The sequence below is a fragment of the Neolamprologus brichardi genome, chromosome 9, assembly GCF_056152115.1.
Source record: "Neolamprologus brichardi isolate AB-2024 chromosome 9, ASM5615211v1, whole genome shotgun sequence".
NCBI classification, from domain to species: Eukaryota; Metazoa; Chordata; class Actinopteri; order Cichliformes; family Cichlidae; genus Neolamprologus; species Neolamprologus brichardi.
The window spans coordinates 17173345-17458930 of record NC_142112.1 but is presented as its reverse complement, the minus strand read 5'-3'; the positions used below and the strand labels follow the sequence as shown (position 1 = coordinate 17458930).

General features: G+C 41.3%; 9 protein-coding genes, 67 non-coding genes and 2 pseudogenes across 76 annotated transcripts; 73 read left to right on the top strand and 5 right to left on the bottom strand.

The window, feature by feature from the left end:
* Positions 1-2259: 2259 nt before the first annotated feature.
* Positions 2260-5985, top strand: LOC148101394 (sialoadhesin-like; annotated as a pseudogene).
* A 21783-nt stretch (positions 5986-27768) lies between these two features.
* On the top strand, positions 27769-39575 carry LOC148101393 (B-cell receptor CD22-like). Its single transcript, XM_087846043.1, has 8 exons — positions 27769-27817; positions 28004-28387; positions 29360-29392; positions 35186-35458; positions 35538-35803; positions 38911-38990; positions 39145-39184; positions 39327-39575. Exons 1-8 carry the CDS (start codon positions 27769-27771, stop codon positions 39573-39575), a joined length of 1374 nt encoding a protein of 457 aa, XP_087702169.1.
* A 5813-nt stretch (positions 39576-45388) lies between these two features.
* On the top strand, positions 45389-50988 carry LOC148101392 (myelin-associated glycoprotein-like). The gene is made up of 8 exons (XM_087846041.1): positions 45389-45466; positions 48199-48274; positions 48399-48782; positions 49524-49829; positions 49903-50163; positions 50249-50339; positions 50503-50548; positions 50686-50988. Exons 1-8 carry the CDS (start codon positions 45389-45391, stop codon positions 50986-50988), a joined length of 1545 nt encoding a protein of 514 aa, XP_087702167.1.
* A 7660-nt stretch (positions 50989-58648) lies between these two features.
* On the top strand, positions 58649-78489 carry LOC102785963 (myelin-associated glycoprotein-like). The gene is made up of 10 exons (XM_087845497.1): positions 58649-58688; positions 59035-59418; positions 59763-60068; positions 60152-60412; positions 69004-69276; positions 69486-69558; positions 69706-69745; positions 69872-70068; positions 72103-72300; positions 78294-78489. The coding sequence occupies exons 1-10, from the start codon at positions 58649-58651 to the stop codon at positions 78487-78489; spliced, it is 1968 nt and encodes a 655-aa protein (XP_087701623.1).
* A 2695-nt stretch (positions 78490-81184) lies between these two features.
* On the top strand, positions 81185-84101 carry LOC148101391 (B-cell receptor CD22-like). The gene is made up of 7 exons (XM_087846042.1): positions 81185-81266; positions 81700-82083; positions 82418-82723; positions 82834-83094; positions 83195-83282; positions 83419-83458; positions 83611-84101. The coding sequence occupies exons 1-7, from the start codon at positions 81185-81187 to the stop codon at positions 83851-83853; spliced, it is 1404 nt and encodes a 467-aa protein (XP_087702168.1). The 3' UTR covers positions 83854-84101.
* Positions 84102-105450: 21349 nt separating this feature from the next.
* si:dkeyp-28d2.4 (B-cell receptor CD22) lies at positions 105451-270847 on the top strand. Its single transcript, XM_087846039.1, has 8 exons — positions 105451-105490; positions 105648-106031; positions 106937-107242; positions 107328-107588; positions 267045-267296; positions 267391-267481; positions 270396-270436; positions 270569-270847. Exons 1-8 carry the CDS (start codon positions 105451-105453, stop codon positions 270811-270813), a joined length of 1620 nt encoding a protein of 539 aa, XP_087702165.1. The 3' UTR covers positions 270814-270847.
* Positions 110982-116734, bottom strand: LOC148101390 (cell adhesion molecule 3-like). Its single transcript, XM_087845709.1, has 7 exons — positions 116692-116734; positions 116080-116463; positions 112955-113260; positions 112612-112872; positions 112369-112456; positions 112169-112208; positions 110982-111242 (listed from the first exon to the last, which is right to left on the bottom strand). The coding sequence occupies exons 1-7, from the start codon at positions 116729-116731 to the stop codon at positions 110982-110984; spliced, it is 1380 nt and encodes a 459-aa protein (XP_087701835.1). The 5' UTR covers positions 116732-116734.
* Positions 120639-125852, bottom strand: LOC118453465 (myelin-associated glycoprotein-like). The gene is made up of 6 exons (XM_087845708.1): positions 125780-125852; positions 125200-125580; positions 123167-123472; positions 121802-122062; positions 120866-120956; positions 120639-120708 (listed from the first exon to the last, which is right to left on the bottom strand). Exons 1-6 carry the CDS (start codon positions 125850-125852, stop codon positions 120639-120641), a joined length of 1182 nt encoding a protein of 393 aa, XP_087701834.1.
* On the bottom strand, positions 131670-132599 carry LOC118455986 (uncharacterized; annotated as a pseudogene).
* Positions 138729-142355, bottom strand: LOC102786540 (myelin-associated glycoprotein-like). Its single transcript, XM_087846040.1, has 6 exons — positions 142277-142355; positions 141700-142083; positions 139930-140235; positions 139321-139846; positions 139133-139172; positions 138729-138971 (listed from the first exon to the last, which is right to left on the bottom strand). Exons 1-6 carry the CDS (start codon positions 142353-142355, stop codon positions 138729-138731), a joined length of 1578 nt encoding a protein of 525 aa, XP_087702166.1.
* trnas-cga (transfer RNA serine (anticodon CGA)) lies at positions 154756-154837 on the top strand. The gene has a single exon. It is a non-coding gene; the product is annotated as a tRNA-Ser (tRNA).
* trnag-ucc (transfer RNA glycine (anticodon UCC)) lies at positions 156191-156262 on the top strand. The gene has a single exon. It is a non-coding gene; the product is annotated as a tRNA-Gly (tRNA).
* Positions 156838-156919, top strand: trnas-aga (transfer RNA serine (anticodon AGA)). The gene has a single exon. It is a non-coding gene; the product is annotated as a tRNA-Ser (tRNA).
* On the top strand, positions 158273-158344 carry trnag-ucc (transfer RNA glycine (anticodon UCC)). Its single transcript has one exon. It is a non-coding gene; the product is annotated as a tRNA-Gly (tRNA).
* trnas-uga (transfer RNA serine (anticodon UGA)) lies at positions 158920-159001 on the top strand. The gene has a single exon. It is a non-coding gene; the product is annotated as a tRNA-Ser (tRNA).
* Positions 160355-160426, top strand: trnag-ucc (transfer RNA glycine (anticodon UCC)). Its single transcript has one exon. It is a non-coding gene; the product is annotated as a tRNA-Gly (tRNA).
* trnas-aga (transfer RNA serine (anticodon AGA)) lies at positions 161002-161083 on the top strand. The gene has a single exon. It is a non-coding gene; the product is annotated as a tRNA-Ser (tRNA).
* On the top strand, positions 174164-174235 carry trnag-ucc (transfer RNA glycine (anticodon UCC)). Its single transcript has one exon. It is a non-coding gene; the product is annotated as a tRNA-Gly (tRNA).
* On the top strand, positions 174811-174892 carry trnas-aga (transfer RNA serine (anticodon AGA)). Its single transcript has one exon. It is a non-coding gene; the product is annotated as a tRNA-Ser (tRNA).
* On the top strand, positions 176891-176972 carry trnas-aga (transfer RNA serine (anticodon AGA)). The gene has a single exon. It is a non-coding gene; the product is annotated as a tRNA-Ser (tRNA).
* trnag-ucc (transfer RNA glycine (anticodon UCC)) lies at positions 178299-178370 on the top strand. The gene has a single exon. It is a non-coding gene; the product is annotated as a tRNA-Gly (tRNA).
* Positions 178946-179027, top strand: trnas-aga (transfer RNA serine (anticodon AGA)). The gene has a single exon. It is a non-coding gene; the product is annotated as a tRNA-Ser (tRNA).
* trnag-ucc (transfer RNA glycine (anticodon UCC)) lies at positions 180380-180451 on the top strand. The gene has a single exon. It is a non-coding gene; the product is annotated as a tRNA-Gly (tRNA).
* trnas-aga (transfer RNA serine (anticodon AGA)) lies at positions 181027-181108 on the top strand. The gene has a single exon. It is a non-coding gene; the product is annotated as a tRNA-Ser (tRNA).
* On the top strand, positions 182445-182516 carry trnag-ucc (transfer RNA glycine (anticodon UCC)). The gene has a single exon. It is a non-coding gene; the product is annotated as a tRNA-Gly (tRNA).
* Positions 183092-183173, top strand: trnas-aga (transfer RNA serine (anticodon AGA)). Its single transcript has one exon. It is a non-coding gene; the product is annotated as a tRNA-Ser (tRNA).
* trnag-ucc (transfer RNA glycine (anticodon UCC)) lies at positions 184526-184597 on the top strand. Its single transcript has one exon. It is a non-coding gene; the product is annotated as a tRNA-Gly (tRNA).
* On the top strand, positions 185173-185254 carry trnas-aga (transfer RNA serine (anticodon AGA)). The gene has a single exon. It is a non-coding gene; the product is annotated as a tRNA-Ser (tRNA).
* Positions 186607-186678, top strand: trnag-ucc (transfer RNA glycine (anticodon UCC)). The gene has a single exon. It is a non-coding gene; the product is annotated as a tRNA-Gly (tRNA).
* trnas-aga (transfer RNA serine (anticodon AGA)) lies at positions 187254-187335 on the top strand. The gene has a single exon. It is a non-coding gene; the product is annotated as a tRNA-Ser (tRNA).
* On the top strand, positions 188688-188759 carry trnag-ucc (transfer RNA glycine (anticodon UCC)). The gene has a single exon. It is a non-coding gene; the product is annotated as a tRNA-Gly (tRNA).
* Positions 189335-189416, top strand: trnas-aga (transfer RNA serine (anticodon AGA)). Its single transcript has one exon. It is a non-coding gene; the product is annotated as a tRNA-Ser (tRNA).
* Positions 190769-190840, top strand: trnag-ucc (transfer RNA glycine (anticodon UCC)). The gene has a single exon. It is a non-coding gene; the product is annotated as a tRNA-Gly (tRNA).
* Positions 191416-191497, top strand: trnas-aga (transfer RNA serine (anticodon AGA)). Its single transcript has one exon. It is a non-coding gene; the product is annotated as a tRNA-Ser (tRNA).
* Positions 192850-192921, top strand: trnag-ucc (transfer RNA glycine (anticodon UCC)). The gene has a single exon. It is a non-coding gene; the product is annotated as a tRNA-Gly (tRNA).
* On the top strand, positions 193497-193578 carry trnas-aga (transfer RNA serine (anticodon AGA)). The gene has a single exon. It is a non-coding gene; the product is annotated as a tRNA-Ser (tRNA).
* trnag-ucc (transfer RNA glycine (anticodon UCC)) lies at positions 194931-195002 on the top strand. Its single transcript has one exon. It is a non-coding gene; the product is annotated as a tRNA-Gly (tRNA).
* trnas-aga (transfer RNA serine (anticodon AGA)) lies at positions 195578-195659 on the top strand. The gene has a single exon. It is a non-coding gene; the product is annotated as a tRNA-Ser (tRNA).
* Positions 197012-197083, top strand: trnag-ucc (transfer RNA glycine (anticodon UCC)). The gene has a single exon. It is a non-coding gene; the product is annotated as a tRNA-Gly (tRNA).
* On the top strand, positions 197659-197740 carry trnas-aga (transfer RNA serine (anticodon AGA)). Its single transcript has one exon. It is a non-coding gene; the product is annotated as a tRNA-Ser (tRNA).
* On the top strand, positions 199093-199164 carry trnag-ucc (transfer RNA glycine (anticodon UCC)). The gene has a single exon. It is a non-coding gene; the product is annotated as a tRNA-Gly (tRNA).
* On the top strand, positions 199740-199821 carry trnas-aga (transfer RNA serine (anticodon AGA)). The gene has a single exon. It is a non-coding gene; the product is annotated as a tRNA-Ser (tRNA).
* trnag-ucc (transfer RNA glycine (anticodon UCC)) lies at positions 201174-201245 on the top strand. The gene has a single exon. It is a non-coding gene; the product is annotated as a tRNA-Gly (tRNA).
* On the top strand, positions 201821-201902 carry trnas-aga (transfer RNA serine (anticodon AGA)). The gene has a single exon. It is a non-coding gene; the product is annotated as a tRNA-Ser (tRNA).
* Positions 203255-203326, top strand: trnag-ucc (transfer RNA glycine (anticodon UCC)). The gene has a single exon. It is a non-coding gene; the product is annotated as a tRNA-Gly (tRNA).
* trnas-aga (transfer RNA serine (anticodon AGA)) lies at positions 203902-203983 on the top strand. The gene has a single exon. It is a non-coding gene; the product is annotated as a tRNA-Ser (tRNA).
* On the top strand, positions 205336-205407 carry trnag-ucc (transfer RNA glycine (anticodon UCC)). Its single transcript has one exon. It is a non-coding gene; the product is annotated as a tRNA-Gly (tRNA).
* trnas-aga (transfer RNA serine (anticodon AGA)) lies at positions 205983-206064 on the top strand. The gene has a single exon. It is a non-coding gene; the product is annotated as a tRNA-Ser (tRNA).
* trnag-ucc (transfer RNA glycine (anticodon UCC)) lies at positions 207417-207488 on the top strand. The gene has a single exon. It is a non-coding gene; the product is annotated as a tRNA-Gly (tRNA).
* trnas-aga (transfer RNA serine (anticodon AGA)) lies at positions 208064-208145 on the top strand. The gene has a single exon. It is a non-coding gene; the product is annotated as a tRNA-Ser (tRNA).
* On the top strand, positions 209497-209568 carry trnag-ucc (transfer RNA glycine (anticodon UCC)). Its single transcript has one exon. It is a non-coding gene; the product is annotated as a tRNA-Gly (tRNA).
* trnas-aga (transfer RNA serine (anticodon AGA)) lies at positions 210144-210225 on the top strand. The gene has a single exon. It is a non-coding gene; the product is annotated as a tRNA-Ser (tRNA).
* trnag-ucc (transfer RNA glycine (anticodon UCC)) lies at positions 211578-211649 on the top strand. The gene has a single exon. It is a non-coding gene; the product is annotated as a tRNA-Gly (tRNA).
* trnas-aga (transfer RNA serine (anticodon AGA)) lies at positions 212225-212306 on the top strand. The gene has a single exon. It is a non-coding gene; the product is annotated as a tRNA-Ser (tRNA).
* trnag-ucc (transfer RNA glycine (anticodon UCC)) lies at positions 213659-213730 on the top strand. The gene has a single exon. It is a non-coding gene; the product is annotated as a tRNA-Gly (tRNA).
* trnas-aga (transfer RNA serine (anticodon AGA)) lies at positions 226057-226138 on the top strand. Its single transcript has one exon. It is a non-coding gene; the product is annotated as a tRNA-Ser (tRNA).
* On the top strand, positions 227491-227562 carry trnag-ucc (transfer RNA glycine (anticodon UCC)). Its single transcript has one exon. It is a non-coding gene; the product is annotated as a tRNA-Gly (tRNA).
* trnas-aga (transfer RNA serine (anticodon AGA)) lies at positions 228138-228219 on the top strand. Its single transcript has one exon. It is a non-coding gene; the product is annotated as a tRNA-Ser (tRNA).
* trnag-ucc (transfer RNA glycine (anticodon UCC)) lies at positions 229572-229643 on the top strand. The gene has a single exon. It is a non-coding gene; the product is annotated as a tRNA-Gly (tRNA).
* trnas-aga (transfer RNA serine (anticodon AGA)) lies at positions 230219-230300 on the top strand. The gene has a single exon. It is a non-coding gene; the product is annotated as a tRNA-Ser (tRNA).
* trnag-ucc (transfer RNA glycine (anticodon UCC)) lies at positions 231653-231724 on the top strand. The gene has a single exon. It is a non-coding gene; the product is annotated as a tRNA-Gly (tRNA).
* On the top strand, positions 232300-232381 carry trnas-aga (transfer RNA serine (anticodon AGA)). The gene has a single exon. It is a non-coding gene; the product is annotated as a tRNA-Ser (tRNA).
* Positions 233733-233804, top strand: trnag-ucc (transfer RNA glycine (anticodon UCC)). The gene has a single exon. It is a non-coding gene; the product is annotated as a tRNA-Gly (tRNA).
* On the top strand, positions 234380-234461 carry trnas-aga (transfer RNA serine (anticodon AGA)). The gene has a single exon. It is a non-coding gene; the product is annotated as a tRNA-Ser (tRNA).
* trnas-aga (transfer RNA serine (anticodon AGA)) lies at positions 236461-236542 on the top strand. Its single transcript has one exon. It is a non-coding gene; the product is annotated as a tRNA-Ser (tRNA).
* Positions 237883-237954, top strand: trnag-ucc (transfer RNA glycine (anticodon UCC)). Its single transcript has one exon. It is a non-coding gene; the product is annotated as a tRNA-Gly (tRNA).
* trnas-aga (transfer RNA serine (anticodon AGA)) lies at positions 238530-238611 on the top strand. Its single transcript has one exon. It is a non-coding gene; the product is annotated as a tRNA-Ser (tRNA).
* Positions 239886-239957, top strand: trnag-ucc (transfer RNA glycine (anticodon UCC)). The gene has a single exon. It is a non-coding gene; the product is annotated as a tRNA-Gly (tRNA).
* trnas-aga (transfer RNA serine (anticodon AGA)) lies at positions 240533-240614 on the top strand. The gene has a single exon. It is a non-coding gene; the product is annotated as a tRNA-Ser (tRNA).
* trnag-ucc (transfer RNA glycine (anticodon UCC)) lies at positions 241966-242037 on the top strand. Its single transcript has one exon. It is a non-coding gene; the product is annotated as a tRNA-Gly (tRNA).
* Positions 242613-242694, top strand: trnas-aga (transfer RNA serine (anticodon AGA)). The gene has a single exon. It is a non-coding gene; the product is annotated as a tRNA-Ser (tRNA).
* On the top strand, positions 255823-255894 carry trnag-ucc (transfer RNA glycine (anticodon UCC)). The gene has a single exon. It is a non-coding gene; the product is annotated as a tRNA-Gly (tRNA).
* On the top strand, positions 256470-256551 carry trnas-aga (transfer RNA serine (anticodon AGA)). Its single transcript has one exon. It is a non-coding gene; the product is annotated as a tRNA-Ser (tRNA).
* On the top strand, positions 257892-257963 carry trnae-uuc (transfer RNA glutamic acid (anticodon UUC)). Its single transcript has one exon. It is a non-coding gene; the product is annotated as a tRNA-Glu (tRNA).
* Positions 258539-258620, top strand: trnas-aga (transfer RNA serine (anticodon AGA)). Its single transcript has one exon. It is a non-coding gene; the product is annotated as a tRNA-Ser (tRNA).
* On the top strand, positions 259895-259966 carry trnag-ucc (transfer RNA glycine (anticodon UCC)). The gene has a single exon. It is a non-coding gene; the product is annotated as a tRNA-Gly (tRNA).
* On the top strand, positions 260542-260623 carry trnas-aga (transfer RNA serine (anticodon AGA)). Its single transcript has one exon. It is a non-coding gene; the product is annotated as a tRNA-Ser (tRNA).
* A 1031-nt stretch (positions 270848-271878) lies between the features above and the next one.
* On the bottom strand, positions 271879-284796 carry pck2 (phosphoenolpyruvate carboxykinase 2 (mitochondrial)). Its single transcript, XM_006809400.3, has 11 exons — positions 284340-284796; positions 278469-278681; positions 278182-278366; positions 277242-277312; positions 276913-277048; positions 276615-276802; positions 276292-276454; positions 275996-276211; positions 274264-274401; positions 273535-273630; positions 271879-273409 (listed from the first exon to the last, which is right to left on the bottom strand). Exons 1-11 carry the CDS (start codon positions 284369-284371, stop codon positions 272940-272942), a joined length of 1908 nt encoding a protein of 635 aa, XP_006809463.2. The 5' UTR covers positions 284372-284796; the 3' UTR covers positions 271879-272939.
* Positions 284797-285586: the final 790 nt, after the last annotated feature.

Below are 285586 nucleotides of genomic sequence, written 5' to 3'. Positions count from 1 at the left end.
TTCCTTCTTGCACAATGTGTTGTTGTTGGCCGACTGGTGTGTCTTTTTTTGTTTTGTTTTGTTTTTTTTAATACTCAATTTTCCCATCGAGAGGGCCAATGTGTATTTATCATCTTCCATATGATAAATACACATTGAGTTGATTGGTTCAGCTGCCCATCACTACCAGATCAACTGCCCGTTTGTGCATGTACAAAGATAACTCTACTTGGACAAACTGCCGAAATGCATTGATGGAAACATTTCAGGGATTTTGTGTCACTCTGCACTCCAGATGCATTAATTGCATTAAAAAAGTTAATTGTGTTGATCGTGATGGCGGGCTAATTTGCGTTAATGCATTAATTTTGACAACAATACTTAATATATTATCAAGCTTTTTACAACTACATAAATATACTATTGCTGTGTGATGTGTTACTATTACTGAAGGATACTCTATACCGCCATACCAATAGCAAGTAGATTTTTAAATCATAATATAAAATGAGTAACAGTAGGGTGGACATTAGGTAAGGCTGCACTTTTTGCAGCGATTTCGTATAGAAAACTATTCTGCGTGTGCGTATATAAAACAGGTCCACGGCTCCAAACCGTAGTAAAGGGACCTCTGGCTAATACATCGGGTTCCATGTTGGGCTTGTAACCGAAAACTAGCTTCACTTTGTTGTCTGGGTCAGCTTTGCTAGCGAGAGACAGAGAGAGGCGTTGAAATGCTGCTCCAATGGAACTTATTGTTTCGGAGGAAAACTTGAACACAGTGTACAGTCGAGTCTTAATAGCTTGCTTACAACTCGACTACACTGCCCATAATCTTTAGGGCTATGCCTGTACCACTCTGCCTATTACTTTCATATTAAATAATTTTTTGAACAATAATTTTTGAAAATATTTCTTCACGTCATTATGCGAGTAGAGGTGAAATGGGCCGTGAGATTGAGGCACAGGCTCTAATGCCTGTGCCTCAATTAGAGTACATGTATTCTGTTACTCCCAACACTGTATAATGGTAGTTCAAACCAACCACATAACACCACAGTGCCGTGATACTGGGTTGTACTGAAGCTGATGTACACACAAAGATGAAGTCCGTCTCTTCAGCTCTAGCACTGCAAGTTTAATTGTTGAATGCAGCCAGCTGGGTGGTGTAGTCTATCACAGATAGAATAGGGGGAGATAGATTCACAGCCTCTGTCTCACTCTATCACAGGGCCACTAAATTTCTTGTTCTTATGTTCTTAATTTATAAGAACATATTTCACTTTGCATCCTAGAAAACTGCACTTTTCTAAACAGCATGTACGCTGTCTGTTACTTTTTGTGTAGTTGTGCTGAAATTTCTTCACTCTGTTAAAAGATTAAACTGACAAGTGAGTGGCAGAAAAAAAGATTGCTACAGAGACTTCCTCTTTTGCTGAACATAATCAGGAAGGACAAGAAACTTTTTACATTGTTTTAGTCTTTGGGTTTGTCATTAGTTCTTCTTTTGACATTGGCAGCAACTATTTCATGTTTTATTGTAATTCTGCTTCATTTTATTCTACAGTTACAAGACTTCACTTGAACTCCTTAGGTAAGAGATCCTTTTGTGTTAGTTTTTTTATTTCGTAAATTAAATTTTAAATTTGTAATTCATCTAATACAGATACACAGTATCGTTAGCCAGAAATCATGTTTAAAACAGTTGTATTATTTCAGAGGAAATAAGAGAGACATTTATGACTGCAGTATATATTGAAAGCAGGGAAACACGTGTCTTTTTTTAAAATGCATTTGATTCACAACTGATTTGGTTACTAAATGGTTGCTTGTCTAAAGATAAACACTTTAAAATCATTATTGATTATCTACATGCAGATTCTCGGCCTTATTAATTGGGCCTTTTGTTTAATGGTGAACTTTACATGTATGTAGAAAACTTTTTTTATCCAGTTTCATGCACCTTAATGCAGCCACTGTCACAAACACCACCTGTCTCTCAGCATAAAGATTTACTTTCAGTAACATCCAAGCAAAGTTACAAAAACATGTTCAGCAGACATTAAACGTACTGCTGTGCTATTTTGGTGTCGGCAAAAGTTTGATTTTGAAACTGTTTTTCAACCAAGACAAGAAACAAAAGAGGGTCAGCTGATGGCTATTCAGCATCAACATGTTTAGTGGGTATTTATTGGTGTTTTGTTATCTGTATGAATTCAGTTTTCTGTGTTTTGTTATTGTTTTTCAACGCACACAGCTCCACTGAACTTCAATCTGAACATGATGACAGTTGGCATGTTACTGATTGTCCTCTTTCTTTCAGGTGAGCTGTTTTATATATGATCACTGTCTTTAATGTTTGTTACTCGGAGTTTTTACAATGACTCCAAAGTTTTAAATGGTGGAGGATAAATGCCTGTCACCTCAGGAATATCTGTTTACACTTTACATTTGAAAATCTCAGTGACTTACAGGATGTATAAGTGTAGTGTACTTTGATGAACATTTAATAATGTTTAAAGAAGAATAATGAGGGTGTTAATGTAATAATTATTCAGTTGTATTTACAGGTGCTTTGGCTGATTGTCCTGATGGAGCAGACCTCTTCATAAATGCATCAAAGAAGCTGGAAGCACTGAGTGGATCTTGTTTGCAAATCCCATGTAGCTTCAGACCCAAAGAAGAACAGAAATTTATCAGCACAAGCAAAATTATTGGAGTGTGGATTAAAAATCAATCCCAATTTAACAATAATCCAAACAATGTGATCTACAACAGTAGTGGAGCAGTTAACATCTATCCAATGAGTATTACTGGGAACCTGAGTCAGAGAGACTGCACCACTCTGTTTTCTAATTTAACCACCACATACACAGACACATACTTCTTCAGAGTAGAGAGAGAACCATTCAAGGTGACAGCTTCTTGTGATCCTCTTCAAATAACAGTCAGAGGTAAAGAATTTTCAATTTTATTTTATAAGATAATTATACAATATAGTTACACTCATTTAAAAACCTTTAACAGTTTAATTTTCATTAATATTATCAATGAAAAGTAAACTCGATTTGATAATTGTATATTGCACTTATAATGATTTTTATACGGAGTCCACTGAGTGGAAATTTCTACTTTCTTATTTCAGTTTGTGCACTGTTATTATTCTGAGTACCTGATTACATTTCTAAACATCTGAATTTAAGAGTAACATTTCACAGATTTTTTAAAGATTTTAAAAGCTGGTATGAGGTGCAGTCTGCCCTGTAGTATTGATGTTTGTGTTGTGAAACCACAGATTCTCCTTGGAGGCCTGATATTACAGTCTCAGGTAATCTGAAGGAGAAGGAGTCTGTCACTATAACCTGCTCAGCTCTCACTCCCTGTCCAAACTCCCCTCCTCAACTCATCTGGAATCTCCAACAAGACTCTCACAACAAAATAGAGGAAAACATAGATGGAAGCTTTACAACTAAAATCCAGCAGACCATCACTCTGTCAGACACACATGATGGAAAGAAGATCAGCTGCTCTGCCAGATATCCTGTGAACCAAGGAAACAACACCAAGACAGCATAGACAGAAGAGACTCTCAGTGTTTCATGTAAGACAATCAGAGTTTGTTGTTGGATCCTGTCAGCTCATCATGATTCAGTGAAAGTCAGCTATTTATAATGAATAATGATAATCTGTGTCACACTTTTCTCCAGATGCTCCTAAAGACACCTCAGCCTCCATCAGTCCATCAGGTTTGGTGTCAGCAGGCAGCTGGGTGAACCTGACCTGCTCCAGCAGAGCCAAACCTCCAGTCAGCAACTTCACCTGGTTCAAGAAGAGCAGAGATGGAGCTGTGAAAGTATCTGAAGAAGAGATTTACAGCTTCAATGTAACAGATGGAGGAGTTTATTACTGTGTGGCCACTAATGATCTGGGTAATCAGACATCAGCAGAGATTCCTCTAACTCTTACTTACTGTGAAGGTAAAAGTCAGTCACAGCTATTATTTAGCTTTATTTTTTTTAATTAATTCAATCATCAAAGTGTATAAAGTGTTTGTTTTTTCCCCCTTCTTGCTAAATTGTCTTTGCATCATACCTTACCACAGTGGAGAGAAGGAAATGTGTTTAAGTGAAACTGAATTTAGTTTAATGAACTTTAAAGATCCTTCTACATGGGTTTTTTCAGCCTTGTTTCAAAATTATGATTTTCATGGATTTTGATTCACTTTAAAAACTTTTATTTACTGTTAATCAGTTATTCTGTCAATTACACTTTTTCTTTGCTCTAAAATCCTGTTGCATTACAGCTGAAACACTGGATGGTATCTACACTATAGTGAAGATTGTGGGAATCATAATGCTTGTGAGCACAGTGGGCATGTTTGAGTGGTAAGAAAAATGTTTCTATGATACACTAACTTGCAGAGGTGTCAAAAGCACAGAGATTCTTTGCTTATGTAGATGTAGAGATTATTGTGCTAAAACATACTTGAGTAAAAGTTGAAATGCGAATTCAGCTTGTTTGGAAGTAAAAGTGAAAGTCAAAAAGTACTGGCTCTGAAATGTACTCAAAGGAAGAATGTAAAATGAACTCCTAGAAGAACCTTTTTACTACCTATTTTTATGCAAAGGTAAATGAACCATGTGCTATATTAATGTAATAATAACATTATATTGGTAAATAGCAAAACAAACTTTATTTCAGTCTCAGTATTAGACTGAAATAAACTATCTCTGCTAGTGTCAGTTAAGTAGAACATGAGCAGAGAAAAAGAAGGAAAATTAAAAATAACTCAATTTTCAGTTGATCGCATTGTAACCGGTGGGTTTACCTCTAAACAGGAAAATGAGCACATTCAGGGGTTAAAGTGGGATTCAGAGGGTGGGGGAACCCTAAAAAGGAGTGGCTCAGTGTGGGGGGGGGGAATCATCAACTCTATTGAGAGCTCCAGTAGATTTAACTGCTGCTCTGAGGTTTACTGCTTTTTGTGGATGTACATGTTCTCTTGCACTGAACTGAAGAGTTATTCTGCCATAGTTTGTTTTGTATAATATTGTTACGTCCCCACGAAGGAGGTCTAGGGGTGTGAGTGTGGGGACCGGTAACAAATGGGTCCGGAACAGAATGAAAAAGAACCAGACAGAGGTGTTCAGTACATAATATGGCTTTATTACAAATAATCTTAACCTAAAGAGCCGGCAACACCGTTTTATCAATAATGCCAAAAAAAAACAAAGGAAGCAGTCGCAGCTATGGAGGACGAAAGTACCAAACAAATAAACGAGGCACTTACCACTTCACTCCTCACCACGGGGAGACAACCTCTGAGGTGATTGCTGACTGGGTCCAGGTGCCAAATGAGGGTAATGAATAGCAGGTGCGCACCTGGAGAGACGGCAGAGTGAAAGAGAGACAGAAGGGAGGGAGGAGCAAGAGAGGAGGAGGCATGGAGAACAACTAAGTTGCAGCCTACTTTAACCCCTGACTATGCCACGTGGTTTTATAGTAGTAGAAAGTACAGATATTTATTGTAAAATTTAGGGAGTAAAAGTAAAAAGATTTAATTAAAAAACTACTTAAGTAAAATACGCACATACATAAATAGTTGCACTTCATTATTTCCCACCTCTACTCATTTAATCAGAATCATCAGAATACTTTATTGATCCCTAGGGGAAATTATTTTTTGTTACAGTGCTCCATTATAAACAAACATTAGACAATACACTAACTAAGAATAGCACAATATATACAGGCATATATATACATAAAAGTCACTTATTAATAAATAGCTGAAAAAGAACATGTGCAAGAAGGGTGTAACTGTTGCAGTAAACAGTGTGTTAAGTGCATGAGTTGTACAGGGAGATTTCAAACTATATACTAAGTAGTTATTGCTTCTCATTTGTTTTGTTTTTATCCCTCAGCTGGTTCAGATCAAGACGCTCCAACAATCAAGAGACAGAAAGCTGTCAGATGAGCAGAGTCACATCACAACACATCAACTAAAGTGTCTGCAGGACAAACTCCACTGTAAAATATCACTTAATTTACTGCAATGTTGTAGAATTAGTAGAATCTTTTACATGTTTGGATATTTCTTTGTAGTTTGATGTTCAACAGCTGTACATGACCATCATACTCTGAGTACAGAGATGGTGCTGTCTTCCCAAAATTGAACTGTTCAGTTTTGCATCTTTAGAGCCAGATTTATTAAACAGAGCAAAATAGCATGCCCAAATGTTTCTGATAGGTCTGGTTAGTTTTACAGGCACGGTCAGTTCATTTCAGTATGACATGTCTGATCTGCCAAGAGTCACGCAACTTAGCTTAAGCTCATAAACTGACTGGGGATTAATCCTTCAGGGAGAAATTAAGATGTAGCTACATTATAACAATTATCTGGAGATCATGAATCAAACAATTTTATAAGTCCATTTGTGTACTTGATTCAAATATTGTACTTGCTATTTTATGCCTTCAGTAAGGAATTCCCTGAAATTAATATGCAAGAGGGTTGGTGTAGAAAACCACTGACCACTCTTTGTCTAATAGTCTATGTTCATCTTTTCTCTTAAAGCTGTAATATGTAATTTATCCTTTCTAGCTGTCATCTTTAAACCACATATTGATGAATAAATTATCATTTATACACAATTTTCTGAATGTATTCTGTAAACATGGGAGGTAGATACCGTCTCTCTGTAAATATTCCACTTGCTTTTAAAAAAAAAAAAAAGCGCATGCAGACTGCTGTCTGTGCTATTGTTTGACCTCTCTGCAAAGGTAAATAAAACTTATAAAGACAACCTGTTTGTGTGAACCTCAGTTTATTTTAGATTTCAACAACAAGCTTTGAGTCAGAGTAACATAGCTTAGGCTGTGAAGTACCAGGAGGATTGCCAGGATTTATACGTCGGGGAAACCAAACAGCCTCTATAATGGTCTCCAGTCAAGGAGGCCAATACATGAAAACGGAAAGACCATCTCTGAATCGAGGAGGGGGCCTAAGTGTACATCTTTCGCCATCTTTCAACGCTGTGATAGCAGCCATTCCCCAACTCTCTGTGAATGGTACTCATGGCCTTTGATCAGTGGTTGTTGATCAATGGTCATGAAAATTTGCATTATTATGATGAAGGAATTGACCTCCCAGCCCATTGTTCCTCAGTGGTGCTAGTTTCAGTCATTATGCAAATGTACTGTTTATAAGGTTGGGGAAACCTGCAGTCAGCTGAGACTGAAGAAGTCACTTGGATGAGTGACGAAACGTTTCTTCCACTGAAAACTCTACGTCCAGATGAATATAATCATCTTTTGGATTTTATTTACATGGATGATTGAGAATGCATAAAGAAGATTTATTTATTATTTATATTGTGCAGTCTGATGGTGAGTAAATGCACTGATATTTCCCTCCCATGTGCATTAACTGGTGTGTGTTCTGAATGGAAAATAAAGTGGGTATTCTATTCTTTTTCTAAAACATGCTTATTTTAAAGGGTTCATATTTTAAAGGGTACATTTTTTTAACTGTTTACTGAGTCTGATAACTTTAAAATGCAGTCCCAGCATTTCTGTAGTATTTGAAGCACAGTAGAAATCCTACCAGGATGTAGCAGAAATTTATTATTATTATTAATCGACTTAACAAGTCACCATGATACACAGAAATACTGTGCCACCTGGTCATGGAGAGTGGTGTTGCCTCTCCCTATACCACTACTTGCTGCCCTTTGCTGGGATTCGGGTACTTGTTGGATTGGGGGGCGTGTTGCTGGAAGTTCTGGCGTGACCCATTGTCTTTGGCGTGGTACTTTTCAGTTTCCCTGCTACATTCTATTTTTTTTTTTTTTGTTGTTGTTATTGTTTTTTGCTCTTGATTATGCCCCAAATTATGAATCATTTTTATTTTCAGTGTGTGGTTCCTGGTATTGGCAACCTTAAAATAATTATGCCAGATGTGTCAAGGGCGGTGTGGATGCAGGACCGAAACACAGGACTCTGAATTTATTTACAGTGAATGACAATGACGATAAGTAAAACAATCCTCCATGTGTGAGTTTCTTTTCCCCCCTTCTGACTTCTCTAGTGTAAGTGGTGAGTTTCCTTCCTCCTCATGGTGTTTATGTACAAAGTGCTTAACTCCCTCTACTTGTGTTGGCACACTCTGGAAAACAACAAGAAACCGGTAAGTACACGCCACATTTCACTCCGAAAACACTGTCACTCACTTGCTGGGAACTGAACTAAATGAGTTCTCTTAACGATCCAGCATCGACTGAGGCTCAGCTCCTCTGTTCAGGAGCTCCTCAAAAGAGGCTGATCAGCAACAGATGAGTGTCATGGTCTTCCACGTGTGGCTGGTTTAATGGCAGGAAACCCTCAGAGCCAGATACCTCCGGGAAACCCCAACACCGCAGACGGCCACGGTCCACTCATCATGTGAGTGAAGTTGCCCCCCCCCCACCTTCTTCAAATCCAACAAAAGTGGTGTCAAACGTTTGTGCTACGTTTGTGCTGGTTTGTGCTGCAAAATTTTTTGTTTGTGCTACTATCATTTAAAAGATATTAATAAAAATTTCTAGAGGTCATCAGAGGTCAACCAGCCCCCCCACATTAATTAAATCAAACAAAATGGGTGTCAATCAACTGTGCTACGTTTGTGCTGGTTTGTGCTGCTAAAATTGTTGTTTGTGCTGCTTCTGTTTTAAAGATATTAATGAAAGTGTAAAGGTCAAAAGGTCAACCAGCCCCCCCCCCCCCCCCCCCCCACACACACACACACACACACTACCCAAATCAAAGAAAATTGATGTTAAACGTTTGTGCTGGTTTGTGCTGCAAAAATTTTTGTTTGTGCCGCTATCATTTTAAAGATATTAACAAAAATTTCTAGAGGTCAACAGAGGTCAACCAGCCCCCCCACATTAATGGAATCAAACAAAATTGATGTCAAACGTTTGTGCTGGTTTGTGGTGCAAAATTTTTTGTTTGTGCTGCTAACATTTTGAAATGTGTTCTTGATGCGTGCTTAATCATCCAGGTAAGTAAATCCCAAAAGGTTGATTCTGTTCATCTGGACATTTTCAGTTGGAGAAACGTTTCGTCACTCATCCAAGTGACTTCTTCAGTCTCAGCTGACTGCAGGTTCCCCCAACTTTATAAACACTACATTTGCATAGTGAAGGAAACTAGCACCACTGAATGAACAAAGTGCTGGGGGGTTAGTTCCATGATTGTTAGTATGCAAATTCTTATGACCATTGATCAATGACAACTAATCAAAGCCTACTGATTAATGGCCATGAGTACCATTCACAGAAAGCGGGGAATGGCTACAATCACAGCATTGTAGGATGGTGAAAGATGTACCCTTGGGCCCCCTTCTCAATTCAGAGATGGTCAGCATCCTGACAGCCCGATGGACGAAGCTGTCTCTCAGTCTGTGTGTTCTAGCCCGGAGGCTCTTCAGTATCCTTCCTGATGGCAGCAAACTGAAGACGCTGCTGAAGGGATGAGTGGAGTCACCTGTAATGGAGAGGACCTTCCAGATGAGGCAGGTGCAGCTACTCTCACTACCCATTGTCATTTTTTTCTGTAGAACCCAGTGCAGGAGTCATACCACACAGTGATGCAGCTGGTGAGGATACTCTCAACTGTGCCTCTGTAGAAGGTGCTCATAATGGGGGTTGAATCTCTTGTGCTTCTCAGTTTGCAGAGGAAGTAGAGTCGCTGTTGGTCTTCTCCACATTCAGGGACAGGTTGTTGTTGCTGTACCACTCTGCCAGATGGTTAAAGGGGGCTCAACACACATCCTTGGGGAGCCCCCGTATTCAGTGTTCTTGGGCTGGAGTTGTTGCAGTCGACCCGTACTATCTGCTGTCTTCCTGTCAAGAAATCTAGCAGCCCATTATACAGCAAGGTGCTGATCCCCAGCAGATCCAGTTTGTGAATGAAGTCTATGAACAGCACTCTGACATATGAGTCTCTAGTGTTGAGATGTGTGAGGGCTGAGTAAGGGGCATTTGAAATTCCATCATCACTTGAGCGTTTTGACGAAAGCGATAATTTGATTTGATGCATAACTAACCGTTCAAAGCACTTCATAATGATGGAGGTGAGTTTGACAGGACGGTAGTCCTTAAAGCAGGAGGTAGATGACTTCTTGGGTACAGTAATGATGGTGGAGGCTTTGAGGCATGTGGGAACGGCGGTACTGATTTTGGCAAGGGATCTCCACACACTGTCTGGGGATTGTGTCACCACGGTCTGCAGAGTGGGCTTGTAGTCTGTGATGGTTTGTATTCTTTGCCACTGCCTCCAAGTATCTCTGCTGTCGCTGAAGCTTTGCTGTAGCTGATGCCACGTGACAGGTTTGCCCTTGCTTTTTCTTTGGCTCACCTAATTCCCGGCTCTGAAGGCTTGCATTTTTCAAACTTAGGAGCATTTAAACCTGACCTGTGAGCCATGGTTTCTAATTGGACCGGACAGTGGTGCCTGGTGTCACGACCTGCAGGATCGGCAAGGTGCTGATCAGAATCTCTCCACTCTTAGCCCTCCTTCTCTTCTCTTTTTCCCTCTCTCTCCCCCTCTCTCCTTCTCTGCCCTGTTTTGCAGGGGCGGAACTCACGCCCTCGGTCCACGCCTTCCTGGATTGGGAACACCTGGGCCTCATCAGACCAGCTGGTATATTAGAAGGAGGAGATCAGCTGTTAAACACGGGATTGTTGTGAAGGCTCTAGTCAGTACACGGCTAGCTCAAGTTTCCTGTGCCTCCGTCTCAGAGACTTAACGAGTGTTTCTTTGTTCCTAAATTCCCCATGTGGAGTGTGGAAGGAGTGACTGGTCGCTAGCGGAGAAGAGAGAGGTTGAACTGAGCGCGTGTGTGATTTCCCCGTTTTCCCTGGACCCCTGCCCCTCACGTCTTGTATATAGTACTAACCCCGCACTGTCTCTACATACACTTGGTGAAGATCTGTAAATAAACCGTCTCTATTTAAACGCTACTCATGAGTCCTGCGAGTGGATCCTCTAAGCAACCCGTGTGTAACGCGGTTGCCTGGACCAGGGCGCCTGACTGCAGCTACATAGACACTGAGCTCTCAGAAGTAGTCTCGACTATGGAGCCTGAGTGTGTGAAGAAAACACAGGAAACCAAAAGTAGAGCTCAAAAATATATATATATTGTGTTTGTTATGATAAATATAGAGACAGATATACAAAAAAATATATATATATATGTATAATATATCACAAACAAAATAACGCTAACAATACAAAACAGCTTATCATGTTCCAAAAGGAGGTGGGACGAGGTTTAGTCCAGCATGAGATTTGGTTCAGTTCCATGGACCTGTGATAGGTCACGTGACAACAGCTTTTGTAATTCAGTCCATAGGTTTATGATTCCTACCGCAACATAGCGGTGGTTGGGTGGCTCGCCATCCCGCGCTGATCAGGGCTGATCGCGGGGAAAAAAACCAGACCGTTGAGTCGATTGTGAGGTAGTGTAAAGATGAATGAATCGGCCGGGTTATTGCACGCTGTCAACTAGTATGCAATGTAAAATTTGTCAATATCTGACAAGTACGCCAACCACAGGGACAACAGCAGCCAGGGAAGCAGGGAAGATGCAGCTGATTGACCCGGAAGTTATATGGGGTTCATTCCCGCCACAATAAAGGGACTAGCGGAAGTGGGAACAGAAGTCACCGTGGTTACACTCTCCCCTCAGTCCCCTCTGTAGCCAATACTACAGGGACGTCTGGCTGGTTGATAACTGGAACAGGTTGCGGAGTATTGGGTAAGTCAATGGTTGTTGTGAAGGTAACAGGTTCAGCCCAGACAGGAACAGGTAGGTATGAGATGGGTTCTTCTTCGTCATTGTCATCATCATCATCAGCATGTACATGAGACACAGGTAAGGCAGGCATTTTTCTCTTCTGCTTAGTAAGCATGTCCTTTTCAGAAGGTGGTAAATACCCACAGGGCAGTAGGAGGTCTCGATGTAAAGTTCGCAGGGGCTTGTCTTGGCCTTCGGGTCGAACTGTATACACAGGAAGAGTGCCGGCTTTCTTCACTACAATGTACACAGATGACTCCCATTTATCTGCAAGCTTGTGTTTGCCTCTTAGCCGCACATTCCTTACAAGAACTCTGTCTCCAACATTCAGCTGTGACGCAGTGACATTTTTATCAAATCTGTTTTTGTTACGTTTCATCACCTTTTCTGAGTTTTCGATGGCCAGCTTGTAACTGTCTTCCAGGTGGGACTTTAGTTTCTCCACATATTGTGTGTGGGATGTTGTTCCTTCTTTGGCATGGGGTAGTCCAAAGGCCAAGTCCACCGGTAAGCGAGGTTGGCGGCCAAACATAAGCTCATATGGTGAGAAACCTGTAACATCATTTCTTGTGCAATTGTATGCATGCACCAGGGGTTTTACGAAATCTTTCCAATGAGATTTCTGTTGAGCTGTCAGTGTTCCTAGCATATCCAGTAATGTTCGGTTAAACCGTTCAACAGGATTGCTTCTTGGATGGTATGGAGTGGTTCTTATTTTGTGGATCCCGGCCATTTCACAAAGCTCTCGGATGATTCTGGATTCAAAGTCAGGGCCTTGGTCACTGTGCAAGCGTTCTGGGATACCATAATGCACAAGAAAGTTGTCCCATAAACATTTGGCAACAGTCCTGGCCTTCTGGTTTGGTGTTGGCACAGCAATGGCATATTTTGTGAAATGGTCAGTTATGACAAGTATGTCTTTGACTCCACGATCTGGTTCCACAGAGAGAAAATCCATACACACCAGTTCCATGGGATGAGAGGTTTTGATATTGACCAGAGGTGCGGCTCGTTCAGATGGGGATTTGCGTCTCACGCATCTTTCGCAGTGTCTTATTTTATTGACCACATCACTAGTCATCTTAGGCCAATAAAACCGGGAACGGACCAAGTCCAGCGTTCTGTCAATTCCCATGTGACCCATTTGATCGTGTAGGTGGTGTAGTACAACTGGTCGATATTCCTCGGGTAGCACTAGCTGGTATGTGAAGTCACTTCCCACTTGTCTCTTCCTGACGAGAAGGGTGTTATGGAGCTCCAGTTTATTTACTTCTCGCAGTAATAGAGGTAGTTCGGGAAGTTCTTCCCTCAGGGATGGCGGTGGTGACTCTCCTCGCTCAAGCTGAGCTATGACATGCCGAATGACAGGGTCAAGGCGTTGTTTGTCTGCAAGGTCAGCTGTTGAGATTTGGGGGAGTACCATGGAGGTGAACTGGATATCGTCCGTGAAACTGTCAGGCAGACTGTTGACCGGTAGCGTCAAGTTTTGCTGATGATAAGAGGTAGGTTAATGGGTTGCTGTCGGTCACAACTGTAAACTGAGCACCATAAAGATAGTCGTGGAGTTTTCAGTCACCGCCCATTTCAAAGCAAGAAACTCCAATTTGTGGGCGGGATACTTTGACTCACTCTGGGAAAGACCTCTGCTGGCATATGCTACAACTCTGTTTTTTCCATCCTGCTCTTGATACAGCACTGCACCAAGACCTGTGGCACTGGCATCAGTGTGGAGTGTGTATGGTTTTCTGGGATCAGCAAATGCCAGAACTGGGGCAGAAGTTAGGTTGTCAATAATGGACTCAAAAGCTTGTTGACACATTTGCGTCCATCGTCCTCCAAATGGCTCTTTGGGGTTGAGGTAATTCTCTGGCTTTACTGTTCGTCTCAGCTTCCTCTGGGAAGGTGGATAACCAGCAGTGAGATCATGCAACGGCTTGACAATGGCTGAATACCCCTGGACAAAACGTCTGTAGTACCCAGCAAAACCAAGGAAAGATCTTAATTCCTTCAAGTTTTTCGGCACTGGCCAAGAGGTGAGTGTGGAAATCTTGTCCGGATCAGTTTCAACACCAGCCTGGGACACTACATGGCCCAGATACTTCACAGATGTCTGGAAGAACATGCATTTCTCAAGTGAAAGCTTCAAGCCAAAATCTTTCAGTCTGGTGAGAACGTTCATCAGGCGAGCTTCATGTTCCTCAAGAGTTGGTGCAAAAACAATGAGATCGTCAATGAAAACCAGGACTTCTTTTAGATTCAATTCTCCCATGCATTTTTCCATTAGCCGTTGGAATGTGCTTGGTGCATTAGTAATCCCCTGTGGCATCCGATTAAATTCCCAAAATCCTAATGGGCAGACAAAGGCAGTCTTTGCTTTATCCTTCTCCTCCATTTCAATTTGGTAGTATCCCGACTTGAGGTCTAGCACCGTGAACCACTTTGATCCTGCAAGTGCGGAGAAGGTGTCTTCCAATTTGGGCAGAGCATAAGCATCTTTGATTGTTTGCAGATTGAGTTTGCGGTAGTCAATACAAAGACGTACACTGCCGTTCTTTTTACGTGCAACCACAATTGGAGAGGCGAATGGGGAGTCTGATTCTCTGATAACGCCAGAGTCAAGAAGTTCCTGCAGGTGTTTCCTTACAGCATCAAGATCTTGAGGGTGAATTGGTCGTGGTCTTTGCTTGAAAGGAGTTGGATCAGACAATTTGATTTGGTGTTTAACTTTGTCGGTCCTGCCGAAATCCAGATCGTGTTTGGCAAATACTTCAGGAATACTGTTGAGTTTATGAACAATGCGTTCTTTCCAGTCTGGAGTCAAAGGGGAATCTCCAAAGTTGTATTTTGGTTGAGATGGAGGTAATGACTCTGTCGACGGATCTGAATAATGCATGTGTTGCTCTTTGGAGATGACTTCCTGGAGGGCGCTGATTTCTGCAATAATAGCTCGAGCTGGAATATGGATTTCATGGTCAGACTCATTACTTACTACAACAGGCAGAAAACATGGCCGACATTTAGGTAAGTCCACAAGGCAGGTTTTTACCAGGAGTCCACCAGGCAGAGAACTGGAGGTGGGGTATTCCAGAATAACCGCTTTCTCGCCTTGGAATGGCCTTGTGACCAGGGATCCCTCAAGGACAGTGGTTTGGCCGGCAGTAATGGTATGTGGTTGGTCTGACTTCAAGATCACAGGAGCATACTGGTCATTTGAATTCCGGACATGGCGACACTGGAGGATTTTATAAACTGCAATGTAACCGGAACCAGTTGGCAGGAATGACTGCTCAGAGTGGGTATCACAGTGTTTGCTGTACGCAACGTCAAGAGTGTTGGTACCAACAAGTATCATTGGGTGTGATTGCTGGACGTCAGGCACGACAAGAGCAAGTGTATCAACATTAATAGATGAACCAAGAAAATCAGCTGGGAACGTCATGTTAATCTCGATGTATCCCAGGTAAGGTACGGCTTGTCCATTTGCTCCTTCTATTTCCAACAGATCATTTAATGGTTTGATTGGATGGTCTGAAAGATAAGTATTATAGAAGAAATAAGGAATGGTAGTAACCTGAGAGCCAGAATCAAGAAGACAGCTGAAATGGTCGCCCTTGATTTGAATTTGTCCTGTGCTTTTGGTCCCCACCAGCCCTTTTGGCAGCAATGGAACTCTCTTGTGGTTTCTGGGACTGTTAGTGCACGCAGCTCCTGTGTGTCCCACCGCAGAAGCTCCTTCTAGTTTAAAGATGAAGTATTTCTAGCATCCCATTCTTGCTGTTTTTTCCTTAGTTGTTTCTTTTTCTGTTCAACGAGACTGGGGTTTGCTCTGTTGTTGCAGGTGGAAGAAACATGGCCATCTTCTCCACAGTTAAAACAGTACCATGGCTTGGGTTTGGTATTTGACTGAGGTGAAGAATGACAGGTCTTGTTTTGTTGTGGCTTAAACTTTGACTCGGTTGGACTTTTTCGGGACAAAAGTTGGGACATTTGCTGTTGGAGGGTTTGGAGTTGTTTTTTCATTTCTTTTAGCTCTTCATTGGCTGTTGAGTGCCCACAAGAACAAGTACTTTGGGATTGGATGTTTGCTTTTTGTTTTGATGAACCGATGTATTTTTTCATAAGTGACTCCTTAGCAATTTGTCTGTCTTCTTCTGTCCGTAACGACAACAATAAGTCAGAGAAAGGTGGTGGGCTGTCCTTTTGCTGTTCTAATTGTAATTTGGTTAGTATAGTGTTATCCCAACACCCACGACAAAACTGCTTCAGCAGATGTTTATCCATGTCAGCAACTGCAAGGCCTCCTTGCTTTACAACAGTGCTGAGGGTGAGCTGCAGTCTTTGGAGGTAAGCGGATGGTCGTTCACCTGGATTTTGGAGAATATTTAAATATTGAGCATACAATTCTTCACCATCTTGCACTGTTCCAAAAGCTGAGTCAAGTACACTGAGTATGACTGCAGGCAATGTGTTGGGACCTAGACCCTTAACCAAATCAGCAGCAGGTGACAACAGGCTCTCTATGATACGTCTGGTGACGTATAGAGCTGACAAACTGGGGTCGGCGAGCAGTAGATCAATTTGGGAACGCCATGATTCAAAATCTGCTTCACTACTTGGCTTAGGAATCCTTCCTGAAAAAGCACGGAGACGTAGTGAAGTTGTGGCGCTTATGTCTGGGTTTCGGACCACATGCTCAACAACAACCCTTTGTATTTGTGGTGGGTTGAGATCATGTGCCGTGAGTGATACTCTTGGAGCTGGTCCAGTCTGGCTCTGACGAGGTCGTGCCCCCTGCTGGTCAGTGGAAACCTGTCTGGTAGGAGGTGAAGACAGTTTCTGCCGCTCCAGTTCCCTTTCTTCTTCCTCTACGCCAATGTCCTCGTCTGCTCCATTTTCCTCATCATATTCACTTTTTCCATTATCACCTGCTCCTGCGTCATGCAAATGTTGACCAATCTGCCCCATTACTGTCTTCAAGACATCTTCAAACCGGTGCCCGCTACGATCAGCAATATGCCTGAGCTCCTTGAGGTAGTTGGGAGGGGGACTGCTGCTGTCCTCTGTGGCGGCGTACTCACAGGCCAAAGCTGTGACGCGGAAGACAAGGTCGGCAACAAGTTTAGAACAGTGGGTGTAAGGCAGAAGCGGCTCTAGAGTTGTAAAAGCAGAGGTATCCACAAACTCAGCGATCAGGTTTTTAAAGAAAGTACTCGCAGGATCATTTACGTAAAAATGACGCTTAAGATTACCATAAGTACGCAAGTAATCAAGTATTTCGGTATCAGCTTTTGTGTTAGACACACCGGAGATCATCACAGACTGCGATATATTTATGCCGGAAAGTGCAACTGAATCCATTTCTGATTTTCAACTAAAACGAAGCAATTAAGTAAAGAAAAGTTGTGTTCGTGACCCCAAAATATTCACACACAAAGGCTCCTGGCTGGCTCGCCACTTGTAACGCGGTTGCCTGGACCAGGGCGCCTGACTGCAGCTACATAGACACTGAGCTCTCAGAAGTAGTCTCGACTATGGAGCCTGAGTGTGTGAAGAAAACACAGGAAACCAAAAGTAGAGCTCAAAAATATATATATATTGTGTTTGTTATGATAAATATAGAGACAGATATACAAAAAAATATATATATATATGTATAATATATCACAAACAAAATAACGCTAACAATACAAAACAGCTTATCATGTTCCAAAAGGAGGTGGGACGAGGTTTAGTCCAGCATGAGATTTGGTTCAGTTCCATGGACCTGTGATAGGTCACGTGACAACAGCTTTTGTAATTCAGTCCATAGGTTTATGATTCCTACCGCAACATAGCGGTGGTTGGGTGGCTCGCCATCCCGCGCTGATCAGGGCTGATCGCGGGGAAAAAAACCTGACCGTTGAGTCGATTGTGAGGTAGTGTAAAGATGAATGAATCGGCCGGGTTATTGCACGCTGTCAACTAGTATGCAATGTAAAATTTGTCAATATCTGACAAGTACGCCAACCACAGGGACAACAGCAGCCAGGGAAGCAGGGAAGATGCAGCTGATTGACCCGGAAGTTATATGGGGTTCATTCCCGCCACAATAAAGGGACTAGCGGAAGTGGGAACAGAGGTCACCGTGGTTACACGTGACACCTGGTCTCTGTGACATCATCGATGCATTTTGGGATGTAGGCAGTAACAGTTTCTGTATATTCCTGAAAGTCTGTGGTGTTGTCGTGTGTAGCAGCCTGTGGTGGAAATGCAGTCATGCAGTGCCTCTGAGGACCCTTCTGGCCACACCTGTACCTGCTTACGAACTGGTTTGGTGACTTTGACCAGGGGCCTGGGGGAACCCATCGCACACCTAGGTTTCTGCCTGTAGTACTGACCCTTATGCAAAATAGGTGGAATTAAGACACAGTTCCAAAAGCAAACACAACTGATCAGTGCTGAGAGTGGTCCTGTTGCTGAGGTTGGGATGATCCTGTAATCTCTTATGAACTACCTCCAACGCTTCTATAACTGGGATGCAAGTGAAGACAGATGTAACATCTCTCTCTCACTGTACATGTACTGTTTATAAAATTAGGGAAACATAACCTGCACAAACAAAATAATTTGCAGGACAAATGTTTGACATCAATTTTGTTCGATTTGAAGAAGGTAGGAGGGCCAATTTCACTCACATGTGTTTATAAGGTTGGGGAAACCTGCAGTCAGCTGAGACTGAAGAAGTCACTTGGATGAGTGACGAAACATTTCTCCAACTGAAAATGTCCAGATGAACAGAATCAACCTTTTGGGATTTACTTACCTGGATGATTAAGCACGCATCAAGACGTTATTTTATTAAAAATTTTAAAATGTTAGCAGCACAAACAAAAATTTTTGCAACACAAACCAGCACAAACGTTTGACATCAATTTTGTTTGATTCCATTAATTTGGGGGGGCTGGTTGACCTCTAGAAATTTTTGTTATATCTTTAAAATGATAGCAGCACAAACAGAACATTTTGCAGCACAAACCAACACAAACGTTTGACATCAATTTTGTTTGATTCCATTAATGTGTGTGTGTGTGTGTGGTGGGGGGGGGGGGGGGGGGGGGGGGCTGGTTGACCTCTAGAAATATTTATTAATATCTTTAAAATGATAGTAGCACAAACAAAAAGTTTTGCAGCACAAACCAGCACAAACGTAGCACAAACGTTTGACACCACTTTTGTTGGATTTGAAGAAGGTGGGGGGGGCAACTTCACTTACATCCACTCATCCAAGCAGAAACGAGAGACAGGGAGAGAAACAACAACAAAAACAAACATGGTCACCCAGCAGGGACTGCTTCCATGACAAGATGAGTGTTTTTTCTTTCTTTTTTTTAAATAAAAAATTTAACCCGCAGGGGATAGGACCAGCAAACTTTCCACCAAATAAGTATATGAAATATATTTAATAATATATATCTGCACTTTTAAGATATAAGGAAAATGAAATTGAAAATAAAATGTTAGTTTTCAGGAACTCTGAATCTTACTCATTTCAACATCATTTGTGTTTGCATAGCTTGAAAAAAAACCTCAAGTGAGTAAAAGGGTATTTGATAGTGTGTAGGTAATTTGCATGTTTAAATATGTGTCAGACTTCCTCTTTCACAGAACATTAGCAGAACTGAAGAGTTTATTTCAGCAGCTTTGTGATAAACTGACTTCAATGCACCTTCTTAAAAAGCAAGTTTGTATTTCCTTCTTTCTAACATTGGCTGGGCAACACGGTTCACTGTAATTCTGCTAAAACTGTTAAAGGATAAGACTACACCTGGGCTTGTTTGGTAAGGAAACATTGTATTGCACATATTCAATAACTTTTTTTTTTTTTTTTGATAAAGGTAGCGTGGCAGAAAGGAGTGATTCCAAAGGCTTGGTGAAGAGCAGGAGGTATTCTGATCCCTAAGGAGAAGACCTCCTCATCCATCAGCCAGTTTCGCCAGATCAGCCTGCTGAACGTAGAGTGTCTTGGCCCAAAGGCTATCTACTTTCCTGCAAAGAAACAACTATATTGACACATCAGTGCAGAAGGCTGGCATACAGGGCTTCTCGGGATGTCCGGAGCATGCCAGCATCATCTGGCACCAGATTCAAACTGCCAAGAAAGAACGAAGAGACCTTCATGTGGTCTTTTTTTTTTGCCAACGCCTTTGGGTCAGTTCCGCACGAGACCTTGTGGATGGCCTTCAACTATTTCATCGTACCAAACCACATTACAGGACTGGTCAAGACCTACTTTCAGGATTTACAGTTTTGTGTGACAGCTGAGAACACCACCACAGTCTGGCAGCACCTGGAAATTTGAGTTATGGCAGGCTGCACGATTTCCCCTCTGGCATTTATCACAGCAATGGAGTTGGTCATGTGGGCATCCCAGTGGGTAGTAGGAGGTGAGAGACTCAAGAGCGGCCTTCGTCTTCCTCCCATTAGAGACTACATGAATGACATGAACATCAGTACAACAACAAAACCATGTACTAGGCGATTGCTACAGAAGCTCCAGAAAAAATATAGAATGGGCAAGAATGGAGTTTAAGCCAAGTAAATCTTGCAGCATCTCCATCGTAAAAGGAAAGCTGACAGCTGAGCAATTCTATATCAGTGGAGAACCAATTCCAACAGTCTTAGAGAAGCCCATAAAGAGCCTAGGACGGTGGTATAATGCAGACCTCAATGATACATGGTAACTAGAACCACTAAGGCAGAACTTGGCTGATGACCTCAAGCGGATTAACAACACTGCACTCCCAGGGAAACTGAAACTCTGGTGCTTCCAGTTTGGGTTATTACCCAGACTACTGTGGCCATTGACAATGTACAAGATCTCACTCAATCATGCCAATCGACTAGAGAGGCTAGTGAGCTCCTACGTTAAGAAGTGGCTCGGACTTCCCAAATGCCTCAGCAGTGTTGGACTCTACAGCAACGGTATACTGTCATTGCCTGTCCCTAGCCTGGTTGAAGAGTTTAAATGTGCAAAAGTGAGGCTTGAGATGTCACTCACGGACTCCCGGGACCCCATAGTGAGAGGCACTGCTCCCACCCTAGCAACGGGGAGGAAGTGAACCCCAGCCACATCTGTGCTACAGGCGAAATCAGCTCTTCGGCATCTTGACGTGGTGGGTCACGTCCAACAGGGCAGAGGACGATTTGGTCTTGGCGCAGTAACACCTCGGTGGCAAAAGGCATCTGTAACCGAACGTCGAAAAATGGTGGTGGAGGAGGTGCGTTGACAGGAGGAAACAGCCAGACATGCCAGAGCCGTGGCACTGGCCAAACAAGGTTGCTGGGTGAATTGGGAGAGTGTGGAAAAGAGGAATCTCTCATGTAGTGAAATCTGGGGCATGGAGTCTAATAGACTAAGTTTCATCATCCGAGCGACATACGATGTGCTACCTTCCCCCAATAAATCTGAAGTTGTGGTTTTGAAAGGACCCATCTTGCCCCCTGTGTACAGTCCCAGCAACATTCAAGCACATCTTGGTTGGTTGTTGGACTAGCCTTACTCAGGGCAGATACACATGGAGACACAACCAGGTTCTCAGGTCTCTAGCTGAGAAAGTGGAGTGCAAAAGAATATCCATCAACGTTCAACCTTTCAAGAACCAAGAGGAGCGTCAGTTTTCATCAACATTTGTCCGGGAAGGAGACAAGCCAAGGACAAGCCCCTCAACCTCAGACCTGGGCCCGCTGAAGGTTGCCAGGGATTGGCAGATGCAAGCGGACTTGGAACAGATGCTAATTTTTCCCACAGAGATCGTAACAACAACTTTGCGACCAGACCTCGTCCTTTGGTCTAACTCCCAAAAACTCATTGAGCTGACGGTACCATGGGAGAAAGCAATTGAGGAAGCGTTTGAGCATAAGAAGCTTCGGTATGCCAACTTGGCAGCTGAGGCAGAGGACAGAGGCTGGAAGATCAAGGTGCGCCCGGTGGAAGTGGGGTGCAGGGGCTTTGTTGCCAGCACAACAGCAAAACTGCTTAGAGAGTTTGGGATCAGAGGACAAGTGCAACGGCAGGCTATAAGAGAACTAGCCAACACTGCTGAGAGGACCAGTCAGTGCTCCATAAATGCTAAAGAGGTAAGTGTCATTTCTCAGTTGCAGTAAATAGAAAAGTAAACTGTAGGAAACTAAACAGGAGAAAGAAGAAGAGAAACAACAAGTTAACATAAACCAGTGACACACTCCAGGGCCTGCTCAACCCTGGCAGGGCCTCCTTGGATGAGGGTGTCTAGTGATAATGTCCGAAACACCCGATGAATCGAAGGTCCACTACTAACGATGTGTCAGGGCTGCCTTTCCTCATAACAGCCATCCCTCAAGATTTTCTCCATTTAAAGCAATGCATTATCAGGGACTGTAACATATAGTCCTTATTACTGAATTAACTTTTCTTTACTGCGCTGACAGGTACATGTAAAGTAATCTTATTTACTGATGTTAAAGTTTTGCAGAAACTGGTTTGTTTTATTTTTTTTTTTATATTTCACCATATTTTAAAAAGAAAGAACTACAAGAAAAAAGAATGTATGAATGGTCAAGGAACATTTTTATTATGAAATTGCTTTAAAAATATTAAGCACAGTGTTACAGCTCCATACGTGAAATGATCTCTCTTTTTTTTAATCCAGGCAGTAGAGTAGCCTGTCTGTGAACATGGAGGCAGTCAGCATGTTTCTGATTCTCCTGTTTGTTTCAGGTGAGTATTTCAGTATTTCAAAGTCATTATTGGAGTTATTTTACAACATGAACTTTATTTAGAAACATATCTGACATGTGTTACTGTGTGCGGCAGGCAGGATTGTACCCAAATGCTAAACTCAAAGGCGGAACTAAACTCAAAACACAGCTTTATATCTGGATGAAAAAGAACTAGAAACTAAGGTACAGGCAGAAAACACAGTAGCGAATGAGGGAGATCGTGACGCAGGACAAAGGGAGAAGCTGACATAAATACACATATGGGCAAATGAAGGAACGCAAACTCACAGAGAGGGACACAGAGCACAAGACACAAGGGGAACCTAATAAACAAGGAACTAAACTGATTACAATTAAACTCAGAGACTTAATAAGAATTAACTCAGAACTAACCAGTTTAACTGAAATCATAATACACAACAGTCACCAAAACACAAGTAAACTCGAAACTTTGGGTCAAATGACCCGGAACCACGACAATATCCTGATTTTAAATTAACATTTTTTATGTACAAAATGATAACAGCAGAGGAAACATGGTGTTTCTTGGCACTTACAAGCATTACAATAGACATGTCAGGTTTTGCTGTGGCTTTCAGGGCAGAAATACAGTCTTAAGAGCTTGGAAAGAAAAGCATCTGGACTTCTTTAAGTTGCTTAAAGATGTTTCACCTCTCATCTGAGAAGCTTCTTCAGTTCTAAGGTCAAATGGTGGATAATTATATAGTGTAGTACTGAATAGATGCTGCCCTGATATTAAAGGCCTTGGACTACGTGTCCTTCAGTGATAGAAATATAGGAGACTCTCTCCCACGTTTTGTTTGCAGGAGTTGATAACAGGGAACCACCCGCTAGTGGAAATCTACCAGAAGGGAGTATGGCAAGGTCACAGCCACGGAGATGCCTGTTGATCAAGTTGATCATGACCAATTGGCTAATCGACCACCTTTCAAAACAAACAAACAAACAAACAAACATAAAAGTGAAAAATCACCATCGGCCCACCGGGCGATGGCCAGTCCAGCACTGCAGTCAGCTGGTGGGTAACAGGAAAATATGTGATGTCTTGTTCAATCGAGCAGATATTTAAAGTTTACACAGCATCATTCTCGCATGAAAATATCTTAAAAGTTTATTTTGTGACCCAGAAAGATTAATATTTCAAACTCCGCCACTCTGTGTTCCTCCGCCACTGCCTCGTTTGAGTTTTGGACGAAATGGATTCTGGGATATTGCATTTCGTCATTTCGAGCTGATTGGAGGCCAAAACAGCCAGTTAGATTTTTTTGCATCCAAGTCTGCGATTGGCTGGTTTTGTGGCACAAATATAACTGTGTACAGAAAGAGTGGAGCGCGCACGGGCAGAAATGTTGAGAGCGCGAGCAACACATTGCGAGCGAGCGCAAATGCAAAAACGGAGCGAGAGGGGCTGCTATTGTGTGTGTGTGGGATAATAGCAAACACTGAAATACATTTTTTGCACGCAGCAATGAATTTTGTTCACTCAAATTTAGCTCTTCTTTGCTCAAAAGAAATTTCTCCTCAAAATGCAACACTTGCACCTGCAATTTTTTATTTTTTTACGTGCGCTCAATTTGTTTTTACGTGCGCTCAGAATAGTGGCACAAAAATAACGCCATAGAAATTGACCTGCCTCACCTCTGCTTGGCATTAATGAGCCTGTGGGCTTTTGTAACTAGTACAACATTTGCACTGGCCATAGTAATCTTTCCTGGGGTGTAACTCTCTCCCCAGGTGGTGTTGTCAATACCCTTTAGTCACCTTTACTGGTTATCTGCTTCCTGCACCACAATGGCAAATTAAGTTTTTTTTTCTTTTCCCTTTTTATTCCCACTGACGCTTCTGCTGTGCATATCTCATAAACAGCAGGAGTAATGCTAGTTCAGTATGACCCAGACTCCACACTCAGTAAATCTTCAGACCAGTGTTATAAGATACAGCATCCACAGCTGTATAAAGTTTCTCCATGGTTCAGAATTTGCTCAGCAGAGGATAATTTAAAAGTGTACATAAAATGGATTGATACGATTGGTCAGAATTATCCTATGAAATGGGATCAATTTTACCTTTTTACCTTTATCCTTTACAAAGTTTGAGGGCTGTGAGAAACAGAAACATTAACAGAGGGAAAATTTTGCTGAAGCACACTGAAGATCATTACATCGCCATCTTTAACGGCCTCAATATTTTTCTTGCCTTGTTTGTGCAGGTATTTCTCCAAAACATGTTGATCATATTTATTGACTGTCTAGTATAATACATAGTTTTGTTTGGATTTGTGTAGGGCTTTTCTGCATCACCGTTTCAAAGAAAAGCATTATCAAGGTATGTTGATGTCAGTGTAGAGATGGTTTCAGATTGTTTCGAAGCTTCAGTACAATTAGGGCAATAATGCTTTGTATGTTTCAGTGTTTTTCAAAGCCGCACTTTGCCTAAAGATTTAAAATAAACAGGGGAGCATGGACCACACATGACAAAACACAGCTGGATGTGAAAACGAGCAGATGTAGACCAAAGACTTAAATACACACACCAGGGCTAACTTTTTGCCATGGTTTCACTGGTGCCTTTTTTTCTTAGGGAGTGGATCTTGTTTGCAAATCCCATGTAGCTTCACACCCAAAGAAGAACAGAAGTTTAAAGCAATTAGTGCCTATCCAATAGTGATGGGATATCCGTCTCTTTTTAGAGAGCCGGCTCTTTTGGCTCCTAACCGACTCTTCAGGTTGTTTTGTTGCTTTAATTAATTTATTATTAACAATAATATAAAATTATGCACAAAAGGAATTACTAATGTAAAAAAAATTATATATGTTTATATATAAATATATGCGGTGGCCCCTAGAGACAAAGCACGTACAAACTCCAAAACACATTTCTAGCGTTAACTGAACTTCCAAAACAGAGCTACCTAGATCACTTAAATTACACAATTGAAAGCATATGTGTATTGTTTGTGTATTTATACTCAAGCACTTATATATATTCAAATAATTTTAAAAAAATGTTCATTTACCTGTTACTACCACACACCAAATCCGGTCGTCGGTACTTCCTGGCTTGTGTAGCCACTAGGTAACAAAAGCTCAACACTGTGCCTAGCATCGTGGAGCACTTCTGTTGTGTTTTGTACGTGCTTCGGGGTTTGTATGTGCTTTGTCTCTAGGGGCCAGCGTAAATATACTTTTATTTATTCACTCCACATAAAATGTAATACAAAAAATCATATAATACAAAACACAACTATTTACATTTCAACTTTTAACTATTTAAATTTTCAACTTTTCCCTTTTAAAAAAATTTAAAATGAAACAACACAAAACACTACAAACCACAACACAATTAAATATAAATTAAAATATGAAAACACAAAGAACATGCATATTCTCTGTCATATGGACCTGCATGAAAAAACTTTCTGAATCCTTTATCATCTGCAACTGAAAATAGTTGTGGATGATTACTATACCTTTCTAATGTGATGTTGTTGTCCCTGGCTCCTTCTCTGTCTCTCCCTCCCGCTCTGTTCCTGTGCTACCGTGAGTGTAACTACCGCCCCTCCCCCCTCTTCCCAGCGCTAAGCACAAGGCTCGCGTGCGGATTCAAGCTGAAAAAAAGTGCGAGAGAGAAGGTGAGAGAAAGAAAAAAATTTTGTTCTCCAGCGACTTGCGTCGTTTCGTTCGCAAGTGCATATTTATTTTCTTACTCTTCTTATATTTGTTGTTTGTTTACTTGCACTGCTGTAACTGGAGGCCCGTTGTCTCGTCTCTCTATATACTGGACTGTATGTAGTGGAGACGACAATAAAGTTTACTTTGACTTCAGCACAGCAGCAAGCAGGCGCACCGAGGGCTTTCGAGCTCACTTTTTGCGTATAGAATTTCAAAAAAACATCGGTACAAATTATAAGTCTGTATCATAATGTCTCGTGTTTTCATGTTTGTTGTTTTGTTTTTATTTTGTTTTATTTTGCGAGTTGGTTATTAGATGCCGCCCCAGCCAGCCAGAGAATCCCCCACCGCCCCGCCCTCTCCTCCCTGTGCCGCAAGCAGCAGGCGCACCTCGCAAACGAGGGCGCCCTTACTCCCAGCAAATGGGCGATAGAAAACCGATTGGTGCCTTTGCCATTCCCAATATGCGCTGGCTGATGTCGGGGCAGCATGAGTACAAGCTGATGGGCTGAGACGGGCCTGTTCCAGCTGCATGGGCTCCTCCTCGTCTGCCTGTGTGCTCTCCATCCGTCTCCACTTCCAGGGAGGAGACTTCACCCAAAAACCCCCAGACTTTCTTCCGTTCCTCCATACTTGTACATGTGGTCATCTAACCTAATACACATATTAATTAATTCATCTAATTATTTTGGTAAGTCCTTTATTGCCAACTCACATTTCAGGCTGTTCAAAAAGGCTCCTCTGAGCCTCTGCCTGAAAATGAGAGCACATTGTGTCAGAAATCCTCCGCTCTTGTCCAGCTCTTCAGAAAACTTGTCTGGAGCAGGTACAGGGTGCTCGTGAGGCAGAAGAGGAGGGGAGGAGGGAAGAGGGCAGGCAGCAGCGGGGAGGCATGTTCCTGGCAGCCCCGAAAGAGGATAGCAACATACATTTTAATTCAGTCACAACTTGTAACAGGGCGCTCTGCACCTTGGTTTTATGCTGCAGCATCTTCAAATGCCGCTCCAGCAGGTCTGCTGTAATTATAATTCCCGCTGCACCAGGTTTAACTTAAGGGCATTTAAGGAGTCTAAAATGTCTTGCAGGGTGGACAAGTCATTTTAGACTCTGACTTCCTCTTTTGCATGTTAAGCAGGAAGCATAACATTGAGTGTTTCACACTTGTTGTCAGTGAGTATCTTTATACTTCCTCATTTCTGACATGACAAAAAGTAGTTCACTTGGGTTATTAGAATTCTGCTAAAAAAGACCTGACATGAACTCGATTGGTAAGAAAATATTTTATGCTTTTATTTCGTAGTTTTGTGATACTGAAACTTATTCTGTTGTTTTTCTTTTACCATACTGACAGAGACATTATTGTGTTTACTAGTGCTTTACTTGTAGTCACGAAAACATGAGTTATTATAGTTTTTTATTATTATTTTATTATTATAGTATTTTTATTTATAGTTTTTGTGTAGTTATATTATTAAATTAACAAGTTTTTTTGCCAACCCAGGGAACAAGATTCTGTCTATGAACATGGTGAAAGTTGGCATCATACTGATTGTCCTCTTTGTTCCAGGTGAGCTGTTTATTCAGTTATTCAAAGATATTATAGGGGTAATTTATACTCTACATTAATTTAGAATTATGCCAAAAGACCATTATAGATGGAGCCATCTGCTCATTCCCTGATTGAAAAATATCAGCACACACTGTTAAACGGAGGGGGAAATGTCTGCTGCTAAATATAATGCTGTATTTACAGATGCTTTGGCTGACTGCCCTGATGAAGCAGACCTCTTCATAACTGCACCAAAGAAGCTGGAAGCACTGAGTGGATCTTGTTTGAAAATCCCATGTAGCTTCACACTCAAAGAAGAACAGAAGTTTAAGAGCACAAAAAAAATCGTTGGAGTGTGGATAAAAAAGGATTCCAGAATTGTCATTTATCCAAACAATGTGATCTACAACAGTAATGGAGCAGTTAACATCTATCCAATGAGTATTACTGGGAACCTGAGTCAGAGAGACTGCACCACTCTGTTTTCTAATTTAACCACCACATACACAGACACATATTTCTTCAGAGTAGAGAGTGAACCATTCAAGGCGACAGCTCATTGTGATCCTCTTCACATAACAGTCAGAGGTAAAGATTTTGTTTAATTAGTTTATAGTTCAATATTTTAATAATCGCTCTTCATGAACTGGCATATATGTCTGTGGAGACCAAAATCAACAATACTATCATAATGAGTATCCAGACTGACAGCTGAATATACATATATTTATATTTCCATATAGAATGAAATGATCTGCAAAACATTTACATCCTTTAATTAATGTGACGAAAGGAAAACAAAGTTACTTTAAAGTAATATTCTTGGGATTTTCTTGTTTTGTTTTTGGTTTGTTTCAGAACAACACAGGCTTAAGTGCTAAAACTGCAGCAGTTTAGCACTTTTTTGCTACAGAGACATTCTGTTATTGCACTGTTTCGACACTGTGCTGAAAAGACCATTTAGTGCAACCTATGTTTCTCCAAAGAAAGTTAAGCATGTGAACAGAGTGTAGCACTGAATTGTAGTCTGTACTGGTAGGGCACCTATATGAAGAGTGGAAATGTGGCCGGTTCAGATACCTGTGCAGGTATGGAGATGTCTAGGAGAAAAGACAGCTGAATTTTTAAACTGATTGTTTATTACAATCATGGAGAGTGAGAGGATGCCTAAGAACATTTCAGTGGTACAAATTTCCAAGAAGCACACAAGATAGGTGAAAAAGATAGAGCCAACATGGCAGCGTGGGTGGAGCAAAATAAAGTGGTTTTCAGAAGTGTTCCTGTGCCTATACCATTGCACGACAATTATTAGAGAAATGAAGAAACTAGAAAACCTTCAGTATTTAAAGTAAAGATTACTTCCAATTAATTGCATGGTGTTTTTCCTTTGCATTCTCTAGAGCATTCTCTGTTTTTTTGGAAAAAGGTTTGTGATTTTTCTGCTGCTGTTATATTCATACCCACAGACTTCAGTGTTCACATGTCTTATAAGAGCTAAATTATCTCTTCGTGACTTGATTATCTGTGTTATTTATATAGATATGTCATTTCAAACCACAGATTCTCCTTGGAGACCCAATATTACAATCCCAGGTGATCTGAAGGAGAAGGAGTCTGTCACTATAACCTGCTCAGCTCTCACTCCCTGTCCACACTCCCCTCCTCAACTCACCTGGAATCTCCAACAAGACTCTCACAACAAAATAGAGGAAAACACAGATGGAAGCTTTACAACTAAAATCCAGCAGAACATCACTCTGTCAGACACACATGATGGAAAGAAGATCAGCTGCTCTGCCAGATATCCTGTGATTAAACAATGAGTAATAGAATATTGAATGTTTATAATGGATAATAGGAATCCGTGTTAGAGCTATTTCCCCCCTTTTTTTCCAGTGCTTCCCAAAGAAACCACAGCATTTATCAACCCATCAGGTTCAGTGCCAGCAGGCAGTCAGGTGAACCTAGCTTGTTATAGTAAAGCCAAACCTCCAGTCAGCAGCTTCACCTGGTTCAAGAAGAGCAGAGATGGAGCTGTGAAAGTATTTGAAGGAGAGATTTACAGCTTCAATGTAACAGATGGAGGAGTTTATTACTGTGTGGCCACTAATGATCTGGGTAATCAGACATCAGCAGAGATTCGTGTGAATACTGAAGGTAATGTTAACCAGTATTCATTCAACTGAATGCAAAGAGGCATTTTGCATTCCTGTTTATGAATTATTGTTGTCTTGTCTATCACACTCTTAAAGAATCTTTGTGATTGCTGATTGTTCGACTTTTTTTTACTTCACACACTATTCTTCAGGAAGGCAAACTTTAAAATCTTTTGTTTGAACATTCAGGTGGTATTGGTCTCTTTGCTCTACTGCAGACTGCAGGAATCACAGTGCTTGTGATCACACTGGTCATCTTTGAGTGGTGAGACAAATCTTTCTGTGATATTCTCATTTTTAGTGTGTGTGGGCTACATTTCATGGATCTTTATCGTTCATCACTGCCAAACCAAACAGAAACTAAAGCTTTTTTTTATTGTTTGTTTGTTTTTATTTCAGCTGCTTCAGATCAAGACGCTCCAACAAATCAGAGATAGGAATTTGCCAAATGAACACTTACTTAACAACTGAACAACTAAAGTCTATGCAAGTCACAAGAGGAGGGAAAACTCCAGTTTAAAATACAATATGAAACTCTTTTTTAACGCTTAAGAGTTGGTTAACAAGAATTTAGGATGTTTGTATATTTCTTTATAGTGTGGTGTTCAAATATTTTTAGTCGAATTATTAAATAAAATAATGGCCATACTGGCTCAAAATGTATACCACCAGAGCTTAACTGGTTGCTTGTCGCACTCAGATTATTCATATTAGGAAAGCATGCTTTTAGACCAGATCATACTAGAACTGCCTCAGCACATATAAGGGATCACTGGTTAATAAATATAGATGATAGGAAACTAGACAGGGTTGTGTTTTTAGATGCTACTGTGTTCAAGGTCACTGACAACAGTGTTTTAATAACAAAATGAAATGTCTATAATGATGTGTTTTGTGTGTGTGTGTGTGTGTGTTTATGGTTCTGTGGATTTGTCACGTGTGTTGTGTTTTACTTTTTTGTAATACTTTTATGATCTTCTGCATGTAATTTGCCAGGCCCTACAGATGCAAATGATCTTAAGCTAACTCTGGTACAAAACATTGAATCACAACACTTATGTTAATATTGTGCATTTTTCCTTTTCAAATAAAATCAATTAATAATAATAATTGAACCTAGGTGTTGTTGTATCTCAGATGAACAACTGTCTTTCTGGGTGATGGTGAGCATTTCTAAATAGCAGCTTTTCTGACAGTACGGAAAAATCTTGTGGCGTTCCAAAAGTGAATTGTTTTTTTTAATGATTTGCCGGCTGAGGTGGTTATATAAACTGATGATCCTTTTTTTTTTGAGCATGACTAAAAATAGTAGAATTTCAATGTTCTGTTGAATAACATTACAAATGTTGTAATAAACAAACTAATTACACAATTAGAACTCGACTAAACTGTTATTCTGGGTCGATCACACCAATTACCTAGATCATACTAACTCCAAGATGGCAACCCCCCCACCCACCCCCCTCCTAATTTAACACTTTGAGTATAAATTACATTCAGGTCTTCTCTTGTTCTTGCACACCTTGAAAGATCTGGCGTACTTCTTTTGTCATAAACCAGTGCATGCAAGGGTCCTTGGCTTCCTGGCTGATCAGTGAGGTTGAAAATGTAAGTAAGCTGCACAAGGGCTGCACTGTGAGTGTCACAACACATTTGTGATGTTGCTATAGGAGATACTAGCAAGTCCAAAGACCAGCCAAGGATTGGTTAAGGCCCAGCTGGGGGCCCATCACAGATCTGCTGTCCATTTTAAGTTGCTGTATCTGTACTATAGTAGCAAAACGTGACATGTAATGCATGTGAGACAAGGTGAAAGCTGGTCTTCTTCTCAATTATATGACTATAAAGCACCTGTTAGCTCAGTGATCTGCCATCAACAACAGGAAGCAACTATCAAAGTTGGATAACAACAGGCTACAATACAAGGGAAACAGCACTGACCAGTATGGACTTAATGAGTAAATCCTGGTATATGTCAAAGGTCATAACTCCAGTGAACACGTCTCCATTGCATTGAGTCCAGTGGTGGTTTGCTTTATGCCACTGTAGTCCATGCTTTGCATTGTGCTTGGTGATGTAATGATGAAGCTGCTCAAGCATGGAAACCCATTCCATGAAGGTCTCTACATGAATGGTGTCAAACTTATTTTACATCGCAGGTCACATATAGCCCTCTTTGATCTTAAGTGGGCAGGACCAGCCCCACGCCCCTGGTACGGGGGGCAAAAGGGAGAAGATCATGTTTAATCAGTTATAACATGGGGTCAGAAACAGTCCTGACATCTATGGTATCCACAGAAACCTCTGAACCTCAGCTAAAATCTCATATAAACCATATAAAAGAGCAGTTACGTAAATGCACAAAAGTCCACTAAACAAACAAAACCAAACCAGAAATTCTCCAGACTTAATGTAGCTGGCTAAAGAAAGCCTAGTTAGCTATCACGGATTCCTCACACCAAGTTTTGCCACGCTCTGATCATAATTCACTGAAGGAGCTGCAAAAGACAACCACAAATGTGCTAAGACAGAAATTGGCTTACCATCTCGATTTCCTCCGTCATTTTCACCAGTTGCCCATAGCCTCATGATTATCACCACCTACCATGGCTAACTAGCTGCATCAGAGCCACTTCCGTCAACAACCTCCATTTTAGACCCAGCTACAGACACGTGACTGGATAGATGCCACGTGCAGTAAATTTGGGCCCCCGTGGGGTTTGGCCTTGCAACTTCTAATTGGTTGAAGTGACGTGAACCTGGCATTATTACTGTGATCCTATTGGCTCAAACGATTAAAAGGAGGTGTCAATCATGCAAATTGGCCAAAAGAAACCAAAGTTACAGCCCCTCAGAGTTTAAAGGGCCAGAGGCCAGTTAATTGCTCTATGTGCACGGCACAAAAGGCCCATTGCCAAGTGAATGTGTAGTTGTTGGAGTGATTTCATTAAAAGTTGTGATTGTTGTGTTTACAATTTGTAAACCTTGTCTTGAACTGCACTATTAGATATTTTTCGGTTAATCCCTACATGTAGGATGTTGGGGGAAGCTATTATCTCTAGTGTTTAACTGCAGGAACATTGCATGAAATATTCTGGTTTCCTTATTTAGTAAGGAATGTTTACTTCCTGCCATTTATGGGCTCACCTGTGCTTGTATATGGTGGACTGTTAAATGGGTTAAGCCCTATATTTTAGGTGAGGGCAGATGACCCTTTTATGACTAGAGATGTTGTTTAAATGGTTGTAACCAGGAAGTCACGCACATAGACACACATGCACACATGCATGCACTCACATGCTCGTACATGCATGCACACACACACAGTGGCTTAGCTTTTACGACACACCATATTTGTTTTACAATGGGGTGTTTGTGTAACTGTTGTCACTGAATAAAAGTTGGAGGGGAGTGGGCTGTTTTTTTGAAGTTGGCTTGGATCAGGTGGGGAGCTTGTAGCTCCAAGATCCTGATAATAAACTTAAATTATTTCTGCTCTTTAATACATGAAAAATTCAACTGACATGTTGTCCATTGTGTGCTGAAATTGGACATTTTTGTACAAAGTCTGGGTATTTATGTATTGACAGTGCTGTCATTTTTCACTGTTTCACTTCAGAAACATAAATCCTTGAACAGATGATGTTTGTATGTTAGTTACTGAATTTATGGACTATGTAATGTAAAGTGAAGAATATTTTTAAAAGGGTTGTATGCTAAAATAAATAAATAAATAAATTGGGCGAGGAAAAAATTGACTTACTTTTTCTGTGTTCCAGTGTTAGTAACTTTGACAGACTAACATCTGCTGGAATATTTACACCTCTAGTGGAATTTCACAAGTGTTAGCTTTATTTTTGATACCAAGATTATAGACACAGGAATTATAATTGCAGAGAAATAATCAATTAATTTTGGGTGTTTCATTTTTGAGCAGGAAGCTCAGAAAAACCCTTGAGGGCTTAAGAGGTTAAGACAAAGACCATTACATTCACTGAGATCTGATTTTGAGGAATAAACCAATTCTGTTTTAGATTCTATTAAATAAGTCTACTAGATGAACTAATTACAGGTTTATAATCGTTTTGCATTTAGACCAGTTAAATTAGAAATGATTTCTCATTGAGTGTATCTAGAAAAACTTTCTTATATTAGATGGTGGGGTTTAATAGCTTAAATTTCTTATGTCATATTCATTATTATTTTAGCATCTATATTTGAATTCATGGCTTAATTAAAAATGGCTGAACATTTATTGAGCTCAGATATAAAATTCTTTTTGTCCACAACTAAACTCATGTGTCAAAAGACAAATGCCTGGTGTTGCTGCTCAACAACCAAATTGTAGTGTTACTGTGCCATTTCTCACACTTTGTGATATATTTTAGTTCTGATGCAGTCGCTGCAGATGTGCTACAAGATAAATGGAAATGCAAGTGCTTGTGGCAGAGGGACTTCACTGTGACTGGATTTTGAGGAAGTTGGTCGACAAAGTCTTTTGTGTCAATTGATGAGAGTAAATATCAGCTAAAAATTTCCACCAAATGAATATATGAAATGTATTTAATAACATAAACATGCATTTTTAATGAAACAAGGAAAGTGAATAAAAAAATCACTTTTCAGGAAATTGGTATCTTACTTATTCTTTCAGCATCATTTGTGTTTTCTCCATACATGTGTATATAATTCCTGGTAATCATGAATTATTTCATGTTGATTAATATATTCTATAAAAGTTTGCAAGCTTGAAAAAAACTAAAGTGAATAAAGAGGTCTTTTAGGGTGTGTAGGTAATGTCTGCCTTCCTCTATCACAGTATGCAGCAGAACTGAAGACTTTTTTTTCACAGATGCATCAGGTGACGCCTACAACAGCTTTGTGACTTTAATGCACTTAAACAGCATGTTCTCTTTCTGTACTTCCTTCTTTCTAACATTGGTTGGGCAACACAGTTCACTGTAATTCTTCTAAAACTGTAAAGGGATAAGACTACACTTGGGCTTGTTTGGTAAGGAAACATTTTATTGCTTTTATTCAGTAACTTTTTATATTTCTTTTACTACACTGACAGGTACATGTAAAGTAATTTTATTTACTGATGTTTTAGTTTTACTGATTTGTGTTACATTTTTCTTTATTTCAACATAGCACTACAAGAAAAGAAAACAAGAGATGTACAAATCAAAAACACTCCTTTCTCCTTGGAGGCCCAATATTACAATCCAAGGTGATCTGAAGGAGAAGGAGTCTGTCACTATAACCTGCTCAGCTCTCACTCCCTGTCCACACTCCCCTCCTCAACTCACCTGGAATCTCCAACAAGACTCTCACAACAAAATAGAGGAAAACACAGATGGAAGCTTTACAACTAAAATCCAGCAGAACATCACTCTGTCAGACACACATGATGGAAAGAAGATCAGCTGCTCTGCCAGATATCCTGTGAACCAAGGAAAAGACACCAAGACAGCAGAGACAGAAGAAACTCTCAGTGTTTCATGTAAGACAATCAGAGTTTGTTGTTGTTGAACTGAATTCCATCGGACAACATGATTTATGGGATATTCTTTTTTCTCCAGATGCTCCTAAAGACACCTCAGCATCCATCAGTACATCAGGTTTGGTGTCAGCAGGCAGCTGGGTGAACCTGACCTGCTCCAGCAAAGCCAAATCTCCAGTCAGCAACTTCACCTGGTTCAAGAAGAGCAGAGATGGAGCTGTGAAAGTATCTGAAGGAGAGGTTTACAGCTTCAATGTAACAAATGGAGGAGTTTATTACTGTGTGGCCACTAATAATCTGGGTAATCAGACATCAGCAGAGATTCGTGTGAATACTGAAGGTAATGTTAACCAGTATTCATTCTGTTGGAGGTAAAATTATTCACCAGTTATTTTAAAAAATAATTTCATTTATTTATTTAGGACAGTGCATGTTAATGAAGATACATGTAAAAAAAAAATACATGAATGTAAACATACCAGATTATAGCCAAGGGTTAATTTCCATCTGTTGTCCATAAAACATAAAAAATAGACATAATAATTCATAAAAAATTCATAATTCATTTATAATAAAAACTCCATCACCAAACTCACACATACACACCCTTCTATTCCCAAATAAAACATTAAACATATACATATACAACTTGTACATGATCACACACCTGATTTGTCCATAACCAGTTTTAAACCTGTGTCTTAAACAAGTTGAATGTCGAGCATTCTCTAATGGGTTGAGGAAGACTGTTCCACAGATGGCCACCCTGGACAGAAAGGACGTTCTGCCCAAATAATGTCCGTCTGTGGGGTATAAACAAGTCTCCTCAGGTTGTAGCTCGAGTGGTCCTGTCTGAGCTTTCTTTATGCCTAATGAACTGCTTTAGTGGTGGTGGAGCAAGGGAGTGTAAGACTTTATATATTAAACACACTCTTTTAAGTTTCACTAAGTTATTGAAGTTCAGTAATTTATGTTTTTTTAACACATGACAGTGGTGGTGGGAAGTCGGTTTTTTGTCAAGTAGTTTCAAACTCCTTTTTATAAATGTTTTCAATAGTTTTAAGTGTTGTTGGACAAACAAGTGACCAGGATGTCAAACAATAGTCCATATGAGAGATGATCATTGAGTAAAAATAAGTTTTTGTAACATTCATATTTAAATTATTACGTATATGATTAAAATTTCGATTATTAAATGTAAGTACCTGGGACACTTTATTTATGTGACTCTTGAAGGAGAATGTTGGGTCTATAATGACGACAAGATATTTAAATTCTGGAGCTAATTCAAGCTCTACTCCATCCAGGAATATGTTTGATTGCTTCAAGTTTAAGGGGCGTTTTGAAAAATACATGCAGACAGTTTTTGAGGTGTTCAACATTAGGCATGAGTCCTCCAGCCAGCTATGTCCTCAAGCAGCTGTAAGATCTTTTGCCACCTGCTGGACACTATTTGCCGTATCTGTGGAGTGATGTGCCCGAAAGCCAAACTGCAATGGATGTAATGAGGGTTGGGTGTTTTCTAGGTGAGCAGTGAGGAATTTAACCACCCACTTCTCAGCTATTTTAGATATGACCGGTAGTATGTTTATGGGGCGATAATGAGCCATGTCAGTCTTCACACCTGCTTTGAAAATTGGTGTAACTGCAGCAATTTTCCAATCTGTTGGAACAATGGAATGTTCGAAAGACATATTCAAAACATGCGTACATTGTTGGACGTACAAGCAAATTCATATGTTCCTTTAGGAAATTTGTGTTAATACCATATACATCAAGTGCTTTAGATTGTTTTAAACCTGTAATTAGTTTAGCAACTTCAGTGTCTGAAATATGAGTAATGGTGAACAAATTTTGACCAGCATCATTCACATTATAAGAGCACATGACTGAGTCAAAGCTCTGACTGATCTCCTTAACAGATGAAATAAAGAAAGTGTTTAAGTTACTGGCAATAGATAGAGGCTCTCTAACAATAGAGTTATTTACATAAAGTTCAATTGTATTTTTGCTTTTGTTTGAATGATGGCCAAGTAATTTATTTAGGTGTTGCCAGATAATTTTACCATTACCTTTGGCTCTTTCAATTATATTTATAAAAAAATTTGCTTTGGCTTGTCTCAAACTTCTTGTTACTTTGTTCCGCATTGAAGTAAATCTCTGTCTATCCAGAGTTAGACCTGTTTTCAGGAACTGTTTTAGTAATTGATCTCTTGTTTTCATTAGATTCTTGCACTCTTTCTTTAATCAGGGCAGATTAGATGTTGTCTTTATTTTTTGTCGACCTCTAATGGAATATGTTGATATAATATCCTTGACAATGTCAGTGAAGTGACTGCTGCAGAATTGTGGATCATCACTACACAATAAACGCTCCCAGTTAGCTGATGCTAATGCTTCTGCTACTTTTGTTGCTGACTTCTTGGTATAAATTCATAAAAGGATCTCCTATTAGATGAACTATGAAAGTGATTCTTAACCCGTATTTTTAAAATTTTCTAGAAAATAATTTACAATTGTGGTCTAAAATAGCAGTGAGTAAATTATAAGATTTAATAATTCGCTTGGGCGTATTACTGAAAACCAGATCTATTTTAGTTCTAGAGTGCCTTGTTATTCTTGTGGGTTGTTCAATGTGTAAAGTTTAAAGTCTCCATCATGTCCTTGAGTGTTTTTCTGTTCTTTTCACAGTCCCAGTTGACATTAAAATCTCCCATTACAATTATTTCATTAGACTTATTATTTATAGTATGATATTTAAGTAATATCTGTAGTTGTTCATAAAAAATATTCTTTGCGGAAGGAGGGCGATATAAACAGATCAACGTAAATGACATTTCTGGGGAAAGAGTGATTTTAACAGAAATATGTTCTATTTCATCATCTATTGGTGAACTAAGTAAAGAGCAGTCCAGGTGTTTTTTTACATACATAAGTATTCCTCCTCCTCCAATTCTATCCCTTCTGAATACTGTGTAGTCTGGAAAGACAACCGCAGATTCACGAGAAGAACTTTTGAGCCAAGATTCAGAGATACCCAAAATAGAAATATTGGAATTGCTTAGAATATGTTCCAGTTGCTCATGCTTTGGTAACATACTGCGAATGTTCATGTGTCCACATAGAAGCCCCTTTGGTTTATTTTTAGTGTCCCAGATTACTTTAGCCTGATTAAATGTCTTGTAGATCTTTGTTCCTCTCTAACTTTTAATAGCAGGATTTCTTGTCCTTTTGTTGACAAGAAAGGTAAAGATAAAGGCTGAAGCCACTAATGCCATGCTTTTCTCCCATTTATCTTTTAGGTTTTCCTTGTTGATCTATTAATAACATTGGTACACTGAAACTTGACGATAATGTAACCAAAACAACTTTAGCAAGGGTATCTTTAACTCCACATTATTATATATTGTTTGACTCACACAGAGTTTATTTTTCATGTACCAGGAAAGCAGAACAATCACTCCACACTGGTCCTACTTCTTGGAGGAATCTCTGGGATCATCTTACTCATTTGTTTGATAATCTTTCTTTGGCAAGTATCAGACATCACATTAGAAGACATGAAATTTAACTGTGATATTTTAGCTGCACTTTAAAATGTTTTTTTTTCTTCATCAAGCTGAAATCTACTCACACATATATTCAACATAAACAGATAAATTTTTATTGCCTCTCATGTCGTCCAGGTGGTTAAAGTCAACGCGTCAAACTCAACAACAGACTTGGGTAAGACAATACTGAACTTCTCTGTAGCTGTTTACATGATTGTAAACAGCCACCTAGTCACATGCTTCCAAATGTCTAAAAACATGATTAAGAATGGACTCTATAGGTCTAAATCACAGATTTTACTTTGCTTATTTTATAGATTCAACCTCACGAAGAGCAGGTTGTTGAAGGGCCAGCAAATAACACTGAAAAAGATGAAGAAAACATCCATTATGGAGAGATGAGCTTCTCTAAGCTGGGATTTGACGCATCCTCTGACTCAGTGCAGGACAGAGGACAGCAGCAGGATACGGTGTACGCACAGGTGAAAGTCAACAAGCCAGAAAACAGCTTAACACTGAGAGCTCATGGCCAAGAGGAACTCTACGCTGAGGTGAAGAAAAAATGAGAAGTATGCGTTTACAAACAGTAAAGAATGAAATATGAATGTGGAGCCTTTACATGAAAATGTGTCATAGTCACTGCCGAACAGTTCAGTGAAGTAAAAAAAAGCTTTTTTTATGTTCACCCTCCTGTAGTAATTTCATACGGCTGGTTTCAGATTTTGATCTCTTATGATATTAAATATGCGTAAATAGAAGTTGCAGCAGTTCAGCAGGGAACGGTAAAGTGACTGGTACTTATATACAGTGTTGGTCAAGTTACTTGAAAAAAGTAATTAGTAACTGATTACTGATTACTTCTCCAAAAAGTAATCCCATTACTTTACTGATTACTAATTTTCAAAAGTATTTAGTTACTTAGTTACTTTAAAAAATATATACTCAACCTGAATAAAGCAACAGACCTTTCAGACCAATTATGTTTTTTATGCATAATCTATCATATAAAATTGAGTCAAATGGAAAGCCTCTTTTTAAAAATAGTTTTATGAGTTATAATCTTATGCACATTGCATTAAGCAAAAATTTTATTATATTCAACTGTCTTTGACTTGAAGACATTTAAACCCATTTTCTGCATATTCTATGTCATGATCCTGGGCCACGTTGGCCCAGCATTCTTAGTTTCATGTATTTTTGTATTTTGTTCCTTATTTGACTTCCCCTTGTGACTTTTACTCCCTGTGTGTCCCTCTGTGTATCTGTGAGCCCTCGTTTCCCCTCGTGTTTTATTCCATGCGTTCCCCAGCCCGTTATGTCTGTGCTCTCCCCGTGCTCCCTCTCTCCTCCTGTCTGCGCCTCTGTGTACTTCCTGTTTTACTTTGACAGTCTCCCGTCAGTATGCGTCATGTTGTGTTGCTCCTGCCCTGTCTCGTTATGATTATCTGTGTCAGCTGTGTTCCCCGTGTGCTCCCACCTCCCTCGTTAAACCTCTGTGTATTTATGTCCGCGTTCAGTGTTGCATTCTCCCTCATTCATGGCCATGTGTTTCTATGTGTGCTAGTGTATTGCTTCCCAGTGTAGTTTCTTATCGGTTTGTTTCGCCGTTTCCCTCCAGCAATAAAGCTGTGTTTTGAGTTCATTCCTGCCTCTGTGAGCTTGCGTTTGGCTCCACTTCCTGTCTGCCACACACGAATCATGACATTCTAGCATATAAAATAAAATAATGTTTTGTGTCTACACGCTCTCTTTCTAGTAGATGCAAGTAAAACACAGCAAAAAATAAATAAAATCAAAGATTGAGTGGCACTAAGTCCTGTCGCTCTTAAGTCTGTTTTCACGTGTTTAGCAGGAGTGGAGGTTTGCCCAGTGCTGCAGTGGGGATGTCAGCAGGAGGATCCGAGGGTTTCTCTGTGAATTTCACATTCCGTGGCAGCGTGCTCAGTGCTTGCTCAGAATTTAAGTTTAATTTTTGCTGTAGAAAGAAGTTTTCTTCCCACACGTGTACAGTGGATGCTTGCAGTGGATGTTTTTGTCACTTTTTATGGACTAAAACTAAAAAGTTATGTCAGTACTTCCACGCTTTAAATCCTGCACGGTCGTACTCTCTCCCGCACTCCATATTATGTATTGTTGATACACACTTCTGTTGCTACCACAGACGTCACATAATAGTTTCAACTCTTTAGTGAAGGCTTTCCACAGCTTTAGGAGTGTCTTCTTCCAGACACACATTTGTGAGGTCAGACACTGATGTTGGATAAGAAGGCCTGGCTCGCAGTCTCCACACGAATCCATCCTAAAGGTGTTCGATAAGGACTCTGTGCAGGCCAGTCAAGTTCTTCCACACAAAACTCGCTCATCCATGTCTTTAATCCACGATTCTCCTTGCAACCACCAAACCCAGATTTGTCTATCAGACTACCAAACAGAGAAGCGTGAATTGTCTCTTCAGAGAACACATCTCCACTGCTGTGGTGTGCAGAGGCAGCATGCTTTACACCACTACAGCCAGCACTGTACAAATTGTACAAATGTTTGGAGACACAGTCTGCTTGCCTAGGTGCTTGATTTTTTACACCTATCACCATGAAAGTGATTGAAACACCTGAATTCAATAATCTGGATGGGTGAGTGAATAATTTTGGCAATATAGTGTACATATATAGCATTTCTCTATGCACGCAGTTACATATATTCAGGCTCTGATGGATGAATAAGGAACAACTTGGAGTCGAGCATCTTGGTCAGGATACTTTATCATGTGGAGAAAGCAATCAATCCACTGTCCTTCCAATTGGTTGATGACCCACTCCTCGACCTGAGCAAAGCAATCTTTTTCATTACTATTATTTTACTTGTTGCCAAATTAATGCAGTATTTACACATTGACATGCTCTTGTTTGATTTGTTATTTATTTAGCAGGCTTGTTAAAATTAATGTCCCATGTAAACACATCTGAAAACATTTTCAGTTTATAAATTATTTATTTAAATATAAATATTTTATCTTAATTGATAAATGTGTCAGATTTTCCGATTATTTGTGACGCAAATTATTTTGCTCTACATTATGTCTGATATGAAACAAAGAAATTGTAACGATACAGTAGGAAGTAAAAAAGATCATGTTTTTGAGTTTGAAGTTTAAAGTGTGTGAAATTATCACTGTTTGTTCAGCTTTGTACATATAAATGCATTTGTAAAATAATTTTATGTGTGATTGAATCAATTTGAATTTGTGTGTGGCTTCAAACATGCATTTGTAAAATTACTCACAAACATTTGTATATCTCAGTTTAGGCTTATGGGTTATGTATCATAATATATTGTATGCATTTATCAACCTTTTAAGAAGAATTTATCTCCATATTCATTCATAAATTTGTTTCTTGATTTATTTATTAACATTTGATGATGTGATCACGGGCTTCCTGTCAAGAGGCTTTTAAACTCTCTCCTACAGTGTCTTCAGCTCAGTCTTCACCTTCTCTGACAGGTCAACTCCAACTTTCTGACTGTAGTATTTCTCAGCTCTATGGGCACGTTAAACATCTGACTTTAGTGTTGATAGCGCCATCTCGTGGCAGCTAGCCAACAATGCCATTTTGTTGCCATTTTGCAGGAAATGTTCCCAATCAGTATTAAATGGATTTTTAAAGTATTTTTTAAATGTATTTTAAGTATTCATCTTTAGGCATTAAAAGATGAATAAAAACACTTAAGAAAAAAAATCCAGATTGAGGTGCTGTAAGTGCTGGCTGAGCATGCACCTGTTGCTCGTTCCATTAGACCAGACATGGTAAGAGCTGCTGTCCTTTCTCCATCAGAGTTCTGGAGTTCAGTGTTCAAGAGACTGAGCAGGTTACTGTGAGAGGGGAGAGGTAGTTTATCCCAGGTGTACCCATAAACAAAAGTTCCATGGAGATGATCAGATGGACCACTTGGACAGTGAGTGAGATTGCCTAATTTGACCATTTAGAAGTAAGGGGATGGAAACAAGACAAAAGACATGCTGTGGAAGACAGTATGAACTAGTTTTTCGGCATTGGTCTGAGACAGGATGTTTCTAATTTTGAACATATTGCACAAATAGAAGAAAGAAGTCTTACAAGTAGCCTACATTTAATATATGTGTAGAAAGACATAATCTGGTCAAAAACGCCTCCAAGATTCCTCACTGTATTACTGGATGCTAAGGTCATGAAATCCTGAGTGAGCGTCTGGTTAGATACCTGGCTTCATGGATAGACAAATAAATAAAAACTAGTTCACAAGCAACCCCAGGTCAAAAATATACATAAGAAATAAACTATGCATATAAGTTATTGTATATTTTATATAAATGGTCCACTGGTTAATTACATGAGCACATAAAGGCATGGACCTCACACCACAAGCTTGCTCCCAACCTATAATGAAATTCTTTATTATTCAAATAGACATAATGTTCAAAGCACCAAAGTTTTAGCCTGCTATTACAACTGTCACGTGATGTTAAACAGAAGCTTTAGCTCAGCTCTGCAGAGCAGGTCATCATCATGAAGCAGTTCAAGTTTTAGGATTAAGCTGCTCTTCATACTTTTGACCACCAGATGTCACCAAAGAGGACACCGTTAGACTCTCTATGGTGTGAAAACGTGTTACTTCCTGAATTCCTGTTTGGGTTTTTTTTTTTTTTTGTATTTTTGTCACACTTACATGTTTCAGATCTTTCTTTTTTCAGAATTCTGAAAAAAAAAAGACGTGCCCACTTTTTCTTGTTTTTTCTTCCAGGGACCCTAACCCTCTTCCATACTAAATGTAGGTGTTTATGATTAAGGGGAAAAAAATCCAAACCTACATGGCTGTATGTGAATAGGTGATTGCCCCCTAAACCTAATAACTGGTCGGGGCACTCTTTGCAGCAACAACTGCAATCAGGCATTTGCGATGACTGGCAATGAGCTTTTTACACCTCTAGTGAGGAATTTTGGCCCACACATCTTTGGCGAATTGCTGTAATTCAGCAACATTGGAGGGTTTTCAATATGAACTGTTTTTGAAGTCATGCCACAGCATCTGATTCAGGTACAGGTTAAGACTTTGACTAGGCTGATCCGAAGTCAGCATTTTGTTTTACTTAAGCCATTCGGAGGTGGACGTACTGATGTGTTTTGGATCTTGTTCCTGCTGCTGAACCCAAGTGCGCTTTAGCTTGAGGTCTCAAACAAATGGCTGAACATTGTCATTCATTGTCACCACCAACATATTTTACTGGAAGGGGACTAAGGTAAGTAAAAGCACTACCAATGTTAAGCCTTAGATTAATTGTATGTTTTACCAGTGGCTGTCAAGCAGTAAGAAAAGCATTTTGAGGAAGCCAGTGTGTTTCAGGCTGATGAAATAGCATTTTTAAAATACCCCAGTGATACACTCTCATTAACATCTTCATGTATTACTAAACCACTTCATTTTTTGTAGAGCGTGTGTCTGTGTAGCAGACAGTGAGCAAGAGTATGTGACAGAGAATGAGGAATACAGAGCAGAGGAAATGAAGGTTGCCCTGAGGCTGATGGTAAGGAGAAATGACTTAAATTTGAATTATTAATATTTATTCATGTGCTGTTGAATCATCACAGAGTGGGGCAGAAGAGCTGATTCTTTGTTTTGTGTTTCTACAAGTAATATGTGTCTCTACTGAACTCTTGTACAGTTGTCTGTAAGAAGCCTTTTCTCATTATGTGAATCTGTGTTTCCTAAGTCTACTTCAGGACGTCCTTCTAGTAGAACATGTCTTCCTGTTCCAGCATCACTGCACTCAACATAAATAGATCACCCAGAGTCCTGATCTCAATCATACAAAGTGATTATGGACTACATTATGTTATATGTTAATATGTAAGAGATGATGGCTGAAATTTGGTTTGGTGTCAGCAACTTCACCTGGTTCAAGAAGAGCAGAGATGGAGCTGTGAAAGTATCGGAAGGAGAGTTTTACAGCTTGAATGTAACATTATTGTGTGACCACTAATGATCTGGGTCATTGGTAGAGATTGATGTGACTGTTAAAGGTAAAGTTAGTAATAATTATTTTACTGAGTTCAATCTTTTCATGATTTACCTCTTTTCTTTGTAGTATTCCTTGCAAGGTAATGGAGACAGTGTTTTGTCTAAATGTTTATGTTTTAGGAAGTTTTAGGCTCAAACTTCTTTGACCTTTGTTGCACTACAGGTGAACACTCTGAGATATTATTTGGTGTCCTTCATATACTCAAGACATTAGTAGTCTTAATGCTTGTGAGCATGTCTTTGAATTGTGAACAAAGGACAAATCTACAGATTAACTTGTCTGCAATAAGTCAAAAAAGGAAGGGTTTTTTTTTTTCATTTCTGTCAGATGGTTCAGATCAAGACGCTCCAACAAACCAGAGACAGAAAACTGATAGAAGAGCAGAGTCACAGCATAACACACCAAGTAAGGACAGTGTGTCTTAAAATAGCACTTTATTTACTGCAGAAAGGTTTTTTCATTTTAACACTTTTAGTACATTCTAATTAAAATAATAATTTCTTGATTTCATTCAAGGAATATTTAACAGCAGAGGATTTCTTCCAATATTATTGGCCATAACTGAAAATTAGTTTGTCAGCTAAAATTTAATTTAATTTTGAATAAATGTATTAATGTCTCTTGTCTTTTGTTTAAATGTGTTAAGGAAACACCAAATATTCAAAAAGCAATTTGTCTTCTGGTTCTAACTGTCAAGTAACCTTTGAGTGGAAATATTTTGAGTGATATTTTGTGTTCACTCAGTATACAGCTGTGCTTTTTAATGAGGGCAGAAATGTATGTTTTGCTTGCTGCTTTTAATATAGATGAAGTTAAAAATGATGGTGAAACAGAGCAGGTTGAGTTTGTCAGAAAATAATATCATGAGCAGAAGAAGAAATACATTAAGCTCAACCTCAGTATCATTCTCAACCGAGATTCCTCCTGCAACAGTTTAGCCCTTCAAATCTAACTGCCAGGTACTAACCACATCTATGTGACTGCTTAGCAGCTGAACCCTTTGTCTTTAGCCATGCATTTAGAAAAATAATCTAAACATGAGAGAAAAAGAAAACAAACCTCGCAGCTTGTTTCATGAGTCAGTGCTCAAACACTTTCGATGAACAGTTCTCAAAACAACCAGCAGCATCGTCTGTGCTGTAGAAAAAGAAGTGTTTGTACAGCAGTTGAAGACAGGAAAGATAGGAGCTTTCTATCATGTGTTGCTGCTCCACACACATGACCAGGGACATTTACCAGAATGAACGATCTTCTATGATCTCATCTCAAAGCTGAAAGATTTTCATTACTATTTCCTACTTTGATTATCAAACATAAGCCAACTTCCAAATTTGGACTGCAGTAGCAGGTTGCCTTCCTAAATATTATTACGGGATGTATTCAGTTCAGTGCTGCATTGAAGAGTAGACCTGCCTCTCTTTGTCCGTGTGTGAATGTGCATGTGTGTTAGCTGGGTGTCACTGTTAATGTGACTGAGCATGTTTCTGTATTTTGATCATGCTGATTGGTCAGCTGTGTGTGTGATTATGTAACCACGATGTGAGTTAATATGAAGTTCTGTTAACCTCCTAGGACCTGCTGTCCACATATGTGGACATCACATCTTTGGGTTATTTAGACCAAAATACTCAATTTTGCTCTACAATGGCCTGATATCCACTTACGAGGACATTATACTGCTACTGTTCTATCGAAATTTTAAACGAATATCCTCATTTGTGGCTCTCATTTTTCTTAGAAACAAAAATCAGGTTAAAAAAACCCCAAAAAAATCAGGTAATTCTTTGTTTTTACATTCATCGGGTCCCAATATGCCCAAATATCAAAGAGAAATTAAAAATGCATGCTGTGGAAGAGTTCGGGTCTTAGGAGGTTAATGTTATTATTAGTGCTTGTAGAATTACCCTCTGAGTATGTATAATGCTTTCATGATTAAACCATGGTGCACATAGGAAAGTAAAATAGTAATGGCCTAAAGTGTGATACTTCAGAGGAGCCACAGTGTTACAGAAAAATAATCCTGGTGGGGATGCTTCATGATCAGAGTGCCCTGGCTTGTGTTAGCCAGCAGCTTCCAATCGGGGCATGCCTCCAGTAATAGTCCCCAGCTTAAACAATCAATGCTACACAAGACTACCTAACTCAAAAATATGAGTGTCCGTCTCAGATGTTGGGGTACCAGAACACTTATGAGAAGTGGGAAGGAAGAAAATACACACACAAGGTCAAGAAAAAATAACTTAGGGTTCCAGTGGACCCTTTGAACCTTTCAGTGTTAACATGTGGACGTTAAACTTCATACTTTCTGTCTGTGTGTTGTGCACTTACTGTTAGCGTGTAGTTTCTCATGTTTAGTGTCTAATTGTGGCACTGAAAGAGCCACTCGAGACATGATGAAAGTTAAATAAATTCCAGTATCTGCATTTGGTTGAATGTCTCGACTGAAGCACAAAGTAAAGGAAGAAATGTTTACTACACTGAGGAAATTGGTCAACAGGTTTCTACAACCTGTGTGTGTACAAAGCTGTAGACACACAGCTTTCTGCAACACAATTTCTTCATTTGGCCTCTTTATTACTTCTTTGTGTGTGATGTTTGCTTTAAGATTGTTTTCTCTTAAGCATCTAAAATTGATTTATGTCAAAGTAACACACACATGGATGCAAGGACCCAGCAGCACATTGCACTGTGAGATCAGTGATCAGTGTTATTTACTTCACGCATCTATGGTTTTAATCCTGTGTCTACATGAGATATTGATAAACTCAGGTAAACTATAAATTAATCACAAACACAGTTAAAATCAGAACATCTAAGGGCAGACAGATGAGGAGTACAGCATCTGAAAAACTGGAGTGCATGATGGGAACATCAGACGTCTGTTTGCTTTGACATTACAACATCCAAACAGAGAAGTGTTTCACTTACTTTGCTTCTGCTGAAATCACACATTGACTTTTATTTTGTCGTCTCTCTGCTGAAGCAGTCTGATCATTTGGTAAGAAAACACATTTGCAGTTTTGTTTATATCAGACTGTGATATTGTGTTTCTATTTTTAATAACAAATTACTTTTTAAAAGAATTTACATGTTCCTTATGCATCACTGGATTCATGTATTTTTTCATATTTTTCCAGGTGATGAGTTTTGTGACAGTCCAGTTTGTGAACATCATGACAGGCATCATGTTACTGAGTCTCCTCTTTATTCCAAGTGAGCCGTCTCATTTCAGTCATTTACATTCAGTTAACTTTATATTGAAGATGTTGAGAGGACAGGAGAAAAAAAATTGAGAGATTTCAACATTTTAATGATAAATTTGTTTTTTTTTTTGCAGAGCCTTCAACTGCTTGTCCTGAGTATTCAAACCTGTTCATCACTGCACCAACAGAGATGGAAGCTCTGAGTGGATCATGTTTACAAATCCCATGTAACTTTAGTGAAACTGGAACAGAAAAGTTTGACAGCAGAAGAGCTGTCTTTGGAGTATGGATTAAAAATCACTCCAATGTTAATACATTTCCAAACAATGAGATCTTCAACAGCAGTAGGACAGTTAACATCTATCCAATGAAGATTACAGGAAACCTGAAGGAGAAACACTGCACCACTCTGTTTTCCAACTTAACTACAACTTATACAAACACATACTACTTCAGAATTATGAACTGGCCGTTCAGAGCAACAGCTGCTTGTGATCCTCTTAAAATAACAATTAAAGGTAAGATACATTTCTTTTCGACATTTCAGTCGATGCAATTTTTATTGAAACAAAAATATAAAGTTAAATGCAGCCTTGTTTTAACCAACAAAAAACAAATCCAACATAACAAAGTCCAATATAACAAAAATATGTTTCTGTAATTGTTTTGTATTTAGATAATTTTTTTGTGTTCTTTATTGTGAACAATAAAAGTATTTAGTCAAAAATAAAAAAGGTTTTTCATTTCAGCATAAATGTTGTTTAGTAAAGTTTGTAAACACATACAAAACACAACCTGACTGCACAATGTTAACATACGTAGACATATGGACTATAGTCTGTATTATGCGAATACCAAGACTCCATCAAAACTGCAAGAAACAGAAAGAGAAAAATAAACCCTAAAAGACATGAAACTGTGCAAAAAAGTAAATAGGTAGTTAACAATATTTAGAGGATAGATGACATAAACATATTGTAAAAAAATAAAATAAAATATATTCCTTGAATGCAGCAAAAGTCCCACATTACTCTCTGTGTCTTGACTGTATTTCCTGCATTATCACAACACTAATCCAGAGCTCAAACATGTCTGCTACTTTCTGCAAATAATATAATCTGAATACATTTTACATTTGTTTTCGATTGTACAGTAGAAACATGTATGAGGACTTTCAAACACCTACACTGAGCTCTGTCTGTATTTGCTGTATTTCTCTATTATTGATTTACAAATACGTTTGTGATGTGAAACCACAGACTCTCCTTGGAGGCCCAATATTACAATCTCAGGTGATCTGAAGGAGAAGGAGTCTGTCACTATAACCTGCTCAGCTCTCACTCCCTGTCCACACTCCCCTCCTCAACTCACCTGGAATCTCCAACAAGACTCTCACAACAAAACAGAGAAAAACACAGATGGAAGCTTTACAACTAAAATCCAGCAGAACATCACTCTGTCAGACACACATGATGGAAAGAAGATCAGCTGCTCTGCCAGATATCCTGTGAACCAAGGAAAAGACACCAAGAGAGCAGAGACAGAAGAGACTCTCAGTGTTTCATGTAAGACAATCAGAGTTTATTGTTGGACTTTGTCAACATATGATCATTTATGGGACTTTATCTTTTCCTCCAGATGCTCCCAAAAACACCTCAGCATCCATCAGTCCATCAGGTTTGGTGTCAGCAGGCAGCTGGGTGAACCTGACCTGCTCCAGCAGAGCCAAACCTCCAGTCAGCAACTTCACCTGGTTCAAGAAGAGCAGAGATGGAGCTGTGAAAGTATCTGAAGGAGAGATTTACAGCTTCAATGTAACAGATGGAGGAGTTTATTACTGTGTGGCCACTAATGATCTGGGTAATCAGACATCAGCAGAGATTAATTTGACTGTTGCAGGTAAAGTTAAACTACACCATGTGGCAAATTAAATAACATCTTTTTTTGGGAACATTATTATTATTTTTTCATATTTTTCTATCAGGACATCAGAATAATGGTGCTTTACCACTGAGTCCACTTCTTGGAGGCATCCTTGGGTTGATCTTACTGATCTGTTTGATTATCTTTGCTTTGTAAGTATCTCACATCAAAACAGAAATCATGTTCAGCTACTGTCACGGATATTTTAGCTACATATTAAAACATGTCCTTTTTTAATGTCCTTTCAGGCTTAACTTTACTCACAAAAATATTTAACAAACAAGTGACTATAGTTGATGTGTCTACCTTTTACAGCAGAGCTCTCAGGTTGTTAAAGTACCAAACTCAGCAAGAGACTCAGGTAGGAAAATACGACGTTTTAGTTTGTTCAGATGATTACTAATTTCATCAGGGCAATCTGTTCACTTTAAATTGTCTGAAAATAGCAATAAGAATGGTTTTAAATGCAGCCACAAAACCTCCTGGTTTATTTCATAGAGTCAAACAAGGGAAGAGCTGGTTGTTGAAGAGCCGACAAGTAAAACAGAAGGAGGGGAAGAAAACATCCATTATGGAGAGATCAACTTGGGATATGAAGCATCCTTTGTCTCAGTGCAGGACAGAGGACAGCAGCAGGATACGGTGTACGCACAGGTGAAAGTCAACAAGCCAGAAAACAGCTTAACACAGAGAGATCATGGCCAAGAGGAACTGTACGCTGAGGTCAGAATAAGTGAGAACAGCTGTGTTAAGACATTACATTACCAAAGTCCATTAACAAAGAAACACAGAAATCAATGAAGTAAACCCAGCAAACCACTTCCTGCACATTTTTTTTTTTTTTTTTTTTGGGGGGGGTGGGGGGGTGGGGGGGGGTCTGCTTTCCCTTTAAACTTCATTTAGATGCTTTCATATCTGTCTCACTAGTGGAATAAAGTTTTTCTAAGATTTCTGGAAACATCATTGGATCAGAAACATCACCAACATGATGTTGAGAGTTCACCTGTGAAGTGATAATCTGACCAGCTCTCGTTAATGTGGCCAGTCAGATACTTCCAGATCACCTCACTTCATTACGAATCTCCCTCTAATCAAATATGACTGTTTGACCACGCCCAACGTTTCATGGAACAGAGAAAGTTTCTGGTGGATTTTAATCCAACACATATTGCTTCAAGCTCTGTTGTAAAGCTTACAAAACAATATTGCAATTCATACAGTGTCTCCCTAATCTCTGGCTGCAACATCTAAAAGGAAGGAAAACTCCACATGAAAATCTAACTTGATTTACAAAAAACTCTTAAGAATTAGAGAGTGTAAACTTCAAATATTTGCAGATTTTGTTTTAGTCTGATGTTCAGCCCTTATTTATGAGCATATACCACTGCCCAGACCACAAAACACTGAACTCTACAAATACTCCTCCGAGTGATATGATCCAGACAGCACATAAAGTGGCCTTTCTGGCCTTGAGCACACCACAAATGTTAAAACAGGTCAATATCAACCCAGCAGTTCAGTTTCTGCTGCACAGTTACATTGATCACATTGAAGAGCAAATGCCATTACTTTTCTGTATATCAGACTACATTCATATCTTATCTTTAAATGTATGAGCTGCATGTCTAAGCAGCATTTTCCTAAATCTGTATGGCATAATATAAAAACCACTGCGAGACACAGCATAAACTACTGTAAGCTTTCTGATTTGGATGTTCTAATAAGGCTCTTATTAGTGCCTGTTTGTTCCTCCAAGTATTGTTGTGGATGCTTTGTCTGATGATGAGCTCAATAAAATGTTTTTTCATGTTAGTGTGGAATGATGGAACACTAAAATTCAAATGGTGATTTAGAGTTTTGTCTTTTGGTGTACTGTGATGTCGCTTTTTGGATTTGAGTGCCATTTTCAGGCTCTGCTTCACTTCTTTCTTCATACTTTGAGGAGAAACCACAAAACTGAAATAAATTATAGTCATATTTCAGATTGATGGTGTTAAATAAATGGTATTTAAATGAGTTATTTTTGGTCAGATTCTTATGAACTCTGGACAACTTTGGGTGAATCAGTTCTATCATCTACTGACTTCAAGAATGTGGTGTTAATGAGACACGGCGAGTCCACGGGTCGAGGTTTTGAGCCATTTTATTTACTCACAAGCTACCAGCCGCAAGTACTTCACACCACAACAACAGCTCTACTCTCTCTATTTCTTGTCTTATGGTTTTACTGTTTTTTCAATATTGTTCTTATAAATAAATTGACTTGACATGACTTTGTTATAAAACGTCTTATATTTTAAAAATGGTGTTTCAGTGATTTGGTTTACTTTGAAGGACCCTGAATTTTTCAGTAGTGCCAAACATTTTAAACATGCTATTGTGCAACACATGCTGAAAAACTCCAGCCTTGATTCTTCTGCTTTGTCAAACTTTAGCCCTGTGTCAAAGCAACCTTTTTTGTTTAGCTCCTGGAAAAAATGCCTAAACCAAAATCTAAATCCTTCTTAGATGAACATGCAATCCTGAAAGTGTTACAGTCTGCGTATAAAACTCACCACAACACTGTGTTTACCACAACACTATTAAGGGAATTTAATGATATTCTTTCAGCAACTGATTTTTGGAACTGTGTCTTTGACACGTTGGACCATGAGATCCTCATCTCTGGGTCAGCAATGATGGTTTTATCTCCACCTCTGCCCCCCCCTCCAGTGGGGACCACAAGGCTTCATTCTTGGACCTCTCATTTTCTCCTTTTACCTGCTGCCAAACATATTTCCTTTCATTGTTTGGCAGACAACAGTCAAGTTTATTTTGCACTAAAGTACTCTGGTATATACTCTGTCCAGCCTCTCCTTGACTGCTTTAGTGACATCAGGAGGTAGATGGCACATAGAAGCCATGTTGTTACCCAGTTTCAACAGCAGAACCCCTTGCATCAACCTTCTCTTTCTTTTCTTTTCTTCTCTATTGCTCACCTGCAACTTGTCCAAAACTCATTTTATCTGTTTGAACTGCTGGATCTGTATGTCTAGACCTGATGCTTTTGCTTATTCCAAAGAAAACCCAAACTCAGATGTGCAAAAGTCTTGTTGGTCCACAGAGTTTTTTGCCAAAAGTGTTGAGCATCAAAATTATGTTTTCTGGCAAAACAGAGCTGAGCCTTCATGTTCTTTTAGCTCAGCAGTGGTTTTTATCCTGGAGCTCTGCCATACAGGCCATCTTTGCCCAGTCTCCTTCTTATAGTGGAGTCATGAACTCTGCCCTTAATAAACGCAAGTGAGGCCTGCAGTTCTTTGGATGTTTTTCTGCGTTTTTTGTGACCTCTTGGATGAGTCATTGCTGCGCTCTTGGGGTAATATTAATCAGCTTCACATTCATCACTTCTCCATGTTTTCACCATTTGTGGATAATGGCTCACTGTGATTCGCTGGATTCCCACAGCTTTAGAAATGTCTTTATACCTATGGCTCTCTACATCCTCTTGCAGACCATTACATGGGGAAACCATTTGAATACAAGCGCGCCGATCCACACAGGTGTGCACACAGGTGTTCACTGTTTGTAGACTTAAATCACACCTTTCTTGGCTGCTACTTCAAAGCACATTGTGCACTGTCTGTCCTGCGTGCTGCACAACAACATTCAATATTTAGTATTTACTGCTGTTTACACTTAGCTAGATTAATGCGATGGTGTTGTGTATAGTATGTTGCTTTGTTTTGTTTTTTTTGCTTGTTTTCTATTCTTTTTCTCTCAACAGGTGATCCCGGAGATATTTTTTTTCCCCCCTTTCTCACTGTCCCTCTCCCCTTCTGTTTTTCTTTTCCTTCCTCTTTCTTTCTCCCTTTCCTATCCCTCACTCATGTCTGTCCCGTCTGTAACAACTGAAAATAAAATAAAATAAATAATAAAAACAAAGGTCGATCAAATGGACCAATACGGCAATGCCATGATGATCCATTTGGCAAAATAAATCCATTGGGTATCCTTGTTGGTCTTCAGACAACAATTCTGAGAGAAAGAACCAAATGGGACAGGCAAAAAAAAAAAAAAAAAAAAGAAATGTCTTTATACCAAACTTTATTTTCCAGATTCAAAGATCTGAATTACTTTGTTTCTTATTATTTCCTGAATTTCCTTGGATGGTGGATGATCTGTGGCTCTTTTGGTCTACTTCACTTTGTCAGGCAGGTCCTATTTAAGTGATTTTTTCATTGAGAACAGGTGTGGCAGTAATCATGCCTGGGTGTGGCAACATAATGACACACAATAACTTTTATAGAGCAGTCAAAAGGAAAAAAAAAGATTAAAATGAATAAATGCATTTAATTAAATAATTATCTTAGATATGGAGCGCACAGCAAGAAAATCATGATAGTTTGTTTTTAAAGAATTGATTATTGAATTTTCTTTGTAGATAGATCATTGAGTTCTTATAACAAAGGAAACAAGTTCTTTTATCCAGTAAAACTAGAGTCTGCTGCTATGTAAGCAGCTCTGTGAAGCTGAGTATTTAAAGCTGCAAAATATGCTCACATGTATAATTCCCAAACACTTATGTTAACACAAAGCATAGACATAAAACATTCATAATATTTACTTCTTAAGTTAGCTAACAAAGAAACAGAAGAATATGTGACATTTACTTATAGCAGGCTTAAAATAATTGCTATCTCTAACTAATAAATTCAAGTGTGAAGATCACCTGCTTTTGCTGCATCACAGCCAAACTGTACTTACTGTGGTGAAACTGAGACGTTTCTCACAATATGTGATTATGATTTTGGTGCTGGTGATGAAAGAAAATACATTTAAATGGATGCTTTTGGCCATGTGGTTCAACTGATAAATGACTCATTAAATTAAAGCAGAAACATTTAAACACATTGAGGAAGTTTGTCAACAGGAAGCTGAAGGCACAGTCTGTGCAAAGTGACTGCAGGCACACAAGTTTATGCAAGAAGATTGCTTAATCATTTGGTCTGCCATTATTTCTATTAGTGACTCTTACAATACCTGCATCAGAACCCAACAGAACACTGGACTGTAACAAGATGATGAGTGTTATTCACTTATTAAACATAACTGTGTATATCTAGAACTCTGACTTAAATACTACAGCTGTGGATGTTGAGACCCACTTGAACTCCGAAAAGTACCAAAAGTAATGAACTAAGCTCAGAAAATATTTCTATGTGACAGATTTATGTCTTTTTTAAAAAATGAATCATATTTAAGGCAAGTGTTTACTTTAACTCTTGTGTTGTTTCATATTGATCTTGTTTATCTACCAGAAGGGCAGAATAGTTGCTCCTTCCCATTGTGGTCACTTCTTGGAGGAATCCTCGGGATGATGTCACTCTTCTTGATCATCTTTGTTTGGTAAATATTACATCACAGTAGAAAACATGATCAGTTACTGTCACTGACATGTTACCTGCATGTTAAATTATCCGTTTACTTACACATATATTTAACCTCAAACACAGGATAGTTAAGTCATGTTTACCGGCCTCTTATGTCTTACAAGTGCTTAAAATTAAAGCATCAAACTCAACAACAGACTCTAAGGAAATACTAAACTTCCCTTTAATTTACTGAACTGTTCAGAAGGTTATTTACTGTAGTACCTCCACCAGCTGCTTAATAGATTTAAATGAAACTTTCTATTTGTTTCATTTTATAGATTCAAATAAGTGAAGAGCCGGTTGTTGAAGAGCCAGGAAGTAAATCAGAAGGAGAAAAAGAAAAACATCCATTATGGAGATATAAACGTGTTTTTGCTAGGTTATGAAGCAGCCTCTGACTCAGTGCAGGACAGAGGACAACAGCAGGATTTGGTGTATGCAGAGGTGAAAGTCAACAAGCCAGAAAACAGTTCAACACAGAGGAACTCTGAGGCGAAGAAAATATGAATGTCTAAAAGGAGATCACATTACAGAAACGTGTTAACAAAGAAAAACACACATGCTAACACAGCCCAGCAGCCAGACCCAGAACTTCATCAGGTAACAAAGTGATGAGCAGCCTTTGTTTCTACATGTTCAAGTTTCTAAAGTAGCATCCCTGTGGAGATCACTTTGAAGTCTCTTTGGGCTGATGTTCATTTTTGCTGTTGTCGACTTTGTGTTCATACATACAAACTAAAAGAAAGATTGTATGTGTGTCTTCATTAGGGCAACACACATTGCGTGGGTGTGTGGGCCTGTAATCTTTAAGTTTTTATTGTTAACTGCTAATTATGTGACAGTGTCAGTTTTTAGAGTGACAGTGATGTAATGTAATGAGTAGTGTAACAATTTACTTTCTCCAGTGAGTAAGTAAGTAACATAAAGCATTAATTTTAAGAAAAGTAACTGGTAATGTGTAATACATTATTTTTCTTTAGTACCAAGCCCAATACTGTTCTCTCTCAACAGTTTAGTAAACTTGAAAGTGGATCCAACTGTTTCACAGGAAATCTAATTCACCCCTAGAGGGAGACAAAAACACAAAAATAAACTGTGCTGTTATTTTTTTGCCTCTATTCTGAGCACATCTAAGAAAATTGGCAAGTCTAATGTTACATTTTGAGGAGAAAATAATTTTTGAGCAAAGAATAGTTTAATTTGAGCAAGAAATGTATTTCACACACACAATAACAGCCCCTCTTGCTCAGTTGTTGGCATTGGCTCATGCTCAGATCTCTGATCTGTGTGCTGACAGACCATAATAGACATCTGTGGACCTGCTCTCAGTTTCACTCTTGCTCTCCACATCTCTGCTCCCTGCACCCTTAACTCTTTCTATACACGTGTTGCGTTTGACTTTTTCCCTCTGGCTAGTTCTGGGAGAATCAGGTGTCTTCAGTTTAACTTTGTCAAAGGTTCATCCAAGAGGCGATAAGGCGTTATCATACTTTTTTTTTAAACAGCTTGTTGGAATTGATATTGATTATCAATATTAATTGATAATCATTTGTATGCTGATAAGAATCATGTCCTTATTAGGTCTGATAAGATTCTGTGTGCACTTGTGTACCATGAGATGACAGGAAGCAGCCTCGACGTTATACAGTGGGGCAAAAAAGTATTTAGTCAGCCACCGATTGTGCAAGTTCCCCCACTTAAAATGATGACAGAGGTCAGTAATTTGCACCAGAGGTACACTTCAACTGTGAGAGACAGAATGTGAAAAAAAAATCCATGAATTCACATGGTAGGATTTGTAAAGAATTTATTCGTAAATCAGGGTGGAAAATAAGTATTCATGGATAGGACTTGTTTCTTCAGTACATCCCACAGTTGCTTGATTGGATTAAGATCTGGAAAATCTGGAGGCCTAGTCAACACCTCAGTCTCATTGTTGTGCTAGTGAAACCACTCCTAAATGATTTTTACTTTGTGTAGGGCGCATTATCCTACAGAAAGAGACCACAGCCATCAGGTCTCCATTAAAGTGTGGACATGGTCTATAATAATGCTTATGGAGGTGATACATGTCACAGTAAGATACACGATTGGTAGGACCCAAGGTTTCCCAGCAGAACATTGGTTCATCACACAGTGCTGGTTCTTTCATCAGCGGACATGCGTCAACATAGGGAGCCTGACTGGTCTGCAGCTTTTAAGCCCCATATACAATAAACTGCAATAGACTGTCTATTCTGGTACCTTTCTTTAGTTTTGCTGTCTCTTTGTCAGTAATATTCTGTTTATTGCGTTTTCTTTTTCCAACTGTTTTCTTCTCTCCATAATTACCTTCTCTCAATATGCGATTATTTTGGTGCTGAAGGAAACACACTACAAACAATAAATATAAAAACATTTAGACATCTGCTATTGGCCGAGTGGATCAACTGAAGAAGAAATCATTAAATAAAAGCAGAAAGATCTAAACACATCAAGGAAGTTGATCAACACAAAGCTGTAACCTGTGTGAGTACAGACACACACAGAGACACAAAAAGAAGAACAGAAAAGCTAAGAGACAAATACTAATATTAATGAGAGAATGAGGAACAGGTTAGTGTGTGAGTGGGGGGTCAAGTGAATCTATAAACAGGCAGATGGAAGTGGTGGCTACTAAACTGACAACATGTGCATAATGGGAACATAAAAGGCAGACTGACTGAAAAAGAAAGACAAAAGCTTCACGGGTCTGTTTGCTTTGACATTATAACATCTAAACGGAGAAGTGTTTCACTCGCTGTGTTTCTGCTGGAGTCACACACAGACTTTTATTTTGTCATTTCTCCTCTGTCTGATCATTAGGTAAGAAAACATTTTTTACATCTTACAAGATTTTTATATCACAATAAAAAGAACTGCTTTATTTTTGTTTGTCTGATTTAAAATAAATGTAAAATTTGTATTGCTCTATAAAACAATGCAAGTTCCTGATTTGATCAAACCTTTATGTGATCTCATTTTTTTTTATACAGGTGATGAGTTTTGTGACAGTCCAGTCTGTGAACATCATGACAGGCATCATGTTACTGAGTCTCCTCTTTATTCCAAGTGAGCCGTCTCATTTCAGTCATTTACAGTCTGACAGATCAGTGCAGATAGAGATACTTTACAGAAAAAAACATCACCCCGTGCAATACTGTACTAACTGCCACTCAAAAAGTTTGTACTGCTCAGTTTGTGCTGCCGCTCACTCCTGCCACTTTATCTCATGTGCAATATTCCATTTGTGACTTGTCTTCTGCTCGTCAAATACATTTCCTTGCAATGTTGACCCTGTGCTAACTTGCATATGACAAATAAAACTGAAACTGAACTGCAACACACGTCTAATAAACTCAGTGTATCATAATTATGTTTCCCATCATGTGTATGAGTTTGTTTTGATTTTTTCCAGGTACTTTGGCTGCTTGTCCTGAGTATTCAAACCTGTTCATCACTGCACCAACAGAGATGGAGGCTCTGAGTGGATCATGTTTACAAATCCCATGTAACTTTAGTGAAACTGGAACAGAAAAGTTTGACAGCAGAAGAGCTGTCTTTGGAGTGTGGATTAAAAATCACTCCAATGTTAATACATTTCCAGACAATGAGATCTTCAACAGCAGTAGGACAGTTAACATCTATCCAATGAATATTACAGGAAACCTGAAGGAGAAAAACTGCACCACTCTGTTTTCCAACTTAACTACAACTTATACAAACACATACTACTTCAGAATTATGAACTGGCCCTACAGAGCAACAGCTGTTTGTGATCCTCTTAAAATAACAATTAAAGGTGAGAAAGTTTTCTTTTCATTGTCCAGGTTTTCTGAAAACTAAAATTAGTAATCAGATGCAGCTTCGGGTTAATCGACAGAATGAACTAAAAGTTAAATTATTACAGAATTCAGTCTGATTATTCTGCATTTATTATTATCCCAGATTGTCTGTACTACCCTAATGATACCACAGAGAGAATAAAATACTACATCGTGTTTGATGTTTGACCGTTTAAAAAACAGCAAACAACATTAATGATCCATTTTTTCTTTTCTAACAGAGTAAAAAAATTTGATTTTTTTTCTACTGTATTTCCTGTATTATTAGTGTGCAAACTGTGTCTGTGATGTGAAACCACAGATTCTCCTTGGAGGCCCAATATTACAATCCCAGGTGATCTGAAGGAGAAGGAGTCTGTCACTATAACCTGCTCAGCTCTCACTCCCTGTCCACACTCCCCTCCTCAACTCACCTGGAATCTCCAACAAGACTCTCACAACAAAATAGAGGAAAACACAGATGGAAGCTTTACAACTAAAATCCAGCAGAACATCACTCTGTCAGACACACATGATGGAAAGAAGATCAGCTGCTCTGCCAGATATCCTGTGAACCAAGGAAACGACACCAAGACAGCAGAGACAGAAGAGACTCTCAGTGTTTCATGTAAGACAATCAGAGTTTGTTGTTGAACTTAATCATATATAACAACATAATTTATGAGATATCACTTTCTTCTTTTTCTCCAGTTGCTCCTAAAGACACCTCAGTATCCATCAGTCCATCAGGTTTGGTGTCAGCAGGCAGCTGGGTGAAGCTGACCTGCTCCAGCAGAGCCAAACCTCCAGTCAGCAGCTTCACCTGGTTCAAGAAGAGCAGAGATGGAGCTGTGAAAGTATCTGAAGGAGAGATTTACAGCTTCAATGTAACAGATGGAGGAGTTTATTACTGTGTGGCCACTAATGATCTGGGTAATCAGACATCAGCAGAGATCCACGTGGCTATTAAAGGTAATGGCTCATGCCACTGAACTGTTTTTTGCTATTATCTAACATTTTCTTCTTTGTTTATTGAGTAACTCATTAAATCTCTTGAAGTGTTTTGTTTTTTCTAAATAGTGCTGTACAAAGTGTAAAATTAAACATCATGGTAATATAACGGAAAAGAAAAAAACAGAACCTCACGATCTGTTTAACCCTTGTGTTGTTTCATATTGATATTGGTTTTCTAGCAGGATTCCCACTGTGGTCATTTCTTGGAGGAATCCTTGGGATGATGTTACTTTGCTTGATCATCTTTGTTTGGTAAATATTACATCACATTAGAAAACATGATCAGTTACTGTCACTGACATGGTAGCTGCACGTTAAATTATCTGTTTACTCACAAATATATTTAACCTGAAACAGAGGATAGCTAAGTCATATTTAACAGCCTCTTATATCTTTCAGGTGCTTAAAGTCAAAGCATCAAACTCAACAACAGACTCATGTAAGAAAATACTCAACTTCTCTGTAATTTACTGAACTGTGTTCGGAAAGTTATTTACTCTTGTACCTCCACCAGAGTCTGCTCACTAGATTCAAATGAACCTTTCTATTTGTTTCTATTTTATAGAATCAAAACAGTGAAGAGTCGATTGTTGAAGAGCCAGCAAGGAAATCAGAAGCGGAAGAAGAAAACATCCATTATGGAGAGATCAGCTTCTCTGTGCTGAGAAATGAAGCATCCTCTGACTCAGTGCAGGACAGAGGACAGCAGCAGGATACAATGTACGCACAGGTGAAAGTCAACGAGCCAAATAACACAGAGCGTGCTGATGGCCAACAGGAACTGTACGCTGAGGTCAAGAAAAAATTATAACATTGCATTAACACAGTGTATTAAAGAAACACACACACAAAAATAAAAAAATTTATTAACTTTAAAAAACCCATCAAATTACATCCTGCAGCTTTTGATGTTCAACTTTAATTTCACTGCAATCTAATAAGGAACTAATTCACATGACAGCAGAGAAGACTGAACATTAAAAACTTTTACATAATGTAGCTATTTTTTATTAGTATTTTAGTTATTATCATTTTCATTACACAGTAATAACACAGTATTTGAATGCTGGTATGCTGTGTGTGCTCTTGTATGATTTAATATTTACATTGTAGACATGTTGAAATGCATGTACAAGACTTCTTTACAGATAATTTGTTTAAAAGACTGCAGGGAAACTGGCATCAAAACACATCTGTAAATTTATTAAACACATTAAATAAAATGTGTTTATTCAAAGTAACGTGTTTTTGTGTGATATTTAATATAATTATTCTAAAAGTTTACTCTGTTTTGTTAATGATATGAAATGTGGGATGTCTTATTCATATCTAAATAAGTGGATAAGAAATTTATTTTGTCTTCAAATTTCACTCTTTTTTTATATATTAGGGTCGACACTTTTTGTAGTGGCAGTTTCTGTTTTAATGGATTTGTTTTACTGTTTGAGGAGGGTTTTTTTTTTAAAGAAAAGCTGGTCTATAGGTCATATTTATTTATTTACTAAGAGTTCACATGAACAGAGCTGCATCACAGTGTCTGCAAGAAGAGAACACACATCTCAGAGATCAGCAGTGTTAATATCTGCATGCTGACACAAACATCTGTATAGTACTCAAGTAATGTTAACATTTGGATGTGAATCCTACTGCTAACTTAGTTAACATGTTAGGATCCAAATCTCTGATTGGCCTTAACATTTGCTGATTTTTGCAGATATAAAATAATCACTATGTTGGGCTTTTATCAACAATCAACTGTCTGCTGCACAAAAACCACACTGTGGTGTTACTGTGAATTGTTTGTGCTGAAGGCACCAGTCCACATATGATGAAAGATAAAGTGCCTGTTTGTGGCTGATTTACTTCACTGGTGAAGAAGAACTGATGAGTTAATTTATTTAAACAAATGGAGACATTTGTGTTCCATGCTGTGTTTTCATAGGTGATGCAACCTGTTCGGTGATGAGTTTTGTGACACTGCAATCTGTGAACTTAACTTAACAAATATTTTACTTAGTCTCCTCTTTATTGCAAATCTCATTTCAGTCATTCACTGTCTGACAGATCACTGCAGACAGAGATACTTTACAAAGACACATTTACACTTAACCTGTTGACACTAATGAGAAAAGGAGAAGCCAATATATTGAACCAGAAAAGTCTGGTTTTCAAGATCTGCTTTTAAATGAGCAACATCAAACATTTAAAAAACAAACAAAGATCTTTGAAATTAAACTGCTCATTGGTTGCATTTTAGAAATTGCAATGTTTTAATAATTTGACTGAAAAGCAACACCTGTACAAACAATTTTTTTAAAAAAGAATCTCTTCTATTATATTTACATGACATATTAAAAAAAAATAAGAAAAAATGTTCTTAAATGGAAAAACAGTACGGTAAAAACTAACAGCAATGTCAAATAAAATAAGATTGACATACAATCTTAACTAAAGAATAAAATCACAGAGACCTTACTTTGTCTTCTTGGTAGAAGGTAAAAGAAAAGGGCTGATAGCGTTCATTCTCCTGGATGAGGCAGATTGTGTGTTTTTTGTGTGTATTTCTGCATGTTTAAGGGCACCAGTAAATGGGTGAGTTTAAATGTGGTGAAATATCCGGCGGCTGCAGTGAATAAAGGTGAGAATATCAATGTTGTGTTTGCCCTGGGCTTCGATGCAGAAAACAAGATGTTATGATTATGTAGATGTTAATAATAATATTATTGTTGTTAATAATTCAGTGTCTAACAGCCCCAGCTCAGTGGCTCAGATATTAGCCCTGCCACTTGAGAAGGTACTCCCCTATATAATTAATGAGGATCAAACAGGTTTTGTTAAAGGCCTCCATCGTTAAATCCTCTGATAACATGAGGAGACTTCTCAATGTTTTTCATCTTTCACAAAATTCTGATGAGCCATTCCTTGTTCTCTCTCTTGATGCAGAAAAAGCGTTTGATCGCGTTGAATGGTCATATCAATTTTTTTGCCTTAGAGGAATTTGGATTGGGTGAAATCTTTGTAAATTAGGTGAAAGTTCTTTATAACTCCCCAGTCGCAACGGTTATAACTAACAGGATGCACTCCAGCAATTTTGCTCTCCCGTGTGGAAATAGGCAGAGCGATCCTCTTAGTCCACTACTCTTTGACATAGCCATAGAATGTCCCCAGTTTAATTTATTTGTTAAAGAGATCAGTAAAGTCAAAACACTCTCCAACAATCCTATTACCCTATGCTCTGTCAAGGCCTGGAGGTCTGTCCGTGCTTTGGAGGGTTGGGCCCATTTGACATCCTCCCTGGCTCCTGTTATGAATGGCCCTTATTTCTTGCCTGGATGTCTGGACCGGGGTTTTGTGGTCTGGTCTAATCTGGGGCTGGTTAACTTGGGTGATCTGTTTAGAGGCCGGACCCTTCTTTTCTTTCAGCAGCTTCAACAATGTTTTGGCATTCAAAATGTAATTCTTTAGATACCTGCCACTGAGGTACTTTATAATTAATGACACCACCCTATTGTTGGACCCTACTAGGTCCGCAGTGGAGGATGCTTTGTCCTCCCAACAGTCTGGAAAATCCATTAGTTCCTTTTATAAGGTTCTTAACTCTAGCTCAGCCCCTCGCTTCCTGGCTGCTAAACAGGCCTGGGAAAGAGGCCTAGGCTGTTCAATAAATGATCCAGACTGGCAAGAGATTTGGGCCTGTGCCTCTAAGATATCTGTCTGTAATTGGGCTAAATCTATTCAGTTAAAAATAGTTCATCGGGCAAACATCACACCCTCTTTAAAAAGTAAAATAGATGTAAACTCCTCCCCTTTATGCTGGAAACATAATGCAGAGGAGGGTGACTTTGTGCATTGTTTTTGGTCATGTGTGAAAATTCAATATTTCTGGTCGGATGTTGCAAAGGTATGTCGGCGTGCTGACGCCTCTCCCGATCTTTTTATCTACCTGGTGAAAAACCACAACGAACGATTCGAGACAGACTTCTTCAGTAAATCAACTTCTTTATTTCAACCCCTGCGCAGAAGCGTCTTGCAGATTCGAAGGGCAGTCCTTTGAACTGTTACATTTATAATATTCCAAATTTCCTTATTTACCTCCCACCTTTCCTGTTATTCTGTTATTACGTTCACCTATACGTCATACACAGTTTCGATCAAAACAGCTTCTTCCTCATCTATCGTCTTCTACCTTTCCTTTTAAGGTCTGGCCCTACCTTTAACTCCTTTTTTAATTGCATATCTTAATTGTGAATGTGTGTGTGTGATGTACATGTCTCTGTCTGCAATGTGTGTGTGTTCCTGTCTGCACTGTAGGGGTGTGTGTGGGGGTCATGTCAAGTGTCATGAGTGTGCGCTTTGTAGGTGTCAAGTGTGTGTTGTGCCGGGTGTTTACGCTCTCCTCCTTCTGCTTTTAGTCTATACTTACCTAATGTGTTAGACTGTTCTTAACGCTGCCCTTTTGCCCCCCTCTTATCTATTGCAACTTCTGGGCTATTTCTATGCATCTTTTTTCTGTAATGTTGCTTCAACTATTCTTGCTCCCAAGGTCACACAGAGGCCTGCTTTAAAGTATAATGTTTAAACAGTATAATGCTGAAAAGTATAATGCTAAAAAGCTATATAATGCTATATAATTCCACAGGTACTTTCAGTTATTTTCAACTCTGTTGTTCCTCTGGACCCTCTCTGTCTTATACTGGGAGTAATGGACAATCTGATTATCAAAGGCAAGCACAAGAGACTGTTCCAGCTGTTATCTTTTGCGGCCAGGAAGAATATCCTGGTCCTCTGGGGCAGGCCAGCAATCCCAACTAAGAAATCCTGGCATAACATTGTTACGGACTGTATTCCCAATGAATATATTGTATTTGTATGCTCAACACCTCACCATCACCTTGGACTCTTTCCACAGAACCTGGGACCCACATCTGAAATACGTTGGACCTGTACTGTCATCCTCACTCTAAAAACTAAAACTGACATTGACTGTCAAAAAACTGACAAAATTTTTGAGGCAACACTTTTACACTTAATAATGAGTAGATTGGAAACCAGTCAAATCTGTTCAATATACCTGATCAATTGCATAACTAAAGATTAAACATATTAAGTTGAAATGAATAATTGTAGTTTTTACACAAACATGAAAACATTTAGTAAATAACACTGACATGCTTGGTCAATGTAACTAAAATAAAGATGGTCAGTTAATCCTAAATTTTGTTCCATTTACTTAATATTGTAAACTGAACGTAATCAAAATTGTACTTAATATTAAATATGATAAATGGCCTGTATTTGTATAGCACTTTACTTAGTCCCTATGGACCCCAAAGCGCTTTACACATTCAGTCACCCGTTCACACACTGGGGATGGCATGCTACACTACAGCCACAGCTGCCCTGGGGGCCACTGACAGAGTCGGCCAGTAGGCGATTGAGACTGTTGGCGCCGGGGCTCGAGCCGGCAACCTTCTGATTACAAGACGAATCGCCGACTCTTGAGCCACGATCGAGTATTTAAAAAAACAAAATGAACAAAACAATGAAAAAGGCTCATGGTACTCAACCACTCTATTGTGTTTTACTTACACTTTTTTAGCTATAGTTGCTGACAATAAATAATACTAGTATTATCTAGTGGCTCAAATAAAGAATGACTCATTAAATACGAGCAGAAATATTTAAACAAAATGAGGAAGTTCATCAACAGCAAGTTGCAGACACATTTTTTGTAACCTGTGTACGTACACAATGTGTATGTACGTTTCTGTAGGACAAAGAAGAACACAGAAAATCTGAGATACAAATACAAATGTGAATGAGAAAAAGGTTAGTGTGTGAGTGGGTCAAGTCAATCTAGAGGAGGTAGGAAGGCAGAAGCGGATGCTTCTAAAGTGAGAGCAGAGTGCATGATAGGAACATAAAAATCAGACTGAGTGAATAAAAAAAGACAGAAAACCAAAAACATCACAAGTCGGTTTGCTTTGTCATTGAAACATCTAAACACAGAAGTGTTTCATTCGCTCTGTTTCTGCTGAAATCACACACTGACTTTTACTTTGTCTTTTCTCCTCTGTAGCAGTCTGATCATTTTTTACATTTTAATAATTGTATATATATATATATGTATATATATTAGGGGTGCAACGATACACAAAATTCACGGTTCGGTTCGGTTCGATACTTTGGTGTCACGGTTCGATATTTTTTCGATACAAAAAAAATGTTCATGCCTTTTTATTAATTTGTCATTTATTAAATTTTCACGGCACATTCTGCACCACCTCTCTGTGCGTTCATCATTTGTTTGAAGCCAGCTCACCTCCTGCAACCACTTTTCCGAGAATACGCGCTTCTTTTTTGGTTCGGACTCCTTCTGACATTTCTTTGGAGGTGGAGGAACATCACAGTAATTGCTTAAAGGAGCTTCTTCGACATCTTTATGAGTTCTAAACAAATGTCTGTCCTCCTCCTGAAAATCTTATGTATGCAAACACGCGTTGCAACTTCTTATCTTGTGCGCGTTTTTTATTTTGACAGCGAATGCGCACCTGCGGACCACTTATCTGCAGCCCTGGTTATTTAGCTCGTCATATTGCAGCCACAGAAATTCTTTTGTCCATGAAACCATAAAGCTGCACGTTCTTTTTGCCTTATAGTCTGATTTGTCATAACTTTTCCGTTTTGTGGTAAGCTTTTCTTTGGCTGTCACTTCTTCACCCTGACCTGTCTTATTTGGCTCAGCAGAACTAAAATATATATCCTGCTGCTTTTACACACGCACTCACATAACGCTCAGCGATTCTCTGCGCGATCAACCTCTCACATGTTTAAGCTTGCTGCGGGAGATTTCACTTGTCATGTTTGCATAGTAAGCTAACGATTGATAAGACGATGTCAGAGGAATTGGTGCGCAAATTATCATCACTCACCAATCAGTGCTGTCGCTCTCTATACACAGTTCGCGCGATTGCAAAGTGAAAGCAAAAAACAAGCGCAAATTCAAACGCGATTTCAATATGTCACATATTGACAGTGGCTCACCGATGCCAATGACATAATTACCCAGCTACATTTCCGAAAGAATGCAAAAGCATTGACATATATTTTTCCTTCCTACGATAGGCCGACGAGCAGAGCAGGGCAGCCCGACTGGAAAAATCGCTAGCGATTTTGCGAGCCCTGTATCTGATTGAGGAATCCCTCATCTTTGGAAAAGAGAGTTTATTACAGAGAAATGTCTCTTTCCAAAATAGAAGCTATACTATACGCTTCTTCTGGGCTATATTCTCAGCAGCATATTAAACATATCAGGTCCCCATAAGAAGAATCATGTGCTAACGGCTGTCTAAATGACTCGGTAAAGTTTGTATGCGTGCTTGTTGTTTTTGTCTTCTTCCACTTGTCTTTGCACTAGGATGATGTCGGAGTAAATGTGCAGTCATATTCGTTGTGTTCCCACTAGTGCTGTCAGCCTTAATCTGAAATGAGGTTAACGCCACAACACGGCAAATCTCCATTAACGAGCTACCGCGGATTGCCCCGTGTGTGGGGCTGGACAGTGTCAACACATTAACGAGCTAACTGTGCTAACACACTAGTTCCCACTCATGTAATTAAGCATTGCGTGGCACATCTGACATACTGTTTTACTTTAGTCCATGACTCGCTTACCTTCAGGGTCATACGTCACATGAAGACCAAAATAGTTCCAGACCTGAATGAGGGTGGGGGAGGTTCAATTTGCCATGTTGCAACGAGCTTAACTTCTGTCTAGCTAGCTTGCCCTGCGCTCAGTGAATCTGTGTTCGACTACTCCGCCTAGGCTGCACTGTCGAGCGCAGATCCACTGAGCGCTCAACACAGACAGCACCGTCAGAAGGAAAGTTGATAAAATAAATTAAAAATGTTGTATTGTTCGATACATATGCGTACCGAACCGAAAGCACTGTATCGAACGGTTCAATATCGATACGAGTATCGTTGCACCCCTAATATATATATATATATATAACTAAACCCCTTATAAAAAGAGAATTTCTAGTTTGATCTTATATTTGTGTAATAATGGATTTCTTTTTATATATATTTTTCCAGGCGATGACACTCCAGTCTTTGAACATCATGACAGACATCATGTTACTGAGTCTCCTCTTTATTCCAAGTGAGCCGTCTCATTTTAGTCATTTATAGTCTGACAAATCAGTGCAGATAGAGAAACTTTACAAAGTCACACATTGTATATGGAAGGAAAACTGTCTACTGTTGGGAAAAAATAAACACGTCCTAAACTCATTTGTCATAATTATGTTTAAATATACATTTATGTTCCTGATTGTAAACAATTTCAATATGTTATGAAAGCTTTCAACAATCCACACTGAGCTACATCTTTTCACATTATTGATTTATCAAACTGTGTTTGATGTGAAACAATCAAACAACAATCAATCACAGATTGTCCTTGGAGGCCTTGGAGTTTGTTGTTGAACCGAATCCTATAGGACAACATGATTTGTGGGATATCACTTTCTTATTTTTTTCTCCAGATGCTCCTAAAGACACCTCAGCATCCATCAGTCCATCAGGTTTGGTGTCAGCAGGCAGCTGGGTGAACCTGACCTGCTCCAGCAGAGCCAAACCTCCAGTCAGCAGCTTCACCTGGTTCAAGAAGAGCAGAGATGGAGCTGTGAAAGTATCTGAAGGAGAGATTTACAGCTTCAATGTAACAGATGGAGGAGTTTATTACTGTGTGGCCACTAATGATCTGGGTAATCAGACATCAGCAGAGATCCACGTGGCTATTAAAGGTAACGGCTCATGCCACTGAACTGTTTTATGCTATTATCTAACTTTTTCTTCTTCTTTTATTGAGTAACTCATTGAATATCTTGAAGTGTTTTGTTTTTTCTAAATAGTGCTGTACAAAGTGTAAAATTAAACATCATGGTAATATAACGGAAAAGAAAAAAACAGAACCTCACGATCTGTTTAACCCTTGTGTTGTTTCATATTGATATTGGTTTTCTAGCAGGATTCCCACTGTGGTCATTTCTTGGAGGAATCCTTGGGATGATGTTACTTTGCTTGATCATCTTTGTTTGGTAAATATTACATCACATTAGAAAACATGATCAGTTACTGTCACTGACATGGTAGCTGCACGTTAAATTATCTGTTTACTCACAAATATATTTAACCTGAAACAGAGGATAGTTAAGTCATATTTAACAGCCTTTTATATCTTTCAGGTGCTTAAAGTCAAAGCATCAAACTCAACAACAGACTCATGTAAGAAAATACTCAACTTCTCTGTAATTTACTGAACTGCGTTCAGAAAGTTATTTACTCTTGTACCTCCACCAGAGTCTGCTCACTAGATTCAAATGAACCTTTCTATTTGTTTCTATTTCATAGAATCAAAGAAGTGAAGAGTCGGTTGTTGAAGAGCCAGCAAGTAAATCAGATGGAGATGAAGAAAACATCCATTATAGAGAGATCAGCTTCTCTGTACTGAGAAATGAAGCATCAGATCAGGACAGGGGACAGCAGGAGGATACAGTGTACGCACAGGTGAAAGTCAACATGTCTGCTTTAACATCTTTTGTTTTTAGGTAACTGTTAAAGTGTATAAATAGATGTCGCAGCTGTCCAACAACAAACTAGTTTACATGAAACTCAAGAAGTTTCAGCAGAAGACTCAAAACCTCCACATACTGTAGCATTTTTAAAATGATCTTATCATCATGTTCATACACTATTTATCTACTGGTGCCCTGCCTTGCTATAGGGTTGTTTTTTTTTCCAAAAAGTAGTACTTTGGGGTTTGTTATTCCTGATCTGTCTTGTAATTAAAGCTGATTTTACGTTTGTTTCTTGTTTTCTGAGTCCTGCATATTGGCTTCTGTCTGCCAACTTTGACAATAGCCACCAAAATTGGGTTGCTCGGTTGTTGAACTACTACGCGCTTTGTGTTTGCAGTACAGTCACAGAATGTAGAATTCTCACTAAGGTTTTTGTGACACAGTAAATCCTGGGTAGGTGTATTACAAAGGGTAGTGTGGTATGTTGAGCTTAAAGTCAGTTTTCAGTGTCTTGAAGATGATGTTTTATTCTGCCCAGATCACCAAAGATATTCATGGTTAACACAAGCTGGTCCACAGTGGGTTAGGTTCAAAGTTTTGGTCTAAAATTGTGTGAATGTTTCATATGTTCACTAATTCTTGAAACATTAGTATGTGATACAGATCACAAAAAATGCCTGGGATGGCCTCAGAGAGCTGAAAGAGTCAGAGTCCAAAGCAAAATTAGTTTTGCCTGTTGATAATACGGAATAATGATTATTCACACTCCTATTATAAATTGATTTCATTTTCTAAGTTGTAAAATTCTAGTCCACAGTCATGAAAGCATACAACAGATGTGAAAAAAAAATTAATAATGTTTAAAAAAAAATGAAGCAATTTCCCTTACAGAAAAGTGATGCATAAAACCTCAAAGTCAATTGTCAGCCTAGAAAGGTTTTTACCCATCTCTGGTTTTTAATCTAAAATTAAGTAAGGTCAGCTACAACTTGGATAATGAATGTCACTGGCTCACTAAATGTAACAAAAAAAACAAACATGAAATAGATAAACTTCTTTGTCTTTTTTAGTCTTAGATAATCAGAATCGGGATACTTTAATAATCCCAAAGGAAATGATGTGGATTACAGTAGATTAATACAAAATATTACAAAGTTTAAACATTTCAGAACATTTCAGTACAAATCGCTCAATTATAGCTTTCAAGAATATTACAGAGGTGAAGTATATATGATGGACATTTTACTCTAACCTGTGAAACTTTGTCATTTGTTATTTTACTGTAAAGCATGTGCAAAAGGGTGTAACTATTGAAGTGTGTACAGTGTGTTAGATGGGGGAGTTGTACAGGGAGATATAACAGGCAAGAATGATTTCTTTTCTTCAGTGGTCATTTTTGGTAATCTCAGTCTCTCACTGAACGTGCTCCTGTGAGTTATTATCCAGCACTGTCCTTATTTTTGATAACATCCGCCTCTCAGACGCCACCCTAAGGGAGACCAGCACCATCCCCACAACATTACTGGCATTGCAGATCAGTTTATTGAGTCCTTTGGCATCTGCAACTCTTAACTTGCTGCCCGAGCATGCAACAGCATAGAGGATGGCACTGGTCACAACACACTCATAAAATATCCTGAGCACTTTCCAACAGATGTCGAAGGACATCATCCGCCTCTGAAAACACGGTAATGTTTACCTCCACAATGTAAAGTGTGTACAAAAAGTGTAATTGCAACAATAATGTGTAGAAACAATAATTTAATTCAACAAGTGAAAACAAGTGAAAAATGCTTGAGAATATTTGAAATTACATGTATTTGACTAAAATCAACAAGTTCCTTGGTATATGAGTATATCTTATTATATTATAATTAGATCATATGAACAGAAATTAAATTTATACATGTGACAGTTTTTTTCCTCACCTGATGCATTAGCCTAGGCTGAGCCTGAGGAGGAAAATGACCCTGTACTGATTCAAACAATCAAATTTGGTGCTCTGATATTAATTTGTTTTTCAAGCTACTGTTACCTTTAGATTTTGTCTTTTGTCCTGCCCAGCAGGACCTCAACTCGGCTGACCAGCAAGGAGCCCAAGGGCAAAGAAGATGAGACCAAGGTGCCAGGCCATGAACAGAAGGGCAAGAATGATAATACAGAGGAGCAGGTGCTGTTCATGGGGGAGAACCAGATGGACCCAACACTGGCCTCCAAGTCTCAAACCCAACCCAGGAGAAGATGCCTCAGCATCAAAGATCTGTCAGCAACCACTAGAACATGGCCAAAATAAAACATCAATGAGACATCTACATCTTTCCATTAAATCTGAATAAATATTGAGTGTAAACATCTGAAATAACTGCTAAGCCTCCCTTCCTTTCAAGACAAACCTCCCCAACTGACAAAATGAAGTACACTTGTGCAGTCCACCAGTTTACACAGACACAGCAGGTCAACGCAGAATAAGCTGCATATATTTTGCAAATAGCACATAACAGATCAAGTTAACTGAATTTTTAGAAGTACTCTGACAAGATGCTTATAAGATGAGTAATAATTGTTTGTTTTCCCCTACACTATCAGAAAATTACTTAAAAATGAAAATGACTTACGCAGTACTTAACATTACTTACAGTTCAATAATTTCCTTATTTTCTGTAATTGCAAATGAAAATTGCAAATGAAATGCACTGAAATTCCATTTAATTACAGGGGAAGTACAAACTTTATTGTTGGCCATAAGTGTTTCAAAACTGTCCAGTTGCTCTGTAAATTTGTCTAAATCTAAATCAACAGGATTTGGCAGTCTTGGTATTACCTGCACATGTTAAAAATCTACTAAACATACAGTAAATATTTCACCAAGCTGTCAGTTATTCAGTCTTAATTCCATTACACAAAGGGGATTTAAATCTCGTGGCGTTATATCATAACACAGCAACTAAAGAATTCGCAAGAGAAGATAATTATTGTTTAGCTTAAGCTCAGGTATCAACAATCAGCTGTCTGCTGCACAACAACTTAATTGTATTTACTGCAGTGTTACTGTGTAGTTTTCATTCTGACCGAACCACTCCAAGTGATAAAGTGCCTGCTTTTTGCTGATTCACTTCACTGATGAACTGCTGACAGAGTAAAAAGGGAACATTTAAGTACATAGGGGAAGTTGGTCAGTGGGGTTCAGACACTGTTTGTAGGTGCTGTGAGAAAGCAGAAACACAATATTTTGCAAACAAATGTCTTAATTATGTGGCCTACTATCTGTTAAGCAACTGCAAAAGTTATGTGTTCAAGAAATTTACTACAGGACCTGAGGCATTGTAGCAGAAAATTACGCTGGAACAAAATTATTCACCTCTCAGTGGTTTCAATTTTGTGTCTGATTGATGTGAATTCTGCCGTCAGTAAATGACTAATACAGTTTTTGTTGAATCACTTAATCAATTAACAAGATAACGTCATTAATAATTAAAGTACTCTTTAGATCTTTATGTCAATTAAGTGTATTAAAGTCCTAAATATGTGCATAATAATTTTATACACAGATTAATACAATAATAACAATGACAACGGTAAGTATTTGAATAAGCATCTTGTAGGCCAGAGTAAAAATCTTAAAAATAAATGTAAAAAAAACACTTGAGTTTGACTCAAGACTGGTGTATAAAACACAAAGTATTTATTTTGGTAAAGCTTAAGAAGCAAAACATGCAAGGACATGAATATGATCAAGATCAGAACGGGTAGGTAAGTTGTGGTTCCTCCTGTGGTTGATATGCTCTGCTAGGCCTCTACTGCAGCCTCCTTCAACTGCTGCTTGTTTGTGGGTCTCTTATGCCTTCAGTTTTGTGTGTAATAACTGAAAGCATGCTCTGATGGCTTGACTAGCTTGGCCTTTCTTATCTCATTTCTTTGTTTTGAAGAAACGTGTATGTTCTATTTGCAGTCACATTGTCAATAAATACTAGAGATGCAGTTTTATGCTACACCTAAACCATACCATTGCCCTCATCATGGTTGATAAAGCTTTACTCATCTTCATTATGTTATCTATAAATACAGATATATTATTATAGCTGTGATCATGATTATTTAAATCCAAGAAGACAGTAGTGAGGAAGGAAGGTATGAAGTACTTCCAGGGTCCTTAATCACCAGAAAAGCTTGATGGCTAACATGTGTTTACAAGTAAATGAGTTAGTGATGTCTGTTTAAAAGCTTTCATGTGATTATTTTCATGTTGGATTTCAATAAAATATCTCCCTCTGCTGTTACTGCAGATTACTGCAACTTACTGCAACATCTGAATGAGGGTCTGTTTCACACTTCACTCAACAAATCATGAAATAGACATGGTGGATCAGTGTGTCTGTTACACGTTTTGCTGTGATACTGGGTTAAACTAGAGCAAGCAATCTCACATTACCCAAATTTTATTCTCTTTTTATTGACTTTTGGTGATTTTAAAATGTGTTTTGAAACTCTCACACTTAAATAAACAGCACTAAATGGACAAAATCCAGACGGCTTTACTCAACTTGACCACACTGCTGCTTGCTGTCTCTGCTCAGAATCTATTTAATTTGTTGTTCAGCTGGAAGCTCTCAGTGGATCTTGTTTACAAACCCCATGTAACTTCAGTGAAAGTGAAACAGAAAAGTTCCAGCATTAGATCTGTCTGTGGATTGTGGATGAAAAATCATTCTAATGTTTTTAAACATTTACAGAAAACTAGATCTTCAACAGCAGTGAGACAGTTAACATCTATCCAATGATAGATCAGGAGACCTGCAACAGAAAGACTGCATCACTCTGTTTTCCAATTCAATCACAACTTACACAAACACATATGACTTCAGCTGTTTGTGATCCTCTTAAAATAACAACTGAAGGAGAGAAAGTTTTCATGTTAATATAATATGTCAGATATTACAGAGATCAGACTGTTTAAATGTTTTCTACATATAGTTCAGGTTATTCAGCAATTTCTGCACCACTGTGATCATAGTGGATGGAAAAAATTGGCACTTACTGCATTTACTGACTTTACACCTGTCAGATAAAAGAGTGAATCCTGAATGACCAGTTTTCTCTGTTATGATATAGCAAGCATCAGAGGCGTTTGGAATGAGGAGGGAGGTGAGTGTACATCTGAGTCAGTTTGCATGCGTATGCAAAGATGACACAAGTGCTTTACAGCATTGACATCTATGGTTGCTAATTGTGACACTGGTGTAAATATTCATCTTATATTAGTGACATCTCTCCAGAGAAAAATTCATTTTTGTTCCTGAGGATTCCAAATAAGCAGCTAAACAGTAAGCATATCAGCATTTTTACTCACCAGTGATTCTCAGCCTATCACAACAAAAGTGATGTTGTGATGGTGACGAGTGAAACCAATATGTAAATAAAACTTCTCAAAAGAGTTTTTTCAGTTTATGTATAGCAAATCCATTAAACTGTTAATGGAGAATATAGTGGTAAAAAATCTCTACAGTCAGTCCAGTTTGTGCTTCTCCCAAAATCTCCTAAAGTTTGTATACTGTATTTAAATGAAATTCATTAATCCTATTTTTCTCATTTGAAGTCAAACTTTTGACATTTCACATTTAACGATCACAAATGAAGTCCAGCTGTAAAGTTACAGCAGTACTACTGTAACTGTGGACTCGAATGTGGAAAGAGCTGTTTCTGAAAAATTTAAATGCTCATCACATCTGTTAATATTGAAAAAGTGAAGGCAGCATTTATTTCATGTAATTTAATTTGCTGACTTGATGAATATAAAATATGGAATTAATAATTCTTCACTTTATGGTTTTATATTTAGTTTATGTATTACTTGTGCCGTCTCTTTGTTTTGATTTTATTCCAGCATGGTGAGCTGTTGGTGCACTACATAAAATAACATTTACAACTCACAGCATACAAGTATATCATTTAAGGATGTGGATAATTTAAGTAGAACAACAACAAAGTAATATCTTCTTAATATTTATTTTTAAATGAGATTAAAAAATAATTAAACTAAAAATTAACCTTTATGGAGTCTTTTATCATTTTATCAGCAGTGAAAACACAAAAACAAACAACATGACAACGAATCTTAACAATGTAGAGAAACAGTGGTCACAGTGTGTCTCTGACCAGCAGTCAGTGACGTTTTCAATCAATCCTTATCATGACAACCATGATAATCCTTTACCTTCCTTGTCCTGTAATTCACTTTCAAACCATATCTACGTCTTATAAAAGGCCTTTGCATAACCTCTCCTGTAAACTAAACCAAGCAGCAAAAGACAAGATAAAATATAAAGCATGTAAAAAATAAGAACATTGAAATGCATTAAGAACAAAACTCCTCACATTAGTGACCTCTTTTTTCTTCACAGTTTTCTTTTTCTTTTACTGAAGAGTCTACTTCAAAATGCTTGACATGTAAAGAGAAGGAAACATGAAATGTGTCACTTATGCAAGTGAGGGGAGAAAAAACTACTAAAAAAAAATTTCATTTAATTTCAGTTCATTGTTATTTCTATAGAACTAATTCACAATAACAGTATAGATGTATAGTATCGAGGTATATTGCAAATATTAGACAGATAACCCCAACAATCAATGATCCCCTATGAGCAAGTACTCATAGGCAACAGCAGTGAGGAAAAACACCCTTTCATCATGAACAAACTGCCAGCAGAACCAGGCTCAGGGAGTAACAACATCTGCCATGGTTGGTTTGTGGATGAAGGGAAAGAGAAGAGTGAATGGAGGTTATAGAGAGAGAACAAAAAGTAAATGGCATGCAGTAGTGGTATATAAACATACTCTGACCAGGGGTGACATGTTTAGTCACATGTTCTTCTTAAAGTGCTGGCTGTCTTATTGGTGTCCAAAAAATAACTTGGACTCCCTAAAACATGAGTTGAAAACTGCAGCTTCTCTCCTCCTGTTATCCCCCCCAAACCCATCCTCTTTGAGAAAGTGTCTGCTCCCAGACCCCCCAAAAAACAATTTACACATAAAACAAATGACAAATATAGCATCCTCAGCTCTACCAATATTGTGGGTGTTTTTAATTACAGCCTCAACATGACATTTAATCTATCATTAGACTCAATTGACTTCTCTAAAATATTAAAGACCCCACCCACAATTTCAATTGCAGTGGTTCTTATGGTATAGAAACTGAACATTTGAAAGTGTTCCCTAAAATGGTGTTCCCTTAAATTTGTCTTATCGTTTCTTATAAATATTTAAATGAGATGTATTTCAGAAAATTATGTAACTAAATTTAAGGATATAATACTTCCACTATTACTCTTTTCAGTACTATGTGCAAAAACAGTACACACACAAAGATTAGTTATCTCATTAATAGTGTTGCATCCTCACTGTATATGACTCTGGGTACTTGGCTCCCAGGTATAACTGTCAAACACTCTCCTTAAAACAATTACCTTCAACACTGCTGATATTTGGAATCACCCTCTCTTATTGATGCTTCTGAGCTTACTTCAGTAATTACTGCCTCTAAATGATCAGTGTCTATTAGATCATATTCCTTTAAGACTGCTAAAAGAAGTCCTACCATTTTTAATGCTTCAATCTTAAATATGATCAAGCTATCTCTATTATTGGGCTGTGTACCACAGTTAAACTGCAGGAATGTCTTAAAGAAATAAAGACCTGGATGACCTCTAAATGCATGCTTCTAAATTCAGATAAAATTGATGTTATTGTACTTGCCCCTAAAAAAATAGTCACTATCCAGATGTTTACTCTGGATGACATTAACTTGGCCTCCTGTAAAATTGTGAGGTCCTTCTGTGGAATCAGCTCCCAGTTTAGACACGGGAGGCAGACGCTATCTCTACTTTTAACATTAGGCTTAAAACTTTCCTTTTCACTAAAACATATAGTCAGGGCAGGAACAAGTAACCCTGAGCCCACCCTTAGCAGAGATGGGCTGTAATCCAATTACTTTTTCAAATAATGATTAAAATAACACTGACACTATGACATCCCGAACCTCCTCTTCCTCCCCCTCGACTGGTGGAACTGACGTAACATCTTATGAAGATTCTAGAGCGGCTCTTCCTCAACCTCCTCCGACCACAGGTACAACATGCCCAGGACCCACTACACTTTGCGTACAAGGCAGATGCCATCTTGTACCTCCTACACAGAGCCCACTCAAACCTGGACAAGGGAAAAGACACGGTCAGGATCCTTTTTCTTGACTTTTCCAGTGCCTTTAATACAATCCGCCCCTGTCTGCTCCAGGAAAAACTAAACAGGATGCAAGTGGACCCCTGCCTGGTTGCTTGGATCTCCGACTACCTCACTGACAGACCACAGTACGTCAAGCTGAAGGACATCGTGTCTGACACTGTGGTTAGCAGCACAGGAGCACCACAGGGAACTGTGCTGCTCTTTGTCACATGAAGTCACACAAACCACCTGCAACTCAACACCTCAAAGACCAAGGAACTGGTTGTGGACTTCGGGAGGTCCAGACCAGGTCCACTGCCAGTTCAGATAGAGAGAGAGGAGGTGGAGGTGGTCAACACATACAAGTACCTCGGGGTGTGGGTGGACAACAAACTGGACTGGTCATGTAACATGCAGCCCCTGTAAAAAAAAAAAAGCACAAAGCCGACTGTACTTCCTCAGGAGGCTGAGGTCTTTTAACATCTGCAGGAAGCTCCTGTGGATGTTTTACTAGTCAGTGGTTGCAGGAGTACTTTTCTATGCAGTGGTGTGCTGGGGGAGCAGCACAGCAAAGATGGACTCATCCAGGCTGGAGAAACTAATCAGGAAGGCTCGCTCTGTGGTCGGCATGAAGATGGACACTCTGGTGACAGTGGCAGAGAAGAAGGACATTAAAGGAACTGCTGGACATTATGGAAAATGCTGGGCATCATCTACACATGGGCGTAAAGAATCAGAGGAGCCTATTCAGCGACAAGTTGCTTCTCCCAAAGTCAAAGCAGACCCAAACAGACTTAAAAAGTCTTTTGTCCCACACACCATCAAACTGTTTAACTCCTCACTGGAGGGGATAGGGAGGGGAAACAGGGGGACAAGGAGGACAGGAACAACTGAGCTGTAGTGCTTTTTTACACTGTGCAATATTTGCAGTATTTTTTTTCTTATATTCGACTGTGCAATATAGTCACTCAAATCTGCAATCCTATTTATACATATTATATATTCTGTATTTATATATATATGTATATGTGTATATTTATGCTTATATCCTTACTCTCATTCCCCTTATTGTGTCTGTAACATGCAACTTCTGTCGATGCTGTGCTACTGGAAACTGAATTTACCGGAGGAACCCACCCAAGGGATTAATAAAGTTTCATCTATCTATCTATCTGATCGTCTGTCTGTCAAAAGTAATAAAACAAGTTTTAAAAAGATACTTTTTTATTTGATTCAATTTTAGATGATGGATTATGCAGAAAAGGTAGAATTGGGCTAAAAGGTCTACTGCTTTATTATGTACTCAGTTGTGTATCATGTTTTTAAAAAGCAACTAAGTAATAAAGTAACTTGAAAATATTCAGTGAAGTAACAGGATTACTTTCTTGGAGAAGTAATTAGTCAATATTTACTATTTTCAAGTAACTTGACCAGCACTGTTCCTCAGTTAAGTTGCAATAGCCTAGGTTGCTAAATGTTTCTTCTCACATTTTCCCTCACTATGTGCTTATACACCACTCTGCCTTTAATTATGAGTCATTAAGTTCTGGCTTACTTCCACAGTGTCTTTATCCTGTCATCACCCCAAATGGTCACAGCAGATGGCTGCCTCTCCCTGAGCTGGAGGTTTCTTCCTGTTAAAAGAGAGTTTTTCCTTCCCACTGTCAAAGTTTAATTGTTTGGGCTTTCATTCTATTATAAGGTCTTTTCCTTACAGAATAAAGCATCTTGAGGCGAGTGTTATTGTGATTTGGCACTATATAAATTGAACTTAACGGGAAGTGAAAAAGGAGTGGACAAGACGTGCTCAGTGGCTCCTGCCAAGTCTATCAGCCACCTAAGTCTCCTACCAATCATCCACCCAGATGCTCTCTGAGGTCTGGGTGGATGAATGTGATGAGGACTAACTCTAAGCTTTATCAAAACAGAGGCCTAATCTTACAACACACTGCTTAGTTAAAGCACATCAGCTCCTTGGTGGCAAATTGCAATATAACAGCAGACTAGTGGATCAGAAGGTTCAAATTAGTTAATAATCTCTAGTGATTTAAGATACATTAGCTAATGGTTTTAACACTATTTGGGGAACAAATAAAAATAAGCAGATTTTAGATATCAACCTGGGTCAACACACCTGAATCAAATGATTAGTTCCGGCCTCTGGAGAACTTCAAGACATGTTGAGGAGGTCATTTGGCCATTTAAATCAGCTGTGTTGGATCAAGGACACATCTTAAACCTGCAGTACACTGGCCCTTGAGGCCTGGAGTTGGACACCCCTGTATTAGGCGATTGATGACCCCCCTGTGTGAGAGCACTATAACATCATGATATCAACAACACTGGACGTTCTATCCTGTACTGACGTCAGTAGACAAGTTAGGAAAATATAACATTTGATGACAATGTTAGTAAATAATACTAAGATGCTCTGTGATTACTACTATAAATATAATTATTTTTAAGGGTCCTCAAATTAAATTTCCTCTAGCACCACCAAAATGGTTTAAACTCACTTATAGTTGTGATTAAAACTTTCAGGTTTAAGGAAATTATAATTTTCCTCAATTACTTGTGTTTTCATAGCTCCACAAGATCTGTGCAGCTACTTGCCTGCTGTATGATACTCTGAGTTATAAAATCTGTAAAAGTCTGCAAGCTTGGAATAACTCAAGTTAGTGAAAAGTATTTGCGTGTGTGGGTTATTTTGACAGGTAATTTTAAACTTTAAAACTCTAACGCCTGACTTCCTCTATCACAGGATATTAGCAAACTGATTGTACTTCCGCAGAATATTTCTCAACACCTATAGCAAATACGATCAAGCAAACTGACATTGCACTTTCTTAAACAGTATGTCCTCTTCTGTGCTTCCTGATTCTAACAACAGTTAGGCAATGTGTTCCCCTGTAATTCTGGTTAAGAAATTATGTTCACTGTAAAAACCTCTCCTGAGCTGTGTGTGAACATGGTGATAGTCGGCATGTTACTGATGGTCCTCTTTGTTTCAGGTGAGCTGTTTGTTGACTATAAAGGCATTATTGGATTCATTTAAATCATTAACAGCTTTAAGGAACAAAATTAAAAGGCTGATGGAGATAACGCTTTGTTTGTCATACTGTTCATAGTCTGACTGGTAATTGAAATACTTTTTGTTGCCAACAGAGTCAAAGACATGTTGTTCATGTTATGTTACAATAGATTGTATTTCAAGCAACAACTATGTAATTTATTAATCAAAAATGGCAGATGGTGAAAATGTGACTGTCCCTTCTGGATTATCTATTATAAATTTAATTTTACATTAAAAATTATTTAATTTTAGGAATACTTTGATTAAAGTTTATATCTTAAGTCCTATGGAGGACAAATTAAAATAAAACAAGTTAATGATTGTAATAAAATTAATTCATTAATAGGTTAGTTGTGACACTGTATTTACAGGTGCTTTGGCTGATTGTCCTGATGAAGCAGCACTCTTCATAAATGCATCAAAGAAGCTGGAAGCACTGAGTGGATCTTGTTTGCAAATCCCATGTAGCTTCAGACCCAAAGAAGGACAGAAATTTATCAGCACAAGAAAAATTATTGGAGTGTGGATTAAAAATCAATCCCAATTTAACAATAATCCAAACAATGTGATTTACAACAGTAATAGAGCAGTTAACATCTATCCAATGAGTATTACTGGGAACCTGAGTCAGAGAGACTGCACCACTCTGTTTTCTAATTTAACCACCACATACACAGACACATACTTCTTCAGAGTAGAGAGTGAACCATTCATGGCGACGGCTGCTTGTGATCCTCTTCAAATAACAGTCAGAGGTAAAGAAATTTTGAGTTTTTTAATAGAATTATATTTTTACTCTATTGGGTTTATTTGACTTGCCTTCAGTTAAGTATCATCAGCATTTGTTGAAGAAATATTACATTTCAGTCATAATGATTGTCCCACAATACAGTTTAATATTGGTCGAATATTTTATTATTAAGCTAAAAAAATACTTAAATAAATAAATACTCAATAAATCATAACTTTATTAAATTAATGAAGGTATATGTAAATTTAAGATAAGATGAGTGGTTTAGAGATTTTAAACACTGGTATAAACTGCAGTGTGCTCTGTAGTGTTAATATGTCTGTGATGTGAAACCACAGATTCTCCTTGGAGGCCCAATATTACAATCCCAGGTAATCTGAAGGAGAAGGAGTCTGTCACTATAACCTGCTCAGCTCTCACTCCCTGTCCACACTCCCCTCCTCAACTCACCTGGAATCTCCAACAAGACTCTCACAACAAAATAGAGGAAAACACAGATGGAAGCTTTACAACTAAAATCCAGCAGAACATCACTCTGTCAGACACACATGATGGAAAGAAGATCAACTGCTCTGCCAGATATCCTGTGAACCAAGGAAAAGACCCCAAGAAAGCAGAGACAGAAGAGACTCTCAATGTTTCATGTAAGACAATCAGAGTTTGTTGTTGGATCCTGTCATCATATCATTTGATTCATTGGGAAGTCTGCTGTTTAGAATGAATAATGGTGATTTCTGTCAATCTTTTTCTCCAGATGCTCCCAAAGACACCTCAGCATCCATCAGTCCATCAGGTTTGGTGTCAGCAGGCAGCTGGGTGAACCTGACCTGCTCCAGCAGAGCCAAACCTCCAGTCAGCAGCTTCACCTGGTTCAAGAAGAGCAGAGATGGAGCTGTGAAAGTATCTGAAGGAGAGATTTACAGCTTCAATGTAACAGATGGAGGAGTTTATTACTGTGTGGCCACTAATGATCTGGGTAATCACACATCAGCAGAGATTAACGTGACTTTTGGAGGTAAACGCCATTGATGTGTTACATGCTCCTGTTTCTTTTTATCCATTCAAACTCCAAACTTTAAAAACAACTTCAGGTAGTAACCTTTGTATTTCTTTAGGAGACACAATGTGGCTACTTCCTGGAGTAATTATTGGGATCATTGTACTCTTACTCTTAATTCTCCTCTGCTTGATCATCTTTGTTTGGTAATTATCACACATCATAGCAGAAAAACATAATTAACTACTCTCACAGATAATTTAGCTACACATTAAAGCTTAACTTTATCCACATATATTTAACATACACAGAGTTAATTTTACTGCCTCTTGTGTCTTCCAGGTCATTAAAGTCAAAGCAACAAACTCAACAACAGATTCTGGTAAGGGAATTACAAAAAAACAAAAACAAAAAAGGTTACCTGACTGTTTTGGCGATTACAGCAGTAACTTCATCAGAGCAGTCTATTTATTTAATAAAACATGAATAAGAATGAACCTAATTCACCGAGCTTTCTGTTTTTTAACTCTATAGATTCAAATAAATGAAGAGCAGAAGGTTGATGAACCCGCAAGTAAAAAGGAAGAAGAGGAAGAAAACATCCATTATGGAGAGATCAGCTTCTCTGCACTGGCATATGAAGCACCGTCTAACTCAGTGCGGGACAGTGGACAGCAGCAGGATACGGTGTACGCACAGATCAAAAAGCGAGAAAAGAGCTTAAAACAAAGGGCTCACGGCCAAGAGGAACTCTACGCTGAGGTGAAGAAAAAATGAGAACTGTTGTGAAATAATTTTACATTATCATAGAAATACACACATAGTGCCTGTAAATGTGGCATTTTCACTGCCTACAGTTCAGTGAAGTAAAACACCTAAAATCCCATTCCACGGCTTTTTTATGTCCTATTTTCCATGCTAACTGTGTTCATGGTAAATGTGACTAAATGAGTAAGTGAGAAATTGCAGCACTCCAACAAGGAACTAGTTTTACACAACAACAGATGCTGTTCTGCAAAACTAAAACTTAAAACCTCAACATACTGTCGCTTTTTTTTAAAGTATATTTTAAGTTATTATGTTCCTAAAGTATTTGCATGCGGCTACGCTGTGTGAGCTGTTGTTTGATTTTGTCAGTTGCATTTTTGAAGTTCTGCTTCCAAATTGTTTTTGTGGCACGCCCCACTGAATCTAAACAGAATTAAAACTGTAAACTTTGAATCTGTACTGCCATTGTTCTGTTTTGTCTCACTAAATAAGCCATACGCAGAGCATTGATCAGGATCTAACCATTAAGGTATTTTTTAGAAGTGTTATGCTGCATCACTCCAGATACACATCAGTCCAAGTTCCAACATCTGAGTTCCCAGATGTCTAAAATGCAGCACTGGAACCACAAACCAGTATTCCCATTCATGCTGGTGGGCATTTTCTTTTGGCTGCTCCAGAGTAAGTTTAACACTGCCGATCTGCATCGGGTAATCTAAATGTTCTCCTGGAGAGTTGGAAAGGCAAAGAGGAAATGGAAATGCACGCAATAGGAGTGTCTTTCTCTGGCCTTTCCATGTATAGTTATCAGTTTTCACTGCCAGGGTAGTTACAGCATAATGCAGAAATGTTCAGTGCAAAACCTTTTGTTCCCCACTACCTGAACATGGCATTCAAATTAAAATTCCACTAAGCTGCTGTGAATTAAAGAGGCATTTAGCAGCCTCACCCTCTTAGAGAGCAAAGTCAAAAACCTTTTTAAACTCTACAACAAACTGGTTTTGGTAATCATTGGATTTGTGCTCAGGCAATGCTCGGGTCAGTTTCAGTGCAGAAGTGCATTTCAGTGTTTGTGTAGCACTGTTCAGCTGGTCTGGACATCAGTGCTCAACTAACAACCTGTGACTCTGCTAGTACTTCACAACACTGATGTGTAACAGCTGTATGTACAGCTAATGTTTGGGCAGATTACTCTGTCATAATCCCAGTAAATATGAACCCAAATGCACGACTCAGACACCAGAAACAATTTAACAGTTTATTTTTGGAAAACTAAGAACTTACAGAGTCTGGGCTTCTGAACTGTCGAGAGAACAGGAAACCAGAAACAGAAAAACTCAATGTGAATCTATGTGAAAAATAGTTAAAGGTTAGACTATTTTTATCTGTTCGCCACCGGTCCATTCATCCATTCCAAAAAGGGTTTTGTTTGGGGTTTTTTTGTATATTGCAATGTTTTGGTTTAATCAATAAAAATGACTATCCATTATGTTCAATTGTTGGTGAATTCATCTTATTTAAGTATTTAACATATTTTATCATATGGTCCAGTGTTGTCTTTGTTAGTATAACATAAATATAATGTAATTTACATGGCATGTACGGACTTTGGCTCTGACTGCTGAAAACGGGAAGTGCTCAGTAATGTTATCTTTACCACTTTCTTAAAAATGTCTTTTTAGCCATTAAAACTGGATAGTCCCCCGATACCGAGGACCGATACCACGGTCTGAGACCTGTCTATGTTTGAGCGTCATGTAAGGGGTTAATCACAGGCCCCGAGTGCCCGCCCCCAGGCCCCGAGTGCCCGCCCCCAGGCCCCGGCTGCAGCTCAGAGCTGAGAGAAGGGCAGGCGAGACAAGTCAGCTTTGTGGAACTATTTCAAAGTGAACGAAGACGCGAAAACAAAGGCGGACTGCAAATTGTGCTCAGCGAAATTGTCCAGAGGAGGCTCAAAAGGTAGCGCATTTAACACAAGCAATTTAATCAAGCACCCAAAGAGTTTACCCACACTTATTTACCCATGCTTATTAGCACAGAGGAGCATAGCTGATGCTATAGCAGTGGGACGGAAAATAGTTGGGCATTTTAAACATTCCGCCTTAGCCTACTCCCGCCTCGAGGACATTCAGGGACAGCTCAACCAGCCAATAAAGAGACTGCAGCAGGACGTACAGACGCGCTGGAGCAGCACGTATTACATGATCCAGTCCCTCATTGAGCAAAAGCGAGTGCTGGGCGTGTCCGAGCACGACCGCCCTTACTATCTCACCGCTCACCAATGGGCTCTTATGGAGACGACTGTTGCCATCCTCGCCCCCTTTGAGGAACTAACTAAAAAAGTGAGCAGCTACGACGCACTAGCCTCTGATGTCATCCCAGCTGTGACTGTGCTAGTGAGACTTCTAAACAGAGAAACAGACGAACAAATTTAAAATTAAATTTTGGTTTTTTTATAATTATTTATTCTGTAATATGTTGCATACAACATGCTTTTCATTTTAAATAAATGTTCTTAATTCCAAACTAGTCCCTTGTTTGTTTGTTTTTTGTTAAATTATAGGACTAAAACTGTTACCTGCAAATTTAAATCATGTTTTTATTAAGTATTCGGTATCGGTATCGGCGAGTAATGAAATGCAAGTATTCGTACTCGTTTCCAAAAAAGTGGTATCGGTGCATCCCTAATCCTAATGAATTACTAAACAGATGTTGTATATTTTTGTATTTGTTTTTGCAGCAAATGTCTTTAAGAAAGCAAAGGATTACACAATATCAGGCACCATGAAACATTTCAACAAATACTGTGATGTAATGCAGTGAGACTGAATTTGAGTGCTCTGAATTTGATTAGAGCGTCCGTGTATGTTTATGAAAGGCTGACTAAATCACTCAGAGATCATTTTATGGCTTAAATGGGACCCCCTAAAAATGCTAATTTAAAAAATGAGCATTACTTTCTTTTTTTCTTCACTTCTTTAGGCAGTATGGTTTCATGAGAGTTGTTCCCTGCCTGAAGGGTTTTGGTGAAAAGTCATTAAACAGCCAGCAGATGCAGCAGTGTGCTTTTCTGTGTGGTAGATGTTGCAAAAATACTTGTACAGCAGTTGAAGAGCGATGAGAGCGAACAGGACTTTTCCATCACATGTTATGCTGCTCCACATGACTGTGAATGATTCTCTATGCCAGGGGTGTCGAACTCCAGGCCTCGAGGGCCAGTGTCCTGCAGGTTTTAGATCTCACCCTGGGTCAACACACCTGAATCAAATAGTTAGTTCATTAGCAGGCATCTGGAGAACTTCAAGACATGTTGAGGAGGTAATTTAGCCATTTGAATCAGCTGTGTTGGATCAAGGACACATCAAAAACCTGCAGGACACCGGCCCTCGAGGCCTGGAGTTTGACACCTGTGCTCTATGCTGTTCTATGCTATCTATGCTATCCTCCTTTCAAAAATAAGATAACTTAATTTGGGCTGTAGCATTCAGGTTAGCTCCTTAAATATTGTTATTGGATTTATCGAGTTAAGTACTGCATTTCATCCATCCCTCTCTTTGTATATGTGCGCAATTATGTGGTTGTGGTTGTGTGGAACGTTTCTGCACCTCTTTGTGTGATGCATCAAGCTGATTTGTATCTGTGTTAATTTTAATTTTGCAGTTAATGATACAGAAGTAATGTTTATGGAGAAGGCACACTACTCCTGTAGTGAAAATAAAATAGGAAACAGGAAACATTTTTGAAGAATGAAATTGTTAAAATCAGGAAAATGTACTTAAAGTATTAAAAGCAAGAATTACAATAATACTGCTGTCGTTGATGAAACAATGAGACATTTCTCTGTTTAGATGTTTTAATGTCAAAGCAAACAGACAGTGATGCTTTTGGTTTTCTGTCTTTCTTTATTCAGTCAGTCTGCTTTTTATATTCCCATCATGCACTCTGCTGTCATTTTACTTGCTGCCACTCCCACCTACCTTTCTCTAGATTCACCTCACCTGTCCCTCCACTTACATAGTAACCTGTTTATTATTGTAGGGTCTACCTTACAATGTAAGGTGCCTTGAGATGACTGTAGTTGTTATTTTTCACTGTATAAATAAAATTTATTTTTTCCACTTTCCTCATTCCCTCATTAGGTATATAGTATTTTTAGCAGCTTATTTCCTCATTTCCAGTCTTCTGCATTATTGTTGTGCCTCAGCTTTCCAGTATTTTGCTTTATGAGTTAATGTTGCCATGCTCATGAACTTCTTCTTTGTTTGTCTGTATCAAATTTTTGTTTTGTTGTATTTTCCCTAATTAAAAACTCTTTGCTTTTTATATCCCTCTCCTGAGTCGTGCTCTCCTATCACAAACCCACAATGAGAACATTGAAACATTGAAAAGTTTTCACTTTCCTGTGAATAAGGAAGTTAGCTCAGTCTCATCAGGGTGCAAATTGATTATTTTTAAAGTAGTACTGTCAGCGTTAATCTCATTAACTTGATGTTAACGCTATAACTGCATTAATGCAAGTTAATCAGTTAATCAGTCATTTAAACCAAATAAACACAACCCCAAATGTGACTGCTGCAGCTATTGTAAGAGGTGATAATACACAGAATGGCAGACCACATGACTGGGTAATTTTATTACAGGAATTTGTTTGTCTGAGAAGCTTCCTGTTGACGAGCTTCCTCAATGTGTTTAAATGTTTCCGCTTTTATTTAATCTGTCCTTTATCATAAATCCATTTAAATGTCAGCCAAAATCTGACACTTAGTGTAAATGTACTCCTTTGCGAGCCAAACTAGGGCTTACAAAGAACCAGTCTTGACATGTTGCACATCTATGTTTTAATTCTTAAGTAGTAATTGTCGAGGTGAACTTCACTAGAGCTGGACAAAAAAGCCCAAAAAAACAAATTGGCACCCCAAGAAATGTTATCTCATATATGAAAACACAGACATGTATGTTAACTTATCATATTATTATTTTTTAAATAAACTCAGAGCTCTCTGATGTGAACCGAAGCAGTTGCGATGATAATTCAAGCTCTCTTATGGCTCAGCTCACTCAAAAGAGCTCACTCTTTTGCTTCCCAAACAACTCTTCACATTGTTTTTTTCAATTCATTTAAAAAGAATTAGTAGTGACAAAATATGCATTATATCAAAGATGTATTATTTACGTGGGTTACTTTACTGAACATCTAACAAAAAAATGCACATCCCAACTTTCCAAAATTTTCCAAAAATTCCAGTGTCTTTGAAGAATTTCTTAATTTTTTTTAAGAAACTCAGATTTTTAAAAAATGATACTGTTTAGTTATGGTGAACAGTAACCACCTACCTCAACTTTAATATTTTTTTTTTTAGCCATTTATTCTGAAAAGAAATAATCATGTTACAAGGACAGATATGGACAGTCTCGATACGATGCACAATGCAGAGTACATGAATGAGAAATCACAGTAGGAATTTCTCCTCTCTATACTTACACTCAATGAGCTCCTCCCTAACGAATGCCAAGTTATCTTCTCCATACTGTTTATATGTGCGTGTAATTTCATCGCAAAATCCAACATCGGTGTACTCATGTGCATAAGATGCAAAACAATTAATTCTGAAAAAATGCAAACCAAGAGTTGTTTGTTGACAGTATAGATAGTTTTTTTTAACCTCTTACCACCCACCGGTTCCCTGGTGACAGGCTAGCCACATCAGATGCCGGTCATTTAAGTGACCAATAATTTTTTGGAATTTAAATTGTCACTTTGTTCAGCACAGCCCAGAGTAAAATTAAAAATAAAACATAGTAGAACTAATTTTGTTAGACACAAGAACAACTCGAGCATCTTTTTGGGAGCCGAACCAGCGCAAAGTTGTGCGGCAGATCCCGGCGTGGAAGCTGAGGGTCCAGCCAGAAAAGACCGGTTGATGCCTGGATGTGCGTTGGAGCCGCACCACCCCCACAGCGCAGACTTTGCTACCCGCACAGAACGTTTCAGGTGCTGCTTATGCAAAAGAGAATTGCAACAATACAGCGTGTTTCTCTGCTCCAAGACGCCTGCAATCCTTCCACACGGTAAGCATGTCTGTTATAGCCTGAGCTTCATAAATGTCGGTTTGATTATTCAAACCTGGTTTTAAAACGTGACTCATTTGTTGTCCAAAAACATTTCCTCTTGATATGGAAAGTTACTGATTTAAAAATATATGTATATTTTCAAGTTTTTAGCAGGATGTCAAATATATGATAGACTCTTGAGCATATTTATATAGCAAAATCCACAATGGTATAACCATGCTAAATAAAAGATGCCCAATTGCGCACACTAATGCAAGCCTTTGAACTGTATCCATAATTTGTGAATCTACTTATTTGTTTTTAATGTGACACCTTTTTTTTCACAAACTGCAGATAATGAAATTATTGTTATCCTCTTTATTTTAGAAAATGTCCCTAAACTATGGTTGTTTGTACTTACTGAGTTCCCTAGCTACTTCTTTACTATGTCAATAAACTATTTGAACAAGAAAGGTATCGTAGATTTACAGACACATCTTAATTGATATCTAAATTGTCCATGTGAATGCAGTAGCGAATGTGAGTGCGAATGGTTGTCTGTCTGTGTGTGTTAGCCCTGCGACAGACTGGCGACCTAGCCAGGGTGTACCCCGCCTTTCGCCCTATGACAGCTGCGATAGGCTCCAGCGTCCCCCGCGACCCTGAAAAAGGATAAGCGGAAGTAAATGGATGGATCTTAATTGAAGCAAAGGCAAAAAATTTTGAATGACTTTTATGTGACTGTTCCTCTAAATTAAAGCAGAGATGGAAAATCCAAAAGCTCCTGCAATCCTTTGTATTAATCCGCTCTCCCTCTCTCTGTTGGTGTTTCTGTGTGTGTGTGTGTGTGTGTGTGTTTGTGCATGCTCGCAGATGGGAGGTCACAACAGGAGCTTCCTGAGTTGACATTTATAAACTATAAAGTCAGTTTGGACCGAGGACTTCCCGAGCTGTTGGTAAACATAAAAGTACATTCACTCTTAATAAAATTACATTAATAGGGAACAAAAAAAAGAGGAAAGGGGGATAAAGTGTCACTTCAACAAAGCTGCTGGGAGACAGAAGTGTTGACACATTTTTAACAAAAGGCTTAAAACACAAAACTCTAATATCAGTTACAACTGGTAAGATGATGAGTTTTACTTCTCATTGTCCACATTATGGTATGCTACTTTTGCTCTGTGGGACTGTAAAAATTTTTGGTATTGATGGTATAAACCAGACTTTCACAGTACATCTTTACTGTTTTTTCTTCTTTTGTTCACTCCTAGGCTGATAAAAAAAACCCAAAGACATCCGCTAACCAAAAACACAGAACTCACTAACTAAATAACTATTAGCTGCTTTTTTCCCTAGACAGTCAGTCAGCTGACTGAGAGAAACACCTGATGTCATCCACTCATGTCATCATGAACGCTGAAGGAGATGTGCTCCATAGTCACACTTATATTTGTATTTCCTTACCTTACATCCTATGTTCTTTTTAAATCCGGCTTCCCTTTATGATTTGATGACAAATTGGTTAAACAGTTTGTGGCAGCACGAGGTGAGAATAAAGTAAATACTCTTCAGTTTTAAAAGACAACGCCACCCTGGGAATTTCACCCAGAGAATAATCAGTAACACTAATCACCACGAAGGCAGTTAGGGTTGTTATACTCAGTACAGAGACGAGGTTCAATGTTAAAACAAATTGACAATTTATTAACAATTATCTAAAACACAGTATAAAAACACAGTCATAAAAATCCATGTACAAATATGCTTAAAATATATTCAGAGCTGAGGCTTACCAGTGGAGGGGCAGGGATGCCACGCACAAACTCAAAAAAGAAAACACACCAAGACACAAGTGCAACACAAAAATCACACACTCACACTAATAAACTTAAACAAGGCAGGTGTGTACACTCAAGGGATCCCACCACCAAGGCACCCTGGTCTCCTCCACGTCGGCACTCCGCATCTGAATAAAAGAAACAAAGAAAAGTTTAATAGATAACAAAATTAATGTAGCGCTGGGGGATAACCCTACTGTAGGACCACACTGGTGATCTGCAGCTATAAAAAGGGCCTCCCACCAGTGGTGTAACAAAAATCCAAACTACAAATCAAAAACAAAAACATACAATCTGGATAAAACTTTAAAATCGGGAGCAAACGGGATCGCCGTATTACTCCAACTAGCTGTCTGCCCGACTATAAATTAATCATACGCTCATCAATATGTACGCCAGCTGACTCCCATAACCGGCGTGCATATGGCCGCTGTCCACGCCGACGTCCACGTTAAAAAGCGGACAGCAGCAAGAAAAGAAACTTTGCAACGGGAACAGACGGTAAAAGCCAAGCAAAGCAAAGCAGCAGCACCTCAGTTAGTGTGGCGTTGCGTAAAACCAAGGCCCACACTTCCTGCAAAGCATAATAAATAATTACTATAAAACAAACAATAAAAGGCAAGGATCGAGACGAAATTGAATTACGTACCGAATAACCCCGCGTCATGAAACATGAGCAGGGGCTCACAGGAGGCTTCCACAGCTATGCCCTAAAAACCAATATCCGTTTACCATCAAGTAAGGTAATGCACATACTACGATGGGTAAACACCTACCAGCCGCGATGGAGGCTTCAGAATAATCTCTGCCACACCAAGGGGAAGTCAGGTGACCAAAGAGGAGATCACAGGTAAGCGATCCAGGTATGCTCACATGGCCACTATTTATACTAGCGCCCCCTAATGCGCCAGGCTGAAAGTGGGTTGAACCAAAGGATAACATTCATCCTGCCACAATCTACCCCTCCTTTTTGCATCGTCGCCCCGACGATGGATTACAAGGACACCCAGGTTAATCCCAAGGCCTAAACAATGCAGAGACAGCATGCACCCTAAGCTCAGAAATAGAGTTTGCAGCCCCTGGTGCCACCTCCCCTGTTGGTCTTGGGAGATGATGGATGTTTTAATGCTGGCCAGCCGTGGACCGTGTTGTTCTTCGCACGGATGGAACTGGTGCTGCACTCGGGGTCGCTGTACAAATGGCTGGAACGGAGGAAAGCCGGTCTTCTGGTGAGAGCAACAACTCAGAGCTACTTAGAAGCACTGCCACTGGGCTATAAGATGGTAGAACATTTACTTGAGGGGCTCCTACGCTCAGGAATAGCAGATCACTGTCACTTGATGAGTCATGTTCTGAGGATGGTATTTCTGGGCCATGTGGGCTACTGCTCGGAGCAGGCCCTTCTGATGGTATAGCTGCTATTACCACAGCCTTTAACAACGTTCGATGAACATGCTTCACACTGCTAGGATCATCGGCAGGTGCAATGGTATATACTGCCCCACCTGATTTAGGTGCCTTCAGGATCCTATATACCGCTGGTTTCCATCAATCCTGGATCTTACATCTCCCTCTTCCGCTCAAATCGCGCAGGAACACCAACTGCCCGTCATTCAATGGTGCCTCTTTCACCTTTTTATCATGGTGCCTCTTCCTGCGGTCGGCAGCCAGTTGCAGTCGCTCCTTGGCTCCTTCATGTACAACCTGTAGCCGGGCTTTATGCTCCTGAATCCACTCGTGCACATCTCCACTGATGGGATCTGGTACTCTGCCCAACAGAAAGTCCACTGGCAACCTGGGTTCTTGTCCAAACATCAATAAGAATGGAGTTTCCCCAGTAGCCTGATGGGGAGTGGTGTTATAACAATAAAGTAACTGGGGCAAACATACATTCCAGTCCCTTTTCCTGGATACTGGCAGGGTCCGCAACAAATTATGCAAAGTCCTATTAAAGCGTTCGCACTGACCATTTCCAGCCGGATGATAAGGAGTAGTATGGGACTTCTCAATACCATAAAACTTGCAGAGCTGCTGGATCAGGGAGCTTTCAAAGTTACGACCCTGATCAGAATGAATACGCGCCGGTACACCAAACTTTGAGAACCACTCTGTTACGAGAACCTGGGCCACTGTAGCAGCACATTGGTCACGAGTGGGGACAGCCAATGTATACTTGCTAAAAACATCAGTCATTACCAAGACGTTCTCCAGCCCATTCCGGGAAGGTTCAAGCAGGGTGTAATCAATGGCCAAGATTTCATTTGGTCGAGAAGCCAACAAATGTCCCATGAAACTTTGAGCTGCTGGTTGGGTGTCTTTTGCAACTTGGCAACGTTCACATCTCTGACACCAGCGAGCTACCTCAGCAGACATACCTGGCCAGTAGCACCGTGAGCGGAGAAGCGCTAGGGTCCGTTCCACACCTTGATGGCCGTGGTCCTGATGAAGATGGGTCAGCACCTGTTCAATTAGTGCACTAGGCAGCAAAAGCTGAAGTACCACCTCGGCACCGTCAGGGCGATGAACCTGACGATACAGAACTCCATCCCTTTCAATCAGACGATCCCATTGTCGTAGCAGCACCAAAACAGGTGGGGCAAGTTGCTGCCGCTCCTCGAAGCTAGGTCGCTGCTTCCATCTCCAGAACACCAGGATCTCTTTTATCACTGGATCGACCTCTTGGAGGGCATGAAGATCAGGAGTAGTGAGATGGGGCAGAACTGTAATGGCAGCTTGGGATACCTCAGCTGATCCCAGCTGCAAGGCTTGTTGAAGAGGTTCAGGCAAGACTGTACCAGGAACCATGGCTTTAATTTCCTGAGGATCGGGTGGATGCTGGCGAGATAAAGCGTCTGCATTCTTATTACTCCTTCCTGACCTGTACTTTAAGTCGAAGTCAAATGAAGCGAGCTGAGCTGCCCAGCGCTGTTCAGTAGCCCCAAGTTTAGCAGAAGACAAATGACTAAGAGGATTGTTGTCAGTGTAAACAATACACTTGTGGCCCAACAAGTACTCTCTAAACTTCTCAGTCATGGCCCACTTAAGTGCCAAAAACTCCAGCTTCATTGAGCTATAATTTAGCATATTGCGCTCAGTAGGCCTCAAACCCCGACTGGCATAGGCTATTGGCCTCACCTTACCTCCCTGCTCCTGGGAGAGCACTGCCCCTAGGCCGCCATGACTGGCATCCACCTCTAAAATAAAAGGCAAAGTGAAATCTGCATATGCCAGCACTGGTGCTGTTGTCAGTTTAGTCTTTAATGCCTCAAAACTTTGAGCACACTCTGCAGTCCAGTTCTCCATTACACCATGCTCTGACCTCTTCTTTGATTTTCTGCCTCCCCATTCTGCCACCAGTCTATGCAGAGGTGCCGCCAGCTTGGCAAAACCCTCTACAAAACGGCGATAATAGCCGGCAAACCCAAGAAAGGACCGCAATTCTTAAACAGTCTTAGGAGGCTGCCAGTTAGCCACCACTTCAACCTTGCTAGGGTCCGTGGAGACACCCTGATCGGAGATGACGTGACCCAAGTAGCAAACCTCCCGCTGGAAAAAGGCACATTTGGCAAGCTTTGCTTTCAAACCCTCCTGCTGAAGCCGACCTAGCACCACATCCAGCCGCTCAAGATGTTGCTGTACTGTTGATGAGAAGATTACAATGTCATCAAGATAGAGAAGCAGAGACTGGCACTGTTGATCACCGAAAAGGCGTTGCATTAGTCTCTGGAAGGTGCTAGGGGCATTACAGAGCCCAAATGGCATTCGGTTCCACTCAAATAGGCCAAAAGGAGTACAGAAGGCAGTCTTGGGCCTATCCTTTTCCGTAACTGGGACCTGATTATAGCCACTGGCTAAATCCATGGTGGAAAACCAACGCGCACCAGTCAGCGCATCTAGGGATTCCTCAATGCGCGGCAGGGGGAATGCATCTTTCCTCGTCTTGTTGTTCAATTGCCGATAATCAACACACATGCGTGGGCTGCCATCCTTTTTCTTAACAAGCACAATGGGAGAAGCATAGGGGCTGCTACTCTCTCTAATCACCTTAGCGCCTAGTAACTGGTTAATGTGCTCTTTCACAACCTCATACTCTGAAGGGGGGATGCGCCTATAACGCTGCCGCACGGGGATATCATCTAAGAGCGGAATGTCATGGGAGATCAAGTTAGTGCAACCCAAATCAGTGTCGTGAGCAGAAAAGACCGAGCTGTATTTCTTAAGGAGAGACCTCACCTGTCCCTGTTCCTCTGCTGACAGTTCAGACAAATCAATCCCTTCCATCTGATCCTGCACAGTAGGAGTGGTGGTGTGAGATGCCATTGTGGCTATGTTATGGGGTATTTCTGTCACACCAGCAGGCAAACTGACAATGTGAACATCCTCCAGGGTCCCCATAATGGTCCTGGGATGAAGCAAAACCGCTGTGGTCCCTACATTTACAACTGGTATGTATGCAGTACCTCTAACCACTCGAACCAATGCAGGGGACGCTAAAAGTCCAGCAGGCAAATTAACATCATTGGGTTCAAATAACACTGTGGCGCCTGAATATTGCTCAGAACAGGCGGCGGCCACTATTTTCATTACACCACCTGGAATGCAACATGCTCGCTTACCTCTCACTCTCACATGGCCAGACAAATCCAGTGGGGCTCTTGTACTAACATCATGACACTTTTGCAGCGCATGCACAAGGGATTTAGGGGCCTCTGTGACAGAGCCCAAACTAAACAATGCTTCACCATGTTGCCCAAAAAGCTCGTGGTAACACTTCCGAATCACATTCATTCCCAATACACCTGGAACCATAGAAGGTCCTGCACCTGGCGGATCCTTAACGATCAACACGCCACACTGTGGAATAAACTTACCACAGAGCTCTACACCTAGCTCTATATAGCCAAGGTAGGGAATAGACAAACCACTAGCCGCTTTAAGCTGCAACCAATGACAAGCTTGGAGATGTTCTTGACCCCAGGACTCAAAGTGCTGGCGGAAAAAGCTTTCAGTAATTGTAGACACCATGGACCCTGTATCAACCAAACAAGGTACTTTTATACCGCCCATGTCCACATCTATATGTGGACAGGATGAAACTAATTTGGAGACTGCCTCTGGACCATTGGAAACAACCCTTGAGCCAATAGACACCCCACCCGAACTGTGGCTCGGCAGTACGGAGGGTGCTAGTTTTCCGAAGCCGTATTTAAAGGAGAGTGCCTGTGATTATGCCGAGGGGCCTGCGAAGGAGGCCGGGAACGAGGAACACGTTCCCCATCACACTCCCGAGCAAAATGTCCAGGTTGCTGACAACGTCTACATATAATGGAATCGCTCCGTCCCGAGCGAGACATTCGATGGGGGCCCTGCAATCGAGCAATGCTCTGAGTTAGCTGATTAAGTTGCTCCTGCTGACGCTTTAACAATTCCTTCATCTCACTCATCTCAGACAGATGGGTGGACTGGGCTATTCCTGAAGGACCGCTATGGACCCCATACTGAATGCCATAGACAGAAGGGACAGAACTACTTCTATGTCTAACGCCACTAGGCAACCCTTCACGTTCCCACCTAATAGCTTCCCCTCTAATCTCTAACAATGTCAGGGTTGGCTGCCTCCTTACTAGCTGCTTTAACTCCCGCCGCAATGTACTGTCTAAGACCTGTTCAACAAATTGATCTCTTAGTAAAACATCAGCATTGGGCATGCCATTAGGGGCACTCGATTTAACTTTTTCCATAAGACCCAAGAGGGCAAGGGAAAACTCTTGCAGTGTCTCACCTTCCTGCTGTTTTCTAGAGAAGAAAGCTTCCTGCAATGCTACATAGGAGTCTGAACAGCCATAAAGTTCTTGCAATATAGTGATTATCTTAGTGGGATCAGTCCTCTCTGCACTAGAGCGATATTTGATCTCCTCACGTGCTTCCCCTTCCAGGTGGTCAAACAGGAAAAATGCTTTATCAGCCGAAGACAAATGACGTGCCCTAGCACAACCTTCTATTTCCTCCAACCATTCATTCAACCCTATACCTGATTTTCCTCTAAACATGGGGCATTTTCTGTCACGGGGCACAAAAACTAGTCTCTCTGCTACAGAGACACTAGCAGTTGGGGGGTTAACAGATGATGCAGTTGAAGTAGAAGGTGTAGCGCTTGTACCTGACCCAACAGCCCTCTCCTGACGCAGCCTCTCATTGTCTGCTTTTAGCTGCGCAATCAAGTCCCTGAGTTCCTGTAATTCTTCCTCCATCTCTATAACACAGCTGTGGAATCCAACACCAAAGTAGCTGCTGCTTTGCTTTTATCCTGTACAAAATGAATTTTAAAAACAGTTTACGTTACACCAGATAATAATAAAATAAATAAATAGGAACACACGTCTCTGTTTTTAAAGAGTATATCCTGTCGACAAACGCCAAGTTTGTGGCAGCACGAGGTGAGAATAAAGTAAATACTCTTCAGTTTTAAAAGACAACGCCACCCTGGGAATTTCACCCAGAGAATAATCAGTAACACTAATCACCACGAAGGCAGTTAGGGTTGTTATACTCAGTACAGAGACGAGGTTCAATGTTAAAACAAATTGACAATTTATTAACAATTATCTAAAACACAGTATAAAAACACAGTCATAAAAATCCATGTACAAATATGCTTAAAATATATTCAGAGCTGAGGCTTACCAGTGGAGGGGCAGGGATGCCACGCACAAACTCAAAAAAGAAAACACACCAAGACACAAGTGCAACACAAAAATCACACACTCACACTAATAAACTTAAACAAGGCAGGTGTGTACACTCAAGGGATCCCACCACCAAGGCACCCTGGTCTCCTCCACGTCGGCACTCCGCATCTGAATAAAAGAAACAAAGAAAAGTTTAATAGATAACAAAATTAATGTAGCGCTGGGGGATAACCCTACTGTAGGACCACACTGGTGATCTGCAGCTATAAAAAGGGCCTCCCACCAGTGGTGTAACAAAAATCCAAACTACAAATCAAAAACAAAAACATACAATCTGGATAAAACTTTAAAATCGGGAGCAAACGGGATCGCCGTATTACTCCAACTAGCTGTCTGCCCGACTATAAATTAATCATACGCTCATCAATATGTACGCCAGCTGACTCCCATAACCGGCGTGCATATGGCCGCTGTCCACGCCGACGTCCACGTTAAAAAGCGGACAGCAGCAAGAAAAGAAACTTTGCAACGGGAACAGACGGTAAAAGCCAAGCAAAGCAAAGCAGCAGCACCTCAGTTAGTGTGGCGTTGCGTAAAACCAAGGCCCACACTTCCTGCAAAGCATAATAAATAATTACTATAAAACAAACAATAAAAGGCAAGGATCGAGACGAAATTGAATTACGTACCGAATAACCCCGCGTCATGAAACATGAGCAGGGGCTCACAGGAGGCTTCCACAGCTATGCCCTAAAAACCAATATCCGTTTACCATCAAGTAAGGTAATGCACATACTACGATGGGTAAACACCTACCAGCCGCGATGGAGGCTTCAGAATAATCTCTGCCACACCAAGGGGAAGTCAGGTGACCAAAGAGGAGATCACAGGTAAGCGATCCAGGTATGCTCACATGGCCACTATTTATACTAGCGCCCCCTAATGCGCCAGGCTGAAAGTGGGTTGAACCAAAGGATAACATTCATCCTGCCACACATTGCTCAACTTATGTCTGGATGACAGCAGATAATTCTGATGAAAAGGAAACTGATCCCGTAACTAATATTAAGCACTTTGCAGCTGAGTCGAAGGCTAATAAAAATAAGACCATGCGGTGTCCAGTGTAACTACGTGTGCAGCTGGTTATCCCATTGTGGACATCTGAAAGACTCATTGTGTAACTCAGGGTGTAAGCAGCAAGTCCTATATAGTAGACTGACATAAGACAGTAATATGCAGTGGTTAGTGCTTTTTTAACCAAGATTCCTGAGCTCAAATCCAATGCCTTACCTTCTGTGTGGATTTTAGATGTATTCCTCATACTTATATGGTTTTCTTTTAACCAGAAACCTTGAAAATATCCTTTTTGGTCCAAATTTTTAGGATGGGTCAAATGCCCAGTCTCTATATGGAAACAAAAGGATAATTTCAATGTTATCTTAAATGTGTATAAATGGGATCTTTTGATGTCCAATAAAAGTAATAAACAAAAAATGTAAATCTGTTTTTCTTTTAACTTTGTAGACTCATTTACCCACTCCAGTGAAAGCAAAAACCAAACAAAAACGAGAATGATAATGGAAAATATTCTTTTGTTTCCATATGGAGACTCTGTATTTGACCCATCCTAAATATTTGGACCAGTCCCCAGCTAGCATTAGGAACCAACCAGTCTTGTCAGGTCCCAGTTTAAAGTTGCCTCCTCCAAGCTCCAACCAATGGCCAGCTGCCACCTAACACTTACTTAACAGAAAACATAGGAAAAACTGACAGAAGCAGGCTAACTACCATGATCAATTTGTCTCTACGCAGCCATATGTGCTTTGACCGGAGATTCTGATGTATCCCTGATCCGGTGTACTACCCAGAACAGTGATGCAACAATGCCTCAGGAATGCCTTACTCTGACGTATCCGCATCAAAACAAACATCCCCTCTTCAGAGTTTTAATGGGTTTTTGGGTGTTTTAGTGATGCAAGCAGTCAAATGTGTCTGTATATAGTGCATTGCTTACTTAGCAGCCCAGGTCTAGATTTTTTTCTTTTCTTCTGTGCCTCAGGTGTCATCACAAATCGGCCTTGTATTCATTTATTCTACATAGTTAAGATGCACACAAATGCTACTTCATCAGTCGGAGAGGAGAGGCCTCGTCATGTGCCTGGCACGCTTCTGGTCATGCTTCGCTGCTCACTTCTGGTCAGGTGACAGGTGGGAAAGTCCCAAGGTCAAAGGTCAAAGGCATCAATCAAACTCAAAGTGACACGTTATATACCTATATCTATCCAGCCAAATCTCTCCAGAGTACCTGGGTTCTACCCCACCCAAAAGGTCCACTGCAGGCATGCTAGTCACATGCCTGAACTGCCTCAACTGGCTTCTTTTGATGTGGTGAAAAAATGGCTCTACACTGAGCCCCTCTTGAATGACCACACTCTTTGCCCTATCTGTAAGGGAGAAGCCAGCTTCCAGAGCTGTCAGTTAATTTCTAGGAATCTGTCACTACCCAAAGGGCACAGTGTGTATTGCAGAAACAATCAAAATGTGAGATATTGTCTCAAGATGGGAACAAGAAAAAAATGTTCTTCAGTCCCAGATAAAAAAGGACAAATTCTCTCTGGACTTCCAGGTGGTAAAAGCTAAAGCATTGAGCTCAACAGACTTCTCCTTCTCTGTTCAGATTGTTTTTTTACTATAGTACCTGTACCCGAGCAATCTGTTCTCCTACTTTAAAATGTCTAACAAAAGTTTAAAGGGTTAGAAGGTCTATATGATAGATCATCAATGTTTTATTTTCTTGTATGACATAAATGAAGAGCAGATTACTGAAGAACTGCCAAGTAAAGGAGAAGCAGAGGAAGAAAACTATGAAGAGATGAGCTGATCTGTGCTGGGATTTGACTCTGCCACAGGACAGAGAAGGATAGAAGAAGATGGTACACATGGGTAAAGGCTACGAGGAACTCTACACTGAGGTGAAGAAAAAAAAATAACTGTTGTGAAATAACATTATATTAACAGAGAGTGTTAATGAAGAAATTCACATTGAACCTATAAATGTGTCTTTTTTACTGCTCAATAAATTTAAACAAACTACATCCATCCACTTTTTATGTTAAGCTTTCTGTCTTCACTTCATCCAACTGTTTTCTATGGAGGACCACAAATTAAAGGTTTTACAGTATGTGGAGATTCAATTTTGCAGTTCTGTTTCTGTGGAAACCAGTTCCTTATTTGAGTGCTTTAACTTCTGTTTACTCCTTTTTATTATGACCACAAGAAATCATCTAAAAACTATGGAGGACCACAAGAGCCACGCGCATCGAAATAAAGAATTCTGTGCTTAAATAATGAATTGTAGAATATATTCTGCATTTGTAAATTCATTTTTGAATTCCAATTTAATAAACTGATTTTTAAAATGCTTTTAAAAACTGCATTTCAAAAAACATTTTTGAATTCCAATTTAATAAACTGCATTTCAAATTCCTTTTTCCAATTGCTCGTTAATAAACTTGGACAGACACAGGCTGTCTGCCTGGATTTTTCTAGCTCATAGCTTCGCCCTGCTACGAAGCGTGAGTGCTTGTACAAAGGCCGTTCAACCTCGGGATTTACGCTCGGCTCGACACGGATATGTGAAGAATGAAGGGACCTGCAGCGAAACGGAGAGCTCAACCTCTGACTGAGTGCCTGTTTTCGCAGTCTGACCACCTGTTGAAGGTAACGTGCTAACGTGGCTAACGCTAGCATTACCGCACGTAGCCCCGTTATTTTAAGGTCATCTTAGCTTATGAAAGTTTTACGTCGCAGCTGTACGAGCTAGCTACGAGTTTTGTAAGCTGCTGTGCTCTTCACTGCAAGCAGCTCAGACTATTAGAACCAGCACTGAGGCCTGTTACATTTATACAGTGTTAGAGCAATGGCTGCAACCTACAGCCAGACATACTCCAAAATCATGTCCAAAACTCGAAAACGGAAAGATCGCGTTAAGTTACAAAGAGCAGAAGGTGGGAACACTCACCACTGTTGTGTCATAAAAAAATCTAATGATCAGTTTTGACGTTTAAAGAGTTTAGATCGATCAGTTGTCACTCAACACAAGCAGAACTGCATTACAAAATCAGAAGATACATCGTCCACATTCAGAAGCACATCTCTGTATAGTGACAGTTATTATGATTTAAACAGGCAAATGTTCAGCATTCAAACTACAGATGAAGAATAGTCAACCAGATGTTTCCCCCATTATGTCGATATCAGTCAGTCAAGTACACACCCACACAGCATGTTAACAAACTGTGAAAAAAAGCCACACAAAAAATGAATGATTGCTGGTAAGGGTTTCTAAACATTAGTATTTACAAATGGTATGTTGTGACTTACCTTCAAAATTACAGTAGTCCCTCGCTATAACGCTGTTCACCTTTCACCTCGCTGTTTCGCAGATTTTTTAGTGCAAGTTTGCATGCTTATTTTTTTCACATTGTGTCCTGCGTCCTGATCGGCTGCAGACGATCTCCTCCGTGACGTGTCTCCTGTACAGTACAGAATCGCTGCATTGATGGCTGGCAGTGTGACTCTGAAGTGCAGTACTGTATGTCGACGAAATGTTTTGCACCGTTAAAAAATTAAATTGGCTACTTGATTTCACCTATCGCTGGTTATTTTTATAACATAACACCTGCGATAAACGAGGGACCGCTGTTTACAGATACTGAGAAATATAAAATTTGAATCCCTTTTCTCTTTTGCTCTGAGGTGCGGGGGAAAAATATCGACAAGTCGATGAACATCACTTACAGATATATTGGGTAAATGCCCAAGACATCTATTGAAATGTAAATCGCCGCTTGATTCATTCATTTGCTTAACTTGTTTTGGACCCTACACAAGGCGCAAATAGGACACCAGAAACAAAGCTCCCCACAGGAGTTTCCACACCGGAAGTAGCATATGCTAACGTGCACATAGTCTATTTGAATCCGGTCTTTAAGTGATGAGGTGACGAATCCTACTTACGGGCCTAAAGTAGTCTGTGTTTAATATGGCTTTTGTGTTGTTAACATGTTTAATGTTTTGCATTTTCTTCTATTTAATCTCAAAAAGCTCCTAAAAACAGTCAGTGATCACTGCTGACCTCCCTCGGCTTTTATTACCGCTAATAATTTAAGATCAGTTTTTAAAACTTTACGATGTAACTACAGCCCACCCATGCAGCAGTATATGAATGACTAACCTCGTATTGTGGATGGATTATCTCAGTTGTTCTCCTGGCTGAAGTTTGGTCCGTTTACAGCATCCTGCCATGCGATTACATTTGTTCCTGACCGAGAACACTCACGTTAACTTTTATCGAGTGGAAAAAAAGTTAGCTTGTTTATATTATGCTAACATAGCTGTGTCGCTAGCGGTCACGTAGCACATCATTATATACCAGCTAGCCGAACTTCAGTAACCCTACAAACGTCACTGCTGTTTAGTTTTCTGTCTTCATTTGTGTTGGAAGTGGTAGCAGAGCTGTACGTTTTAATTTGTTTCCAAAACCCCGCAGTCAGGACATGCTATATTGTATTTAGATGGGAGCTAGCGAGCTAACTTCCTGCTAACTTCTAACTCTGTTAAATGTCATAAATTCCATTTTCATGGATGCCTGGATGTTAAACTCAATTGTTACACCATTTTATTAAAGATGAAAGACTTTAGACAGTTTTTCAACTCTCAGTAATGCCACAGTGATCGTTTGATATTTGGACCTGCAGCGGAGTTTAGGCCCAGACACGGTTAGTGACGTCAGACTTAAAACCCGGAAAGCCGCACGATTTTTAAAATGAAGTTGTTAATCCAACAGCTAATCCAGCAGCTAATCCAGAAGTTAATCCCTGAGCAAACAGGAAAGGCAAATGGATTTTGAAATGCAGTTTATTAAAGAGCAATTGGAAAAAGGATTTTGAAATGCAGTTTATTAAATTGGAATTCAAAAAATGAATTTACAAATGCAGAATTTATTCTACAATTCATTATTTAAGCACAGAATTCTTTATTTCGATGCGCGTGGCTCTTGTGGTCCTCCATAGTTTTCAGATGATTTCTTGTGGTCATAATAAAAATGAGTAAACAGAAGTTAAAGCACTCAAATAAGGAACTGGTTTCCACAGAAACAGAAGCAGTACTGCAAAATTGAATCTCCACATACTATAAAACCTTTAATTTGGGTTATCATGTTCCTTTAGGATTTATATGCCAACATGCTTTGTGCCTTCTGTTACGTTTTGTTATTTATTTGGGGGCAAACTTGAAATAAATGTCTCAAATAACAAGAAACTTGTCTTAAGTGATCAGATCTATGGACTAAGAGCACAACTCAGGAGTGGGATATAAAATGAAAATTCTAAATTTACGTTATTAAACAAGTATACAAAGGTCAAAGTAACCAGTGATCACAGAAAATGAAGAGCAGAATTGGCAGGAATAAAAAAATTGGAAATCTTTGGATATCCTTGGAATACTCAAAGACAAGTAAGCAGACAACTGGTGGAAATGAGCGGCTTTATGTATGAGGGACATTTTGAGGGAATGGGGAACAGGTTAGAATGTGAGAGGAGGGTCAGCACAAATGAATCTAGAGGCAGGTGGGAGTGGCAGCATCTGAAGTGTCAGCAGAGTGCATGATGGGAACATAAAAAGACTGACTGAATAAAGAACGACAGAAAACCGAAAGCGTCACAGGCCTGTTTGCTTTGACATTACAACATCTAAACAGAGAAGTGTTTCACTCACTCTGTTTCTGCTAAAATCACACATCGTCTCTCCTCTGTAGCAGCCTGATCATTTGGTAAGACTTTTTTTTTACATATAGCAATTATATAAAATTGTATAATACTCTAAAAAGTAACTGCCTTAATTTACTCCTTAGGTCTAGAAATTTGTGACATGATTTTCTGTTTTAATCTTTTATTTGTGTAATTATGGCTTTTTATATTTTCTTTATACAGGTGATGAGTTTTGTGACAGTTCAGTCTGTGAACATCATGACAGACATCATGTTACTGAGTCTCCTCTTTATTCCAAGTGAGCCATCTCATTTCAGTCATTTACAGTCTGACAGATCAGTGAAGATAGATATACTTTACGAAGTAAATCCATGGCTCTTGGAGTCGATTTTGTCATTATAAATTTTATCTTCATTTAGATTTGCACCTTTTAACTTTGCTCTTACCTTTTCCAGGGACTTTGGCTGCTTGTCTTCAAGATTCACACCTGTTGATCACTGCACCAACAGAGATGGAAGCTCTGAGTGGATCGTGTTTACAAATCCCATGTAACTTTAGTGAAATTGGAACAGAAAAGTTTGACAGCACAAGATCTGTGTTTGGAGTGTGGATGAAAAATCATTCGGATGTTTTTGCACATCCAAACAATGTGATTTTCAACAGCAGTGGGACAGTTAACATCTATCCAATGAATATTACAGCAAACCTGAAGGAGAAACACTGCACCACTCTGTTTTCCAATTTAACCACAAATTATACAAACACATACTACTTCAGAATTATGAACTGGCCCTACAGAGCAACAGCTGTTTGTGATCCTCTTAAAATAACAATTAAAGGTGAGAGCGATTTCTTTCAATTTATTAAGATCATAAATCCAAAACAGCTACAACTTTTGTGTAAACAACACAAAGCAGTTGTGGAAATGTGCAAATCAACCTGTTTAATTGATTTGTATTCAGATCAGAAATTAATGGAAAATTGTAACTTCATTTCATGAGAAACAAAGACATGAGAAATGAAAAAAAAAAACTTATAATGTGTTCAACAGTGCTCCATAGTAAACACAGTTTTACAACCTAAAATACAAACTATATTTCACACTGTTAACAAACAGTGATATATTTACTTCACAGAGTTCAATAACCACCTTGTTCAGAAGACCTTAAGCTACTTGTGCAAAGCCCTTAAAAATGAACAAGCCTCCAGCAAAACTGCAAGAAAACAGAAAATTAAAAATCCAAGAAATTATTCAAATGAAGAAAAAACTCAAAGCAACAAATTAAATTATCAGTTAAAGCATGAATGCAATAATGCAAAATACACAGTGTGAATGCATATTCATGTTTGTATAACAACTTGATTTCAAAGGAAAATAACTAATGGTCATCGCAAACTAGAATCCTACTGCGATTCTCTCTGTTCTCCACTATTGCCTGTGCTTACAATGAGATACAAAAAGAGCATTGTTCTCTGACAGCGATTGAAAATTATAACATAGTTTGCAATGGTATTTTGTACAATATCTTATTTACTTTTTTTACGCACATTGTTTTAGTTCTTCAAACATATTTAGAGAACCACAAAAAATTAAAAACATGTTAAATATGTATGCAAATACTTTTTGTCCACTACATAGGGTGTATATTGTTTATTATCCAATGGTATCACTGATCTCCATCTATTTCTTGACTCTATTTCCTGCGTTATTGGTGTAAAAAAAATGTTTCATGTGAAACCACAGATTCTCCTTGGAGGCCCAATATTACAATCCCAGATGATCTGAGGGAGAAGAAGTCTGTCACTATAACCTGCTCAGCTCTCACTCCCTGTCCACACTCCCCTCCTCAACTCACCTGGAATCTCACACAAGACTCTCACAACAAAATAGAGAAAAACACAGATGGAAGCTTTACAACTAAAATCCAGCAGAACATCACTCTGTCAGACACACATGATGGAAAGAAGATCAGCTGCTCTGCCAGATATCCTGTGAACCAAGGAAACAACACCAAGACAGCAGAGACAGAAGAGACTCTCAGTGTTTCATGTAAGACACTCGGGGGGTTTTGTTTGTTTGTTTGTTTTTCCTGTCATTAAAAAAATGTTTACAGGACTTCATTTTTTTTCTCCAGATGCTCCTAAAAACACCTCAGCATCCATCAGTCCATCAGGTTTGGTGTCAGCAGGCAGCTGGGTGAACCTGACCTGCTCCAGCAGAGCCAAACCTCCAGTCAGTAACTTCACCTGGTTCAAGAAGAGCAGAGATGGAGCTGTGAAAGTATCTGAAGGAGAGATTTACAGCTTCAATGTAACAGATGGAGGAGTTTATTACTGTGTGGCCACTAATGATCTGGGTAATCAGACATCAGCAGAGATTCGTGTGGCTGTTGCAGGTAACAGCTGTAGCCAAGATCTGTTCTCAAATTAGTTTTTCTTTGTGTCCATGCAAAATTAATTGTTGTTACTTGATCTTTTCTTTAGGTCTCATTTCATCTGGAGTCACACTGTGGCCACTTATTGGTGGAATCATTTGGATTGTTGACCTCTTACTTCTGTAATGTTATTCTGCTTAATGGTTTTTGTTTGGTAAGTATCAAACTTCAAAGCAAAAAACAGAAAAAAAGTTGCTGACACAAATATGTTACCTGCACATTAAAAATATTTGTTTCCAATCACATTTAATTTTTATCAAATCTAAATTAAACACAATACATACTGTACTCAATTTAACTGCTGTTTATTTCTTCCTGGTGATTAAATATAGCTCTATAGCTATTGTTTATGATCATGTTTATACAGTTTTTCCATGCTCAGATGCTGTGTGTGCTCTCCTGTGATTTATTTGTATGTTAGATATCTTGGTATAAATGTCTCAGAGTTAACAAAAATGTTGTTCAAATGATGTCCAAATGCAACAAAACCTTCCTGAAAGCAATTCTGTAAAGATTAAATGTGGTACTGTGATACTTCTGATTCATCACACAATAATAAACTAAGTACAATTTTTGACAAAGTGGGATTTTGCCAAAATGTTAGTGAAAATTAAAGGGTTGCCATTAAAGCATGTTTTATTAAAAAATATTAAATTAAGAACTCTGCCTTATCAAATAGAATAGAATAGAATAACCCTTTATTTTAATTGTATATGTACAATGCAATTATGAAATTAAGCAGTTACCAAGTTGTATTTTGTGTTCTTCACATTTGCAAATTTGAAGTGGCAATACATTACAACAACTGGAATTAATGTAATTATTAAATCTTTTATTCAAATTCTTGGATTTTATTTGCTTGATGTTGTGGAAAGCTTTGCTGACTAAAAAAGGCCTAAGACACACGTGTTAAATTTATAAGTGTTTAACTACAAAGTCTGACATTCATCAACATCTTCTTCACTGAACTTTTTTACACTCTGTGAATAAACTCTGTGAAAGAACTTCCTCAGAGTCAAGCTGTCCTACAAATACAAAGAATTCCAGTAATTCCACATATCATCAGGGTCTTTCAGTCAGAAAACAAAATAAAACAGCGACCAATGATTCTGCAGTGGGTTTGGGGTTATTTTATTTATTTACTTTGTTCCAGATTATAAATGGTAGGCAGTTTTACTTATTAAAGTAAGACACATATGGACTAACAAGGTGTTACAATATTACATTTTATTTTTCAAATCTCATTAATTCTTATGTACCACAAACAGTGTTGGGAAGGTTACTTTTAAAATGTATTCCATTACAGATAACAGAATACATGCCCCAAAATGTATTCTGTAACATATTCCTTTACGTTACTCAATGAGAGTAACGTATTCTGAATACTTTGGATTACTTAATATATTATCATGCTGTTTACAACTACGTGAATGTACTATTGCTGTGATTTATTACTGTTACTGAAGGTCCGCGGCTCCAAACCGTAGTAAAGGGACCTCTGGCTAGTACGTTGGGTTCTGTGTCGGGCTCGTAGCCGAAAAATAGCTTTACTTTGTTGTCTGGGTCAAGTTTGCTCGGGAGAGACAGAGAGAGGCGTTGAACGGCTGCTCCAACGGAACTTGTTATTTTTGGCACTCTTGTCAGGCACTCTTCTTGGCTGCAGTGGTTATTATTATATTTACATGCTTCCAGCTCCCGTTTTTGCTCGATGACAACTCGTACTTTTCCTTTTTTTCCCTCCCTCGCTCACAGACACATAACGGGTATGGCAGTCCATTCTCCCTGCAGCACGGACTACACTGCCTATGATGCTACATTCTTTAGAGCTATACCTGTAGCATTCTGCCTATTAGCTTAGCACAACAACAACGAAAAGGCACTCTCTCACCCTGTAACCATGGCAACCGTAACGCTGCCGCCTGGAACAACAGAACATAGCTGTCAAAAAAAACCCAAACAGTCCTGACCCGTGACAATATGAAACAAGGAGGTACCCCCGTGTAATCCATTTATGTCAACAAAGTAACTGTATTCTAAATACCACCTTTTTAAACGGTAACTGTAACGGAATACAGTTACTCATATTTTGTATTTTAAATATGTAACGGCGGTACATGTATTCCGTTACTCCCCAACACTGACCACAAAGCAAGACATACAAAATAATTATCCTAAACACTCATTCAACACAGTGAGATGCATTTAACATCAAAGGATTAATGAAAAGTATCAAAAAACTGCAAATGTGTTTTATCCAAACACTTACCTGGTGGTGTAAATCTGCAGTATTTATTTTATTAATGCAGCATGCTGACTAAAATGCTGAAGAAAAGGGATTAGAATAATTTAATCCTGGAATTTATGGTAATTCATCCAGCCTTTTATGAAAGCAATCAACAAAACTCCCAAAGTGGTGCAGGTCATGTATGTATTAAGTACTTTTCCATTATATTTTCAACAACAGCGTGTTAATCCCACAGCTGAACCATGAGAAAAAACACACTGCTGCTATTGAATCTAATTGTCATGAAGTTTCTGCCTTGTGTAAAGAAGGTAGATTCACATACACTCTGTGAATGCAGATTAGCTGTATTCATTGTTCAAAGTGTGTTTAAGGCTGTTTAGAGCAGGACTGTGGAGACTAAATGTAGGGACAATGACTGGTAAAGGGAGAGAGTTGGCTTATATGATGAAGGCAGATATACTGTGTTTTCAGGACACCAGGTGGAAGCAAGGTCAAGAGCACTGGAGGTGGATTCATGCTGTTCTACCATGATGTAGATAAGTGAAACAGACTGGGGGTAATGCTGAAGGAAGAGTGCTGGAATACTGTTGTAAAAACAAAGAAAATGTCAGAATCATGAGTTTGAAGATGGAAATCGAAGGTGTGATGTCTTGCTGTTGTCAGTGTGTATTCCCCACAGGTTGAATGTCAGTAGAAAAAGAAATTTTAAAAAGTTAAAAAAGAAAGTTAAAAAGGGCTATGAAGAGATTTGGGGTAGGTATGGTCTTAAGAAGAGAAGGACAGATAGTGGATTTTATGAACAGGACTGAAATAGCTGTGGTTGACATCTACTTCAGGAAGGAGGAGGAACATAAGATGATGAATAAATGTGGAGGAAGTTGTACACAGGTGGACAGAAGTTGCAATCTGAAAAGAGACAGGAGACAGTGAGGTGGTGTCGGGGGAGAATGTAGGTAGGCAGCATCATTGGGTAGTCTGTAGGAGGACTTTGGAACTCAAGAAGATGGAAGGTAGAGGGGAGGATTAAATGGTGGAAGCTAAAGAATGTTACCCAGAAATCAGAGAAAAAGAGTTTCCTTGCAGTCATTTGGACGAGTTTCTTCTTCTTGTTATTCCACTACAGTTCTCAATTTTTCTTCAGGAAAAAGTTCCTCTTGGCCATGAGCACTCTGTGTTGAGCTGTTTTCTGGCTTGTTGACTTTCACCTGTGCGTACACCGTATCCTGCTGCTCACCTCTGTCCCGCACTGAGTCAGAGGGCACTTCGTATCCGAGCGTAGAGAAATTGATCTCTCCATAATGGATGTTTTCTTCCTCTCCTTCTGTTTTACTTGCTGGCTCTTCATCAACCCGATGTTCAGTTATTTGAATCTGTTGAAATAAAACAACAGAAGGTTCTATGATTCTGTGAGTTGGGTCTATTTTTATTCATGTTTTTAGACATTTTACATTAACCTTCCTTTTTTTCCTTGTTTCAAAAACGGCATTAAAATGTGTTTAACAATAGAAAACCCCTTAGATGTTGGTTTTTCAAATTCAAATGGTATAACAAAAAATGGCAAGATAACATAATCCACACCATCATATGACAACTAGGGCAGCATGGCACCACTAAATGTCACAGAGATGACTCTACAACCCAAAATATATGCAGTTTCCCCTTTTGAGTAAATTGTCCAAACATTTCACCTGGTAATCTCACTACCTATCTGAAAACAAACGTGCCATTCTGGAGATGGCAGATATGGATCAATCCATTTAGGAATAAGGCTGTAACATGACAAAACGTGTGACAAGCAAAGCATTGAAAACACATTCCAGATATATTAATGCCCTGCCGTAAGAGAGGTCTGGGACAATTGAGTGAAGTGGCTGCCTTAACTCTACAAGCCTAGCACTGAAGTAACACCCAACAGCCAGCTGGTTCCATTCAGACATAAATGTTTGTTATGTGTTGGTGTAGAGCAACACATAATATGGCAGCTTTCTTAAGATAATAATGAGTGGATGCAACTGGATGAATGCAGTCATTCTGCACTGTGAAAAAGGAAAACTCTGATATTCACATATAGGTTTTTTTCATGCAAAATGGTGTTGGCATTTAAAATTAAATGGCTTTATTTTAGATCTTTGGTGATAATGGGACAATTCTGACCCTGAGAACAACAGCTATATATAGAATGTGAAGACAACAAAAGGGTTAAATAGTTAGACTGCTCTGATAGAAATATTACAATAAATACGTATCTGAAGAATCAGGTAACACTACAGGTAGTGTTGTATTTCAGTTTTCTTACCTGAGTCTGTGGTTGAGTTTGATGCTTTGACTTCAACCACCTGGAAGACGTCAGAGACAGTTGTATTAACTATATTCTGTTTTAGTTTAAATATATGTTTGAGCAAAGTCAAGTGTGATGGAAAAAACAGTCCTTATTATAAGGTAAAAATGAAATTAACTAACTGACTCATGTGTTTTGCTTAGATAGACGATACTTACCAAACAAAGACAATCAAACAGAGTAAGATTAAGAGTACAATGATTCCAATGATTCCTCCTATACGTGGACACTGGGATGAAACATGACCTACAGAAAACAGCAAGTAAAAAACAAATAAAGCATGATTTAATGTTGACACATTGATCCAGGCTGTTCTTGTTCACAACCTGAAGTTAGATGAAAGAAAAAGAAAAAAAAAGGAACGTTTTGGAGAATAACACATTTATGACTTTAGCCTTTACCTCCAACAGTCACACGAATCTCTGCTGATGTCTGATTACCCAGATCATTAGTGGCCACACAGTAATAAACTCCTCCATCTGTTACATTGAAGCTGTAAATCTGTCCTTCAGATACTTTCACAGCTCCATCTCTGCTCTTCTTGAACCAGGTGAAGCTGCTGACTGGAGGTTTGGCTCTGCTGGAGCAGGTCAGGTTCACCCAGCTGCCTGCTGACACCAAACCTGATGGACTGATGGATGCTGAGGTGTCTTTAGGAGCATCTGGAGAAAAAAAAAAGACATATCCAATAAATCATGTTGTCCTATATGATTCAGTTCCAACAATAAACTCTGATTGTCTTACATGAAACACTGAGAGTTTCTTCTGTCTCTGCTGTCTTGGTGTCGTTTCCTTGGTTCACAGGATATCTGGCAGAGCAGCTGATCTTCTTTCCATCATGTGTGTCTGACAGAGTGATGGTCTGCTGGATTTTAGTTGTAAAGCTTCCATCTGTGTTTTCCTCTATTTTGTTGTGAGAGTCTTGTGTGAGATTCCAGGTGAGTTGAGGAGGGGAGTGTGGACAGGGAGTGAGAGCTGAGCAGGTTATAGTGACAGACTCCTTCTCCTTCAGATCACCTGGGATTGTAATATTGGGCCTCCAAGGAGAATCTGTGATTTTACATGAAACACAGTTTGTACACTGATAATACAGTCAAGAAAAAGATAGAAAAACGTGACAACATTGAATAAAAACAATACAAGATGTGACAATTACTGATTACTCCCAGATGTGTGCTCCTCAAACAGCAGCACATCATTCCATGATTTAAAGACCCAGCTGAGAAACAAAATCATTGACATATTAAAGGCTGAAAGCATTACAAAAGCATTTCTAAGGCTTTGTGATGCTGCATGAACCACAGTGAGAACCATTATCCACAAAATGGAGAAAATCTGGAACAGTGGTGAAGTTTCTTGCCAACCTTCCAAAATTACTCAAGAGTGTATTTATGATTCATCCAGGAGTTCACAAAAGACCAGTGTTGGGTAAGTTACTTTAAAATAGTAACTTAGTTACATTACTAGTTACTTCTATCAAAAGTAACTCAGTTACTTCAAGTTACTCGTTACTTTCAAAGTAACTAGTTACTAGGGAAAGTAACTTTGGTTTTACTCAGAATTCTCTTGTTAATGTGTTGCTTCCATAACTTTGCCAGTCTTCTAGCTTGCTTACTTGCCACAAGTGCACTGTGCCACCTACCAATAGAAAGGAAAAGATAATACATAATGTGCATATTTCCACGAGAGAAATCCCATGCCTGGACCGTCATTGACTGCTGCCATGATTCTAGCCTATGTCACAGCGTCATGTGTGCCTTTTACATCCAACACAAAAACTGCAGTCGTGATGCTTTGATTGTACTCAACTTACTGTACTGTAACTCGGAAATTCTGCCTTCTGAATAGGAAGATGTAGGTAACACCAGACTGCAGATGAGCTGCATACAGGGCTGGACGGGGACAATGAAAGAAGAAGAGGCAGCTGTGCAGCGTAAAGACAGAATAACTCCAGCTTTGTGCCTTTTTCATTGTAGCTGAATTACGGGACAAACTGTTCCTTTTCGCCTCAATAAGAAACGCGTAATATTTTCTCTGAATACCAGACGGGACGGTTGGCAACTCTAATAACTTATGAACAAAATAAAGTTCAACATTAACTTCATAGCACCCACCCAGCTGTATAGAAACTCCGTCATGCTAGCTAGTACGCAGTACGGGAAAAAGTCAGAATAACGAAAATAAACTCCACCTAAACTTGGTTTATATCTGACCCAGATAGACTGCAGGTCATAACTTCTTACCTGAAGTTCAGTTCACACTTGGACCGGCGGCAGCCTCGGGTCTCTTTTCCTTCTGCGTCCCCTTTCCCTCATCCACCTGCTGGCCTCCACCACTTGCTAATGTTACAGAATCTGTGGTGGAAGCTCCGCGATAGCCACCACACAAAGTAACGAGTAACGAGCCTATCTAAATCCCAGTAATGACTAACGCGTTCCTGATTTTGGCATAATAACTAGTTACCATGCTCGTTACCACAATAATAACGTAGTTACTGTAACGCGTTACTTAATAACGCGTTAGTCCCAACACTGCAAAAGACCCCAGAACTACATCCAAAGAACTGCAGGCCTCCCTTTTCTCGGTTAGGGTCAGAGTTCATGATTCAAAAATAAGAATAAGCAACTGGGCAATAAATGGTCTCCATGGGAAAGTTTAAGGAGAAAATAAATAGAGCTAACAGAACACAAAGGCACAACTTACATCTGCCAAAAATACTCTTTCGAGTAACAAGATGAAACTTGAAATTTCCTGTTACAACAGGCATAAAACTAACAAAGCATTTCATCAAGAGAAAATTATACCAACAATCAAACATGGTGGTGGTTGTGTGACAGTCTGAGGCTGCTTCAGGATGATTTTCCCTAATTGATGGAACAATGAACTCTGATGAACTCTGATCTCTACCAGAAAATTCTGAAGAAAAATCTCCAGCCAATTGTTTGTGCCCTGAAGCTCACTTGGGTTATGCAGCAGGACAAAGGTCCAAAACGCACCAGCAAGAAAAAAAAAAAAAAGAACAAACAAACTCAGGCTTACATCCCCCCAAAATTGTAATGCTTTGGTCTTGCTTGGAAAATCTTTGGAAAATGTGGTTGTGATGTGTTTTTAAAGCAAGTGCCATTTTTCATACAGGGTCAGACAGGTCTGCCTAAACCCTGGATGTCCCCAAATACATAAAATGACCATTAAAAAGTGAATGTTTAAATTTACTTAGGTTATATTTGTTTAATTGTGAACTTTATTGCATTTCAAACATGCAGAAGTGACAAATACGCAAAACCTATTTAAGTTTTTAATCACTAGCAGAAAGGATTTCTCCTTTTGCGTCTCCTCTAAGTGCAGGAATGTTAGGAATGTTGGGAAAGAGATGTAAAGATAAATTTGTGTCAGTTAGTTAGTTTGTGTTGATGCAGCAGTAACTTCTGAAGGAGTCACTACTTATTCATTTGAATGATTTCTTCTCTTTGATTTTTAATTTTCAGTTTTCTTGCAGTTTTGCTGAAGTTGTGTTCATTTTTAAGGGCAAGCTGAACAAGCTGGTATTGACCTCAAGGAGGTTTGAGTAATATGTGTTAAATATATCTGTTGACAGTGTGCAGTACAGATTTTTAAAACCTATGTTTACTGCAGAGCACTGTTAAATACTTTTTAAACTTATTTTTGACTGAATCCCAATTTTACTGTTCACAATAAAGAATACAAAATATAATATTATGATAATATCTGCATTACAGTTCACTTTACAGTTGTGGTCAAATAAACAGACTGATATTAGCCTCTTTATTTGACCATAACTGCTTTTTGATGTTTAAACTGCTAATGATTGGACTTTATATTCTTAATAAATTGAAAGAAAACGTTCTCACCTTTAACTGTTATTTTAAGAGGATCACAAACAGCTGTTGCTCTGAACGGCCAGTTCATAATTCTGAAGTAGTATTTGTTTGTATAATTTGTGATTAAATTGGAAAAAAGAGTGGTGCAGTTTTTCTCCTTCAGGTTTCCTGTAATATTCATTGGATAGATGTTAACTGTCCCACTGCTGTTGAAAATCACATTTTCTGGATGAGCATTAATGTTGTTATTGTGTTTAATCCACACTCCAAACACAGGTCTTGTGCTGTCAAACTTTACTGTTCCGGTTTCACTAAAGTTACATGGGATTTGTAAACATGATCCACTCAGAGCTTCCATCTCTGTTGGTGCAGTGATGAACAGGTTTGTAGGATCAGGACAAGCAGCCAAAGAGTCTGGGAATCCAGAGAGGAAAAAATAAAAGTTTTAAATCTAAATGAAGAGAAAATTCATATTTACAAAACTGACTTTAAGTCATGGGTTTGCTTTTTTCTCCTGTTCTTTCTACACCTTCGGTACAAAATGTTTCACTTAATTTACAAATATAAAATGTGTGACTTTGTAAAGTTTCTCTATCTGCACTGAACTGTCAGACTGTAAATGACTGTAATGAGACGGCTCACTTGGAATAAAGAGGAGACTCAGTAACATGATGTCTGTCATGATGTTCACAAACTGAACTGTCATAAAACTCATCACCTGTACAAAGAAAATACATAATTACACAAATAAAATATCAAACCAGAAATTATCTTTTATAAGGTGTTTGGGTTTTTTGTAACATGCACAATTGCTCAAATTTTAAAACAAATGTCTTACCTAATGATCAGACTGTTACAGATGAGAGACGACAAAGTTAAAGTCAATGTGTGATTTCAGCAGAAACAGAGCGAGTGAAACACTTCTCTGTTTAGATGTTGTAATGTCAAAGCAAACTTTTAGTTTTCCGTCTTCTTTATTCAGTCAATCTGCTTTTTATGTTCCCATCATGCACTCTGCTGATACTTCAGACGCTGCCACTCCCACCTGCCTGCCTCCACATTCACCTGTGCTGACTCTTCACTCACACACTAACCTGTTCCTCATTCCTTCATTGTGTCCCTTGTACTCAGAGTCGCTCATTTCAGTTGTCTTCTTACTTTGTTTTGTCCGATCACTTTTTTCTGTCCTACAATCTGATCTTCATTATTTGTGACTATTGGCTGCTTTGACTTTTTGACCTTGCATTTTTTCCCTTAAATAAAGACTTTTAAAATCTTATATCTCACCCCTGAGTCACAATCATTCTGTAACATAAATGTATTTTTATAATAATTGTTTTTGAAGACAAACGTGTTATGACACAGTATCACGACCTATGTTACCCCAGACTAGCACTGCTTATTTCAAACTTCTGTTGTCTGTGCATTCAAGGCAGTGGTGGGAAATTTTTCATGTGTGTTTCCCACACTTACTGAAATAATAGCTCAGGTGCCAATTTAATCATTTGAGCCCCCAAACCCCCTTTTTGATATGTCTTCTTCTCAGTTTGCTGGCTGGATTTACACAGTGCTTTTCTTCTCTTACTGAACATTCTGATCACGTTTAACAACATGTCACACTTTTTGTATACATCCATAGCCTACAGCATTTCACCCAATGGTAGCTGGACATTTATTTCAAGATTGCTCCCATATGAATAACAAATCCCATAAGAAGATACAAAACATGTTGGCAGGAACATAAAGACTCAAATTTAAAAAGCTGAAGTATGTGGAGATTACATTTTGCAGAACTATTTCTGTTTTTGTGGAAAAAAGAGTTCCTCCTTCAACTTCTGCTTCTTGCTATAACCACAAGAAATCACCTGAAAACAGTTATCACAGGTGAAGTTAAGACAAAAACTGAACTTAAAAAGTGGCAGGATGTTGTTTGTGTAATTTCACTAAACTGTAAAAGAGACACATTTATACTTTTCATATTTCTTGTTAATGTAATGCTACTTCACTACAGTTCTCGTATTTTCTTCACCTCAGTGTAGAGTTCTCCGTAACCTTCACTCGTGTTTACATATCCTGCTCTCCTCTTGGGTCATAGAAAAAAACACTCCAGATTAATAGAGAAACCCATTTATATGGCAGCTTTTGGCTGACATGTAAATCTATTCATCAACCAATAAATGACTGATTAAATAAAAGCAGAAACATTTAAACACATTGGGGAAGTGACAAACCTTTGCAATTTTTTTTCCTCCACACATGATGTCATCTAAATATTATCTCTAGTGATTTAGTCAGCCTTTTATGCACATATGAACACACAAATCAAACTCAGAGCTCTCTGAAGAGAAGGAAACTACTGAAGTGTAATGTTCATCAGTGATAAAAGTATGGTCTATATTAATCATCAGATACATCATATACAAACCAGTTACATCTATATAAAGGTCTAAATGACATTAAAGTCTAATGTCCAAACAGGATTTAAAGCAGTTTTTCTATCTAACATTAACATAGTAATACCTGCAGCAGGAGCAGGGGTTTTTTTTCTTTAGAGAAAGGATCACTCCCAAAGAGAGACAACTGAAAATATGTGGAGGCAATATAAAATGCCAGAGGTGTGTGATGCTTTATAATAATAAAGACATTTACTTCATAAATAAAACTAAAAACCTAAAAATTACAGAAGTGCAGGAAAAAGTTTCTGTCAGTGCAGCTTTGTTAGGGTAGGGTCGCAGCGGCTGTGACTACTACGTAGCTGGCCAATGTCTGTCTGTTTCAAGGCGGTACTACGAGGGAGGCTGCATTTACAGTAATCAAGCTCAAATTGTGGAGTGCGGCTGGGCTGTGCTGCAATGCGCCCATCAGGCAGAGACAGGGCCGAGATAGGAGGTTCCTCCATGGATTTCTGGCTGGCGTGGTCTCTATGTAAGAAGAGGAATTCCTTCGCTGGTTTTAAATATAAGGAACATTTACCCGAGCGTGGCTGGACAGTGGTATCAGGGGGTTGGGGGGGGGGGGGGGGGGGGGTTGTTAGTTTATGTGAAACATTGTATTGTATTATTTCTTGAATAGTGCGTATTTATTGCTGTCAGCAGGGGTTTTAGCATGCAGAGAGCATTTTTATTGCATAAGCATCTTTTAAAATTGTGTTTGTTAATTCCATTTTTTCTTCCTTCTCTGGAATAAATGGCCTGTTTAAGACCTGTTTAGTCTCTGTGCCCTGAGCTCTGATTCACTTGCTCCCCTCCTCCTTGCATACGAAATAACTTTCTGGTGGGAAATTTAGACCTACCAGCTTTTGTGGCTACACATGCCATGTCTAGCTTCAGCTTCACTAGTTCAGGTTATAGTTTATTTGTCGCCATTGCCTTTTTGTTTCTACATTTTTTTAACAGCCAGAATAAAAGGCTCGCTTTTTGTTAAACTTCATTACTCTCCCTCTTGTTTTCTACTTTTGGGTCCGCTCCTCAAACACACCGGCCACCCAGATCATAACAAATACATTATCTAAACTTAGCAGGTAGCTAGCATCCAACACAAATAACTTGACAAAATGTCTTTTTTATTTTATTGGTCAGAGTTCTGGCCTCAATAAAAGAGTGGCTACTTAGCATTGATATGTAAAACAGTTTTGAAACTGGGTTTTTGGAGACCTGTGATGTAAAATTTTCTGTCTCTAAAGCACGCAAAAATGTCCCCCCCACCCCCACCCCCACCGACCCATGTGAAAATAATAAGCAATAGCTTTAAATGACAAAAAAGTGTTTAGTAGCCCTGTATTTCGCATTGTTCAAATTTACATTAAGAGAATCTACGATGAATGTTTCAATAAATCTGTTTCAACAAACAAGTGTTATTTTCTTTTCCTTTCTCCAGTCAACAGATTCAGTGTAAATGTGTCTTTGTAAAGAATCTCTATCTGCACTGAACTTTCATACTGTAAATGAATGAAATGCCAACTTGGAATAAAGAGGAGAATGAGTAACATATTTGTTAGGAAGTTCGCAGATTGTCTGTCACAAAACTCATCACTTAAATCAATCAAAAGATTTAACCTGTTCCTCATTTGTGTAAATAAAGTTTTCATATTTTATAGGAACACAATCATTTATGACAGTTGATTCAACAGAAACTGTATCAGTTATAACGTACATTTATTTAGAACCACCAATCTGACACAACAAACCACTGAATGAGCACATTTATGTATTTATGGAACAAATAATATCTTAAAAAATGAACGCACACAAAGAATCAGTACACAGAATCACTGACCACATGATTAAGAAATGTTGTTGTAAAAGCTGATAGAAACTTTGTTTGTTTTATCAGTTATTCACCAGTGAAGTAAATCAGCCACAAACAGACACTTTATCATTCATCATATCATATCATATACACAGTAACACCACAATAAGTACAGAGTCATTGTTGTGCAGCAACACCACGCTATGATGTTAGTTAACTTAAACAGTAGGTTTCACAAATATTAACATTACTTTGAATCCTATACAGATGTTTCAGTCAGCATGCAGATGTTCACACGACTGATGTCCAAGATTTTTGTCCTCCTGTTGCACTAGTTTGGACTATGATGCAGCTTGATTCATGTAGATGGTTTCTGTCTCTGGTTTGTTGAACTGTCTTGATCTAAACCAGCTTAAGAAAAAAAACAAATTGAAATGAAACTAGTTTTTGGTTCATTTTTGTAGTTATGAATAATAAAAATCTACTTAATAGACTCAAAATAGAAGTGAAATTAACCATGTAGCCTGTAAATAGTTATAAATGACGATCATAGAAGCAGCTGACTCACCACTCAAATAAGACCAGCGTGCTCACAAGCAGTATGATTCCCACAGTCTTCACTACAATGCAGACACCAAACAGTTTTCCTGACTGTTCATCTGCAAGGCAACAAGATTTTAGAGCAACAAAAAGATGAAATAAAAGAAAATTGAACATTTCACATTAACACAGCCCCCTGAGGTGACACAACTATGATGCTTTCTATGTGGCTTTGTCCTGTTTTCTCTTCCTTTTCTTAGATACAACTAACTTGCAGCTAACTCCAGTCATCATTTTTGCCTCAGACTAGTCTTGAGGCTTAATTTTTCAGCTTATTGTAGAGTAGTGTGACTAGAAAAGTTAATATTATCACCTTCTATTATTTTGTGACCTTTTTTTTTATTGTGCATTTCTTCTTTTCATGATGAAAGTGGCTGTGCTGTGTTTTTTCAGCTAATTTAGGATAACGTTAATGTTTCTTTTATAGTTTTTTTTACCGCCCTTATGAATATAAATGTAATATAATAAATATAATAAATAATAAAAAAATTAAAATATGTTTAGAAAATGTCTGTATTTTTCTTGTCTCTTTTTTTAGCACTTTATGTAAGACAATTACTTTCTGACATCAATTTACAGTTTAACGTTGAAATATTGATGCAAAATGCATTTGATTACCACTTGAAGTTATATATGGTGCTGGTCAGAGGGCCTGGTGGTGCCAGTGTTCGGCAGCCTCGCCTCTGTCAGTGCACCCCAGGGTGGCTGTGGCTGCAATGTAGCTTGCCATCACCAGTGTGTGAATGGGTGGATGACTGGATGTGTAAAGCGCTTTGGGGTCCTTAGGGACTAGTAAAGCGCCATACAAATACAGGACATTTACCATTTACCATTAATGTTAGTTTTCGTGGACACAAAAAATGAAAATATGTGAATACAACACATCAGTAGCTTCAGCCTTTACCTGTAACAGTCACCTGGATCTGTGCTGATGTCTGATTACCCAGATCATTAGTGGCCACACAGTAATAAACTCCTCCATCTGTTACATTGAAGCTGTAAATCTCTCCTTCAGATACTTTCACAGCTCCATCTCTGCTCTTCTTGAACCAGGTGAAGCTGCTGACTGGAGGTTTGGCTCTGCTGGAGCAGGTCAGGTTCACCCAGCTGCCTGCTGACACCAAACCTGATGGACTGATGGAGGCTGAGGTGTCTTTAGGAGCAACTGGAGAAAAAGAAAGAAAATGATATCTAGGGATGGGTACAGGTATCCAGTGCCATGATGGCACCGGTTCTGACATAAACGGTAGTAACCAGACCGAAAAGCAGCGCACATTTCGGTGCTTTATTTCGGTGCTTTTTTTTCCCGAGCTGTGACACAGTTTAGATTCTAACCAATCATTTTACGTTTCCGAGGATAGTAGGCGGGTCCAGGTACGTACGTTCTTTTAGAGCGATTAGAAATGTCCAAGGCAAAGCGGTCAGAAGTCTGGCTGTACTTCATAGCAAAAGATGCAAACTCAGCAGCCTGCAACAAGTGCTTTAAGCTGATACTGTGATACTGTCAAAGGAGGTAACACCTCAAATCCGATGAAACACCTGGCGACGCATAGCGTTTTTTTTAAAAGCCGAGAAATGCGCCCTATTTGATAGCTTGCTGCGAGACCTCACACCGTGCACATCTTCCGCGGGTGTGGTGCCTGTTATCGGACCCGGAGTTAGCAACATCCCCCAAAAACTCGAAGAGTAGAGTCCTGGCCCCTAGCCCTGCCAGTGTAGCAGAAATGATGACGGATGATGACGGCAGCAGCAGCCGTTCTTCTCTGCGTGAGTAGCTTAATGTTGTTCGTGTGTAATTTACGTTGAGTAGGCTAACCACGTTATTACATTAATGCATGTAAGGTGAACTAGCAAACATCATCATAGCTACATGCGGCTGTCTTCTTGTTTGATGGCAGATACTCCCTTCACCCTGGCTAAAAAGGCAAGTTAAACATGAGAGGTTTTTGGACAAAGTTTGTTTTTTTTCCATTGTTTAAGCACTGCTTCCAGCCAAGAGTGATACCATATATGCCCCATAGCTGCAGAAAAGGCTAACATTGTTATCTTTTTACAAAAAAACAGCTGAACATGAGAGGTTTTTGGACCAATTTTGTGTTCTCCATTCTTTAAGCACTGGTTTGAGCACCGTTTAAGCACCGGCACCATTTCAAAAGTACTGGTTTGGCACCGGTATCGGATAAAACCTAAACGATACCCATCCCTAATGATATCTCATAAATTATGATTAGTTGGAAGGAATAAAAATAACTATCTCTGATTGTCTTACATGAAACACTGAGAGTCTCTTCTGTCTCTGCTGTCTTGGTGTCTTTTCCTTGGTTCACAGGATATCTGGCAGAGCAGCTGAGCTTCTTTCCATCATGTGTGTCTGACAGAGTGATGGTCTGCTGGATTTTAGTTGTAAAGCTTCCATCTGTGTTTTCCTCTATTTCGTTGGGAGAGTCTTGTTGGAGATTCCAGGTGAGTTGAGGAGGGGAGTGTGGACAGGGAGTGAGAGCTGAGCAGGTTATAATGACAGACTCCTTCTCCTTCAGATCACCTGGGATTGTAATATTGGGCCTCCAAGGAGAATCTGTGGTTTCACATGAAACATAGTTTGTACACTGATAATACAGGAAAGACAGAATTTCCAAAAAAAAAAAAAAAAATTTAATTTTACATTCAAAAATCATGAAACTGAAAGGACTCAGCATATACTTTTTTTTTAACTCTCAAAGAGCCGAAGAAGAACAAAACTGTTTCTCCAAACATTAACATAATGGTAGTGTTTAACAATAGAAAATAGAGAAAGAAAATATTTCAATAGGCATATTTCTGTAACATCTGACCTGTTAATAATACAATTAGACTTTTCATTGGTTAATACTAATATCAAAAGTCTCTTACCTTTAACTGTTATTTTAAGAGGATCACAAAAAGCTGTTGATCTGAACGGCCAGTTCATAATTCTGAAGTAGTATGTGTTTGTATAATTTGTGGTTAAATTGGAAAACAGAGTGGTGCAGGCCTCCCTTTTCTCGGTTAGGGTCAGAGTTCATGATTCAAAATTAACAATAAGCAACTGGGCAATAAATGGTCTCCATGGGAAAGTTTAAGGAGAAAATAAATAGAGCTAACAGAACACAAAGGCACAACTTACATGTGCCAAAAATACTCTTTCGAGTAACAAGATGAAACTTGAAATTTCCTGTTACAACGGGCATAAAACTAACAAAGCATTTCATCAAGAGAAAATTATACCAACAATCAAACATGGTGGTGGTTGTGTGACAGTCTGAGGCTGCTTCAGGATGATTTTCCCTAATTGATAGAACAATGAACTCTGATCTCTACCAGAAAATTCTGAAGAAAAATCTCCAGCCAATTGTTTGTGCCCTGAAGCTCACTTGGGTTATGCAGCAGGACAAAGGTCCAAAACACACCAGCAAGAAAAAAAAAAAAAGAACAAACAAACTCAGGCTTACATCCCCCCAAAAATGTAATGCTTTGGTCTTGCTTGGAAAATCTTTGGAAAATGTGGTTGTGATGTGTTTTTAAAGAAAGTGCCATTTTTCATACAGGGTCAGACAGGTCTGCCTAAACCCTGGATGTCCCCAAATACATAAAATGACCATTAAAAAGTGAATGTTTAAATTTACTTAGGTTATATTTGTTTAATTGTGAACTTTATTGCATTTCAAACATGCAGAAGTGACAAATACGCAAAAACCTATTTAAGTTTTTAATCACTAACAGAAAGGATTTCTCCTTTTGCGTCCCCTCTAAGTGCAGGAATGTTAGGAATGTTGGGAAAGAGATGTAAAGATAGATTTGTGTCAGGAGGTTAGTTTATGTTGATGCAGCAGTAACTTATTCATTTGAATGATTTCTTCTCTTTGATTTTTAATTTTCAGTTTTCTTGCAGTTTTGCTGAAGTTGTGTTCATTTTTAAGGGCTTTGCACAAGCTGATTAAGGTCTTCTGAACAAGCTGGTATTGACCTCAAGGAGGTTTGAGTAATATGTGTTAAATATATCTGTTGACAGTGTGCAGTACAGATTTTTAAAACCCATGTTTACTGCAGAGCACTGTTAAATACGTTTTAAACTTATTTTTGACTGAATCCCAATTTTACTGTTCACAATAAAGAATACAAAATATAATATTATGATAATATCTGCATTACAGTTCACTTTACAGTTGTGGTCAAATAAACAGACTGATATTAGCCTCTTTATTTGACCATAACTGCTTTTTGATGTTTAAACTGCTAATGATTGGACTTTATATTCTTAATAAGAATGAAATGAAACTCTCTTACCTTTAATTGTTATTTTAAGAGGATCACAAACAGCTGTTGCTTGGAACGGCAAGTTCCTAATTCTGAAGTAGTATGTGTTTGTATAATTTGTGATTAAATTGGAAAACAGAGTGGTGCAGTTTTTCTCCTTCAGGTTTCCTGTAATATTCATTGGATAGATGTTAACTGTCAAACTGCTGTTGAAGATCACATTTTCTGGATGAGCATTAATGTTATTATGTTTAATCCACACTCCAAACACAGGTCTTGTGCTGTCAAACTTTACTGGTCCAGCATCACTAAAGTTACATGGGATTTGTAAACAAGATCCACTCAGAGCTTCCATCTCTGTTGGTGCAGTGATGAACAGGTTTGAATCCTGAGGACAAGCAGCCAAAGAGTCTGGGAATCCAGAGAACAAAATTAAAATGTGCAAATCTAAATGAAGAGAAAATTCGTATTTACAAAACTGACTTTAAGTGTCATGTGTTTGCTTTTTTCTCCTGTTCTGTCCACACCTTCAGTGTACAATGTTTCACTTAACTTATCTCTATCTGCACTGATCTGTCAGACTGTAAATGACTGTAATGAGACGGCTCACTTGGAATAAAGAGGAGACTCAGTAACATGATGTCTGTCATGATATTCACAGACTGGACTGTCATGAAACTCATCACCTGTACAAAGAAAATACATAATTACACAAATAAAATATCAAACCAGAAATTATCTTTTATAAGGTGTTTGGGTTTTTTGTAACATGCACAATTGCTCAAATTTTAAAACAAATGTCTTACCTAATGATCAGACTGTTACAGATGAGAGACGACAAAGTAAAAGTGGTTTCAGCAGAAACAGAGCGAGTGAAACACTTCTCTGTTTAGATGTTGTAATGTCAAAGCAAACAGGCCTGTGATGCTTTTGGTTTTCTGTCTTTCTTTATTCAGTCAGTCTTTTTATGTTCCCATCATGCACTCTGCTGTCACTTCAGAAACTACCACTCCCACCTGCCTGCCTCCACATTCACCTGTGCTGACTCTTCACTCACACGATAACCTGTTCCTCATTTCCATCAGTTGTCTTCTTAACTGACTTTTTCCTATCACTCTATTCCTGATCTTCATTATTTGTGACTATTGGCTGCTTTGACTCTTTGACCTTGCATTTTTCCCTTAAATAAAGACTTTTAAAATCTTGTATCTCACTCCTGAGACATGCTGTTGGCTCACAATCTTTCTGTCTCAACACTGTAACATAAATGTATTTTTTAACAACTGTTTTTTAGACAAACGTGTCATCACACAGTATCATGACTTGTATTACCCAAGACTAGCACTGCTTATTTCAAACTTCTGTTGTCTGTGCATTCAAGGCAGTGGTGGGAAATTTTTCATGTGTGTTTCCCACACTCACTGAAATAATAGCTCAGGTGCCAATTTAATCATTTGAGCCCCCAAACCCCCTTTTTGATATGTTTCTTCTCAGTTTGCTGGCTGGATTTACACAGTGCTTTTCTTCTCTTACTGAACATTCTGATCACATTTAACAACATGTCACACTTTTTGTATACATCCATAGCCTACAGCATTTCACCCAATGGTAGCTGGACATTTATTTCAAGATTGCTCCCATATGAATAACAAATCCCATAAGAAGATACAAAACATGTTGGCAGGAACATAAAGACTCAAATTTAAAAAGCTGAAGTATGTGGAGATTACATTTTGCAGAACTATTTCTGTTTTTGTGGAAAAAAGAGTTCCTCCTTCAACTTCTGCTTCTTGTTATAACCACAAGAAATCACCTGAAAACAGTTATCACAGGTGAAGTTAAGACAAAAACTGAACTTAAAAAGTGGCAGGATGTTGTTTGTGTAATTTCACTAAACTGTAAAAGAGACACATTTATAGGTTTCATATTCCTTGTTAATGTAATGCTACTTTACTACAGTTCTCGTTTTCTTCACCTCTTTTACACCTCGGAGCTCTTTGTAGCCTTCACTCGTCTTTACATGTCTTGCTCTCCTCCTGGGCCTGTCACGGCCCGGAGGATCAGCAGGCCGCTGATTAGTGGCTTTGTCTCTCTCTCTCCCTCTCTCTCATTCTCCCTTCTCTATCTCTCTCTTGCCAGGGCAGAACTCACTGCGGGTTCACGCCCTCGGCCCACGCCCCTCTGAAGAGGAAACACCTGGGCCTCATCAGTGCAGGCAGAATTTAAGCCAGGGAGTGGCTTCTACTCTTCGCTGGATCGTTGTGTGTGACTCGCATCAGTGCAGCCTAGCTCAGAGGAAGTTCGCTTTCGTTTCTCTGCCCAATCCTTCTAACGTGTGTTTGTTCTGTACATAGATCCCCTGGATCGACCTTGTGTTCCCTGATTGGATTCCTGTTTTTGCGAGTGTTTGGAGAGAGACTGATTGCGAGTTGAGATTGTCTGAAGAGGAGCAAGTGTCTTTTTCCCTACCTGGATTCCCCCGCAGCCTTTTTCCCTGTCACCGCTTTGTATATAGCACCACCCCTGGACTACTTGTATGTACACCTGGTGGAACTGTAATAAATCTCTACATTGTGCCTCTAAGCTTCTGAGTCCTGCGTGTGAGTCCTCAAGCGAACCGTGACAGGGTCATAGTGCCCCAGGTTTTTTGTTTGTTTGTTTGTTTGTTTGTTTTTGTGTTTAGTTTTTGTCCAGTTGTAGCATGTTCACCCCCCTAAAAATATAGATGTGGACACATGTGTCATACTTCAGTTTACTAACACATGAAAATGCAAATCTGTGATGTGGTTTAACATCTCCTGACAGCAGATGTAAAATAATTAATTGTAACTATTAGGCTCACCTGATGTCACTGCACAACAAACTGTCGTTATTGTGGTGAAGCTTCTCACGATATGTGATTTAGAGACACAGCAGAGAAACCCATTTATATGGCAGCTTTTGGCTGACATGTAAATCTATTTATCAACCAATAAATGACTGATTAAATAAAAGCAGAAACATTTAAACACATTGGGGAAGTCTGTTATCAGTCAAAGTTTCTGCCACCTGTGTGAGTACAGGCACACAAATCTCTGTGACAAACCTTTGCAATTTTCTTTCTTCCACACATGATGTCATCTAAATATGATCTCTAGTGATTTAGTCAGCCTTTTATGCACATATATGAACACACGAATCAAACTCAGAGCTCTCTGAAGAGAAGAAAACTACTGAAGTGTAAATTTCATACCATATCAGTCATCAAATACATCATATACAAACCAGTTACATCTATATAAAGGTCTAAACAACATTAAAGTCTAAAGTCCAAACAGGATTTAAAGCAGTTTTTCTAACCAACATTAACATAGTAATACCTGCAGCAGGAGCAGGGTTTGTTTTTCTTTAGAGAAAAGATCACTCCCAAAGAGAGACAACTGAAAATATGTGGAGGTAATATAAAATGCCAGAGGGCTCCACTGTATTATATCACAGTAGATGTTAAACTATTAAATGGTGTGTGATGCTTTATATTAATGAAGACATTTACTTCATAAATAAAACTAAAAACCTAAAAATTAGTGTATAACAGTTCACAGAAGTGCAGGAAAACGTTTCTGTCACAATTTCCTATACAGTGGAACCCCGACTTACGAAATTAATTTGTTCCCGAAGGTCTTTTGTAAGTCGAAAATTTTTGTAAGTCGAAGCACCCATCGTGCCTTTTGAGTGAACGATAGGCTATAGGCTAATTGCTAACTGCAACAACAATACTTCGTTCAAGTGGAACAGCGAAGCACAAGTACGAAAGCCAAGGGGGTTGTCACATGATTCGGCATTGTGGGCATTGTAGGCATTCTGGGCTCAGCCAATCAGAGCCAGCGGATTTCGTTACGCGGGCATATTGCCGTATCACGGGCAGAAATATTGCCCTTAAGTGGCTTCATAACTTGAATTTTTTGTTAAATGGGGTATTTGTAAGTTGGGGTTCCACTGTATAGGGTTAGACCCCTGTTTAATCTTCAGATACTTCAGATTCACAGCTCCATCTCTGCTCTTCTCAAGTACAAAGTCTGGTCATCTGTTCATGACCTCAAGCTGAAGCACACAGGTTTTGCAGCAGGGCAATTATCAAAAATAACCCATCAAGTCCACCTCTGAATGGCTTAAAAGAAACAAAATAAAGAGCTTTTTAAGGCCTTTTCTAAGACTAAACTCAATGACACTGAGATGGTGTGGCATGACCTTAAACAGACAGTTCATGCTCAAAAACCTTCCAATGTGACTGAATTGGAACAATTCTGCAAAGATGAGTGGGCCAAAATTCCTCCAAAGCTTCATAAAAGACAACTGGTAAAAAGACATTGCTAGTTATCACAAATGCTTGATTGCAGTTGTCGCTGCTAAGGGTGGCCCAACCAGCTAATATATTTAGGAGGATATCGCTTTTCACACAGGTAGGTTTTAAACAAAAATTTCCCCTTAATAATAAACACCTTCATTTAGAAACTGCATTTTGTGTTTACTTGTGTTATCTCTGTCTAATATTCACATTTGTTTAGTGATCTGAAACATTTAAGTGCAACAAACATACACAAAATTGGAAATCAGGAAGGGGGAAACACTTTTTCAGAGCATTCTATACACCGCTCAAAAACATTAAAGGAAGACTGAAAACATATCAGAGTTTAATGGGGGAAAATATCAAACTGATATGGGCTAGTTATGTGCGATACAAAGCAGAATTCAGGGTGGTATCAACGATACGGATCCGATACCGATACTTTGTTGTATTTCAAATTATAGCTCCATAATTATTACAAGACATCAGACCACTTGTTCTTATTATTTAATTATGAAGAATTAGAAGAATTGTAATATAGAAGTCAAGAACCTGAAGCTTTCTGTTAATTCATGTGATTTGAACATGTATATCTTGTCATTTAACATATATATACTTGCCTGGACATTTCAACAAAAACATTCAACATTCACACTTTCTTTCATTCACAGCAGTGCTGTGCCACACTACAAATTTTTGGTTTTGATCCAATACCAAGTAAATACAGAGCCAGTATCGTTTACACTTATCTGATACGATGTTTAAATTGGTAGCTTGCTGACATCAACCACCCCACATCACAATCATACTTGGAGCAGGCAGGGGTGAATCTAAAGGGGAGCATTTGTTGTACTGACCATATTTATTTTAAGGCTTCTGGAAAATCGTGTGTGTCTCTTGTCTCATACTCCTGGAATTCACGTTGTCTCAAGTCTCAGTTTTTCTCAGGTTTATGTGTCACACAGTGGAAATTTGTATTTGTTTTATGGTTTGTGTTGTCTTGATCTCACTGTGTACTGGTGCGTACAGTATATTTATTCCTGTCAACAGAGACTTTAGCATACAGAGAATGTTTTTATTGCATAAGTATCTTTTAAAATTGTGTTTGTTAATTCCTTTTTTTCTTCCTTCTCTGGAATAAATGGCCTGTTTAAGACCTGCTCAGTCTCTGTGCCCTGAGCTCTGATTCACTTGCTCCCCTCCTCCTTGTATGCAAAAGAATTTTCTGGGGTGACATTTAGACCTACCAGCTTTAGTACACAAAGCACTAGTAGCTGCACATTCCATGTCTGGCTTTAGCTTCACTAGTTCGGTGGTATAGTTTATTTGTCGCCATTGCTTTTTGTTTCTACATTTTTTTAACAGCCAGAATAAAAGGCTCGCTTTTTGTTAAACTTCATTACTCTCCCTCTTGTTTTCTGCTTTTGGGTCCGCTTCTCAAACACACCGGCCACCCAGGTCATAACAAATACATTATCTAAACTTAGCAGGTAGCTAGCATCCAACACAAATAAAATGTCTCTTTTATTTTATTGGTCAGAGTTCTGGTCCTAATAAAAGAGTGGCTTCTTAGCCGACAGATTGTCTGTCACAAAACTCCTCACTTATGGAATCAAAAGATTAAATAATAAAATAAATAAATTGACACAAGTAACCACACTAAACTGTTCCTCATTTGTTTAAAGAAAGTTTTTGTGTTTTTATATGAACACAATCATTCATGACAAATTCACCAGGAACTGTATTAGTTAACAGTGTTAAGGAGTAACGGAATACATGTACCGCCGTTACGTATTTAAAATACAAAGTATGAGTAACTGTATTCCGTTACAGTTACAATTTAAAAAGGTGGTATTTAGAATACTTTGTTGACATAAATGGATTACACGGCGGTATTTTCCTGTTTCATATTGTCACGGGTCAGGTGTCACGGTTCTGGGTCGGTGCAACCCAGTATTTTGAGTTCTAATGTTTTGGTTTATTTTTGAATGATCGTTTTGTTACTCTTGTTCTTTGATTATTATTAGAATTCTATGTGTCTGTTTATTCATGTTAAGGATTTGTTCTTCGGTTGTGTCTGTGTAGTATAGTTCTAGTTCCATGTGTCATTTTCTGTCTGTGTCATCTCTCTGGTCCTGGTCCAGCGGACCAAGCAGCACTGCCCGTGACTCCCTGCTCAGGCAAATGTCAGGCCTGGTTGATGATGTATGTGCATGCTGGGACACTCAGGTTTATCCTGGAACACAGTGGGCAGTGCATTTCCCACAATCATGTTGTGTTTCACGTTGCACTGTTTTTATTTTCACAATTTGGCATGTGCAATAGGTCAGGCCCCCCGAAATTGTGTTACGTAGTTTGTGACAGACATGCACTCACAGTTGGGATGTTCTGGCTGTTTTACTTACACAACTGAAATAATCATGTTTGTACAAAACAAAAGTTGGGGGGCCAGCATAAATAAAGTGCAACTATGGACAGTGGCTGTCTGTGGACATGACTTAACCTTTTTCTGCTCCACTAGCTTTTCGAGGACACCTATCAGCCTGTCCATCCTCTCAGCTCTCCGTTCCTCCATTTGGCGTTGCTGAGCCATGTCCTCTTTTATTAGGGCAATGAGCTCATCCTCCCCGTCCCTCCTCCTTTTCGCCACCCGTGCCTCAGGCGGCTCCTCATCCTCCTGCCCCTCCTGGTGTGGGAGTGGGTTGCCCACTGCTGCACTGGGCCCTGGTGATTCATCCTGGATGGAGGAGATTAGGACAGGTGGCCTGGTGGAGGGCCTCTGTCCTAGCCCCTCATCCATGGCACCAAACCAGGGCCATGTTGCGGCAGTGGGCTTCCCACTTGCACCCTCGCCCGTCGCTGGATACTTGCACTCCTGAGGGCAGAGTACATCAAAAGTGGCAGTTGGCTACAACAGCAACATTGCAGGTTTACATAGGTGACTTCTCAGTGTTACGTGTGGAGTTACATCTGTCACTACCACTGTACATACTTTGTTTTTCCTCTTCAGGTTCTCTCATTTGCGTTTGGCCTGCACAGGGGAGATTTTCCCCGCCAGATCCATCTTCTCCACGATTTCTCTGACAGACAAAATATGAGAGCACATGTATATCAGGTCATTCTGTTTATGGCATCCACAGCAGGATGTACTGGATTGGGACCACAGGGCAGACAGTTCACTGTCCCTTGTGCCTCGAGAATTGTAAACCTCATATTTTTGCTGTACCTCAAACCCACTGCAGCTGAGTGTTTCGCACCCGTGAACAGGTGCTTATTGTCACGGCGGAGTCAGATGAGGTCTGCCGTCTGCTCCTTGGTCCCTGTAATGCAGCATGACATTGGATTACATTCCCCACCATCCTGCACTTCTGTTTTAATAGTTCTCCGTTTGCCGTCTGTTCAGCATATACAGCTGTGTGGGACATACACACTACATGTCAGGCAAAGCGGTTTATTGCGGGATGGGGGCAGCACTGACTGGGGCAAAACCTTTACTTTATCAGGCCCTAGGTTGGGGTCAGGCGGTTCTCTGTCATATTTTTAATTCAATTCAATTCAGTTTTATTTAGATAGCGCCAAATCACAACAAAAGTCGTCTCAGGGCGCTTTAAAATATCCCCTTTAAAATATTTGACATGGCAGGTGTGATAACCGTTGCAAATGTATATATGATTTGCTGCGGACACAGCTACACTCCTGCCTGGTATATGTTGACATTTCTGTTTGCGGCTCAGGAAGGGTCATATTAGTACAGTTGATTGCACTTGTAGTGGTGATACTTCTATTCATACTGCCCTCCGTCTGGTACAGGATTCACAGATTTGCGGGACTGTGCATTTACGGTCACGTGGGTCCGACAGGTGTCATATGATTCACCTTGACATTTACTATTAACCTTCCATTGACTTTTACATCTTGGCATTTGTTTCGCTCCTTCACACATATATTACATTTGCATTTGAAGTACACTTCAAATTGGGACAGCTGTCGTCGTGTGGCGGTGACGTAATCGCACTCAAAATGCGTACTCCAAGCGTGCGGTCTCTAAATTGGCTAAACAGCCACAAACTAAATGCACACAAGGGTGATTAGGGGAAGTGGAAACACCTGACACAACTCTGACATAACGAGACAAAGGAACCAAAGCTGACTACACTGACATAGGACACAGACCTTCAAAATAAAACAGGAAACATGAGACACAGACAAGACAATATAACCTTGACAACATAAGACACGCAGCATGAAACATAAAGGGTGAGGGAAACTTAAATACAGGGGAAGAAAACACAAGGAGTCTAATAACCAAATGATTAAACATAAACAACATCCAAATAAACTAAAACTTAAAACGCTGGCTCAACAGACCCAGGAACATGACAGTAAGTTAGTTTCTCTTTTCTTTCTCTTAGACTTTTAAGAGGAGGGGTGCACATCAGCAGTTTTCTTGTGTTTTTGTTTGTTTGTTTTTTGTTGTGTGTTTTTTTTTCTTTATTAATGATAGGTTTGTAGCTTAAACCTATTCGCTGGAACGTTCAAGACAATTTAATTACACAGCAAAAGCAAGACACGAGTAGGCAAGTTCTTTATGTTTCTCGTGCATGGGAGAGAACTGGACAAACGCCGTTCTTTCGCTTGACCCCTGTTGCTCTCATCCGCTCCCCCGTAACACTGCTCTTTTATAGAGACTGACAGACCACGTGACTTTCGCGCATTGCATGTCGGGTACTCGTGGCTAAACAATCAAAGCAATGCATCAAACGCAAGCATTTGCAGCACCGCAAAACGTTCATTCTCCGGTTCCAATACCTTCTTGCTTTTTCTTTGTCCCCCAAAAAGGTTATGTACAATGACGTATTAACTACTACAAAACACTTACCTTTGTGGAAATGCTTGGAGCAGACTAACATGTGAGTTGGAGTGTTCTGGGACATTATATTTGGTCTTTGGATGGCTGCAATCCAGGCCATCCGTCGGCTCTTTGTTACTTCAAAAACATGGCTCGAACAATTTCTCTTCAACGACGTAATCCGATAACAACTGATCTCTTTACCCGTCGGCTTCCTGTGGCTGTCATGCAACCGGCTATTGCAGTTAATAATACAACAGCTTCTTGCCATTTTTTGTGTTTCTTTTTATCGCTGTGTAATGTAATTTCAATTGAAAGCCTGCTAGTACCTCTTGCCACCTCTTGGGGGGGGGGGGGGGGGGGGTCAGAGTGTGACCCCCATAAAGACTTCCCTAAACCTGCTGGTCTGGAAGTCCAGCAGTTCATCTAAACAAAAGGCACTTAGCCTAAAACAGACATAGATACGTTTATCCTACCAAAAAACAATAAGAGAAGGTACGATCTCTCCTATGCTCCCAGGATGTGGGTGTGGATGCCAGAACACTCTGGAATGCACACAAAGTCTCCACAGACTACTAAGGATCAAACCTCTACCAACATGACATTGACTATACAACTCTAAGCATATAATCAACAATACAAATCTAACACTTTCCCTCTTATACAGGTTTTAGTATATGTTTTCAAAAAACTTGCAAAATCAATAAAAACTTAAATGTCAAAAAAAAAAACCGACACACACAGCAATAATACAGATAGATAGAAGATAATGAAGTTTCGCTCATTTTTCTTATGAAGTGGTGTTGGAAATGCATTCCTGCCTGTGCACTGCTGGATCTGGGTCCATTGTGTTACTGACACCACCAACATTAACAGGACGCTTACATTAGAGCCTTTATTGTGTGTTTTGTTTGGGTTTCCAGCAATCAGAGAAACTATATTAATCCCAGATGGAAATTTATTTAACAAATTTTTAAAAAGAGCTGCAGGCCGTACGCTTTCAGCCTTGCAATATATGACTACATGCTCAGCCAGCTGAGCAAAAACCTGTGCCCAACTGCATTAAATCACCAGATTTGGAGAAGGCATAGAGATGGGCAGCCTAACACATGAAACACAAAATGTGTATTCTATTTATTTCAACAAAGTAACCGTATTCTGATTACCACCCATTTAAATGGTAACTGTAACGGAATACAGTAACTCATATTTTGTATTTTACATGTATTCCATTACTTCCCAACACTGGTAGTAGGAATAGAGAATGCCCGGGCTGTAGGTTGCTGTTTTAATGAGTGTTTGAAGGAAAAAGACAATGGCGGAGTCGCATGATAGGCAAGTGCTAGTAAATAATTTTACAGTACGTGTACGTTACACATGCTATTTTTTAAATTTTTGATTATTATTTTGCTATCAAACTCGCTGGAGAAATGATTGAAATGCACTGCGTGTGATGCAGTATGGCAGCGCATTTATGGAATATGCTGTGAACTTAGGTAACATTACTTAGCAGTAATATGAGTTAATTTACTCAAGTGAAAGCTTTAAACATTAGCCTAATACATAACTAGCCAATTTAAGGCTTTCTGATTAACCCTCTGGGGTCGACGGACCAAGATTCTCCATTTCAACTTCGGTCGAACGTGCGGACTTCAAACTATATACCAGTTTTTAAATTGTGTTGATAGGCTACGTAAAACTGATGTTTTGTTCTGAATAAAACAGTGGCGTTTACTCCGGGTAGAAACGGTATAAATGGCGTTTTCTATGGAGAGCGCTAGCAAACACGCTTTGCTTGTGAGTGGAAAAAGAGAAAGAAAAAACACTTCTTCCCTATTGGTGGAAAAATGTACCATTTCGACCAATCAAAAAATGATATGGCAACATGTGGCATTTGGTTACTTGGGAAGAGGGGGAAGTTTTAGGAGTGACCAGCGAGAGAGAGCGAGTGAGCGAAAGAGAAAGAGAGATTGTTTTGATACGTGAGAGATTTGTGACGTTTACCATGTTTGGAGTCTCAAGTTAGTGTGTTGTCTTGTGTAGTTAGTGTGTAGTGTAGTCGTTGTTTTGTTCTACTAGTGAATGTCACAGTTGCTGCAAAAAAGCCACCAAAGGCAGGTTGCAGTGTAAACGCTGTCTCCACATGGGAAACAGAAGTGACACACCTGCTGTCAGACCTGCAGGTTTATCCCTGTGCTGTTCTCATCTGTGTTATAGTGGACACAAACTATTTTTTGGAGTTGCATAAATAATTTGTGTGCCTTTGATTTGATGCAGAACACCTCATTGTTCTGTTAATAGTTTGAAATGGTTATATAAAAAACGTCTGAGCCTTGGCTGCATTTTTAGGTAAATAGTACCATATAACTTTGTTATTTGCAAAACTTTTTTTAAAAAATGTACAATTTCTATTTGCATTTCAAGTTATGAAAATCATTCGTGAAACATGCTTGTGGTTTTTACAGTCAAAAATCATCACTTTCTACTCGTATTTTAAATTTTGTCTGAATTTAAATAAATTGTGCTGATACAGTATGTCAAAATGAGAAAATAACAGATTGGCAAGATAAACAGTTTTTAAAGGTGAAATATAGAGGCCAAATCAAAAGTAGTCAAAAACAGCCAATTATACCCTGGACACCAGAGGGTTAAAGGCTAAAAGTAAAGTTGTCACCAAGTACTGTTTATATTTGTGTGTATTGCTGCAGCTTTTTTGAGTATTAACTTGGTGCCTTTGGGTGAAATAATGGTAATATGAGGGACCGATCCATATGGTCACAAAGAATAGCCACTTGTTTCTGTGCTACCAAAGTTCCCCGGCTTTCATTCAAAATGTGTTTCTGGTCAGCACCTGCACATTAAACTACTTAAACATTATAAATGTCTTCGAGCTCACACTGAGACCTGTGGGGCACTATCAGCCACTCAGACAGTACACACATTTATATGTGTATTTGTACATGAATATTTCATACTTTAAGGCTGCCTGTTTATTTAAGGGAGATGAACAAAATACATTGGAATTGTACATAATAATATCACAGATGATAAATTCAATAGATTTTAAGTAGATGCTTGTCTTATATGTTGAATTGAACTATGTGATCTTTTCAAAGCCTCCCAGTCAGTGCTGTTCTCCATGTTCTCCTGTCTGACTGTACATGATGTTATTAGCACAAACACTTTAAAGGTGATCATTTAGGACTTCAGCAATAATACAGACAGCAATGTAGTTAGCAATAGACCAGTTTTATTGGGAATTAACTTAAAAAACAAACAAACAAACATATGTCTCCTATTTTTTGTCACACAGGAAAGAAGCATCAGTATCTGATGAGAAGACGCATTTATTTAGTTTTTTTTTCAACAGGAGAAGAAAATCTCTAACAGTTGATTTGTTCACATTTTCACATCTTAATTTTTAAGTGAAATGTGCATTTCGAGTTTATACACACTAGTTTATACACACTAGTTTATACACACTAGAGGACCGTTTCCTTTTCCAGTATTTTTTGTGTGGTGCATTTTTAACAAAAGGGGAACAAAGGAACAAAGTTCACCTAGGATGATTTGTTTAAATTTTCACATGGTCTTACTGAGGTGATGCAAATTGGGGGGGTGCTGGAAAAGCTTGAAAAGGGATGTTGAAAGTGCTTAAAACGTGCTTGAATTTGATCCTGAAAAAGGCATATGAACCCTGACAGTCCGATGAATAATGACATCAACTGTCCACTCTTTAACAAAAAGCGAGCCGGCTGGTGAAAAAATACAAAAGCAAATGGCAAAGGCGCACAAAGCTGAAGACTAAACTGTTACCTATACTGGGTGAACTAGGACTAGACTTGAGAAACATGAACATGATGAGACTTGAGAATTCCAGTAACATGACACAAATACAAACAGATAAACAAAGGGAGACAGAAGATTGAAATACACAGAAGGATAATGGGGGAAGTGGAAACAGCCGATACAAATAAACATGATGACACAAGGGAAGCAAAACGAAACACACTGGACATGGAACACAAGAATGTCAAAATAAAAGAGAGGCGTAGACTGGGAAACGTGAGCTTAACACAAGTGTTGAGTGCAGAGTGCAGAAAAAAACTCCAACAAAAAAGAAAAAAACTCAAACGAAGCTACAGCATGTAGCATGTTTTGATTTTCAGTTTTACAGAACAGAATCAGCTGACATGTGAAACCAGTTCCTTATTGAAGTGCTGAAACTTCTGTTTATTCAGATTTTTCATGAACACAAGAAAATGAAAACAGAACATGAAAAGTTGCAGGGTGTTGTTTCTTTGTCATCACTGAACTGTGAAAATGACCCACTGAAAGGCTCCATGTGTGCATGTCGACGCTGAAGTAATGTCATTTTACAACATTTTAAATTTTCTTCACCTCACTGTAGAGTTCCTCCTGGACATGAGGACTCTGTGTTAAGTTGTTTTCTGGCTTGCTGACTTGCACCTGTGCGTACTCTGTATCCTGCTCCCGTCCTTTGACCTGCACTGAGTCAGAGGATGCTTGATGCTTGGAAATGTTAATCTCACTATAATGGATGTTTTCTTCAACTTCCTCTGTTTTACTTCCTGGTTCTTCAACAACCTGCTTTTCACTTATTTGAATCTATGGAATTAAAATAATAGAATGCTCTTTAAGCTGACTCTGTTATTTTTTTGTTACATTAAATGATCAGACTGCTCTGACAAAGATGCTACTGTAAATAATCACTAGAACAGTCAGTTATCCTGCAGATAGATTTTTTTGTTTTGTTTTAATTCCCTTACCTGAGTCTGTTGTTGTCTTTGATGCTTTGATTTTAACCAGCTGGAAGACACAAGAAGCTGTTAAATTAACTCTACTAAATATAATTGTGAATAAAGTTAATCTGTTGGAAAACAGATATTTGAATTTGCAGCTAAAATATCTTTGACACTAACAGTATGTGTTTTCTACTTTCATGTGTGATACTTACCAAACAAAGATTATCAAGCAGAGTAAGATTAAGAGTAAAATGATCCCAATAATTACACCAATATGTTGCCACAGTTTGTCTGTTGAAGCACAATCAACAGAAATCATGAAGTAACAAAAACAAAAAATGATTTTATGTTGACATATTGATTCAGGCTGTGCTTCGTTACTACTTGAAGTAGTTTTTTTAAATGGAAGATATAATAGATACAAAAAAGATTTTAAAAAATGATGGGAGCACATACTTTCATCTTTAGGCAATGGGCCTTTAACAGTCACATGAAGCTCTGCTGATGTCTGATTACCCAGATCATTAGTGGCCACACAGAAATAAACTCCTCCATCTGTTACACTGAAGCTGTAAATCTCTCCTTCAGATACTTTCACAGCTCCATCTCTGCTCTTCTTGAACCAGGTGAAGCTGCTGACTGGAGGTTTGGCTCTGCTGGAGCAGGTCAGGTTCACCCAGCTGCCTGCTGACACCAAACCTGATGGACTGATGGATGCTGAGGTGTTTTTAGGAGAATCTGGAGATAAAAAAGAAAGAGATATCCCATACATCATTTTGTCCTTTAGGATTCAGTTCAACAACAAACTCTGATTGTCTTACATGAAACACTGAGAGTCTCTTCTGTCTCTGCTCTCTTGGTGTCGTTTCCTTGGTTCACAGGATATCTGGCAGAGCAGTTGATCTTCTTTCCATCATGTGTGTCTGACAGAGTGATGTTCTGCTGGATTTTAGTTGTAAAGCTTCCATCTGTGTTTTCCTCTATTTTGTTGTGAGAGTCTTGTTGGAGATTCCAGGTGAGTTGAGGAGGGGAGTGTGGACAGGGAGTGAGAGCTGAGCAGGTTATAGTGACAGACTCCTTCTCCTTCAGATCACCTGAGACTGTAATATTGGGCCTCCAAGGAGAATCTGTGGTTTCACATCAAAGACAGTTCGTAAACTAATAATACAGTCAAGAAACAGATGAAGATCAGCCACAACAATGGATAAAAAACCAAAGTGAGGTATTGTCCTCCTTCCTGAAATCCTGCATATTTGTCTCACTTGAAAGTTTCGGATTAAAACTCAGTTTAATATTAGACAAAGATAACCTGAGTAAAAGATGGTGGTGGTTGTGTTATGGTCTGAGACTCAAAAAAAAAAGTGACAAATATGCAAATCACTAACAGACAGGATTATTCCTTTTATGTCCCCTGTAAGTGCAGGAAAGGTTGGGGAAGGGATGTAGAGAGAGACTTGTGTCAAAACGTTAGTTTGTTGAACAGTAACTTGTGAAATTTCCATGGAAACCAGACTATTTATGTCACGGTACTAGGTCATGTGACCCAGTATGTATGTTGTTAATGTGTCATTTTGTATTTATTTGTGTTCTAGTTTCAGTTTAGCTCATCCAGTCAATTTCTAGGTTGCCATTAGTCCTTTGTTTCTTAATTTCTTTGTGTCATCTTTCCCTGTGTTAAAACTCCCCTTGTTGTTTATTGTGTGTTATTGGTCATGTTTCTTGCCTGTCTGGTTAATGTTGTCAAGTTTGTGTCATGCCTGCGTCTTGTCATGTTTTCCTGTTTATTGTGAAAGTCCAGTTTCCATGTCTTTGTGTTTTTGGTTTACATTTCCTGTGCATCATTATGTTCATCCTAGTCAGCTGTTTCCTCATGTGTCTCCACTCCCCCTAATCACATTATGTGTATATTTAAGTCCTTTGTCTCTTACTGTTTTTTGTCAGGTCGTCTGTTATCTTCGCCACAGGTTTCACAGTTTTCCCCTCATTGTTTCAGCGTTTTTCATAGCATTCCTAGTTACTCTGTATTCATAGTATTTCATAATCTTTTCACAGAGTGTCATTGTCTTTTAGTTTATACAGTGTTCATAGTCCCCTTAGTTTTCCCAGTTTCAGTGTGTCTCTAGAGTTGTTCTCATGCCATCAGTCACAATAAAGGCTCGCTTTATTTTTGGAAACTTAGTTCTGTCTTCACCGTGTCTGCTTTTGGATCTACCTCATCTACACACCGGCACACCCTGCCGTGACAATTTAAACATAATAAAAAAATCATAAATATGCTTTTAAACAGTGACTTTTTCTTTGTATGCAGGATTTCTTCTCTTTTATTTTTTATTTTCTGTTTTTTCTGTCTTTACTACAGTTTGTTTGTTTGTTTGTTTTACTGATTCCCAATTTTACTGTTCACAATAAAGACCCCAGAAGACTAACTATTGTCCTGAGCCGTCTTAATTTTCTGAATTTCCAGCTAAACACAAAACACTTAAATGTGCTCATTTCTGTTACATTTGTTCATAATTTCTTTTTTAGTTGTTTTGAATAAAAGCTGCAGCTGATTATACTTTGTTTATAGAAATTAGAGGAAACTTTCTTACCTTTAATTGTTATTTGAAGAGGATCACAAACAGCTGTTGCTCTGAACGGCCAGTTCATAATTCTGAAGTAGTATGTGTTTGTGTAGTTTGTGATTAAATTGGAAAACAGGGTGGTGCAGTTTCTCTGTGTCAGGTTTCCTGTAATATTCATTGGATAGATGTTAACTGTCCCACTGCTGTTGAAGATCACATTGTTTGGCTTATTGCCAAAGTTGTGATCATTTTTAATCCACACTCCAAACACAGGTCTTGTGCTGTCAAACTTTACTGGTCCAGCATCACTAAAGTTACATGGGATTTGTAAACAAGATCCACTCAGAGCCTCCATCTCTGTTGGTGCAGTGATAAACAGGTTTGTAGAATCAGGACAAGCAGCCAAAGTGCCTGAAAAAACAGAATATCATTAAAATATAAAAATGTAGATAAAGAGAAAATTCATGATGAACAATCTGACTTTAAGAGTCGTGGGTTTGCTTTTTATCCCTTGTTCTTTCAACATCCTCAGATACTTGACTTTGTAAAGTATCTATCTGCTCTGATCTGTCAGACTGTAAATGGCTGAAATGAGATGGCTCACTTGGAATAAAGAGGAAACTCAGTAACATGATGTCTGTCATAAAACCCATCACCTGGAAAAACATGAAGAAAAGAATCATTACACAAATAAGACACAAAAACAGGAACTTGCCTCATTTTGTAAAACAAAAACTAAAAAAATCAAATAAAGCCTTTTTTTTCATTGCAATGCACAAAATTAATAAACTGTATGAATCTTTTCTTACCAAATGATTAGTCTGCTACACAGGAGAGACGACAACGTAAAAGTCAAAAGTCAAAGTCAATATGATGTTCCCATCATGCACTCTGTTGACACTTCAGATGCTGCCACTCCCTGCTGCCTCTAGATTCACTTGACACTCCACTCACATGCAAACATATTCCTCATTCTCTCAGTAGTTCCCTTCCATGTACGCCTCCCTTGGCTTTGTTTGTTCTGCGTTTTTTGAGACTGACCTTAGTGTCCGTGTGTTTGTTTTATTGTATTTGATAAATAAGGACATTTCATTTTTATTTGTATCTGAAAATATTTTAGATATATTGGGGGGGTTTCTTACAGCAACAGAATAATTGCCAAAGAGCTATTAACCAAAAACATAGTATCTACATGGTGTACACTGTATTTTCCACACAAAAAAAGAAAGAAAGAAAAATGGAGGACAAAAGTGGCATGCCTTAAAAAAATCTGCAGCACCTTCACAAAAGATTGCCAAATTAATGTCCATGTGGCAGGGGTGTGGTCTCTGGCCTGCTGCTGCTGAGCTCATGGGGCAGTGCTGGGATGTCAAAGTGGACAGGTGATTTTGATGGGATTAGTGACTCTCTCCCCTTTTTATAGTGACAGAGGAGACTGGCAAGAGGTGAGTGTATAAGTATAACAATCAAATCATTTTCATTCTACTTAAGTTAATTGTATTTACTTAAGTGTGAATATCGACACTTCACCAAGTTCTTTTAATTCCTCAGAGGCATCCGATGGAAGACAAAACACTGCTCAGTTGACCATTTCTCTTATTTCTCTTTCACATTACTTCTAGAAGGGAGATGCGTCCTGCATGACACACTGCCACGGATCTCAAAATGTTGGTGTGCCCCTAAAAGGTTTAATACAGAAGCTCTCTCATTCTAGTCTAAACAACAGTGTCTCATTAACTTTCCACTAGAGATGGTCCCCTCTTATCTGCATTTTCCCAGGCAAGCATGAGCAAGAGTCTGCAGCTTTGTACTCACGAGGACACATGTTCTCATGCCTTTATTTTTTAGGGCTGTGTACTTAATACTACACTATATAACTATATAACACTTATTAATAAAAAAGCATAGCATTATTGAGGCACTGCAAATTATTTAATCCCAACAGTTGCTAACCTACTCTGAGCTAATACTGATTTTATTCTGATCCTTTGGAGGAGAAAGTTTGGAGAACAAAGCAAACCAAATCCAAAGATGCACGTATCACTGTGTCCCGAGTTGATGATGATCACCCAATAAGAAAGCAGCATCCCCTGGGCATTCAGTGGAAGTATGATGCAAAACAAAATCCTTCTAAATTAATCATCTAACTCAGCAAGAATTGAGAGGACAAAGCAAAAAATATACTAAACAAATTTGCAAGTTCACAGTTTGAACAGCGGTTGATCCCTCTGGTTTCTCTGCTGGAATTTTTAGCTGTGAATGTGTGAACAAGCAGCTTTCTTTCAGATTAAGCTCTGGAGCCGGAGAGCATGTTGGTCCAACAAATCATAAAAGTGGTTCTTCAGGTAAAGGTGTGTAATCCTGTGGAATTATGCACAGATGTTACAAGTTTCAATTAGTCTACAAATCTTTGCAAAATACATCAAAATCCTTACACTACAAAGGAATAACTTGTTCAGACAGGCCAGATAACAGAAGTCAATATAAAATACATCTTGTTAGATGCATCTAAATACATTCTTACCTGAGACTCCAATTTCAGAGTAAGCCAGCGATCCAGGATCTGACCCACTGGTAGGTCATCACTGATAATCTCTTTGATTCGCAAGGCCAAAGTGGTGTGCATCAGCTTTGTAATCAGGACAGGATTCTTTTTACTTTTCTTGACTTCATCTATAATCTGTAGTCTTAGCTGGTCAAGGCGAACAGCAACTTCACCCCAGAAAATTTACTTCTGCCCTGGCATGGACATAACAGTAAAACACAGAAGACAAGACAGACTAACCAGAGAACATAAAAGACACATGACCAGATAGACGTAGATGATATATAAGTGTGAAGTAGTGCAGCAGTGCAGCAGTGCACATTGATTCAACAATTTATCCACAAGGCAGTTTATAATCTGCAAATCCAGAAACGCCTTCTAAAGACTTTTAAAATAGTAAGAGATTAGAAAAGTAAGAGCAGCACCTCTGCTGGGACTAATAATGTGTTATACTAAATGTCTTGATGCATTCTCAATCATCCAGGTAAATAAATCTAACTCATGAGTATAACAGAAGCAGCTGACTCACAAAAGCTGCAGCTGATTATCCTTTATTATTTTTAGAATGAGAGGAAACTTTCTTACCTTTAATTGTTATTTGAAGAGGATCACAAACAGCTGTACATCTGTAGGGCAAGTTTACGATTCTGAAGTAGTATGTGTTTGTATAATCTGTGGTTAAAGTGGAAAACAGAGTGGTGCAGTTTTTTTTTTTTGTCAAGTCTCCTGTAATATTCATTGGATAGATGTAAACTGTCCCACTGCTGTTGAAGATCACAATGTTTGGATTATTGCCAAATTCATAATTATTTTTAATCCACACTCCAAACACAGGTCTTGTGCTGTCAAACTTTACTGGTCCAGTATCACTAAAGTTACATGGGATTTGTAAACAAGATCCACTCAGAGCCTCCATCTCTGTTGGTGTGGTGATGAACAGGTTTGTAGGATCAGGACAAGCAGCCAAAGTGCCTGAAAAAACAGAATATCATTAAAATATAGAAATATACATAAAGAGAAAATTCATGATGAACAATCTGACTTTAAGAGTCGTGGGTTTGCTTTTTATCTCTTGTTCTGTCAACATCTTCAGTATACAATGTGTGACTTTGTAAAGTATCTCTTTCTGCTCTGATCTGTCAGACAGTAAATGACTGAAACTAGATGGCTCACTTGGAATAATGAGGAGATTCAGTAACATGATGTCTGTCATCACCCATCACCTGGAAAAATATGAAGAAAGAAATCATTACACAAATAAGAAACAAAAACAAGAATTTGCCTCATTTTATAAAGTACTTCAAAAAGAAAAAACAAGAAAAAACCACCATTAAGTAAAGCCTTTTTTCATTACAAGGCACAAAATTAGTAACCTGTATGAATTTTTTCTTACCAAATGACCAGACACAGAGGAGAGACGACAAAGTAAAAGTCACTGTGTGATTTCTGCAGAAACAGCGAGTGAAACACTTCTCTGTTTAGATGTTGTAATGTCAAAGCAAACAGACCTGTGATTGGATTTCTGTCTTTCTTTATTCAGTCAGTCTGCTTTTTATGTTCCCATCATGCACCCTGCTGTCATTTTAAAAGCTGCAACTCCCACCTGCCTCTAGATTCATCTGTTCTGAACCCTCCACTCACATGCAAACATATTCCTCAATCTCTCAGTAGTTGCCTTGCACATGAAGCAGTTTATGTACTCTCCTTTGGCATTGTCTGTTCTGCTTTGTTCTTATCAGTTCTGATATGCGTTTTCTGAGACCAGTGGCTATTTTGAGCTTTCTGTCCATGTTTGTGTGTTTTTTTTTAAAATATAGAAGTACTCTGCATTTTTATTTTTATTTTAAGGAATAGTTTTTTGTTTTGTTTTGTTTTGTTTTTTCAGCAACAAAATAATTGCAAGAGAGCCAATTACCCAAAAACATAGTATCAATTCAGTGTATGACCCCCCCCCCCCCCCCTTCCCCCAAAAAATAAAACAGAGGACAAAGTGGCACTTAAAAAAAAAAACAATCTGTAACGGAGGGGAAAAAATTCTCCCTTTACGATTTCACGATTTTTGATGGGACTAATGACTCTCTCCCCTTCTTATTGTTATGCAGGAGACTGGCGAGAGGTGTGTGTAGTGGAGAGTGCTTGTGGTAAAAAAATAAAGCTTAAAGCCACTGTGTGGGTCCAGTCATTTTACAGTTTACAGGTAGAAATTGTATTGATGCACTTTAGCAGCACCAACGCAAAGTATAACAACCAAATAATTTTAATTCTACTTAGCTAACTAACCTACTCTGAGCTAATAGTGATTTTATTCTGATCCTTTGGAGGAGAAAGGTTGGAGAGGATAAAGCAATCACCCAACAGGAAACAACATCCCCTGGGCACTCAGTGGAAGTATGATGCAAATCAAAATCTTTCAAAATTAATTATCTAATGTGGCAAGAATTGAGACGGAAAAGCCAAAAATATACAAAACAAATGAGCAAGTTCACAGTTTGAACAGTGGTTGATCTCTCTGGTTTCTCTGCTGGAATTTTTAGCTTTGAATGTCTGAAATCGAATCTTCAGAATTTCTCACTGAAGATCTCACAGAAGACAAAAAGGAAGAACCCCATATGCATTCTTCATGTTCATTTTATACTTCTACACCCTTCCTTCCCCCTCTCTTACTGGAAGCCAGATGTCATTTACTGTGATGACAAATGGACATCCAGTCACTTTGTTAACATCAAATCCCCTGATGTCCAATAGTAATCTGGCATACAGGTCACTTACTAAGTGGTCCGTCGCACTTGTGGCCCAACTGGTGAATGTATTTTTTTCTTTCTAGATTGGATTGAATTACCAAGGCTATGGGCATGCTTAAAGGGCCACTGTGCAATGGCCCAGGATCCCGCATTCCAGTTATTTATTTATTTATTATAATTTCATTACTGACACTAACGGACTGGTGAGTAAAATCTCTTAAAGCACCTGGCCCCTCCCTTATCTTCCCTGTGCACATGATCCTTGTAAAATGTTTAGTTTGGATGAAGTGTTTAATAAAGAAAGAAAAGTGAAAAAGGGGATCTGTAAAGCTAAGAGAGGAGAATAAACCCCAAATATATGCATCAAAATGTGCAAAATTAACCAAGACGTTAGCTGTTGGGTCTGCTGCAGCTGCACCATCAACAACTTAAGACTTCGCAGTCAAAGGAAGCTGCTGTTATTAACACTAGGCATGTAGAAGTGTAGGGCAGCAGTGGAAAGTGTAATTAACATGGCAAGGAAATAGTTGGAGGACATCATTAGAAAGTAAGTAATTCAAATAGGTCTATTTGTGTTGGCTTTCATCTTTTCTTGGTGCTGTCGGCTCCATCTTCATACCTAAATACTAAAAAGATGTTGTGTGAATAGAGATCTGTGTTGTTGTGTAGGACTGTACCCTATAAGTTTATATTGTTAAATAGTAATAAATAATAAATGAGACAGTGATTTTTAGTTCATTTCACAGAGAAATGCAAAAGTAATGTAAGGAGTAGTGTAACTAATTACTTTCTCCTGGGAGTAACTGAAGTTGAATGATGATTTATGATTTATTTTTGGTGCTGAAAGGACCACAGTGATAGAAATATACATTTAAATGCCTGCTTTGGTGCAAGTGGCTCAACTGATAATTGACTCATTAAATTAAAGCAGAAACATTTAAGCACATTGAGGAAGCTGGTCAGCAGGAAGCTGCAGGTAAAGTTCCTGCAACCTGTGTTAATACAGGCACACAGTCATGTGGTCTGCCATTCTGTGTATTAGTACCTCTTGGAAACACCAAATATTCTGTAATTTCTTCTTCTGTTTTCTGGTTTAATTTGTTGAATACATTTCATTTGGAGATGGCTAATTTGTTAGGAGTTGCTCTGATGTCCCTTTTTTGGATTTTTAGCGCCACCTTCAGGCTCCAACATGCTTTGCTTCTGTTTTTTCTTCAGTCTTTAAATTGACCACAAAACCACAAAACTGAAACAGAGCACATGTGTATGATTGACTAAAAAATAGGAATTGTATTTAGATATGTTTACATTCAGTTATTGAGACTCAGTGAGCCTCCCAGAATGAGAGGTTCTCTTTTACTAAAGTAAATGGTAAATGGCCTGCATTTGTATAGCGCTTTTCTAGTCCTTAAGGACCCCAAAGCGCTTTACACTACATTCAGTCATTCACACACTGGCGATGGCAAGCTACATTGTAGCCACAGCTGCCCTGGGGCGCACTGACAGAGGCGAGGCTGCCGGACACAGGCGCCACCGGGCCCTCTGACCACCACCAGTAGGCAAACATGGGGTTAGTATCTTGCCCAAGGATATTTGGCATGCAGCCAGGAGGCAGCCTGGGATCGAACCACCGACCTTCTGATTAGTGGCTGACCTGCTCTGCCACCTGAGCTACAGCCACAGAAAACGGAAAAAACCCTCCTCACATTACCTGACGATATTTACTTTCAGTGGATTTTAACTTTCCTCCTTGTTTTTTCCCCCCATTCCACCTATCTTTCTTTCAGGCAACTTCCCAGCTACTCTTTCTAGATGCTCTCCCTAACATAGTAGGCTAGAACCAGGTCATTCTCTCCAAACTTTGAAATATGAATTTCAATAGTCTCTATCTTTGGTTCAACAGACTCCAGACTCCACTGTCTTGGACTTCAGCTGGTGGCATTAGTTCTTGACCTGCTTTCAAGGTCCACAACAAGCTTTAGCGTCACTCTAAGCAGAGGGTATTGAAGGTGAGAGACAAACTCTATCAACTAATGTCACAAACCCTTTTAATGAAAGGTTTCTAAGATGGCTGTCTTCCATTTGCAGTGTTGTCCCATCCTGTTTCAGAGTGACACTGAAAAATGTATTTGTAAAAGTATTTGGCTTTTCTAAGCTTTACTACTGTAATTCTTTATAATCTGTACTAGCAGATATTACCATACTGTCATGTCAAACTAAAATAGAAAATATGAAACCTATAAGCCTGGCACACACTTACTACTGTTCTGAATGTGATACAATGCTACAATTAATATTTGTACATAAGCTCCAGTAATGGACAAAAGTTTTGTATATGCTAGTGGTTGTTAAGTTAAAAAAATAGTTTATGCAAAAATACATATTTAATTTTGGGATTTTTTTTCTTGCATCTGGTTGGATGTCGTGTTCTATTTTTGCCAGTAGGTGGCGGTAATAGGTGTTCAGTGAGTGCTTTGTTTTAACTAATGGAGAGAGTTTGAAGGTTCAGTTTGTTCCACGACTGCATTTCACTCACTGCCTCTGTCTGTATCTCTGTCACTGCAAGACAAACACGGACCGAGAAGTCCGCGCTCTCAGGAGGCCGACAAACTCACAGAAGATTGAACATTTAAAAAGACACCAACTCGTCCACAGTGGACTGAGACCATTCAGCTGTGACTTGTGTGGAAAGTCTTTTACCGAGTCTGGAACCTTAAAAAGACCCAAACTCCTCCAGGGCACAGTTAAACCTTACAGCTGTGATCAGTGTGGTAGAGCTCTGCAACTTGCGGAGTCATCAAGTTATACACTATGGAGTTAAACCATACAGCTGTGACTTCCCTGGACAAACTTTCCGCTGGCTACTGAGATGAAAACTACATGTTCACACCGGGTATGATGTGTACTGCTGTGATCAGTGTGGCAAACAGTTTGCAACAGACTCCCACTTAAAACCCCACGTTTACCCACACTGAGGAGAGGCCTTATGAATTGGACCTGTGTGAGAAGACTTTTAAAGATCCAGTTTCACTTAAAGAACACCACATCACCAGATCCACACGAGAAAGAGACTCTACAAGTGGAGTTACTGTGAGGTATCTATTTTTATTTTTTAATGTTTGACACAAGAATTTTTGCTTTTGATCCCACTTTTTGTCATATGTATCACTCATTTACATGAATGTTTCAACAGCAGCATTGGGAAATGGAATCTGAATCATAAATTTTTTAAACTTGGAGGCACAAAATCTTCTGCCACCAGGTAAAAACACCTGTTAGCCTTGAGCAGCATAGAGGAAATACTGTTACAGTGATTTTAAAGCATTATTTAAATTATCTTTCATTTTAAAAGCCAAGGGGACATAAAAACCTAATGTACAAAATATTGAAGTCAAACTGGATAAAAATCACCTAAAAGTTTGCTAAATCTGCTAATGTAAAGTTGATATAAAATAAACCACAACACTGTAATCCCCTTAAAAGATGCACTTGACACAAACTGAACTACTGCAAAGAATGTGGGAGTGGCTTCCCCGCAGCAGGTGAACTGAAAAACATGAACTCCTTCACATGAACAAGCTTCTCACAGACAGGTAGTCGTGACCATCATGAAGGAAGACACATTGATGGGAACTACATCTGTGACCAGCGTGACAAGCGCTTCGGGAATCTCACTTCATACTCCTCACACAAACAATGCCACACTAGAAATAAACTGTTTTGGTGTTGCCAGTGTCCAAAAGCGTTCACTTCATTATCTGCTCTGTGCAAACATCAGCATGATCATGCAGGGCCACAGTGAGTCTGAAGACAGAGAAAGATCCTCTTCTGGTTGCAGAGTCAAACTTGAAATCCTTTAGATGAGGCTCCACAGAGTTCAGATGGAATCTCCTGTAAAGTCAGTCAGCTATTGTCACTTGGATCTGATGATTTCTGGATTTGAAGTGAACAATTCTGAATCTTAAATTTAGAAAACTTTAAGAATAGATATGTATGTCACATTTGTTCTTTTCTTTGAGGAATTTTGCTGCTTTTAAATGTGATTCCAGGTATATTTTAATCATTATTTCCTTCCAGTATTTAGTAGTAGTACTTGTATTATAAAGCTATAGAAATGTTTTTGATATCCAACTGATATTGCAGCAAAACTTGAACTTTATGGTTTATATAGCAACCCACTATAACTACAGACATCATGGCTCATTGGAATTTCATTATTAGAAGGTGAATTAAATAATTTATCATAGATGACCCATTCTGTGGTTATGACTTAGCTGACCATTAATATGCCACTACAATAATCCACAAAGTTGTCGAGCCAGGTCGTAACAGCTGATAATGGGCCCAAGTCGTTTCTTATAAGACTAACAGAGTCTTGCTTTCCGAAAATTACAATGTCAGTTTTGTCGTGGTTTAATTTGAGAAAGTTCAGAGGCATCCAGCAATGTATGTCGCTAAGACAATGTCACTGCTGGGGCAGCAGTCGTGTGGGGGTTGCATGAAAGGACCCAAAATACAGGCACTTGCTGTGATGCGAGGGAGTTTTATTGCAGGAGACGAAAAAAGCAGAAGCGAGGGCAGAACAAAACATAAGCCTAAACTGGGGAAACTAATAACAAACAAAACCCAAAACCATAACTCACAGAATAATATGCAGGGGAAAACATATGGACATTACACAGGGGATGAAGAGCAGGGAATGATGAGCAAAACGAAGAGCAGAGAGATGCGGCGATTACCAAATAACACAGACAGAGCAACCATGAGCAAAGGCAAACACACACTATAAATAAACACCAGGTTAGGAGGAAATGACACAAAGGTGTGGACACGGCTGAAAATAATGGACATAAAGAGACACAGACCTTTAAAGTAAAACAGGAAATTCACAGACTGTTTTCCAAACACAAACAGAACACCAGGAGAGGACACAGGTAGGAATAAGAGAAACACTAAACACCAGAACCAAAATCCAAGGAGCTAAGAAAACATAACTCAAAACATAAGGCAATACTAAACACCAAAAACACTGGGTCTAACGACCCAGGACCATGACAGACAATCTGAAACTTTCTACAGTGTACTATCAGCACCTGGTTTTATAGAGAGGTAGAACTGTGTATCATCTGCATAAGAGTGATAGGAAATCTGGCGTTTCTGAAAAATGGAGCCTAATAGGAGCATGTATAGGGAGAATAAGACAGGGCACAGAATAGAGCCCTGAGGTATTCCACAAGTGAGTATAGATGGGAAAGAGTATTTGTTACCCAGGATCACAGAGTATGATCTGCTCTCCAAATAAGAGGCAAACCATTTTAAAGCAGAGCCTTGAATGCCGACACGTCTTTAGACAGTTTTATAGGATTGTGTTGTTGACAGTGTCAAATACTGCACTCAGGTCTCGAAGAATTAAAACTGTACTTTTTCCAGAGTCAGCAGCTAAAAGCACATCATTGAACACCTTCAGTAGAGCGGACTCTGTGCTGTGGAAGGCTCTGAAACAGACTGATATTTATCCAGAATATTATGTGTGTCTAAGAATGAGGATAATTGGTGGAGGACAACTTTCTCAAAAACCTTAGACAAAAATGGCAGCTTAGAGATTTGTCTAAAATTGCCAAATACTGACGGGTCCAAACCAGGATTTTTTTTGAAGCGGCTGGACAACAGCTTGTTTAAATGAATGAGGGACAGTTCCATTTGAAATACTGCCATTTACAATAGTGAGGATGTTAGGGACGACTGTCTTCAGCACATCTCTGAGAAATGGCGTAGGTAACACACCCAAGGGGCACATAGTTGGTTTCATGTGCATTATTATATCAGTAAGATGGGATAATGAGACTGCTTTAAATTCAGAGAAAAAGAATGAACATGTAGGTGGTTCAGAAGGACCGTGGAGCTTATCTTTCTTCGTTCTGCTTTCCTGCATTCCTGTCTGACGGCACGAGTGACCTTATTTAGCCAAGGCTGAGTTTTAAATTTTTGCCGTCTACGTTTTAGAGGAGCAATTGAGTCCATAATGTTGGTATAAGCAGAATTAAAACATACAAGTTGCTCATCAGGATTATTGCAGTGAGGAAAACTTTCATTACAAGTCGCTAAAGGAGATGCAGCAAAGGCAGCTAAGAACTGGGGAGCAGTTTCAGGTGTTATAGGGCGTAGAAGAGAGGGGGCCTGGGCTTGTTTAGAGCAGGGGTGTCAAACTCATTTTAGTTCAGTGGCCACATGGGAAAAAAAGTCTATTCTCAAGTGGGCCGGACTCGTAAAATCATGGTGTATATATAACATAAAAACAACAACTTCAGATATTTTTTTTTGTTTTAATGCGATCAACATAAAAAATAAAGCTAGAGCCTCAGGACAGTATGTTCAAAATAGTACAAGCATAACATAGCTATTATTCATAAAACACCGGAAGTTATTTGAAAACTCTGAGGACAAAGAACACACAAACACACAGTGCCTCAGTGATTTGCAAAACTGTTTAACAGATCACAGAACTATCATAATCATAACTGTCATAATACTGCGTGACAACTTTATTGCATCCTTGAAGCTGTTTGTTCAAGTTATTAAGGTGCTCTGTAACATCCACCATAAATGCAAGTTCTGCATCAATTCTGCGGAATGAAATTCTAACACTGGTTTGCCCTTTTCTTCCATGAACTGTTCAATGTTTTCTTGTAAATCAAAGAAACGCCTCAGCATAGCACCTCGGCTCATCCATTTTACCTCAGTGTGGTATGGCAGGCCATAGATGTGGTCTTTCTCTCTGAGAAGGCTGAAAAACTGAGGGTGATTGAGACTTCTGGAACAGATGAAATTAACAGTTTGGATGACCACCTTCATGACATTATCCATTTTTAATGACTTGCAACACAAAGCTTCCTTGTGCAAAATACAGTGAAAAGCCCAAAACTCACGTCCTCCATTTGCAGATTGCACTTTATCTCTGAACTTGGTTACGGCGCCTGCTTTTTTCCCGATCATTGAGGGCGCACCATCTGTAGCCAGGCTGACACCGTGGGACTAGTCCACTCCAACCCTGTCCATGCCTTCATCAATTGCAACTGAAAACACAATAAATAACTTTACTTTTTGCTTCAACTGGCTGTCCAAATTCTCTGAAAGATCAAAAATCCTGTTGGCAACTGTGTTTCTTGTCAGGCTGATATTTGCAAACGCCTGGCGATTTTCAGGGTACACTATGTCCGATGCCTTCATTATACGTTTATAATAAATAGTTTTGATGCTATTTCATTAGCGATGAGGTACCTAGCTTTCACTGCAGCATCACTGATGTCTTGGCTGTGAGTAAATACAGACTGCTGTTTCTTCAGACCCGCCAACAGTTCATTCACCTTCTCTCTCCTCCACTGTCCTTGAAAGTTGTCATATGTTGGCATGAAGACTCACATAGTGGTGACAGGGGTTATATTCTTTGAGCACTGCAACATGCTGGGAACACATACATACAAACATACAGCTTTCCCATTCACTTCCGTAAATAATTAGGAGGATTGAATGTGCTATGTGTGATAAGACTTTTAAAGATCCAGATTACCTGAAGGAACACCGGCAGATCAACATTAGTCAGCCAGCTAGCTTCAACCGCAGCTGTGCTGCACCGATCTCGCGGAACTCCAAAACCACAAGCTTTCTCACCAAAGTCATGCAGCTACCGCATTTACAATCCAGCGTGGCCGTTGTTGCGCACATCCTACTTGAAAGACGTGTGGCGTAGGACTTGGAAGTCGTATGTCTTTCAAGTATGTAGTTCCAGGCCTAAATGTGGTTGTTGTGGCCGAGCGGTCAAGGCGATGGACTCGAAATCCATTGGGGTCTCCAAGCACAGGTTCGAATCCTGTCGACAACGGTCAGCTGTTTTGCGGCAGTCCAGACGTTGATTTGAGAAGAAGCCACGGCATGGAGATCACCTGAGAAGGTGCCAGGAGAAAGAGCCAGGCCTTTGCTTGTGAAAATAGAGCACGCAGAAGCAATGGACCCAGCTATGTCCTGACAAAATTAGGCACATATTCAGTAAACACGGCATCCTTCAATTGGTCTCTTAGCCACCCCAGACGTTCCCCCGTGTAGTCGTCCAGGATCCTGTCTGAGTACCGCCGATGACTGATGCGTCTGACAAATGCTGATTGCTTTGCAAGAGGACTGGCATCGGGATTGGAGGGACAGCGGATTTCACCGGGAATGGGACAACAGCAGAAATAGCTTCAAACATCACTGCATGAAAAGCACAAAGAGTGGACACATTTCATTGTTTGGAACACTGCTTTTCACTACAGCTCTTTGCATGTAAAAACTTTGCTCTTCTCCACAGCTGGCTGACGGACACGCAAAAGCGCAAGCAACAGTGGCCACAGACCCACTATGCCGGCCTTTGTACACTCTCTCCATCCAATGATAGAGAGGAAGGATACATTCACTACTTCTCGCCTCCACTATTCAAATTCAGTATTTTCACAGTGTCCTAAAAGCCTTTACACTATTTTCCAAAACGCTGCATCCAGAGCACAGTCAGGGACTGGAAGGAGAGAGTATTTTTCCCCCATATGGACTTCTCTCTTCATTGGCTCCCAATTACATCCCAAATAAAAATCCAAATACTTTCCCTCACACACAAGGTCTTGAATAATCACCACCAATTTTGTCTACAAGATCTCACAGTGCCATATCATCCCAACAGAGTGCTTTGCTCTCAGACTGCTGGCTTCCGAGGGGATTTAAAAGTACAATGGAAGGCAGAGCCATCACTTTTCAGGCCCCTCTCTGTGGAACCAGCTCCCACTTTGTATTCGGGACACAGACACTTGCTCTCATTTTTTAATTAAGCGTAAAACCTTTTTGCCAAAGTCCAATAACTTGAAAGAGGAGCCAAAGACGTCCTCGTCCCAGATTCGTCCCAAGACAGATTCACACCTTTTCGCACCTTGTCTGCTGTGACGTGAAGAACTCGCATGACCATTGCTACTCTCAAGGTGCTAAAAATCACGCAAGAGTTTAAATGTGTGAGAGGCCACACTTGAGTAGCAAAGAAGCTTAGCTGATGAGATTAAATGTGCAGTTTCATGAAAGCACTAGTCTTTTTAGTGATCCACCTTTTGACCAGTTTAGAACCTGACAAGCGAGTAATCACAATGCCCACCTTGTTAATTGTCCTGAAAAGCTTTATAAGCCGGACAATGAATCAGTGATGTTGCAGTCTTTCACAGCGATGGTGGTATAGTGGCGAGCATAGCTGCCTTCCAAGCAGTTGACCCGGGTTAGATTCCCGGCCATCGCAGTTGCCACTTGCAGTGCTGTTCAAGCATGCGGGCTGCGTACTGTTTTACACTAAAAACGTTCTCCGATCTTTCTGCAAATGCTTACAATGTCAGGCCAGGTGCATTCTTCATCGGCCTCGCTGCTACCGCCTGCTGTGGAAAGACACTGTTCACACAGGCTTTGAGTTCTCATCACTTCATACCTATACCTTCTTACATGAAACTGGGATTGGACACGCTACTTCTTCATAAAGACACCCAGTCCCACTTTAAATATTGTGCTGAATGCTTGGAATGAAGATAACATTTTACTAACCATGTACTGATCAGCTCTTTGCGGTGGCAAAATCATCAGCTGTGTGTGTTACTGTTCATGCAAACAAATAAGCGAATGTCAGCCAGCTAGCTTCAACCGCAGCTGTGCTGCACCGATCTCGCGGAACTGCAAAACCACAAGCTTTCTCACCAAAGTCATGCAGCTACCGCATTTACAATCCAGCGTGGCCGTTGTTGCGCACATCCTACTTGAAAGACGTGTGGCGTAGGACTTGGAAGTCATATGTCTTTCAAGTATGTAGCTCCAGGCCTAAATGTGGTTGTTGTGGCCGAGCGGTCAAGGCGATGGACTAGAAATCCATTGGGGTCTCCCCGCACAGGTTCGAATCCTGTCGACAACGGTCAGCTGTTTTGCGGCAGTCCAGACGTTGATTTGAGAAGAAGCCACGGCATGGAGATCACCTGAGAAGGTGCCAGGAGAAAGAGCCAGGCCTTTGCTTGTGAAAATAGAGCACGCAGAAGCAATGGACCCAGCTATGTCCTGACAAAATTAGGCACATATTCAGTAAACACGGCATCCTTCAATTGGTCTCTTAGCCACCCCAGACGTGCCCCCGTGTAGTCGTCCAGGATCCTGTCTGAGTACCGCCGATGACTGATGCGTCTGACAAATGCTGATTGCTTTGCAAGAGGACTGGCATCGGGATTGGAGGGACAGCGGATTTCACCGGGAATGGGACAACAGCAGAAATAGCTTCAAACATCACTGCATGAAAAGCACAAAGAGTGGACACATTTCATTGTTTGGAACACTGCTTTTCACTACAGCTCTTTGCATGTAAAAACTTTGCTCTTCTCCACAGCTGGCTGACGGACACGCAAAAGCGCAAGCAACAGTGGCCACAGACCCACTATGCCGGCCTTTGTACACTCTCTCCATCCAATGATAGAGAGGAAGGATACATTCACTACTTCTCGCCTCCACTATTCAAATTCAGTATTTTCACAGTGTCCTAAAAGCCTTTACACTATTTTCCAAAACGCTGCATCCAGAGCACAGTCAGGGACTGGAAGGAGAGAGTATTTTTCCCCCATATGGACTTCTCTCTTCATTGGCTCCCAATTACATCCCAAATAAAAATCCAAATACTTTCCCTCACACACAAGGTCTTGAATAATCACCACCAATTTTGTCTACAAGATCTCACAGTGCCATATCATCCCAACAGAGTGCTTTGCTCTCAGACTGCTGGCTTCCGAGGGGATTTAAAAGTACAATGGAAGGCAGAGCCATCACTTTTCAGGCCCCTCTCTGTGGAAACAGCTCCCACTTTGTATTCGGGACACAGACACTTGCTCTCATTTTTTAATTAAGCGTAAAACCTTTTTGCCAAAGTCCAATAACTTGAAAGAGGAGCCAAAGACGTCCTCGTCCCAGATTCGTCCCAAGACAGATTCACACCTTTTCGCACCTTGTCTGCTTTGACGTGAAGAACTCGCGTGACCATTGCTACTCTCAAGGTGCTAAAAATCACGCAAGAGTTTAAATGCGTGAGAGGCCACACTTGAGTAGCAAAGAAGCTTAGCTGATGAGATTAAATGTGCAGTTTCATGAAAGCACTAGTCTTTTTAGTGATCCACCTTTTGACCAGTTTAGAACCTGACAAGCGAGTAATCACAATGCCCACCTTGTTAATTGTCCTGAAAAGCTTTATAAGCCGGACAATGAATCAGTGATGTTGCAGTCTTTCACAGCGATGGTGGTATAGTGGCGAGCATAGCTGCCTTCCAAGCAGGTGACCCGGGTTCGATTCCCGGCCATCGCAGTTGCCACTCGCAGTGCTGTTCTAGCATGCGGGCTGCGTACTGTTTTACACTAAAAATGTTCTCCGATCTTTCTGCAAAGGCTTACAATGTCAGGCCAGGTGCATTCTTCATCGGCCTCGCTGCTACCGCCTGCTGTGGAAAGACACTGTTCACACAGGCTTTGAGTTCTCATCACTTCATACCTATACCTTCTTACATGAAACTGGGATTGGACACGCTACTTCTTCATAAAGACACCCAGTCCCACTTTAAATATTGTGCTGAATGCTTGGAATGAAGATAACATTTTACTAACCATGTACTGATCAGCTCTTTGCGGTGGCAAAATCATCAGCTGTGTGTGTTACTGTTCATGCAAACAAATAAGCGAATGTCAGCCAGCTAGCTTCAACCGCAGCTGTGCTGCACCGATCTCGCGGAACTCCAAAACCACAAGCTTTCTCACCAAAGTCATGCAGCTACCGCATTTACAATCCAGCGTGGCCGTTGTTGCGCACATCCTACTTGAAAGACGTGTGGCGTAGGACTTGGAAGTCGTATGTCTTTCAAGTATGTAGCTCCACGCCTAAATGTGGTTGTTGTGGCCGAGCGGTCAAGGCGATGGACTTGAAATCCATTGGAGTCTCCCCGCACAGGTTCGAATCCTGTCGACAACGGTCAGCTGTTTTGCGGCAGTCCAGACGTTGATTTGAGAAAAAGCCACGGCATGGAGATCACCTGAGAAGGTGCCAGGAGAAAGAGCCAGGCCTTTGCTTGTGAAAATAGAGCACGCAGAAGCAATGGACCCAGCTATGTCCTGACAAAATTAGGCACATATTCAGTAAACACGGCATCCTTCAATTGGTCTCTTAGCCACCCCAGACGTGCCCCCGTGTAGTCGTCCAGGATCCTGTCTGAGTACCGCCGATGACTGATGCGTCTGACAAATGCTGATTGCTTTGCAAGAGGACTGGCATCGGGATTGGAGGGACAGCGGATTTCACCGGGAATGGGACAACAGCAGAAATAGCTTCAAACATCACTGCATGAAAAGCACAAAGACTGCACACATTTCATTGTTTGGAACACTGCTTTTCACTACAGCTCTTTGCATGTAAAAACTTTGCTCTTCTCCACAGCTGGCTGACGGACACGCAAAAGCGCAAGCAACAGTGGCCACAGACCCACTATGCCGGCCTTTGTACACTCTCTCCATCCAATGATAGAGAGGAAGGATACATTCACTACTTCTCGCCTCCACTATTCAAATTCAGTATTTTCACAGTGTCCTAAAAGCCTTTACACTATTTTCCAAAACGCTGCATCCAGAGCACAGTCAGGGACTGGAAGGAGAGAGTATTTTTCCCCCATATGGACTTCTCTCTTCATTGGCTCCCAATTACATCCCAAATAAAAATCCAAATACTTTCCCTCACACACAAGGTCTTGAATAATCACCACCAATTTTGTCTACAAGATCTCACAGTGCCATATCATCCCAACAGAGTGCTTTGCTCTCAGACTGCTGGCTTCCGAGGGGATTTAAAAGTACAATGGAAGGCAGAGCCATCACTTTTCAGGCCCCTCTCTGTGGAAACAGCTCCCACTTTGTATTCGGGACACAGACACTTGCTCTCATTTTTTAATTAAGCGTAAAACCTTTTTGCCAAAGTCCAATAACTTGAAAGAGGAGCCAAAGACGTCCTCGTCCCAGATTCGTCCCAAGACAGATTCACACCTTTTCGCACCTTGTCTGCTTTGACGTGAAGAACTCGCGTGACCATTGCTACTCTCAAGGTGCTAAAAATCACGCAAGAGTTTAAATGCGTGAGAGGCCACACTTGAGTAGCAAAGAAGCTCAGCTGATGAGATTAAATGTGCAGTTTCATGAAAGCACTAGTCTTTTTAGTGATCCACCTTTTGACCAGTTTAGAACCTGACAAGCGAGTAATCACAATGCCCACCTTGTTAATTGTCCTGAAAAGCTTTATAAGCCGGACAATGAATCGGTGATGTTGCAGTCTTTCACAGCGATGGTGGTATAGTGGCGAGCATAGCTGCCTTCCAAGCAGTTGACCCGGGTTCGATTCCCGGCCATCGCAGTTGCCACTCGCAGTGCTGTTCAAGCATGTGGGCTGCGTACTGTTTTACACTAAAAACGTTCTCCGATCTTTCTGCAAATGCTTACAATGTCAGGCCAGGTGCATTCTTCATCGGCCTCGCTGCTACCGCCTGCTGTGGAAAGACACTGTTCACACAGGGTTTGAGTTCTCATCACTTCATACCTATACCTTCTTACATGAAACTGGGATTGGACACGCTACTTCTTCATAAAGACACCCAGTCCCACTTTAAATATTGTGCTGAATGCTTGGAATGAAGATAACATTTTACTAACCATGTACTGATCAGCTCTTTGCGGTGGCAAAATCATCAGCTGTGTGTGTTACTGTTCATGCAAACAAATAAGCGAATGTCAGCCAGCTAGCTTCAACCGCAGCTGTGCTGCACCGATCTCGCGGAACTCCAAAACCACAAGCTTTCTCACCAAAGTCATGCAGCTACCGCATTTACAATCCAGCGTGGCCGTTGTTGCGCACATCCTACTTGAAAGACGTGTGGCGTAGGACTTGGAAGTCGTATGTCTTTCAAGTATGTAGTTCCACGCCTAAATGTGGTTGTTGTGGCCGAGCGGTCAAGGCGATGGACTAGAAATCCATTGGGGTCTCCCCGCACAGGTTCGAATCCTGTCGACAACGGTCAGCTGTTTTGCGGCAGTCCAGACGTTGATTTGAGAAGAAGCCACGGCATGGAGATCACCTGAGAAGGTGCCAGGAGAAAGAGCCAGGCCTTTGCTTGTGAAAATAGAGCACGCAGAAGCAATGGACCCAGCTATGTCCTGACAAAATTAGGCACATATTCAGTAAACACGGCATCCTTCAATTGGCCTCTTAGCCACCCCAGACGTGCCCCCGTGTAGTCGTTGTTACGGATTCAAATATTGGGAATGGATACAAGAGGAAAACCAAAATAACAACACTGGTCCGGCCGGGTCAAATCAAACGATGATTTAATGAACACACGCGTGGGAGATGGACACCATACACAGACAGCATCAGATCTCAAAATGGTGGAGCCTTGATCAAACTCTTATAGCCTCTAGTGGCCCCCACCTAATCATCAGAGCCTAAACATTCTTTCTCACACAGCGCCTAAGCTACGACCTTGGCTCCCTGTTTATCTGCTCCTGATGAAATGGGGCAGTATGCTCTGTTCTCTTCTAATCAGACAAATGAGACGATGACTTTCTGTGAACAGTATTTCTTATAACTCAGCAGTATAATGCATCATAAAACAATATCATTCATTCACAATAAATCAACAGTCTAATGTAATGCAAATCAGTTTACCAAATGTAATAATTATCACCTTCTTCTAGTTCAGGAGCATAATGCAAACTGAAACTACATAATAATTCACAATCTTTAATTAGGGGTCTAACATGGCATAAAATAATATCATAATCCCACAATTCCCCCTGATGAGCTCTTTAGACATAAAGAGCTCACTTACACCCTGCAATCCAGTGTTGCCGGGTTCATTTCTCCTTACTCCTGAGGCCTTTTGTCCCCCTGTTGGGTGAACCATATGTGAGATGACCTCTGTGTTTACGCAGTTCAGATGCAAGAAAAACTTTTATTACAACAACAACAGTAGGTACAGATGATACTCCCATCACTCCCCAGTTCTCCCACAGCTTTATTTCGGTGCTACCTTATACCCTCCAAACGTACTCAGACTAGAACCTCTGTCCGAGGAGCTTTTAACCTTTATTTTATTGCTGTAGGCACCAGTGTCTTCCAGTCGGGTGATCCTCTGCTCTTGTTTCCTTCAACCTCAGGGGTTAGACAACCCTTCAGTCGTTGCACAGATCAGGGGATTATTCTGCCCCGATTTCAAACAATGATCTGTGTATTCTGGGTTCACAGCTGTGTTCCCCAGGAAAAGGAACAGAAAGGTGTTCTCCTTATGACCAACAGCCTCTCGAACGTCGTTGGTGTGGTGTTCCTGGATTTCCGTTAACCCCTTCATGATTATTGCTGTGTTTATTGGATCCATCCTTTTTAGGTGACTAACTGGAGCCCAAAATGCCATGACACTTGAACCCAGTTGATGTTTCCGCAGTCACCGTGTCTGTCTCTGCTGCGAAGGATCCTCGTATATCTGTGACCTCGTCTGGTGTCTGTTCCTTTCTCTGTAAGAGACAGAAAACCAAAACACCTCTCTTCCTAGCTCTAACAATCTAATGTTGCTGTCTACTGATCTTTTGGTGATTCAGAATTGGTTTAGAACATTCAGAATGTCTCAAGGACTTATCCTAATTTAGTGTATGTGTGTGTAAGCGTGTTTGCATGTAACCCGCTGCACTCAAGGCATTTCTTACACTTTATCAGTCCGGACTATCGCCGAACGAAGCTTATGACCTTCAAAAGACCGAGTGCCAACTCATTATAAGCACATTTGCAAGATATGTATGAAAATGATTAAAACCACTCATTCTAATAAAAGACATCAAAGACAAAGCAGCCATTTCTAATTCTAACATGTGTCCATTCAATGAAGCTAGAAAATTAAAAGAACAGGTTAGTGACCTCATATCTTAGAAAGTATCAGACTTTCTCCTATCCAGTGTCGTTGCTCCAGTCTTGTTATCCTGTGTTAGGGAATGAAATCAATTTAATTGTCATGTTAGATCTGTTCAACTCCTGGCTCCGCCCAGAGCCTGCGTCTTCACAATTGTCTACAAACAAAACCGGTATTAATATGAACTTCACTTCAACATGAACTTGTTGACTACTTTTGACACCTGTAAATAGAAGATTATCATGGGGTTATAACAATCACTGTAATACAAATGTTAATATGTCAATAACTTCAATAAATGTTCAATGCAATGCTTGTTATATGATTCTGATGTAACAATAATGCTGATGCTAAAATAACAGTAAAACACACCCTTTTTATCCCTTACTGACCACAGCAGGGGCCTCTATGTTTTGATTCAGCCATGAAGCTCACCTGATTCATCACTGAGCCACACCGGCACTGGCATTTGACAGGGTGGCGCTGCATATTCTTCCTTTAATGTCACTATTTTCAATCTGTTAATTAGAGTGTTTAAACATGAAGTAGACTACGTCCACTACAAGTCAATACAACTGTGAATGTGGCCAATTATCAATCTATTACCAATCAATAACAAAAAATAGCTTTTATTTTATGCATGCTTTTAGTCAACCACTCACCCAGAGGATCTCCAATCCCAGAAAATTCCTTCTCCTCATTTAATAAGTCTGTCCTCCTTCCATGCCCTGGTAACTGGTCCATCCAGAGCTGTATCATTAAGAAATATACATACAACAAGCCAAACCACACCTTGGTCACACCAACCCTTTTCCGCCCTGAAGATGTCCAACGCCATCTTAGTCTGGACTGTCAAAGGTGATTTTAACGCTGATTGTTCCGACAATCCATTTATAACATTTCCTGGTCAGATTAACCAATCCCTGCACACTGGAATAAACATATTCAACATGATCAACATTTTTCCTGCGTGTTTTTTCACCATCTTATTAATTCCAACGCTCCATCCTTATGTGGTTTGTTGCATTATGTTTATCTAGAAGTCCACTCTGTCTCTAAATGTTTGAAGAATTTTTCATGTTTGGGGTCAAGTTTTAAGAATTTGACCATACGTGAAATTAATGGTGTTATTGTAACATGGTAGACTAGTGTGCCTGTGTTAATTCAGCTCCATATTATTGTGTGAAGTTGCACTGGGTTGGGAGTGGTTTTTTGTGCGTGTGTCACATTTTTGGTTAGCCAATGGCTGGAATGGGGTTGGACTAATTAGAGGCAGGTGTACTTGATTGCACTGATACACTGGTCTACTTATAGCCCACACTACAAACACTGCTGTGTCATTTTGTCTCTCTGTGCATGTATGTAATGTGATAATCTGATATGTTTGGGATGGATGGGTTTTGCGCTATGAATTTTATACTGAAGGTGTCATTTTGTCTCTCTGTGCAGGCCAGGGCCTATTATATGCCACAGCCTAAAGGCAGCAGAGTTGCAGAGGCTGGAGTGATCACTGGCTATATGCTTGCAGGGTGGTGGGTCTCCAAGGACAACTTCTACCCCTGTTAAAGGCAACATGTGGAGTGCAACTGGCCGTGTGGCATAGCTGGCTCTGGCCTTGGGACTGTGTGTTTTTATTTAATTCATGAATGGGACACTGGACTGTTTTATCTTTTATCTCTTGATATTTTTTGTCACTAAATTATCTTTTAGAATTTTATTGACTGTCATCGTTTTGCCCACGACTGAGACGGTTGGTCAGACCTAAAATCTTTCTTTGGGTGTGTTACATTATCACCCCCATCGGGGCTTACCTTTCCCACTTCTGATGATATTCCTCCCTATTCTTTGCAAGTACCCGCTTTTGGTGGCGAGAAACTGTTGGTGTGGTCAAGTGGGCGCTGTAAACACAAAAGCTCAGGACAGAACAGTTATCAGTCATGTACTTCATACAAAATTAGCATATATTGAATTTCATATTGATCCTCTGAGTGTAATGGTACGTTTTAATTTTAATTTATCAAAGCTAAACACAATAATTTTTCTTTATTTTACTCTTGTTCTTGTGCAGCACCACATGCCCCTGTCGGTTCTATCTTACTTTTCTAAATTATTGACTATTTCAATGGAGAACCTAAATGACGTGGACCAATGTTTGTCATTACATATCTCTATTTTGAATGTGACAAGTCTATCATTCCCCTGTTATTCATACACAGCAAATTCAAAAGTGTTAAATGTTTTGGTGTTAGTAGTCTTAGAGTTAATTTTACTCTAAGTAGAGTCACATTCTTTTAATGTAACTCTCAGGTGTAAAATTATACTAGTTAAAATCGAGTGTTTAAAAATGAGTGTTTCTATTTCAAATCTGTATGTGTTACAATGGAAACATTAACTCTTGACCTCTTAACTACTACAGGGGCTATGACACCAATAGAGTAAATTCACAGACTCCGCCCCCAGCACGGCTCCAATCCAAGCTGAAGTGAAGCCGTTTCAAAACATTTTGCTCTACATATTTGAGTTGTTTGCCATGCTTGGTAAGTCATGTTTTCAAAGATTGTTTCAATTATTGTTATTAGCTTTTACTTCTGTGGCTCTTTGGAGTTGAGACAAAGCTGTGTGAAAGGCATTAGCCATGTTGCTCGCTGATAGCATAATATTCTGTTTTAGCTAGCTGAAAGGTATTGTTTGCGGGCAAATACCACAGCCTTGAAAAAAAAAGCTTGCATGTGAATTTTCAGTCAAATTTCTTGGTCAAATACACTTAAAACAATGTCTAGAATGTGAAATGTTGGTATAATGGTGCTACTTGAAGCCTGAAAACGATCTCCCATAAAAACGAGCAAACAGCAGTAGCAGATGTCCCGACTGAGTTCTACGTTAGCATTTAGATCCCTCCAGAGTTTTGTGCACACGGTTTAGGTAAAAATGAAAAAGGTTGAGGTTTTACATTTAGTTCAGTATTACCTGTTGTCTGTGTCCTTGTCTTTTGGGAAAATACTTTACACAAGTAATGTCTCAAAGAGGATTCCTTTTTTTTACTGTGCTGCAATTGATTTGTGCCATTAATTAGTGTCAACTAATTTTTATTCAATCTCCACATAGGATATGCTTGTGAAGATGGAATATGGGGGAGAGCAGAAGTGCGTTGAAGTTCCACAAAGTGATGAATGAAGGACATGCATATTGTATTTTGTATTTATTGAAATAAGTGATGAGAATGCTGTTATTTGCATTTACCAGCTCACCTATGTCAGACCTTTTGATAAACGAAATTCTAATGAAAGTGAGAACATGTACACTGTTACATCTTTCAGAAAATGTTTTGAAATTGTGGTGCACAGTTCAGAATAAATGTTTTTCAAAAACCATTGCGTCTTTTTAGTAAATGTTTATTTCCAAAAGAAATTTCTAGAAGTTCAGAACAGTAAAATTCCCACTTTTTAGAATTAATTAGAAGATAACTCTTACGTAGCTAAACTAAAATACTCTTTGAGAGTTAATATATAAACTCTTAACACCAAGTGCCAAATTATCAACTCCAGAGAGATTTGGTGTTTAACACTAAATCAGAGTTAACGTACCAACTCTCCAAAAAGAGTCAAATTAACACTCTCTGGTGTGGACCCATATAGACACTTTAAAAGTGTTGAAATCAAATCTGACAGTGTTAATTTGGACATGCTGGATTTGCTGTGTAGGTATCAACAGAGTTTTTCTTGCTTTTTCTATCAAAATTGATTGACTTTTTACAGTGGCCCGCTATGGTTAATAATAACATGTTCAGTCATGAGTTAAATCAAAGCTTCTCTTCACTTTAGCATTTAACATTCCCAACAATATAATGTGCTGCATTAATCGAAACACAGCTAATAAAACACAATTTTCTTGATGGAAACATCAGTAGCTCAAAATTAGCAACCAAAGGGTTAAGTCTGCAGTTCACACTCATGTGAAGCTACAGCCTCCCCCCCTAGTCTCTGTCCTCCTACTCCTGCAAAAACAAAACAAAGCGAGACAAAACATCCACCCTTCTTTTACAGGCTGGGTGAATTGTTTGTGGACATGTACTAATCCTAAAGTCGGTATCGTTTTTGTCTCAGTGTCAAGTCAGTTTAAACATTTAGTCGTCAGTCCATCACAGTCCAGTCACATGCATACATTCACACACATTCATACCAGATATTGCTGATAATGGAGTCTCACGCGCAACCTATTCGAGCCTCCATCACCAGCAAGATGACGTCATCATTTTAAAGGAAAACAGTTCCTTGTTTTTTTAACTGGATTGACTCGCTGCAATCCTTTTAGGCTCAGGACTTCTCATGTGATCAATGTCCCATATAAGTGAATTTCTCCAGAGCCCATTATAATCATGGAGAAAAATACTTTGCAACTGTTTTCAGTAAGAATGTTTTATAGCGCTTTAAAGTTCAATCTCTCAGGCCTGGATTAAAGAGCTGATTTGTTAAATCAGGAACTCACAAAATACCAAAATATCACCACCGGTGGATCACTCCTCTCAGATGTTCTTATTTCAGTGCACTGTAACAAAAGCAAAGACAAACGTAACCAATAAAATACTCATATAATAACAAATACTGGGGCCCATTGGAAACATGTCCAAGCATAAAACCATCTTTCTCTCTCTTAGAGAAAGAAAACAATCCAAACCTCACTGATAAAATCAACCTAGTGTTAAGCAAAACCCAAAATCAACCAAAACTTCACCAGAAAGTTTTTCTCTGTCCTGGGACAATATTGTGTAGGAATACAGGTACCGTAACTTCTTTTTGCACTGACAAAAACGTGTTAGACTTATTTGATTCAATAGTGGACACTGGTTGCACACAAATGTTTTGCTTTGGTAGAAACTTAAACAACTGAGTTACATCAACACAACCTTTTCATATTCAGTAAACCTGTGCATTTTGAGTTCAGATTACACGATTAAGACATGTTCAGATGGAGTAAGTTAAGCTCCTGGAATATTTTAATCCTTCACAATTCTGTCATTTTATTTCAACACTGTTCAATAACTTTTATCCAAATTCTACTTGGTCCCTTAAATACTACATGTTGTCTTCATATTGCCTACGGTTCAACAAAGTCTAAATTCTGGTTACCATAAAAATTGAATGGGTCTACAACAACTACCATCCTCCTATCTTTATCCTAATTGCACGAGGGCTGGGAAATAACTCTAAAGTGATAGGTTACGAGGCAGGGTGCACCCCGAACAGGTCACCAGTCTATCACCTAGAAACAAACAACCATTTACACTTACATTCACGGATAATTTAGAATCATCAATTAACCTAGCTCTAACAGCTGCATGACTTTTCACTGTGGCAGGAAACCAGAATACCCAGAGAGTAACCACTGCAAACTAACCAGACTGTGGACTTGCACCCAGGACCTTCTTACTGTGGAGCAACAGCACTCACCAGCATGCCAACAATGTAGGAAATACAGGGAAGCTATGATTTCCTGTTGAATTTTGTACAGATCTTTAAAGCCTGAGGCAATTGTGTTAAATACATGTAGGATGCTTACGTAATTCCGAGGGCTGGCCCCCTTTTCTTCTTTTTATTTTATATTTTATTATTGTTATTATTTTTATTTTATTTTATTTTTTTATTTTTAGTGTGTTCCTCCTTCAATTAAATCTCAATCACAAAAATGTGGTGCTCCGAAATAAGGCTCACACCGTTAGTTCATGATTTTCACTCTGTAACACTGCTCCTTATCAGGTTGTGTGAAGCACAGTAAACAATTCAGTCGAGGCCTTGAGCCATAAACAGACATCACTCACAGACATTGTTTTCATAACCAAACTGCTCCAGACCCTGTCCCCTAAATCTACACAAATGCCCTCTGGGTGACATGAAATGCATTTAACCAATTAACAATCAATGGCTTCTTGTTGCTGTAACAAATTCTGTATTTGGACGTTTGTGTGCAGTATTTTGCGTATCAGCATAGCATTTGTTAGTAAAGCATTCTTCATTGCATCAGCGTGTGTGTATCACTCTTCATTGCACAAACATGTGTATGTGTATGTGTGTATGTGAGTGTGTGTGTGGATCACTTCTCAATGAATTGAATCAGCATTTTGATTTGTGTGCGTGTGTGTGTGTCATTTCTCAGTCAATCAACAAGTGCATATGTGTTCATATGTGTGTTTCTCTTGATTCTGAGTCAGTGTATGTAGATGTGTGTGTGTGTGTGTGTTTGTGTTCATCGCTTTCCTGTTCTGGTGTTCTGGGTAAACCATGGCCTGAAGCGTGCTCTGGGGTCCTGCCCTCCCCCTTTTCAGTCCGTTTGGGTCCATTGGTGCTGCTGCCCAAAGTTCTCTCCATACTGGTTCTGGCCCCAATTGAGGCAGTCCTTTTCTCCAGTGTCCTGCATCTTCTCCTTGTCCAGCTCCTCCTTAACTTGACCCTTTTTGCTTCTGTAGCTCCTTCAGGGTTTGCTCCTGTGTTGGAGCTTCTCGTCAGGTTTGGCAACCTCCTGCTCCAGCAAGCTCCGGCCTGATTTAAAGTCCTGTATCTGGGACTCTAAGCCTGACTGATGGGTTCGATTAGCAGCCAGCTCCTCCTGAGCCATGCTCAGTTTCTGCTCTGATGTCTCCAGCTCTCACTGAGGACAGAAACCTCAGAGTCTTTTCCGTACACGTCAGATTGAAGTTTATTGATGTTTTCCTTGCTTTGCTCCACGGCCTTCTGCAGCTCTGCTGTCCGGCTCTTCTCAGAGGTCAGCTCCTGGCTGAGCCCGACACCTGTGCCTTCAGCTTATGTTCTTCTGCTGCTTTTGTCCAATCTGAGGTGCCTTCTGACCTCAGTTACTCCTCGTGTCTCTGGCACGCCCTTTTTGCTGCCCGATCCTCCATGTCGGTCCGTCACTGTCCTGCACAGGTTTAATGCAGTGTTGTTAAGGTCAGCATTTTTTGCTCGGCCTCACTTTTCATCCGGGCTTAATAGGCGTCTCGTCACAGCTCTGTCAGCTGAAGCTGTCTGGAAATCTCCCCCGTGTAGTGAAACGGGCCTTGGATTTAACGTTCTCCATCTCCGCTGCATGAGATCTCTTTCCTGCAGCACTGTTGACATTCTCAGGCTGTTGTTGTGAGTCCAGCTGCTGTAGCATTTGGTCAGGGTCACATCAAAGATGGTAGAAGGGAGAGCAAAGATGGTAGAGGGGAGAGCAGGAGTCCAGGTCAGCCTCGGCTTTCCGGGCCGACAAAGCAGCCTGTAATTAAGCATAAAGAGAAAAAACAAAAACAAAACAAAAACAGACGAACAGGAAAATGATGTTGTTTTGGCTGTGTTATTCAGAGAGGGGCCAGGCCCTGTGTCAGCCTTCTCCCCCCCCTTTTTTTTGTTTTTTCTCACTATATAATCAACTCATAACCCACCAAGTTGACAGGACAGCACAGGTACACGTTAAAATTCTTAAGATCATGTTTAATAATTCAAAAAGGAATTTTATTTCATTCAGTAATCACTTATATTAATCAATCAGAAGAAGACATGTCACAATTTGACTCTTTTAACCACTAAATTTGTTGTTTCATCACTGGTTTATCATACCAGTGTCTGTCATTTTGAAGTCAAGTTGTTATCCTGCAACCCAGAGAGTTTATTTGTTAGTAGTGGATAGACTTTATCATTTAACATCAGGTGTATGTTAAGTTTCGCTGCTTTAAACTTGCTGGAAAATCTTCACGTGTTCATGAATGTAAGCTGTTTCTTCATTGCGTGTATGTGCGTTTGTGGGTGGGATATTTTAACTTTTTTCTCAAACAAGGCATTTCTCTAATTGTGTATGTTTTTAATTTTGTTTCCCAAATTTTGATTTCCCACCTTAAATAACAGCATTCCATGTCTTCAGCCAGGAATTAGAGCTTGCTTGTGAGATTCAGGGACACATGGTGCCAAAAACAATTCAGTGAAAAACTTGCCTGAAAATTTCCAGTGATGGTAGCCGATAACTGGAGGAGAAGATGTCCTTTAAGCTTCTTTTTCGGGTGGGGACAAAGTGATAGGTCAACCTGTAAAATTTTGAGCCAGAGCTTGGCATGTGTGTCGTCCCAATTTTATTAATCTATCCTTTTGCTGCTGTACTCAGGTCTCCTGGTTGAGAGAAATCCACCTGTATTAAGAGACTAAAACATTCATTTACTATTTTTCTTACAACATCCATTTAATTCATCCACCTAGATTTTATTCTCTCTCTTGGTGCATAGTTCACACAGTCAGGCAGTTGCCTTTTATGGGCATGCAAGTTTCCGGTCACTTACCCCCAACAGCTGCGAAGCCGTCTCTCCCATATCAAAACTCAGCCAAACATCAAACATTCACCGTAGTCATTCAAAACTTTATTTGTAATATTATAATCAGCAAAATCAGCGTTTTAATTACAGGCATGTATCATTATTTGCAAATTATACTTATAAAACTCAATAACACGCTAAACAGGAAGTCCTCTGTGGGCTTCACAGCAGCCACCTCATTTGCATGTTCACACACTATCTAAAAATAGCTCGCAGCGCTGCAGCGCACTGTCGTCACACACAGCCTCGTTTCACACTCAACTCTCTATCTTATTTTACAAAGACGTCTTATATTTACAATCACTCTCAGGCCTCAAAGTTTTAGCGCCTACACAATTTTGACAAATTTAAGATAACGGGTCCAACCGAAGAAAGTCCAACTTTTTTGTAATCAATTAACCAGTATCAGCCTCTAACTGTATCTGGCCTCATCTCTAAAGTCCCTAAGTCAATTTAAAGTGTCCAAAAAAGCGCAGATACCGTTCAACACGGTAAGTGGTCCAACCACTAGTTATTCTGGAGTGCCCCAAGCTCCACAGTGACCAACTGACTATCCCTCAAAGAGGACAAGGCCTAGGCGTCCCCGGCCTTGGCAAGCGTTACCTCTGAGCACTGCGCCTCCTAGTGGCCTCTAACCACCGTTCTCACAAAATTTATAATACTTTTAAACCGCCGTCAACTCTCTAAAACAAGAGTATGACTGACGCAGATGCAACGTTATGAACAATGGAGCCTCTAACTCTCAACATGGCCAACACAGATGCAATCCTTTAAACCAATGGAGCCTCTAACTCACAAAATGACCAATTCCCTATCAAACTACCTGAGCCTCTAACTCAGTATTATTTTCCTTTACCTTGAGCCTCTAACTCAGTATTATTTTCCTTTACATTGGGCCTCTAACCCAGTATTATTACTTTTAAGCTTATTTCAAGTTTCAAAACTCATGAGATTTTTCATCAAAATCAAAACAGGCCTTCACCAGTAATTTCAGTGAGTAGACTTTTAATTTATACAGTCCAATTTGGCACAGTTTGGATTTACATTCAACAGGTTGTGCCTCACCTTTAAATGTGTCGGCTTGCCCACTCACGTCAGACCACTGGCTCGTGCCTGCCCGTTCAACCACCTCGGACCGTCCAAACCTCCAAAACTTCCATCCCAATACCACAGGACGAGCCCCCAAAACTGTTACGGATTCAAATATTGGGAATGGATACAAGAGGAAAACCAAAATAACAACACTGGTCCGGCCGGGTCAAATCAAACGATGATTTAATGAACACACGCGTGGGAGATGGACACCATACACAGACAGCATCAGATCTCAAAATGGTGGAGCCTTGATCAAACTCTTATAGCCTCTAGTGGCCCCCTCCTAATCATCAGAGCCTAAACATTCTTTCTCACACAGCGCCTAAGCTACGACCTTGGCTCCCTGTTTATCTGCTCCTGATGAAATGGGGCAGTATGCTCTGTTCTCTTCTAATCAGACAAATGAGACGATGACTTTCTGTGAACAGTATTTCTTATAACTCAGCAGTATAATGCATCATAAAACAATATCATTCATTCACAATAAATCAACAGTCTAATGTAATGCAAATCAGTTTACCAAATGTAATAATTATCACCTTCTTCTAGTTCAGGAGCATAATGCAAACTGAAACTACATAATAATTCACAATCTTTAATTAGGGGTCTAACATGGCATAAAATAATATCATAATCCCACATCGTCCAGGATCCTGTCTGAGTACCGCAGATGACTGATGCGTCTGACAAATGCTGATTGCTTTGCAAGAGGACTGGCATCGGGATTGGAGGGACAGCGGATTTCACCGGGAATGGGACAACAGCAGAAATAGCTTCAAACATCACTGCATGAAAAGCACAAAGAGTGCACACATTTCATTGTTTGGAACACTGCTTTTCACTACAGCTCTTTGCATGTAAAAACTTTGCTCTTCTCCACAGCTGGCTGACGGACACGCAAAAGCGCAAGCAACAGTGGCCACAGACCCACTATGCCGGCCTTTGTACACTCTCTCCATCCAATGATAGAGAGGAAGGATACATTCACTACTTCTCGCCTCCACTATTCAAATTCAGTATTTTCACAGTGTCCTAAAAGCCTTTACACTATTTTCCAAAACGCTGCATCCAGAGCACAGTCAGGGACTGGAAGGAGAGAGTATTTTTCCCCCATATGGACTTCTCTCTTCATTGGCTCCCAATTACATCCCAAATAAAAATCCAAATACTTTCCCTCACACACAAGGTCTTGAATAATCACCACCAATTTTGTCTACAAGATCTCACAGTGCCATATCATCCCAACAGAGTGCTTTGCTCTCAGACTGCTGGCTTCCGAGGGGATTTAAAAGTACAATGGAAGGCAGAGCCATCACTTTTCAGGCCCCTCTCTGTGGAACCAGCTCCCACTTTGTATTCGGGACACAGACACTTGCTCTCATTTTTTAATTAAGCGTAAAACCTTTTTGCCAAAGTCCAATAACTTGAAAGAGGAGCCAAAGACGTCCTCGTCCCAGGTTCGTCCCAGGACAGATTCACACCTTTTCGCACCTTGTCTGCTTTGACGTGAAGAACTCGCGTGACCATTGCTACTCTCAAGGTGCTAAAAATCACGCAAGAGTTTAAATGCGTGAGAGGCCACACTTGAGTAGCAAAGAAGCTTAGCTGATGAGATTAAATGTGCAGTTTCATGAAAGCACTAGTCTTTTTAGTGATCCACCTTTTGACCAGTTTAGAACCTGCGAGTAATCACAATGCCCACCTTGTTAATTGTCCTGAAAAGCTTTATAAGCCGGACAATGAATCAGTGATGTTGCAGTCTTTCACAGCGATGGTGGTATAGTGGCGAGCATAGCTGCCTTCCAAGCAGTTGACCCGGGTTCGATTCCCGGCCATCGCAGTTGCCACTCGCAGTGCTGTTCAAGCATGCGGGCTGCGTACTGTTTTACACTAAAAACGTTCTCCGATCTTTCTGCAAATGCTTACAATGTCAGGCCAGGTGCATTCTTCATCGGCCTCGCTGCTACCGCCTGCTGTGGAAAGACACTGTTCACACAGGCTTTGAGTTCTCATCACTTCATACCTATACCTTCTTACATGAAACTGGGATTGGACACGCTACTTCTTCATAAAGACACCCAGTCCCACTTTCAATATTGTGCTGAATGCTTGGAATGAAGATAACATTTTACTAACCATGTACTGATCAGCTCTTTGCGGTGGCAAAATCATCAGCTGTGTGTGTTACTGTTCATGCAAACAAGCAAGCGAATGTCAGCCAGCTAGCTTCAACCGCAGCTGTGCTGCACCGATCTCGCGGAACTGCAAAACCACAAGCTTTCTCACCAAAGTCATGCAGCTACCGCATTTACAATCCAGCGTGGCCGTTGTTGCGCACATCCTACTTGAAAGACGTGTGGCGTAGGACTTGGAAGTCGTATGTCTTTCAAGTATGTAGCTCCACGCCTAAATGTGGTTGTTGTGGCCGAGCGGTCAAGGCGATGGACTAGAAATCCATTGGGGTCTCCCCGCACAGGTTCGAATCCTGTCGACAACGGTCAGCTGTTTTGCGGCAGTCCAGACGTTGATTTGAGAAGAAGCCACGGCATGGAGATCACCTGAGAAGGTGCCAGGAGAAAGAGCCAGGCCTTTGCTTGTGAAAATAGAGCACGCAGAAGCAATGGACCCAGCTATGTCCTGACAAAATTAGGCACATATTCAGTAAACACGGCATCCTTCAATTGGTCTCTTAGCCGCCCCAGACGTGACCCCGTGTAGTCGTCCAGAATCCTGTCTGAGTACCGCCGATGACTGATGCGTCTGACAAATGCTGATTGCTTTGCAAGAGGACTGGGATCGGGATTGGAGGGACAGCGGATTTCACCGGGAATGGGACAACAGCACAAATAGCTTCAAACATCATTGCATGAAAAGCACAAAGAGTGCACACATTTCATTGTTTGGAACACTGCTTTTCACTACAGCTCTTTGCATGTAAAAACTTTACTCTTCTACACAGCTGGCTGACGGACACGCAAAAGTGCAAGCAAGAGTGGCCACAGATCCACTATGCCGGCCTTTGTACACTCTCTCCATCTAATGATAGAGAGGAAGGATACATTCACTACTTCTAGCCTCCACTATTCAAATTCAGTATTTTCACAGTGTCCTAAAAGCTTCCACTATTTTCCAAAACGCTGCATCCAGAGCACAGTCAGGGACTGGAAGGAGAGAGTATTTTTCCCCCATATGGACTTCTCTCTTCATTGGCTCCCAATTACATCCCAAATAAAAATCCAAATGCTTTCCCTCACACACAAGGTCTTGAATAATCACCACCAATTTTGTCTACAAGATCTCACAGTGCCATATCATCCCAACAGAGTGCTTTGCTCTCAGACTGCTGGCTTCCGAGGGGATTTAAAAGTACAATGGAAGGCAGAGCCATCACTTTTCAGGCCCCTCTCTGTGGAACCAGCTCCCACTTTGTATTCGGGACACAGACACTTGCTCTCATTTTTTAATTAAGCGTAAAACCTTTTTGCCAAAGTCCAATAACTTGAAAGAGGAGCCAAAGACGTCCTCGTCCCAGATTCGTCCCAAGACAGATCCACACCTTTTCGCACCTTGTCTGCTTTGACGTGAAGAACTCGCGTGACCATTGCGACTCTCAAGGTGCTAAAAGTCACGCAAGAGTTTAAATGCGTGAGAGGCCACACTTGAGTAGCAAAGAAGCTTAGCTGATGAGATTAAATGTGCAGTTGCATGAAAGCACTAGTCTTTTTAGTGATCCACCTTTTGACCAGTTTAGAACCTGACAAGCGAGTAATCACAATGCCCACCTTGTTAAGTGTCCTGAAAAGCTTTATAAGCCGGACAATGAATCAGTCATGTTGCAGTCTTTCACAGCGATGGTTGTATAGTGGCGAGCATAGCTGCCTTCCAAGCAGTTGACCCGGATTCGATTCCCGGCCATCGCAGTTGCCACTCGCAGTGCTGCTCAAGCATGTGGGCTGCGTACTGTTTTACACTAAAAACGTTCTCCGCTCTTTCTGCAAATGCTTACAATGTCAGGCCAGGTGCATTCTTCATCGGCCTCGCTGCTACCGCTTGCTGTGGAAAGACACTCTTCACACAGGCTTTGAGTTCTCATCACTTCATACCTATACCTTCTTACATGAAACTGGGATTGGACACGCTACTTCTTCATAAAGACACCCAGTCCCACTTTAAATATTGTGCTGAATGCTTGGAATGAAGATAACATTTTACTAACCATGTACTGATCAGCTCTTTGCAGTGGCAAAATCATCAGCTGTGTGTGTTACTGTTCACGCAAACAAGCAAGCGAATGTCAGCCAGCTAGCTTCAACCGCAGCTGTGCTGCACCCATCTCACGGAACTGCAAAACCACAAGCTTTCGCACCAAAGTCATGCAGCTACCGCATTTACAATCCAGCGTGGCCGTTGTTGTGCACATCCTACTTGAAAGACGTGTGGCGTAGGACTTGGAAGACGTATGTCTTTCAAGTATGTAGTTCCACGGCCAAATGTGGTTGTTGTGGCCGAGCGGTCAAGGCGATGGACTAGAAATCCATTGGGGTCTCCCCGCACAGCTTCGAATCCTGTCGACAACGGTCAGCTGTTTTGCGGCAGTCCAGACGTTGATTTGAGAAGAAGCCACGGCATGGAGATCACCTGAGAAAGAGCCAGGCCTTTGCTTGTGAAAATAGAGCACGCAGAAGCAATGGACCCAGCTATGTCCTGACAAAATTAGGCACATATTCAGTAAACGTGGCATCCTTCAATTGGTCTCTTAGCCGCCCCGTGTAGTCGTCCAGGATCCTGTCTGAGTACCGCCGATGACTGATGCGTCTGACAAATGCTGATTGTTTTGCAAGAGGACTGGGATCGGGATTGGAGGGACAGCGGATTTCACCGGGAATGGGACAACAGCACAAATAGCTTCAAACATCACTGCATGAAAAGCACAAAGACTGCACACATTTCATTGTTTGGAACACTGCTTTTCACTACAGCTCTTTGCATGTAAAAACTTTACTCTTCTCCACAGCTGGCTGACGGACACGCAAAAGCGCAAGCAACAGTGGCCACAGACCCACTATGCCGGCCTTTGTACACTCTCTCCATCTAATGATAGAGAGGAAGGATACATTCACTACTTCTAGCGTCCACTATTCAAATTCAGTATTTTCACAGTGTCCTAATAGCTTCCACTATTTTCCAAAACGCTGCATCCAGAGCACAGTCAGGGACTGGAAGGAGGGAGTATTTTTCCCCCATATGGACTTCTCTCTTCATTGGCTCCCAATTACATCCCAAATAAAAATCCAAATGCTTTCCCTCACACACAAGGTCTTGAATAATCACCACCAATTTTGTCTACAAGATCTCACAGTGCCATATCATCCCAACAGAGTGCTTTGCTCTCAGACTGCTGGCTTCCGAGGGGATTTAAAAGTACAATGGAAGGCAGAGCCATCACTTTTCAGGCCCCTCTCTGTGGAACCAGCTCCCACTTTGTATTCGGGACACAGACACTTGCTCTCATTTTTTAATTAAGCGTAAAACCTTTTTGCCAAAGTCCAATAACTTGAAAGAGGAGCCAAAGACGTCCTCGTCCCAGATTCGTCCCAAGACAGATTCACACCTTTTCGCACCTTGTCTGCTTTGACGTGAAGAACTCGCGTGACCATTGCGGCTCTCAAGGTGCTAAAAATCACACGAGAGTTTAAATGCGTGAGAGGCCACACTTGAGTAGCAAAGAAGCTCAGCTGATGAGATTAAATGTGCAGTTGCATGAAAGCACTAGTCTTTTTAGTGATCCACCTTTTGACCAGTTTAGAACCTGACAAGCGAGTAATCACAATGCCCACCTTGTTAAGTGTCCTGAAAAGCTTTATAAGCCGGACAATGAATCAGTCATGTTGCAGTCTTTCACAGCGATGGTGGTATAGTGGCGAGCATAGCTGCCTTCCAAGCAGTTGACCCGGGTTCGATTCCCGGCCATCGCACTTTCCACTCGCAGTGCTGCTCAAGCATGTGGGCTGCGTACTGTTTTACACTAAAAACGTTCTCCGCTCTTTCTGCAAATGCTTACAATGTCAGGCCAGGTGCATTCTTCATCGGCCTCGCTGCTACCGCTTGCTGTGGAAAGACACTCTTCACAAAGGCTTTGGGTTCTCATCACTTCATACCTATACCTTCTTACATGAAACTGGGATTGGACACGCTACTTCTTCATAAAGACACCCAGTCCCACTTTAAATATTGTGCTGAATGTTTGGAATGAAGATAACATTTTACTAACCATGTACTGATCAGCTCTTTGCGGTGGCAAAATCATCAGCTGTGTGTGTTACTGTTCATGCAAACAAGCAAGCGAATGTCAGCCAGCTAGCTTCAACCGCAGCTGTGCTGCACCCATCTCACGGAACTGCAAAACCACAAGCTTTCGCACCAAAGTCATGCAGCTACCGCATTTACAATCCAGCGTGGCCGTTGTTGTGCACATCCTACTTGAAAGACGTGTGGCGTAGGACTTGGAAGACGTATGTCTTTCAAGTATGTAGTTCCACGGCCAAATGTGGTTGTTGTGGCCGAGCGGTCAAGGCGATGGACTAGAAATCCATTGGGGTCTCCCCGCACAGGTTCGAATCCTGTCGACAACGGTCAGCTGTTTTGCGGCAGTCCAGACGTTGATTTGAGAAGAAGCCACGGCATGGAGATCACCTGAGAAAGAGCCAGGCCTTTGCTTGTGAAAATAGAGCACGCAGAAGCAATGGACCCAGCTATGTCCTGACAAAATTAGGCACATATTCAGTAAACGTGGCATCCTTCAATTGGTCTTTTAGCCACCCCAGACGTGACCCCGTGTAGTCGTCCAGAATCCTGTCTGAGTACCGCCGATGACTGATGCGTCTGACAAATGCTGATTGCTTTGCAAGAGGACTGGGATCGGGATTGGAGGGACAGCGGATTTCACCGGGAATGGGACAACAGCACAAATAGCTTCAAACATCACTGCATGAAAAGCACAAAGAGTGCACACATTTCATTGTTTGGAACACTGCTTTTCACTACAGCTCTTTGCATGTAAAAACTTTACTCTTCTCCACAGCTGGCTGACGGACACGCAAAAGTGCAAGCAAGAGTGGCCACAGACGCACTATGCCGGCCTTTGTACACTCTCTCCATCTAATGATAGAGAGGAAGGATACATTCACTACTTATAGCCTCCACTATTCAAATTCAGTATTTTCACAGTGTCCTAAAAGCTTCCTGAAAGGCCTTTACACAGTTTTCCAAAACGCTGCATCCAGAGCACAGTCAGGGACTGGAAGGAGAGAGTATTTTTCCCCCATATGGACTTCTTTCTTCATTGGCTCCCAATTACATCCCAAATAAAAATCCAAATGCTTTCCCTCACACACAAGGTCTTGAATAATCACCACCAATTTTGTCTACAAGATCTCACATTGCCATATCATCCCAACAGAGTGCTTTGCTCTCAGACTGCTGGCTTCCGAGGGGATTTAAAAGTACAATGGAAGGCAGAGCCATCACTTTTCAGGCCCCTCTCTGTGGAACCAGCTCCCACTTTGTATTCGGGACACAGACACTTGCTCTCATTTTTTAATTAAGCGTAAAACCTTTTTGCCAAAGTCCAATAACTTGAAAGAGGAGCCAAAGACGTCTTCGTCCCAGATTCGTCCCAAGACAGACTCACACCTTTTCGCACCTTGTCTGCTGTGACGTGAAGAACTCGCGTGACCATTGCGACTCTCAAGGTGCTAAAAATCACGCAAGACTTTAAATGCGTGAGAGGACACACTTGAGTAGCAAAGAAGCTCAGCTGATGAGATTAAATGTGCAGTTGCATGAAAGCACTAGTCTTTTTAGTGATCCACCTTTTGACCAGTTTAGAACCTGACAAGCGAGTAATCACAATGCCCACCTTGTTAAGTGTCCTGAAAAGCTTTATAAGCTGGACAATGAATCAGTGATGTTGCAGTCTTTCACAGTGATGGTGGTATAGTGGCGAGCATAGCTGCCTTCCAAGCAGTTGACCCGGGTTCGATTCCCGGCCATCGCAGTTGCCACTCGCAGTGCTGCTCAAGCATGTGGGCTGCGTACTGTTTTACACTAAAAACGTTCTCCGCTCTTTCTGCAAATGCTTACAATGTCAGGCCAGGTGCATTCTTCATCGGCCTCGCTGCTACCGCTTGCTGTGGAAAGACACTCTTCACACAGGCTTTGGGTTCTCATCACTTCATACCTATACCTTCTTACATGAAACTGGGATTGGACACGCTACTTCTTCATAAAGACACCCAGTCCCACTTTAAATATTGTGCTGAATGTTTGGAATGAAGATAACATTTTACTAACCATGTACTGATCAGCTCTTTGCGGTGGCAAAATCATCAGCTGTGTGTGTTACTGTTCACGCAAACAAGCAAGCGAATGTCAGCCAGCTAGCTTCAACCGCAGCTGTGCTGCACCCATCTCACGGAACTGCAAAACCACAAGCTTTCGCACCAAAGTCATGCAGCTACCGCATTTACAATCCAGCGTGGCCGTTGTTGTGCACATCCTACTTGAAAGACGTGTGGCGTAGGACTTGGAAGACGTATGTCTTTCAAGTATGTAGTTCCACAGCCAAATGTGGTTGTTGTGGCCGAGCGGTCAAGGCGATGGACTAGAAATCCATTGGGGTCTCCCCGCACAGGTTCGAATCCTGTCGACAACGGTCAGCTGTTTTGCGGCAGTCCAGACGTTGATTTGAGAAGAAGCCACGGCATGGAGATCACCTGAGAAAGAGCCAGGCCTTTGCTTGTGAAAATAGAGCACGCAGAAGCAATGGACCCAGCTATGTCCTGACAAAATTAGGCACATATTCAGTAAACGTGGCATCCTTCAATTGGTCTCTTAGCCACCCCAGACGTCCAGGATCCTGTCTGAGTACCGCCAATGACTGATGCGTCTGACAAATGCTGATTGCTTTGCAAGAGGACTGGCATCGGGATTGGAGGGACAGCGCATTTCACCGGGAATGGGACAACAGCAGAAATAGCTTCAAACATCACTGCATGAAAAGCACAAAGAGTGCACACATTTCATTGTTTGGAACACTGCTTTTCACTACAGCTCTTTGCATGTAAAAACTTTGCTCTTCTCCACAGCTGGCTGACGGACACGCAAAAGTGCAAGCAAGAGTGGCCACAGACCCACTATGACGGCCTTTGTACACTCTCTCCATCTAATGATAGAGAGGAAGGATACATTCACTGCTTCTAGCCTCCACTATTCAAATTCAGTATTTTCACAGTGTCCTAAAAGCTTCCTGAAAGGCCTTTACACAGTTTTCCAAAACGCTGCATCCAGAGCACAGTCAGGGACTGGAAGGAGAGAGTATTTTTCCCCCATATGGACTTCTCTCTTCATTGGCTCCCAATTACATCCCAAATAAAAATCCAAATGCTTTCCCTCACACACAAGGTCTTGAATAATCACCACCAATTTTGTCTACAAGATCTCACAGTGCCATATCATCCCAACAGAGTGCTTTGCTCTCAGACTGCTGGCTTCCGAGGGGATTTAAAAGTACAATGGAAGGCAGAGCCATCACTTTTCAGGCCCCTCTCTGTGGAACCAGCTCCCACTTTGTATTCGGGACACAGACACTTGCTCTCATTTTTTAATTAAGCGTAAAACCTTTTTGCCAAAGTCCAATAACTTGAAAGAGGAGCCAAAGACGTCCTCGTCCCAGATTCGTCCCAAGACAGATCCACACCTTTTCGCACCTTGTCTGCTGTGACGTGAATAACTCGCGTTACTATTGCAACTCTCAAGGTGCTAAAAGTCACGCAAGAGTTTAAATGCGTGAGAGGCCACACTTGAGTAGCAAAGAAGCTTAGCTGATGAGATTAAATGTGCAGTTTCATGAAAGCACTAGTCTTTTTAGTGATCCACCTTTTGACCAGTTTAGAACCTGACAAGCGAGTAATCACAATGCCCACCTTGTTAAGTGTCCTGAAAAGCTTTATAAGCCAGACAATGAATCAGTGATGTTGCAGTCTTTCACAGCGATGGTGGTATAGTGGCGAGCATAGCTGCCTTCCAAGCAGTTGACCCGGGTTCGATTCCCGGCCATCGCAGTTGCCACTCGCAGTGCTGTTCAAGCATGTGGGCTGCGTACTGTTTTACACTAAAAACGTTCTCCGATCTTTCTGCAAATGCTTACAATGTCAGGCCAGGTGCATTCTTCATCGGCCTCGCTGCTACCGCTTGCTGTGGAAAGACACTCTTCACACAGGCTTTGGGTTCTCATCACTTCATACCTATACCTTCTTACATGAAACTGGGATTGGACACGCTACTTCTTCATAAAGACACCCAGTCCCACTTTAAATATTGTGCTGAATGTTTGGAATGAAGATAACATTTTACTAACCATGTACTGATCAGCTCTTTGCGGTGGCAAAATCATCAGCTGTGTGTGTTACTGTTCACGCAAACAAGCAAGCGAATGTCAGCCAGCTAGCTTCAACCGCAGCTGTGCTGCACCCATCTCACGGAACTGCAAAACCACAAGCTTTCGCACCAAAGTCATGCAGCTACCGCATTTACAATCCAGCGTGGCCGTTGTTGTGCACATCCTACTTGAAAGACGTGTGGCGTAGGACTTGGAAGACGTATGTCTTTCAAGTATGTAGTTCCACGGCCAAATGTGGTTGTTGTGGCCGAGCGGTCAAGGCGATGGACTAGAAATCCATTGGGGTCTCCCCCCACAGGTTCGAATCCTGTCGACAACGGTCAGCTGTTTTGCGGCAGTCCAGACGTTGATTTGAGAAGAAGCCACGGCATGGAGATCACCTGAGAAAGAGCCAGGCCTTTGCTTGTGAAAATAGAGCACGCAGAAGCAATGGACCCAGCTATGTCCTGACAAAATTAGGCACATATTCAGTAAACGTGGCATCCTTCAATTGGTCTTTTAGCCACCCCAGACGTGACCCCGTGTAGTCGTCCAGGATCCTGTCTGAGTACCGCCGATGACTGATGCGTCTGACAAATGCTGATTGCTTTGCAAGAGGACTGGGATCGGGATTGGAGGGACAGCGGATTTCACCGGGAATGGGACAACAGCACAAATAGCTTCAAACATCACTGCATGAAAAGCACAAAGACTGCACACATTTCATTGTTTGGAACACTGCTTTTCACTACAGCTCTTTGCATGTAAAAACTTTACTCTTCTCCACAGCTGGCTGACGGACACGCAAAAGTGCAAGCAAGAGTGGCCACACACCCACTATGCCGGCCTTTGTACACTCTCTCCATCTAATGATAGAGAGGAAGGATACATTCACTGCTTCTAGCCTCCACTATTCAAATTCAGTATTTTCACAGTGTCCTAAAAGCTTCCTGAAAGGCCTTTACACAGTTTTCCAAAACGCTGCATCCAGAGCACAGTCAGGGACTGGAAGGAGAGAGTATTTTTCCCCCATATGGACTTCTCTCTTCATTGGCTCCCAATTACATCCCAAATAAAAATCCAAATGCTTTCCCTCACACACAAGGTCTTGAATAATCACCACCAATTTTGTCTACAAGATCTCACATTGCCATATCATCCCAACAGAGTGCTTTGCTCTCAGACTGCTGGCTTCCGAGGGGATTTAAAAGTACAATGGAAGGCAGAGCCATCACTTTTCAGGCCCCTCTCTGTGGAACCAGCTCCCACTTTGTATTCGGGACACAGACACTTGCTCTCATTTTTTAATTAAGCGTAAAACCTTTTTGCCAAAGTCCAATAACTTGAAAGAGGAGCCAAAGACGTCCTCGTCCCAGATTCGTCCCAAGACAGATCCACACCTTTTCGCACCTTGTCTGCTGTGACGTGAATAACTCGCGTTACCATTGCGACTCTCAAGGTGCTAAAAGTCACGCAAGAGTTTAAATGCGTGAGAGGCCACACTTGAGTAGCAAAGAAGCTTAGCTGATGAGATTAAATGTGCAGTTGCATGAAAGCACTAGTCTTTTTAGTGATCCACCTTTTGACCAGTTTAGAACCTGACAAGCGAGTAATCACAATGCCCACCTTGTTAAGTGTCCTGAAAAGCTTTATAAGCCAGACAATGAATCAGTGATGTTGCAGTCTTTCACAGCGATGGTTGTATAGTGGCGAGCATAGCTGCCTTCCAAGCAGTTGACCCGGGTTCGATTCCCGGCCATCGCAGTTGCCACTCGCAGTGCTGCTCAAGCATGTTGGCTGCGTACTGTTTTACACTAAAAACGTTCTCCGCTCTTTCTGCAAATGCTTACAATGTCAGGCCAGGTGCATTCTTCATCGGCCTCGCTGCTACCGCTTGCTGTGGAAAGACACTCTTCACACAGGCTTTGGGTTCTCATCACTTCATACCTATACCTTCTTACATGAAACTGGGATTGGACACGCTACTTCTTCATAAAGACACCCAGTCCCACTTTAAATATTGTGCTGAATGTTTGGAATGAAGATAACATTTTACTAACCATGTACTGATCAGCTCTTTGCGGTGGCAAAATCATCAGCTGTGTGTGTTACTGTTCACGCAAACAAGCAAGCGAATGTCAGCCAGCTAGCTTCAACCGCAGCTGTGCTGCACCCATCTCACGGAACTGCAAAACCACAAGCTTTCGCACCAAAGTCATGCAGCTACCGCATTTACAATCCAGCGTGGCCGTTGTTGTGCACATCCTACTTGAAAGACGTGTGGCGTAGGACTTGGAAGACGTATGTCTTTCAAGTATGTAGTTCCACGGCCAAATGTGGTTGTTGTGGCCGAGCGGTCAAGGCGATGGACTAGAAATCCATTGGGGTCTCCCCGCACAGGTTCGAATCCTGTCGACAACGGTCAGCTGTTTTGCGGCAGTCCAGACGTTGATTTGAGAAGAAGCCACGGCATGGAGATCACCTGAGAAAGAGCCAGGCCTTTGCTTGTGAAAATAGAGCACGCAGAAGCAATGGACCCAGCTATGTCCTGACAAAATTAGGCACATATTCAGTAAACGTGGCATCCTTCAATTGGTCTTTTAGCCACCCCAGACGTGCCCCCGTGTAGTCGTCCAGAATCCTGTCTGTGTACCGCCGATGACTGATGCGTCTGACAAATGCTGATTGCTTTGCAAGAGGACTGGGATCGGGATTGGAGGGACAGCGGATTTCACCGGGAATGGGACAACAGCACAAATAGCTTCAAACATCACTGCATGAAAAGCACAAAGACTGCACACATTTCATTGTTTGGAACACTGCTTTTCACTACAGCTCTTTGCATGTAAAAACTTTACTCTTCTCCACAGCTGGCTGACGGACACGCAAAAGCGCAAGCAAGAGTGGCCACACACCCACTATGCCGGCCTTTGTACACTCTCTCCATCTAATGATAGAGAGGAAGGATACATTCACTACTTATAGCCTCCACTATTCAAATTCAGTATTTTCACAGTGTCCTAAAAGCTTCCTGAAAGGCCTTTACACAGTTTTCCAAAACGCTGCATCCAGAGCACAGTCAGGGACTGGAAGGAGAGAGTATTTTTCCCCCATATGGACTTCTTTCTTCATTGGCTCCCAATTACATCCCAAATAAAAATCCAAATGCTTTCCCTCACACACAAGGTCTTGAATAATCACCACCAATTTTGTCTACAAGATCTCACATTGCCATATCATCCCAACAGAGTGCTTTGCTCTCAGACTGCTGGCTTCCGAGGGGATTTAAAAGTACAATGGAAGGCAGAGCCATCACTTTTCAGGCCCCTCTCTGTGGAACCAGCTCCCACTTTGTATTCGGGACACAGACACTTGCTCTCATTTTTTAATTAAGCGTAAAACCTTTTTGCCAAAGTCCAATAACTTGAAAGAGGAGCCAAAGACGTCTTCGTCCCAGATTCGTCCCAAGACAGATTCACACCTTTTCGCACCTTGTCTGCTGTGACGTGAAGAACTCGCGTTACCATTGCGACTCTCAAGGTGCTAAAAGTCACGCAAGAGTTTAAATGCGTGAGAGGCCACACTTGAGTAGCAAAGAAGCTTAGCTGATGAGATTAAATGTGCAGTTGCATGAAAGCACTAGTCTTTTTAGTGATCCACCTTTTGACCAGTTTAGAACCTGACAAGCGAGTAATCACAATGCCCACCTTGTTAAGTGTCCTGAAAAGCTTTATAAGCCGGACAATGAATCAGTCATGTTGCAGTCTTTCACAGTGATGGTGGTATAGTGGCGAGCATAGCTGCCTTCCAAGCAGTTGACCCGGGTTCGATTCCCGGCCATCGCAGTTTCCACTTGCAGTGCTGCTCAAGCATGTGGGCTGCGTACCGTTTTACACTAAAAACGTTCTCCGCTCTTTCTGCAAATGCTTACAATGTCAGGCCAGGTGCATTCTTCATCGGCCTCGCTGCTACCGCTTGCTGTGGAAAGACACTCTTCACACAGGCTTTGGGTTCTCATCACTTCATACCTATACCTTCTTACATGAAACTGGGATTGGACACGCTACTTCTTCATAAAGACACCCAGTCCCACTTTAAATATTGTGCTGAATGTTTGGAATGAAGATAACATTTTACTAACCATGTACTGATCAGCTCTTTGCGGTGGCAAAATCATCAGCTGTGTGTGTTACTGTTCATGCAAACAAGCAAGCGAATGTCAGCCAGCTAGCTTCAACCGCAGCTGTGCTGCACCCATCTCACGGAACTGCAAAACCACAAGCTTTCGCACCAAAGTCATGCAGCTACCGCATTTACAATCCAGCGTGGCCGTTGTTGTGCACATCCTACTTGAAAGACGTGTGGCGTAGGACTTGGAAGACGTATGTCTTTCAAGTATGTAGTTCCACGGCCAAATGTGGTTGTTGTGGCCGAGCGGTCAAGGCGATGGACTAGAAATCCATTGGGGTCTCCCCGCACAGATTCGAATCCTGTCGACAACGGTCAGCTGTTTTGCGGCAGTCCAGACGTTGATTTGAGAAGAAGCCACGGCATGGAGATCACCTGAGAAAGAGCCAGGCCTTTGCTTGTGAAAATAGAGCACGCAGAAGCAATGGACCCAGCTATGTCCTGACAAAATTAGGCACATATTCAGTAAACGTGGCATCCTTCAATTGGTCTTTTAGCCACCCCAGACGTGCCCCCGTGTAGTCGTCCAGAATCCTGTCTGAGTACCGCCGATGACTGATGCGTCTGACAAATGCTGATTGCTTTGCAAGAGGACTGGGATCGGGATTGGAGGGACAGCGGATTTCACCGGGAATGGGACAACAGCACAAATAGCTTCAAACATCACTGCATGAAAAACACAAAGACTGCACACATTTCATTGTTTGGAACACTGCTTTTCACTACAGCTCTTTGCATGTAAAAACTTTACTCTTCTCCACAGCTGGCTGACGGACACGCAAAAGTGCAAGCAAGAGTGGCCACAGACCCACTATGCCGGCCTTTGTACACTCTCTCCATCTAATGATAGAGAGGAAGGATACATTCACTACTTATAGCCTCCACTATTCAAATTCAGTATTTTCACAGTGTCCTAAAAGCTTCCTGAAAGGCCTTTACACAGTTTTCCAAAACGCTGCATCCAGAGCACAGTCAGGGACTGGAAGGAGAGAGTATTTTTCCCCCATATGGACTTCTTTCTTCATTGGCTCCCAATTACATCCCAAATAAAAATCCAAATGCTTTCCCTCACACACAAGGTCTTGAATAATCACCACCAATTTTGTCTACAAGATCTCACATTGCCATATCATCCCAACAGAGTGCTTTGCTCTCAGACTGCTGGCTTCCGAGGGGATTTAAAAGTACAATGGAAGGCAGAGCCATCACTTTTCAGGCCCCTCTCTGTGGAACCAGCTCCCACTTTGTATTCGGGACACAGACACTTGCTCTCATTTTTTAATTAAGCGTAAAACCTTTTTGCCAAAGTCCAATAACTTGAAAGAGGAGCCAAAGACGTCTTCGTCCCAGATTCGTCCCAAGACAGATTCACACCTTTTCGCACCTTGTCTGCTGTGACGTGAAGAACTCGCGTGACCATTGCGACTCTCAAGGTGCTAAAAATCACGCAAGACTTTAAATGCGTGAGAGGACACACTTGAGTAGCAAAGAAGCTCAGCTGATGAGATTAAATGTGCAGTTGCATGAAAGCACTAGTCTTTTTAGTGATCCACCTTTTGACCAGTTTAGAACCTGACAAGCGAGTAATCACAATGCCCACCTTGTTAAGTGTCCTGAAAAGCTTTATAAGCCGGACAATGAATCAGTCATGTTGCAGTCTTTCACAGCGATGGTGGTATAGTGGCGAGCATAGCTGCCTTCCAAGCAGTTGACCCGGGTTCGATTCCCGGCCATCGCAGTTTCCACTTGCAGTGCTGCTCAAGCATGTGGGCTGCGTACTGTTTTACACTAAAAATGTTCTCCGCTCTTTCTGCAAATGCTTACAATGTCAGGCCAGGTGCATTCTTCATCGGCCTCGCTGCTACCGTTTGCTGTGGAAAGACACTCTTCACACAGGCTTTGAGTTCTCATCACTTCATACCTATACCTTCTTACATGAAACTGGGATTGGACACGCTACTTCTTCATAAAGACACCCAGTCCCACTTTAAATATTGTGCTGAATGTTTGGAATGAAGATAACATTTTACTAACCATGTACTGATCAGCTCTTTGCGGTGGCAAAATCATCAGCTGTGTGTGTTACTGTTCATGCAAACAAGCAAGCGAATGTCAGCCAGCTAGCTTCAACCGCAGCTGTGCTGCACCCATCTCACGGAACTGCAAAACCACAAGCTTTCGCACCAAAGTCATGCAGCTACCGCATTTACAATCCAGCGTGGCCGTTGTTGTGCACATCCTACTTGAAAGACGTGTGGCGTAGGACTTGGAAGACGTATGTCTTTCAAGTATGTAGTTCCACGGCCAAATGTGGTTGTTGTGGCCGAGCGGTCAAGGCGATGGACTAGAAATCCATTGGGGTCTCCCCGCACAGATTCGAATCCTGTCGACAACGGTCAGCTGTTTTGCGGCAGTCCAGACGTTGATTTGAGAAGAAGCCACGGCATGGAGATCACCTGAGAAAGAGCCAGGCCTTTGCTTGTGAAAATAGAGCACGCAGAAGCAATGGACCCAGCTATGTCCTGACAAAATTAGGCACATATTCAGTAAACGTGGCATCCTTCAATTGGTCTTTTAGCCACCCCAGACGTGCCCCCGTGTAGTCGTCCAGAATCCTGTCTGAGTACCGCCGATGACTGATGCGTCTGACAAATGCTGATTGCTTTGCAAGAGGACTGGGATCGGGATTGGAGGGACAGCGGATTTCACCGGGAATGGGACAACAGCACAAATAGCTTCAAACATCACTGCATGAAAAACACAAAGACTGCACACATTTCATTGTTTGGAACACTGCTTTTCACTACAGCTCTTTGCATGTAAAAACTTTACTCTTCTCCACAGCTGGCTGACGGACACGCAAAAGTGCAAGCAAGAGTGGCCACAGACCCACTATGCCGGCCTTTGTACACTCTCTCCATCTAATGATAGAGAGGAAGGATACATTCACTACTTATAGCCTCCACTATTCAAATTCAGTATTTTCACAGTGTCCTAAAAGCTTCCTGAAAGGCCTTTACACAGTTTTCCAAAACGCTGCATCCAGAGCACAGTCAGGGACTGGAAGGAGAGAGTATTTTTCCCCCATATGGACTTCTTTCTTCATTGGCTCCCAATTACATCCCAAATAAAAATCCAAATGCTTTCCCTCACACACAAGGTCTTGAATAATCACCACCAATTTTGTCTACAAGATCTCACATTGCCATATCATCCCAACAGAGTGCTTTGCTCTCAGACTGCTGGCTTCCGAGGGGATTTAAAAGTACAATGGAAGGCAGAGCCATCACTTTTCAGGCCCCTCTCTGTGGAACCAGCTCCCACTTTGTATTCGGGACACAGACACTTGCTCTCATTTTTTAATTAAGCGTAAAACCTTTTTGCCAAAGTCCAATAACTTGAAAGAGGAGCCAAAGACGTCTTCGTCCCAGATTCGTCCCAAGACAGATTCACACCTTTTCGCACCTTGTCTGCTGTGACGTGAAGAACTCGCGTGACCATTGCGACTCTCAAGGTGCTAAAAATCACGCAAGACTTTAAATGCGTGAGAGGACACACTTGAGTAGCAAAGAAGCTCAGCTGATGAGATTAAATGTGCAGTTGCATGAAAGCACTAGTCTTTTTAGTGATCCACCTTTTGACCAGTTTAGAACCTGACAAGCGAGTAATCACAATGCCCACCTTGTTAAGTGTCCTGAAAAGCTTTATAAGCCGGACAATGAATCAGTCATGTTGCAGTCTTTCACAGCGATGGTGGTATAGTGGCGAGCATAGCTGCCTTCCAAGCAGTTGACCCGGGTTCGATTCCCGGCCATCGCAGTTTCCACTTGCAGTGCTGCTCAAGCATGTGGGCTGCGTACTGTTTTACACTAAAAATGTTCTCCGCTCTTTCTGCAAATGCTTACAATGTCAGGCCAGGTGCATTCTTCATCGGCCTCGCTGCTACCGTTTGCTGTGGAAAGACACTCTTCACACAGGCTTTGAGTTCTCATCACTTCATACCTATACCTTCTTACATGAAACTGGGATTGGACACGCTACTTCTTCATAAAGACACCCAGTCCCACTTTAAATATTGTGCTGAATGTTTGGAATGAAGATAACATTTTACTAACCATGTACTGATCAGCTCTTTGCGGTGGCAAAATCATCAGCTGTGTGTGTTACTGTTCATGCAAACAAGCAAGCGAATGTCAGCCAGCTAGCTTCAACCGCAGCTGTGCTGCACCCATCTCACGGAACTGCAAAACCACAAGCTTTCGCACCAAAGTCATGCAGCTACCGCATTTACAATCCAGCGTGGCCGTTGTTGTGCACATCCTACTTGAAAGACGTGTGGCGTAGGACTTGGAAGACGTATGTCTTTCAAGTATGTAGTTCTACGGCCAAATGTGGTTGTTGTGGCCGAGCGGTCAAGGCGATGGACTAGAAATCCATTGGGGTCTCCCCGCACGGGTTCGAATCCTGTCGACAACGGTCAGCTGTTTTGCGGCAGTCCAGACGTTGATTTGAGAAGAAGCCACGGCATGGAGATCACCTGAGAAAGAGCCAGGCCTTTGCTTGTGAAAATAGAGCACGCAGAAGCAATGGACCCAGCTATGTCCTGACAAAATTAGGCACATATTCAGTAAACGTGGCATCCTTCAATTGGTCTTTTAGCCACCCCAGACGTGACCCCGTGTAGTCGTCCAGAATCCTGTCTGAGTACCGCCGATGACTGATGCGTCTGACAAATGCTGATTGCTTTGCAAGAGGACTGGGATCGGGATTGGAGGGACAGCGGATTTCACCGGGAATGGGACAACAGCACAAATAGCTTCAAACATCACTGCATGAAAAGCACAAAGACTGCACACATTTCATTGTTTGGAACACTGCTTTTCACTACAGCTCTTTGCATGTAAAAACTTTACTCTTCTCCACAGCTGGCTGACGGACACGCAAAAGTGCAAGCAAGAGTGGCCACACACCCACTATGCCGGCCTTTGTACACTCTCTCCATCTAATGATAGAGAGGAAGGATACATTCACTACTTCTAGCCTCCACTATTCAAATTCAGTATTTTCACAGTGTCCTAAAAGCTTCCTGAAAGGCCTTTACACAGTTTTCCAAAACGCTGCATCCAGAGCACAGTCAGGGACTGGAAGGAGAGAGTATTTTTCCCCCATATGGACTTCTCTCTTCATTGGCTCCCAATTACATCCCAAATAAAAATCCAAATGCTTTCCCTCACACACAAGGTCTTGAATAATCACCACCAATTTTGTCTACAAGATCTCACAGTGCCATATCATCCCAACAGAGTGCTTTGCTCTCAGACTGCTGGCTTCCGAGGGGATTTAAAAGTACAATGGAAGGCAGAGCCATCACTTTTCAGGCCCCTCTCTGTGGAACCAGCTCCCACTTTGTATTCGGGACACAGACACTTGCTCTCATTTTTTAATTAAGCGTAAAACCTTTTTGCCAAAGTCCAATAACTTGAAAGAGGAGCCAAAGACGTCTTCGTCCCAGATTCGTCCCAAGACAGATTCACACCTTTTCGCACCTTGTCTGCTGTGACGTGAAGAACTCGCGTTACCATTGCGACTCTCAAGGTGCTAAAAGTCACGCAAGAGTTTAAATGCGTGAGAGGCCACACTTGAGTAGCAAAGAAGCTTAGCTGATGAGATTAAATGTGCAGTTGCATGAAAGCACTAGTCTTTTTAGTGATCCACCTTTTGACCAGTTTAGAACCTGACAAGCGAGTAATCACAATGCCCACCTTGTTAAGTGTCCTGAAAAGCTTTATAAGCCGGACAATGAATCAGTGATGTTGCAGTCTTTCACAGTGATGGTGGTATAGTGGCGAGCATAGCTGCCTTCCAAGCAGTTGACCCGGGTTCGATTCCCGGCCATCGCAGTTTCCACTTGCAGTGCTGCTCAAGCATGTGGGCTGCGTACCGTTTTACACTAAAAACGTTCTCCGCTCTTTCTGCAAATGCTTACAATGTCAGGCCAGGTGCATTCTTCATCGGCCTCGCTGCTACCGCTTGCTGTGGAAAGACACTCTTCACACAGGCTTTGGGTTCTCATCACTTCATACCTATACCTTCTTACATGAAACTGGGATTGGACACGCTACTTCTTCATAAAGACACCCAGTCCCACTTTAAATATTGTGCTGAATGTTTGGAATGAAGATAACATTTTACTAACCATGTACTGATCAGCTCTTTGCGGTGGCAAAATCATCAGCTGTGTGTGTTACTGTTCATGCAAACAAGCAAGCGAATGTCAGCCAGCTAGCTTCAACCGCAGCTGTGCTGCACCCATCTCACGGAACTGCAAAACCACAAGCTTTCGCACCAAAGTCATGCAGCTACCGCATTTACAATCCAGCGTGGCCGTTGTTGTGCACATCCTACTTGAAAGACGTGTGGCGTAGGACTTGGAAGACGTATGTCTTTCAAGTATGTAGTTCCACGGCCAAATGTGGTTGTTGTGGCCGAGCGGTCAAGGCGATGGACTAGAAATCCATTGGGGTCTCCCCGCACAGATTCGAATCCTGTCGACAACGGTCAGCTGTTTTGCGGCAGTCCAGACGTTGATTTGAGAAGAAGCCACGGCATGGAGATCACCTGAGAAAGAGCCAGGCCTTTGCTTGTGAAAATAGAGCACGCAGAAGCAATGGACCCAGCTATGTCCTGACAAAATTAGGCACATATTCAGTAAACATGGCATCCTTCAATTGGTCTTTTAGCCACCCCAGACGTGACCCCGTGTAGTCGTCCAGAATCCTGTCTGAGTACCGCCGATGACTGATGCGTCTGACAAATGCTGATTGCTTTGCAAGAGGACTGGGATCGGGATTGGAGGGACAGCGGATTTCACCGGGAATGGGACAACAGCACAAATAGCTTCAAACATCACTGCATGAAAAGCACAAAGACTGCACACATTTCATTGTTTGGAACACTGCTTTTCACTACAGCTCTTTGCATGTAAAAACTTTACTCTTCTCCACAGCTGGCTGACGGACACGCAAAAGCGCAAGCAAGAGTGGCCACACACCCACTATGCCGGCCTTTGTACACTCTCTCCATCTAATGATAGAGAGGAAGGATACATTCACTACTTATAGCCTCCACTATTCAAATTCAGTATTTTCACAGTGTCCTAAAAGCTTCCTGAAAGGCCTTTACACAGTTTTCCAAAACGCTGCATCCAGAGCACAGTCAGGGACTGGAAGGAGAGAGTATTTTTCCCCCATATGGACTTCTTTCTTCATTGGCTCCCAATTACATCCCAAATAAAAATCCAAATGCTTTCCCTCACACACAAGGTCTTGAATAATCACCACCAATTTTGTCTACAAGATCTCACATTGCCATATCATCCCAACAGAGTGCTTTGCTCTCAGACTGCTGGCTTCCGAGGGGATTTAAAAGTACAATGGAAGGCAGAGCCATCACTTTTCAGGCCCCTCTCTGTGGAACCAGCTCCCACTTTGTATTCGGGACACAGACACTTGCTGTCATTTTTTAATTAAGCGTAAAACCTTTTTGCCAAAGTCCAATAACTTGAAAGAGGAGCCAAAGACGTCTTCGTCCCAGATTCGTCCCAAGACAGATTCACACCTTTTCGCACCTTGTCTGCTGTGACGTGAAGAACTCGCGTTACCATTGCGACTCTCAAGGTGCTAAAAGTCACGCAAGAGTTTAAATGCGTGAGAGGCCACACTTGAGTAGCAAAGAAGCTTAGCTGATGAGATTAAATGTGCAGTTGCATGAAAGCACTAGTCTTTTTAGTGATCCACCTTTTGACCAGTTTAGAACCTGACAAGCGAGTAATCACAATGCCCACCTTGTTAAGTGTCCTGAAAAGCTTTATAAGCCGGACAATGAATCAGTGATGTTGCAGTCTTTCACAGTGATGGTGGTATAGTGGCGAGCATAGCTGCCTTCCAAGCAGTTGACCCGGGTTCGATTCCCGGCCATCGCAGTTTCCACTCGCAGTGCTGCTCAAGCATGTGGGCTGCGTACCGTTTTACACTAAAAACGTTCTCCGCTCTTTCTGCAAATGCTTACAATGTCAGGCCAGGTGCATTCTTCATCGGCCTCGCTGCTACCGCTTGCTGTGGAAAGACACTCTTCACACAGGCTTTGGGTTCTCATCACTTCATACCTATACCTTCTTACATGAAACTGGGATTGGACACGCTACTTCTTCATAAAGACACCCAGTCCCACTTTAAATATTGTGCTGAATGTTTGGAATGAAGATAACATTTTACTAACCATGTACTGATCAGCTCTTTGCGGTGGCAAAATCATCAGCTGTGTGTGTTACTGTTCATGCAAACAAGCAAGCGAATGTCAGCCAGCTAGCTTCAACCGCAGCTGTGCTGCACCCATCTCACGGAACTGCAAAACCACAAGCTTTCGCACCAAAGTCATGCAGCTACCGCATTTACAATCCAGCGTGGCCGTTGTTGTGCACATCCTACTTGAAAGACGTGTGGCGTAGGACTTGGAAGACGTATGTCTTTCAAGTATGTAGTTCCACGGCCAAATGTGGTTGTAGTGGCCGAGCGGTCAAGGCGATGGACTAGAAATCCATTGGGGTCTCCCCGCACAGGTTCGAATCCTGTCGACAACGGTCAGCTGTTTTGCGGCAGTCCAGACGTTGATTTGAGAAGAAGCCACGGCATGGAGATCACCTGAGAAAGAGCCAGGCCTTTGCTTGTGAAAATAGAGCACGCAGAAGCAATGGACCCAGCTATGTCCTGACAAAATTAGGCACATATTCAGTAAACGTGGCATCCTTCAATTGGTCTTTTAGCCACCCCAGACGTGCCCCCGTGTAGTCGTCCAGAATCCTGTCTGAGTACCGCCGATGACTGATGCGTCTGACAAATGCTGATTGCTTTGCAAGAGGACTGGGATCGGGATTGGAGGGACAGCGGATTTCACCGGGAATGGGACAACAGCACAAATAGCTTCAAACATCACTGCATGAAAAGCACAAAGACTGCACACATTTCATTGTTTGGAACACTGCTTTTCACTACAGCTCTTTGCATGTAAAAACTTTACTCTTCTCCACAGCTGGCTGACGGACACGCAAAAGCGCAAGCAAGAGTGGCCACACACCCACTATGCCGGCCTTTGTACACTCTCTCCATCTAATGATAGAGAGGAAGGATACATTCACTACTTCTAGCCTCCACTATTCAAATTCAGTATTTTCACAGTGTCCTAAAAGCTTCCTGAAAGGCCTTTACACAGTTTTCCAAAACGCTGCATCCAGAGCACAGTCAGGGACTGGAAGGAGAGAGTATTTTTCCCCCATATGGACTTCTTTCTTCATTGGCTCCCAATTACATCCCAAATAAAAATCCAAATGCTTTCCCTCACACACAAGGTCTTGAATAATCACCACCAATTTTGTCTACAAGATCTCACATTGCCATATCATCCCAACAGAGTGCTTTGCTCTCAGACTGCTGGCTTCCGAGGGGATTTAAAAGTACAATGGAAGGCAGAGCCATCACTTTTCAGGCCCCTCTCTGTGGAACCAGCTCCCACTTTGTATTCGGGACACAGACACTTGCTCTCATTTTTTAATTAAGCGTAAAACCTTTTTGCCAAAGTCCAATAACTTGAAAGAGGAGCCAAAGACGTCTTCGTCCCAGATTCGTCCCAAGACAGATTCACACCTTTTCGCACCTTGTCTGCTGTGACGTGAAGAACTCGCGTGACCATTGCGACTCTCAAGGTGCTAAAAATCACGCAAGACTTTAAATGCGTGAGAGGCCACACTTGAGTAGCAAAGAAGCTCAGCTGATGAGATTAAATGTGCAGTTGCATGAAAGCACTAGTCTTTTTAGTGATCCACCTTTTGACCAGTTTAGAACCTGACAAGCGAGTAATCACAATGCCCACCTTGTTAAGTGTCCTGAAAAGCTTTATAAGCCGGACAATGAATCAGTCATGTTGCAGTCTTTCACAGCGATGGTGGTATAGTGGCGAGCATAGCTGCCTTCCAAGCAGTTGACCCGGGTTCGATTCCCGGCCATCGCAGTTTTCACTCGCAGTGCTGCTCAAGCATGTGGGCTGCGTACTGTTTTACACTAAAAATGTTCTCCGCTCTTTCTGCAAATGCTTACAATGTCAGGCCAGGTGCATTCTTCATCGGCCTCACTGCTACCGTTTGCTGTGGAAAGACACTCTTCACACAGGCTTTGGGTTCTCATCACTTCATACCTATACCTTCTTACATGAAACTGGGATTGGACACGCTACTTCTTCATAAAGACACCCAGTCCCACTTTAAATATTGTGCTGAATGTTTGGAATGAAGATAACATTTTACTAACCATGTACTGATCAGCTCTTTGCAGTGGCAAAATCATCAGCTGTGTGTGTTACTGTTCATGCAAACAAGCAAGCGAATGTCAGCCAGCTAGCTTCAACCGCAGCTGTGCTGCACCCATCTCACGGAACTGCAAAACCACAAGCTTTCGCACCAAAGTCATGCAGCTACCGCATTTACAATCCAGCGTGGCCGTTGTTGTGCACATCCTACTTGAAAGACGTGTGGCGTAGGACTTGGAAGACGTATGTCTTTCAAGTATGTAGTTCCACGGCCAAATGTGGTTGTTGTGGCCGAGCGGTCAAGGCGATGGACTAGAAATCCATTGGGGTCTCCCCGCACAGGTTCGAATCCTGTCGACAACGGTCAGCTGTTTTGCGGCAGTCCAGACGTTGATTTGAGAAGAAGCCACGGCATGGAGATCACCTGAGAAAGAGCCAGGCCTTTGCTTGTGAAAATAGAGCACGCAGAAGCAATGGACCCAGCTATGTCCTGACAAAATTAGGCACATATTCAGTAAACGTGGCATCCTTCAATTGGTCTTTTAGCCACCCCAGACGTGAACCCGTGTAGTCGTCCAGGATCCTGTCTGAGTACCGCCGATGACTGATGCGTCTGACAAATGCTGATTGCTTTGCAAGAGGACTGGGATCGGGATTGGAGGGACAGCGGATTTCACCGGGAATGGGACAACAGCACAAATAGCTTCAAACATCACTGCATGAAAAGCACAAAGACTGCACACATTTCATTGTTTGGAACACTGCTTTTCACTACAGCTCTTTGCATGTAAAAACTTTACTCTTCTCCACAGCTGGCTGACGGACACGCAAAAGTGCAAGCAAGAGTGGCCACACACCCACTATGCCGGCCTTTGTACACTCTCTCCATCTAATGATAGAGAGGAAGGATACATTCACTGCTTCTAGCCTCCACTATTCAAATTCAGTATTTTCACAGTGTCCTAAAAGCTTCCTGAAAGGCCTTTACACAGTTTTCCAAAACGCTGCATCCAGAGCACAGTCAGGGACTGGAAGGAGAGAGTATTTTTCCCCCATATGGACTTCTCTCTTCATTGGCTCCCAATTACATCCCAAATAAAAATCCAAATGCTTTCCCTCACACACAAGGTCTTGAATAATCACCACCAATTTTGTCTACAAGATCTCACAGTGCCATATCATCCCAACAGAGTGCTTTGCTCTCAGACTGCTGGCTTCCGAGGGGATTTAAAAGTACAATGGAAGGCAGAGCCATCACTTTTCAGGCCCCTCTCTGTGGAACCAGCTCCCACTTTGTATTCGGGACACAGACACTTGCTCTCATTTTTTAATTAAGCGTAAAACCTTTTTGCCAAAGTCCAATAACTTGAAAGAGGAGCCAAAGACGTCTTCGTCCCAGATTCGTCCCAAGACAGATTCACACCTTTTCGCACCTTGTCTGCTGTGACGTGAAGAACTCGCGTGACCATTGCGACTCTCAAGGTGCTAAAAGTCACGCAAGAGTTTAAATGCGTGAGAGGCCACACTTGAGTAGCAAAGAAGCTCAGCTGATGAGATTAAATGTGCAGTTGCATGAAAGCACTAGTCTTTTTAGTGATCCACCTTTTGACCAGTTTAGAACCTGACAAGCGAGTAATCACAATGCCCACCTTGTTAAGTGTCCTGAAAAGCTTTATAAGCCGGACAATGAATCAGTGATGTTGCAGTCTTTCACAGCGATGGTGGTATAGTGGCGAGCATAGCTGCCTTCCAAGCAGTTGACCCGGGTTCGATTCCCGGCCATCGCAGTTTCCACTCGCAGTGCTGCTCAAGCATGTGGGCTGCGTACCGTTTTACACTAAAAACGTTCTCCGCTCTTTCTGCAAATGCTTACAATGTCAGGCCAGGTGCATTCTTCATCGGCCTCGCTGCTACCGCTTGCTGTGGAAAGACACTCTTCACACAGGCTTTGGGTTCTCATCACTTCATACCTATACCTTCTTACATGAAACTGGGATTGGACACGCTACTTCTTCATAAAGACACCCAGTCCCACTTTAAATATTGTGCTGAATGTTTGGAATGAAGATAACATTTTACTAACCATGTACTGATCAGCTCTTTGCGGTGGCAAAATCATCAGCTGTGTGTGTTACTGTTCATGCAAACAAGCAAGCGAATGTCAGCCAGCTAGCTTCAACCGCAGCTGTGCTGCACCCATCTCACGGAACTGCAAAACCACAAGCTTTCGCACCAAAGTCATGCAGCTACCGCATTTACAATCCAGCGTGGCCGTTGTTGTGCACATCCTACTTGAAAGACGTGTGGCGTAGGACTTGGAAGACGTATGTCTTTCAAGTATGTAGTTCCACGGCCAAATGTGGTTGTTGTGGCCGAGCGGTCAAGGCGATGGACTAGAAATCCATTGGGGTCTCCCCGCACAGGTTCGAATCCTGTCGACAACGGTCAGCTGTTTTGCGGCAGTCCAGACGTTGATTTGAGAAGAAGCCACGGCATGGAGATCACCTGAGAAAGAGCCAGGCCTTTGCTTGTGAAAATAGAGCACGCAGAAGCAATGGACCCAGCTATGTCCTGACAAAATTAGGCACATATTCAGTAAACGTGGCATCCTTCAATTGGTCTTTTAGCCACCCCAGACGTGCCCCCGTGTAGTCGTCCAGAATCCTGTCTGAGTACCGCCGATGACTGATGCGTCTGACAAATGCTGATTGCTTTGCAAGAGGACTGGGATCGGGATTGGAGGGACAGCGGATTTCACCGGGAATGGGACAACAGCACAAATAGCTTCAAACATCACTGCATGAAAAGCACAAAGACTGCACACATTTCATTGTTTGGAACACTGCTTTTCACTACAGCTCTTTGCATGTAAAAACTTTACTCTTCTCCACAGCTGGCTGACGGACACGCAAAAGCGCAAGCAAGAGTGGCCACACACCCACTATGCCGGCCTTTGTACACTCTCTCCATCTAATGATAGAGAGGAAGGATACATTCACTACTTATAGCCTCCACTATTCAAATTCAGTATTTTCACAGTGTCCTAAAAGCTTCCTGAAAGGCCTTTACACAGTTTTCCAAAACGCTGCATCCAGAGCACAGTCAGGGACTGGAAGGAGAGAGTATTTTTCCCCCATATGGACTTCTTTCTTCATTGGCTCCCAATTACATCCCAAATAAAAATCCAAATGCTTTCCCTCACACACAAGGTCTTGAATAATCACCACCAATTTTGTCTACAAGATCTCACATTGCCATATCATCCCAACAGAGTGCTTTGCTCTCAGACTGCTGGCTTCCGAGGGGATTTAAAAGTACAATGGAAGGCAGAGCCATCACTTTTCAGGCCCCTCTCTGTGGAACCAGCTCCCACTTTGTATTCGGGACACAGACACTTGCTCTCATTTTTTAATTAAGCGTAAAACCTTTTTGCCAAAGTCCAATAACTTGAAAGAGGAGCCAAAGACGTCTTCGTCCCAGATTCGTCCCAAGACAGATTCACACCTTTTCGCACCTTGTCTGCTGTGACGTGAAGAACTCGCGTGACCATTGCGACTCTCAAGGTGCTAAAAATCACGCAAGACTTTAAATGCGTGAGAGGCCACACTTGAGTAGCAAAGAAGCTCAGCTGATGAGATTAAATGTGCAGTTGCATGAAAGCACTAGTCTTTTTAGTGATCCACTTTTTGACCAGTTTAGAACCTGACAAGCGAGTAATCACAATGCCCACCTTGTTAATTGTCCTGAAAAGCTTTATAAGCCGGACAATGAATCAGTCATGTTGCAGTCTTTCACAGCGATGGTGGTATAGTGGCGAGCATAGCTGCCTTCCAAGCAGTTGACCCGGGTTCGATTCCCGGCCATCGCAGTTTTCACTCGCAGTGCTGCTCAAGCATGTGGGCTGCGTACTGTTTTACACTAAAAATGTTCTCCGCTCTTTCTGCAAATGCTTACAATGTCAGGCCAGGTGCATTCTTCATCGGCCTCACTGCTACCGTTTGCTGTGGAAAGACACTCTTCACACAGGCTTTGGGTTCTCATCACTTCATACCTATACCTTCTTACATGAAACTGGGATTGGACACGCTACTTCTTCATAAAGACACCCAGTCCCACTTTAAATATTGTGCTGAATGTTTGGAATGAAGATAACATTTTACTAACCATGTACTGATCAGCTCTTTGCAGTGGCAAAATCATCAGCTGTGTGTGTTACTGTTCATGCAAACAAGCAAGCGAATGTCAGCCAGCTAGCTTCAACCGCAGCTGTGCTGCACCCATCTCACGGAACTGCAAAACCACAAGCTTTCGCACCAAAGTCATGCAGCTACCGCATTTACAATCCAGCGTGGCCGTTGTTGTGCACATCCTACTTGAAAGACGTGTGGCGTAGGACTTGGAAGACGTATGTCTTTCAAGTATGTAGTTCCACGGCCAAATGTGGTTGTTGTGGCCGAGCGGTCAAGGCGATGGACTAGAAATCCATTGGGGTCTCCCCGCACAGGTTCGAATCCTGTCGACAACGGTCAGCTGTTTTGCGGCAGTCCAGACGTTGATTTGAGAAGAAGCCACGGCATGGAGATCACCTGAGAAAGAGCCAGGCCTTTGCTTGTGAAAATAGAGCACGCAGAAGCAATGGACCCAGCTATGTCCTGACAAAATTAGGCACATATTCAGTAAACGTGGCATCCTTCAATTGGTCTTTTAGCCACCCCAGACGTGACCCCGTGTAGTCGTCCAGGATCCTGTCTGAGTACCGCCGATGACTGATGCGTCTGACAAATGCTGATTGCTTTGCAAGAGGACTGGGATCGGGATTGGAGGGACAGCGGATTTCACCGGGAATGGGACAACAGCACAAATAGCTTCAAACATCACTGCATGAAAAGCACAAAGACTGCACACATTTCATTGTTTGGAACACTGCTTTTCACTACAGCTCTTTGCATGTAAAAACTTTACTCTTCTCCACAGCTGGCTGACGGACACGCAAAAGTGCAAGCAAGAGTGGCCACACACCCACTATGCCGGCCTTTGTACACTCTCTCCATCTAATGATAGAGAGGAAGGATACATTCACTGCTTCTAGCCTCCACTATTCAAATTCAGTATTTTCACAGTGTCCTAAAAGCTTCCTGAAAGGCCTTTACACAGTTTTCCAAAACGCTGCATCCAGAGCACAGTCAGGGACTGGAAGGAGAGAGTATTTTTCCCCCATATGGACTTCTCTCTTCATTGGCTCCCAATTACATCCCAAATAAAAATCCAAATGCTTTCCCTCACACACAAGGTCTTGAATAATCACCACCAATTTTGTCTACAAGATCTCACAGTGCCATATCATCCCAACAGAGTGCTTTGCTCTCAGACTGCTGGCTTCCGAGGGGATTTAAAAGTACAATGGAAGGCAGAGCCATCACTTTTCAGGCCCCTCTCTGTGGAACCAGCTCCCACTTTGTATTCGGGACACAGACACTTGCTCTCATTTTTTAATTAAGCGTAAAACCTTTTTGCCAAAGTCCAATAACTTGAAAGAGGAGCCAAAGACGTCTTCGTCCCAGATTCGTCCCAAGACAGATTCACACCTTTTCGCACCTTGTCTGCTGTGACGTGAAGAACTCGCGTTACCATTGCGACTCTCAAGGTGCTAAAAGTCACGCAAGAGTTTAAATGCGTGAGAGGCCACACTTGAGTAGCAAAGAAGCTCAGCTGATGAGATTAAATGTGCAGTTGCATGAAAGCACTAGTCTTTTTAGTGATCCACCTTTTGACCAGTTTAGAACCTGACAAGCGAGTAATCACAATGCCCACCTTGTTAAGTGTCCTGAAAAGCTTTATAAGCCGGACAATGAATCAGTGATGTTGCAGTTTTTCACAGCGATGGTGGTATAGTGGCGAGCATAGCTGCCTTCCAAGCAGTTGACCCGGGTTCGATTCCCGGCCATCGCAGTTTCCACTCGCAGTGCTGCTCAAGCATGTGGGCTACGTACTGTTTTACACTAAAAATGTTCTCCGCTCTTTCTGCAAATGCTTACAATGTCAGGCCAGGTGCATTCTTCATCGGCCTCGCTGCTACCGTTTGCTGTGGAAAGACACTCTTCACACAGGCTTTGGGTTCTCATCACTTCATACCTATACCTTCTTACATGAAACTGGGATTGGACACGCTACTTCTTCATAAAGACACCCAGTCCCACTTTAAATATTGTGCTGAATGTTTGGAATGAAGATAACATTTTACTAACCATGTACTGATCAGCTCTTTGCAGTGGCAAAATCATCAGCTGTGTGTGTTACTGTTCATGCAAACAAGCAAGCGAATGTCAGCCAGCTAGCTTCAACCGCAGCTGTGCTGCACCCATCTCACGGAACTGCAAAACCACAAGCTTTCGCACCAAAGTCATGCAGCTACCGCATTTACAATCCAGCGTGGCCGTTGTTGTGCACATCCTACTTGAAAGACGTGTGGCGTAGGACTTGGAAGACGTATGTCTTTCAAGTATGTAGTTCCACGGCCAAATGTGGTTGTTGTGGCCGAGCGGTCAAGGCGATGGACTAGAAATCCATTGGGGTCTCCCCGCACAGGTTCGAATCCTGTCGACAACGGTCAGCTGTTTTGCGGCAGTCCAGACGTTGATTTGAGAAGAAGCCACGGCATGGAGATCACCTGAGAAAGAGCCAGGCCTTTGCTTGTGAAAATAGAGCACGCAGAAGCAATGGACCCAGCTATGTCCTGACAAAATTAGGCACATATTCAGTAAACGTGGCATCCTTCAATTGGTCTTTTAGCCACCCCAGACGTGACCCCGTGTAGTCGTCCAGGATCCTGTCTGAGTACCGCCGATGACTGATGCGTCTGACAAATGCTGATTGCTTTGCAAGAGGACTGGGATCGGGATTGGAGGGACAGCGGATTTCACCGGGAATGGGACAACAGCACAAATAGCTTCAAACATCACTGCATGAAAAGCACAAAGACTGCACACATTTCATTGTTTGGAACACTGCTTTTCACTACAGCTCTTTGCATGTAAAAACTTTACTCTTCTCCACAGCTGGCTGACGGACACGCAAAAGTGCAAGCAAGAGTGGCCACACACCCACTATGCCGGCCTTTGTACACTCTCTCCATCTAATGATAGAGAGGAAGGATACATTCACTGCTTCTAGCCTCCACTATTCAAATTCAGTATTTTCACAGTGTCCTAAAAGCTTCCTGAAAGGCCTTTACACAGTTTTCCAAAACGCTGCATCCAGAGCACAGTCAGGGACTGGAAGGAGAGAGTATTTTTCCCCCATATGGACTTCTCTCTTCATTGGCTCCCAATTACATCCCAAATAAAAATCCAAATGCTTTCCCTCACACACAAGGTCTTGAATAATCACCACCAATTTTGTCTACAAGATCTCACAGTGCCATATCATCCCAACAGAGTGCTTTGCTCTCAGACTGCTGGCTTCCGAGGGGATTTAAAAGTACAATGGAAGGCAGAGCCATCACTTTTCAGGCCCCTCTCTGTGGAACCAGCTCCCACTTTGTATTCGGGACACAGACACTTGCTCTCATTTTTTAATTAAGCGTAAAACCTTTTTGCCAAAGTCCAATAACTTGAAAGAGGAGCCAAAGACGTCTTCGTCCCAGATTCGTCCCAAGACAGATTCACACCTTTTCGCACCTTGTCTGCTGTGACGTGAAGAACTCGCGTTACCATTGCGACTCTCAAGGTGCTAAAAGTCACGCAAGAGTTTAAATGCGTGAGAGGCCACACTTGAGTAGCAAAGAAGCTCAGCTGATGAGATTAAATGTGCAGTTGCATGAAAGCACTAGTCTTTTTAGTGATCCACCTTTTGACCAGTTTAGAACCTGACAAGCGAGTAATCACAATGCCCACCTTGTTAAGTGTCCTGAAAAGCTTTATAAGCCGGACAATGAATCAGTGATGTTGCAGTTTTTCACAGCGATGGTGGTATAGTGGCGAGCATAGCTGCCTTCCAAGCAGTTGACCCGGGTTCGATTCCCGGCCATCGCAGTTTCCACTCGCAGTGCTGCTCAAGCATGTGGGCTGCGTACTGTTTTACACTAAAAATGTTCTCCGCTCTTTCTGCAAATGCTTACAATGTCAGGCCAGGTGCATTCTTCATCGGCCTCGCTGCTACCGTTTGCTGTGGAAAGACACTCTTCACACAGGCTTTGGGTTCTCATCACTTCATACCTATACCTTCTTACATGAAACTGGGATTGGACACGCTACTTCTTCATAAAGACACCCAGTCCCACTTTAAATATTGTGCTGAATGTTTGGAATGAAGATAACATTTTACTAACCATGTACTGATCAGCTCTTTGCAGTGGCAAAATCATCAGCTGTGTGTGTTACTGTTCATGCAAACAAGCAAGCGAATGTCAGCCAGCTAGCTTCAACCGCAGCTGTGCTGCACCCATCTCACGGAACTGCAAAACCACAAGCTTTCGCACCAAAGTCATGCAGCTACCGCATTTACAATCCAGCGTGGCCGTTGTTGTGCACATCCTACTTGAAAGACGTGTGGCGTAGGACTTGGAAGACGTATGTCTTTCAAGTATGTAGTTCCACGGCCAAATGTGGTTGTTGTGGCCGAGCGGTCAAGGCGATGGACTAGAAATCCATTGGGGTCTCCCCGCACAGGTTCGAATCCTGTCGACAACGGTCAGCTGTTTTGCGGCAGTCCAGACGTTGATTTGAGAAGAAGCCACGGCATGGAGATCACCTGAGAAAGAGCCAGGCCTTTGCTTGTGAAAATAGAGCACGCAGAAGCAATGGACCCAGCTATGTCCTGACAAAATTAGGCACATATTCAGTAAACGTGGCATCCTTCAATTGGTCTTTTAGCCACCCCAGACGTGACCCCGTGTAGTCGTCCAGGATCCTGTCTGAGTACCGCCGATGACTGATGCGTCTGACAAATGCTGATTGCTTTGCAAGAGGACTGGGATCGGGATTGGAGGGACAGCGGATTTCACCGGGAATGGGACAACAGCACAAATAGCTTCAAACATCACTGCATGAAAAGCACAAAGACTGCACACATTTCATTGTTTGGAACACTGCTTTTCACTACAGCTCTTTGCATGTAAAAACTTTACTCTTCTCCACAGCTGGCTGACGGACACGCAAAAGTGCAAGCAAGAGTGGCCACACACCCACTATGCCGGCCTTTGTACACTCTCTCCATCTAATGATAGAGAGGAAGGATACATTCACTGCTTCTAGCCTCCACTATTCAAATTCAGTATTTTCACAGTGTCCTAAAAGCTTCCTGAAAGGCCTTTACACAGTTTTCCAAAACGCTGCATCCAGAGCACAGTCAGGGACTGGAAGGAGAGAGTATTTTTCCCCCATATGGACTTCTCTCTTCATTGGCTCCCAATTACATCCCAAATAAAAATCCAAATGCTTTCCCTCACACACAAGGTCTTGAATAATCACCACCAATTTTGTCTACAAGATCTCACAGTGCCATATCATCCCAACAGAGTGCTTTGCTCTCAGACTGCTGGCTTCCGAGGGGATTTAAAAGTACAATGGAAGGCAGAGCCATCACTTTTCAGGCCCCTCTCTGTGGAACCAGCTCCCACTTTGTATTCGGGACACAGACACTTGCTCTCATTTTTTAATTAAGCGTAAAACCTTTTTGCCAAAGTCCAATAACTTGAAAGAGGAGCCAAAGACGTCTTCGTCCCAGATTCGTCCCAAGACAGATTCACACCTTTTCGCACCTTGTCTGCTGTGACGTGAAGAACTCGCGTTACCATTGCGACTCTCAAGGTGCTAAAAGTCACGCAAGAGTTTAAATGCGTGAGAGGCCACACTTGAGTAGCAAAGAAGCTCAGCTGATGAGATTAAATGTGCAGTTGCATGAAAGCACTAGTCTTTTTAGTGATCCACCTTTTGACCAGTTTAGAACCTGACAAGCGAGTAATCACAATGCCCACCTTGTTAAGTGTCCTGAAAAGCTTTATAAGCCGGACAATGAATCAGTGATGTTGCAGTTTTTCACAGCGATGGTGGTATAGTGGCGAGCATAGCTGCCTTCCAAGCAGTTGACCCGGGTTCGATTCCCGGCCATCGCAGTTTCCACTCGCAGTGCTGCTCAAGCATGTGGGCTGCGTACTGTTTTACACTAAAAACGTTCTCCGCTCTTTCTGCAAATGCTTACAATGTCAGGCCAGGTGCATTCTTCATCGGCCTCGCTGCTACCGCTTGCTGTGGAAAGACACTCTTCACACAGGCTTTGAGTTCTCATCACTTCATACCTATACCTTCTTACATGAAACTGGGATTGGACACGCTACTTCTTCATAAAGACGCCCAGTCCCACTTTAAATATTGTGCTGAATGCTTGGAATGAAGATAACATTTTACTAACCATGTACTGATCAGCTCTTTGCGGTGGCAAAATCATCAGCTGTGTGTGTTACTGTTCATGCAAACAAGCAAGCGAATGTCAGCCAGCTAGCTTCAACCGCAGCTGTGCTGCACCCATCTCACGGAACTGCAAAACCACAAGCTTTCGCACCAAAGTCATGCAGCTACCGCATTTACAATCCAGCGTGGCCGTTGTTGTGCACATCCTACTTGAAAGACGTGTGGCGTAGGACTTGGAAGACGTATGTCTTTCAAGTATGTAGTTCCACGGCCAAATGTGGTTGTTGTGGCCGAGCGGTCAAGGCGATGGACTAGAAATCCTTTGGGGTCTCCCCGCACAGGTTCGAATCCTGTCGACAACGGTCAGCTGTTTTGCGGCAGTCCAGACGTTGATTGAGAAGAAGCCACGGCATGGAGATCACCTGAGAAAGAGCCAGGCCTTTGCTTGTGAAAATAGAGCACGCAGAAGCAATGGACCCAGCTATGTCCTGACAAAATTAGGCACATATTCAGTAAACGTGGCATCCTTCAATTGGTCTTTTAGCCACCCCAGACGTGACCCCGTGTAGTCGTCCAGAATCCTGTCTGAGTACCGCCGATGACTGATGCGTCTGACAAATGCTGATTGCTTTGCAAGAGGACTGGGATCGGGATTGGAGGGACAGCGGATTTCACCGGGAATGGGACAACAGCACAAATAGCTTCAAACATCACTGCATGAAAAGCACAAAGACTGCACACATTTCATTGTTTGGAACACTGCTTTTCACTACAGCTCTTTGCATGTAAAAACTTTACTCTTCTCCACAGCTGGCTGACGGACACGCAAAAGTGCAAGCAAGAGTGGCCACAGACCCACTATGCCGGCCTTTGTACACTCTCTGCATCTAATGATAGAGAGGAAGGATACATTCACTACTTATAGCCTCCACTATTCAAATTCAGTATTTTCACAGTGTCCTAAAAGCTTCCTGAAAGGCCTTTACACAGTTTTCCAAAACGCTGCATCCAGAGCACAGTCAGGGACTGGAAGGAGAGAGTATTTTTCCCCCATATGGACTTCTTTCTTCATTGGCTCCCAATTACATCCCAAATAAAAATCCAAATACTTTCCCTCACACACAAGGTCTTGAATAATCACCACCAATTTTGTCTACAAGATCTCACATTGCCATATCATCCCAACAGAGTGCTTTGCTCTCAGACTGCTGGCTTCCGAGGGGATTTAAAAGTACAATGGAAGGCAGAGCCATCACTTTTCAGGCCCCTCTCTGTGGAACCAGCTCCCACTTTGTATTCGGGACACAGACACTTGCTCTCATTTTTTAATTAAGCGTAAAACCTTTTTGCCAAAGTCCAATAACTTGAAAGAGGAGCCAAAGACGTCTTCGTCCCAGATTCGTCCCAAGACAGATTCACACCTTTTCGCACCTTGTCTGCTGTGACGTGAAGAACTCGCGTTACCATTGCGACTCTCAAGGTGCTAAAAGTCACGCAAGAGTTTAAATGCGTGAGAGGCCACACTTGAGTAGCAAAGAAGCTTAGCTGATGAGATTAAATGTGCAGTTGCATGAAAGCACTAGTCTTTTTAGTGATCCACCTTTTGACCAGTTTAGAACCTGACAAGCGAGTAATCACAATGCCCACCTTGTTAAGTGTCCTGAAAAGCTTTATAAGCCGGACAATGAATCAGTGATGTTGCAGTCTTTCACAGTGATGGTGGTATAGTGGCGAGCATAGCTGCCTTCCAAGCAGCTGACCCGGGTTCGATTCCCGGCCATCGCAGTTTCCACTCGCAGTGCTGCTCAAGCATGTGGGCTGCGTACCGTTTTACACTAAAAACGTTCTCCGCTCTTTCTGCAAATGCTTACAATGTCAGGCCAGGTGCATTCTTCATCGGCCTCGCTGCTACCGCTTGCTGTGGAAAGACACTCTTCACACAGGCTTTGGGTTCTCATCACTTCATACCTATACCTTCTTACATGAAACTGGGATTGGACACGCTACTTCTTCATAAAGACACCCAGTCCCACTTTAAATATTGTGCTGAATGTTTGGAATGAAGATAACATTTTACTAACCATGTACTGATCAGCTCTTTGCGGTGGCAAAATCATCAGCTGTGTGTGTTACTGTTCATGCAAACAAGCAAGCGAATGTCAGCCAGCTAGCTTCAACCGCAGCTGTGCTGCACCCATCTCACGGAACTGCAAAACCACAAGCTTTCGCACCAAAGTCATGCAGCTACCGCATTTACAATCCAGCGTGGCCGTTGTTGTGCACATCCTACTTGAAAGACGTGTGGCGTAGGACTTGGAAGACGTATGTCTTTCAAGTATGTAGTTCCACGGCCAAATGTGGTTGTTGTGGCCGAGCGGTCAAGGCGATGGACTAGAAATCCATTGGGGTCTCCCCGCACAGGTTCGAATCCTGTCGACAACGGTCAGCTGTTTTGCGGCAGTCCAGACGTTGATTTGAGAAGAAGCCACGGCATGGAGATCACCTGAGAAAGAGCCAGGCCTTTGCTTGTGAAAATAGAGCACGCAGAAGCAATGGACCCAGCTATGTCCTGACAAAATTAGGCACATATTCAGTAAACGTGGCATCCTTCAATTGGTCTTTTAGCCACCCCAGACGTGACCCCGTGTAGTCGTCCAGAATCCTGTCTGAGTACCGCCGATGACTGATGCGTCTGACAAATGCTGATTGCTTTGCAAGAGGACTGGGATCGGGATTGGAGGGACAGCGGATTTCACCGGGAATGGGACAACAGCACAAATAGCTTCAAACATCACTGCATGAAAAGCACAAAGACTGCACACATTTCATTGTTTGGAACACTGCTTTTCACTACAGCTCTTTGCATGTAAAAACTTTACTCTTCTCCACAGCTGGCTGACGGACACGCAAAAGTGCAAGCAAGAGTGGCCACACACCCACTATGCCGGCCTTTGTACACTCTCTCCATCTAATGATAGAGAGGAAGGATACATTCACTACTTCTAGCCTCCACTATTCAAATTCAGTATTTTCACAGTGTCCTAAAAGCTTCCTGAAAGGCCTTTACACAGTTTTCCAAAACGCTGCATCCAGAGCACAGTCAGGGACTGGAAGGAGAGAGTATTTTTCCCCCATATGGACTTCTCTCTTCATTGGCTCCCAATTACATCCCAAATAAAAATCCAAATGCTTTCCCTCACACACAAGGTCTTGAATAATCACCACCAATTTTGTCTACAAGATCTCACAGTGCCATATCATCCCAACAGAGTGCTTTGCTCTCAGACTGCTGGCTTCCGAGGGGATTTAAAAGTACAATGGAAGGCAGAGCCATCACTTTTCAGGCCCCTCTCTGTGGAACCAGCTCCCACTTTGTATTCGGGACACAGACACTTGCTCTCATTTTTTAATTAAGCGTAAAACCTTTTTGCCAAAGTCCAATAACTTGAAAGAGGAGCCAAAGACGTCTTCGTCCCAGATTCGTCCCAAGACAGATTCACACCTTTTCGCACCTTGTCTGCTGTGACGTGAAGAACTCGCGTTACCATTGCGACTCTCAAGGTGCTAAAAGTCACGCAAGAGTTTAAATGCGTGAGAGGCCACACTTGAGTAGCAAAGAAGCTCAGCTGATGAGATTAAATGTGCAGTTGCATGAAAGCACTAGTCTTTTTAGTGATCCACCTTTTGACCAGTTTAGAACCTGACAAGCGAGTAATCACAATGCCCACCTTGTTAAGTGTCCTGAAAAGCTTTATAAGCCGGACAATGAATCAGTGATGTTGCAGTCTTTCACAGTGATGGTGGTATAGTGGCGAGCATAGCTGCCTTCCAAGCAGTTGACCCGGGTTCGATTCCCGGCCATCGCAGTTTCCACTCGCAGTGCTGCTCAAGCATGTGGGCTGCGTACCGTTTTACACTAAAAACGTTCTCCGCTCTTTCTGCAAATGCTTACAATGTCAGGCCAGGTGCATTCTTCATCGGCCTCGCTGCTACCGCTTGCTGTGGAAAGACACTCTTCACACAGGCTTTGGGTTCTCATCACTTCATACCTATACCTTCTTACATGAAACTGGGATTGGACACGCTACTTCTTCATAAAGACACCCAGTCCCACTTTAAATATTGTGCTGAATGTTTGGAATGAAGATAACATTTTACTAACCATGTACTGATCAGCTCTTTGCGGTGGCAAAATCATCAGCTGTGTGTGTTACTGTTCATGCAAACAAGCAAGCGAATGTCAGCCAGCTAGCTTCAACCGCAGCTGTGCTGCACCCATCTCACGGAACTGCAAAACCACAAGCTTTCGCACCAAAGTCATGCAGCTACCGCATTTACAATCCAGCGTGGCCATTGTTGTGCACATCCTACTTGAAAGACGTGTGGCGTAGGACTTTGAAGACGTATGTCTTTCAAGTATGTAGTTCCACGGCCAAATGTGGTTGTTGTGGCCGAGCGGTCAAGGCGATGGACTAGAAATCCATTGGGGTCTCCCCGCACAGGTTCGAATCCTGTCGACAACGGTCAGCTGTTTTGCGGCAGTCCAGACGTTGATTTGAGAAGAAGCCACGGCATGGAGATCACCTGAGAAAGAGCCAGGCCTTTGCTTGTGAAAATAGAGCACGCAGAAGCAATGGACCCAGCTATGTCCTGACAAAATTAGGCACATATTCAGTAAACGTGGCATCCTTCAATTGGTCTTTTAGCCACCCCAGACGTGACCCCGTGTAGTCGTCCAGGATCCTGTCTGAGTACCGCCGATGACTGATGCGTCTGACAAATGCTGATTGCTTTGCAAGAGGACTGGGATCGGGATTGGAGGGACAGCGGATTTCACCGGGAATGGGACAACAGCACAAATAGCTTCAAACATCACTGCATGAAAAGCACAAAGACTGCACACATTTCATTGTTTGGAACACTGCTTTTCACTACAGCTCTTTGCATGTAAAAACTTTACTCTTCTCCACAGCTGGCTGACGGACACGCAAAAGTGCAAGCAAGAGTGGCCACACACCCACTATGCCGGCCTTTGTACACTCTCTCCATCTAATGATAGAGAGGAAGGATACATTCACTGCTTCTAGCCTCCACTATTCAAATTCAGTATTTTCACAGTGTCCTAAAAGCTTCCTGAAAGGCCTTTACACAGTTTTCCAAAACGCTGCATCCAGAGCACAGTCAGGGACTGGAAGGAGAGAGTATTTTTCCCCCATATGGACTTCTCTCTTCATTGGCTCCCAATTACATCCCAAATAAAAATCCAAATGCTTTCCCTCACACACAAGGTCTTGAATAATCACCACCAATTTTGTCTACAAGATCTCACAGTGCCATATCATCCCAACAGAGTGCTTTGCTCTCAGACTGCTGGCTTCCGAGGGGATTTAAAAGTACAATGGAAGGCAGAGCCATCACTTTTCAGGCCCCTCTCTGTGGAACCAGCTCCCACTTTGTATTCGGGACACAGACACTTGCTCTCATTTTTTAATTAAGCGTAAAACCTTTTTGCCAAAGTCCAATAACTTGAAAGAGGAGCCAAAGACGTCTTCGTCCCAGATTCGTCCCAAGACAGATTCACACCTTTTCGCACCTTGTCTGCTGTGACGTGAAGAACTCGCGTTACCATTGCGACTCTCAAGGTGCTAAAAGTCACGCAAGAGTTTAAATGCGTGAGAGGCCACACTTGAGTAGCAAAGAAGCTCAGCTGATGAGATTAAATGTGCAGTTGCATGAAAGCACTAGTCTTTTTAGTGATCCACCTTTTGACCAGTTTAGAACCTGACAAGCGAGTAATCACAATGCCCACCTTGTTAAGTGTCCTGAAAAGCTTTATAAGCCGGACAATGAATCAGTGATGTTGCAGTTTTTCACAGCGATGGTGGTATAGTGGCGAGCATAGCTGCCTTCCAAGCAGTTGACCCGGGTTCGATTCCCGGCCATCGCAGTTTCCACTCGCAGTGCTGCTCAAGCATGTGGGCTGCGTACTGTTTTACACTAAAAATGTTCTCCGCTCTTTCTGCAAATGCTTACAATGTCAGGCCAGGTGCATTCTTCATCGGCCTCGCTGCTACCGTTTGCTGTGGAAAGACACTCTTCACACAGGCTTTGGGTTCTCATCACTTCATACCTATACCTTCTTACATGTGTTACGGATTCAAATATTGGGAATGGATACAAGAGGAAAACCAAAATAACAACACTGGTCCGGCCGGGTCAAGTCAAACAATGATTTAATGAACACACGCGTGGGAGATGGACACCATACACAGACAGCATCAGATCTCCAAATGGTGGAGCATTGATCAAACTCTTATAGCCTCTAGTGGCCCCCTCCTAATCATCAGAGCCTAAACATTCTTTCTCACACAGCGCCTAAGCTACGACCTTGGCTCCCTGTTTATCTGCTCCTGATGAAATGGGGCAGTATGCTCTGTTCTCTTCTAATCAGACAAATGAGACGATGACTTTCTGTGAACAGTATTTCTTATAACTCAGCAGTATAATGCATCATAAAACAATATCATTCATTCACAATAAATCAACAGTCTAATGTAATGCAAATCAGTTTACCAAATGTAATAATTATCACCTTCTTCTAGTTCAGGAGCATAATGCAAACTGAAAACTACATAATAATTCACAATCTTTAATTAGGGGTCTAACATGGCATAAAATAATATCATAATCCCACAATTCCCCCTGATGAGCTCTTTAGACTTAAAGAGCTCACTTACACCCTGCAATCCAGTGTTGCTGGGTTCTTTTCTCCTTACTCCTGAGGCCCTTTGTCCCCCTGTTGGGTGAACCATATGTGAGATGACCTCTGTGTTTACGCAGTTCAGATGCAAGAAAAACTTTTATTACAACAACAATAGTAGGTACAGATGATACTCCCATCACTCCCCAGTTCTCCCACAGCTTTATTTCGGTGCTACCTTATACCCTCCAAACGTACTCAGACTAGAACCTCTGTCCGAGGAGCTTTTAACCTTTATTTTATTGCTGTAGGCACCAGTGTCTTCCAGTCGGGTCTCCTCTGCTCTTGTTTCCTTCAACCTCAGGGGTTAGACAACCCTTCAGTCGTTGCACAGATCAGGGGATTATTCTGCCCCGATTTCAAACAATGATCTGTGTATTCTGGGGTCACCGCTGTGTTCCCCAGGAAAAGGAACAGAAAGGTGTTCTCCTTATGACCAACAGCCTCTCGAACGTCGTTGGTGTGGTGTTCCTGGATTTCCGTCAACCCCTTCGTGGTTATCGCTGTGTTTATGGGATCCATCCTTTTTACGTGACTAACTGGAGCCCAAAATGCCATGACACTTGAACCCAGTTGATGTTTCCGCAGTCACCGTAACTGTCTCTGCTGCCAAGGATCCTCGTATATCTGTGACCTCGTCTGGTGTCTGTTCCTTTCTCTGTAAGAGACAGAAAACCAAAACACCTCTCTTCCTAACTCTAACAATCTAATGTTGCTGTCTACTGATCTTTTGGTGATTCAGAATTGGTTTAGAACATTCAGAATGTCCCAAGGACTTATCCTAATTTAGTGTATGTGTGTGTAAGCGTGTTTGCATTTAGCCCGCTGCACTCAAGGCATTTCTTACACTTTATCAGTCCGGACTATCGCCGAACGAAGCTTATGACCTTCAAAAAACCGAGTGCCAACTCATTATAAGCACATTTGCAAGATATATATAAAAATGATTAAAACCACTCATTCTAATAAAAGACATCAAAAACAAATTAGCCATTTCTAATTCTAACATGTGTCCATTCAATTAAGCTAGAAAATTAAAAGAAAAGGTTAGTGACCTCATATCTTAGAAAGTATCAGACTTTCTCCTGTCCAGTGTCGTTGCTCCAGTCTTGTTATTCTGTGTTAGGGAATGAAATCAATTTAATTGTCATGTTAGATCTGTTCAACACCTGGCTCCGCCCAGAGCCTGCGTCTTCACAATCGTCTACAAACAAAACCTGTATTATTATGAACTTCACTTCAACATGAACTTGTTGACTACTTTTGACACCTGTAGATAGAAGATTAACATGGGGTTATAACAATCACTGTAATACAAATATTAATATGTCAATAGCTTCAATAAATGTTCAATGCAATGCTTGTTATATGATTCTGATGTAACAATAATGCTGATGCTAAAATAACAGTAAAACACACCCTTTTTATCCCTTACTGACCACAGCAGGGGCATCTATGTTTTGATTCAGCCATTAAGCTCACATGAAGCTCACCTGATTCATCACTGAGCCCCACCGACACTGGCATCTGACAGGGTGGCGCTGCCTATTCTTCCTTTAATGTCACTATTTTCAATCTGTTAATTAGAGTGCTTAAACATGAAGTAGACTACGTCCACTACAAGTCAAGACAACTGTGAATGTGGCCAATTATCAATCTATTACCAATCAATAACAAAAATAACTTTTATTTTATGCATGCTTTTAGTCAACCACTCACCCACAGGATCTCCAATCCCAGAAAATTCCTTCTCCTCATTTAATGAGTCTGTCCTCCTTCCATGCCCTGGTAACTGGTCCATCCAGAGCTATATCATTATCAAATATACATACAACAAGCCAAACCACACTTTGGTCACACCAACCCTTTTCCGCCCTGAAGATGTCCAACGCCATCTTAGTCTGGACTGTCAAAGGTGATTTTAACGCTGATTGTTCCGACAATCCATTTATAACATTTCCTGGTCAGATTAGCCAATCTCTGCACACTGGAATAAACATATTCAACATGATCAACATTTTTCCTGCGTGTTATTTCCCCATCTTATTAATTTCAACGCTCCATCCTTATGTGATTTGTTGCATTATGTTTATCTAGAACTCCACTCTGTCTCTAAATGTTTGAAGAATTTTTCATGTTTGGGGTCAAGTTTTAAGAATTTGACCATACGTGAAATTAATGGTGTTATTGTAACATGGTAGACTAGTGTGCCTGTGTTAATTCAGCTCCATATTATTGTGTGAAGTTGCACTGGGTTGGGAGTGGTTTTTTGTGTGTGTGTCACATTTTTGGTGAGCCAATGGCTGGAATGGGGTTGGACTAATTAGAGGCAGGTGTACTTGATTGCACTGATACACTGGTCTACTTATAGCCCACACTACAAACACTGCTGTGTCATTTTGTCTCTCTGTGCATGTATGTAATGTGATAATCTGATATGTTTGGGATGGATGGGTTTTGTGCTATGAATTTTATACTGAAGGTGTCATTTTGTCTCTCTGTGCAGGCCAGGGCCTATTATATGCCACAGCCTAAAGGCAGCATAGCTGCACAGGTTGGAGTGATCACTGGCTATATGCTTGCAGGGTAGTGGGTCTCCAAGGACAACTTCTACCCCTGTTAAAGGCAACATGTGGAGTGCAACTGGCCGTGTGGCATAGCTGGCTCTGGCCTTGGGACTGTGTGTTTTTATTTGATTCATGAATGGGACACTGGACTGTTTTATCTTTTATCTCTTGATATTTTTTGTCACTAAATTATCTTTTAGAATTTTATTGACTGTCATCGTTTTGCCCACGACTGAGACGGTTGGTCAGACCTAAAATCTTTCTTTGGGTGTGTTACATTATCACCCCCATCGGGGCTTACCTTTCCCACTTCTGATGATATTCCTCCCTATTCTTTGCAAGTACCCGCTTTTGGTGGCGAGAAACTGTTGGTGTGGTCAAGTGGGCGCTGTAAAAACAAAAGCTCAGGACAGAACAGTCATCAGGCATGTACTTCATACAAAATTAGCATATATTGAATTTCATATTGATCCTCTGAGTGTAATGGTACATTTTAATTTTAATTTATCAAAGCTAAACACAATAATTTTTCTTTATTTTGCTCTTGTTCTTGTGCAGCACCACATCTCAGCACATGCCCCTGTCGGTTCTATCTTACTTTTCTAAATTATTGACTATTTCAATGGAGAACCTAAATGACTTTGACCAACGTTTGTCATTACATATCTCTATTTTGAATGTGACAAGTCTATCATTCCCCTGTTATTCATACACAGCAAATTCAAAAGTGTTAAATGTTTTGGTATTAGTAGTCTTAGAGTTAATTTTACTCTAAGTAGAGTCACATTCTTTTAATGTAACTCTGAGGTGTAAAATGATAGTAGTTAAAATCGAGTGTTAAAAATGAGTGTTTCTATTTCAAATCTGGAGGTGTCATGACACCAATAGAGCAAATTCACAGACTCCGCCCCCAGCACGGCTCCAATCGAAGCTGAAGTGAAGCCGTTTCAAAACATTTTGCTCTACATATTTGAGTTGTTTGCCATGCTTGGTAAGTCATGTTTTCAAAGATTGTTTCAATTATTGTTATTAGCTTTTACTTCTGTGGCTCTTTGGAGTTGAGACAAAGCTGTGTGAAAGGCATTAGCCATGTTGCTCGCTGATAGCATAATATTCTGTTTTAGCTAGCTGAAAGGTATTGTTTGCGGGCAAATACCACAGCCTTGAAAAAAAGCTTGCATGTGAATTTTCAGTCAAATTTCTTGGTCAAATACACTTAAAACAATGTCTAGAATGTGAAATGTTGGTATAATGGTGCTACTTGAAGCCTGAAAACGATCTCCCATAAAAACGAACAAACAGCAGTAGCAGATGTCCCAAGTCCCGACTGAGTTATACGTTAGCACTTAGATTCCTCCAGAGTTTTGTGCACACGGTTTTAGGTAAAAATGAAAAAGGTTGAGGTTTTACATTTAGTTCAGTATTACCTGTTGTCTGTGTCCTTGTCTTTTGGGAAAATACTTTACACAAGTAATGGCTCAAAAAGGATTCCTTTTTTTTTTTTTTTTTTTTAACTGTGCTGCAATTGATTTGTGCCATTAATTAGTGTCAACTAATTTTTATTCAATCTCCACATAGGATATGCTTGTGAAGATGGAATATGGGGGAGAGCAGAAGTGCGTTGAAGTTCCACAAAGTGATGAATGAAGGACATGCATATTGTATTTTGTATTTATTGAAATAAGTGATGAGAATGCTGTTATTTGCATTTACCAGCTCACCTATGTCAGACCTTTTGATAAACAAAATTCTAATGAAAGTGAGAACATGTACACTGTTACATCTTTCAGAAAATGTTTTGAAATTGTGGTGCACAGTTCAGAATAAATGTTTTTCAAAAACCATTGCGTCTTTTTAGTAAATGTTTATTTCCAAAAGAAATTTCTAGAAGTTCAGAACAGTAAACTTCCCGCTTTTTAGAATTAATTAGAAGATAACTCTTACGTAGTTAAACTAAAATACTCTTTGAGAGTTAATATATAAACTCTTAACACCAAGTGCCAAATTATCAACTCCAGAGAGATTTGGTGTCTAACACTAAATCAGAGTTAACGTACCAACTCTCCAAAAAGAGTCAAATCAACACTCTCTGGTGTGGACCCATATAGACACTTTAAAAGTGTTGAAATCAAATCTGACAGTGTTAATTTGGACATGCTGGATTTGCTGTGTAGGTATCAATAGAGTTTTTTCTTGCTTTTTCTATCAAAATTGATTGACTTTTTACAGTGGCCCGCTATGGTTAATAATAACATGTTCAGTCATGAGTGAAATCAAAGCTTCTCTTCACTTTAGCATTTAACATTCCCAACAATATAATGTGCTGCATTAATCGAAACACAGCTAATAAAACACAATTTTCTTGATGGAAACATCAGTAGCTCAAAATTAGCAACCAAAGGGTTAAGTCTGCAGTTCACACTCATGTGAAGCTACAGCCTCCCCCCCTAGTCTCTGTCCTCCTTCTCCTGCAAAAACAAAACAAAGCGAGACAAAACATCCACCCTTCTTTTACAAGCTGGGTGAATTGTTTGTAGACATGTACTAATCCTAAAGTCGGTATCGTTTTTGTCTCAGTGTCAAGTCAGTTTAAACATTTAGTCGTCAGTCCATCACAGTCCAGTCACATGCATACGTTCACACACATTCATACCAGATATTGCTGATAATGGAGTCTCACACGCAACCTATTCGAGGCTCCATCACCAGCAAGATGACGTCATCATTTTAAAGGAAAACAGTTCCTTGTTTTTTTTTTTTGGACTGGATTGACTCGCTGCAATCCTTTTAGGCTCAGGACTTCTCATGTGATCAATGTCCCATATAAGTGAATTTCTCCAGAGCCCATTATAATTATGGAGAAAAATACTTTGCGACTGTTTCTAGTAATCATGTTTTATAGCGCTTTAAAGTTCAATCTCTCAGGCCTGGATTAAAGAGCTGATTTGTTAAATCAGGAACTCACAAAATACCAAAATATCACCACCGGTGGATCACTCCTCTCAGATGTTCTTATTTCAGTGCACTGTAACAAAAGCAAAGACAAACGTAACCAATAAAATACTCATATAATAACAAATACTGGGGCCCGTTGGAAACATGTCCAAGCATAAAACCATCTTTCTCTCTCTTAGAGAAAGAAAACAATCCAAACCTCACTGATAAAATCAACCTAGTGTTAAGCAAAACCCAAAATCAACCAAAACTTCACCAGAAAGTTTTTCTCTGTCCAGGGACAATATTGTGTAAGCATACAGGTACCGTAACTTCTTTTTGCACTGACAAAAACATGTTGGACTTATTTCAGTTGCACACAAATGTTTTGCTTTGGTAGAAACTTAAACAACTGAGTTAAATCAACACAACCTTTTCATATTCAGTAAACCTGTGCATTTTGAGTTCATATTACACGATTAAGACATGTTCAGATGGAGTAAGTTAAGCTCCTGGAATATTTTAATCCTTCACAATTCTGTCATTTTTTCAACACTATTCACTAACTTTTATCCAAATTCTACTTGGTCCCTTAAATACTACATGTTGTCTTCATATTGCCTACGGTTCAACAAAGTCTAAATTCTGATTACCATAAAAATTGAATGGGTCTACAACAACTACCATCCTCCTATCTTTATCCTAATTGCACGAGGGCTGGGAAATAACTCTAAAGTGATAGGTTACGAGGCAGGGTGCACCCCGAACAGGTCACCAGTCTATCACCTAGAAACAAACAACCATTTACACTTACATTCACGGATAATTTAGAATCATCAATTAACCTAGCTCTAATAGCTTCATGACTTTTCACTGTGGCAGGAAACCAGAATACCCAGAGAGAAACCACTGCAAACTAGCCAGACTGTGGACTTGCACCCAGGACCTTCTTACTGTGGAGCAACAGCACTCACCAGCATGCCAACAATTTAGGAAATACAGGGAAGCTATGATTTCCTGTTGAATTTTATACAAATCTTTAAAGCCTGAGGCAATTGTGTTAAATACATGTAGGATGCTTACGTAATTCCAAGGGCTGGCCCCCTTTTCTTCTTTTTATTTTTTTTATTATTATTTTTTTTAGTGTGTTCCTCCTTCAATTAAATCTCAATCACAAAAATGTGGTGCTCCGAAGTAAGGCTCACACCTTTAATTCATCATTTTCACTCTGTACCACTGCTCCTTATCAGGCTGTGTGAAGCACAGTAAACAATTCAGTTGAGGCCTTGAGCCATAAACAGACATCACTCACAGACATTGTTTTCATAACCAAACTGCTCCAGACCCTGTCCCCTAAATCTGCACAAATGCCCTCTGGGTGACATGAAATGCATTTAACCAATTAACAATCAATGGCTTCTTGTTGCTGTAACAAATTCTGTATTTGGACGTTTGTGTGCAGCATTTTGCGTATCAGCATAGCATTTGTTAGTAAAGCATTCTTCATTGCAGCAGCGTGTGTGTATCACTCTTCATTGCACAAACATGTGTATGTGTGTGTGTGTGTGTGTATGTGTGGATCACTTCTCAGTGAATTGAATCAGCATTTTGATTTGTGTGCGTGTGTGTGTGTCATTTCTCAGTCAATCAACGAGTGCATATGTGTTCATATGTGTGTTTCTCTTGCTTCTGAGTCAGTGTATGTAGATGTGTGTGTTTGTGTGTGTGTTTGTGGTCATCACTTTCCTGTTCTGGTGTTCTGGGTAAACCATGGCCTGAAGCGTGCTCTGGGGTCCTGCTCTCCTCCTTTTCAGTCCGTTTGGGTCCATTGGTGCTGCTGCCCAAAGTTCTCTCCATACTGGTTCTGGCCCCAATTGAGGCAGTCCTTTTCTCCAGTGTCCTGCATCTTCTCCTTGTCCAGCTTCTCCTTAACTTGACCCTTTTTGCTTCTGTAGGTCCTTCAGGGTTTGCTCCTGGTGTTGGAGCTTCTCGTCAGGTTTGGCAACCTCCTGCTCCAGCAAGCTCCGGCCTGATTTAAAGTCCTGTATCTGGGACTCTAAGCCTGACTGATGGGTTCGATTAGCAGCCAGCTCCTCCTGAGCCATGCTCAGTTTCTGCTCTGATGTCTTGAGCTCTCACTGAGGGCAGAAACCTCAGAGTCTTTTCCGTACACGTCAGATTGAAGTTTTTGATGTTTTCCTTGCTTTGCTCCACGGCCTTCTGCAGCTCTGCTGTTCGGCTCTTCTCAGAGGTCAGCTCCTGGCTGAGCCCCGACACCTGTGCCTTCAGCTTATGTTCTTCTGCTGCTTTTGTCCAATCTGAGGTGCCTTCTGACCTCAGTTACTCCTCGTGTCTCTGGCACGCCCTTTTTGCTGCCCGATCCTCCGTGTTGGTCCATCACTGTCCTGCACAGTTTTAATGCAGAGTTGTTAAGGTCAGCATTTTTTGCTCGGCCTCACTTTTCATCCGGGCTTAATAGGCGTCTCGTCACCGCTCTGTCAGCTGAAGCTGTCTGGAAATCTCCCCCGTGTAGTGAAACGGGCCTTGGATTTAACGTTCTCCGTCTCCGCTGCATGAGATCTCTTTCCTGCAGCACTGTTGACATTCTCAGGCTGTTGTTGTGGGTCCAGCTGCTGTAGCATTTGGTCAGGGTCACATCAAAGATGGTAGAAGGGAGAGCAAAGATGGTAGAGGGGAGAGCAGGAGTCCAGGTCAGCCTCGGCTTTCCGGGCCGACAAAGCAGCCTGTAATTAAGCATAAAGAGAAAAAACAAAAACAAAACAAAAACAGACGAACAGGAAAATGATGTTGTTTGAAAATAATGTTGTTTTGGCTATGTTATTCAGAGAGGGGCCAGGCCCTGTGTCAGCCTTCTCCCCCCCTTTTTTTTGTTTTTTCTCACTATATAATCAACTCATAACCCACCAAGTTGACAGGACAACACAGGTACACGTTAAAATTCTTAAGATCATGTTTAATAATTCAAAAAAGGAATTTTATTTCATTTAGTAATCACTTGTATTATTCAATCAGAAAAAAAAAACATGTCACAATTCGACTCTTTTAACCACTAAATTTATTATTTTATCACTGGTTTGTGATTTACCAGTGTCTGTCATTTTCAAGTCAAGTTGTTGTCCTGCAACCCAGAGAGTTTAATTGTTAGTAGTGGATAGACTTTATCATTTAACATCAGGTGTATGTTAAGTTTCGCTGCTTTAAGCTTGCTGGAAAATCTTCACGTGTTCATGAATGTAAGCTGTTTCTTCATTGCGTGTATGTGCGTTTGTGGGTGGGATATTTTAACTTTTTTTCTCAAACAAGGCATTTCTCTAATTGTGTATGTTTTTAATTTTGTTTCCCAAATTTTGATTTCCCACCTTAAATAACAGCATTCCATGTCTTCAGCCAGGAATTAGAGCTTGCTTGTGAGATTCAGGGACACATGGTGCCAAAAACAATTCAGTGAAAAACTTGCCTGAAAATTTCCAGTGATGGTAACCGATAACTGGAGGAGAAGATGTCCTTTAAACTTCTTTTTCGGGTGGGGACAAAGTGATAGGTCAACCTGTAAAATTTTGAGCCAGAGCTTGGCATGTGTGTCGTCCCAATTTTATTAATCTATCCTTTTGCTGCTGTACTCAGGTCTCCTGGTTGAGAGAAATCCACCTGTATTAAGAGACTAAAACATTCATTTACTATTTTTCTTACAACATCCATTTAATTCATCCACCTAGATTTTACTCTCTCTCTTGGTGCATAGTTCACACAGTCAGGCAGTTGCCTTTTATGGGCATGCAAGTTTCCGGTCACTTACCCCCAGCAGCTGCGAAGCCGTCTCTCCCATATCAAAACTCAGCCAAACATCAAACATTCACCGTAGTCATTCAAAACTTTATTTGTAATATTATAATCAGCAAAATCAGCGTTTTAATTACAGGCATGTATCATTATTTGCAAATTATACTTATAAAACTCAATAACACGCTAAACAGGAAGTCCTCTGTGGGCTTCACAGCAGCCACCTCATTTGCATGTTCACACACTATCTAAAAATAGCTCGCAGCGCACTGTCGTCACACACACAGCCTCGTTTCACACTCAACTCTATATTATATTACAAAGACGTCTTATATTTACAATCACTCTCAGGCCTGAAAGTTTTAGCGCCTACACAATTTTGACAAATTTAAGATAACGGGTCCAACCGAAGAAAGTCCAACTTTTTTGTAATCAATTAACCAGTATCAGACTTTAACTGTATCTGGCCTCATCTCTAAAATCCCTAAGTCAATTTACAGTGCCCAAAAAAGCGCAGATAAGGAGACTCTAACTCCTAGCTTGTTCCAGGATGCCCTGTACCCCACAGTCAAGCCAACTGAACTAACCCTGTTCGCCGACAGGTCAAGGTCGCGCGTCCGCGGCCAGGAGGGAGCGTAACCTCCGGGCTATGCGCCTCTTAGTGGACTCTAACCACCGTTCTAACAAAATTTATAATACTTTTAAACAACAGACAACACCCAAAAACAAGAGTATGACTGAGGCAGATGCAACGTTATCGACATTGGAGACTCTAACTCGCAAAATGACCAACACAGATGCAATCTTTAGACCAATGGAGACTCTAACTCCCAAACTGACCAATTCCCTATCCATCTACCTGAGACTCTAACTCAGTATTATTACCTTTACTTGAGACTCTAACTCAGTATTTTTACCTTTACTTGAGACTCTAACTCAGTATTATTACCTTTACTTGAGACTCTAACTCAGTATTTTTACCTTTACCTGAGACTCTAACTCAGTATTTTTACTTGTAACCTTACTTCAAATTTCAACACTCATGAGATTTTTTCCTCAAAATCAAAACAGACACTCACCGGCAACTTTTACTGAATAGACATTTAATTTCATCGTCCAATTCAGCACACTTCGGATCAAATCAACAGGCCTGTGCCTACCTCTTTTTTAAAGGCGCCTGTCCACTCAGTTCGATTGCCGGATAATGTCTGCCCGTCTGACCACCTCGGACCGTCCAAGCCTCCAAAACTTCCATCCCAATACCACAGGACGAGCCCCCAAAACTGTTACGGATTCAAATATTGGGAATGGATACAAGAGGAAAACCAAAATAACAACACTGGTCCGGCCGGGTCAAGTCAAACAATGATTTAATGAACACACGCGTGGGAGATGGACACCATACACAGACAGCATCAGATCTCCAAATGGTGGAGCATTGATCAAACTCTTATAGCCTCTAGTGGCCCCCTCCTAATCATCAGAGCCTAAACATTCTTTCTCACACAGCGCCTAAGCTACGACCTTGGCTCCCTGTTTATCTGCTCCTGATGAAATGGGGCAGTATGCTCTGTTCTCTTCTAATCAGACAAATGAGACGATGACTTTCTGTGAACAGTATTTCTTATAACTCAGCAGTATAATGCATCATAAAACAATATCATTCATTCACAATAAATCAACAGTCTAATGTAATGCAAATCAGTTTACCAAATGTAATAATTATCACCTTCTTCTAGTTCAGGAGCATAATGCAAACTGAAAACTACATAATAATTCACAATCTTTAATTAGGGGTCTAACATGGCATAAAATAATATCATAATCCCACACATGAAACTGGGATTGGACACGCTACTTCTTCATAAAGACACCCAGTCCCACTTTAAATATTGTGCTGAATGTTTGGAATGAAGATAACATTTTACTAACCATGTACTGATCAGCTCTTTGCAGTGGCAAAATCATCAGCTGTGTGTGTTACTGTTCATGCAAACAAGCAAGCGAATGTCAGCCAGCTAGCTTCAACCGCAGCTGTGCTGCACCCATCTCACGGAACTGCAAAACCACAAGCTTTCGCACCAAAGTCATGCAGCTACCGCATTTACAATCCAGCGTGGCCGTTGTTGTGCACATCCTACTTGAAAGACGTGTGGCGTAGGACTTGGAAGACGTATGTCTTTCAAGTATGTAGTTCCACGGCCAAATGTGGTTGTTGTGGCCGAGCGGTCAAGGCGATGGACTAGAAATCCATTGGGGTCTCCCCGCACAGGTTCGAATCCTGTCGACAACGGTCAGCTGTTTTGCGGCAGTCCAGACGTTGATTTGAGAAGAAGCCACGGCATGGAGATCACCTGAGAAAGAGCCAGGCCTTTGCTTGTGAAAATAGAGCACGCAGAAGCAATGGACCCAGCTATGTCCTGACAAAATTAGGCACATATTCAGTAAACGTGGCATCCTTCAATTGGTCTTTTAGCCACCCCAGACGTGACCCCGTGTAGTCGTCCAGGATCCTGTCTGAGTACCGCCGATGACTGATGCGTCTGACAAATGCTGATTGCTTTGCAAGAGGACTGGGATCGGGATTGGAGGGACAGCGGATTTCACCGGGAATGGGACAACAGCACAAATAGCTTCAAACATCACTGCATGAAAAGCACAAAGACTGCACACATTTCATTGTTTGGAACACTGCTTTTCACTACAGCTCTTTGCATGTAAAAACTTTACTCTTCTCCACAGCTGGCTGACGGACACGCAAAAGTGCAAGCAAGAGTGGCCACACACCCACTATGCCGGCCTTTGTACACTCTCTCCATCTAATGATAGAGAGGAAGGATACATTCACTGCTTCTAGCCTCCACTATTCAAATTCAGTATTTTCACAGTGTCCTAAAAGCTTCCTGAAAGGCCTTTACACAGTTTTCCAAAACGCTGCATCCAGAGCACAGTCAGGGACTGGAAGGAGAGAGTATTTTTCCCCCATATGGACTTCTCTCTTCATTGGCTCCCAATTACATCCCAAATAAAAATCCAAATGCTTTCCCTCACACACAAGGTCTTGAATAATCACCACCAATTTTGTCTACAAGATCTCACAGTGCCATATCATCCCAACAGAGTGCTTTGCTCTCAGACTGCTGGCTTCCGAGGGGATTTAAAAGTACAATGGAAGGCAGAGCCATCACTTTTCAGGCCCCTCTCTGTGGAACCAGCTCCCACTTTGTATTCGGGACACAGACACTTGCTCTCATTTTTTAATTAAGCGTAAAACCTTTTTGCCAAAGTCCAATAACTTGAAAGAGGAGCCAAAGACGTCTTCGTCCCAGATTCGTCCCAAGACAGATTCACACCTTTTCGCACCTTGTCTGCTGTGACGTGAAGAACTCGCGTTACCATTGCGACTCTCAAGGTGCTAAAAGTCACGCAAGAGTTTAAATGCGTGAGAGGCCACACTTGAGTAGCAAAGAAGCTCAGCTGATGAGATTAAATGTGCAGTTGCATGAAAGCACTAGTCTTTTTAGTGATCCACCTTTTGACCAGTTTAGAACCTGACAAGCGAGTAATCACAATGCCCACCTTGTTAAGTGTCCTGAAAAGCTTTATAAGCCGGACAATGAATCAGTCATGTTGCAGTCTTTCACAGCGATGGTGGTATAGTGGCGAGCATAGCTGCCTTCCAAGCAGTTGACCCGGGTTCGATTCCCGGCCATCGCACTTTCCACTCGCAGTGCTGCTCAAGCATGTGGGCTGCGTACTGTTTTACACTAAAAACGTTCTCCGCTCTTTCTGCAAATGCTTACAATGTCAGGCCAGGTGCATTCTTCATCGGCCTCGCTGCTACCGCTTGCTGTGGAAAGACACTCTTCACACAGGCTTTGAGTTCTCATCACTTCATACCTATACCTTCTTACATGAAACTGGGATTGGACACGCTACTTCTTCATAAAGACGCCCAGTCCCACTTTAAATATTGTGCTGAATGCTTGGAATGAAGATAACATTTTACTAACCATGTACTGATCAGCTCTTTGCGGTGGCAAAATCATCAGCTGTGTGTGTTACTGTTCACGCAAACAAGCAAGCGAATGTCAGCCAGCTAGCTTCAACCGCAGCTGTGCTGCACCCATCTCACGGAACTGCAAAACCACAAGCTTTCGCACCAAAGTCATGCAGCTACCGCATTTACAATCCAGCGTGGCCGTTGTTGTGCACATCCTACTTGAAAGACGTGTGGCGTAGGACTTGGAAGACGTATGTCTTTCAAGTATGTAGTTCCACGGCCAAATGTGGTTGTTGTGGCCGAGCGGTCAAGGCGATGGACTAGAAATCCATTGGGGTCTCCCCGCACAGGTTCGAATCCTGTCGACAACGGTCAGCTGTTTTGCGGCAGTCCAGACGTTGATTTGAGAAGAAGCCACGGCATGGAGATCACCTGAGAAAGAGCCAGGCCTTTGCTTGTGAAAATAGAGCACGCAGAAGCAATGGACCCAGCTATGTCCTGACAAAATTAGGCACATATTCAGTAAACGTGGCATCCTTCAATTGGTCTTTTAGCCACCCCAGACGTGACCCCGTGTAGTCGTCCAGGATCCTGTCTGAGTACCGCCGATGACTGATGCGTCTGACAAATGCTGATTGCTTTGCAAGAGGACTGGGATCGGGATTGGAGGGACAGCGGATTTCACCGGGAATGGGACAACAGCACAAATAGCTTCAAACATCACTGCATGAAAAGCACAAAGACTGCACACATTTCATTGTTTGGAACACTGCTTTTCACTACAGCTCTTTGCATGTAAAAACTTTACTCTTCTCCACAGCTGGCTGACGGACACGCAAAAGTGCAAGCAAGAGTGGCCACACACCCACTATGCCGGCCTTTGTACACTCTCTCCATCTAATGATAGAGAGGAAGGATACATTCACTGCTTCTAGCCTCCACTATTCAAATTCAGTATTTTCACAGTGTCCTAAAAGCTTCCTGAAAGGCCTTTACACAGTTTTCCAAAACGCTGCATCCAGAGCACAGTCAGGGACTGGAAGGAGAGAGTATTTTTCCCCCATATGGACTTCTCTCTTCATTGGCTCCCAATTACATCCCAAATAAAAATCCAAATGCTTTCCCTCACACACAAGGTCTTGAATAATCACCACCAATTTTGTCTACAAGATCTCACAGTGCCATATCATCCCAACAGAGTGCTTTGCTCTCAGACTGCTGGCTTCCGAGGGGATTTAAAAGTACAATGGAAGGCAGAGCCATCACTTTTCAGGCCCCTCTCTGTGGAACCAGCTCCCACTTTGTATTCGGGACACAGACACTTGCTCTCATTTTTTAATTAAGCGTAAAACCTTTTTGCCAAAGTCCAATAACTTGAAAGAGGAGCCAAAGACGTCTTCGTCCCAGATTCGTCCCAAGACAGATTCACACCTTTTCGCACCTTGTCTGCTGTGACGTGAAGAACTCGCGTTACCATTGCGACTCTCAAGGTGCTAAAAGTCACGCAAGAGTTTAAATGCGTGAGAGGCCACACTTGAGTAGCAAAGAAGCTCAGCTGATGAGATTAAATGTGCAGTTGCATGAAAGCACTAGTCTTTTTAGTGATCCACCTTTTGACCAGTTTAGAACCTGACAAGCGAGTAATCACAATGCCCACCTTGTTAAGTGTCCTGAAAAGCTTTATAAGCCGGACAATGAATCAGTGATGTTGCAGTTTTTCACAGCGATGGTGGTATAGTGGCGAGCATAGCTGCCTTCCAAGCAGTTGACCCGGGTTCGATTCCCGGCCATCGCAGTTTCCACTCGCAGTGCTGCTCAAGCATGTGGGCTGCGTACTGTTTTACACTAAAAATGTTCTCCGCTCTTTCTGCAAATGCTTACAATGTCAGGCCAGGTGCATTCTTCATCGGCCTCGCTGCTACCGTTTGCTGTGGAAAGACACTCTTCACACAGGCTTTGGGTTCTCATCACTTCATACCTATACCTTCTTACATGAAACTGGGATTGGACACGCTACTTCTTCATAAAGACACCCAGTCCCACTTTAAATATTGTGCTGAATGTTTGGAATGAAGATAACATTTTACTAACCATGTACTGATCAGCTCTTTGCAGTGGCAAAATCATCAGCTGTGTGTGTTACTGTTCATGCAAACAAGCAAGCGAATGTCAGCCAGCTAGCTTCAACCGCAGCTGTGCTGCACCCATCTCACGGAACTGCAAAACCACAAGCTTTCGCACCAAAGTCATGCAGCTACCGCATTTACAATCCAGCGTGGCCGTTGTTGTGCACATCCTACTTGAAAGACGTGTGGCGTAGGACTTGGAAGACGTATGTCTTTCAAGTATGTAGTTCCACGGCCAAATGTGGTTGTTGTGGCCGAGCGGTCAAGGCGATGGACTAGAAATCCATTGGGGTCTCCCCGCACAGGTTCGAATCCTGTCGACAACGGTCAGCTGTTTTGCGGCAGTCCAGACGTTGATTTGAGAAGAAGCCACGGCATGGAGATCACCTGAGAAAGAGCCAGGCCTTTGCTTGTGAAAATAGAGCACGCAGAAGCAATGGACCCAGCTATGTCCTGACAAAATTAGGCACATATTCAGTAAACGTGGCATCCTTCAATTGGTCTTTTAGCCACCCCAGACGTGACCCCGTGTAGTCGTCCAGGATCCTGTCTGAGTACCGCCGATGACTGATGCGTCTGACAAATGCTGATTGCTTTGCAAGAGGACTGGGATCGGGATTGGAGGGACAGCGGATTTCACCGGGAATGGGACAACAGCACAAATAGCTTCAAACATCACTGCATGAAAAGCACAAAGACTGCACACATTTCATTGTTTGGAACACTGCTTTTCACTACAGCTCTTTGCATGTAAAAACTTTACTCTTCTCCACAGCTGGCTGACGGACACGCAAAAGTGCAAGCAAGAGTGGCCACACACCCACTATGCCGGCCTTTGTACACTCTCTCCATCTAATGATAGAGAGGAAGGATACATTCACTGCTTCTAGCCTCCACTATTCAAATTCAGTATTTTCACAGTGTCCTAAAAGCTTCCTGAAAGGCCTTTACACAGTTTTCCAAAACGCTGCATCCAGAGCACAGTCAGGGACTGGAAGGAGAGAGTATTTTTCCCCCATATGGACTTCTCTCTTCATTGGCTCCCAATTACATCCCAAATAAAAATCCAAATGCTTTCCCTCACACACAAGGTCTTGAATAATCACCACCAATTTTGTCTACAAGATCTCACAGTGCCATATCATCCCAACAGAGTGCTTTGCTCTCAGACTGCTGGCTTCCGAGGGGATTTAAAAGTACAATGGAAGGCAGAGCCATCACTTTTCAGGCCCCTCTCTGTGGAACCAGCTCCCACTTTGTATTCGGGACACAGACACTTGCTCTCATTTTTTAATTAAGCGTAAAACCTTTTTGCCAAAGTCCAATAACTTGAAAGAGGAGCCAAAGACGTCTTCGTCCCAGATTCGTCCCAAGACAGATTCACACCTTTTCGCACCTTGTCTGCTGTGACGTGAAGAACTCGCGTTACCATTGCGACTCTCAAGGTGCTAAAAGTCACGCAAGAGTTTAAATGCGTGAGAGGCCACACTTGAGTAGCAAAGAAGCTCAGCTGATGAGATTAAATGTGCAGTTGCATGAAAGCACTAGTCTTTTTAGTGATCCACCTTTTGACCAGTTTAGAACCTGACAAGCGAGTAATCACAATGCCCACCTTGTTAAGTGTCCTGAAAAGCTTTATAAGCCGGACAATGAATCAGTGATGTTGCAGTTTTTCACAGCGATGGTGGTATAGTGGCGAGCATAGCTGCCTTCCAAGCAGTTGACCCGGGTTCGATTCCCGGCCATCGCAGTTTCCACTCGCAGTGCTGCTCAAGCATGTGGGCTGCGTACTGTTTTACACTAAAAACGTTCTCCGCTCTTTCTGCAAATGCTTACAATGTCAGGCCAGGTGCATTCTTCATCGGCCTCGCTGCTACCGCTTGCTGTGGAAAGACACTCTTCACACAGGCTTTGAGTTCTCATCACTTCATACCTATACCTTCTTACATGAAACTGGGATTGGACACGCTACTTCTTCATAAAGACGCCCAGTCCCACTTTAAATATTGTGCTGAATGCTTGGAATGAAGATAACATTTTACTAACCATGTACTGATCAGCTCTTTGCGGTGGCAAAATCATCAGCTGTGTGTGTTACTGTTCATGCAAACAAGCAAGCGAATGTCAGCCAGCTAGCTTCAACCGCAGCTGTGCTGCACCCATCTCACGGAACTGCAAAACCACAAGCTTTCGCACCAAAGTCATGCAGCTACCGCATTTACAATCCAGCGTGGCCGTTGTTGTGCACATCCTACTTGAAAGACGTGTGGCGTAGGACTTGGAAGACGTATGTCTTTCAAGTATGTAGTTCCACGGCCAAATGTGGTTGTTGTGGCCGAGCGGTCAAGGCGATGGACTAGAAATCCTTTGGGGTCTCCCCGCACAGGTTCGAATCCTGTCGACAACGGTCAGCTGTTTTGCGGCAGTCCAGACGTTGATTGAGAAGAAGCCACGGCATGGAGATCACCTGAGAAAGAGCCAGGCCTTTGCTTGTGAAAATAGAGCACGCAGAAGCAATGGACCCAGCTATGTCCTGACAAAATTAGGCACATATTCAGTAAACGTGGCATCCTTCAATTGGTCTTTTAGCCACCCCAGACGTGACCCCGTGTAGTCGTCCAGAATCCTGTCTGAGTACCGCCGATGACTGATGCGTCTGACAAATGCTGATTGCTTTGCAAGAGGACTGGGATCGGGATTGGAGGGACAGCGGATTTCACCGGGAATGGGACAACAGCACAAATAGCTTCAAACATCACTGCATGAAAAGCACAAAGACTGCACACATTTCATTGTTTGGAACACTGCTTTTCACTACAGCTCTTTGCATGTAAAAACTTTACTCTTCTCCACAGCTGGCTGACGGACACGCAAAAGTGCAAGCAAGAGTGGCCACAGACCCACTATGCCGGCCTTTGTACACTCTCTGCATCTAATGATAGAGAGGAAGGATACATTCACTACTTATAGCCTCCACTATTCAAATTCAGTATTTTCACAGTGTCCTAAAAGCTTCCTGAAAGGCCTTTACACAGTTTTCCAAAACGCTGCATCCAGAGCACAGTCAGGGACTGGAAGGAGAGAGTATTTTTCCCCCATATGGACTTCTTTCTTCATTGGCTCCCAATTACATCCCAAATAAAAATCCAAATACTTTCCCTCACACACAAGGTCTTGAATAATCACCACCAATTTTGTCTACAAGATCTCACATTGCCATATCATCCCAACAGAGTGCTTTGCTCTCAGACTGCTGGCTTCCGAGGGGATTTAAAAGTACAATGGAAGGCAGAGCCATCACTTTTCAGGCCCCTCTCTGTGGAACCAGCTCCCACTTTGTATTCGGGACACAGACACTTGCTCTCATTTTTTAATTAAGCGTAAAACCTTTTTGCCAAAGTCCAATAACTTGAAAGAGGAGCCAAAGACGTCTTCGTCCCAGATTCGTCCCAAGACAGATTCACACCTTTTCGCACCTTGTCTGCTGTGACGTGAAGAACTCGCGTTACCATTGCGACTCTCAAGGTGCTAAAAGTCACGCAAGAGTTTAAATGCGTGAGAGGCCACACTTGAGTAGCAAAGAAGCTTAGCTGATGAGATTAAATGTGCAGTTGCATGAAAGCACTAGTCTTTTTAGTGATCCACCTTTTGACCAGTTTAGAACCTGACAAGCGAGTAATCACAATGCCCACCTTGTTAAGTGTCCTGAAAAGCTTTATAAGCCGGACAATGAATCAGTGATGTTGCAGTCTTTCACAGTGATGGTGGTATAGTGGCGAGCATAGCTGCCTTCCAAGCAGCTGACCCGGGTTCGATTCCCGGCCATCGCAGTTTCCACTCGCAGTGCTGCTCAAGCATGTGGGCTGCGTACCGTTTTACACTAAAAACGTTCTCCGCTCTTTCTGCAAATGCTTACAATGTCAGGCCAGGTGCATTCTTCATCGGCCTCGCTGCTACCGCTTGCTGTGGAAAGACACTCTTCACACAGGCTTTGGGTTCTCATCACTTCATACCTATACCTTCTTACATGAAACTGGGATTGGACACGCTACTTCTTCATAAAGACACCCAGTCCCACTTTAAATATTGTGCTGAATGTTTGGAATGAAGATAACATTTTACTAACCATGTACTGATCAGCTCTTTGCGGTGGCAAAATCATCAGCTGTGTGTGTTACTGTTCATGCAAACAAGCAAGCGAATGTCAGCCAGCTAGCTTCAACCGCAGCTGTGCTGCACCCATCTCACGGAACTGCAAAACCACAAGCTTTCGCACCAAAGTCATGCAGCTACCGCATTTACAATCCAGCGTGGCCGTTGTTGTGCACATCCTACTTGAAAGACGTGTGGCGTAGGACTTGGAAGACGTATGTCTTTCAAGTATGTAGTTCCACGGCCAAATGTGGTTGTTGTGGCCGAGCGGTCAAGGCGATGGACTAGAAATCCATTGGGGTCTCCCCGCACAGGTTCGAATCCTGTCGACAACGGTCAGCTGTTTTGCGGCAGTCCAGACGTTGATTTGAGAAGAAGCCACGGCATGGAGATCACCTGAGAAAGAGCCAGGCCTTTGCTTGTGAAAATAGAGCACGCAGAAGCAATGGACCCAGCTATGTCCTGACAAAATTAGGCACATATTCAGTAAACGTGGCATCCTTCAATTGGTCTTTTAGCCACCCCAGACGTGACCCCGTGTAGTCGTCCAGAATCCTGTCTGAGTACCGCCGATGACTGATGCGTCTGACAAATGCTGATTGCTTTGCAAGAGGACTGGGATCGGGATTGGAGGGACAGCGGATTTCACCGGGAATGGGACAACAGCACAAATAGCTTCAAACATCACTGCATGAAAAGCACAAAGACTGCACACATTTCATTGTTTGGAACACTGCTTTTCACTACAGCTCTTTGCATGTAAAAACTTTACTCTTCTCCACAGCTGGCTGACGGACACGCAAAAGTGCAAGCAAGAGTGGCCACACACCCACTATGCCGGCCTTTGTACACTCTCTCCATCTAATGATAGAGAGGAAGGATACATTCACTACTTCTAGCCTCCACTATTCAAATTCAGTATTTTCACAGTGTCCTAAAAGCTTCCTGAAAGGCCTTTACACAGTTTTCCAAAACGCTGCATCCAGAGCACAGTCAGGGACTGGAAGGAGAGAGTATTTTTCCCCCATATGGACTTCTCTCTTCATTGGCTCCCAATTACATCCCAAATAAAAATCCAAATGCTTTCCCTCACACACAAGGTCTTGAATAATCACCACCAATTTTGTCTACAAGATCTCACAGTGCCATATCATCCCAACAGAGTGCTTTGCTCTCAGACTGCTGGCTTCCGAGGGGATTTAAAAGTACAATGGAAGGCAGAGCCATCACTTTTCAGGCCCCTCTCTGTGGAACCAGCTCCCACTTTGTATTCGGGACACAGACACTTGCTCTCATTTTTTAATTAAGCGTAAAACCTTTTTGCCAAAGTCCAATAACTTGAAAGAGGAGCCAAAGACGTCTTCGTCCCAGATTCGTCCCAAGACAGATTCACACCTTTTCGCACCTTGTCTGCTGTGACGTGAAGAACTCGCGTTACCATTGCGACTCTCAAGGTGCTAAAAGTCACGCAAGAGTTTAAATGCGTGAGAGGCCACACTTGAGTAGCAAAGAAGCTCAGCTGATGAGATTAAATGTGCAGTTGCATGAAAGCACTAGTCTTTTTAGTGATCCACCTTTTGACCAGTTTAGAACCTGACAAGCGAGTAATCACAATGCCCACCTTGTTAAGTGTCCTGAAAAGCTTTATAAGCCGGACAATGAATCAGTGATGTTGCAGTCTTTCACAGTGATGGTGGTATAGTGGCGAGCATAGCTGCCTTCCAAGCAGTTGACCCGGGTTCGGTTCCCGGCCATCGCAGTTTCCACTCGCAGTGCTGCTCAAGCATGTGGGCTGCGTACCGTTTTACACTAAAAACGTTCTCCGCTCTTTCTGCAAATGCTTACAATGTCAGGCCAGGTGCATTCTTCATCGGCCTCGCTGCTACCGCTTGCTGTGGAAAGACACTCTTCACACAGGCTTTGGGTTCTCATCACTTCATACCTATACCTTCTTACATGAAACTGGGATTGGACACGCTACTTCTTCATAAAGACACCCAGTCCCACTTTAAATATTGTGCTGAATGTTTGGAATGAAGATAACATTTTACTAACCATGTACTGATCAGCTCTTTGCGGTGGCAAAATCATCAGCTGTGTGTGTTACTGTTCATGCAAACAAGCAAGCGAATGTCAGCCAGCTAGCTTCAACCGCAGCTGTGCTGCACCCATCTCACGGAACTGCAAAACCACAAGCTTTCGCACCAAAGTCATGCAGCTACCGCATTTACAATCCAGCGTGGCCATTGTTGTGCACATCCTACTTGAAAGACGTGTGGCGTAGGACTTGGAAGACGTATGTCTTTCAAGTATGTAGTTCCACGGCCAAATGTGGTTGTTGTGGCCGAGCGGTCAAGGCGATGGACTAGAAATCCATTGGGGTCTCCCCGCACAGGTTCGAATCCTGTCGACAACGGTCAGCTGTTTTGCGGCAGTCCAGACGTTGATTTGAGAAGAAGCCACGGCATGGAGATCACCTGAGAAAGAGCCAGGCCTTTGCTTGTGAAAATAGAGCACGCAGAAGCAATGGACCCAGCTATGTCCTGACAAAATTAGGCACATATTCAGTAAACGTGGCATCCTTCAATTGGTCTCTTAGCCACCCCAGACGTGCCCCCGTGTAGTCGTCCAGGATCCTGTCTGAGTACCGCCGATGACTGATGCGTCTGACAAATGCTGATTGTTTTGCAAGAGGACTGGGATCGGGATTGGAGGGACAGCGGATTTCACCGGGAATGGGACAACAGCACAAATAGCTTCAAACATCACTGCATGAAAAGCACAAAGACTGCACACATTTCATTGTTTGGAACACTGCTTTTCACTACAGCTCTTTGCATGTAAAAACTTTACTCTTCTCCACAGCTGGCTGACGGACACGCAAAAGCGCAAGCAAGAGTGGCCACAGACCCACTATGCCGGCCTTTGTACACTCTCTCCATCTAATGATAGAGAGGAAGGATACATTCACTACTTCTAGCGTCCACTATTCAAATTCAGTATTTTCACAGTGTCCTAAAAGCCTTTACACTATTTTCCAAAACGCTGCATCCAGAGCACAGTCAGGGACTGGAAGGAGAGAGTATTTTTCCCCCATATGGACTTCTCTCTTCATTGGCTCCCAATTACATCCCAAATAAAAATCCAAATACTTTCCCTCACACACAAGGTCTTGAATAATCACCACCAATTTTGTCTACAAGATCTCACAGTGCCATATCATCCCAACAGAGTGCTTTACTCTCAGACTGCTAGCTTCCGAGGGGATTTAAAAGTACAATGGAAGGCAGAGCCATCACTTTTCAGGCCCCTCTCTGTGGAACCAGCTCCCACTTTGTATTCGGGACACAGACACTTGCTCTCATTTTTTAATTAAGCGTAAAACCTTTTTGCCAAAGTCTAATAACTTGAAAGAGGAGCCAAAGACGTCCTCGTCCCAGATTCTTCCCAAGACAGATTCACACCTTTTCGCACCTTGTCTGCTGTGACGTGAAGAACTCGCGTGACCATTGCGACTCTCAAGGTGCTAAAAATCACGCGAGAGTTTAAATGCGTGAGAGGCCACACTTGAGTAGCAAAGAAGCTCAGCTGATGAGATTAAATGTGCAGTTGCATGAAAGCACTAGTCTTTTTAGTGATCCACCTTTTGACCAGTTTAGAACCTGACAAGCGAGTAATCACAATGCCCACCTTGTTAAGTGTCCTGAAAAGCTTTATAAGCCGGACAATGAATCAGTCATGTTGCAGTCTTTCACAGCGATGGTGGTATAGTGGCGAGCATAGCTACCTTCCAAGCAGTTGACCCGGGTTCGATTCCCGGCCATCGCAGTTGCCACTCGCAGTGCTGCTCAAGCATGTGGGCTGCGTACTGTTTTACACTAAAAACGTTCTCCGCTCTTTCTGCAAATGCTTACAATGTCAGGCCAGGTGCATTCTTCATCGGCCTCGCTGCTACCGCTTGCTGTGGAAAGACACTCTTCACACAGGCTTTGAGTTCTGATCACTTCATACCTATACCTTCTTACATGAAACTGGGATTGGACACGCTACTTCTTCATAAAGACACCCAGTCCCACTTTAAATATTGTGCTGAATGCTTGGAATGAAGATAACATTTTACTAACCATGTACTGATCAGCTCTTTGCGGTGGCAAAATCATCAGCTGTGTGTGTTACTGTTCATGCAAACAAGCAAGCGAATGTCAGCCAGCTAGCTTCAACCGCAGCTGTGCTGCACCCATCTCACGGAACTCCAAAACCACAAGCTTTCGCACCAAAGTCATGCAGCTACCGCATTTACAATCCAGCGTGGCCGTTGTTGTGCACATCCTACTTGAAAGACGTGTGGCGTAGGACTTGGAAGACGTATGTCTTTCAAGTATGTAGTTCCACGGCCAAATGTGGTTGTTGTGGCCGAGCGGTCAAGGCGATGGACTAGAAATCCATTGGGGTCTCCCCGCACAGGTTCGAATCCTGTCGACAACGGTCAGCTGTTTTGCGGCAGTCCACACGTTGATTTGAGAAGAAGCCACGGCATGGAGATCACCTGAGAAAGAGCCAGGCCTTTGCTTGTGAAAATAGAGCACGCAGAAGCAATGGACCCAGCTATGTCCTGACAAAATTAGGCACATATTCAGTAAATGTGGCATCCTTCAATTGGTCTTTTAGCCACCCCAGACGTGCCCCCGTGTAGTCATCCAGAATCCTGTCTGAGTACCGCCGATGACTGATGCGTCTGACAAATGCTGATTGCTTTGCAAGAGGACTGGGATCGGGATTGGAGGGACAGCGGATTTCACCGGGAATGGGACAACAGCACAAATAGCTTCAAACATCACTGCATGAAAAACACAAAGACTGCACACATTTCATTGTTTGGAACACTGCTTTTCACTACAGCTCTTTGCATGTAAAAACTTTACTCTTCTCCACAGCTGGCTGACGGACACGCAAAAGTGCAAGCAAGAGTGGCCACAGACCCACTATGCCGGCCTTTGTACACTCTCTCCATCTAATGATAGAGAGGAAGGATACATTCACTGCTTCTAGCCTCCACTATTCAAATTCAGTATTTTCACAGTGTCCTAAAAGCTTCCTGAAAGGCCTTTACACAGTTTTCCAAAACGCTGCATCCAGAGCACAGTCAGGGACTGGAAGGAGAGAGTATTTTTCCCCCATATGGACTTCTTTCTTCATTGGCTCCCAATTACATCCCAAATAAAAATCCAAATGCTTTCCCTCACACACAAGGTCTTGAATAATCACCACCAATTTTGTCTACAAGATCTCACAGTGCCATATCATCCCAACAGAGTGCTTTGCTCTCAGACTGCTGGCTTCCGAGGGGATTTAAAAGTACAATGGAAGGCAGAGCCATCACTTTTCAGGCCCCTCTCTGTGGAACCAGCTCCCACTTTGTATTCGGGACACAGACACTTGCTCTCATTTTTTAATTAAGCGTAAAACCTTTTTGCCAACGTCCAATAACTTGAAAAAGGAGCCAAAGACATCTTCGTCCCAGATTCGTCCCAAGACAGATTCACACCTTTTCGCACCTTGTCTGCTGTGACGTGAAGAACTCGCGTGACCATTGCGACTCTCAAGGTGCTAAAAATCACGCAAGCACTAGTCTTTTTAGTGATCCACCTTTTGACCAGTTTAGAACCTGACAAGCGAGTAATCACAATGCCCACCTTGTTAAGTGTCCTGAAAAGCTTTATAAGCCGGACAATGAATCAGTCATGTTGCAGTCTTTCACAGCGATGGTGGTATAGTGGCGAGCATAGCTGCCTTCCAAGCAGTTGACCCGGGTTCGATTCCCGGCCATCGCACTTTCCACTCGCAGTGCTGCTCAAGCATGTGGGCTGCGTACTGTTTTACACTAAAAACGTTCTCCGCTCTTTCTGCAAATGCTTACAATGTCAGGCCAGGTGCATTCTTCATCGGCCTCGCTGCTACCGCTTGCTGTGGAAAGACACTCTTCACACAGGCTTTGAGTTCTCATCACTTCATACCTATACCTTCTTACATGAAACTGGGATTGGACACGCTACTTCTTCATAAAGACGCCCAGTCCCACTTTAAATATTGTGCTGAATGCTTGGAATGAAGATAACATTTTACTAACCATGTACTGATCAGCTCTTTGCGGTGGCAAAATCATCAGCTGTGTGTGTTACTGTTCACGCAAACAAGCAAGCGAATGTCAGCCAGCTAGCTTCAACCGCAGCTGTGCTGCACCCATCTCACGGAACTGCAAAACCACAAGCTTTCGCACCAAAGTCATGCAGCTACCGCATTTACAATCCAGCGTGGCCGTTGTTGTGCACATCCTACTTGAAAGACGTGTGGCGTAGGACTTGGAAGACGTATGTCTTTCAAGTATGTAGTTCCACGGCCAAATGTGGTTGTTGTGGCCGAGCGGTCAAGGCGATGGACTAGAAATCCTTTGGGGTCTCCCCGCACAGGTTCGAATCCTGTCGACAACGGTCAGCTGTTTTGCGGCAGTCCAGACGTTGATTGAGAAGAAGCCACGGCATGGAGATCACCTGAGAAAGAGCCAGGCCTTTGCTTGTGAAAATAGAGCACGCAGAAGCAATGGACCCAGCTATGTCCTGACAAAATTAGGCACATATTCAGTAAACGTGGCATCCTTCAATTGGTCTTTTAGCCACCCCAGACGTGACCCCGTGTAGTCGTCCAGAATCCTGTCTGAGTACCGCCGATGACTGATGCGTCTGACAAATGCTGATTGCTTTGCAAGAGGACTGGGATCGGGATTGGAGGGACAGCGGATTTCACCGGGAATGGGACAACAGCACAAATAGCTTCAAACATCACTGCATGAAAAGCACAAAGACTGCACACATTTCATTGTTTGGAACACTGCTTTTCACTACAGCTCTTTGCATGTAAAAACTTTACTCTTCTCCACAGCTGGCTGACGGACACGCAAAAGTGCAAGCAAGAGTGGCCACAGACCCACTATGCCGGCCTTTGTACACTCTCTGCATCTAATGATAGAGAGGAAGGATACATTCACTACTTATAGCCTCCACTATTCAAATTCAGTATTTTCACAGTGTCCTAAAAGCTTCCTGAAAGGCCTTTACACAGTTTTCCAAAACGCTGCATCCAGAGCACAGTCAGGGACTGGAAGGAGAGAGTATTTTTCCCCCATATGGACTTCTTTCTTCATTGGCTCCCAATTACATCCCAAATAAAAATCCAAATACTTTCCCTCACACACAAGGTCTTGAATAATCACCACCAATTTTGTCTACAAGATCTCACATTGCCATATCATCCCAACAGAGTGCTTTGCTCTCAGACTGCTGGCTTCCGAGGGGATTTAAAAGTACAATGGAAGGCAGAGCCATCACTTTTCAGGCCCCTCTCTGTGGAACCAGCTCCCACTTTGTATTCGGGACACAGACACTTGCTCTCATTTTTTAATTAAGCGTAAAACCTTTTTGCCAAAGTCCAATAACTTGAAAGAGGAGCCAAAGACGTCTTCGTCCCAGATTCGTCCCAAGACAGATTCACACCTTTTCGCACCTTGTCTGCTGTGACGTGAAGAACTCGCGTTACCATTGCGACTCTCAAGGTGCTAAAAGTCACGCAAGAGTTTAAATGCGTGAGAGGCCACACTTGAGTAGCAAAGAAGCTCAGCTGATGAGATTAAATGTGCAGTTGCATGAAAGCACTAGTCTTTTTAGTGATCCACCTTTTGACCAGTTTAGAACCTGACAAGCGAGTAATCACAATGCCCACCTTGTTAAGTGTCCTGAAAAGCTTTATAAGCCGGACAATGAATCAGTGATGTTGCAGTCTTTCACAGTGATGGTGGTATAGTGGCGAGCATAGCTGCCTTCCAAGCAGCTGACCCGGGTTCGATTCCCGGCCATCGCAGTTTCCACTCGCAGTGCTGCTCAAGCATGTGGGCTGCGTACCGTTTTACACTAAAAACGTTCTCCGCTCTTTCTGCAAATGCTTACAATGTCAGGCCAGGTGCATTCTTCATCGGCCTCGCTGCTACCGCTTGCTGTGGAAAGACACTCTTCACACAGGCTTTGGGTTCTCATCACTTCATACCTATACCTTCTTACATGAAACTGGGATTGGACACGCTACTTCTTCATAAAGACACCCAGTCCCACTTTAAATATTGTGCTGAATGTTTGGAATGAAGATAACATTTTACTAACCATGTACTGATCAGCTCTTTGCGGTGGCAAAATCATCAGCTGTGTGTGTTACTGTTCATGCAAACAAGCAAGCGAATGTCAGCCAGCTAGCTTCAACCGCAGCTGTGCTGCACCCATCTCACGGAACTGCAAAACCACAAGCTTTCGCACCAAAGTCATGCAGCTACCGCATTTACAATCCAGCGTGGCCGTTGTTGTGCACATCCTACTTGAAAGACGTGTGGCGTAGGACTTGGAAGACGTATGTCTTTCAAGTATGTAGTTCCACGGCCAAATGTGGTTGTTGTGGCCGAGCGGTCAAGGCGATGGACTAGAAATCCTTTGGGGTCTCCCCGCACAGGTTCGAATCCTGTCGACAACGGTCAGCTGTTTTGCGGCAGTCCAGACGTTGATTTGAGAAGAAGCCACGGCATGGAGATCACCTGAGAAAGAGCCAGGCCTTTGCTTGTGAAAATAGAGCACGCAGAAGCAATGGACCCAGCTATGTCCTGACAAAATTAGGCACATATTCAGTAAACGTGGCATCCTTCAATTGGTCTTTTAGCCACCCCAGACGTGACCCCGTGTAGTCGTCCAGAATCCTGTCTGAGTACCGCCGATGACTGATGCGTCTGACAAATGCTGATTGCTTTGCAAGAGGACTGGGATCGGGATTGGAGGGTGTTACGGATTCAAATATTGGGGATGGATACAAGAGGAAAACCAAAATAACAACACTGGTCCGGCCGGGTCAAGTCAAACGATGATTTAATGAACACACGCGTGGGAGATGGACACCATACACAGACAGCATCAGATCTCAAAATGGTGGAGCATTGATCAAACTCTTATAGCCTCTAGTGGCCCCCACCTAATCATCAGAGCCTAAACATTCTTTCTCACACAGCGCCTAAGCTACGACCTTGGCTCCCTGTTTATCTGCTCCTGATGAAATGGGGCAGTATGCTCTGTTCTCTTCTAATCAGACAAATGAGACGATGACTTTCTGTGAACAGTATTTCTTATAACTCAGCAGTATAATGCATCATAAAACAATATCATTCATTCACAATAAATCAGCAGTCTAATGTAATGCAAATCAGTTTACCAAATGTAATAATTATCACCTTCTTCTAGTTCAGGAGCATAATGCAAACTGAAACTACATAATAATTCACAATCTTTAATTAGGGGTCTAACATGGCATAAAATAATATCATAATCCCACAATTCCCCCTGATGAGCTCTTTAGACATAAAGAGCTCACTTACACCCTGCAATCCAGTGTTGCCGGGTTCATTTCTCCTTACTCCTGAGGCCTTTTGTCCCCCTGTTGGGTGAACCATATGTGAGATGACCTCTGTGTTTACGCAGTTCAGATGCAAGAAAAACTTTTATTACAACAACAACAGTAGGTACAGATGATACTCCCATCACTCCCCAGTTCTCCCACAGCTTAATTTCGGTGCTACCTTATACCCTCCAAACGTACTCAGACTAGAACCTCTGTCCGAGGAGCTTTTAACCTTTATTTTATGGCTGTAGGCACCAGTGTCTTCCAGTCGGGTATCCTCCGCTCTTGTTTCCTTCAACCTCAGGGGTTAGACAACCCTTCAGTCGTTGCACAGATCAGGGGATTATTCTGCCCCGATTTCAAACAATGATCTGTGTATTCTTGGATCACAGCTGTGTTCCCCAGGAAAAGGAACAGAAAGGTGTTCTCCTTATGACCAACAGCCTCTCGAACGTCGTTGGTGTGGTGTTCCTGGATTTCCGTCAACCCCTTCGTGGTTATTGCTGTGTTTATTTTATCCATCCTTTTTAGGTGACTAACTGGAGCCCAAAATGCCATGACACTTGAACCCAGTTGATGTTTCCGCAGTCACCGTAACTGTCTCTGCTGCCAAGGATCCTCGTATATCTGTGACCTCGTCTGGTGTCTGTTCCTTTCTCTGTAAGAGACAGAAAACCAAAACACCTCTCTTCCCAGCTCTAACAATCTAATGTTGCTGTCTACTGATCTTTTGGTGATTCAGAATTTGTTTAGAATATTCAGAATGTCCCAAGGACTTATCCTAATTTAGTGTATGTGTGTGTAAGCGTGTTTGCATTTAGCCTGCTGCACTCAAGGCATTTCTTACACTTTATCAGTCCGGACTATCGCCGAACGAAGCTTATGACCTTCAAAAGACCGAGTGCCAACTCATTATAAGCACATTTGCAAGATATATATAAAAATGATTAAAACCACTCATTCTAATAAAAGACATAAAAAACAAATTAGCCATTTCTAATTCTAACATGTGTCCATTCAATTAAGCTAGAAAATTTAAAAAAAAGGTTAGTGACCTCATATCTTAGAAAGTATCAGACTTTCTCCTATCCAGTGTCGTTGCTCCAGTCTTGTTATTCTGTGTTAGGGAATGAAATCAATTTAATTGTCATGTTAGATCTGTTCAACACCTGGCTCCGCCCAGAGCCTGCGTCTTCACAATCGTCTACAAACAAAACCTGTATTATTATGAACTTCACTTCAACATGAACTTGTTGACTACTTTTGACACCTGTAAATAGAATATTAACATGGGGTTATAACAATCACTGTAATACAAATGTTAATATGTCAATAGCTTCAATAAATGTTCAATGCAATGCTTGTTATATGATTCTGATGTAACAATAATGCTGATGCTAAAATAACAGTAAAACACACCCTTTTTATCCCTTACTAACCACATCAGGGGCATCTATGTTTTAATTCAGCCATGAAGCTCACCTGATCCATCACTGAGCCCCACCGGCACTGGCATTTGACAGCGTGGCGCTGCATGTTCTTCTTTTAATGTCACTATTTTCAATCTGTTAATTAGAGTACTTAAACATGAAGTAGACTACGTCCACTACAAGTCAATACAACTGTGAATATGGCCAATTATCAATCTATTACCAATCAATAACAAAAAAAATATCTTTTATTTTATTCAGGCTTTTAGTCAACCACTCACCCAGAGGATCTCCAATCCCAGAAAATTCCTTCTCCTCATTTAATGAGTCTGTCCTCCTTCCATGCCCTGGTAACTGGTCCATCCAGAGCTGTATCATTATGAAATATACATACAACAAGCCAAACCACACCTTGGTCACACCAACCCTTTTCCGCCCTGAAGATGTCCAACGCCATCTTAGTCTGGACTGTCAAAGGTGATTTTAACGCTGATTGTTCCGACAATCCATTTATAACATTTCCTGGTCAGATTAGCCAATCTCTGCACACTGGAATAAACATAATCAACATGATCAACATTTTTCCTGCGTGTTTTTTCACCATCTTATTAATTCCAATGCTCCATCCTTATGTGGTTTGCTACATTATGTTTATCTAGAACTCCACTCTGTCTCTAAATGTTTGAAGAATTTTTCATGTTTGGGGTCAAGTTTTAAGAATTTGACCATACGTGAAATTAATGGTGTTATTGTAACATGGTAGACTAGTGTGCCTGTGTTAATTCAGCTCCATATTATTGTGTGAAGTTGCACTGGGTTGGGAGTGGTTTTTTGTGTGTGTGTCACATTTTTGGTGAGCCAATGGCTGGAATGCGGTTGGACTAATTAGAGGCAGGTGTACTTGATTGCACTGATACACTGGTCTACTTATAGCCCACACTACAAACACTGCTGTGTCATTTTGTCTCTCTGTGCATGTATGTAATGTGATAATATGATATGTTTGGGATGGATGGGTTTTGCGCTATGAATTTTATACTGAAGGTGTCATTTTGTCTCTCTGTGCAGGCCAGGGCCTATTATATGCCACAGCCTAAAGGCAGCATAGTTGCAGAGGCTGGAGTGATCACTGGCTATATGCTTGCAGGGTAGTGGGTCTCCAAGGACAACTTCTACCCCTGTTAAAGGCAACATGTGGAGTGCAACTGGCCGTGTGGCATAGCTGGCTCTGGCCTTGGGACTGTGTGTTTTTATTTGATTCATGAATGGGACACTGGACTGTTTTATCTTTTATCTCTTGATATTTTTTGTCACTAAATTATCTTTTAGAATTTTATTGACTGTCATCGTTTTGCCCAAGACTGAGACGGTTGGTCAGACCTAAAATCTTTCTTTGGGTGTGTTACATTATCACCCCCATCGGGGCTTACCTTTCCCACTTCTGATGATATTCCTCCCTATTCTTTGCAAGTACCCCGTTTTGGTGGCGAGAAACTGTTGGTGTGGTCAAGTGGGCGCTGTAAAAACAAAAGCTCAGGACAGAACAGTTATCAGCCATGTACTTCATACAAAATTAGCATATATTGAATTTCATATTGATCCTCGGAGTGTAATGGTACATTTTAATTTTAATTTATCAAAGCTAAACACAATAATTTTCTTTATTTTGCTCTTGTTCTTGTGCAGCACCACATGCCCCTGTCGGTTCTATCTTACTTTTCTAAATCATTGACTATTTCAATGGAGAACCTAAATGACGTGGACCAAGGTTTGTCATTACATATCTCTATTTTGAATGTGACAAGTCTATCATTCCCCTGTTATTCATACACAGCAAATTCAAAAGTGTTAAATGTTTTGGTGTTAGTAGTCTTAGAGTTAATTTTACTCTAAGTAGAGTCACATTCTTTTAATGTAACTCTGAGGTGTAAAATGATAGTGGTTAAAATCGAGTGTTAAAAATGAGTGTTTCCATTTCAAATCTTTAGGTGTTACAATGGAAACATTAACTCTTGACCTCTTAACTCTGAACTCCTACAGGGGCTATGACACCAATAGAGTAAATTCACAGACTCCGCCCCCAGCACGGCTCCAATCGAAGCTGAAGTGAAGCCGTTTCAAAACATTTTGCTCTACATATTTGAGTTGTTTGCCATGCTTGGTAAGTCATGTTTTCAAAGATTGTTTCAATTATTGTTATTAGCTTTTACTTCTGTGGCTCTTTGGAGTTGAGACAAAGCTGTGTGAAAGGCATTAGCCATGTTGCTCGCTGATAGCATAATATTCTGTTTTAGCTAGCTGAAAGGTATTGTTTGCGGGCAAATACCACAGCCTTGAAAAAAAGCTTGCATGTGAATTTTCAGTCAAATTTCTTGGTCAAATACACTTAAAACAATGTCTAGAATGTGAAATGTTGATATAATGGTGCTACTTCAAGCCTGAAAACGATCTCCCATAAAAAACCAGCAAACAACAGTACCAGATGTCCCAAGTCCCGACTTAGTTCTACGTTAGCACTTAGATCCCTCCAGAGTTTTGTGCACACGGTTTTAGGTAAAAATGAAAAAGGTTGAGGTTTTACATTTAGTTCAGTATTACCTGTTGTCTGTGTCCTTGTCTTTTGGGAAAATACTTTACACAAGTAATGGCTCAAAAAGGATTCCTTTTTTTTTTTTTTTTTTTTTTTTTACTGTGCTGCAATTGATTACTGGATTATTTGTGCCATTAATTAGTGTCAACTAATTTATATTCAATCTCCACATAGGATATGCTTGTGAAGATGGAATATGGGGGAGAGCAGAAGTGCGTTGAAGTTCCACAAAGTGATGAATGAAGGACATGCATATTGTATTTTGTATTTATTGAAATAAGTGATGAGAATGCTGTTATTTGCATTTACCAGCTCACCTATGTCAGACCTTTTGATAAACGAAATTCCAATGAAAGTGAGAACATGTACACTGTTACATCTTTCAGAAAATGTTTTGAAATTGTGGTGCACAGTTCAGAATAAATGTTTTTCAAAAACCATTGCGTCTTTTTAGTAAATGTTTATTTCCAAAAGAAATTTCTAGAAGTTCAGAACAGTAAAATTCCCGCTTCTTAGAATTAATTAGAAGATAACTCTTACGTAGCTAAACTAAAATACTCTTTGAGGGTTAATATATAAATTCTTAACACCAAGTGCCAAATTATCAACTCCAGAGAGATTTGGTGTTTAACACTAAATCAGAGTTAACGTACCAACTCTCCAAAAAGAGTCAAATTAACACTCTCTGGTGTGGACCCATATAGACACTTTAAAAGTGTTGAAATCAAATCTGACAGTGTTAATTTGGACATGCTGGATTTGCTGTGTAGGTATCAATAGAGTTTTTCTTGCTTTTTCTATCAAAATTGATTGACTTTTTACAGTGGCCCGCTATGGTTAATAATAACATGTTCAGTCATGAGTGAAATCAAAGCTTCTCTTCACTTTAGCATTTAACATTCCCAACAATATAATGTGCTGCATTAATCGAAACACAGCTAATAAAACACAATTTTCTTGATGGAAACATCAGTAGCTCAAAATTAGCAACCAAAGGGTTAAGTCTGCAGTTCACACTCATGTGAAGCTACAGCCTCCCCCCCTAGTCTCTGTCCTCCTACTCCTGCAAAAACAAAACAAAGCGAGACAAAACATCCACCCTTCTTTTACAAGCTGGGTGAATTGTTTGTAGACATGTACTAATCCTAAAGTCGGTATCGTTTTTGTCTCAGTGTCAAGTCAGTTTAAACATTTAGTCGTCAGTCCATCACGGTCCAGTCACATGCATACATTCACACACATTCATACCAGATATTGCTGATAATGGAGTCTCACGCGCAACCTATTCGAGGCTCCATCACCAGCAAGATGACGTCATCATTTTAAAGGAAAACAGTTCCTTGTTTTTTTTGGACTGGATTGACTCGCTGCAATCCTTTTAGGCTCAGGACTTCTCATGTGATCAATGTCCCATATAAGTGAATTTCTCCAGAGCCCATTATAATTATGGAGAAAAATACTTTGCGACTGTTTCTAGTAATCATGTTTTATAGCGCTTTAAAGTTCAATCTCTCAGGCCTGGATTAAAGAGCTGATTTGTTAAATCAGGAACTCACAAAATACCAAAATATCACCACCGGTGGATCACTCCTCTCAGATGTTCTTATTTCAGTGCACTGTAACAAAAGCAAAGACAAACGTAACCAATAAAATACTCATATAATAACAGATACTGGGGCCCGTTGGAAACATGTCCAAACATAAAACCATCTTTCTCTCTCTTAGAGAAAGAAAACAATCCAAACCTCACTGATAAAATCAACCTAGTGTTAAGCAAAACCCAAAATCAACCAAAACTTCACCAGAAAGTTTTTCTCCGTCCCGGGACAATATTGTGTAAGCATACAGGTACCGTAACTTCTTTTTGCACTGACAAAAACGTGTTGGACTTATTTCAGTCAATAGTGGACACTGGTTGCACACAAATGTTTTGCTTTGGTAGAAACTTAAACAACTGAGTTAAATCAACACAACCTTTTCATATTCAGTAAACCTGTGCATTTTGAGTTCATATTACACGATTAAGACATGTTCAGATGGAGTAAGTTAAGCTCCTGGAATATTTTAATCCTTCACAATTCTGTCATTTTATTTCAACACTATTCAATAACTTTTATCCAAATTCTACTTGGTCCCTTAAATACTACATGTTGTCTTCATATTGCCTACAGTTCAACAAAGTCTAAATTCTGATTACCATAAAAATTGAATGGGTCTACAACAACTACCATCCTCCTATCTTTATCCTAATTGCACGAGGGCTGGGAAATAACTCTAAAGTGATAGGTTACGAGGCAGGGTGCACCCCGAACCGGTCACCAGTCTATCACATAGAAACAAACAACCATTTACACTTACATTCACGGATAATTTAGAATCATCAATTAACCTAACTCTAATAGCTTCATGACTTTTCACTGTGGCAGGAAACCAGAATACCCAGAGAGAAACCACTGCAAATTAACCAGACTGTGGACTTGCACCCAGGACCTTCTTACTGTGGAGCAACAGCACTCACCAGCATGCCAACAATGTAGGAAATACAGGGAAGCTATGATTTCCTGTTGAATTTTGTACAGATCTTTAAAACCTGAGGCAATTGTGTTAAATACATGTAGGATGCTTACGTAATTCCAAGGGCTGGCCCCCTTTTCTTCTTTTTATTTTATATTTTATTATTGTTATTATTTTTATTTTTATTATTATTTTTTTAGTGTGTTCCTCCTTCAATTAAATCTCAATCACAAACATGTGGCGCTCCGAAGTAAGGCTCACACCGTTAATTCATAATTTTCACTCTGTACCACTACTCCTTATCAGGCTGTGTGAAGCACAGTAAACAATTCAGTTGAGGCCTTGAGCCATAAACAGACATCACTCACAGACGTTGTTTTCATAACCAAACTGCTCTAGACCCTGTCCCCTAAATCTACACAAATGCCCTCTGGGTGACATGAAATGCATTTAACCAATTAACAATCAATTACTTCTTGTTGTTGTAACAAATTCTGTATTTGGACGTTTGTGTGCAGCATTTTGCGTATCAGCATAGCATTTGTTAGTAAAGCATTCTTCATTGCAGCAGCGTGTGTGTATCACTCTTCATTGCACAAACATGTGTATGTGTGTGTGTGTGTGTGTGTGTGGATCACTTCTCAGTGAATTGAATCAGCATTTCGATTTATGTGCGTGTGTGTGTGTCATTTCTCAGTCAATCAACGAGTGCATATGTGTTCATATGTGTGTTTCTCTTGATTCTGAGTCAGTGTATGTAGATGTGTGTGTTTGTGTTCATCACTTTCCTGTTCTGGTGTTCTGGGTAAACCATGGCCTGAAGCGCGCTCTGGGGTCCTGCTCTCCTCCTTTTCAGTCCGTTTGGGTCCATTGGTGCTGCTGCCCAAAGTTCTCTCCATACTGGTTCTGACCCCAATTGAGGCAGTCCTTTTCTACAGTGTCCTGCATCTTCTCCTTGTCCAGCTCCTCCTTAACTTGACCCTTTTTGCTTCTCTAGGTCTTTCAGGGTTTGTTCCTGGTGTTGGAGCTTCTCGTCAGGTTTGACAACCTCCTGCTCCTGCAAGCTCCGGCCTGATTTTAAGTCCTGTATCTGGGACTCCAAGCCTGACTGATGGGTTCGATTAGCAGCCAGCTCCTCCTGAGACATGCTCAGTTTCTGCTCTGATGTCTTGAGCTCTCACTGAGGGCAGAAACCTCAGAGTCTTTTCCGTACACGTCAGATTGAAGTTTATTGATGTTTTCCTTGCTTTGCTCCACGGCCTTCTGCAGCTCTGCTGTTTGGCTCTTCTCAGAGGTCAGCTCCTGGCCGAGCCCCGACACCTGTGCCTTCAGCTTATGTTCTTCTGCTGCTTTTGTCCAATCTGAGGTGCCTTCTGACCTCAGTTACTCCTCGTGTCTCTGGCACGCCCTTTTTGCTGCCCGATCATCCGTGTTGGTCCATCACTGTCCTGCCCAGTTTTGATGCAGAGTTGTTAAGGTCAGCATTCTTTTGCTCGGCCTCACTTTTCATCCGGGCTTAATAGGCGTCTCGTCACAGCTCTGTCAGCTGAAGCTGTCTGGAAATCTCCCCCGTGTAGTGAAACGGGCCTTGGATTTAACGTTCTCCGTCTCCGCTGCATGAGATCTCTTTCCTGCAGCACTGTTGACATTCTCAGGCTGTTGTTGTGGGTCCAGCTGCTGTAGCATTTGGTCAGGGTCACATCAAAGATGGTAGAAGGGAGAGCAAAGATGGTAGAGGGGAGAGCAGGAGTCCAGGTCAGCCTCGGCTTTCCGGGCCGACAAAGCAGCCTGTAATTAAGCATAAAGAGAAAAAACAAAAACAAAACAAAAACAGACGAACAGGAAAATGATGTTGTTTGAAAATAATGTTGTTTTGGCTATGTTATTCAGAGAGGGGCCAGGCCCTGTGTCAGCCTTCTCCCCCCCTTTTTTTTTGTTTTTTTCTCACTATATAATCAACTCATAACCCACCAAGTTGACAGGACAACACAGGTACACGTTAAAATTCTTAAGATCATGTTTAATAATTCAAAAAAGGAATTTGATTTCATTCAGTAATCTCTTGTATTATTCAATCAGAAAAAAAAACATGTCACAATTCGACTCTTTTAACCACTAAATTTATTATTTCATCACTGGTTTGTGATTTACCAGTGTCTGTCATTTTGAAGTCAAGTTGTTGTCCTGCAACCCAGAGAGTTTATTTGTTAGTAGTGGATAGACTTTATCATTTAACATCAGGTGTATATTAAGTTTTGCTGCTTTAACCTTGCTGGAAAATCTTCACGTGTTCATGAGTGTAAGCTGTTTCTTCATTGCGTGTATGTGCGTTTGTGGGTGGGATATTTTAACTTTTTTCTCAAACAAGGCATTTCTCTAATTGTGTATGTTTTTAATTTTGTTTCCCAAATTTTGATTTACCACCTTAAATAACAGCATTCCATGTCTTCAGCCAGGAATTAGAGCTTGCTTGTGAGATCCAGGGACACATGGTGCCAAAAACAATTCAGTGAAAAACTTGCCTGAAAATTTCCAGTTATGGTAGCCGATAACTGCAGGAGAAGATGTCCTTTAAGCTTCTTTTTCATGTAGGGACAAAGTGAGAGGTCAAGCTGTAAAATTTTGAGCCAGAGCTTGGCCTGTGTGTCGTCCCAATTTTATTAATCTATCCTTTTGCTGCTGTACTCAGGTCTCCTGGTTGAGAGAAATCCACCTGTATTAAGAGACTAAAACATTCATTTACTATTTTTCTTACAACATCCATTTAATTCATCCACCTAGATTTTACTCTCTCTCTTGGTGCATAGTTCACACAGTCAGGCAGTTGCCTCTTATGGGCATGCAAGTTTCCGGTCACTTACCCCCAGCAGCTGCGAAGCCGTCTCTCATATATCAAAACTCAGCCAAACATTAAACATTCACCGTAGTGATTTAAAACTTTATTTGTAATATTGTAATCAGCAAAATCAGCGTTTTAATTACAGGCATGTATCATTGTTTGCAAATCATACTTATAAAACTCAATAACACGCTAAACAGGAAGTCCTCTGTGGGCTTCACAGCAGCCACCTCATTTGCATGTTCACACACTATCTAAAAATAGCTCGCAGCGCTGCAGCGCGCTGTCGTCACACACACAGCCTCGTTTCACACTCAACTCTCTATGTTATTTTACAAAGACGTCTTATATTTACAATCACTCTCAGGCCTGAAAGTTTTAGCGCCTACACAATTTTGACAAATTTAAGATAACGGGTCCAACCGAAGAAAGTCCAACTTTTTTGTAATCAATTAACCAGTATCAGCCTCTAACTGTATCTGGCCTGATCTCTAAAGTCCCTAAGTCAATTTACAGTGCCCAAAAAAGCGCAGATAAGGAGCCTCTAACTCCTAGTTATTCTGGAGTGCCCCAAGCTCCACAGTGACCAACTGAACTAACCCTGTTCGCCGACAGGTCAAGGTCGCGCGTCCGCGGCCAGGAGGGAGCGTAACCTCCGGGCTATGCGCCTCCTAGTGGCCTCTAACCACCGTTCTAACAAAATTTATAATACTTTTAAACCGCCGTCAACCCTCTAAAACAAGAGTATGACTGACGCAGATGCAACGTTATGGACAATGGAGCCTCTAACTCTCAACATGGCCAACACAGATGCAATCCTTTAGACCAATGGAGCCTCTAACTCACAAAATGACCAATTCCCTATCAAACTACCTGAGCCTCTAACTCAGTATTATTTTCTTTACCTTGAGCCTCTAACTCAGTATTATTTTCTTTACCTTGAGCCTCTAACTCAGTATTATTTTCCTTTTAAGCTTATTTCAAGTTTCAAAACTCATGAGATTTTTTCATCAAAATCAAAACAGGCCTTCACCAGTAATTTCAGTGAGTAGACTTTTAATTTATACAGTCCAATTTGGCACAGTTTGGATTTACATTCAACAGGTTGTGCCTCACCTTTAAATGTGCCGGCTTGCCCACTCACGTCAGACCACTGGCTCGTGCCTGCCCGTTCAACCACCTCGGACCGTCCAAACCTCCAAAACTTCCATCCCAATACCACAGGACGAGCCCCCAAAACTGTTACGGATTCAAATATTGGGGATGGATACAAGAGGAAAACCAAAATAACAACACTGGTCCGGCCGGGTCAAGTCAAACGATGATTTAATGAACACACGCGTGGGAGATGGACACCATACACAGACAGCATCAGATCTCAAAATGGTGGAGCATTGATCAAACTCTTATAGCCTCTAGTGGCCCCCACCTAATCATCAGAGCCTAAACATTCTTTCTCACACAGCGCCTAAGCTACGACCTTGGCTCCCTGTTTATCTGCTCCTGATGAAATGGGGCAGTATGCTCTGTTCTCTTCTAATCAGACAAATGAGACGATGACTTTCTGTGAACAGTATTTCTTATAACTCAGCAGTATAATGCATCATAAAACAATATCATTCATTCACAATAAATCAGCAGTCTAATGTAATGCAAATCAGTTTACCAAATGTAATAATTATCACCTTCTTCTAGTTCAGGAGCATAATGCAAACTGAAACTACATAATAATTCACAATCTTTAATTAGGGGTCTAACATGGCATAAAATAATATCATAATCCCACAAGGGACAGCGGATTTCACCGGGAATGGGACAACAGCACAAATAGCTTCAAACATCACTGCATGAAAAGCACAAAGACTGCACACATTTCATTGTTTGGAACACTGCTTTTCACTACAGCTCTTTGCATGTAAAAACTTTACTCTTCTCCACAGCTGGCTGACGGACACGCAAAAGTGCAAGCAAGAGTGGCCACACACCCACTATGCCGGCCTTTGTACACTCTCTGCATCTAATGATAGAGAGGAAGGATACATTCACTGCTTCTAGCCTCCACTATTCAAATTCAGTATTTTCACAGTGTCCTAAAAGCTTCCTGAAAGGCCTTTACACAGTTTTCCAAAACGCTGCATCCAGAGCACAGTCAGGGACTGGAAGGAGAGAGTATTTTTCCCCCATATGGACTTCTTTCTTCATTGGCTCCCAATTACATCCCAAATAAAAATCCAAATGCTTTCCCTCACACACAAGGTCTTGAATAATCACCACCAATTTTGTCTACAAGATCTCACAGTGCCATATCATCCCAACAGAGTGCTTTGCTCTCAGACTGCTGGCTTCCGAGGGGATTTAAAAGTACAATGGAAGGCAGAGCCATCACTTTTCAGGCCCCTCTCTGTGGAACCAGCTCCCACTTTGTATTCGGGACACAGACACTTGCTCTCATTTTTTAATTAAGCGTAAAACCTTTTTGCCAAAGTCCAATAACTTGAAAGAGGAGCCAAAGACGTCTTCGTCCCAGATTCGTCCCAAGACAGATTCACACCTTTTCGCACCTTGTCTGCTGTGACGTGAAGAACTCGCGTTACCATTGCGACTCTCAAGGTGCTAAAAGTCACGCAAGAGTTTAAATGCGTGAGAGGACACACTTGAGTAGCAAAGAAGCTCAGCTGATGAGATTAAATGTGCAGTTGCATGAAAGCACTAGTCTTTTTAGTGATCCACCTTTTGACCAGTTTAGAACCTGACAAGCGAGTAATCACAATGCCCACCTTGTTAAGTGTCCTGAAAAGCTTTATAAGCCGGACAATGAATCAGTGATGTTGCAGTCTTTCACAGTGATGGTGGTATAGTGGCGAGCATAGCTGCCTTCCAAGCAGTTGACCCGGGTTCGATTCCCGGCCATCGCAGTTTCCACTCGCAGTGCTGCTCAAGCATGTGGGCTGCGTACCGTTTTACACTAAAAACGTTCTCCGCTCTTTCTGCAAATGCTTACAATGTCAGGCCAGGTGCATTCTTCATCGGCCTCGCTGCTACCGCTTGCTGTGGAAAGACACTCTTCACACAGGCTTTGGGTTCTCATCACTTCATACCTATACCTTCTTACATGAAACTGGGATTGGACACGCTACTTCTTCATAAAGACACCCAGTCCCACTTTAAATATTGTGCTGAATGTTTGGAATGAAGATAACATTTTACTAACCATGTACTGATCAGCTCTTTGCGGTGGCAAAATCATCAGCTGTGTGTGTTACTGTTCATGCAAACAAGCAAGCGAATGTCAGCCAGCTAGCTTCAACCGCAGCTGTGCTGCACCCATCTCACGGAACTGCAAAACCACAAGCTTTCGCACCAAAGTCATGCAGCTACCGCATTTACAATCCAGCGTGGCCATTGTTGTGCACATCCTACTTGAAAGACGTGTGGCGTAGGACTTGGAAGACGTATGTCTTTCAAGTATGTAGTTCCACGGCCAAATGTGGTTGTTGTGGCCGAGCGGTCAAGGCGATGGACTAGAAATCCATTGGGGTCTCCCCGCACAGGTTCGAATCCTGTCGACAACGGTCAGCTGTTTTGCGGCAGTCCAGACGTTGATTTGAGAAGAAGCCACGGCATGGAGATCACCTGAGAAAGAGCCAGGCCTTTGCTTGTGAAAATAGAGCACGCAGAAGCAATGGACCCAGCTATGTCCTGACAAAATTAGGCACATATTCAGTAAACGTGGCATCCTTCAATTGGTCTCTTAGCCACCCCAGACGTGCCCCCGTGTAGTCGTCCAGGATCCTGTCTGAGTACCGCCGATGACTGATGCGTCTGACAAATGCTGATTGTTTTGCAAGAGGACTGGGATCGGGATTGGAGGGACAGCGGATTTCACCGGGAATGGGACAACAGCACAAATAGCTTCAAACATCACTGCATGAAAAGCACAAAGACTGCACACATTTCATTGTTTGGAACACTGCTTTTCACTACAGCTCTTTGCATGTAAAAACTTTACTCTTCTCCACAGCTGGCTGACGGACACGCAAAAGCGCAAGCAAGAGTGGCCACAGACCCACTATGCCGGCCTTTGTACACTCTCTCCATCTAATGATAGAGAGGAAGGATACATTCACTACTTCTAGCGTCCACTATTCAAATTCAGTATTTTCACAGTGTCCTAAAAGCCTTTACACTATTTTCCAAAACGCTGCATCCAGAGCACAGTCAGGGACTGGAAGGAGAGAGTATTTTTCCCCCATATGGACTTCTCTCTTCATTGGCTCCCAATTACATCCCAAATAAAAATCCAAATACTTTCCCTCACACACAAGGTCTTGAATAATCACCACCAATTTTGTCTACAAGATCTCACAGTGCCATATCATCCCAACAGAGTGCTTTACTCTCAGACTGCTAGCTTCCGAGGGGATTTAAAAGTACAATGGAAGGCAGAGCCATCACTTTTCAGGCCCCTCTCTGTGGAACCAGCTCCCACTTTGTATTCGGGACACAGACACTTGCTCTCATTTTTTAATTAAGCGTAAAACCTTTTTGCCAAAGTCTAATAACTTGAAAGAGGAGCCAAAGACGTCCTCGTCCCAGATTCGTCCCAAGACAGATTCACACCTTTTCGCACCTTGTCTGCTTTGACGTGAAGAACTCGCGTGACCATTGCGACTCTCAAGGTGCTAAAAATCACGCGAGAGTTTAAATGCGTGAGAGGCCACACTTGAGTAGCAAAGAAGCTCAGCTGATGAGATTAAATGTGCAGTTGCATGAAAGCACTAGTCTTTTTAGTGATCCACCTTTTGACCAGTTTAGAACCTGACAAGCGAGTAATCACAATGCCCACCTTGTTAAGTGTCCTGAAAAGCTTTATAAGCCGGACAATGAATCAGTCATGTTGCAGTCTTTCACAGCGATGGTGGTATAGTGGCGAGCATAGCTACCTTTCAAGCAGTTGACCCGGGTTCGATTCCCGGCCATCGCAGTTGCCACTCGCAGTGATGCTCAAGCATGTGGGCTGCGTACTGTTTTACACTAAAAACGTTCTCCGCTCTTTCTGCAAATGCTTACAATGTCAGGCCAGGTGCATTCTTCATCGGCCTCGCTGCTACCGCTTGCTGTGGAAAGACACTCTTCACACAGGCTTTGAGTTCTGATCACTTCATACCTATACCTTCTTACATGAAACTGGGATTGGACACGCTACTTCTTCATAAAGACACCCAGTCCCACTTTAAATATTGTGCTGAATGTTTGGAATGAAGATAACATTTTACTAACCATGTACTGATCAGCTCTTTGCGGTGGCAAAATCATCAGCTGTGTGTGTTACTGTTCATGCAAACAAGCAAGCGAATGTCAGCCAGCTAGCTTCAACCGCAGCTGTGCTGCACCCATCTCACGGAACTCCAAAACCACAAGCTTTCGCACCAAAGTCATGCAGCTACCGCATTTACAATCCAGCGTGGCCGTTGTTGTGCACATCCTACTTGAAAGACGTGTGGCGTAGGACTTGGAAGACGTATGTCTTTCAAGTATGTAGTTCCACGGCCAAATGTGGTTGTTGTGGCCGAGCGGTCAAGGCGATGGACTAGAAATCCATTGGGGTCTCCCCGCACAGGTTCGAATCCTGTCGACAATGGTCAGCTGTTTTGCGGCAGTCCACACGTTGATTTGAGAAGAAGCCACGGCATGGAGATCACCTGAGAAAGAGCCAGGCCTTTGCTTGTGAAAATAGAGCACGCAGAAGCAATGGACCCAGCTATGTCCTGACAAAATTAGGCACATATTCAGTAAATGTGGCATCCTTCAATTGGTCTTTTAGCCACCCCAGACGTGCCCCCGTGTAGTCGTCCAGAATCCTGTCTGAGTACCGCCGATGACTGATGCGTCTGACAAATGCTGATTGCTTTGCAAGAGGACTGGGATCGGGATTGGAGGGACAGCGGATTTCACCGGGAATGGGACAACAGCACAAATAGCTTCAAACATCACTGCATGAAAAACACAAAGACTGCACACATTTCATTGTTTGGAACACTGCTTTTCACTACAGCTCTTTGCATGTAAAAACTTTACTCTTCTCCACAGCTGGCTGACGGACACGCAAAAGTGCAAGCAAGAGTGGCCACAGACCCACTATGCCGGCCTTTGTACACTCTCTCCATCTAATGATAGAGAGGAAGGATACATTCACTGCTTCTAGCCTCCACTATTCAAATTCAGTATTTTCACAGTGTCCTAAAAGCTTCCTGAAAGGCCTTTACACAGTTTTCCAAAACGCTGCATCCAGAGCACAGTCAGGGACTGGAAGGAGAGAGTATTTTTCCCCCATATGGACTTCTTTCTTCATTGGCTCCCAATTACATCCCAAATAAAAATCCAAATGCTTTCCCTCACACACAAGGTCTTGAATAATCACCACCAATTTTGTCTACAAGATCTCACAGTGCCATATCATCCCAACAGAGTGCTTTGCTCTCAGACTGCTGGCTTCCGAGGGGATTTAAAAGTACAATGGAAGGCAGAGCCATCACTTTTCAGGCCCCTCTCTGTGGAACCAGCTCCCACTTTGTATTCGGGACACAGACACTTGCTCTCATTTTTTAATTAAGCGTAAAACCTTTTTGCCAACGTCCAATAACTTGAAAAAGGAGCCAAAGACATCTTCGTCCCAGATTCGTCCCAAGACAGATTCACACCTTTTCGCACCTTGTCTGCTGTGACGTGAAGAACTCGCGTGACCATTGCGACTCTCAAGGTGCTAAAAATCACGCAAGCACTAGTCTTTTTAGTGATCCACCTTTTGACCAGTTTAGAACCTGACAAGCGAGTAATCACAATGCCCACCTTGTTAAGTGTCCTGAAAAGCTTTATAAGCCGGACAATGAATCAGTGATGTTGCAGTCTTTCACAGCGATGGTGGTATAGTGGCGAGCATAGCTGCCTTCCAAGCAGTTGACCCGGGTTCGATTCCCGGCCATCGCACTTTCCACTCGCAGTGCTGCTCAAGCATGTGGGCTGCGTACTGTTTTACACTAAAAACGTTCTCCGATCTTTCTGCAAATGCTTACAATGTCAGGCCAGGTGCATTCTTCATCGGCCTCGCTGCTACCGCTTGCTTTGGAAAGACACTCTTCACACAGGCTTTGAGTTCTCATCACTTCATACCTATACCTTCTTACATGAAACTGGGATTGGACACGCTACTTCTTCATAAAGACACCCAGTCCCACTTTAAATATTGTGCTGAATGTTTGGAATGAAGATAACATTTTACTAACCATGTACTGATCAGCTCTTTGCGGTGGCAAAATCATCAGCTGTGTGTGTTACTGTTCATGCAAACAAGCAAGCGAATGTCAGCCAGCTAGCTTCAACCGCAGCTGTGCTGCACCCATCTCACGGAACTGCAAAACCACAAGCTTTCGCACCAAAGTCATGCAGCTACCGCATTTACAATCCAGCGTGGCCGTTGTTGTGCACATCCTACTTGAAAGACGTGTGGCGTAGGACTTGGAAGACGTATGTCTTTCAAGTATGTAGTTCCACGGCCAAATGTGGTTGTTGTGGCCGAGCGGTCAAGGCGATGGACTAGAAATCCATTGGGGTCTCCCCTCACAGCTTCGAATCCTGTCGACAACGGTCAGCTGTTTTGCGACAGTCCAGACGTTGATTTGAGAAGAAGCCACGGCATGGAGATCACCTGAGAAAGAGCCAGGCCTTTGCTTGTGAAAATAGAGCACGCAGAAGCAATGGACCCAGCTATGTCCTGACAAAATTAGGCACATACTCAGTAAACATGGCATCCTTCAATTGGTCTCTTAGCCACCCGAACCGTGCCCCCGTGTAGTCATCCAGGATCCTGTCTGAGTACCGCCGATGACTGATGCGTCTGACAAATGCTGATTGCTTTGCAAGAGGACTGGGATCGGGATTGGAGGGACAGCGCATTTCACCGGGAATGGGACAACAGCAGAAATAGCTTCAAACATCACTGCATGAAAAGCACAAAGACTGCACACATTTCATTGTTTGGAACACTGCTTTTCACTACAGCTCTTTGCATGTAAAAACTTTGCTCTTCTCCACAGCTGGCTGACGGACACGCAAAAGCGCAAGCAACAGTGGGCACAGACCCACTATGCCGGCCTTTGTACACTCTCTCCATCCAATGAAAGAGAGGAAGGATACATTCACTACTTCTAGCCTCCACTATTCAAATTCAGTATTTTCACAGTGTCCTAAAAGCTTCCACTAGTTTCCAAAACGCTGCATCCAGAGCAAGGTCAGGGACTGGAAGGAGAGAGTATTTTTCCCCCATATGGACTTCTGTCTTCATTGGCTCCCAATTACATCCCAAATAAAAATCCAAATACTTTCCCTCACACACAAGGTCTTGAATAATCACCACCAATTTTGTCTACAAGATCTCACAGTGCCATATCATCCCAACAGAGTGCTTTGCTCTCAGACTGCTGGCTTCCGAGGGGATTTAAAAGTACAATGGAAGGCAGAGCCATCACTTTTCAGGCCCCTCTCTGTGGAACCAGCTCCCACTTTGTATTCAGGACACAGACACTTGCTCTCATTTTTTAATTAAGCGTAAAACCTTTTTGCCAAAGTCCAATAACTTGAAAGAGGAGCCAAAGACGTCCTCGTCCCAGATTCGTCCCAAGACAGATTCACACCTTTTCGCACCTTGTCTGCTGTGACGTGAAGAACTCGCGTTACCATTGCGACTCTCAAGGTGCTAAAAATCACGCAAGACTTTAAATGCGTGAGAGGCCACACTTGAGTAGCAAAGAAGCTTAGCTGATGAGATTAAATGTGCAGTTTCATGAAAGCACTAGTCTTTTTAGTGATCCACCTTTTGACCAGTTTAGAACCTGGCAAGCGAGTAATCACAATGCCCACCTTGTTAATTGTCCTGAAAAGCTTTATAAGCCGGACAATGAATCAGTGATGTTGCAGTCTTTCACAGCCATGGTGATAGTGGCGAGCATAGCTGCCTTCCAAGCAGGTAACCTGGGTTCGATTCCCGGCCATTGCAATTGGCACTTGCAGTGCTGTTTGCGAATTAGTTCATCATGCATTTTTACACCAAACCAGTAAAACTCTGCTCTCTCTTTAAATCCTTATAGTTCTCTTATATGAAAGGGTTTTGATTTATCACCTCATTCATATCCCTTCTTACATTAAAATGTAATCTGCATTCTTCACTTCTCAAGCTTCCAGTCATTCAAAACGAGCTGGTTATTGTATTGCAGGTTGTAGGAAGCAACGTGTAGAAAACAAAAAAGGAATGGATCTCAGACTCATTAAATTAAGACTTTTCTGCTTTGGATCATCAAGTTCCCCCTTTCATTGTTTTTTAGACCAGTGGTTCCCAAACTTTTTTTGCTAGGCCCCTTCGCGCTTACCTCCCGCCGTCCCCGCACAATCACATCCTAATAAACTGCTAACTCTTTTGTGCTACGTCCGCACCTACATGGGTATTTTTCAAAAAGCAGCTGTTTCGTCCACATGTAAACTCCGTTTCGAATCCCCAAAAACGAAGATTTTTTAAAACTCCTTTTTTCCGTTTACATGTGGACAAGGAATACAGAGTTTGTCATGCAACGTCAAAGCTATGTGCCTTTTTTCACATCACGCTGTGCGCACGTTATTGTTTACATGAGATGAATTGTTAATCTGACTCTCTGCAGTTTTTACACGCTTACATATACACACCCAGTTACTGTCCCTCCATTTAGAAAGGCAGATGCGTCACGGTGTAATTATTTTACGTGTAGTTGTTTTTTCCTGTGTAATAATATTTGACATTGCTATCAAAACATTTTTCAAAAAAGGCCTCTTTGTGCAAAATGGGTTCAAAAACATAAACAGCTGTGGGATACTGTTTTGTACTGTTTGGAACAAATCGTGGCAGGAACAGCCTGATGTTATTTGTATCCTGCTGTAACTTTACTATATAAAGAGCTAACATCTCCAAAATGTCAGGAGTAGTTAGTCATTACAACAAGTGTTTGTGAAATAAAAATCAAGAACGTGGGATACTGTTTGCCCCTGATTTCGAGAACCCAGTGCATGCTCCCGACGCAGGGAAAACCAATTCTGCAGGGGAGACCTACCTTGGCACTTGTGCAGGTGAAGCCAAAGGGAAGATATGTTTCACCATATTTTCTAGTCTTTGGCTTAGAATGAAGTTGGTTTGGAAACATATTCAGCGATGCTTCATCTCCTGCTTTGCGTTTGTGTGGGAGTCCCGTCAAAAACCTGTCAATGATGCTAGCAGTGTCCAAGCATTCTTTTTTTTTTTTCCCCTTTTCATACCGCGGGCCCCACGCTTTGGGAAGGGAGCCTGCATGTGAGGTCCCTCTGCCTCCAAGTCCTCAACCTTCTGATGCCTGGTTTCAATCACAGGACACTCATAAGATCATGCACCCAGATTTGAAAAATGAATTTTGCTCCCTGGACACGCAACTCTGTGAAAGTGACTGAAAATGCTAGTGTGGACGTGTAGCGTTTTCAGACGACAACGCTGTTTTCAAATCTTCAAGATTAACAATGAGGTGGAGTTGTTGCTGCGAATAACAGAAAAGTACAAAGTTGCAAAAGCGAGTGAGATTTAAAGAATTTGAAGAAAGGCTATCTGGAGCATGTACAAACTGATATTAATCTTTAATAGGGCTGTCAAAATTGCGAGCAAACAAAGTAACTGCTGTTTAATGCCCTCCGCTATCTTAGTTTAATTGGTCACATGACTGCATCATATGACTAACATGCGTCATCGTTTTAGAAAGTCTCCGTTTTCGCTGTCCACACTGCGACACGAAAGCACCGTTTTGAAATGTGTGCGTATTTCAGAGCGTTTTCAAAACGCTGCATTTTCCATCAGCGAAACCGCCGTCTCAGTGTGGACGGGAGGCCAAAACAGAGAGAAAACAATGCATTTTCAAACAATAACACGTTGGTGTGAACGTAGCCTCTGTGAGATGTTTCAGTCATCTGCTACTGGAAGGATATCCCAGGGCAGGCTCAGGGCATGACAGAGTGATTATTTCTTTTACCTGGCCTGGGAACACTTTGGTGTTGTATGGTTGTATGATTTTCAAATATTGATGATAAAATATGAAATAACCATGAAACATGCATAATATTTACTTTTTAAGTTGACTAACATTGGAATCTGTGATGTGACTTAAAATGATAGCAGATAACATAGCAGAGTTAGGTTGTTCCTGCCCAACAACCTAACTGTGCTTATTGTGGTGTTACTCTGAAGTTTCTTGTGATACATGATTACTTTTGATGCTTTTTTTCAGAGGGAAAACTCCAGATATGATGAAAGAGAAATGTATTTAGATGTCTGCTTTTGGCCAAGTGGCTCAACTGATAAATGAGTCATTAAATAAAACAAGAAATGTTTAAACAAATTGAGGAAGCTGGTCAACAGGAAGCTGCGGACACAGTTTCCACAACCTGTGTGAGTACAGACAGCTTTCTGTAATAAAATTACTCAGTCACGTGGTCTGGCATTCTTTTTGTTAGTACCTCTTATAATATTTGCATCAGTCATATTTGCTGTTGTGTTTGTTTGGTTTGAAGTGATAACTAAATGTCACATTGATGTCAAAGTAACATCAATATGGATGTCAGGGGCCGGCAGAACATCACACTGTAACAAGATGATCAGTGTTATTCACTTCACTGTAGCTGTGACTTCAGGATTACTGTTGTGTGCTGAACAGAAAACCTTTCTGTATGACGTAAGGCTGCATCTTGCTTTAGCTTTGTGTTTATAAATTTAAAAAAAAATGAATTGTACTATATATTTGTAAAGTTAAAATACTGATAAATATAACAGGCAAATAAGATAAAACCTGAAGGCCTGGATGAAAATGTGAAAATGTAATCATTACTTTAAGTATTGTATTTGCATCCTGATGAGACTGAACTGACTTTCTTATTCACAGGAAGGTTTGTCTGTTCCAAAAGGTTGATTCTATTTATCTGGACAGAACAGAATTAACCTTTTTGGATTTATTTATCTAGATGACTGAGCATGCATCCAGACAACTTTGTGTATTTTTACAGTATTGAGAGTGCAAGTCTGAAAACCAAGAGCGAAAACCAGGAGTTATATAAAAATGCAAAGAAGACATTTTTGTGAGCAAAGTACAAAAATCCAGATCAAAACAGGCAGGAGAAAAAAACTGTGGAAACCTGAGACACAGTTTCCGATGGAAATGAGCTGCTCTATGTGCAAAAATGTTAATGAGAGAATGAAGAACAGGTTAGTGTGTGAGTGGAGGCTCAGGTCAGGTGATTCTAGAGGCAGGCGGGTGGGAGTGGCAGCATCTGAAGTGATAGCAGAGTGCACGATGGGAACATAAAAAGCAGACTGACTGACTGAATACAGAAAAGCAGAAAACCAAAAGCACCACTGGTCTGTTTGCTTTGACATTACAACATCTAAACACAGAAGTGTTTCACTCGCTGTGTTTCTGCTGAAATCACACGTTGTCTCTCTCTGTAGCTGTGTGATCATTTGGTAAGAAAACATGTTTTATATCTTACTAAATTTTTATATCACACACTTTTAATCTGATTTCAAATACATGTAAATTTTGTATTGCTCTATAAAACAATGCAAGTTCCTGATTTGATCAAACCTTTAAGTGATGTTATATATTTTTTCCAGGTGATGAATTTTGTGACAGTCCAGTCTGTGAACATCATGACAGACATCATGTTACTGAGTCTCCTTCTTATTCCAAGTGAGCCGTCTCATTACAGGCATTTACAGTCTGACAGATCAGTGCAGACAGAGAAACTTTACAAAGTCACACAGTTTATACTAAAGCAGTTGAGAAAAAAGAAACACGTCTGCTAAATTTAGTTTATCATAATTATGTTTTTGCTCATGTGTATTTGTGTATTTATCTTTTTTTTCAGGTACTTTGGCTTCTTGTCCTTCAAACACACACCTGTTCATCACTGCACCAACAGAGATGGAAGCTCTGAGTGGATCTTGTTTACAAATCCCATGTAACTTTAGTGAAACCGGAAAAGAAAAGTTTGACAGCACAAGACCTGTTTCTGGAGTGTGGATTAAAAGTCATACTGATTTTAAACTTTATCCAGAAAACGTGATCTTCAACAGCAGTGGGACAGTTAACATCTATCCAATGAAGATTACAGGAAACCTGAAGGAGAAAAACTGCACCACTCTGTTTTCCAATTTAATCACAACTTATACAAACACATACTACTTCAGAATTATGAACTGGCCGTTCAGAGCAACAGCTGCTTGTGATCCTCTTAAAATAACAGTTAAAGGTGAGAAAGTTTTCTTTTCATTGTCCAGGTTTTCTAAAAACTAAAATGAGTAATCAGATGCAGCTTTGGGTTAATTAAGAAAGAACTAAAAGTTCAATTATTACAGAATTCAGTCTGATTATTCTGTATTTATTATTATCCCAGATTGTCTGTACTACCCTAATGATACCACAGAGAGAATAAAATACTACATCTTGCTTGATGTTTGACCATTTAAAAAACAGCAAACAACATTAATGAGCCATTTTTTCTTTTCTAACAGAGTAAAAAATTATGATTTTTTTTTCTACTGTATTTCCTGTATTATCAGTGTGCAAACTGTGTCTGTGATGTGAAACCACAGATTCTCCTTGGAGGCCCGATATTACAATCCCAGGTGATCTGAAGGAGAAGGAGTCTGTCATTATAACCTGCTCAGCTCTCACTCCCTGTCCACACTCCCCTCCTCAACTCACCTGGAATCTCCAACAAGACTCTCACAACAAAATAGAGAAAAACACAGATGGAAGCTTTACAACTAAAATCCAGCAGAACATCACTCTGTCAGACACACATGATGGAAAGAAGATCAGCTGCTCTGCCAGATATCCTGTGAACCAAGGAAAAGACACCAAGACAGCAGAGACAGAAGAGACTCTCAGTGTTTCATGTAAGACAATCAGAGTTTGTTGTTGCTGAACTGAATCCCATCGGACAACATGATTTATGTTTTTCTCTCCAGATGCTCCTAAAAACACCTCAGCATCCATCAGTCCATCAGGTTTGGTGTCAGCAGGCAGCTGGGTGAACCTGACCTGCTCCAGCAGAGCCAAACCTCCAGTCAGCAGCTTCACCTGGTTCAAGAAGAGCAGAGATGGAGCTGTGAAAGTATCTGAAGGAGAGATTTACAGCTTCAATGTAACAGATGGAGGAGTTTATTACTGTGTGGCCACTAATGATCTGGGTAATCAGACATCAGCAGAGCTTCGTGCTGGTAAAGACAAACCACATCACCAACATTTTACACACACAACACACATTAAATCATATCTTTGATTACTGTTTAATTTCATTCTTTTTTCTATCAGGACAACAGAATAATGGTTCTTTACCACTGGGTCCACTTCTTGGAGGCATCCTTGGGTTCATCTTACTGATCTGTTTGGTTATCTTGGCTTGGTAAATATCACACATCAAAGCAAGAAACATGATCTGCTTTCCCATCAAGCTCAACTTTACTCACATATATACATATATATATATATATATATATATATACATATATACATACTAGGGCTGGGTATCGTCACTGATTTTTAGAATCGATTCAATTCCGATTCACAAGGTCCAGAATCGATTCGATCCACGATTCGATTTAATTCGATTCGATTCGATTCACTTCGATTTGAATATGGGAAATTTTGACAGTCAGAAATATTATAATTCTGATTAGTACGTTTACATATTTTTGTATCTATAAAAAGGAAGCTGACACACGCAAGACTTTATCAGAGGTGTGAGCGTCACAGCAGATGCCTTTGTGTCAAAGTAGCTGAAGATAAAACACAGAAACACATGAAGGTGATTTTTCCTGGCCTGGATTTTATAAAAATATTCTGCAGTACATCAAAAACGAAAGAAAACCATTAATCAACACATGAACATTACCTCTGAAGTTACAGCGGTTTTATTAGAGACACGGCTAAGCATTTTGCATTTTGCATAATTTTAAAAAGTTTAAATTTGTTCAGCATTGAACGGCAGAAATTAGGTTTTCTTTTCGGAAGTATATAAAACAGAAAAAAAAAAAGTCGGCCGATAGCGCTGTAAACAACGGTAGACTTGTGTAACAAGCAAGCGAATGAGAGAGAGAGAGAGAGAGAGAGAGAGAGAGAGAGAGAGAGAAAGTAAGAGTGAATACTTGACGATGTTTTTGTGAAGCTAGTTTGGATCCTCTTTTGCTGCTGGTTCGGTCAATATTGTTTGGAGAGACATCAAACTAACAGCTTTAGAATCAGCGCATAAAGGGCGTGAACACAAAGCGCAGACCCGCCGTCAGATCAGAATCAGCGGGCTGTCGGCTTTCAGCCCAAACTGTGAGAAATTCGACATCTAACTGATTCTGATCTGCGGGCTGCGCTGTGTGTTTAAGTCTTTGTGCAGAATCCGTGTTCCTGCTCTCATTTACTGTTTTAGCTGTTTGGTGGTTGTTGAAATTTTGTGAGATTTCACCTGAGATTCTGGCATTTCGGGCAAAATAAATTTATATTAAAAAATCGATTCAGGATTTTAATGAATCGATTTTACGTAATCCAAGCCAGAATCGATTTTAATCGATAAATCGATTATAAAAACCCACCCCTAATACATACATATACATATATACACATATATATATATATATATACACACACACACACACAGTGGGGCAAAAAAGTATTTAGTCAGCCACCGATTGTGCAAGTTCCCCCACTTAAAATGATGACAGAGGTCAGTAATTTGCACCAGAGGTACACTTCAACTGTGAGAGACAGAATGTGAAAAAAAAATCCATGAATTCACATGGTAGAATTTGTAAAGAATTTATTCGTAAATCAGGGTGGAAAATAAGTATTTGGTCAATAACAAAAATACAACTCAATACTTTGTAACATAACCTTTGTTGGCAATAACAGAGGTCAAACGTTTACTATAGGTCTTTACCAGGTTTGCACACACAGTAGCTGGTATTTTGGCCCATTCCTCCATGCAGATCTTCTCAAGAGCAGTGATGTTTTGGGGCTGTCGCCGAGCAACACGGACTTTCAACTCCCGCCACAGATTTTCTATGGGGTTGAGGTCTGGAGACTGGCTAGGCCACTCCAGGACTTTCAAATGCTTCTTACGGAGCCACTCCTTTGTTGCCCGGGCGGTGTGTTTTGGATCATTGTCATGTTGGAAGACCCAGCCTCGTTTCATCTTCAAAGTTCTCACTGATGGAAGGAGGTTTTGGCTCAAAATCTCACGATACTTGGCCCCATTTATTCTGTCCTTAACACGGATCAGTCGTCCTGTCTCCTTGGCAGAAAAACAGCCCCATAGCATGATGTTTCCACCCCCATGCTTCACAGTAGGTATGGTGTTCTTGGGATGCAACTCAGTATTCTTCTTCCTCCAAACACGACGAGTTGAGTTTATACCAAAAAGTTCTACTTTGGTTTCATCTGACCACATGACATTCTCCCAATCCTCTGCTGTATCATCCATGTGCTCTCTGGCAAACTTCAGACGGGCCTGGACATGCACTGGCTTCAGCAGCGGAACACGTCTGGCACTGCGGGATTTGATTCCCTGCCGTTGTAGTGTGTTACTGATGGTGACCTTTGTTACTTTGGTCCCAGCTCTCTGCAGGTCATTCACCAGGTCCCCCCGTGTGGTTCTGGGATCTTTGCTCACCGTTCTCATGATCATTTTGACCCCACGGGATGAGATCTTGCGTGGAGCCCCAGATCGAGGGAGATTATCAGTGGTCTTGTATGTCTTCCATTTTCTGATGATTGCTCCCACAGTTGATTTTTTCACACCAAGCTGCTTGCCTATTGTAGATTCACTCTTCCCAGTCTGGTGCAGGTCTACAATTCTTTTCCTGGTGTCCTTCGAAAGCTCTTTGGTCTTGGCCATGGCGGCGTTTGGAGTCTGACTGGTTGAGGCTGTGGACAGGTGTCTTTTATACAGATGATGAGGTCAAACAGGTGCCATTCATACAGGTAACGAGTGGGGGACAGAAAAGCTTCTTACAGAAGACGTTACAGGTCTGTGAGAGCCAGGGATTTTCCTTGTTTGAGGTGACCAAATACTTATTTTCCACCCTGATTTACGAATAAATTCTTTACAAATCCTACCATGTGAATTCATGGATTTTTTTTTCACATTCTGTCTCTCACAGTTGAAGTGTACCTCTGGTGCAAATTACTGACCTCTGTCATCATTTTAAGTGGGGGAACTTGCACAATCGGTGGCTGACTAAATACTTTTTGCCCCACTGTATATATATCTATATATATATATTTAACTTAAAGTTATCTAATATTTAACTGTCACTCATGTCTTCCAGGTGCTTAAAGTCAAAACATCAAACTCAACAACAGACTCAGGTAAGAAAATAAAAATTAGAAAAAAATAATTGTAGATTATTTGACTTTTCAGGTGATTATTTACAGTAGTACCTGCATCCGTGCAGTCTGCTTACCATTTTATATGTTACAGAACTTTTTATTTGATTCGTTTTACAGACTGAAGAGCTGGTTGTCGAAGAGTCCACAGGTAAAACAGAAGAAAAGGAAGAAAGCCTCCATTATGGAGAGATCAACTTCTCCACTCTGGGATATGAAGTGCCCTCTGGTTCAATGCAGGACAGAGGACAGCAGCAGGATACGGTGTACGCACAGGTGAAAGTCAACAAGCCAGAAAACAGCTTAACACAGAGAGCTCATGGCCAAGAGGAACTTTATGCTAAAGTGAAGAAAAAATGAGAAGTATCAGTTAACAACCTCTGAACAGAGAAAGAAACGTGGAGCCACGAGTTCACTGAAATAGAACCAATTACTTTGTGCAGTCTGTTTTATGTCCATGCTTCTGTACCATCTTCAGGCAGCCGTTTGCAGAGGATTTCCTGTGTTCACATTAAATCCATGAGCAGAAGCTGCACCAGTCAAGGAACTAGTTGACTGGGCCACACGAGTATTTCTGAAAAGGAGAAACTCAAAACCTCCTCATATTGTATGTGTTTGTTGTAGGACTTCATAATACAGCCCGTACCTTATTACCTAACCTGTTTTGTTGCCTCCCGACATTTACTGAATTTCACGTGTAATTTTTTACCAACTAAAAGTACTTCCCGGTAGATACAGTAGAGCAAGGGAAGTAACAGGAGGTTATAAAGGAAGAAAAATATTATTTAGTAATAAGAACCTTTAGGGTATCTTACTGGAATGGACAAGGTTCCTCTTATTACATTGTAATGACACAGTATTATCAGAGGTGTAGTCTGCATCAGATGTGTTTACAGATGAAGACGGCTTCTAAAGCGAGGAGCTTTGAAGTGCTAAAAGCACGTACCTCAGACCTGACAAGGCTGGAGCCTAAAGGGCCTGACTCTAAATAAAATATATGAAAAACAGCAAATATAAAGACTTGTTACCAGTAACATGGTGTTTTCATAGCTGAATCCTAGTTCTGATACTACTTTCTACATTTGTTACTCTGAATATTTTGCCTGTTATTTTTAGCTCTTCAGAGTGTAACTGAACTGTCAGTTGTAAAGAGCTCTTTGCTATTCAGCATTCAGTTCAGTCCTGTTGAAAAGACGATGTTATCTTTTGTGGTACGTACTTTTATCACGTCTGAAGTGTATGCATCCAGCGTTATTCATGCTGTTCACAGTTCAGTGACCAAACTTTCTACTTCTCATGTGGTTTTGTCACTTACGTTATCACACTAATGTATCTGTGTTGACATTGTGAGTGTGAAATACTCTGCATGTAATATTTGTCAACAATTTAAGTGTTAGACTTATGTACTGTGGGGGAAAAAAAAAAATACACCAGCCATTGTGTCTGCCTTGAAAGAGGTTTATTCATTGCATAAAATCCTCGGCGTACAACTTCTACAAATACCTTATAATCTCAGTGACTTGAATTGGTCCAACGTTTCACGTACTGCAAGTATACGTTGCTTGAAATCATAAATCACGCGAGTGCCGAGATGAATAATGCATAGTGATCTTTGGCCTCAGTGAAAACCCGCTAAACTTTTAGCTTTTGAACAGCTAATGCATTTTTAAGGGTTTTTTTTTTTCCATTTGAACATTAAAATGACATTTCATGAGAGCTGGATAATGTATGTGCATTTAGTGTATTTAACACCATCCCCGCCAATGATTAAATAACTCAGCAGTCAGTGTTTCAAATCATGTATAAAACAAAATCCTTTCTTCTGATGTGTACACGTGTATACATATATATTCATATATATATATATAGATGTGTTTTTATAACAAAAGTATTATGGGATGTCTTGAATGATTAGTGATTCATGAGTCAGTCCTGGAAGGGATGTTAAGTGTTAAAAGCGGTGATAAAAATAATCCTTTAAAATGTTATTTTAATGAATTAAAAATGTTCTGACTGCATCTTCCTTCTTAAAAAAAAAATAAAAATCTTTGGGCTTCAGCATGTAAACATTAGCAGCCTGAACTCATTATTGTTAAAACTCTTAAAAAGGCACCGTTGGTTGCACTCCAGTACAATGTTCCACCTACCAACCCAGCAGCATCCTCAAGTGTTATAGCAACAGTGTAAAATGATGTCCAAAAACAGAAGGTGTTATACTGATAATCTCACATCTCAATTCTCTTTGCAAAGGGACAGGCAGGAGTCACTGACTGTGTTTTCATACACAGGGAAAGTTTGATATTCACATTATTGCTGGTTTTATGACGATAAGATTCATTCTACCCATTTTTAGTTTATTTATTCATTTATAAATTTCTGTGTATGTAAACTCGGTCACTAGTTCTGATTACACCTTCATGATGTGAATTCTGCTTCCTGAGTACCTCCCTCCCTGCTTCTTTGTTTACTTCCTGTCAGGAGGCTTTTTAATTGTGTACTCTATCCTCCAGTGCCTTGAGCTCAGCCTCCACCTGCGCTGGCAGGTCGGCGCCAACCTGCTGAGTAAAGTAGGCTTTCAATTCCTGGGTCTCCTTCTGCCAGAAAGGCTTGGGCACGTCGAACAGTGCGCCCATATCCACCTTGCTGCCCAGACCTTTAGTGTCGATGGCGCCATTTTGTGGCACCCAGCCGATGATGCTCTTTTTGGCTGCCTCGTCCTCTCTCTCTCTGCCGCAGCGTTTGAAGATCCACTCTAGCACGCGGGCGTTCTCTCCGAAGCCAGGCCACAGGAAGGCGCCGGTTGCCGGGTCCTTTCTGAACCAGTTGACGTGGAAGATCTTGGGCAGCTGAGTGGGGGCCTTACGGCTCTGCATGCTCAGCCAGTGAGCGAGGTAGTCTCCAAAGTTGTAGCCGAAGAACGGCCGCATGGCGAAGGGGTCGTGCATGATCACCTTGCCTGGAGGGAAAATGGAAAAGCAACTTCTTCCTTATTTCATTATGTGAAAAACAGCAAAGGTAAAGAGACAGCTCTGGAGAGTTTCACAGAACTTCTGCATCTCAGAAACATGTGAGGATCTGTACCTTTATGCTCAGCAGCTGCTGTGGCCTCAGACCTCATTGCAGCTCCAATAAATACTCCGTGCTGCCAGTCGAAAGACTCGTAGACCAATGGGACTCCTGACAACAACATCATGTGATCACATTCAGTGCAAGCCTACTTTCTGCTACAAGTTATACTGCGCTCCAATTTTTTTTTTTTTAATTTATGCTGTTGTAATACACTCAAAAGAGAAAATACAAGGATCATACTTCATGAACCATAAGCTGCAATCAATGCTTGACGATTTCAAACACTGTGAGTCCTCTCTGTCTCTATTAAAACAGTGACTCCCAACCTTTTAAGTCAATGTACCCACACAGGCCAGACCCATGTACCCGCTTTAATTTACCAATAAGTGTAAACCAGTAAAATACAGAGCCACCATATTCTCTTAATTTACATATGGCATCTTGAGTCAGTATGTACCCCGACTCCTCCAACAAAACAGACAAGAGGTTAATATATAATACATCTATAATTTCTCAAAAAAAAAAAAAACCATTTCATTTCACTAAAGCTGAAAATGTTATTGATGAATGGTAAATGGCCTGTATTTGTATATGTTGTATATTTGTTCATGTTGCCCATGAACATCAAGACTGCACCGTTTCATTTTAAATGTGTTGTGGGTGTTTTTGTGTGGATGAACAGCCAAAATGTGATAACATGAATCCACCGGGGTACAAAGTGTGTTTAAACTTGGCACCAACCTTCTGGCCTCCTCCCACCAAAGATGATGGCATCAATGGGGACACCCTCCTCACTCTCCCACTGGGGGTCAATGATGGGACACTGAGCCGCTGGTGCACAGAAACGGGAGTTGGGGTGGGCGCAGGGTGTTGAGCTTCCTGTGTACAAAGAAGAAAAACTGTTTGGTTTGTTTGTTTGTTTTTAACTGCTCATGTTTTTAATGTCACGGTTAATGGTTAACTGCGTCTACTCTTGACTCTCACAGTACTCTTGACCTACCAAAGTCAAGAGTACTGCAACCCCTGGGAAAAAAACAGAAAATCTCATGGGGACACCCAATTATAAATCTTCACTCTCAAACAAAGAGAGCCATGCATTTCCTTGAAAACTGCATTAAAAACCTAAACAGAACACGTGTTGTTGCACAGTCATATGCAAAGTAGCATAACACCAATATGCGATCCACCTACAACTAAGTAATATCACAAACTAGCCGCCTCCTATTACCAGTTTGAATTCACATTTTTTTATAAATGTGTCACTCTACAGATTTGTGAGTAATTTCAAACTGAATTTCTGAGAGGCTGATGTTGTCCAAGATAAGGACAATGCTGGATAAAACCTCCCACCCACTCCATGGCTTGCTGGCTAATCACAGAAGTTATTGTCTGTTATTAATCTCTGTCTCTCTTCCACAGCATGTCTTTATCCTGTCTTCCTTCTCTCACCCCAACCGGTCGCAGCAGATGGCCGCCCCTCCCTGAGCCTGGTTCTGCCGGAGGTTTCTTCCTGTTAAAAGGGAGTTTTTCCTTCCCACTGTCGCCAAAGTGCTTGCTCATAGAGGATCATATGATTGTTGGGCTTTTCTCTGTATCTATGAAGCGCCTTGAGGCGACATTTGTTGTGATTTGGCGCTATATAAATAAAATTGAATTGAATTGAATAGAAGCACATTCAGTGACAGACCGAGATTACTCAAATGCACCACTGAATGACACAGGAAATCTCCCCGTACAACTCCAATACTTACACCCTTTTGCACATGCTCTACGGTAAAATAACAAATTACGACGTTTCACAGATTAGAGTTAAATATCAATCATATAAATTTAACCTCTGTAATATTCTTGATATTTATAATTGAGCAATTTGTATACTGTGGCGGAGGTGTGGTCCCGGGCACGGCTGCAGGGGAGGAGTGGTGCGGTGAGCTCAACGGGGCGGTGCTGGAGACGCAGGTGAGAACAGCTGATGGCGTTTTGGACTGATGATGCTTTCCTTCCCCTTTATAGTGAGACGGGAGAGGAGCGGAGGGGGGCTGGAGATCAGCTGAGACCGACAGCTGTCAGACTGTGGTCGGTCATCACAAACAACAATAAATAAACTTGGCATCTGAAAACAAAGACCTGGGCGTGTGTGTGCCTGTGTGTAGTGCATTTCACATATACATATATACATTGTGCTATTTCTTAAATTTGTAAACATTGTAGTAAATTGTATTATTTAATTAGTCTGTTGCTGTTACTTTCTTGGAGTAACTGTAACCCACATAATTATCTTATTAAAGTATTTTGAATCTGAATGTCAGTTAATACTGCGGCCCACCTGCAGTACCGTTGTAGACCACCAGGGGGCCCAGGAATCACTACTTTAACCCAGTTCTAAATTTGTGACTTTGCTTTGGTTTACCAGCAGATGGTGCTGTATACACTTTGACTGTTAAGTACACTGATACACAACAACTGATGTCACCTTGTTTCCAGGTTTTGCCATGCCAATCTGTGAGCGCCATGTCAGCAGGAGGGGGGTCAAGTCCTTCCCACCACACACCCCCATCGCTGGTTTCACCAACATTGGTGAACACAGTATTTTTAACAATAGTAGTCATGGCGTAGGGGTTGGTCTTGTTGGAGGTTCCCGGGGCCACGCCAAAGAACCCGTTCTCTGGGTTGATGGCCCTCAGTTTACCTACAGAAAGATTAGAGGGCTTTTTTTAGTAACTACAGATTATTTTTGGATTAATAAAATGAAGCGAGTGCTTCACTCACCTTGGCTGTCAAACTTCATCCAGGCAATGTCGTCGCCTACACACTCAACCTTCCAGCCTGGTAGAGCTGGTTTCATCATGGCTAGGTTGGTTTTACCACAGGCACTGGGGAAGGCAGCTGCGATGTATCGCTTCACACCCTGAGGACTGGTGATTCCTAGGATCTGAAGAGAGAAGAAAGAGGGAAATACTAATATTAGCAAGAATATAACTCCACGTTTTTAATAAATGTGGAAGGTGTAGGCTTGTAGTGTTAATGTTTTTAATTAAAAGAAACCCTCTTTAATTCAGACTCAGGTCATAATCATTACATAGCATTCTAACCAGCATGTGCTCAGCCAGCCAGCCTTCATCTTTGGCGATGCGGGAGGCGATGCGCAGGGCAAAGCACTTTTTCCCAAGGAGAGAGTTCCCTCCATAGCCACTGCCGAAGGAGAGGATCTGCCTGGTGTCGGGCAGGTGGGATATCAGCACCTTTTCTGGGTTGCAGGGCCACGAGTTCACCAGAGGAGCTGGAAGTAAAAAGGAGGGAACAAAATAAAAGGCAGGAAAATGTATAAAATGTTGCAAAAACTGATACAAATTACAAATAAAACTCGATTCAGGCTCTTGGAATCTGCACCTTTGAGAGGTAAAGGTCGCCCCACGGAGTGCTGACAGCGGACAAACTCCACTCCCTCAGCCAGTTTATTGAGAACAGGAGTGCCCATACGCGTCATGATACCCATACTGGCCACAACATACGGGGAGTCCGTCACCTTGAAGAAAAAATAAACTGATTATTACGTTGACCTATAACTTAGGAAGCCCAGTGATTAAAAAAAATAAAAAATAAAAAGTACACACAAAATAAATTACAGCAATTCACTGGAAGAAAGCAGCACAGCAGGCTCACGTGTTTACTGCAGGTTTTTGCTGAGTATGAACTAGTGAGAGAACAATAGCTTTTACCTGGACACCATATTTGGTCAGAGCTGAGCCTACGGGACCCATGCTGAAGGGGATCACATACATAGTCCGACCTACAGTGAGGACACAGATTAAAAACAACACATTGATGCAGTTATATTTAGCTGCTGTAGCAAACAAGCTTCAGATCTAAAAGCTGAAGGTCAAGTAGATCAAGCAGCAGCACCGATATAGTTTAAGGTTGTAAACACATTTTCCTTGAGATCTTTGTGATAATAATTGTGAGCTATGCAGACTGCATGTCTGATATGATCAATAAGGTACACTTTTCTATACCACAAAGAAAAGTTGTTACACTGGCCAAGAATCCAAGCACACACTAGCTGAAATAGTACAACATGTTTTTAGTGACCTGCAGGTGTTTAAAGTAGCCCCTCCCCTCATAAATACTTATGGGTCAGCTGCAGGTTAGCACACAGAGTGAGCAAGCAATCACACACCACTATAAAGACTAAAAAGCCCTAAAAAAATAAATAAATATATATGGATCACAGATGTTCGCCTATTACCTCACAGAATAATGACTGTTTCTCGAAGCTCACCTAAACCTTGAGGTTAAGGTGTGTACCTAAAAGCAGGATTTATAACACTGCAACAAACGTGGAAGCTAATCCTGTTCTAACAGGCAACAAACTCAACAGTGACAAGAAAAAAAAATCTGAAGCAGGCCTCACAGTATTTCTTTTTTTCTTTTTTTTTCTTTTTTTTTTTTTAAACACCTCAGCTTATTTAAAGTTCCTGATGTTAAGTTGCTTTTAAAATCCTTCCTGTTTTTTAAAAACATTTTTCAAACTATTCTTAAAACAGTTTATTAGCATTAAAACGAGGTGAACGTGACAGTCAATTAAAACAGAGGAAAGGTGAAAATGCTTGGTCTCCCGGCAACAATGAACAAACATTTGACTTCCGTCCAATTACGTACCGGCCATGCTGCCAGGGAAACGCTCCTCTCTGGCTTTCTGCCAGTCAGACTCACTCATCCAGCTACCCAGCTGGCTTTTCACCCCTGCAGCAGGGATGGGGATCGTGTCTCTCTGCTTCTTGGTCACTATCACAGTCTTGCTCTCCACTCGGGCCACATCTTTTGGGTCTGTACGTGCCAACCAACTGCCAAATAAAAACGTTTATTATTGAAAGCTCTCACAGCATGTTACCAAATAACTACTTTAGGTGATTGCTTTGTTTTGTATGCTGTTCCATTATCTTTACCAGTTCTCATATTTGGGAAGCTTTTTGACCATGCCATCCCTCTCCAGACCTGCCAGGATGTTGGCCGTCTCTTCCGGCGTCCCAGTCACCACGTGTACATTGGTAGGCTTACACTCCTCCACAGCCCCCTTCACAAAGTCGGCCACTGCGGGTGGCAGCGACGGGACTGAGGCCAGAGATCGAACCCCGACGCTTGCCCCGACACCACCCTTCCTGAAAGAGAAGGACAATTTAAAATCACTCTACTGGCGACTAGAAGAAAAATCCAACAAAACAGACTAAACACAACTCCAACCTGAAGAGATCAGAACTTCTTTAACAATAGTATTTGTTGGACTGAAATCCAATGTTTTTTTCTTTTGCCATACAACGCATAAAATAAATAACTGACCAAGCTTAGAGCAGTGAATTTGCCAGGGGACAGCTGAGAGACATATCTATAAAGCAATCAAACGTCTTCCTTCTTTCATTCTTTAGAGTAAATTTCTGCAAAAACCTGCCACAAGAGACTAATACAAGGCGAGTCTCCTCATGTAATCTAGCTATTCATCCATTTTCTTCCGCTTATCCAATTCATGATCCAGGGGATGTGGGCGAACTACAGTGGTCCCTCGCTATATCGCGGTTGACCTTTCACAGCCTCCCTGTTTTGCGTTTCTTTTTGTGTGTGTGCAATTTTGCATGCTTTTTTTTTTAACAGTGCATTGTGTTCTGCGTCCTGATTGGCTGTAGACCATTGTCAATTAATCTCCATGTCCATGTCTCCTGAACAGTACAGAATACGTTCAGCTTGTCAAATTTACATAAATCTTAGATGGCTAGCAGTGTGACTCTGAAGTACTGTACTGTATGTTTATATGTTTTCTCCCAAACAAACACAACAATGTCGACAAAACATTTTGCACCGTCAAAGGCGCCTGCAGTAGCACCCAAAAGGCAGAGGAAGACGCTAACCATCGCACAAAAAGTTGGACTTCTGGACATGCTAAAGGAAGGTAGAAGTTAGCATATGTTTCGGACCATAAGGCCCACCGGATTATGAGGCGCATTAAGCGAAACAAAACAGTCAGACATTTCAAACTTTACTCAACTCATTCTTCTTCCTTCCTCTACTTAATTTCCCCTAAGGATCAATAAAGTGTTCTGATTCTGATTCCGTACTATTGATTCATTAATGCTGAATTCTCTCACAGCTGCTCTATTCCCATGTTCTGGACCTGAAAACAATGTTTGATCTTTGGTTTCATTCTATAATACTGGATAGGGCTGGGCCATATTATACCATTTACGGTAATCCCGGTACAATGTCAGGCAGCGATAAGAAAATGAAATATCGCAATAGAATATGGGTAAAACGCGCATGCGCAGTGCCTTAGTTTTCATACGCACATGGCCGAAAAAGCATGGCGGCAACGGAGAATGAGAAGGGGGAAAGCGGATCGTTGAGTGAAACGGATGAACCAGAATTAGTTTGTAAAAATGGTGCCACTGCAGTGATATGGAACTAGTTTGGTGTTTGTCCGTCAGTTTCTGCGCAGAAACAACGGGTAGGATGGTTTGTCAGGTAGGATGGAATCCCAGAACTCCGTATTTGTTGGACTAAGGTGCTCGTAAATCTGGGAGTAATCTGGGTCCTAAACTATGTCCGTTTCATGTCCCAAAGTCAAACGAACACTGCAGCATCACTGAGAGAAAAACTGTCTAGATTCTTTCATCTTTAATAAAACGATCCGCATTGCTGCTTTACCAGGTGTAACTATGAAGTTTAACATCCAGGCATCCATGAAAACAGAATTTATTACACTTAACGGAGTTAGAAGCAAGCAGGAAGTTAGCGGAAGTTAGCTCACTAGTTTCGCTAGTTACCTAAGCATGACATAGCATGTTCTAACTGAGATTTCTGAAAAAATTCAAACATAAAGCTCTACTATCACTTCCAACATAAATGAAGACAGGAAACTAAACAGCAGTGACGTTTGTAGGGTTACTGAAGTTGGGCTAGCTGGTATATAATGATGTGCTACGTGATCGCTAGCGACACAGCTATGTTAGCATAACATACAGTAAAGCTGGAGGAATCAACGCTAACACTTTTCCACTTGATAAAAGTTAACGTGAAGGTTCCTGATGGTTAGAGACAAATGCAATCTCATGGCAGGATGCTGTAAACGGACCAAACTTCAGTCAGGAGAACAACTGAGATAATCCATCCAAGTCAGTCAGTAATATAGTGTTGACATATAATGATATATGCTCATGATATGTGAGCCCATTTAAACTGGAAATTCCTTTTGGTTAAACTTTCAGCAAGGAATTTGCATTTGCATGGTTACATTTTTATATAGCTTTAATGCACATAAAAACAGCTGCTTGCTTACGTGAAAATAAATGGATGGGTTTTTTTTGGCACTAGTAAAGTTGTGGAGTTGTATTTTGTTTCGCGTCAATTATATAGTCAGTTATATCGTTATTGCAAATTTATATTGTGATAAAGATTTCTGGCCATATCGCCCTGCTCTAATACTGGACTTTTTTTTCTACAAAGGTTTGAACTTTGAGAGTGTTTAAACAAGAGAGAAACATGTGAAAATGTTCATGACTGTCTGAGAAAAGTGTATGAAGTGTGTAGTATGGGGTTTTACAGCCTTAAAACATCTATAATAATTGTAAAAAATAAAGTTGGCTACTTTGCGGATTTCACCTATCGCGGGTTACTTTTGTAAAGTAACTCCCGCCATAAATGAGGGGCCGCCGTATTCCAGATGTTACAGGGAGTAAGATAGATGACGTGTCCAGGGTGTACACCATTTATCACAGGGCTAACACAAAGAGACAAACAACCGTTCACATTCACATTCACACCAATGGCCAATGTAGAATGAACAGTTAACCCAAATTCGTGTCTTTGGACTGAGATGTGGGGAGAACATGCAAAAGCCTGGATTTTTTGCCAGGGCCTTCTTGCTATGATGCAATTGTGCCACAATACCACAGTGCCCTCCCTATCTAAATGTACCAAATGCTGCAGTGCATTGTAAATGTACAGACAGGTGTCCTTGTTGTTTGATGTTTGACAGTAATACTGAAGTGTGTGGTGCTCAGCATTTTTAAATATTTGTTGTTGTTTCTAGTCTTCAGTCACTCCGTACGGCCCCCTCATAAAAACAAAAACAAAAAAACAAGTTGTTTATGTATGAACTTTAGTATCTTCATGTATGACATTTTTCCAAGATGTAACCTTTAAAGGACACAGGATGGTTTCAAATGTGACACTTGAAAAAAGCAAGTTAAAAAGTGTCAAAGTTTAATCCACCTTATTGTACTTAGAGTGCCACAGACAAGCTAAAACACATTTTAAAGCCTCAAAGTATCACTTTGCAGCAGCAGTGATAATGAGGTGTCTTTGTTGTTGTTATTAGAGAAACCTGAAAGCCTCAAGCTGACCTTTCCACATATGCCGAGAGGTCTGTGGGTGGGTGCAGGGCCCTCTGTTTGTTAGCAGCTTGATATTCACAAACATAAGCCACTGAGAGTCATCATGTATGCAGTTACAACACAAGCCTGTGGGTGTCTGCATGCGTGTCCCTTGCCTGTTTCTGACAATAGAACATACAATGCATGTGCTTTGTGTCTGTGGACACTATGGCTGAACCCCATGACCTCTTTAGAAAAAAGTGAAATTCATGTTCTTTATGGTCACATGAGAGGCCTGTTTTTTTTTTTAAAAGGAGCAGCTAATAACTGCCAAAACAAATCACACACATTCACTTTGTTTCAAAGATCAATACATGAAGTCAGCTGCAGGCACGTGGCTCCAATTGGCAGCAGTCGGTGGTTCATTATACATAAATCATGTACACACACGCACGCACACATGTGCTCGCTTTCACTGATGCATGCACACATACACGTTAGTCTGGTCTGAATGTACAGAGGGTGTGAGCAGCAGGCACAACAAGAAGTTCATGATGGGCAAGGCATCACATGACCCAGCAGTGTGAAGGCACAGAGCTGAGGAGTAAGAACTAATGTCACACTCAAGGCCAACTTTAAAGCAGCTTTCAGACACAGTGCGTTAGGTATGTAGCTGACTTTTCAACTGAATGTACATTTTATTACCAGTAAACTGTACCCACAGTTTGGAGCAGCTGCAGCTCATTTGGTCTTATTTGAGAAAGACACTAAACCCGTTTCTTGACGAGATAATCATCTACAAACAACACTATCTGTGTCTGCAGCTTTTGACTGATTGGCTGTCGTTCTATTGGGCAACAAGGCTGTGGCTCTACGGCAACTGTAACAGACAACTATTATTTGACCTTTGACCCAAAAATGACGACACTTTGTTTAGGCTTATCTCTGACTTCCGATAAACCGGTCCCTTTGGTTAGCTCTGCAGACTTTTAGACCCTTTACCCCCTCCACAGTAAATCAATTACTTATGCTCCCAAACATCATCATTGTCACACTGCTGATGATAATTAACAAGGGTGGTGCTGAATATTATCTCCAGTGTGACTGAGATTAGGATGAGCTGCATTGAATTTGAAGTGAATTAAACACGAGCAAATGTTTTAACTGTTCATTTTCTTGCTAAGGAACTCATGGGAGCTGGGAGAAGAGATTAGCAGCTTTGCTTTTCTTTGTCTGCAACAGAGAAACTGTGATATTTTTACATTTTTTTAGAAATCCTGTAAAGACTTTGATGACTCATCCAACTATCCCTGCAGTCAACCATCTGATTATGCCACGTCTTTGCCTCCTGTTTGGTATATTGTTGCATAGATTTATCCAGACATAAGCCATCAAGGAAACAACTATTCAGCAGGACCTGGTCTAATGTTTAAGGATTAATATTTTTCCGACCAAACACTTTCAAAGAACTCATCACTCAGCTCTGTTATTGATTATCCTAGATAAACAACTTGTTCCCCTAACACACCTCCAAGTGAGTAAGCCAATCCTCACACACCACAGGCCAACACGCCTACAGTCCACCTTCAAAGCCCTGACAGATCCTGGTCAAAGGCCTCTTTAAGGAGGAGTCTAATCGTCAAGCAAAGACAAGCCAGCACATCACTTCAAGGAGCATGCACACATGCTGCATGCATTAGTACTCCTCCTACTGTGGTGAATACACAGTAAAATACTTTGGGACATTCAGTGATGCCTCCGGGCATGAGCAATCTCTCAAGTGGAAATACAAACAAAATCCACAGGTCACTGAGTCACTAATTCACCCACTCTCTAACATGCATCCATGATAGCAAAATAAATGCGCAAACACACACACGATGTCACTGAGTGCTCACTTTGAGTCTTGTGTGATGTTGGCTTATCACAAATCCTGGAGGGGTAAAAGCACCAAAGGTTAGATGGCAAATTATCCTGATGTGTTCCTTCAGTCATAAAGACATGAAACTCCATTTGTGTCATGAGTGCCAGCAAATAACTTCATTATCCAGTATCAACTATCAGGTCAAACGAGATTTTTCAGCAGGTAACAGAACAGCTGTCAAACAGGAAGAGTCACAGTAAGGTTAAACTGTTTCCAGGTTAAAATAGTTTGGGAATATGTAAATCTGTTACAATAAATGAAGACTGCTACAGTGTCTCAACTCTTACTTCAAAATGGTCTATCTTTTTTAGTTTTCATACAAAAAATGGTCTTAACGAATTCAGTTTTCATGCTTAGTGTCATTTTCTTTTCAAAATAAAAGCATCGAAAATACAGTGAAGGGGTGACTGTTGCCCGCGCGTTTATCGTAACTTAACTTAACAACAAGCAAAACACTTTTAAAACAAAAGAAGTTAGAATAAAGCAGACACACATTTAAATCGCAGAAACACTAGAAAGCCGCGATAACTCACCTTCGTATGACTCCCAGTAAAAGGCACGACATCTTTGGTTTAAAAGTTAAACTAGCTTATATTAAAAAAAAATCACAGTGTAAAAAGGCACATAAAAGCTAGCTGAGAGGGAGACACGAGGAGCAGCAGTCGCTAGAGTCGGTCAGAGCTCATATCTGTACGTGCACTGAGGGGACCTTGCACTTTGCTCAACGTGTACATTTACACGGAGACACCTCCACACCGGCGAACTGGATGCTCCCGTGCGTCTGCTGCGCGACCTCAGCGAGTCCCCGCGAGTCCTCCGCCCGTCTGCCGCTTTGTACACTCAACTGTGACCGGTCGACTCACATCTGGGGGAGGCGCTTCCTCTGGAACAATTAAATATCCTATAGGCTATTTCTGCCGTGCCCATTTATGCTTTGTCCCCCCTCCTGGATGATGCAAGTTTTCACAGTGCTTGAGTACAAACAGCCACGGAGTACCAGCGTGGAGGGGAGTAACCGGAAGTTCGAGCGAGGGCGCGGAAATACATTCTCACCGATTCTCACTTCGTTTAGATGGGAGCGCAAGACATGTGGAAAGTGTGTAAACCTCGGGTGCCAAACATACGGACCGCGAGCCAGAATCGGCCCGGTCAAGACTCCAATTGGAGGAGTTTGGAAAATTTGATGCAGAACATACATTTTTGAATTTTAACTGTATTTTCACAAGTTTAACAGTTTTCCCCACTGATAAATACCTCCACCATGTCCATTCATACTACAAAAGTAATTACTAATAGATGTATTACATATTTATTTCACAAAGAGTGATGCTGCCATATTTCATTCATTTAATAAAGCAGTATTTGTTTATCACGTAGATAAACTGAGATGTACTATTGAAATTGTGCTTCTTCTTGTTATAGTAACCTAATTGATTTGGTTTGTATCCAAATTTCTGTACACTGACGGAACATAAGATCAGCATGAGCTGTATGTGGCCCACCATGTAAAACGAGTGTAAACCTGTGGAAGTAGCCTACACAAAACTGAGAATGAAAACTGAAAACAACATAAAGAAAAACAACTGCAGAACGCCCTAAAGGTAAACTGCTGATGCTGGAAATAGGTTTCAAGTGACAGCTCATTTCTCACGAGGCCAGGCACCTTTAGTTTTCCTACATACATAAGGCTTTCCACAGGTCCACTCGATCGATTATAAATGGAGAATGGGTGGAATCTTCTCCACCTCTTGGGTGTCTGGGCACCCATATCTCCGCTGAT

Coding starts and splice junctions, on each gene's coding strand:
- LOC148101393 (XM_087846043.1), top strand. CDS start 27,769: ATGAACATGGTGAAAGTTGGCATCATACTGATTGTCCTCTTTGTTCCA. Junction 38,991..39,144: donor TGTTTGATAATCTTTCTTTG/GCAAGTATCAGA, acceptor CATGTCGTCCAG/GTGGTTAAAGTCAACGCGTC. Junction 39,185..39,326: donor AAACTCAACAACAGACTTGG/GTAAGACAATAC, acceptor CTTATTTTATAG/ATTCAACCTCACGAAGAGCA.
- LOC148101392 (XM_087846041.1), top strand. CDS start 45,389: ATGGTTCAGATCAAGACGCTCCAACAAACCAGAGACAGAAAACTGATA. Junction 50,340..50,502: donor TGTTTGATTATCTTTGCTTT/GTAAGTATCTCA, acceptor TACCTTTTACAG/CAGAGCTCTCAGGTTGTTAA. Junction 50,549..50,685: donor AAACTCAGCAAGAGACTCAG/GTAGGAAAATAC, acceptor TTTATTTCATAG/AGTCAAACAAGGGAAGAGCT.
- LOC102785963 (XM_087845497.1), top strand. CDS start 58,649: ATGACAGGCATCATGTTACTGAGTCTCCTCTTTATTCCAA. Junction 60,413..69,003: donor GATCCACGTGGCTATTAAAG/GTAATGGCTCAT, acceptor TTTTTTCTCCAG/ATGCTCCTAAAGACACCTCA. Junction 69,746..69,871: donor AAACTCAACAACAGACTCAT/GTAAGAAAATAC, acceptor TCTATTTCATAG/AATCAAAGAAGTGAAGAGTC.
- LOC148101391 (XM_087846042.1), top strand. CDS start 81,185: ATGTTCACTGTAAAAACCTCTCCTGAGCTGTGTGTGAACATGGTGATA. Junction 81,267..81,699: donor GATGGTCCTCTTTGTTTCAG/GTGAGCTGTTTG, acceptor CTGTATTTACAG/GTGCTTTGGCTGATTGTCCT. Junction 82,724..82,833: donor AGAGACTCTCAATGTTTCAT/GTAAGACAATCA, acceptor CTTTTTCTCCAG/ATGCTCCCAAAGACACCTCA.
- si:dkeyp-28d2.4 (XM_087846039.1), top strand. CDS start 105,451: ATGACAGACATCATGTTACTGAGTCTCCTCTTTATTCCAA. Junction 106,032..106,936: donor TCTTAAAATAACAATTAAAG/GTGAGAGCGATT, acceptor GTGAAACCACAG/ATTCTCCTTGGAGGCCCAAT. Junction 267,297..267,390: donor ATCAGCAGAGCTTCGTGCTG/GTAAAGACAAAC, acceptor TTTTTCTATCAG/GACAACAGAATAATGGTTCT.
- LOC148101390 (XM_087845709.1), bottom strand. CDS start 116,731: ATGACAGACATCATGTTACTGAGTCTCCTCTTTATTCCAA. Junction 116,464..116,691: donor GAGTCTCCTCTTTATTCCAA/GTGAGCCGTCTC, acceptor CTGGATTCCCAG/ACTCTTTGGCTGCTTGTCCT. Junction 113,261..116,079: donor TCTTAAAATAACAGTTAAAG/GTGAGAACGTTT, acceptor GTAAAATCACAG/ATTCTCCTTGGAGGCCCAAT.
- LOC118453465 (XM_087845708.1), bottom strand. CDS start 125,852: ATGAGTTTCATGACAGTCCAGTCTGTGAATATCATGACAGACATCATG. Junction 122,063..123,166: donor AGAGACTCTCAGTGTTTCAT/GTAAGACAATCA, acceptor CTTTTTCTCCAG/TTGCTCCTAAAGACACCTCA. Junction 120,957..121,801: donor GATCCAGGTGACTGTTACAG/GTAAAGGCTGAA, acceptor GTTGCCTTGCAG/ATGAACAGTCAGGAAAACTG.
- LOC102786540 (XM_087846040.1), bottom strand. CDS start 142,355: ATGATTCTTTTCTTCATGTTTTTCCAGGTGATGGGTTTTATGACAGAC. Junction 142,084..142,276: donor GAGTTTCCTCTTTATTCCAA/GTGAGCCATCTC, acceptor CTGTTTTTTCAG/GCACTTTGGCTGCTTGTCCT. Junction 140,236..141,699: donor TCTTCAAATAACAATTAAAG/GTAAGAAAGTTT, acceptor GTGAAACCACAG/ATTCTCCTTGGAGGCCCAAT.
- pck2 (XM_006809400.3), bottom strand. CDS start 284,371: ATGTCGTGCCTTTTACTGGGAGTCATACGAAG. Junction 278,367..278,468: donor CTTCCCAAATATGAGAACTG/GTAAAGATAATG, acceptor TTTATTTGGCAG/TTGGTTGGCACGTACAGACC. Junction 274,402..275,995: donor TGGCAAAACCTGGAAACAAG/GTGACATCAGTT, acceptor CTTTGTACACAG/GAAGCTCAACACCCTGCGCC.